The 218,142-nt window shown below is 42.3% G+C and overlaps 2 protein-coding genes and 1 long non-coding RNA gene across 14 annotated transcripts; 1 reads left to right on the top strand and 2 right to left on the bottom strand.

Annotated features, from left to right (window-relative positions):
- The first annotated feature begins 5,436 nt into the window (after positions 1-5,436).
- Positions 5,437-143,214, top strand: NDST2 (N-deacetylase and N-sulfotransferase 2). Of its 10 annotated transcripts, none has more exons than XM_065067533.1 (16): positions 5,437-5,644; positions 61,306-61,379; positions 91,105-91,162; positions 117,911-119,309; positions 125,841-125,928; positions 126,120-126,274; positions 127,788-127,973; positions 128,382-128,510; positions 133,544-133,726; positions 134,533-134,629; positions 135,966-136,089; positions 137,600-137,774; positions 138,021-138,191; positions 139,517-139,626; positions 141,069-141,171; positions 141,332-143,214. In XM_065067533.1, the coding sequence occupies exons 4-16, from the start codon at positions 118,317-118,319 to the stop codon at positions 141,455-141,457; spliced, it is 2,640 nt and encodes an 879-aa protein (XP_064923605.1). In that variant the 5' UTR covers positions 5,437-5,644; positions 61,306-61,379; positions 91,105-91,162; positions 117,911-118,316; the 3' UTR covers positions 141,458-143,214. The 10 variants fall into 10 exon arrangements, with proteins under 10 accessions (XP_064923605.1, XP_064923602.1, XP_064923603.1 ...); XM_065067530.1 differs by having other exon boundaries at positions 91,102-91,162; XM_065067532.1 differs by lacking the exon at positions 5,437-5,644 and adding an exon at positions 51,774-52,070 and having other exon boundaries at positions 91,102-91,162.
- Positions 90,742-100,885, bottom strand: LOC135579773 (uncharacterized). The gene is made up of 2 exons (XR_010473527.1): positions 100,396-100,885; positions 90,742-96,502 (listed from the first exon to the last, which is right to left on the bottom strand). It is a non-coding gene; the product is annotated as an uncharacterized LOC135579773 (long non-coding RNA).
- Positions 143,215-150,679: 7,465 nt separating the features above from the next.
- ZSWIM8 (zinc finger SWIM-type containing 8) lies at positions 150,680-211,388 on the bottom strand. Of its 3 annotated transcripts, none has more exons than XM_065067528.1 (26): positions 210,747-211,388; positions 188,575-188,728; positions 187,391-187,485; positions 180,921-181,093; positions 179,006-179,113; positions 176,099-176,180; positions 174,679-174,799; positions 174,131-174,332; positions 173,136-173,311; positions 169,745-170,753; positions 168,433-168,564; positions 167,299-167,478; positions 165,839-166,022; positions 165,177-165,275; positions 164,167-164,291; positions 162,656-162,887; positions 161,825-161,977; positions 160,824-161,046; positions 160,339-160,628; positions 159,432-159,655; positions 158,666-159,148; positions 157,893-158,061; positions 155,497-155,580; positions 153,972-154,091; positions 152,894-153,072; positions 150,680-151,680 (listed from the first exon to the last, which is right to left on the bottom strand). In XM_065067528.1, exons 1-26 carry the CDS (start codon positions 210,922-210,924, stop codon positions 151,477-151,479), a joined length of 5,379 nt encoding a protein of 1,792 aa, XP_064923600.1. In that variant the 5' UTR covers positions 210,925-211,388; the 3' UTR covers positions 150,680-151,476. The 3 variants fall into 3 exon arrangements, with proteins under 3 accessions (XP_064923600.1, XP_021140009.2, XP_064923601.1); XM_021284334.2 differs by having other exon boundaries at positions 155,497-155,670; positions 210,747-211,386; XM_065067529.1 differs by lacking the exon at positions 155,497-155,580.
- Positions 211,389-218,142: the final 6,754 nt, after the last annotated feature.

Genomic DNA, 218,142 nt, shown 5'->3' with positions numbered 1-218,142 from the left:
TTGGATTTAACCTGTTTTGTTTCTATAATGCCTCGTTACTTATTAGCATTTCATTTACGTTCCCTTGGGTAGGCTTTGTTCCACACAGGTCTTTGCTGTTTGGTTGTTCTTCTTCAATTTCCCACCTTGTACTGGTCATGCTGCTCCCTTGGGGCAGGTGTGCTCCGTGCTGGGCCGGCCTGGGCTGTTCTGCCTCTCCCAGCCCGGCTGCTGTGCTGGGACAGGGCTTGTGCTGGGGCAGGGTTGCTGCTCTGCTCCGTGTGCCCGGGGCTGCCGCTGGCCTTGGGGCAGCCGAGTCACTACTGTAACTGCACTGAGGATACGCCTCCTGTTTTGGGGCTGGCTGCAGCTGAGCCTAGCCAGCATTCGTGCCCCCAGTTTGGCAGGCTCGGCTGCCACCCGCTCCCTCTCCCCTGCGCCCCCAGCTCCTCTCAGGTGCATCTGGAAAGCACTGCAGATGGGTGGCTTTGCCTTATCGCCGAAAGAGTTCAGTGTGCTTAATCCCCTTTAACTGCAGCAATTACCTAGTAAATAGGTGTCAGTTGCTGCTGTTTAAAGAGATGATTGCTTTTGCTGCCTGATGAAACAGGAGGAAAGTTGTCCTTAGTGTTTAAAGGGAGAAGGTAAGACGTCTACAGCCCACTTCACTGAGACTGAAGACAATCTGTTCATGGCCAGGAGAGATAGCTCCTGCTATTACAGTAGCAAAGAGAGGTTCTGCTATCATTTCTGATATCCAAAGCAGCATCACTCATCAGGTAAGGCCTCTCCTGAAGCAGTTAATCTTATCATAATGATCTTTGAAGAAATGTTGCAATATGATCTGATATGCACTAGGAAGATACCTATAAAGTTAGTGATGATTTCCTGTGTTCTTAGTAGCTCTTTTAACCGGGACAGGAGTAATTTAAACACTTACTGAAAGCACAATAGTCAGACTAATGTTTATGTCTAGAATATTTATGTAGCATATATATGGGGCCTTTCAAATGGTTCTTGTGTATGTGTGTGATTTAAATCCATTTTTAAAAAGGTCATGGTGTTCCATGTAAGCTATACTGTATGTCTTTGCCACTTGCAAGTGCTTTATTAGTCAGTCTTGGGCAGGGGCACTGAAAAACAGGATAGAATTTGCTCCAGGAAGGGTTCTTGTCTTATGTTTTGCTGTGTTTTAGCTGACAGCAGGGATTGGGAGTGGTACTTATCTGCAATGTGATAGCTCCAGTATTGAGCTATCAAGAATTGATATTCCTAGAAACTTATTTTTCAGTATGCTGTATCTGGCTAAATGGATGGCATTTTGCCATCTTCCTAACCAAGAGAAGTGTCTGACTGTGGTATTCTAAGGTCCCTCCCTCTCTCCTAATATATGTACATGCAGGCTTGTACACTTAGGTTGATTACTCTGTGGGAGACCTATGACTGATGGTAGCTTTTATTGGTGTCCAAATCAGATTGCCCTTTAAACCAGGATTGGTCTGCTCTCACTTGCTGGGCTAGTGGCACGAAGTCTGGCAGGATGTTTTTATGCTGTAATATGTATGAGGTGTGGGAAGAAGCCTGAGCAGAACTAGACCTTGAGTCTCGATATCCTTTCTATTTTATTACAAAAACTGTAACCTTTTATGTGAACTGATAATGTACACAAATAGAGTATTTGACTAGCAGTTCTGTGACCTGTTTCTGGTTTTGCTGGGGCTTTGCAGGGTGACTGCAATCAAGCCACTCGGGTGCTCTGTGCTTCAGCTTTTGCATTTCTCCATGCAGATAATGAGACTGATCTCTGTAGAAACTGCTAGGAAAAACGGATGGACAGCGATGCAGAGCAGCTGGGTGGTGTTGCTGCTACATATCAGAGATGGCTGCTTTTTTTTCCTGAGAATTTGCAAAGTTTGGGACTACAGACTAATGCACCTGGAACACTTGTTTATTTGGGTTTGGTATGCATATATTTTAGAATTGGGGAAGGTGGGCCTTGGGGGCACTTAACGTGGGTTGAGTGGAGAGTTATGAAGTTTTCCCTCGAGAGCCTTAGTGCCTGAAAACTCCTCACCTGCAGGAATGTTCTGCCTGCCAGTAAGAAATAGGAAGTTACCAGTTGTTGCGTAGTATTATGAAGAATTTCAAGCAAGCAATTTCTTCTATACTTAACAAGTATTACAAAACAAAAATGCATATGCTAATGGTTTTTAAGATAACCTGGCCACAGTGTAAGGATGTAAATAATTGACTTTGTAAAATCTGAGTCTGGAAGTTCCTTATGCAGCAGTGAGGTCTTCTAAAGCTCAGGTGGATGGGGCTAAAGGGAAAGGCGGTTGTCCCTAATCTGTGACAATTTACATAGTTCTACTCATAATTACCCTTGAATGGATGGGCTGGATGAAATCTATTGACGAAAAACCTTTTTGTTAATGCATCATATGACTGCATATTGGCAGAGCTGGAATTTGGCCAGTTCTTGTTGGAATGAAATACTGTCTCATGATAATTTATTTCTCCATGTTTATGTGGAAAAGTGTAGTGTTGATACCAACAGAGGACAGCAGGCAAAAGTGGCATCAAGGCTGTGCTTCAGAGGCCTTGGTCACATTGGAACATCACAGAGGTTATATCAGTAGTTAACGCAGTGCTACTCCTGCATGGTTGTTCCTGTTCCAGAAAGCAACTGTTTGTTTCTCACTACATGTTTAAAAGTTAAAAATAAATTGGAAAAAGCACTTACACAGGAAGGATATGTTCTACTCATAGAATCATAGAATTGTAGAATAGTTTGGGTTGGAAGGGACCTTTGAAGGTCATCTAGTCCACTCCCCCTGGAATGACCAGGGACATCTTCAACCAGATCAGGTTGCTCAGAGACCTGGCCAGCCTGGCCTTGAATGTTTCCAGGGATGGGGCATCCATGACTTCTCTGGGAAACCTGTGCCAGTGTTTTACCACCCTCATTGTAAAAAATTTGTTCCTTATGTCTAGCCTGAATCTCCACTTCCTTTGGTTGAAAACCATTTCTCCATGTTTTATTGTAACAGGTCCTGCTAAAAAACAAGGCCTGTTTGAGATCAGTGACTCCACTGGCAACAACCATGGATTTTGCATCCCATGCCTTCTTGGCTGTATGACATGGAGGAAGAAATACAGAGTTTTATGTCAGTTCCTGAAAGCAGTTAGGATATCTCAAACAATAATCAGGAACAATGGCAGTCATGGCTTCCTAATAAGACTGTTGTGTGTCATTGCTTTGGATTTGTCGTATTTTTCTTATATGAAAGAGGTCCAAACTTTGAGATAGATTGTCTTAAATGTTTTTAAGAATTGTAAACAGATTTCAGCCTTGTTTATTCCAAAATAATATTAATGCTGAAATTATTTTAAATATCCTAAGTCAGCAAGTTTGAACACTTTCTCATCTGTTACAATAACAGTAAATATGTTCTATACCTATTAGAAATACTTAATGGAGCTGCTTCTTTTATACAGTGCTATACTTCAACCTTCCCTTTTGAAAGTAACAGGTTTCCTGATCCACGAAAATTTCAGTAGAAGAGAGCAAATAGAAATCTTCATTATAACTTAGTTTTTTACTGAATATCCAGGGAAGGATTGTTTGTTTGCTTATGTAACCTTAAGAAGGAGAAGTTCCTTCAGAGAAATGCAGTGTTAGCAGGGATGGCATGTGCTGAGCAAGATGGGCATAGAGCAATATGACAGCCCAGAAGATGGAAAGGGAGTAACAAAGCCAGGCACTTGGAGCAGTTTGGAGTGTGAGGAGGCTGGTGTGGGGAACAGAGTGAAGATGCAAGATGGATTTAAAGGTGTCTTGCAAGTGAATAAAGGAAGCTACATAGGAGGCAGCTAGAAAGACAAAGATGACAGAGGGATTAAGAGTAGTGATGTGGTGAAATGAGAAGGAAGGCAGGTGAATCCTGCTCTGGTGGTTTGAGAAAGCAGGAAGCGTTTGGAGAGGTGGGGCATATTTTAGGGTAGTATAGTGTACAACATATGCTCCTGTCAATGATTGCCCTCCCTCATTGTAACTGAGATTAGTTGGACTGAGGAAGAGAGAGGAACTACCAAAACACTTTTGATATCAGAGTATCAAACTGTGGTTTGAAACAGTAAATCCAGTTTCACAGAATGTAGTACTGGCTCAAAAATGCTCCAAGCACGTGGCACAGTGCTGGACTGCCACAGATTCCCTTCATTGGCTCACATTTGCTCAGCTGTTTTGGAAAATGCAAGGCCTGTGGTAGATCTGGTCTCACCTGCTGCTGCCACGCTAGCTTTGGGGTGGCTGCAGGCAGCGGGACGGTGGTTAATCTGATGTAAGCACTGTGGCACGTGTTTGGGTTAATTCAACAGAAATGCAGTCACGTGTTGAAATATGTGCTGCTGGGTATTTTGGCAGCACACAGAGCTGTGTGATGGGACCACAGCCTCGGTGCAGGTGCTGGGAGCAGCTGCCTCATCAGTCTCTGCTGAGGTGGGGGTGCTGTTGGCCAGAGGCAGAACAGGCTTTTGAACCGCATTAAGATGTGGTTGCTCACAGCTTTGTCTGCTTTACTTTGTTTATTTGATTCACCTGCTAACTCAGGCTTAACAGGCTTGCAGAAGCATGGTCAGTGCTTCAGGTGCAAACTGATTAGCTGAAGATGAAAAGCCCTGTATAAATGTGTCTGAAAACAGTCACCTTCAAGCTTTTTCAACTTTTCAATAGAGGATCAGGCCCCTATACAGCGAATTTATATCTTTTGTTGTTTTTTTGAGATTTCCTGGGAATGACACACTGCGCCTCTAGCGATTCTCTGACTGAGGGACAAGCAGCAGCACTTTGCCAGGATGAGGCCCCTGCTTTTTTCCCTGTGCTCGCTTCTCTTCTGCCACCAGCCAGTTCTGCTGCTTTTGACCTGCGGGTCCTGCTCCTGTCTCTGTTTCGCTCTGTTGTAGCACGGTGTGTGCTTCCTGCGGAGCCCATTCAAGCACCAGACCATGGGCACAGCCCTCAACCTGCTGCGCTCCATCCTCTGCTGAGAAAACATGTTCTGTGATGTGGCTCCACATCCCGTTCTGGCTTCCTGCTACAATTTTCTGTCTTTCAAGTAGGAAATTGCACCGTGCGTGTTTGTTTTTCTCGGGAGGCTGCTGCCACAGGGGATGTCACGGCAGTGTCACTCCCTACCTACTGCTTTCATGGGCATCCCACGCTTTCCGCGACGCCGGGACCGCAGCTGCACCCGTGCCCTGTCATCCCGGGCTGCGGCGGTGTCTCCGTCCCCCGCAAAACCGCAGCGAGCGGCCGCGCTTGCAGGCGGGGGGCGAGAGGTAAACCCGCCGCAGCGTGTCTCGGTACCGGCGGTGCCTCCCCGCTCCGCCCCCCGGCCTCTCCCCCGCGCTGTTCCCGCTCCCGGCGCAGCGGGGCCCGGCGCGAGGCGGCCGGAGGGCGGGGCCTCGCGCCCCTCCCTCGCGCGGAAGATGGCGGCCGGCCGGCGCGGCGGCGGCTCCCCCAGCGGCCGGAGGGACGCCCAGCGGCCGGGAGCCGGCGGGCCGCGGCCGGCCTGAGAGCTCCCCGCGGCGCCGGGGGACGCCCGCCCTCCGGGAGCCGTGCGCTGCCCCCGCCAGCCCGCCCGGCGGGGCCTTCCTGCGGCAGGTGAGGTGGAGGAGGAGGGCAGCGGGGTGGCGGTGGCGGCCCGGCCCGCGCGTCGGCGGGGGAAGGCGAGCGGCGCTGGCGGGGCCGGGGAAGTTGTGTGCCGTCCGGGGGAGGGCGGCCCCGGGCGCGGGGGGAGGTTCGTGAGGAGCGGCCGCGGGACGAGAGCGGCGGGGGCCGAGCTGGGGCCGAGCTGGGGCGGGCGGCGGGGAGGGCGCTGCCCCCGCCCCTGAGGCGCAGCCCGAGCCCCGCGCCCGCCCCGCCGCCACCTGTGCGGCCGGGCCTGGCCGCGCCGCCAGCGGAGCCCGGCTCCCGCCAACGGCGGCCGGAGGTCTCACAGCCCTGCCCAGCTGCTCTTGGCGGGCGCCGAGCCCCGAGCCGCGGCCCGGAGCGGCGGTTCAGTCCCCATCGCAGCTGCCGTGGCTCCCTCCGCTCGGAGCCCCTTCGAGCGGGCTGCCGGCGGGGCGCACGGTCCGGTACGGGAGCTGTGCTCCCGGCCTCGTTCCGGCTTTGTTCGGGGCACGGCATCATGTTGCGAGCGGCCGGGTCGCTCGGTGCGGTGTCGAAGGCCGCTGAACAAGTCAGCACGCAGCGGGGCAAAGGATGCTCGGTCCCCTCGTACAGCAGCTGGACTGCGCTGCATACGCTGCTCTCCAGGGGCTGTGTTCGGTGGAGGCCAACAGCGAGTACAGTTGTGCTAGCATGAAGACAGAAGGAAAACGTTACATAGGAAAAGCTGGTGGAACGTGGGGAATGGTGTCTATAGTATTTCTCATTCTTTAGCCATTAAAACGTATTTGCAGTGGTGAAGTGATAAATGAAGCACGAGACACCCCTGTTTGCTTATGCAAGACTGAATAAACTCTGTGTTGCCCGAATAAACTCTGTGTTGCCTGAATTAGAAGTGGGCAAATGTCATATATCTGAATTTAACCACACGTTACACTTCTACACACTGGGATTCTTTGTGGCCAAGTTTGCCAAAGAAGTATTCAGAGTTGTTAATCGAACGTGCATTTCTCATTAGGAAACGTAACCTTGCCCTTTGTGGCAAAGAGATAACCTGAAAAATTCATCATAAGTTTCTAGTTTATGTGCAGTCAATCACCTACAGTAATTGGGCTGGAAAATTTGGATGATAGAAGAATTAAGGCTAGCACTGCTAAGGTAGAACACCTCGTGTACAAGAACACCCCGAGAGCGAGAAATAATTACATGCTCGGCATCAGCTTCAAGAGTTTATCGGGTTGGGTGCCCACACGTGCTCACGTTGGCCATGTGAGCTGGCTCAGCACCCGCACCAGGAAGCGGTCCCTGAGCAGAGCTGTGCAGGACTGCTGCGCAGGGACACCCGCGGCACTCCTGCCGTGGGTTTGGATGGTGTTTCTGCACTGCACAGCAGTGCAGCTGTTTTCATGGCGCTGAGGTTACCGATCCAACTCTTGGCAGATTGAGCCTAGAAGGGCTTTTTAATTTGTACTTTGCGCCACACGAAAGTGATTGTTCTGTATTAAAAGCTAGGCTTGTTCCAAAATCAGCCTGAGTCTACTAGACCATATCAGAGCCGATGGAAAATCTCTGTGCTCAAATCTGGCAAACAGTGTGAAATGTTCTAGAATTTTTCCACTGTCAGCCACTGCGAACAAGTACATATCTCTTAGGGTTATTGTCTTGTGTGCTTACTGCTTTCTTTTTAAAAGTCTCTTCCTCATACCGAATTCCTCTTTTTTTCGTTCTTCCCTTTTAGTTTTTGCTTTTCTCTAAGTCCATGATACAGTTTTCCTTGGTGCTGCTTCTCAAACACGGTGTCTTAATGTGTCTTTTCTTTCTCTGTTTCAATGTTTTTCCAACCCTTTTAGAACTGCTTGTTTTTGCGTGCATATATATAAGCGATTTTGACCTAGGAAGTACTGGTCATTTCCAAAAGCAGTGAAAATGAGCTGCAGAGCAAAGATACAGAGCAGCAGTAATGGTACATCTATCGATGGCAGATTTTTAACTACTGCCGCAGAAATTATTTTGCTCTTGGGTATGGGTTCTCAAACGAGGTATCAAGAGTGGAGCCAGTCCTGCCCTTGCTGACCCTGAGGAGAGAGGCATTTTGGGGCATCTGACAGCAAAATGGGATTGCAATACAGAAAAATTGAGAACCACTGTTTTAAGGTATGGAATAATACGTGCAAGTGTTCATAAGGACATGAACGCTTGTGCTGGCGAGCTGTGTGTTTTCAGCAGTATCTCATAGTTGCAGTGATGGTGCTATCTGCTGTGTGGTTTTTCTGTAAGGCACGGTGTACTGTTGTGATGCCTAACGTTCAGTCTGATCTACATCAGAATTCACGTAGGTGACCTGGTAGAAAAGCCCGAGATTAGTTTTATATTAACATTTATAATTCCATGATTTCTTTAAAAAAAAGGGGGGAGGGGTACATACCCAAATTCAGATGAAGCTTTAGTGTGACCTGAACCACAGCATATCTCCTCATCACTGAGCCTTGTTTCAGAGGTTTAAATGCCTATCTCAGATCTCTCTGTGGTATATCTGGAACATGCGGTGATACTCTGGCAGAGCTGCATAGATAAGATAATCCGTTTCATTTTAATTGGCAGAGTTGTTTACACATGATCTCTTGCTCATTTTCCTCTTTTAAAGGAATGCTATCCATCCCTGATTACAGCTCAGGTCAAAATCCCTCAGCACTTGTAGCAAATCTCTTTTAATTGGTCTCATTTAGCTCTCATAAGGTTGTGTTTTAATTCTCTCTCTCTCTTCCGAATCCTTTTCCCTAGTCTGTAATGTAATTTATTACAGGATATTTTATAGACAAGTGAACAGCCCCTGGCTGTCAGCAACCTTTGCAGTGTATCAAATTTCCAGCTCAACAGGCAGCTGCAGTGGAGTTCGGGTGTAAGGCAGTGATGCTGCAGCCGCAGCACATGAGCAGGCTGCACGAGTGCCAGATCTGTCCCGGATTCTGGAAATAATTGGGGCGAACGCTCCTGTTTGCTCTCTCTGCTTCTCTAGCCTTTTTGTAGCCATTGCTGATGCAAGGGCCTTTGAGTTCAGTTTCTCCCTTTTTAGCTGTCTTTCCAGTCTGTGCGATTGAATGCAAATACATCTAAGTTGCTGTTGTTATCTGATGACAGGCTTTGAACAGCACAGAATTGGTACAAGGCTGATGGTGGGAGTGTATTTTTAGAAGGCCTAGCGCAACATTAGCTGTCTTTGTAAAATTCTCTGTGGCTTGCCTGAACGTAGTTGCTTTGGTTAATTGAACGCAATGCGAAGAGGTGAAGCTCTGCGTTTCATTATGCCTGCACTGAGGCACTTCACCTCTGGCCTGTAACAGCACAGTCTGCAGGCGCGACTGCTGCTGCAGCTCACGCTTGTTCTCTGGGTGCTCTGACAGCAGCTCTGGAAGTCTCAAAGGCTGGAGTTTTTTTCTTTTTCTTGAGCTGTGCCCCCTGCCCTTACACTGGCAGTTTTCCCACCACAGCAAAATCAGAAGGAAATACGTGCCTGTGCTTCAGCTGCTGGAAATCCCAGGCTGTGTTGTGCAGCAGCGAAGGTACAGGCAGGATTTCTGCTTTGCTTATCTTGTTCTGGAGGCAGGAATCTCCAGCAGAGCTGTGGAGCACAGTTATGTCTTAAATCGCCACTGAAAGATTTACTGGAGTACATACATCAGAGCCCTGACTGTTCTTTCTGCATAGCGATATTTGAAGGTCTCAGGCCTTTGGCAATTGCTGTTTGGGGACTTTTTTGATATAGACCTGTATCCAAAAAGGAAATTATATAGATCGCTTGACTCAATCCATATGTGCCCTATTAAAAATGCAGTAGAAATCTCTAGACATGAATGATGAATTAATCTTCTGCACCATCACGCTCTTGCATGCTCTGATATTTTCAGTAAGCTAACTGATCTAGCAGTGAATACGAGGGAGTTGATAAGATTATAAAACACAGTTTAGACCTTCTCAAAATATTTGTGGCTTACACTGGGTAACGTCACAAGATCTCTTTCACAGAAGAGGGAATTGGTGTTTGCTTGTTTTTAAAAGCTGCCCAAACTCTCCAAACAAGGAGAAGGATGGTCTCAGTCTGTCTCTATATATAGACTCAGCCTGCTTTTTAATTTGTTGAGTAAAGTGGATAGTGCAAAATAAGTGAGGATAACTTCACATAGAACTTGCTTATGTACTAATAACACCAAGAAGATGTTCAGAAATACCTGTCTCTTCCAAGTGTGTTTGTAGCTGTATGTAACCAAAGTTGTTTTTCCTGCTGGGGTTGCAGACATTGAATATCAGCAATGTTTGCAGCTGCTCTCAGGCTGAAATGTTAAAACCTTAACTTAGTCTAAAATACTGTACACTTTCTTTCCAGTAAGTAAATTTAGTATTTGTCATTAAATAAAAATTAAAAAGTTAAGCAGTAAAACTAACAGTGATTAAATATCAAGATTCTTTTTTTTTTTTCCAGAATCAGTGGAGGGCAAAAAGGAGAGACATGCTTTGTTCTTTGCTCAGTGTGCAGGACTTGTCCAGGTCCTAACGCTGGTCTCCGTGCTCTGTGTGTGTGTCACACCACAGTTACTGTCTTCAGGGCTTTGGTGTGAGTTTTGAGTGTGGGATGGGAATGAGGGAATGTGATCTAAGGTTTTGGTGGGATCCAGGTACAGCTGTACTGCACTAGTCTGATCTGTGTTCTCGCTGTGCTGCTGTGCATTATTCTGATTTTTTTTTTTTTTTTTCCCCATTTGGAAGTGTCTGCATTAGTGGAAAAGATTGTCTTGGACATTCCCTGTGAAGCAAAAGGCAGCAGTGGCTGTCCCCTCCTCTCCTACCTGCCTGTCCCAGCACTGCAGCTCACGCGAGGAGACAAGGGCTTGCAGGGGCCTCCTCAGGGAGGAAGGGTTTCCACCGCGGGGGAGAGAGTAGAACATGAAACTGCATGTGTTAAATGACATGCCAAGTCACAGCCCTCGCTGGGACTGGGATCACTGCTGCTTTTATTTATTGATGTATGTTTTTCCACTCTATGTAGCAGCTCACTTGAGAGCTGGGTTGACATAGCTGATGCAACAAGGAGGGAGGAAAGAGGGACAGCAAAATGACAGTGTTATCCTTTCTTAATCTCTTTTTGCAGTTCTGGTCTGCCATCTGGTCAGTCTCTTTGAAAGCGTACAACCCCAGCACCCTGCCCTTTCTCCTCTGTTTGTTTCTCCAGTCTCCTAAATCCTTCATTTCTGTATCGGAAACTCTCCAAGAATATGGCATTCCTCTGGGTGGTTCATGTTGGAAGGCTTCTATGTCAGGACCATTAGATTATGTGAAGGAGCTACTTGTTTTTCTTTGATCGTGTTTAGTCTTACGATTCCGGATGTTTCTATTAGCCTAATATTTTATTGGTCTTTGAGCTTATCTCTAATTAATGCTAATTTGCTTGGCAGTACTTCTAAAGTAAAATCAGAGCTTGCATGTGGATTTCTAGAGCTCTTCAACAGGTCTTAACTCTTAAATTTTCAATTACTTTGCTATAAATGCCTCAAAGGAAGCAGTGGGATGACAGACCTGAGCTGTGGTAGACTCCAAGTAGTAGAGATCAATTTAGAAAAAAGGGGAAACTTGAGATTTACTTTAGAAAGGTTAGAAGAACCGCAAAACATTTTATAGATATCTACTTTTGTCTTAAGAGCCCCTTACTGAATGGCTTTGTGTTAGCTTGCTAGCCCTACCGGTACTTTAAAGTGCATGGGAAATTTCATGTCAGAAAGGTCTTTTAAGACAGTCAGTTCTGTCATCTCTTGGATGATGAGGGTTGGACTCATCTGACTGCACATGAAGATCTACAACCAAAGTGTCCACATCTGAGCTAGGCACTGTAATTTGTAATAAGGATATACTAGGGTGCAATTAATTTCCCCCTAAACCAGATGTCTGCATTTGGTGAGGTCAGTCATATTCTGGAAGTTCTTTTTTGTTTTTCCACTGAGTATAATGAAAACTGAGGATGTTAGTCCAGATGTAGAAAATGACAGCAGAACAGATACCTGAGCAGAAGGTAAGCTCAACACCTCCCAGAGTGACACTAACTTGCTCCTAATCCTGGACTGCTTTCAGTGCAGCATTTTTAATACCTTCACTGATAATTGATTTACATGAATTTGTCTCTTCTGAGTTGAACTACCTTTCCCATCTTTAGAGCACTTTAGTTGGTGGCTGTGGGGGTTGGTTTGTTTGATTTGGTTTGGTTTTTTTAGCTAATGCTGATGCAATGATTCTGTGCCACTCACACTTTATGTTGAAAGCTTTTGCAAATGATGAATGTTACAGCATGCTCTGCAGCTGTTGATGGGCTTTGCCCTTGCCTCTGGTAAGTTGGTCAACAGCCAGGGTTTCCCTGTGACTGGTAACCAGAACCTTACTGTGGTCCATGCCAGTCCCAGAGAAGTCAGACCAGGTCACGGGTAGGTTTTTGTTCAAGTCAAAACCTTGACTGCTGAGATTATAGTTGGCTGTGGAAGCAAGCTGAATGTCAGAATGTCAGGTAATGGCCTATTATTTTTTTCTGTAAAGAGTCAGGCTTCTCTCCTGCAGAGTCTGGTGTTTGCACTGCTGGAAGTTTTAGCTTTGAACGAATGGTGAGGTCAGGCTTGGAGTGGCCCAGCACAGTGGCACATTGCGTCTAGATCCCTGCTGCAGATGAATAATGTAATTTCACAGCAAATTGAATACTTCTTAATATTTGACAGCCCAAGGTGAACAAGGAACACAGTAAGACTGGGACCTTTGTGCAATCTAATTAAAGGCAGAAACTTTCAGTGGAGAAAAGGCTGGTGTCCTGACTGACTCCTTAAAATGTCATCCTCTGCCGTCTGTCATCACCGGTGTCTTGTTTGTGTTTCTTTTCTGGGCATTACCTGTGTGTGGGTCTGTTTGGAGTGCAAAAATGTCTTTGAAGTGGCATCAGTTGTCTCAGTTGTGGAGCTACAGAACTGAAGTCATTGGCACCTTCCTGTTGGTGAACTGCTTGTCCTTCCAGTTATTGAGGGCTGCAGAGGTGTTAGAAAGTGCAGGCAGTGTAGACATTGCATCGATCAGTGCAGAGTGGCAATGCGTGAGGACGCCGCAGCTCCATCTTTCATCAGCTGTGTGAATCCGCTTTCAGGAGAATGATATGAGCTATCACAGTGTCAAATCTGTCTTTTCAGTGGGATAAAGTGGGATCCTGGCGCAGTCCAGCAGCCGCGAAGAGGCAGATTCATTTGAGCATTGAAGCCTCGCAAAAATTGCTAGTCTCCATGTCTGATTTATTGTGCAGAATACCTCTGAAACATCAAGCTTTCCCCTGCCCCCCATTTCAGTTACAAATACTGTATTTTAATTTGTTACTTGTAACTACATTGTTTTTATTAATTTTTAATTAAATGTTCTGGATTCAGTCAGTGATAACTTCAGCTCAAACTGCATGTACTTTACTTATGGCTGAGTCATCATCATCTTCCTCCCAAGCAGAGATCTGTCACTGTCTCCTGATTTAGTTTTGTCTGCAGGCTTTTGTCCATATCCTTCCGTCATGTTCCTTTTTCAGATCTGACCACTTGTATCAAAGCATGAGGTGAATAAGTCTACTTCCCTGAGTCAAGGCTACCATGAAAACGTGCTGTTATATGTTAGCGTCTGTAGGGTAGTATCCCGTAACTGTGCATGGAACAGAGTATGTTTCCATGGCCCAAGTCCACATAAACATATAAACACAGAGCTTTCTGCAGGAAGGCTTGCTTTGCCTCAACAAAATATGCCTTTCCCAGCATTACTATTAGATACAAGTTCCTCACTAACCACATGTGATTGTACAGCGCCTGTGGTAGCAGGCACAGCTCAGAAGTCCCTTTTGGTCTTGTGTTGCGTATGTGGGCAGGTTAAGAACAAGCTAGTGTTCAGGGATGGTTGTAATTGCAGCTGGTGTTGAGTATAATGTTGCTCTGAGGTTGTTACAGTTAATTCCTTTGCTCGTGGTAGAACTACTGTGTAATTATCTTATTTGTATGTCAGTCCTAGCTTTTTTGCATTGCTAAATGAAAACAGGGTGAAGATACCTTTGAACGTTGTCCTCTTGGTTTGCATTTAAGCTGATGCTACTCCTGAGGAAAACAATTCAGTCCTATTCTGACGCTTCCCAAGACTGGCATAACCACTTAGCAAGCAGGATCAGGAGAGTGATGTGGAAATTAAAGTAAACAGAACAAAACAAGCCTTCTTTTTTCTATGTTATCATTCTCCAGGAGACAAAAAGGTTACTTTTCAGTTGATCAGTAAGAAACCCAGTCAGGCTCAAATGCTTTTGTGTTGGCACACCACAGTGCCTTGAGGGGACAGGGTGAGTTGAGCGAGTGCCAGGACAGCTCTCTTTGGGGGAAAGGAGAGGTGTCGCCACCTGAACACATGCCAAATGATCCCCTTAAAAGTACAATGTCACATGATGCAAGCTGAAGAGGAGTCTTACGGTACTTCTGTCTGCATCAGTCTGGCAACGTTTTTAAATGTCAAATTTATCTGGGTTAGACTTTACTAACAGTGGTCATGACAAACTCCAAAAGGATATTGGAAACAGGCAGCATGGTAAGAGCTGAGCTGTGTGCCCAGTCTGAGAGCCAGTAGCTGGAGCCCTTCATTGCTGCCTCATCTTTTCCACCTCTAATTGGACACTGCATTACTTGTTATATCAGTGATTTCACCTGAGGGAAAAGATTGAAGACATCATAGCTGTAGTCATTTCTAAAAGAGCTGTGTCCTGGGGAGGAGGAAAGCAGTTGCTTTGATCAAGGTACGGACCAGACCTGGGGTCACAGGTTCTACACTATACTTTTTCGCGTCCTACTCCAGGACCTGCCAGCTTCTCTGATGAGTAGTGCTGCATTATCTTTGTGTTCCTGTGCAATTTGCCGGAAAGACAAGATGCATTATGTCAGAACACTAGTAGTGTTTCTACAGAATAGTTCTTGGATTTTCCATCCTTTGTTTATTAAAAAAAAAAAAAAAAGTTTCTCTGTTTTCCTCAACATCTTTTCCTAGTACCCTGCCACTGACAGGCTGACCCATGATGCTATTCTGGACAGGTCTTTGGGGACTCAAATTGCTGTGAGTGCTCAGGCCCCTTCCCCTTCCTGCTATTATATCTTCCTGAAATGCATCCTGTGCAAGGGTGAAGATCAGCGAGAGGCAATGCTGAAAGAAAAAGCAGTGGCAATTGATAGAGTGTCTGTACTGGAAGCAAGACTGTTTTTGAAGGATATATCTATAAACTGTTTGGACTTATAGCCTATTCAGTCGTTTTTGTTATAAAATGAGCAAGCTTAAAAAAATAATAAAGACAAGCTCCTCTTCATACAGAACCCAGTGTAAACCAGGAATGCAAGGTTCTGTTTTTCCCCTGTCATTAGGCTTCATGTGGAGAAAACATTAGGTAGGGATGCAGAGTGTGCTTGGTCTTCATGAGGTAGTGGTTTAGAAATCTCATGTTGCTCTACCAGGATGGGACTGGTGGCATTAGTCTTGAAAACGAGTTTTGGGAGCTCTGCTGTTTCTGTCCTGTCTTTGCAGCCCTTTGGCACTTGTGTTATACAGCCTCTGTCAATGGCACTGTTGAGATATATGTGACTTTTGCTGCGGCTTCATGGAGTTCTGTGTTCCTTTGCAGTCATGACCTTTTACCAGAGCTGTCTTCCAGCGTAGCTATGGAACTGCTGACAAAGCTGGAGAAGTGGTTGCAAAGCTTGTGAGCACACATGCCAGAACTTCCGCGATGGCGAGAATGAGATGAGGGAACTCTCAGCCAAATGAAATCAAATGACCTTGTATGCGCAGATATAAGGATATAATCTAACACTCAAATCTGAAATTTAGATTTCCTACCATTAATTATCCTTAGGTAATATTTTTTTTAGGAAAATCTTGCCATCTAGCTTGATTCCAGCTGTCTGGAAGGAAAAGGAAGGAGAAGCAAAAAGAATGTTTTGTTTCTTCTAAAGCTACAAGAAGAGACTGGGTACTGCAGTGAAATCCATCCTGTGAATGTGAGGAGACTTCTCATTCCTTTCTTCTGCCTGTAAGGCTGGCCTCACTGAGACTGCAGGAAAAGAGATCGGTGGGGAATACGAGAAAAAAGTAGAAAGGACTTTTGACTAGTACTGTTCTGAATCCAGTTTTGAGTTGGTAATACTGGTGCAGAAGACTCTTTGTCCAGTCGCTGTCACCCGAGAGCATCTTAAACGGGGATGAGGAAGTGTTTGAAATGTTGAAATTAACAATTTTTATTCGTTTTGGAAATGGCAAATTCTAGGAAGCAGTAGATGAGAGCAGCGAGAGGAGTAGTTCTTCCCCTGTCGTGGTTACTCAGATTATGGGTCTCTCTCCTGGAGCGCAAGTCATACAGTGTGGCTTTTTTGGCTTGGCAGACTTCCTACACAAGGTCAGCATTGCCATTACACGGGTAGTGCGGCATCGTCATGCTTTCAGCGTACTAGCTGCAGAGGTTATAAATGACTACTGATTTTTTTTGAATACTGCAGTATTTAAGTATTCAACTTGAGGCATTTTTTTAAAGAGGCCTCATTACCAGAGCAAGTGCCAAGTGCTTTAAAAATTCTGTGCCTATTTAATGTAGCTCATATTGGGCATAACTAATCACTGCTAAGGCTTAAAACCTTTGGTGTATAGTGCATCTGGGTGCAGGTAGCTGTGAGATTGGGCAGAGGAATCCCCTTTCTCTTCCCTCTTCGGTAAAAGCTCTTTCTCAACACAAAGGTCCAATTGCTGCTGGTTCTTGTACAGTGTGCAGAGCATAGCAATATCTGGGCAGCAAACTAATGCAAAGTGCTCTCCTGTCTAGTGTTTCATTGTTCTTTCTGCCTGAGGCTTTGCAACCTTGGTCTTTTTTAGTTAAAATCTTTAAACAATGGATTATCTGTTTTCACAGGCTTTAGAGGATTTGAAATAGCAGTTACCCTTAGGCATTTGGCTCAAGATTACAGCAATAAATACATTCATCAGAGCCCCCTGGCCCTTCCAAGAGCCAGGCAGTTGTAAGATTAACTCTACCATATTCTTCTGCATCTACCTCCAGTGAAGTGTGTCAATCTCTTAACAATTTGAGATTAACCCGGTTCCTCATGACCATTTGCACACACAGGTGGTTTGGGAGAAAGTGAGGATGTGTGTGGTGAGGCTGAGACCACCTACAATAGGGGGACCTTCATTTTTGCTGAGGTGTTGGTCTTTACTGCATTACCAATCTGTATTTTCCAGGAGATCAGAAACCTGTTTTGAAAGCCAGCATTGCATTTTTCCCCCCAAAGCTCAGCAGTCTGAAGATTTCCTATGGCTTTAAAATTTTCAAATTGGAATGTAACTTTAATCAGTATGATGTTTCAAATCTTTGTGTGCCAGCTGCTGATTTTCTGTAAGATGGCGCTAGATCTGGAAGGCCCCATACTGGGGATTACAAACCAGTTGCCACCCGGTTCTGAAATCTGACGTGGCAATTTCTGTAAGAGCGTTTCCTGATTGCACTTGTTTAAACAGTGAATGTAATGTTTTTATTCTGTTACTATGAGATCTGAAGTAGTTTACGGATATCAGACATTCTGCTGTGCTGCTTTGGAAAAAAATGTCCACTGTCAGAAGGAGACCTAAAAGTCAGTTCCAATAAAAAGCTACATTTTCTAAACCAGTTTATTCCTGGTTAGAGGAGCTGTTTGTTGTATGACTTTGCACAGGCTGTGCTTTGCACCGTGGGACTTACTTTCTTCTAAAGAGCAGCTTTATGTCAGGAAAGTTCATTGCATAGGGAGATCTATGATGTCCATACATCTGAGGTTCTGTGAAGATTTCCGCCCCTAACAGATTCTATTGATTTTCAAGAAGCGCTATTTCCAAGCCTTCTGAGCTGTTCTTATCACACCAAATCATGCTGCTCATCACCATTAAACAGCATGTGCTGGTTGGCTGCTGGCTTTATCAAAAGACCCTCCCAACACAGGTACACAAATTGGAAAGGGAAAAAAGTCAATTCTCTTTGGAAGATTTTTGTACTTTGCTTCATTTTTTTTTCTTCGTTCCAGCAGGTAAGTAATGATAAACATTTACTAAAGCACACTGTGTGTTTTCACAGTATATAATACACATTACCTTTGCCTTGGAAAACTTTGAGCTTACTTTTCAGCAAGAGATACAAGTATTTAAAGTATTTGTAAATAGAGCTGAGTCAGCTTCAGCACTTTGCTATGTAATTTTTCATCAGAAGGTGGTGGAAGCATGGAGTATTTTTTTGGGCTATTACTTAAAATGATTGCATAATTTTCTACTGTAGTTTTAGTCTTTACCACCTGTCCTGGTTTTGTTAAAAACAAATTTCTCTTCTAGTGAATTTGCCTGTCAGCTAAAGCCTTCATATTAGCTGCATTTTCCTGGAGAACCAGACACATGTTTTGGTAAACATAGCAATGGAATGCTAACTTATTGATAAGGACAGATTCACATCTCGCGAGAGGGGCAACAAGAAACAAGTGACCAAGAAAATGGCCAACTGTGTATAACATTCCATTCACGTGAATACTTCATATAAAAGTGGGAGATCACGAGGATCTTGTCCCTTTTTCCTTATGGCTGACATTAGGAGAGGATCTTGCTAGTCGTCCCTGCGAACTGAGGCCTAGAGAGAGACTGAATCCAGCTCCGGTTGGCTGCAGAGTCCAATCCAGAACTTTGGGTGCCAGCTCTGCAGTTGCTGAGACTTTCAAGATTGGTTTTGTATATTTTGTATTATTTTCTCTATTCTTATTCATAGCATTAGTAAAACATTTTTAGTTTTTCCAACTCTCTTCTCTCTGTCCTTCTTTTCCTCCCGATTGCCTGTACTTAGTCAGAAGGGGGAGAGGGAGGGGCAAAAAGTGGAAGTGGCGGGGGGAGAGGAGGTTAACAATGCATCTGCCAGGGTTTTTGTTGTCACCCGCAGTCTAAACCCTCGACACACCACACCTCAATTTGCCTTCCAGAGTTATGAGTTCTCTTTAATTCCTAAATTGGTAACTTGCCTAAGCAACATAGTGGGGTTTTGTCTGCACTCTGGAGGATCTGTATATTGAGGCTGGTGTCTTTCGCTCATGTGGATAGGTGGGATAGGAAAATGAATATGAACAATCATGAACAGCTGTTACTGTGGTTTTGAGCATTAAGAAAAATAGAAGTGTAAATACAAAATATATATAATCTGTGGTTATTGATATTGCATTAGAGTTGGAATACTCTTTTATGTTCCCATGAAAATTAGCTGACAGATACAATGTCAAGGGGATAAATGTAGCTTAAGCATACTTAAGACTTTGTAGAGCTGGTTAGAAATTCTGGAGATCCCAGTGCCAGTGAGCGTGTGTGAGCCTGGGGCTGACCCTGGTTTCTCCTGAGCTGTAGGTCCCTGCCTACTGGGTATGGTCAAAGCTGAGAAACTGTCCTGTAGTCTGGGCTCTGCAGTACAAAGGGGACAGGAGGGAGCTCCTGTATGGGGGCACCCAGAGGCTGTGAGCTGGGGCAAGCCAGCATACACACTGGTCCTTAAAGGAGGTGGAAGTTGGAGCTGTAAGTTGTGGGAAATGGAGACTACGGCTGATGAAAAAAAAGACATCTGATTCTGGGAAATGAATGGGTTCACAGAAATGGTGGACGCGCTGAGGTGCTAGTAGGCTTTTGGGTGCTAATGAAATGGAAAATATTCCATCAGGAGGGTACTGCATCTGTCACCTTGTCTTGCCAAAGGGGAAATGTTAGACAGGGAACTGACAGGTGACCAGCAAAGGACTGGCAAGCGTGGCACGAGGAAGATGAGAAGGTTGGATTCTCAAGGATTAGGTGGGAGAGACAGGCTTTGGAGGAGGAAAGAAGATGAAGTAGCTAAGATACAGATAGCAAGAAGTAGATACAAAGGTTTGTAACACCTTCTTGTGCTTGGATGGAATCCAGGTCTCTGAATCTGAAGACCTTGCTGTCAGAAGATACCTAAAACCAATGCTGCTTCCTTTTCTTCTTCCACACTGGGAACAACCACCTCTAGCTGCTATAACTTACGGTTGGCTCAAGATGCCCCAGTGGCAGATCAGGTGATAGCTCTGCCCATGTGATATATCAGTTGGATGATTATGTAGTGGAATTAGTCATTTAGGATTTTGTTTTAACACAGAAATTGGGGACAGGGGGAGAGATGCACACATATATGGGTATGGATGCACACCACCATATTCAGATATTCTGAAGACTGGGAGGACAAACACTCATAAGATAGAAAATATCAGTCTTGATGTTGCCTATAAAACCCGAATGTGCCTCCCCCCCTTAAATAAAACAATTTCTGATTTACAGGGATCATGAAAATACTGGGGGATGGGCGGGTAATTAATTTTCCCAAACTTGTTCTTTTAATTATACCATCTAGACATGGGTTTTTTGTAATTACTATAAGGAAGACAGCATGGTACGGATTGAAGGGTTTTTTTAATCTACTGGTATTAATTTAAATTTTGAAACCCAACAGCATGAGTTAAACAGGCCCTGTTTAGGTATTAATTCTTCTTACTGGTGTTATAGAGTGGTACGTGTAATTTGCAGCTTTGAAATACCAGATCTTGGGAGCTGAGCTTGCTGTGTTCACTAGGGCTTTTCCCTGTCTTTGGGGAATAATGAGTTGCAAAAAAAAGTCATACCTTGAATTACTTCCTGTATTTTGTGCTTTGATCTTCTGCGATAATAGCATCAGTGTTTTGGCCTAAACGATAGTGAAGCTTTGCTGGCATACAGGGAAAAAAACCCATAAATCTAAGCACTTTTAGGGAAAAGGAAGTGGAGAGGTTGCGGGAGGGAAGTCCTGTGAAACAGCTTAATGTGCAGCTTAGGAGTCAGTGATTTCCTTTCCTTTTGCAGTCATCTTGTCCAGATGGCCTGTTTTCTTTTTCCTTATCAAGCCAGTCTCTTTTTCTACCTGGTTTCTTCAGGAAGAAAACTACAAGAATAACATACAGTGGCACAGATGTTTTTCAGGCCATGAAACTTAGTGACAGAGCAAGGAAACAGGCAGGAATCCACTGCTGGAGCAGCAGATCCCTCAGGTAGTAGGATAAATGATGATCAGATCTCTCTCCTCATCTGTCTGCTGCATGTCCTGTCAATGCAGATCGCTGACCACCTTGCATTCGTCTTGCCTGTGAAGAAGTGTGCAGCCTCAGAGTATATTCTAACGTAATAGCTAACTGCAAAGTCTTTAAACAAAACGGGTTATTGTGAGTGATTGCAAGGAAATCGCTTTAGATTAAAGACTGAAGTAGTTGTTCGGAGAGGTACGGCTCCCTTTCCATCTCAGTGGCGTGTTAGCACAGAGTCATTTCAGTAGTTGCACTTTTTTTCCGTGAGGATTGCTCCATTTGTAATTTATATCTGTAGAGATTTAAATTTGGAGGCTCTTAGTGGAGTCGCTGTGTTTTCTGTTGAACTTGATGTAGATCAGCAGTCCTGGGGTCTGGTACTTCATTCTTAAGCAGTCTTGAACAAAAATCTCTGCATGATCAGTGGTTCATTAGACGCTGTAACTAAAGCAGACCCGTTTTCCCCATATTACCTAGTTCAAATCTATGCCTTTACATTGAAGAGACCACAGAGGTTAACAATCAGCTGATCACTGTGTTAAAAAAACGCTTCACCTCTGCTCTATTACAAGGCCACCTTATTGTAAGACTGCTGCTGGCAACCTGCATGCAAATTTGAGGTGTGTGCATTTTTTGTAACTTTGTGGAAATTTGTTAATTCACAGAGTTGTGATTGTTATTTAAATGATATTTTAATGCAGAGGGGAAGAGGAGGTCCTTGAATCCAGAAGCTTACTACTTGGAGCGGGTAGCATACAGATTGAATGGGAGGTATAAGACGCAGCAAACATTGGTGTTAGCTGCCTGCTGACTTGCAGGCTCTTTTGACTGCTGAGGTTGCACAGGGGTGTTTTTGAGCCTTCTGCCCTTTACAGGGGGAAGGGTGGCTGGTTGGTTGGCTGTGGGAGCAGGCGTCGGATCTTCTGGAGCAGAAAGTCACAGCCTGGAGCACAGCCACAGACTTTGCTGATGGATTTATTAAACAAACAAACTAGCAGAAGAAACTAGCAGAAATTAAAACAAAAAAGAAAAACAACACTAAACCAAAAACAACCAACCATACAAAAAAAAACCCCAACAACCCACAACCCAAAAAACAAAACCACAAAAAAACCCTAACAGGAAGTGAGTCACATTCCTCTGCCTCTGTCAGCAACACCCAAAGGAAGTTGGATACATGTTTTCCATATTAGAAAACAAACTTACTGTATCAGGTGTTGAGGTCTGGAAGAGAAATGTAGGCAGAAGAGGGAAAACTGATAGGCAAAGAAGTCCTTTTCAGAATGTTTTTAAAAGGAACGTAAAGGAGATGTTGGTTTGTAGTCAACCTTTTCATTTTGTGCCCACCATTGAATTCAGCTTTTTTGAAGCTCTAGGTAGTTTGTCTGTGCCAGAAGTTATTTTTTGGGATGAAATGGAAAATGGCATTTGCTCAAGGCAAATACTCTTACCTTTTATCTTGTCTGCATAACATGCCTCTGTGCAAGGTGCCTGCTGTGTCTCCCATTCCCACCCAATGGCTCCTTAATTAGCAAGTAACTATTTTTAGTTATTTGTCAATAGTATATCAGGGAAAGGTAAAAATGGATAGATTGAGTAGAACACAGATTGCTCTTTGGAAATAGTTAAACTGGATTCTCAGTGATAACAGCAGAGAAACAGGAAAAGAGTAGCTTATATGAAGGGCAGGTCTTTACCCTGTTATATTGTTTGTGGATAGACCACGTACTGTGTCTTTTTCAAAAGACCTGCTGAAATAATGACTTTCCAAGCAGGTGTCACTGGATTGCATTGCAGATTCACCAAAGGCTTGTGTGCAGTGGAAGGGGTAGCAGTAGCTGCAGTGTTTGGTGTATGACCGGTCTGAATGTCTGTGGCGCACCCAGATTGAGCACTCTTCGTCCTAACCCATCTCTAAAGCACCAAAAGACCTTTTTTCATATGCCCTAAAAACACAATGTCATTGATACTTGGTCATTGCCAGTGTCAAATGATTCAAAACCATTGCATAAGCTTCTGTCATTTCAGAAGTAGTGGTGACCTCATCGTTAGACCCATTAGAGATGTCTCTTAATTTAATATTTTAAAAACTGTTGAATCATCTGGAATTGTTGTTCTAATAAATGGAGAGATGATTTGACCAGGTGAAGCCCTGATGGCTAACATCAGGGAGGTAATACCAGATCTTTTTAGCAGCATTTACATATCTGTCTAGTTGTCAATACAAGAAAAACTGAAATCAAATAAGAATAGCTTTGAAGATGGATAGCAAGGAATTTAATCTGTTTTGGGGCCACTTGTAATTGCAAGAGATGAATTACTGGCTATGGAAGGTTTCTTAATTGGGGAGAGGGTCACACACTTCCTATCGAGGTTTTTGGATGATGGAGGGGAAGCTAGCCAGCACACTGACAGGGGTTTGGCTTCAGCTTCTGTCGGTGGTTCTGGCCAGATCAGGACAGAAGATCCATTTCCTGGCAGTGAGGAGTATGAGGCAATGCCTCAACCCTGTCTAACCCTGTGGGGTGAATGAAGAGGACAAATTGCTGTATCAGAATCTCTGAGTGGGTTGTTCAGTGTATTTCTTCCTTTCTGTCCTTTAGCTAAGTAACCACTATCAGTAATTTTTTTTGTATCCTTTGGCTGGTTTTTGTGTATGCCACTTTCGTAATTCTGTAAAACAATGTCATGAAGGCACTGTCTGCTGCAAACTTCACATCCTGCAGGTAGGAATTATGTCTGATGGAAAGTTCAGAAGAACAATACTCCAGTGAGTAGCTAATTTGTTCAGCTGTTACGCTTATTCCTACCATCAAGGGAGGAGTGTCTCTTCCTAGTATGCTACAGTTGTGCTGATGTGTGCTCAGAAAGCCCAGCAACACTTTAAAAACCATGTATATACCATCATTCTTCAGGACTGTGTTATTGCTGGTAGTTTTCATGATGGGGATTTGGTTCCGTTCTACCTGGACCTGGGTGTTGAGCTGTGAGGAAGGTGCTCTGAGCTCTGTTCCTTAAACCTCGGTGCAGGGACACAGAAAGGGTGATACTGCTGGAGAGAAACATCTCGTTTGCAGAAGGTGCAGCGAATGCATTGTCGGTAGCTTTCATACCGATTGCAGAATCTCTATGAGTTACGGTCATTGCAGAGTACTTTATTAAATAGTTTCTCTGTAAAAGAGATACTGACCATTTCTTGTTTAGAATAGCGGTTTAGGGATAGCTTGCTGTCATCAGAAAGGGAGACTTTTAATGGTACTGGAAAGTAACAAATTCAGTTCTGGCTGAAGGAAAAATACTTCATTCAGTGCACAGATCAGTCTGTGGGAGTCATTGCTGCTGTACATCATTGAAGCTAAAATTTCATGGGATCAAACATAATCAGATATTTATGTGTTACAAGAGTAGTAATTGTTGTATAGACAAATCTTGCAAATGAAAACAAACTTTTAAGGATGTTTGGAAGGGACAGACAGCTTCCTTGAGTTTAAGTACCCCTAAGTGTAAAGGATAATAAGAAGGACTACTTTTCTTGGTGACTATTTTGCAAATTTGTCTTCAAGGCTTTCTTCTGCTAGTCTTTGAAATACCTGGAACTGGACAGTACTGATGGTAGGATACTGATGTGAAAGAGTCTTAGGCCAAATTCAGAATGACGTTTTTCTGTCCTGTATAATTTTGAAGTGTTTTAAATAACTATGATTCTTACCAGACCACAAAACAATTATGAATAACCCACTAAAAACAAGTTGCTATATTCAGATTATTACACTGGTGATAAGAGATTAAGGAGAAGCTTATTCTGCAATGCAGGCAGGCCACTTAAAATAGATACAGGCTTTTGAAAGACGTGAAATTTTTCTTTCTTTGAGGTATCGTCATATCACAGTTTCTCTTATCCTTCCCTGTACGGCTTCTCTATCCCTGTATGGGCCACCAATAAAATCTGTCAAGTTTTAATTGCAAGGCAACAATAAACCGTGGCAGATGCTCTTGGTTAATCCCCCCTCCACCCTCTCCACATAGGAAAAAGTGATAAGGGTAACGAAGAGACACTTCAAGTTTGAAAGGTTTTAAAGGCCTTACTAATGCTACTAATAAATAGAGAAAATATTATGAAATATACAAAACCAATCCTGAATATTCAGGGTAGCAGCTTTGCCCCCCCTGGGTGGAAGATGGGGTTGGCATCACTCCAGCGGCTGCATGGCGGGCACCCGACAGTCCTGGGCAGGACTTCAGAGCAAACCGGAACTGGATTCAGGGATGCAGGGTCTGGAACCAGGCCTTGGATTGCAGGGATGGCAGGGTCCTCTTCAGATGCCAGCCATGGTTGAAGAGAGCAAGACCCTTGTGATCTCCCTCATTTATAGGATGTATGATGTGGATGGGATGGAATACTCGGTCAGTTTTAGTCACCTGTTTTGTCCGCCCCTCTTGTGACGGAACGTGTGGAATTTCATCAGAATTCTTGGTTGTTATAGCAATAAATCTAAACGTGAGCTTCTTCAGCATTCCATTGGTCACTCTTATCAGTCCGGAGCACGGTTTTTCAAAAAACATGTAGCTAAATTCAGAGAAGTGCAGTTACTGAGAAGGTACTTAGAAGAACTTAGCTGAAAGGAAAATTCACTAAAAGAGAACTGGTCTTGTTTTTAACAAAACCAGGACATGTCAAGAACTACATCAGAGAGTGGACTTAGTTGTTATCTGGATGGATCAGGCAGAGAGCAGCACATCTTTAACCTGTTTGATTTAAACAAAGTCCAGCATTATCTCATTTTGGACTGAAGTCTATCTGCTGCTGTGTTTGTCTAAACCTTTGTCCTATTTGAGAAACAGAAGAGAGGTCTGGGGCCTCTGCGGGTGCCGGTGCTCAGCGCACACTCTGCAGGAGTGTGACTCTACGTGGGCCGCTGTGTTTCCACGCTGCTGCCCGTGTGTTGGAAAGGGCGAGTCCGGTATGGGTAGGTTGAGAGGTGCTGTGGCAGCCTGTTGGTGTTGCTTTGTCATTTACACATAAAACGGCTGTGCATTATTCTGTCTTGCTCTACCACACCTGAAGTGCTGGTCCACACCGGTACAGAGCAGTCCTCATTTGGTCTGTTTTTTGTAGCGTTGGAGCTCACTTGAGGTGCGAGGGCACAGCTGGGCCTCAGCAAGGCTACCTGCACCTTTGCTGGCCAGACTGCTTCTCAGGAAGCATGCAATGCCACCAACTAGGGTGAGAGAAATTGAGCTGGGGGTTATGGTCACAAACACAGAAGTATTTTCAAAGCAGTCATTGCCTCTCCTAAATGTTTACCTGTCTCTTTGGTTTTTGTGCAAAAAGGTAATAGTCAGATCCTTATTGGTTCAGTTAGTCTCAGTTTTTTAAAAATTCATTTGTTTCACGTATTTGGAATCTGCAGTTCATGAGCAAAAAGACATATCAACAATGGCATGTAGTTGATGGACAAAATACTGACACAATAAGGAGTTATTGTTTGCTATCCATTCAGCCATCAAACGCCAATAAATTAACTAATGAAATCAGTGTATTACCATGTAACTGGGAGTATACCTGATACACTCCCAGTTAGGGCTGAACTCTGTATGTTGGTGGACCAGGGCTGGAGCCAGGAGCTGAGGTACGTCGGGAGTGGTTCATGATCTCATGATTGGGATAGTAGAAGAGGGAATAGGGAAGACTAAAAGGAGATGAGTGCATTTCAGCTGTCGCCTTCTGGTTGGTTTTTTTTCATTTTCCTCATCAGTAAATTGGCTTATTGTGTGTTAATTACTTTAGACTTTTTGCTACCCCCTTGACTTGTGTTATCTCAAAGTCCCTATGATATGACGTGAGACATGTTAGATAAAGATTTTTGATACAGGCTGATGGAAGAATACAGTGCAAATGGAGAGAAGAGAAGCCTTTTTGTAAAAAGCATCTGAATACAATACATTTAGATGCCAAAGGCACCTTTGTGTAACAGATGTTACTGAAGAATGATGGTTTATTTTGTAATGTACTGGCAAGAAATCAATGCAATTGAAAATTTACTTTTTCTGTATAGATATGTAGTATTCTTATATCCTCGTTCAGCATGTAGTCGTTGTGCACAGTGCTTTATTGCCATCTATCTCCTTTCATCCCACCATTTTCCTTCATATCCTGTCCTTTGTCCTCAATGCTGAAATTAAAATTTATTACTGCTAAAGCTAGGAATTCTGGTTTTGGTATATTGGAGAACAAATTTGTGATTGGAATTCCTTTCATGCAAGCTGAAATTTTGTCTGCTTTCCTGCAATTTCTTGTGTACTAGGGTTGAAAGGATATTGGCCATGTATTACTGCATATGTGGCTAGAAAGGATTTGTGGAAGTGAGAGGCAGAAGCTGGTATTTTCTTTCCCTGTGTTTTTTAAGACAGAAACTAAATACAGTGACTGTTAAACAGATGGCTGTGTTGTCGCATAATAAATATTTGAAGAAAATTAAATTATATCCTGCCTGTTTGCTGACGACAGTTCCAGCCCCCATAGTAACAGCAGTAATAATAATAGGAAGATTTACAGTGCATTTGTTTATAATTCTCAAAGTGAGGTACCTAGGAAGGTCAGATAAGGAGGGTTTTTTTTAATGTGGGAAAGATCAAGTGATGTGCTTGAGGTCATCCAGCACGTCAGCGCGTCTCTTGAAAGAGCACGCAGGTCCTCTTGAATTCCAGACAGTATGTTTCCGTTTTAAACCATGCTGATTTGCAGATACTTACTTGAGCATTTCCTTCAGAACTTCATTGTTTGATTTTTTTTTTTTCTCTTAATTCCAACCTAATTGTACATAAATGTTACCTTGTGAAGAGGAGATAATAAAACCAGACGTGCATTCCTGTCCATGTACTTGAACAGCAGGCTTGCTATGGAAAACCTACACTGAAGGATCTCCTGAGAGTTTTGTTGCAAAGAGGAAAAGGTGGTGGATACCAGAGAGATGATGAAGACTCAGCTGAAATTAGAGGTTTTATTTATACAGCTGAGCTTCATCTTGTGGTATTAATAGTGTACAGGCATTTCTTTTGGACAGAGGGAATGGATTCTGTATTTAGCTGAGGTCAATGTGCTCCTCTTTCTGGCATGAGCTAGAAAGTCCCATTGCCATTTAGCTGTTTGCATACATTACCTTATCTTTACTGGGAGGACTCTTGTTTTCCTCTGTAAATCATTCTGATGTTGCTAGATTGAAAGCTGCATGTGAGAGATACAAGATGAGAGCAAGAGCTGTAGTATCTCACTCAAAGGTGAGAAGGTTGGATGCCAGATTGGATCCATGGCAGCAAAAAAGTTAATATCGTCCATGGTCCACGCCCTTTTCTCAGGACCCTGCAGACGTGCTGGAACACAAGTTGAGGAGCTTATGAATTGTCCCGATTACTCATTTCTTACCGACATTTATTGATATTTTTCTGTCCTCTGACTGGAAGTGATTGTATCACATGATAGAAGTGGAATTGGCGTTTAACACACGGTAATTTGTGTGGTGGAAGTGGTTTGCTGGTGTATGGCAGCACAGCGGGTAATCTGGAGTGCCAGCAGGATTTTTTTTTCTTCCGGTTGGTGGGGAGAGAACAAGACCTCGGGTTCTTCACTGCCTCTGGAAAAAACTGTCATCTGCCCCAGCTTAAAGATGTATTAATAGCATCCTGATCTCTTATATGCACGGTTGGTCCTGTTGCCTGGATACAAACATAAAGTGATTAGAAAGCTATAATTAATATAAAATGAACAAAATAGGTCATAAAAGTACCCAGTTAGATGTTTGTTGTGCGTGCGCACTGTGTGTGTTGGTAGTTGGCTCTTCTGCTTGCTTCTTGCAGATTGTGTTTTGCTGTAATGCTGTGTTATGCTGCTCACTAAACTGCAAGAATAACCTCTCTGATATTTTCTGCCAGCTTTATCTCTGTGGTTTCTTCCCTGTTCTTTGAAATAAACCCATATCAGTTTTTCTCACATCATTTGTACCCTTTCATAATCTGTTACCTTTTGTGTGTCTTTGATCAAATGCTGTCTTTTCATCTTAACTTCTTTCAGTATCAAATTGTATTTTTAGTTTCAGTGTGCTGCATTACTCTTCTTGGTAAATATATGCACTGTGTCACACAAAGGAGTGTTAAAAAACAAGGGGCTTTTGTAGCAATATTTAACGTCACCCTAGGGTCTTGTAACGGATTTGTTAGGGCTCTGGGGAGATGTCCCTTTCTAACCTAGTTTCTGGTTCAGCTGTTATCTTTCCATCATTTCCTGCAGTGTTTCTGATTTCCTTCATGAAAATATATGCCTGTTTCTGATCCTGCTCTTACCTCTTTTTTCATGCTTTTATTTTTGGCATAGATGAAAATGTCTGTGACAGGCTTTGTAATGTTTCTTCAGGTAATCCTGTTCACACATAGAAGCGCTGTACTTCAGCTTAAGGTGTGATTTTTCTCTTTCCAGCTATTCTAGTAGCACTCCATAATACGGTGGTTTTAAGGATGAAGTAACTGAAGGAATATATTCATTCTCGTGACTTAACAACCAGCTACTAGAGTTGGACCGCAAGGGCTGAGTTCTTAGTTTGCTTCAGTTGCAAAATAAATAGTTAACTTAAAGCCTGCCTGTGTTGGCCTTTGGTATGAACTAGCAGAGAAGAAGGAGGAATGAAAACAGTGATACTGGCTTCCTAAATCCAGGAAGGTGAAGAATGAAAATAATTCTTGTTTTCTCTTGGAGATTGTTACATGTTGTTGAGCCACAAGTATTACTGTGAACGAGTGTTAGATGCAGGCTTCTTACATCTGTGTTATTTGGTGATTAGGGAAAGGAATGCAGGAGGATTGTTTTGTGGTTAATATGCTGTAACTGCGATTAGAAAATTTGACCTAGGTCCCTTGCTCTGCTTTTCATGTGAATTTTGGCAGTTCACTTCATTGCTGCCTCAGTTCTGTTTTTGTCAAATTAGGATAACAATTCTGTTCTCTTACTTGTGCTATCTGTCTCTGTTTCTTTTGAAAAGTGTGTGGGACAGCGTCTGCCTTTTGTTAGGCATACAGAAATCTGTTCATATATACAGACACAGTTGTGTGTTTGTGTATGTATTTGGGTAGATACATAATATATAGTAATCCTAACCTTGGCTGAAGCGTTTTGGTGTGTACTGTGATGTAAATAGCAAGGAGAATAAAGTTGAAACAAATGATATGATGTTTTCTCAGTAATTTGGTCACAAAATACAGCTTTCTGGTTTTAGCTGTAGGTGATGTTTTTAGGTCTTGCTGTAAATACTGTGTGATAGCTTTCAAAACTCATCCATGCACAAATACACAAAATAAATACATAAAAGAAAAATTATTATCCATTATTTCATGACTATTTCTTTGATATCAAGATTCATTTTATTATAAAGTCTAGTCTCCTTTTTGGCCTACTTTGTGTCATAAAATGCACTTACAAGAAATAAAAAAGGAGAAGATGAGAATGATGTATCCAGTCAGAGAAATGATACATGTAATATAGTGTTCTGTTTCCAGTAGTACCTGATGACCAGTTGTTTTGGTCATAATGGACAATTATGTAATTATGCGTGAGAGCTTCAGAAACACTTAGAGGAATTTAAGCACATAGATCTCACTGAAAGGCAATGAGGTTCAAAAAACCCCAACCTGTATAAATGCCTATCTCCTTTGTGTTTATAGAAACTAAAGATGGTTCTATTTTCATAATCACTGCCAGCTTTTACTAAAATATTGCTCTCATAGTGGATTGCATAGTTATGCACAACTTCTTCTTGGTGGCAAACAATGATAGGACAAGGGGTAATGGGATCAAGCTGGAACACAAGAGGTTCCACTTAAATTTGAGAAGAAACTTCTTCTCAGTGAGGGTGACAGACACTGGAACAGGCTGCCCAGGGGGGTTGTGGAGTCTCCTTCTCTGGAGACATTCAAAACCCGCCTGGACATGTTCCTGTGCGACCTCACCTAGGCGTTCCTGCTCCAGCAGGGGGATTGGACTCGATGATCTTCTGAGGTCCCTTCCAATCCCAAACATACTGTGATACTGTAATTCCTCCCTTCCACTTTAAATAACTTGATGTTTAATTTTACTGTGTGTTTTGTTGTTGCTTAAGGTTAACATCTTGTTTAGGCAAGATTTATCAACTGCACAAATATTGAACAATGAAGGCTAGCTAAGTAGTACGCTTGTGGAAAAGAAGCAGGTGTTGTAGTGGATCATACATGAATACATGAGGTACAGTGCACATAATGTATATGAAGAAGCCCAGCATCTGACCATGTATGTAGTCTTTGTCTCCTCTGTACTGACACGGCAAACTACTGCAGCTGGTTTTGCACACCATGCTTGAGGAAAGATGAGGAAGTAGCTCAGGACAAAGCAATAGCTGTGGAAATGTGACCTACAAGGAAAGAATGAAACAATCAGGATTGTTCAGGGTGGAGAAGTTAAAATCATGTAAAGATTTTTAAGTGTGCTGCAAAGACAAAAAGAACCATTTCTCCTCCTTGTTCACACAGGGTAAGACCAGAAGTAAAGGGCTTAAATAGCAGAATTAGAGTACACTTCAGGAAAAACTTTCCAACAGCACAAGCAGTTAAACAGTAGACTGGATCGCCCAGGGACCTTCTGGAAAATGTTACCAGAGATAACAGGCAAATGTGTTGGGAATGCTTTACATATCACTGATCCCACCTGAAAGAATTTCCTTCCAAGCCTGTTGTCTGTGATTTCAAGGATACTGAAACTGTTTCTGTACAGTTTCCCTCCTGTTTTAAGTATATTATTTGCCATGATTATTTTAATTGCGTTTTCTCGAGGGTTTTTTTTTCGTCTGAATACAGTTTCAGTCAAGGTGGACTTAAGCATATTAAAGGTGAAGATGAATGTTAAGAAAGTATATGTTAAAGAACATTAATGTATATAATGTCAATGTAATTTTTCCTAAATGCATTGTTCACTTTTTTACCATACTGATCAAATTGCTGTTTTCACCAACGCACAACGTAAATTCTTACAGAGTAACTACAGGTAATTTATAAATCATAATTGAAGTCCTCCCTCTCTCCTTTTGGTTTTCATTTCTTTTTCAAACTGCCCAACAGCTCTCTCTGCTAGAATTTCCTAAAGTAATCCACATTATTCTGTGTTTTCAACCAATCTCACTGAAAGCTGGGCTCAGCTGAGATTTTCAGTTTTTGCTTTCTTTTGCAACTATTTAATAGCAACCTGAAAGAAAATAGATACTAATCTTTGAGAGCTCCACAAATACCCTTCTTCCACGCTCAAAACTGATCAGTGATTCTTGTTTTGTTTCTTTTTGCCAGTTTCACGCTTGTGACAGTACTTTGTTCTTTTTGTCTGCATAGTGACTTGAGTAGCCCTTTGTGAAGGATTTGACCAAATCTTTTGAGCAAGTTCCAATAAACAATGTGTTCTTGTATTTCTTTACTCCATCAGGTTTTTTTTTCTAATCCTTGAAAGAATTCAGCTCCTTAACAGATCTACCTTGTGTTCAATTCATCTTGACCCCTCAACTATGCAGAAATCTTCAGAGTTCACATACTAAGAAGGATTCTCCTTCCCTCTGTTCTTGAGAAGTCTTTGGGGTTTTGCAGACTTCCCAGTTGACAGGATTTCAGGTTTACTCTCTTGTGCTGAGGTGGTGCTTACAAATGGGAACACAGGACCAGTATCCCATGGATGTTTGTTAGTGGCCTAAGTTCTCGTGCAGTTCCGCTCTTCTCCTGTCGCTGCATGATCTGGTGCACAGTGGCATTGTAAGTGTTTGTGCAGATGCACAATGCGATAAATCTAAAATTGAAAAATACCTGGCTTGCCACAACGTGTGCCAGCACGGGAAAGTGGCGGCATGGCAGAGGTGACGGGCAGCTCATTGATGTGTGGGAAGGGGAGGGGAAGGAAGCAAAGATACCTGCTTTTTCCAACAGTGCTGTTGGCTTAACTGTGTATCATACCTGGCTTAAGATATAGCAGATTGTCTGTTTTGGTCTTTTCCTTTTGCATTAGGTAATTTCGGCTGAGAGTAGGAAATTTTCGACATAAAGTCACAGAAATGTAAACACAGTAGTGCTGAATTACATAATGTTTAGCCACGTGGAGACCTTGTCTCATTTTATCTCACTGAACAGTGTATGTTTTTAACATCTTTATTACAGGCTGGGGTATTTTTAACTTCTAAAATGATGAGTGTTGGAGGTGAATCAGATGTAGATGAAGACACTAACAGAGAAGAACCAGAGATACTGGAAATAATGAGGAGTATGAAAATTAAGTATTTCCCATTTGCAGGGAGGCACTGGTGAGAACACAGTCAAGAAAAGTTTAACCTGAAATGTGTTTGTGTGTTTGCCGGGGGAAGAGTGAAACTGGGAAAGCACTAATGTTTTTCCAAGCACTCGAAGGCTTTGGGCTGAGTAGCTGCATGGCAGATAAATCAGTTTTTAGATGCGTCCTGGTAGCAAAAACCAAATTAATATAGTTTGGGGTTATACAAATTAAAGAGAAGTTCCTTCTTGAAAAACTGTGGGAGTTTTTTTGCCAAGTGTGCAAACCCAAACATCTTGTTTCTACACAGATGTAAACCAGCTGAAGAGAGTTGAGGGATGAATGACGAATAGAGAGCAAGGGACTGATGGACAAACATGCCTACTTTGGCTATGTGATAACTGGAAGTGTAGCTGAGAGATGTGATAAGAGTCTACAAATATTTGAGAAGCACATACTTGAAAGATAGAAACTAATTAATTTAATAAGGTGAGAAGTGGCATAAGTAGAAACAAGGGAATGAGATTATGAAATGAATTAAAGTATGGAATAGTCTGCGCAAAGGAAAGGTTGAAAAAACATATATAAAAACAAATATATAATATATAAGACTTGTAGAAAGATTCAGGAAATAATCTAACATCAAAGAGTCAGCTTTCTGAGGAAAATAGATTGAACAATTTAGTAAGTCTCTTTTTACCCATTTAATTTATGTTTGCTTTTGAGGTATTAAAGCAAGTTGGCAGCCTCTCGTAATTCTTTAATTTTGCCTCCCTAATGCTTCCTGCTGATTCAAATCTACATTATTGCATACTGATTTTGGATGCTGTTTTTCTTTAGAAAAATGTTTTAAAAAATGAATAGTTGGGCAAACAATATAAAAAGATACAAAGGGAGAGGAAACGTGAGTAAGCTTTGGCAATGACTTTCCAGAACGTTGTCATTTGATACATTCTGCTTAAAAGCTGTAGCTGCAAGTAAATGGGAGCAAACCAGATATAGAGGTCTAGTTGCGCTGGTTTGTTCCTGTTTGCAGCTAGGTGAATGACGGTGAGGAAGCTCCCAGACTGTGAGTTACTATTTTTATTTTGTGCAGCCAACCTGCAGCTGATGGGATGGTAAGAACAGGAGCAAAACCTTTTCAGCATAGAGGAAGGCAGCAGAGAAATTTTCCTTAATGAAACAAAGTGCATCTTAAATTGCAGGCAGAAAGTGAGTTTGACTGCATCTGAGAGGATGGAGAGCAGCACTAAGCTGCTCTGTGTGGCTTGTGTGATAGGGTGAGTAGTAAAAGATGCTCAGGTTCACTGCTGCTCTTGGTGGCTTTTTGTCTGGATAGATGTCAGGTGCCTGCGGGGCTCTGGTGTGGTGAAGGAAGACAACGAGGAGTCGTGTGGAGCCACTGCCCCAGTCGCTGGCTGGTGAGAGGAAGGACGTGGCCATGCTTGGTGTTTGCTGGCTGACTCCTGTTGGCTGGAAGTCAGCCCTGGGATTAACTTGAGGAGATTATTAAAAGAATTTCTAAAGTGTGCCAGTTTTGGAGTTTTCCTTTGTAAAGCAAAAAACTCTAAACCTTAGTTTTCAAACAGCACGGAGAGCAAATTTATGATGCTACATTGCATTTCTGTACATGGTCTCCATCTATATGCAATCTCTACAAGGATTTAAGCTGCTGTGTCTGAGCTTAGGTATTGAGAACTTAGATCATCTGAAGGTGTGTTTTAACTTCTTCATTATGAAGAAAGGTCTTCATGTGAAATTTAAAGCCAGGTTCTCAGTGCCGTGATGCTTTATGGCCATGGAACTTGCAGCTCTGTGACTTGTGGACTGTCAGCTCTTAAAACAAGCCAGGAGGTTCTTAGCATATTCTTCCCCTTCCTGCTTTTGCTTTTATATAATTTGGGATCTGTTTCAGTGATTAAGAAATATTATCTTTTTCACTTCCCGTGTTTTTGAGGAGGCACAATAGTGTGTGCATGTCTTGCTGAATAATTCACATTTCGAAGAAAAGTGGTTGTTTGCTCCACCTGTGTGCAGTGTTCTTCATGCCTGGATAAAATAAAATATTCTTTGATCTTTCTTTCCTGTGTATCTCTAATCCAGACCCATTTTACTCGCTTTTCTCCACCACCCCCCCACCCCAGCTGTAGGGTGTGCTTGTGAGCCTGGCATTGCTGGCTTTCTCCCTCATGCTGGCTTCTGAACAAAGGTGCTGCTGAAAAGGTGAGTACTTTCCCTCCTCTTTGATGCTGATTTACCTTCAGAGGAACTGAGAAATTTAGACTTGCCAAACCTGTCACCTTAACCCCTACCTAGATTTGCAATGGAGAAAATGTAATCTATCAGCTCATAAAATCATGAGCTGTCAAAGCACGCTTAAATTCTGGTTTAGTGTAAGTTGTGTAGCATTCTGCAGAACTGCAGACAAGAGGAGCTGAAAGGTAGGCATGTTTCATCTCTTGAACAGATCTGAATTTAGAGCTAGAGAAATCTCTGAGACCCTGAAAATAAACAGTAATTAAAATATGATTCCTACCCCATGACCAGCATGGGAAGGAGTAGCTGAGAGGAGTGCTTGAGTATGCATTTCCTACATAATTGTGCAAAATCTTCATCAAAGCTCTGTCAAATCAGCTTTGTTCTGAAAGTAGCTGAGGTACCTGAGTATTAACTGAAAGGAAAAAAACAAAAACCCACAACACAACAACAACAAAACAAACCAGGCTTGTATCAGCTCAAGAAGGCTGCTTATGAGATGGGGGATACGTTTAATGGTATTGCTCTGCAATACTTTGGTATTTCGGGAAACCTTTCCCTTCAGTCAGTGAGATGCTGAGTGTACCAGGCATGCAGAGGTGCAGTGCGGGGGAGTGTGTGTGTGTTTGATTTTACAAGTGTTTCCAGTTGGCAGTGAATAGAGTAAAACAACAGAGGATTAGCACAAAGGGAACTTTTTAAAACATCTACAGTGCTTTATGGTTGAGAAATGATGTTTGTGTTTTATCTGCATGCAAACAAAACTTTGTTTATAGGAGAGTATTAATACTTTAAAGAAGGGTAGATGAAAGTAAATATGTGATACTGTGAAGTCTGCGTTGGTCGGACTTCCATGATGGATTAACCATAAGAAATGGTGATGTCGTGCATAAGGTTTCATGGTGATTCTTCAGGAGCATCCATAAAACTTTATGCTGCCATATGTTGTATGTGTATTGGTCTTCTGCAGGCGATTTTCCTTATACGTGTTCTGTGTTTAAAAATACTGGTGTTATCTACCTCTGCCCGTAAAACCACTCTGCATTAGTCATTAGCTTAATATTTTAGGAACCAAAGAATGTTGGGGTTAAACATTCTAGAAACTTTCAACTAGTAGCCTAAAAAGGCTTTTTATATAGGAGAAAGTATTTAAAGTAAATATCTTGACTTTATGATGAAAAATATCTTGGAATGTTCAAGATTAAAAGCGAATACTGTATATTCCATTCGAAAGCTGGAGCACTTGAGCATGCTGACATACATAGATTTAAATTTTGTCAGTTACTGTTATTGTTTGCTTAATTTTTCTTGCAGTAAAGTTTTTAATAGAGATATCACTATATCATTTAGAGAAGTCCAGTTATATATATTTAATAAAATATGTCTAGATTACCTAAAAATAATGATTTAAATATTGCTTTGTCTTGTAAGAAGCTGTTAAACACTTCTTAGGAGAGATATGGATATTTGTTAAAAGGAAAGGTTGGAAGTGCTCCCATTCTGTAGTTGCCATTTGAACTGTTTTTTTGAATCCACTTGTGTTAAAAATCAAAGTGTTTTCATATACTTTGCTACTGGTCTGATATGGAACCTTTTCATCTTGTCTCAGAAGATATCTCTCTTATGTCAGAAGTTCATATTAATGTGCCACTATTGTCTCACAATCATGTTTCTGATGTTATAGGAATATTTCATGGAGTTTAGTGCCCAAAATGTGTTACACTCTCTTATTTGCTTTGTTTTGTTGTTTGGGTTTTGGATTATTTTTGGACTTCTGTCATTTTCAAAGATGTCCAGTAAATTTCAGGCTGTATCTTTGAAATCAGGAAAAGCAAAACAAGATTATTTTCCTAGTTTTTGTGTAGATACATATCCCTGGTAGAGCAAGATCTTGTTCTGTGAGTCTCTTGCTCTACAACATCTATGTGAAAACCTTTCTGCCTAAGGACACTTATAATCTCTCAACCCAAGGACACCCAAATCAGTCATCTGCTTCATACAGCTCACAAACTAGTTCTGTGTGTGAGAAGTGTGTCCCTGACTGACACTTGGCACAACAATATGACTTGAATTAGAGTTTCCAGCTGTGTTTGGCATGTTTCTTGTCTCAGGAAGCAGTGAGGAGCAATCGTGAGGAATACGATATGCAGGAGGATTTGCAAGCAAGTGAGGAGCAAGCTTAACAGCAAGAGGTGACAGGTAGATGTGAGGATCTGGCCTGGAATAAGTTACAGTTATGAGGTTGTAATTTTATTAAATAATCATAAAGAATAATTCTCTGCACCTGGAGGGTTGTAGAGAATAATCATTTCCAATAAGGTTTAGTTCAGCCGTTACCATGATACTCTTGAGGCTAAGCATCTTTGGTCTTTTTACTGTTAGCAGCTAAATCATGTGAGACCCAGTGGTACAACCGAGTTGGAAATAGCTTTTGGTGGGTTTTTTTCTTTTTTTTCTTTTTTTTTTTTTTACTCTCTCTAAAACTTGCTGTTGTAGACAAGGCCCTTAAAGCAAGTGAAGTTATATTGTGAAAAGTGTTAGGGCAATTACTGAGGATACTTGTGTTTTTTGATTGTCCTGTAGAAAACATGGATTCACAGAATGTTAGAGTTTGGAAGGGACCTCAAAAGATCATCTGGTCCAATCCCCCTGCCGCAGCAGGAACACTTAGATGAGGCTACGCAGGAATGTGTCAGGGCAGGTCTTGAATGTCTCCAGAGGAGACTCCACAACCTCCCTGGGCAGCCTGTTCCAGTGCTCTGTCACCCTTACTGACAAGAAGTTTCTTCTCAAATTTAAACGGAACCTCTTGTGTTCCAGTTTGAACCCATTACCCCTTGTCCTATCATTGGTTGTCACCGAGAAGAGCCTGGCTCCATCCTTGTGATACTCACCCTTTATGTATTTGTAAACATTAATAAGGTCACCCCTCAGTCTCCTCTTCTCCAAGCTAAAGAGACTCAGCTCCCTCAGCCTTTCCTCATAAGGGAGATGCTTCACTCCCTTCATCATCTTTGTTGCCCTGCGCTGGACTCTCTCCAGCAGTTCCCTGTCCTTCTGGAACTGAGGGGCCCAGAACTGGACACAATATTCCAGAAAAACAAAACAAACTAACAAAAGCCAAACAAACCAAACAAAAAATAAATTCCTCACACAAACAAACTCCCTTAACTTTATTTCCAAATATGATACTTTTATAAAAGACGGAGTTTCAGGGTTCTGAATCAAGTTGCTGCTTTCCTCTTGCCATTTCTCTCACTATTTCAGATGAGTTAGTGTGTTCTTTCTGTCATATCTATGTAATTGGCTGAGCTGTTAGGCATGCAGCAACTTCATGCATCTACCAAAAGCAGTATATAATGCACAAGTCAGGTTTGTTAATCAGACAGCCTGATGAGACCAGAGATACAAAATAATTCTTCATTTGGAATATTGTTGGATTTAGCAATGCAATTTTAGGTATTGGAAGAAGCTGATGGCTTATCCCTGATGTTCTGTGTTATCCATTTATTTGTTCTCCAGTTCATGATGGGGGAAGGCTTGAACACCTGTGATACATGTGGAATCTGTAGAGGGATCTTTGGAGTCCTTGCATTAACATACTTACTATACCTAGAGAACTGACAATTTGGAGGTGATTGTAAATAGAGAAGTTTACTCCAGGAAAACCTCGTAAGCCCCCTTTTCAGATCCTCACTCAAACCAGAAATTCAGGCACAGGACAATGTTTCGGACTCTGTGTTAGAAACAACAGATTTGAATGTGATGTGCTTTTCTGATGAGGAGCTCTGGGCATGTGGGGCTGTGTTATCAGCAGCTGCCTGGAGCAGGCCCTTCCTGCTGAGGGACTTTTCCAAGCATTACTGACATCTCCCTCCTCAGTAAGCTGTAGCATCCTTGTGATTCCTTTCAGATGCGCTGGCTTTTGTGGACTAGTGTGTATGGGGGTGGATGTTGCATTGAATTTGGTGTCTCTCCCAAGCTGGCAGGATTGTTCCCAGCTGTCAGTGACTCACAGTAGCCGAGTTGCTGTCTCAGAGTTCAAGTTAGTGGAATTTGCAGTTCAGTTTCCCTTGAATTGTCTGGCAGAGATGAAATTTCCCATGAACTAGGAAGACCAGGAGAGATTCCACAAAGTAGAAGCTTTGAATGTGCATTGGGTCTGAAAAATTGCTGAGAAGTATCATGCTTCCTGGGGATGGCTCCTTGCCAAGGATCATGCTTTCAGGTGTTTAATTTTGTTCGTCTGAATTCTTATGCTTTGCTTATTGCTCAACATCTCCAGTTTCCAGAACTGCATTGAAAATGTGATAAATGTGTGTCACGTGATTGTCATCTTACTCTTTCTCTGCATGGATGGCAAACTGTAAAGGTTCTGTTCTTCTCTTTGTTTATGCTAAAGCAAAGGGGCACAAATGTCATCCATGCAATTTGCGCGTAGAGTTAATGTATTTACCGAGCAATAGATTGCATTTTAATGTCTTTTTTGCTACTTGTTCATTTTCACCAAACAGGTTGTCTTTTCCCCTTACGTTAATGTGAAGGCATGTTTGAAATAGCCGAGGTATACTGTGTAGAATGGGTTTATGTGTTGATGCTGGCAGTTGTTCTGGTGCTGTGTGAGTCCGCTGGAGAGCTCGCTGGGCTCTGATAGAGCTGTGTTTGGACATCAGCAGTGCTGGGTCCCAAACAGAGCAGAATCAGTAGGACACTTTGGATTTGTTTATTTTCTTTGAAGATGCCTGTTACCACTGTTACATGACTCAGAGTCACTGTCATTTTCCAAAATAAATCTTCTGTAGCTTATTTGCCTTGCTGGTGCTCTGGTTTAGAGAACCAGAATGTCTGGAGCAAGCTCAGCCTGCTACAAGTACAGTTGGCACGGACTAGCCCACATTTGTGGCTTGATTATACTGCGTGCAGTACCTTGTTCCCTCCTTGCTGTCTGTGGTTAAATGCACAAATATTGTCTTAAATGATTAACTGTGGCTATACTAGTCACCCTAAGAAAGCAGTATGTTTGTTTACTTATGTACATGATGCATCGGCCTTCAGGGATGACTTCTTTCCTGCAGTGTTTCTGCTGAGATAGCTGATAAAATTAGCTTTGCACGCAGTTGTCCAGGTCTTCCTTCCATAAATTGGAGGGGTTTAATATTCTGTTTTTACTAAGATCCTTCCTGATAAGAGGATCATTGAAAGTTATATCCAAGGGACTAAAGTAATCTCGGGGCTGTAAGGGGTGATATTTACAGTGATATAATGACCCTTTCAGGGTCCTTTTCTCCACTGATACAAAGAACTAATTTCAGTGTCTGGTAAAATCAGTTTTCATTCTTGGTACATTCACCTTCACCAGAAAATGTTTTCACTTGGAACAGTTCTTCTTTCTTGCACTTGGTTTTCTGAATGCGGAGGGTGGGAGAGTTTCACCATGTTGGCTGCTGAAGACTTGTTGGCATTCATGCATTGAGAAGAGGTGAAATTAATTTTTTAAAGATAGGAAATCAGTATGTAGTAAACTCAAGTACTCAATATCATGGTGTGGACTTCTTATTCAGAAAGAATTAGCCTGATTTTGTTTTTCCTTTAGCTTCCTTTCCAAATTCCCAAGGAATAAAAGCTGCCTCTGTGTGTGTCAAGGTGTTTTGCTAATGATCTTCCCCAGCTATCTCGGTGACATAATTGATCCAGCAGAAGCCATACAGTAAATGCAGAAGTTTGTAATATTTATCACTTAGATTTTCTCAGTTCAGTGTTGTGACACTGGCCTTGGTAGTTGTTCAGAATCCCAAAAGCAATCTTTACTAGAGGTTACATTGCAATTAGCATCAGCCTTGTTAGAGTAGCCTATTATAATTATGGTTTCAGAATTGTACTATGATCTCTTGAAATGAACAGTAGATGATAATACTGAAAATGCTGTGTGAATACCTTATTGTTACCTGGACTTCAAAGTGCCGTGCTCTGTAGTCCTTTTAAAGGGCAGGTAAGGATACAGGAGAAGGAGAGGGGTAGGGAGGTACATACACAAATGAGAAATAGCACAGTACCATATAAATATGATTCTAAGTTTAAAAACTTGGAACTATTTTGAAGATGTGACAAATCTGAAGTGATATGTTTTGGAAGTAGTAAATACTTTAGCACTGGTAATTTAAAACCTCAATTTTCACATTTCTTTATCTGTGCGAAAACAAAGAGTTACTCAGAAGAGTTGAGCAGAGGCAAACCTAAACTGCTAACAGGAGTTACTTTTTATTATGCCTAAATTTGTCCGTGGAACTCAGGCCACACCTGTTATTAATTCTGAGGTGTAGATGGGAATCAGTGGGACTGGGCATGCATGACTGATGGAAAAGAGGAAAAAAAAGCCAGGTAGAAGAGGATATAAACTCACATGATACAGTGTGAGTCAGTTACTAAAGACTGGTTATTTCCATGAATATTTTAATTTAGAATTTCTTGAAACTCTTCAAGAGTGGTGGAATGGCTTATTTCAAATTGTCCAATATTTGAGCAAGATAAACTCCAGCTCTGAATTGTCTTCTGTACTTCTGTTTCCTGATACTGTGAGCTAATGTCATCATTAACTACCAGGGAAACACTGCATCAAAATTCACTCTGTTTCTGGAAGATGCTCTTTGTGGAAGGGGAGCTCCCCCAGATTTATTAATTCAGCCTACCTAGTCCTCTCTTCTACCTTTCCTTTCAGTTCTGTAATTAATAACTTCTTTTGTTCTTCTTTACACTGTTGATAGTGCAGGATTCCAAATCTGTCAGTCCTGTCAGGATTCGTGCCGGCTGACTCCTGCAGTCTAATAGAGGGAATCTCAGACAAAGCATGTAATCTCATATTTTGGAAATCAGTAAGCAAAAGTGTATGTTTCAAGTGAGGGAGTATCTCCATTTCAGAACACCTGAACTGCTGTGGAAGTGATTGGTCCTGTGGCAAGAAGAGAATAATCTGGTAAATTTCCAGCAGTCCTCAAGTTATCCAGTAAAAAAAAAAAAAAAATTGTTTTAAAGTCAAGAATACTGTGGACTGTTTCTTTTACTGAGCCACTTGGGAGAATCTGAATGTAAGAGAACTTGCTCCGTGTGCATGTAGCACTGAAGGCCGTGGATGTGCTGTAGTCCTTCAGCCAAGTCCTGAAGGCAGCAAGCAGCCATCAGCGTCACCTGTCCAGCACTGACTAGTTGGCAGACTGTCTCCTCTACCTGAAATGGCCCCTGGAGCTTACCATTTCCAATGTAATTATTAAGAAAAGTCTACATTTATTCTTTTGGCTCCACAACGCTTTAAAAGTGCTTCATAGCTACATGTCTGTTCTTCTCTTCTCCTAGTGCTCTGTGACTCTCATTTGTGTTTGTGCTGTTCTCTCTTTTTTTATTTTGAGCTGAAGTGTTCTATCTTGGCATAAGAAGGAGGTCCTTCTTGGTTTTGCTGACTATATTGTAACTTCAGTAACTGAATTTGAGGTGGAATAGTGGCTTACTTTCAAAGCCAGTTCAGGTGAGGAAAAGCAGCACCACGAAGGGGATGGGTACATTGCAGTGATGTAGCGAGGAGAGAGAAAGAGAAAATAATGGGCTGATGAAAGGCAAAACATTCCCTGAAATGAGCTTCGAAGAAAGCACAGAGAGAATGTGTGTGTGGTGGAGAGGGAGTTGTCTCAAAAAGCTGCGTTTGTTCTCTAGAGGCTCCTGTGTACTATAATTGAGTCAACATGTCAAAGTGAAGTATGTGGTGAGCTTTGGGAGTGGGGGAGAACTGCCTCCTCTGCACATACAGGCCTTGGATGAGCCCCATCTTACAGCGATAATAAGCACCCTGCTTTTGCATTGCTGAAGCCACAACACAACAGAATAGCTGTACAGCCAAGCTCTGTAGCTGATGTTTCTCTAAGAATTGCTTTAAATCTTTGTTTGGTTGCGAAGCAAAAATAATTGGCTCCGACTTTGCTTTTGATGTGGATTTGAATGAAGACGGTGAACAGAGGGGAAGATGACAATGTCCTGGTGAGATACAGGCAATGCAAGCTGCAAGGGACTTCCTTAATTTATTTCTAAATCTCAGAGAAAGGAATGTCTGTATGTCTTATAATATTTCTTATGTTGGTGTTATGTTTTGAGGATATACTGACTTTACCGTCTGATTTTTGTGTTTTAAATAGATGGAAAAGGGATGATTATGACACTTTTTCCTGGCGGATAGTTGCAGCCTTTGGCTGTGTGACTTCGTGCATGATGCTGCACTTGGCCATAGCTCACTGCAGCAGTGCCCTAGGAATTCGTGTGAACTTGAAAATTCTTTAAAGCCAATGTTTCCACGCTAAAGAGCTAATTTTGTCTTGATTGTTTTTTATGTAGAGTCTTTACCTTTGGCACTTTTGTATTTTATAAATCATGCTTACTGACATATTTGATGTTCTGATTGTTTCCATAGTGACAGCAATGGCAGAAGCCTGCAAAAGGAGGGTGACAGCATTGTGTTTTTGAGATTAACCATTTTACAGAGGAATGGCGTGAGGGGGTAGGAATACAGTTGATTTTTCCAAGCAGCAACAGAATATTTAGGAGTACTTACTTGGAGGTCAGAGAGAAGAGGCAGCAGGACAGAAGGATTCGTTCAGTTTTTTGGCATTCGTTTGTGTGGGGAAGCAGTGAACACAAGGTCAGCCTAGAAAATAAGAAATGTTTTCAGCAATGTCTCCTTTCTTACTGCTCCAAAAGATGATGATTTTTTGAAATGCAGAAAATAGCAATGTGCAAATTATCTTCAGAGAGGTGGCAGAAGTTAACGTGGCTGTGCGACAATATGTGTAACATACCTTTGTTTCACAATTTCTTCCAAATTTGTAACCCAAGTGCAGGAAGCTTTTAGCATTAGAAATCAGACACAAAGCCATTAGTAAGAGCTTCAGCCACCTTTTTTTCTTCTGGTAAAATCAGCTGTGAAATTTTATTTTCCAGGAAGCAAGGCTTTATCCTTTCATTGCACATCATGTTACCCGTGTTTGTCAGTAAGATACATTGTGAGGATGCAAGTGTTTGATTAGAGTCCATGCTGCAGCAGAGAAGGTTATTTTAAAGCATTTTGTAGGATAGACAAGCCTCCCTAACATGTCCCTGATGGGATGCACCCATGGGATGCTGAGAAAGCTGACAGATGTTATTGGTACATGTTAGGGGCAGACCTACTGGAAAGCAGAATTGCAGAGAGGCGCATCTGCAGTACTGCATCCAGTTCTGGACTCCCCAGTTCAAGAAGGACGAGGAGTTACTGGAGGGAGTCCAGTGGTGGGCTGGAGCATCTTTCTTATGAGGAAAGACTCAGAGAGCTGGGTCTGTTCTCAGAGGAGACTGAGAGGGGATCTCATCACTGTTTATAAATATCTCAAGGGTGGGTATCAAGAGGATGGGACCAGACTCTTTTCAGTGGTGCCCGACAATAGAATGAGGGGCAATGGGCACAGGCTGAAGCACAGGAGGTTCCATCTAAACATGAGGAGAAACTTCTTTACTTTGAGGGTGCCAGAGCACTGGAACAGCCTGCCCAGAGAGGTTGTGGAGTCTCCTCCTCTGGAGACATTCAAAACCTGCCTGGACATGTTCCTGTGCGATCTGCTCTGGGTGAACCTGCTTTAGCAGGTGGGTTGGACTAGATGATCTTGAGAGGTCTCTTCCAACCCAAACAATTCTGTGATTGTGTCCTTTTGTAGTAGGTGTTGATGCTTCTGTCTGCAGTGTGGTCACTTGAAGCATTTGCAGTTTCCTGAATCATAATGTATGCCCACCTCTCTTATATGAGCACAGACAAGTGGGAGGAGATAATGCGAGATATGCTTGTAAATGATGTTAAATATTTTCTTGCAGGGACTCTTTCTCTGAAGCATTTGATAGCATTCAAAGTGTACTTTTTCTTCCCACCACTATCACAGTCAGGTTTTGGGACCTTGTGCTCAGGTAGTTCTGTCTAGGACGAGTAAGTCAGCCTGCACGGCCTGTCTCCAGGTGGTAGGCGTATCTCTGGCCCTGGGGAAATCAAGCAGGTTGCTAGAAGACACAGGTGCTACACTCCAATTTAACACATTGTTGAATTCAGACCTCTTATGCCTTCCAGCCAAAATGTGGCATCATACTGTAAACTGAATTCGTGTTACGTCTTATTACACTGGGGAAGAGAAGCCGTCAGCTGGGAACTTGTGTTGCCTTGAAAGTTGCAGAAGTTCCTTATTTGTCAGTGCCTGAGGCCTCTTTGGTCAGATCCGTGTTGGTACCTCAACCGTATCTTCCATTATCTGGGTATCTTGGGAGTGGGGTTGCATAAAAATGTGTAATTTATGGTTCTTTTAAATATTTATCTGCAACATTTTGGTCAGCTGGCATGTCGAAAAGTGTTCTGTTTGTTTTTCACTTCACCCCACTGAAGGGCAAGTTTCTCTGTTTTGTACCAGTTAGAATAATTGTGTATAAAACTGGAAAGTGGTTTAAAATTTGTAGGAGCAGTCAGTTGGAGCAGAAAGGCTGAAGTAAATTGTGCCATCTGCTCTAAATACTGTCCTCTTTGCAGAATGATAGAAAATTAAGTGAAATCAGTTTTTTCTTAATTTATAGGTAGTTAATCTGTTGAGATGATTTAGTGTGAAAATAAGTTTGGTTAGGATGTGTTCTCTCCACTTCCCCCCATCCTCCAAAAAAATCCACAAACACACTGGTTTTGCATTCTTTACACTGATGAAGGTATAGCGTTGTGCTGTGCCTTACGCAGTGTCCTGTGTCTCAAGCATATGGTGGGCATCACTCGTATTTCAGTATCATTATGAAATGCAGGTGGAAATAGACATTTAGACATGCCTTTGTCATATGAAACTTGCATCTAATTTCTTCATGTGTAAAACTCACTTCTTAAAATTTGCAGCCTTTTCTGATCCCCTTTAGAATGGCAGGGTAGTGGGTTTTTTTTTGCCCTGTTGGTGATAGCAGTTAGTGCTGATTCATTTGCATTGACCGCCCTGCTGCTTGTTAAAAGGTAGGTTTATTTGCAGAGGTATCACAGTGTGCTTAATTTGGCTTGCAGAATCTTTGTAGCTGTTTTAATCTTATATGAAGTAGGTAAAATCCAAAAGAAAGTTGGGAAGGAACAAAACCCCCAACCAACTATTCACATGTAAATTTACCCATTAAAGCCATAGACCATGTAGATGTTATATTCATTTCTTGAAGTAGAACTTTCCCCTAAATCACAGAAAAACATCTGCAAAGAAGAAAGCATTTCTTATACATCTTTTGCTCCCAGTTCCAATTACAGGCAGCTGTCTGATTTATACTCAAAGAAAACAGCTAATTGTGCCTTTGTAAACTTTTTCTGTTCAGAGGAACATGTATTTATTTGCATGAAGACGTTTGCATGTGAAATACTGAAAACCTTCACTGCAGATAGAACATTTCAGAGTTCAAAACACATACGCCTCTAATGCTCTTCCGAAAACTCTTCCTTCCCTGCTTGATAGCTATCACCTCTCTGTGTGTCAATATTGTTTAGTGCTGTTGCAAGTGCTTGAATAACAGATTGAGGTGACTTTGTGTGTGGTGTTTTAGATAGAATTAGCCAAACAAATTGTTTGGACTCTTGTGGTCATTTGCTCTCTGTCTCTTATGAAACATGGAACTCTTATGATGTAAAGGATTTTGTATTTATTCTTTTTGTTTCTGACGTACTGGAAATATTGTTTAATGGATAATGTTGAATACAAGTTCCCATTCTATGATAAGTTTTTAAAACACTCTAATTAAAAAAGAAAAAAAAGAGGACTTGACCTGAAGTATGTTAAAATTTCAGCTCATGGGATTCAGAAGATCTTTACCTTGTAGGGGTGATCTAAATAAATAATGCTGATTCTCTTGAAGACATTTTGTTTAAACGCTTTGATTAATTTTGTGGGACACTTGAAGTTAAGAAGCTATAGAGTTGTTATTATTTTGCTTATTAGAGAACTATGTTTGGATAAAACTGTAGGCATGAAGTCCATCCCACCCCTTTTGGGGTGATTTGCCTGCAGTGGAAAATGACTGGTAATTCAGTGGCACAGTGTGTTCTTCTACTTATGACACATGAGATGTGTCACTAGGTCAACTCAGTCTGTGTACTCTCTGGCCATATTCATTCCTATCTTGAAATGACTTGTATTGAAAAGAGCTCAGAGATATTTCAGCCATGGTTGTCAATTTAAATCAAGATGCTTTGGGTTTCCAGAATGGTATCCTCAGAATTTTTTGAGGTCTGAACTTCTTGGAAGATTTTTATGGTTTTTTTTAGTAATTTTTATTCCCAGAAATCATTCTGATGTATGCTTTGGAATATTTATGTTTACTATTTTTACTGTTTTGTCTTCTGAATCTTTGTAATAGAGTATCTGTCTTTTTTGCTTGTTCCTTCTCACTTCTGCATTTCAGCCAGGTAAAATATGAGTTTTAGTCCGTGATGCACATAAGGGTAAATTTGTAGTTCTTTTGCCATGTTTATCAGAAATTGTCTTTTTTTTAGCTGGGATGAAATTGGGAATATCAAACCAAAAAAATAAATGTTCCTTTCGCACAGCAGATGAACCTCTGACGCTGGCAGGATCTGCAAAGCTGTTAACCTAACAACTGCATAAATTATTTCTGTGGCAGTGAGTGACTTCTGACCTGAAATCAAAATGCATGTTTATTCTTCAGATGGTGATGATAAGTTAATGTGTTGTCCTGGGTGGACATTGCTGGACTTGAGTCTTTTGCCCTGTCTACTTGATAAATGCCATTTTCCCTTCTCTGGAATCATTATTCTGAGGCTGAAGGGTTCTGGTTTGTGTGAAACAAGAGGGCATTGAGGACCAGTAAAGCATCTTAATAAACTCGTGGGTATCAGGCATGGCTGCCCTGCCAGTCCCTCCACTTTTCAGGCTTGTAGCAAGGGGGGTTTGCTGCCCCCTTAATTTATGACATCGTATCAGTCTCTTTGGGTACCTGTGGAGTGTCTAGCTCACTGAACCTTTCTCAGAGTTACGGGAGAGTGTTTGCTCTCTGCCATTTCCACATGTCAGGGGAGTCAGTCTGGGGCTGGGGTATCTCTCTGCTGTATTTAAACACCTTTAAAGATATCTTGTGTTAGACACTCTCAATTCTGGCTCTGTCTCAGCTGTGTTGGTTGGTGGACAGATACTTAACTCAAAACTTGGCATATTTGCTAAGTTTTAATGTATTTATTTTCTTAATGTAGAACAGGATTGCTCATTTTCCTATTTTAATGTGATACTTCAGGGAATAGCTGTAGTAAAGTGTTCTACTGCTGAGTCATAGCAGTGGCACAGCGTAGTCATCTCACATGTTAATTTTCTTGGTAGACACGGCAAGGTTTTCAGAGCAGGCATCTACTTAAAAAAAGTGACTTTAGTTGTGGGTTCACAGCTGCGGCAGCAGCATCTCTGTTTGTTCCCAGAGCAGGTGCAATACGGGGGGCTGTGAGGTGCCATTGCCAATGCCGTCCTGCTGGTGAGATTCCACACGGGTTCAGGTTCACTGTTTCACTCTTCTATAAAATTCCCACCAGCTGAGATGGTAACTTTTGTGACTTGAAAGCTGCGTGGAGACCACCAAACTCAATCAGAACTAAAGTCAGTTTTGTTCTCAGCCAGCCTGAAGCTATTGCTGTATTCCAGCTTTTATTGTTGTGTGACAGGCACATGTGGTGGACAGTCATTTGGATGATGGCTGTGCTGTACTGTTTATTTTTCTGTTTTGGGAAGCTGGATAAGACCTTGATTTTGTGTGGGCATGCTTCTCATTTCAGTACCTCTCAGTAGGGTGCCTTTGAGATGCTAGATTTAGCCAGTTCATAGTAGATTCATTTCCAAAATGTGTATCTTGTTGATAAGACGCATTCACATTCCTGTTCTGGTGGCTGTAGAAAAACACACGGACAGTACAGTTGGTACTGCCCTCTGCTCTTGGAATGCTTTTTGGCACATTTCTGAATATTGGTAACCTTGTGAGTATCTCCCCCCTTGCCTAAAGCAGGCTGCTAGAATGGATTTGGGAAAGCTCTCAGTTTCTATGGGTGTAGTTTCTGAATCACAGGAAGACAAGTGGATGATGTTAGTAGATGGCAGGTCTTTGAAGTACGTTAGAATCAACTTCAGAGAGAAAGAAAATCCCTTCCATGAGCTACGGATAAACAACAATGCTTTCAAACCTTCAAGTAGATCAAGGTGAAACTCAGTGAACAGCAAGTGCAGAGAAGATGATCCTGCTTTGTGACAAGTGGCAAAAATACCTTCTTTCCTTTTTGTGCTCCATAACAAAGCAAAATAACAAAGTACTCAGAGATTGTTCTATGAAAGGAACATAAAAAGCTTTCTATGTTAAATAACTTCATCTTAATAGATTTGGGTAGTATATATTTTAAAAGAGATGGAAATATCTCCTTGAAATTCTGAAATATCTTGGGAAGTGAAAATAACTAAATTAATCTGATTGTGCAGATGCATTTAACATAATTTATTTGCTTATTTAGACTTGTAGGATGCTGACATTTTCCAACTGATGTGTGTCGCTCCCAGTTTAGTTGGCTTTGGCTGGGAGAGAGAGAATGGATTGGTCTCATTTTGCTTGTTCAATTCTTCAGGAAGGAAGGAAAGTACTTCTAAACCATGCATCTGAAGTACATCTTAAAAGGCAAATATGCCCCCCTTTATCTAAGGAAAAGGCTGTCTTGGGGTGATGAGTTGGAGAGCAATAGAAAGTGTTCACAGAAATGAAGTGACTGTAGGATTGTTCCCTCAGAGGTTCCCTTTTGGTTTTTCCAAGATTCAGAGTTTTGGAAGACAAAGGAGAAAGGTAAACACAATTTTTTCAGATAAGTAAAGTATTTTTCAAAAGCAAAAATGTATTTGCATGGGTCTGAAATGGTTTGTGGTGGATAAAGGCTGAAGTTCAGTGTACAGAGGCGTGTATTAACATGCCTTATAGGTTGCAGTGTCAGGACTGGTAAATAAAGATGTAAGAAATCAAAAGCCGAGTGTCCAAAACTCAAATGCAAACAATGAGGAAAGATTGTTAAGCTTTAAACAACTATGATTTTTAAACATATTCGCTGGTATATGAGGACTACTGGGAGAACTCAACTCTGCAGGTCACCTTTGACAAAAAGCTCTCTGTATAGATAAGGCTACAAAAAATGTACCACACAACAGTGTGCCCCATGTGCAATACAAAAGTGAGAACAGACTCAGAATTGAGAGGTGGTGGGTTTGGGTGGGGGAGGGAGATTTAAATATGTCCTTCAGGAAAGAATCTGTGTAAAGAATTGAGAAAGAAATAAGATGGCAGCAGCAGCAGCCAGGATTTGCAGAGCTTTTCAGTCCTTTGTTTAGTTATCTTGCATAAGTGCTTTAGCCAGAGACTCTTTCAGTAGCTGCATGGGGCCAGCTTGGAACACAAACGTGCATGAATCCAAATGTAATTTCCCTGTTGTGCACATTCTGGCTGTGACAGCTCCAGTTATGAATGTAAAATAGCAGGAAAAAAAGTTCAGAAGATGGCCAGGCCTGAAATGTTAATAAGAACGGACTTAGCCAGGGCTCCCGTGAGTTCAGCAAAGGTGCTGCCCGAATTTTAAGTCTAGCTGCTTCTGTGCTTCATTTTGGTGTGTCTTGGAAAAGGAGAAATGCCCTGTTTCTCTGCGTGTCTAAGAGATTCAGCATAGTAGAAGTAACATTTACTTGCACACGAGATGCAAAGCAGGCAAAGGGTGTGATACTAATTCTCTACTCCAGTTTGTGGTCAGTACTGGCGCTGAGTTGGTATCACTTGGCTTCGATCTGTAGATGTGAAGTCCTGCACAAGGAACAGCAGCATGTTTTCCTTTTCAGGCATTTCTGTTTTCTCTAGGGCAACAAATCTGCAGCTTTCTCTACTTCCCAGTGTTCAAGACGCATTTGTCTTTCCTCTGGGGAGGACTGGTGCAGAACAAGGGATTTTCTCCCCCCACATCAGTACACTGCTCACAGAAAGGGCACCTCGTCATAGCTGTGGGACAGCTTGTCTTGAGGACTGTGCAGGCGGGGAAAGGGCTTTTCCCTCTTCTACGTGCAACTTGCACAGCAAAGAGGAGTTGCAAGCTTTACAGTTTTCCCTGCTTCTTGAACATCAGATTTTCCCGGGTCTGTCCTCTCTCTCTCTTTTCCAACCTCCTTCCATCTCTGGTTACCATGGAGAATGAAATGCCAGTTCCATTCAAGTTGTCGGCTGAATAGGTTTTGAGGTTGATGTATGGTGAGAATCTCTTATCCCTCCTTCTCTAAACACCGCCCCTGCCTGGTTCTTGACATTTCACTTGCCAGAGACTGGCAGTCAGCGAGAGGGAGCTGAAAAGGAGGCTGGCAGTGTCCTGCTGAGATGCTCTTTCAGTTCCGAGGGTGAAATCAGCAGCCGTGAGAAGGTCTTAAGGACTTCGGTGCAGAGCCTTGTCCTCAAGCTGGCGGAGGCGTGAATGCTCACTTGAGTGCATGCTCCTGCTTCCCCAAGGCACCCGGGGAAAGAAAGATTCATGTACAAGCCTTGCTCCTGCTTAGGACTGGGTTTTGAGGGGTGATGTAACCGCTGCAACGTAAAGGGAAAGGTAAGGAATGAATGAACATGATGCATGCTCTGGCATAAACTATTGCTCTCATGCATACTTCTTTTAGCCTTCATTTTAGTGCCATGTCACACCAGAAGTGGAATTTCTTTGCTGCAGTCCAACTTGCCTGGTTTCCTGGCTGTGATGCTGAAGTTAGCAGGGGAGTCTGTGTTCAGTGGGATTCTAACAGTCCCTGTGTGCACTGGTTGCCTACGTGCAGTATTACTAGCACAGTGTCAAAACAGACTTCTGAACAAGGTGCCTTCTAATAACAAATTTGTGGAATTGTGGATCTTGATAGGCCCAGGGTTGAAATGGGATGTTGGGGATACTGCTGAAGTGCATGAAATGGAGCTACAAATCAGAAAAATCAAAATGATAGCACTGTAAAATTACACAGAAAATACTTCTTTGTTGTGATTTATTACTTTTCATGCAAGATAACTATGGTTTTAGAGGGGATCAGGAGAATTTTCCGCTTCTGCTCAAAGGCATGATGTTGTCCTTTTTACTGGAGGAGCTCTTTTGACTGATGACCACTTAATAGAGTTTGGGAGAAGTGAATACCTGGTATTGTTTGATAAGTGTGTGGTTTTAGCTTCTGGAAGTAATGGTTTGTAAATTTTGTGACCTTACCATTGAAATTCAGACTTTTTTTCTACACAGAAGTGTTCTATGAACGTGTACTTGTTTGGAGCGGGAAAGTGTTTTTTGAGCTTTTTGCTAAGACCTGCTGCATCAGGCACATACCAGCATAGGAATGCATACTGGTGTTAAACTGTAGCTGGTGGCATTTCAATGTGATTAAGGTCATATGCAGAAATTTGTTATGGGTGCTTTTGAAAAGCTGTGTTTGGTAAGTGATTGTGAACTCTTTCAGTACATCTTTTTAAAGCATTGCACTCATAAATATTTCCACACCTTCTGTATGTTCCTAAACTTGCTAAACAAATACATCTTTCCACACTACCACCAACAGCTTTTGCATCTGTCTTAGTTCCTTAAGAGTTCACTTTCCATTTGATACTTTATGTCCTGTTTATTGTTGTATTGTTGTTTCCCTGCTGGAGTTTTCCTACTGTGCAGTCGATTTTCCTGTTGTGCAACCCATTTCCAAAATGCTAATATGTGAGCTGTCTGGCCACTGATGTGCTAAAATGGAAATGTTTAATTGCTGCATCAGAAAGGCATGTGTGTATGTCAATACATACAAAATAAATATATATATGAAATATATATGAATATACAATCTCATTCTTTAATTAGTCTGTTGTAAAGATTGTAGTAGTATCTTTGTCCCCAAAGCTAGGGATTTCCTAGAAGGATGCATGTGTAGTGGACCTGATTACCAGGTTACTTTTAGTCACATGAGATAATATGCAGGACTTTGATTTCCTTGTTTGAATCTGGTTTGCTGGTGTACTGCAAAAATCATAATTTTTCAAAAATACATCACTGAAGCAGCTTCTTTTTACCATAAATACATCACCCATGTCAGATGAGGTTGAGAGAAAGTGATACAGGGAGGAAAAAGGAGGGGAAGTCCATTGGGATATGGAATGATACTGTAGTTTGGGATTAGCTTCTTAATAGGCACTCAGCTTCATGTTACTGTTGGTAAGGGATAGGGGATGAGTAAAATAATGTTTTAACATGGTGATTTTGAGGGAGCTGAAGCAGCATCAGCATTAAGGCTCACACACATATTTCCATTTGTTCTATTAACCTGTTGGAGTTTTTTGACTTAGATACAACTTTCTCTATGGAAAAAAAATGTACTCTTCACTGCTGGTGAGTTTGCATGAGATGAAATTCCTGATCTTTCCTTCTCTGTTTGTGAGGATTGTTATGCTAATAATTTTAGAGGTTGTCAGAAATTTTTCTGGGTGTTTCGGACAGGTTTCAACTTCTGAAAAATGTTCCTCTATTTTTCCACATGGTTATATTTAGATTCACTCTGCCCTCTGAAATGCCTCCTTCTCTTCCCCCTACCAAGATTAACCTTTACTTGATTGGTTATTTAGATTTTTATGTTTTCCCTAATGAGAATTGGACTAACTTAATAACAATAATCACAATAAAGCTTATTACTGGGACATGTCTGGTAGTTTCCCTGCTTCATTCCATCTGGTTAAATTATTCTTGGAAAAAAATTTAATGTCCCACTCATTTTAGATTCACAGTTGCAAAAGACTGGTTTTGTAACTGCTGCTCTGAGAACTGTCACTCAGACATTTTACGGGTTCCAAGATTTTCAGGAATATACTGTGGTCAGTACCATTAACCACCAAAGATGACTTTTTTTTCTTTATTATACCTAGAAATACCTCCTGGCTTCAGAAATTGGTGCTTAGGTGGTGGCAACTATAATCCAGTGATCCTTTCTGGTACATAGTGTTCTCTTACAGTGTTTTTTCTGCTATTCTGAAGGTTGGCTGCTGCTGGCATGGTTTGTTAATATCCTAGTGTCTAGATTCTTCTACAGAGGCAAAATGACATGAATTCTCCAGCTATGGAGATCCTGAATATTTTACCCTTCACCTTAGGTTTTGATTATGGAGTCTAGTTCTCATATTCATTCTTTAATTCACTGTTACTGAATTCTGCAATAGCCTGGCACACCTGAGACCTATCATTTACATTGTACAAAGTGTAAACACTAAAAGCAAAATGCAAACACCCAAATGTTATGCGAATTAATGTCAGCTTCAACAATTTATTCAAATCCAAGCTTTCTGAATCTGAGGTCTTTCCAAAATATCTTCCCTGAGCCTCAAAAAATAAGTTGGATTTGGAAATGCAGCGAAATGAAGGAATCCCAGAGTGGCAGGGATGTCCTTTGCTCTTGGGCTCAGTAATGTCCCATCAGTGAATTCGTTCAGTCTTCCACAACCTCCGTTGCAATAAAGCATCGCTGATCATGAGGCGAGTGTTGCATAGCGCAGGAGCCTGTGGATGCCAGCAGTCCGTTGTGCTTGTGTGCCTGGAATCTTTTAACCCAGGAATTAATGTTATGCATAAATGGTATTTTTGGACAAAAAAAATGGCAGCATGGGAGCATCAGCAGATAGTGATACTGTATATAGCAATTAAGGGGGCTGAAGAGCACCTTACTGGCATGGTTGCTGTGGCATACAGGAATGGAATAATTCTGTATTCTGCATGTAAGCCCATGCAATAGATTGCTAGGTAACTTCTTGTTTGGTACATTTAAATGACATCTCAGTTAATGCTACAGCTAGTTTGAAAGGAAGTAAAATAAATTTGTCAAACGTGTTATTTTAACTTTCTTGCTATCTGTCATTGTGTCATCTTTGACAAGGAGTGCTCAATCATGTAGATGTTACTAATTCTGCATTAAAATATTGATCTAATTAGTTGTTGCACTTAGACTTGGAAAATTTGCTGGATAATTTGACCATTTTTCATTTGATTATTATTTGTAATCGCTGCTTTTTGTCTTTTATTCCTGTTTGACTCAAGTTGTCTTAGTTGGAAATTAGGGTATCTAAATGATTTTCTGTATTTTCCCAGCATTATCTGGGTCTTTTATCTGTCTGCCCCTTTCCTTTTAGTGCTTACCTCTTCCAGAAATGTGTTGGTTCCTCCCTGCAGTCTTTTCCTGCTGTACTTTCCTTCTACTGCTGTCATTGTTCCCTCCTCCTTTCTCATCTGAACAGTAGCCAGAGCTTGTCATTTTCTTATCTCCCCCTAAAGCCCACTGGCTGCTATTTACGTACAGGCAGCTGGAGGAAGATCCAGTTCTAAACCTCCTTCTGTTTGCTGGATGTTTTAATTTACCTTTTCCTCAACAATCAGTGCCTGGGTTTCTGTTCGAAGCTTTCCCAGGTGGTGCTGCATGCAACTGACCTCGTTTGCTTCAGCTCCGCTCCTGTCCCTGCCCTTGTCCCGGTGCCCCAGTTAGCGAGCAAAGCTTTGGCCACAGTGAGGATGGGCAGAGCTTTGGCCACAGCGAGGACGGGCAAAGCTTTGGCCACAGCGAGGACGGGCAAAGCTGTGGCCACAGCGAGGACGGGCAAAGCTGTGGCCACAGCGAGGACGGGCAAAGCTGTGGCCACAGCGAGGACGGGCAAAGCTGTGGTCGCTGCAGCTGAGGAAAAAGCCCTGAGCAGAGCAGCAGGCTGAAGCTGTCTGTCCATGGATTTATGAAGATGGCTCTCCACTTGTACTTTGCAAGTTACATTTGTAACCTTGAAGTCTGGAAAATTAATTTTAGTTTAGTTTTTGCAGAGGTTTCCTGCCAATTCTGGTCAAGTGAATTTTTAAGCCCTTTTGTTATAGGCCAGTCTACAAGCAAAAAAAGAGCGTTGTGCTCTCCATTTGCTTATTCTCTTATCTCAAGTGTCATTTCCTGGAATCTCTCTACGTTTTGCTTCCTGTGAAATGTAAACTGAATTACAGGCATATAATTAAATCAACATATTAAGTGTGTGAGGAATGAAAGGCAGTGGGGATTTTGATGTCCATATCCACAGTCAGAATATTAAAATCTCTGATATCAGCTATCTAAGCTATTTTCCAGTGCATTGAGAGCACTGGTTGTGTAAGAACAATTTCCAGCTGAGACAAAATGTGTTTCTGTGCTAGGTCAGCACAACAGGCGATCATTTCCCCTCACCTGGCAGAGCTGCTGCTCCATAAACCATGTGGCTGCTAGTTAAAAGACTCAGATGTGCAGTATTACTGCTCACTGGGGATGGGGAAATTTGAATGATTGCTAAATACTCGTGACGGTTTGACTGGAAGAAAATGTGACAGTTTCAGGTACTCTACATTTGCTTTTGCCTGTAATTGCTGTCCTAGTCACTCTGCTGCATCTGGCATACTTTATACTTAAAATTACCTTGGTCAGTGTCTGATTTTCTGACTGATTTTTCTTCTGCTTAAACATTGTGCACGTATTATTGGTGCTTGCGTTATCTATAGATATATAGCATTGAATTCTCAGAGCTGAGATTTTTTTGTTTATTCGTTTATTTTACATTATGAATAGCAACTGAAGTTCCTGTTGTCTTGCCATAACCTAAATTTGGAACACAAAATCAAAATGAAAAATGGTAAAACAAAATACGGCACAGGAGGCTTGACAAGAAGTAGGATTAAATCTCTTTAATGGAAATACTCTTCCCTTTAACCTTGGATTTTTGAATAGGTGTTTGATGTCAGCTTACCATAAAGACTAGGAATAGCAGACTAATCTGGGTGCAACACGAGGGGTGCCCCTCGCAATTAGGTGGATTTGTGTAGTGAATGCCTTTCAAGGCCAGCTACTGGCTATTTCAGATTTGTCCCTGTGAAATCCTCTCCTTCAGTCTTGTTCTAAAGCTGTAGCACTAGATACCAATACATGCCTCCCCACCCAGTCTGGTTGTCTGTCGTTGGCTCTGCGTTCCTCTTTACCAGCTGTGATATTGGATTTTTATTTTCTCAGTAGAGTAGTATGGAGAGAAGTAATGGAAGGGATATCTGAAAGTGGTATTTGCTTTTGTTTTAAATAAAAGTTAACTTTTTTTTGCAGCACAGATACTGTAGAAGAAACTGGAGGGTGCACTAGGAAGGGCTTCTGAAAATGCTGCTTGTGTTTCACTCTTACAGGGGTTTGACTCCTAGAACATATTCAAAGTTCGTTACCATTTTATAGTTTAAAAGTCTAGATGGAAATACTAATAAACAGTATCTCAGTTGCATAGTAATTCTCGAGATTAAGGACTAAACACACAAAACATGGTCTAATGGACTAGGACGTTCTCTAGCCAGCATCTATGTCCCCTGCCTTCCCCTCTAGTCTGAGTTATAAAAAAGATACTGTTTTGTGAAAGGGGATGTCAGACTGTGCTTCTCCTGGAAAGGTCAGTGTTGCTCTCGTCTGCTGCAGTTGTGGCATTTCTATCTTGCTTTAGTTCCTGCAATCAGGCAGCTGTAGGGTGCATTCAGTCAGCTCATAAATCTGAGAGACTGATAGTAATTTTTTGATGGATTAGTTATTTGGATCAGTGTGCTATGAGTAGGCAGGGATGCGGGTCCACCTTTTTTGCTGGTAGCCGCTAACACTGGTTTATGCTCCTTGTGGAGCTCTACCCTGAACTATGAACTGTACTCTGTAAATGCTTTTGGGTAAGCCACTGTGTTGCAGATGAGTACAGGGCAAGCTGCAGTTTATGCTCCTCTGAACGGTATCTCATTGCAGTGTAATAACTGTGTGAGTTGCCATGTCCTTTCATGCAGGAGTTTTCAGATGCGGGCTGAGTATCGTCTGCAGGAGTTATGCTGGCTCTGAGTCAAGCTGGCATGGCCATAGGTGGAAACACACTGCTGTTCAGTCCTCCTCCATTTGCTCTCCTATTTGCTCTCTCTTGGGCCTAACGCCATAGGACCAATTTCCTCTTCCTTATTTCCTGAGACCTTAAAATTATGTTTCCATCTGTGCTTGGCAACCCCACAAATCAGGCATGGTGTGGGGTTAATCACAAACACCAAACCCATGCTCCCGTACATCAGCCTGGTGCTCCCATGCATCACCCTGTGATGCCTCCACTCCTGCGCGGTGCTGAGCAGCAGAACCTGCCTGTACGCAAACCAGTGTGTCAGTGACCTCAGTCACAAGACATTAGCTGGCTTGTCAGAGGAGCTGGCCCCACTGTTCAGATGAGAATGAACAAGATGCTGTCAGGAGTTGCCATTGTTTGCTAACCTGGAAAGGGTTTTTGAGATTCTCTGCTTTGCCAGTTGATCCTCAGAGACAATATGGATCTTTTATTACCTTCACCCAAATATGCTTTTTCTTCACTAGTCCCGTCTTCCCATTTTGATATTTTATTGAACAGTTGCTTCAGTTGTTCATAGTATGTGGGTTTGCTACTCTGGATCATATTAATAGATATAAATAGATGCCAGTAGCATGAGGCCTTATCAGCTGTGAGCAGCTGTACTTGCCTTTTCATTTTAAATCTAAGCACCTAAGGTGCAGATGAACAAAAGAACTTGGTTTTCTGGAAGGTAAAACTTTTCTTCAAAGTTTGTTGAAACTGTTGTTTTCTGTGCTTAAAGTGAACTAGCATTAAGCTTCTTGTGGAAGCTGTGACCTGTTTGTTGGAGCTCAGAGTTAAGGTTCAGGGTGATGAGTATTGAAGTCTGTAATGGTTTGCTTTTAAAATGCTATGTATATATGGACAGTCATGTTTAAGTGTATTACTTGTATATGGGCCAGCCTAGAGAGTCAAGTCTGATTTCCTTGAGAGTATCATCTTTATATTCTTTGCAGAAGTGGCTCTTGGCAAATGCCTGAGGTTGCTGGGAAGTGAATACACACAGGCAAAACTTGAGAGGATGAGATTTCAAATACTGGATGGGGGATGTTGCAAATAGCCGAAGTAAGCATCATAGGTTATTTTTTTACCACTGAATTACTGTGTAGGCACTGAAATTGGCCTTTCTTGTATTTAAATTTCACAGATAATATTTTAGGTGACAGGTTATCCATACAGAAATCCCAGGCTCAGACCTGGAAGCATTATGTATGTTTTTGCATGGTTTGGACCCTGAGCTAATTCTCCTGCTGAACCTTTGCCAGCTTTGCTCAGAGCCGCTCGTGATGTCTCTGCTGTGTGCTCCCAGCACGTGGGACACTGAGAAGCTGGCTTTGGGGGAGCATTCAGGAGCCAGCTGGGGTCTACAACTTGCAGATTTGGGCTAAAGCTCTGCCTATGCAAGACTTGGAGCAATGGAGCTGATGAGAGCAGCAGTTCCAGGAGGGACAACTGGTAAAAAAACTACCATATTGTGTATACAGTGATCTCTTCTGCTTTGAGGTATTTGTCAGATGGGGTTTCTTATGGGGCTGTCTCTGTACCCCTGCTAAGACTCTTCCCAGGACCTGGGCGACTGCAAAGCACAAAGACACTGAGCTTTTGCCTCTCTGCAGCAGGGTTTGTGTGCTTGGGGTTTTTCCCGTTACCTGGCCAATCCCATCCTCCACTGTCCTGGACAATGGAAAGCTGCCTTAGTTTGTTAGTGCTTGATTGAAGGCTGTATCAAGTGATGTCTGACCAAGCTAAGAATAAAGCGTTTAGTTCAGATGTTTTCTCCTGGGATATTCAGTGTTCAGAACATTTGTGGAAAAGATTGAGAGGACAGATAATCCTGTACCTGACTCTGCTGCTAAATCCATCTACCCTTGAATAATGGCTTTCTTCCTAAAACAAACGTACTCAGTTTGAAGTATTTTTTTATCTCTGCAGTATGAATGGCAAAGGTGCTTTTTTATTTTCCGGTTCCAGGAAAGGCCTGCAGGGCTGTGTGGTTTGCATGCACTAAGAAGTTGCATAACAGAGGTATTTCATGGGAGAAAAAAGAAAAGGCAGCCGATTTTCTTCTGATAGAAAGTATTAGGTTTTTTGCCCTTACATATTGTGTTGTCGAGTTGTGAAAAGATATCCAAAAGGAGGCATGCATACATACACCACTTACCATAATGTAACCTCCCATAGAAAGCAATAGTAATATTTACTTGCATTTGCCTCCAAGGAGTAGAAAAGTGTTGTTCTGCCCTTGGGCTGTGTACTCTACAGAGAAGAAATTAACCCAGTTTGTTAGTTGCAAAGTCTGTTGCCATTTTACATTGAAGTTTTTGTTTCCTGCACCTGATTTTGCAACATTTGTTATGTTGTTGTGCAGGACATCTTTGCTCACCTACGAGAGCACCATGCTCTGTACTGGTATTCTTCTTTCAGCTGGAATCCTGTGGCCTTCCTAGTTTTTGGCTTAGCCTTTCTGCTCTACAGGTACAATAATGTCCAACAGACTGAGCAGTGGCTTGTGGCTGAGCCTCCTCCTTCTTTTGGGAGCTTGTGACCAGCAGCTAATGAAAGTAACACTCGATAATTCTTATTAACCCAGGAAGGAGGAGGAAAACAAAAGAATCTGGCTGAAAAAGACAAGACGAGTATGCCTAACTTATAGTTAGTTCTTCTTTAATTTTTTAATTTTATTTGCATCTTTGGGTAATTTCTAGTCAGTTCACTTATTCCCGTTCCTGGCTGAGGGATCACTAAAATCAGCAGTACTTTAATGTAATCTCCTGAGCTGAAACCTGCAGTAGTTCAGGTACTGAAATGAATCAGACGCCCTGGCTGGAGAATGTTTGCAGTTCGGAAGATGCTGCTGCCTTGCACCATCAGGTACACGTATTTAACCAAAATTTCTTCTCTCTCCCCAGGTTCATGGTGTTTTCACTCAGTCTGCATCTGGTACAACACAGCTCTTTCTCAGACTGCACATACACTTCTTGAGGTAAGGAAGAATTGATATAAAGGATAACTTTGGTCTGGGTAGCGTGGTAGGAAGAGACACTAGGGAAGAATTCGTATTTTGAGGGTCTTTGGTTTGGTGTATTGATGAAAGTCCTAAGAAACAAATCTTTGGTGACTTGGGACATTAATCTATATCTACATTATTATTCTTGATTGTGTTACTTATGAAATGCCTTATAGTACAAGTAATCAAGTAAAGTTGAGTTGTGACTCCTCTGGTTTTCAGGTCTGTATATGCCTTGAGGTGACTTTCCCCCTCTTGGTATTGACACTGCACTGTAAATGTGTTAGAATCTGTACTGGATTCTAGTGTATGACACCGTATAATAATACTGCAGTGAGGTACATCAACATTTATGTATATTTAGAGATCGAAAGACTGAGATACAGAATGAAAATTAAGAGTTCACTTATCTGCCTCTTGGACAAAATCTCCTGAATAGGACAGGATGTAATGGCCTCGTGTGGTGTAGCTATTAGTATATTAGGCCTAAGGTTATTCTGGGTTATTCTTTTTAGCTTTTCTGTTTCGTCCAATATGCTCTTCAAAGATCAACTTTTTGTACCACAATTATTGAAGGAGTGAGAATATGAAGATGAACCTTCTCTAGAGTGCAGTGGTAGTTATTTTTGACACTAGTTTGCCATACTTTCAAAAGCAGAAGTGTTCATTTTACTTCAAGTGAATTTATCCTCCAGAACTTGATGGGCTGTTTGTGCACAAGATGGGGAGCTGTCACGAGTTCCATCCTAGGGGTTGCTTTGATGTTTAGGAACTGGAGCCAGCTTTAGAGTGTCAGAACAATAGATTTAATTTCTCATCATCATCTTTTGGGAACAGTGGTAGTAAGAGATTATGACTTGTTGTCTCCCAAGTATTCCCTCAAACATGCATCCCTGATGGCTCCTTATCAGCTGCTGTGCTGGGTTCTCTCTGGCACCAGAAAGCTTGCATCTTCCAGCCCTTTGGGAAGTGCCCATTTTGTGTTTCTGTGTGCCAGTCCAGTTAATAAAGTTGGTTTTAAAGGGGGAATTTAGAAAGGATCACGCTTCTGGATTTGTGCAGCTCATTGCATTTAATATGTCTGCCTCTTTCTGGTCTGGGTCTAGTCACTGAAACGTGGTCCTTTTAATATAGGAGTGTTGTATCACCTGGGATGAGTATTGCAGCGCTCACTGTGATCCAGCTGATACGGCTTTAACTAGGATGGGGGTATCTATGTTAAATTTCAAAGTTTTATGTTAAACCTGATGTCACTTTTCAGCAGGGATAGATTTTTAATCTTCTTGTTATCATGCTTTAGGGGAATTGCAAGGACGGTAACATCTGTGCTTGCCATATAAGGCTGACTGCTGTTTTAGGAGCCGATTTGTGCTTTTACCCAGTATCTTTTGATAGCACAGAGAGGGCAGGCTCTGCACCTTTCTGCTGGAGGCTTTACAGGATGGCACTAACTGCTGCAGGGATGTCAAACTCATTTTCACCAGGGGCTCGTTTTCATCAGCCTCGCGGTTGCTTCAAAGAGCTGAATATAATTTAAGCACTGCAGAAATGTAGGAGTAGTTACATTTATACAGGCCTAAAATTACGTTCAACCCTTTGAAGGCAGCCGTGAGACTGATGTGGCCCTGGTGAAAATCAGTTTGACACCCCTGGACTACTGGTACTGCAATGTGTGGGCTTTGGGGCTCCATCATTTCCCATTGATTTGTGAGTACTCCTGAGATTCAGAGTGCTTTGGAAATGTTAGGAGGCATGTTGGTTACAAGTGAGGGACAGTCAGTAGTCAGCCAAACCTGAAGTTTCGTAGGTGGGCATAGATGACTGAAGAGGTTGAATTATGGCTTTAGTGAATGGATAGAATGGATATTCTGCTTCTGAGAGTATCTTGGAGATCCTCCAGCCTCAGCCTTCCCACAGAATTACCATGTTGAGAAGAAGGGGCTACGATTTCCCTTTACTATCTCCCTCTTTGTTTCTGTACTCCTTCCTTTCTTTTTGTTTGTACTTGTTCTTTAAAGTAATAACATAAACACCCCATACAGATTTTCATAGTTTTAATAAAACAAAAGGGAGGTGCATAGAAGCCTCATTCATCACCTTTTGTCACCAGACTTGATTTGACATCTGAGACTATAGAGAAACTTTGGCAAGTGCATTGATTTTCCGTGTGGGGGTAATAAGAGAGAAAAAAGCTGTCAGTTGAAAACAGCAGGAGCTGCATTAGCAAATATAAATTAAACAGATGGCTAAGATACTGCAGCTGTCACATAGAAGCTCCAGGAAGATGTTTAGCTTGGAGCTGCAGGAGGCTATTTTAAAAGGAAAGATGAAAACAACAACAAAGCAAACTTCAGCATGACGAAAGAGACAATAGAGCCATTCAGATGATTATATGAAATTTATCCAGCACTGACTTTTTTTTCTTCACCTTTTCAAATCTTAGGACTCTAAAATTAATTTGGAATCAACTATTATAAGATGTCTTTAATAGATTTTCATATCGTCTGTCTGCTGGTTTAGAGGTACTCTTTTGTACTTCATGTGGGACGCTGGCTGTGGCATATGCTCTGGAAAGGGAGGAGAAGTGAGAGACACATAGCACAATTTTGGTCTTCAACTGTTTGTTTTACAGCTGTTTCAAGAAATTGTTTATAAATAGAATGTTTGTGGAAAAGCAGTGTTAAAAGTGTTAACATTTTGGTGGAGGAAGTACCTGAATTTCAATTGTCTTGCATGTCCAGTCTTAAGGAAACATTTTTTCAGATCCATTTTCAGCTGAAAAGTGACTGCTCTTTTCTTTTGTGAAAGAAGTGATAAAACTGCACCTGAGTATGTTTGCTATGTCAAAATACAGACATATGTTAAAATTAGGATAAATTGGAATTTGAGTGCTGTTTCTTGGAGGCCAAAAGGCAATTAATTTTCTAAGTATTGTGTCTATACTGTATTTTCCTCAGGTAGGACTGGTGGTTTGTTACAGATACCTTGTGTGCAAGCAGAGATTGTTATGCTGCCTTTACAGTTACCTGAAGATGCGAATTATGTAATAGATGCAGCTGCATTTGAAGCCTGTGTTTTACATTCAAAGAAATAGTGTGCACAATGGATTCCTAGACAGGCTGATTGATTTCCCAGAGTTCTGCTTTTTCTGTTTGCTTGTTTACTGTGAAAAAAATCATGTCTTTATGGTTGACTTTTTAAACAATACTCAATACATTTATTTCGTGCTTGGGCTTCGTGCTTCAGCATAGAGCAGAACAGCTGATCATGCTGAGTACCTGTTGTATCTACCCTGTAAATTTGGTTTCTACCACTGCAGAAACTTTGGAACGGTTACAAATTCCAGAAAAGTAAGAGGTAAAAATCCTTAGCCTGAGTGTATGCCTTTTCTCCCATTTTTGCATAAGAGAAACAAAGTTGGCCTTGAAGAGTACTTGAACACTTGAGAATGATGAATATGGGGTATCTTTGTCAGTGATGGAGGGGTGGTTCAGAGTAGGTGACCTTCCACTGGGAAGTCTGGCCTCAGCCTCCACAAATTTGTTTCTAGTTTTTCCTCCAAATGCTTTAGTTAAACTTCATTGTCAGGACATGCTCAGCAAGGAAGCATTTTTGGGTGGGCAGGACCTGGGGCATACAGAAAGATTATGCACTGAACCCCATAAAGTCCCTGTGAGCTCTCTTCCTGGGAAGAAACCAAGGGATCAGTCAATGTGATCAGAGGCTAAAGACAGATGACAGTTAAGAAGGGGTGGGAAGGAGCTAAAACAGAGGAGTGGAATGGAAAGAAAGAGAGAGGCAAGATAGCCTTGCCTTTAAAGGTGGTTAACCTCAAATCTTCCTGCTGAGTATTCCAAAGACAAGAATGAAATTCTCCAGCTAGAAATGTAGTTGCTGTCTAATGGCCATACTTTGTCCTTGATCTCCATACAAATCAGTGATACTGATGGATGATGCACGGGTACGTGGTTGCTACGCTGTCGGTACAGCAAATTAAGTGCTCTCCAGCCTATGGCACAGAGCTAGTGTGGAGAATGTCTTCCTGTTTTTTGAAAGAAGGCTGTGACATAAGTTTTCATGTCATATGAAGTGTTAATATCTAACTCTCATTGATGAGGAACAGCTGCTTAAATGCAAGATATATGCTAGTGGAAAAAGGAAGCATGATCCAGCTCATGCAGGAAAGTGCCTCTTAACTGGAAGCAAGAAGGCCCAGCCTTTTGGTGCCTATAGCTTTGGTGTATAGCTTAGCTAATCTGTAAAAAGATTTCATGTATTTTGGTTCTCATTTCAACCTTGTTCTTTTTAAGCCTAGTCCAGGCATCTTAAGTCTAGTTTTTAGGTCAATGCTGTTCTTCATGCTATATGGACAGGTATCTCAGTGACTGAGAGAACATGCAGCAATTATAAATTCTTGTTTATTATTATGCTTATCATTTCAGAGGCCACATAAGTAATTCTTAGGTGTAACAAAACAGCACATCAGGTAGTTCTGGTAAGTGGGCTGTGTATTCTACAGTGCTATGTCACTGTAGTAGGTTACGGATTAATTTACAGCAGCTAGTCTTTTTCTAATTTGTCTCAATAGCAAAGAAGATTGAGTTTCATGTTTGATTTTGCTCTAAAGTAGATTTAGCTTTTCAGTGGGAATCAACTGAATACACCTGCGTAAATTTTTGGAATGAAACCATCTTTCAATTGAAAAAAAAAAATCATATTGTTAAGTAGCTTATTTCTCTTAAGTGTGGCAATTTCTGCCTTTGGATTTTGAGGTCTATTCCAGATTCAAGCATGTCTGATATGGTTCAGTTTGTGGAAAACCGTGTAGCCAGTTTATAACCCACCACAGATTTGAAACCTGCTCTGCTGAAATGTTTATGCTGTGGTACACAGCTTTGGTGCTGTGAGTGTTACAAAACTGTGTGCTACTGCAGATGGATATGGAAAGGCGCCTTTCTAAAATAAATACAGATATCTCTTGGAGAAAAGCCTTCCAGAGATGTGAGACAGATGAGTTTCCTTTCCCTGTGTAAGCAAGCCCTTAGGTGATAAGATTTGCTGCAGACTTCTAGCAAGACGCAGAAACGTCCAAAGGCAAAATGTAAATGCAGTGCTGCTGGTAGCCACAGGCTACGGCCCAAAGCAGCTCAGAATAAGGTTAAACGTGACTAGAAAAAAATGGCAAGTATTTGTTTGGGAACTTGGCATGATGGTGCCTCTTCACCTTTGTTAGCAGACAAATAGCTATTGGATATTTATGTTGTTTTAAAGTTGAGTGAGAAAACTGGGGTCTTGAATAGAAAATAATAATAATAATTATAGCACAGTTAGAAATGACTGTGACATGAACAAATTTTTTGTTCCATGGTCTGTGTTCTTTGCAGTAGTTTCTAGGTGTTCATTCTAGCGCTGTTAATATTGTGTTTTGTTCTGTTTGGCAGAATATATCTGACCAAGGCTTTATCCAAATTGTATTTATTCCTTTAGCTTCTTGCAGAAAAACAAAAACAAAACAATAAAACCACCACAGTTATTTTGTATAAAGTAGTAAAGTCAAATGCATTTGCTGCTAAAGGGATGTCTCTACAGAAGGCTCTCCTGCTTCTAGCTTATTCACATGAATAAAGGAACACAGAGGCTTGGCATTGTGAAAGTAGTAAATATGCATCCTTCATTTGCAATTTCCAAAATACGTTGGTCAGAGCTAACCTTCAGTGTTTTACCAGTGTAACTGTGTTTTGTTAAGATCCTGCAGAAATCACCCTTATTCAACATGCAATATTCTATGCTGGATTCAGTTAGAGAGCACCAAAAACGTGCTTCTGCCAGTACAACTTGTTTTTTTCAGGGAACTGGTATTAGCTGTTCTGGTAAAATAACTTTTTTGCCTGTGTAAACCACATCTTGACTAGGCAGATTTGCTAGTATAGCTATTTTAGCAAAGCCTTCCCACTGTAGAAAAGACCTTATTGATTATACTGCGAGGTTCCCACACTAGATGAAAGGCACAATACAAAGAGCTTTACAAACATGAATTAAGCTTCACAACACCCTTGTAAAACAAATCATTCTTCTAACTTGCCAATGTCTAGTTTCTTTTAATATGAGATGTTTTGTGGGTATGAGAAGGAAGGGTAGAAGATTCAGAACTGGGGGTATTAATGTCTACTAGCATTGGTGAACTAGACAAATTTCTAACCTGTTGGAATCCCCTGTCATCTCTGTCTGATATTTAAAATGCCATAGCAAAATCAGTTGTTTAGGGTATCGAGTAGCTACTGGTTGCTGGTTTCACCTGATGTTTGATAGTATGAGGAGTTGTAATGTTGATGCTTGGCAATTCCTTTCTTTCTGAAAACGTGGAGATAGCTTTGGTGTATGTGGTGTTCTCATTAATACTGGTTTTAACTACAGTTTTCTGTCTGTCTGATTTGTATTAGACTCTTGCAGTTTCATACGGTTTATATAGTTTGGAGTATGAACAGCTTGCACAGTTAAGGGATCTCAAAGGTAATGGAGAGAGGAACAAAACTATAGATTTATGCACAAGAAATAATATTTTAAAGTCAAGGCACAAGTTAGAGTAGTCTGATACTGAGTTTGCCTACATGGTCTTAATTCAGTCATTGTTGTGTGTTAATTATCATGTAGTCTGTAATTACATTGCCACATTCTATTTGTTCTTTTTCATTTCTTAGGGAATAAGGAATAGAAGAACTCTACTGTGATGCAGGTTAATTTTTTTTACTGTTCACCGACGTCACTTTTGAGTTCAACCTGTGAACTTTTGGGGCAGGCCCAAGCATTTCCATAGTCCTCTGTTAAATACCACATCCTGGATTCTGTATTAATACATCTATCAAGAATTTAAGTGAGCTGTGTGATTTATCCTCTTCACAGTTTAAGGCCATTGTGTGATGGTATTTGTTTTCACAATCGAGATACCTTTCCTCACCAAGCGCAGTGAGGGACTCACTTTTGAAAAGCTATCCTGGATCCCCTGAAATCTGGGAGATGGTAGAGACATCTGGACTGACTGACGGACTGTGTTCCCTGTTCTAACCCTCCCGGCATGCTGAGGGGAGTTCAAGTAACTGTTCTGCCATGTGCGTGATCCTCTAAGAGAACTACTTGATCTAATAGGAGTATTTTTGTGCTCTGTTACCACAGCAACAGCACACTTGCTTTTATTTTGTTTTCTTCTTTTTTTCTTTCATTTTTTTTTTTCTTTCTCCTCTCAAGGTAACTGTTGCTTTGAGAAGTAGACCTGTGGAAATGTTTGGCATTCTTGTCCCCTATTGAGATTTCAGCTTGCATAGGTCAAGAGTGGAAGGAGTTGGATGGGGAGAGTGTGACTCCCAGCAGAGCCTGTGTGATTATGAATTTATGGTGGAAGGAATGAGTCTTACTTAGTTGTGGGATTTAGTGTTAATAAAATGAGTGTGTTGAAAGTCATGGCTCTTTCTGAGCTCTGCAAATATAAGGCATGGGACTGGGACATTGGCAATGATCATTTTAGCCCTTTGCATGTGCTCTTGTAATCATGTAGACCCATGCGCTCCTGCACAGTATGAAGCCAGATGTACTTTCTTCTGTCCACCTGCTCATAGTGACTGTGTGTTTTCATGTCACATTAAGAAACCTATTCTTCTGTCACAGTGTTTGTCCTAGCTATGTGGGAAAGGAAAATGTTGCGTTCATTCGATCTACTGAAATAGGAATTAAATGTTAAGCCACCTCTTGGGTATGGTGGCTCCTGTAGGTAGCAAGACACATCCTTTCCACCTGAAGTACACATACCAGTCCTAACATCTGCTGCCTGGAGCACTAAGAAGCTTCCAGTTTTTGCAATACTTCCATAGATCAGTCTCTTCTTGTTATCATTTAAAGGTGGAAGAAAACAGAAGCATAGGGGTTGATACTGATATCTTGCTGGGGCTGGCTTTTTTCACTCACATCTCTTCTTACGTGAGTGCCTAATGCAATTCTTAATACAATTGCTTTATTTTTTCAACTGTTTTTTTTAACCCCTTCCCCAGTATCCTTGTCCCAAGAGAGTATGTCGTGGAATAATTTAAAATTCCATTTGATTTAAAATTCAGACAAGTAAATTAATGTTATCAGTATTGTATTTGGGAATCTCCCTTTCTTTAAGTGTGAATATCTAAAATAGTATCTGTCAGTATGTTATGCTTTTGCAGTAAAGGCTTCTGCTTGATGTTGGAGTGTGGTAGCTCTTCACCATCAGTGTTTTAGTTCCTAGCAGTTTTGAGTGAGAATGCCAGAAGTTTTACATTTCCCTCTGACAAATAGTAAGTGGGTGTGTTGACTGAGAAAATCAATGGCTAATGGATGAAACCACATAATCTGGGGTTATCGTGGAAAGGCACATTGTTTATAGCCATCTTTACTGTGCTAAGGCAAAATATTCACTGATGCTTATCCGTATAAAACATAAAAAGCTGTTCAGGGTTAAGCATCCAAGTCAGAAGTGTAACATATGTACAAAAGCCGGAAATTAATCAAAATACCTTTTATGACTTTCTAATTATAAGCACATCTGAATGTACATTTCTTGTTAAAGATCTTGTATTTAGTTCAAAGATGAATAGCATTCCAGTACTAAACCTTTTTAAAATTTAAAATGAAGTTAGTGATTGCAAGTCTTGCATTGCTTGACTTCAACTCCTTCTGGTTGTATCTAGTGCTTTTTGACTGCATGTTGAAGAAGCTGTACATCTTAGTTTACTCAAGAACTTGTTCATTGAAAGATCAGAGTGTAAAATCCCATGTATGTTGAACATTCAGCAATTTACCATTAAGCTACTTGACACAAGTTAAAATTTATGTTAATACCATCTTGATTAAACAGCACTCATTATCACTCACTGTGATTTGGCCAAATTGGTTTCCTAGCAGATGTCTCAATAAAGGAGCCATCCTACTATAGCATGGCCAAATTAAATTGGATGTATTGCAGCAACGTTTGCGCTTACATAGCATCGTTCAAGCCAAAGTGCTTCTCACAATCATTCGTTATATTGGGAAAACATATTTGGTAATATAATGACCAAAGCAGAAGTATATAGTCTAAAGAGCTATGGGACATTTTATAACTGCAACATATGTCTTGTATTACAATTTTTATTGTTTGTACAAAATAGTTGTCTAGTGGTTTCTAACATAAAACTCGGTTTATATAGCTTGCAGGTGAAGATTTGAGTTAACCCTCCAAAAGTTGGAACAGATGCCTCCATAGATATTAAATATTTCGAACCACAGCCTCAGACTATTTTTATGTAATCCTTTCCAGTCAGTCTGAGAATCTTTAGTGCTCGTCAAGCCTTTCCTCTTTCATTTTCTTTACCACAGAAAATACTCGTGATATTCCATCTTCCCCTTCAGTTATTCTTTGGTGTCTCCTTGCAGCATCACTTAAAACTGCTGTCACGTGGGCTTTGCCAAACTAACTGAAAACTGAAGTGCAGAAGATGGGGTTTTTTCAGTATGCAGTGTTGGGTTCATAGCTGTGACATTCTTCTTTAAATCTTCACAATTTGTTATGTATTTTGTTGCTTCTGTTTATGTATCCAGGAAAAGCTGATACAAATCATAATTGTGCATATGCAAATCTAAGGATTTTCTAAGTTAAAATTGTTTGCCTGTAATGAGCTTTTCCAGCTCTCATTTTCCAGCCTCTCCAGCATTTAGAACTTGTATTATAGGTGCAGTGTAGTGCAAAGCAGATATCTGACACATGACACCAAACAAGTCCCTGCCTCATTTTTTCTGTTCAAGAATTGTACTAATCATGTTTTGCATTTACTTAATGGTTATGCTTATTGATTGTATTTTACAGATATTATAGCATAACTGAGAGCAGACACTGAAGGCAATTTGCCCAAGATCCCAGTATTTCCTGGAACTCTGGTTGTGTTTTCCTGATTTGATTTGGAATGATTCAATTAAGAACTATATGTAATTTCATAGATGTGTGATGTATCAAGTTTGTCGCTCATCAGATAATGTTCAGACTCACCATTTCCCTCTGTACATGCACCTGGCTGGGTCTTCTTGTAACCACAACTCATTGTATTGCCAAATTTTCCCAAACTTAATATGACATGGGCCTTCTGGTAAAGGCTGATGTTCATGCTATGTTCAGCTGGATTTCAGCCATCACTGAAAGCCAAAAGTATTTTTTTCCAAATATGAAAACTATTCCTTGCATTTGTTAGGTTTTTATATAACTCAAAGGCCGTTTAAGTGATTTTACTTAAATCAAGGATGTGATATTTCAGTGCTGAAGGCAAAAGTAAGAGAAGCTGGGGGGCACTTGACGACAGAGGGAGAAGGTGGCAGAGCTGGCGGGTGTAGCCAGGCACTGCAGGGACCACTGCCCCCAGGGTCCCCTTGACTCCTGAGCCTGTTGGCTGCATTTCAGGTGGGGAGGTGCTAGATGTGAGAGCTTTGAGTTTGATTTAGCACCGGTACTGTAACACTTAAAGGAAATGAAACATATGGCAAGTGAGAACTGGTAAGATATCCAGTGAAGGCTTTCCAAGGCATTAATGGTCCTGGAAGTGGAGTCCTCTTACATTATTCATGCCCTTTGAGCTTTTAGCCAGGCTGAGCACTCTGCACTCAAGTGTGATAGTAGAAGGTAAAGGGAAATTAACGCTGTAGTGATATATTGGAAGTTCCTTGCCAAAGTAATAATCTTGATAGTGTGTTGACGGGATAGAAGCATGTCTGAGAGAGGGGAAAACAGGTTTCAACTCTGAACTGATCTGAGAAAGTACACGAGAGTAGTGCACAGGAAAGAGAATGAAAGACCACTTGAACGTAGATGCAAGTCCTGGGATCCTTTCTTCATCAAAGCATGTCTTCCAAGTTTCAAAAGAAGATAAATCTTACAGCTGCAAGATGAAGTAGCACTCAAATCTTGCCAATGATATTGTGGAAAGTTTGCTGTAGGATGCTTCAGTGTGTTAAGACTGACTTTAGTGGCCAAGACTTCTCAGTGATCTGTAAATCAGGTACCAGACATGGCTATCTGAATTCCAGCTTGAGTCTGTAGATATTACTGTGCTCATGATTGGTTTTTTTTACAGGTTTACCTTTCCTCAGGTAAACTCCTTATATTTAGGATTCTCCTTTTCTTCCTCTCCCTCCTACCATTTTTAATTAATCCCATCATTTACGTACTGTAGGACTGTGTGCTCAAGAGGTCTTTTAAAGAAAGGTTCAGAAATAGGAGGTTTTTAATGCAGTGGATCTGTATTGGTAATTGATCTGGGATATTTGTGCTGGAGTGGTCTCTTATATCCAGCTTTTACTCCCTGTATATCCCCCAGCTCCTCTGAGATTTCACAGCTAGTATCCAGAATGTAAAACAAGTCATTGCAAACTAATGGAGAATGACCTCACTCAGAGGCTAAGAGTTGCTATGGGGAGGGAGTGGAGAAAATGTCTGTAAGTAGAAGTTCTTTGCGGGTGTATAAGCTTAAAGATGTCTAAACTTTCATTTACTGTATGTACCTTTTGTAGATAGGACTAAAATATATTACTTTGGAGGCAGGGAAGATAACTTGTGGTGGAAAAATACAATACCTGTGCCAAATACTGGTTAACTTATGAAGCGCAGAACACAAATTTCCATGTGTGCTCACAGACTCTTTATATCCAGAAACCTCCTTTTTCTTTCCCACTTAACAGAAAATCATGTTTGAGGCTGATTTTTTGAAAGCCAATTTTTACTTAAAAGCACAAGGTCTATGGCTTTTAGGAAAAAGACAATTCTGAAAATTTTACCCTCGAAAGTATATGTCTTCTAGGTTGGAGGGAGTTGTTTTGGTTTTGTTGGAGCCACAAATTGGATGTATCTGCCACTTGACATAAGCCTTAAGAATAACTTAATTAAAAGACTGTGCTTTGGAGTCCAGCAGTCTGGAATAAAGAGTCCCAGTGAACAGCGTATCTCTCTATGTTCTGGTTTTCAGGAGAGACTAAAAGCGTTTAGGCCAGCACAATAAGGACCAGGAGGAAAATTATACATAAAACACAGTGATTAGTACTAGTCTGGGTATCATTACTGTGGCCAGGACCTTTAAGAGACAGAAAGGAGAAGAATTAAGAAAAAAAAAATTCCTGTGAAGACTTGTGACGATTGTTCCACTGGGATCACACTCTTGATTGTGCAGCCTCGTAGCTGCATCTTAACTGAGCTGTTGCAATTTTACCCCGTGGACATTCTTCAGGCTACTAAACATTTCTTTTGCTGGCAGATATCAGCAATACTTACTACTGAATGCCCTTGAGATTGCAATGTTACTAATGGGAGCCTTTGATGATTGAGAAACTGTGTTGAAAGTTTTGCCTTATTTTTAAAGTATGCTGAGTATTCAATAGTTAAGCAGTTAAACTCTTTTTGACATTGGTTCAATTATGGTATTTCCCTATAACCACTACTGCTAGCAGATAATATTCTTGATGTGGTGTTTTTTCTTCAGTCTACAATCAGTAACAAATGTAATAAAAAAGACACTAGAAGTTCCAGAAAGACCCTGTTGAAGGACTTTAGCAGTCTAGGCTTTCCTACCACTTGCCTGTAGTGTTATAAGACAGAGCCTTTTTCAGTAGCTCTGTTCTTGTTTAATTTTGTTGACCATTTCAAAAATTCCTGTACCGTTTTGTCCTGTAGGTAATACTTTTATATTCCTTGTATGCTGCTTATTTAAAGAAAGCTCTGTAGTGTTACAGCCTGTAAAATGGCACAAGCAGGTGCAGTCAGGCGTGAGCCCGCCCAACTCTCCCCAGCTGGGTCAGTGGCCACAGGGTTCTCTGTTCACCTCTGGGTTTGCAGCAGGAGAGCCACACTTTGGGCTTCAGTCCAGCATTCTGTTCCCCCCATCAGCCATCATGAAGGTGCCTGCAGACCCCTGGGTAAAGTGCAAACCCATGACTTGAAACAGAGCAGCTATGTGCTTGGCCTCCATTGCAGTTAGTAAAAAGGGGAAGAGACTGGGGAATAAAAAGCCGTGTTCCAAGGATGGAGAGCAGGGAAACACCACTCCTCTCAGTTAGAAGAAGCATGAACAGGAAAGTCCTGCTCTGGAGGACAGGTAAGCTGAGCCTGGGAAATAAGGGGGAGGAAGTGCAGAGACTGGGTTTCACATAAAGCATGCCGACTCCATTGGAGTATCCAGCGTGCCTGCTATGCTTAATAATGTTGGTATTTAAATAATTTTAAGCAGGCTTTGAAGTTAAAGCCATGTTGAGTTAAGGTAGAGGTCAGCATGTTGTAACTGTTGTCTGAACATTGATAACAACTTTGTGTACTTTTCCATTGTTAAGCTATTTGACCAAGAAAAAAAAAATTTCAGAGAATGATTTTTAATCAAAAATGTAATAATTATGGCAGTTCTATGTGGCAAACCACCAGAAATCACAAAAGGCTGTTATTTTTCTGCATCCGTGATACTTCGTGGCCTAATTACACAAGTGAAATGAAAATCTTGGGCCCAGATTCTTCCTCCAGCATGCAGAGAAGTATGTATTGATGGTTTTAAATTTTGAACCATACTTGTCAAGTGTTTCAAAGCAAGGAGGTCCCAGGCAAGAGGGAATTAAGTATCTTTCATTCCAGTCGCCATACAGGGGTAATGGCTGTGCCTGGGAAACTGGTACAGAGCAGCACTTCACACTGCAACCCCTGCGGGCACTGGCAGCAGCGAAACAGCAAATTTTAAAGAAGAGTATCGGTGTAGACAAGCCCAGTGCTGCTTATGTCGAAGGAATAGGTCCAGAAGATTTTATCTTCTGTTTAGGTTTGCTGCTCCTTGCTCTCATCACATCTCCTCACTATTCTTCCTTCAAACTTCCAGGACCACCTTCTCTTGGAGGTGAGGTTCCCCCTTCCTGATGTCTGTTTGAAGAAGGTATGAGAGACAATAGCACAGCGCGTAAGAAGGGCATGCAGTTGTATTGCCTATGTTGTCAAGAGTGTTTTAGAACACTGGGGATGGTGATTGCTGGAGGCACTATGCTGTTTGAGACCTTTGAAGATATAGTTGAGTGGAGATCTCACTGGTATAAAGAGGCGGGTATGGGTTTAAAGAGCAATTACAGGAGAGCACTCCAGTGCAGCTGAAGTGGGAAAAAAGTATTTTTTTTGTTCCTCCACTATTTGGCAAGAATGTGTTTACATAATTAATAGGAAAGCTGCTCTCAAATATCTGTAATTTTGTGTATATTCCCATGGGGAAAAACGCTTTCAGAGATCTGTAATTTAGTGTATATTCCCATGGGGACGGTAGAATGTGTGAATGTAAACCACCCTTGATACCATATCTTTGACACATCATCTGTCTTTTCCTTTGGATGCGCTCAGACCTTCTTTGCACTCAGAGGAGCAGCCAGCCCTTGATACACCCTGAGACCAGAAGAGATTGTATCAGCTGAGTAATTTCTGGTGTGAGAAAGTAGCCAGAAGAGGTGGAACAAGGTACCTGCAAGATCACTGTCTCATTTTGAAGCTGAAACAGTTGTAAAGGTGAAAACATGAGAGGCAGGGGGTTAAAATGTTTCTTTTCTTGCTGGTGGTACTTTATGTTTGTTCTGTTTTTAAAGCTGTTCCTGCCTGGCACCAGCCACCCACAGTACTGGTAAACAACACATGACAGGTAGCAAAAATTCTCTTCTCTGTCTTCCCAGACTTGCCACGGGACCAACAATGGGAGGCAGCGGTTGTGCAGTTGGTGGTGGTCACTGTCTCTGTCGCTGATATGGGTTCTTGGAATGAAAGGGATTCTAAAGTGAAGGGATCTGCTCATATAGCAGCAAGTACAGGGTCTTGTCAAAAAAATAAGTTTTAATTTTTGTGGAAGCGTATAGCTGCTCTGATGTCAGCTCAGTGTTCACAACTTCCATCCTGCGCTTCATAAATTGTCAAAGTATCATTCTCCTATTCGCCCCCTCGTATTTAGGAAGGTCTCTAGAAATGTTCAAAAAAACTACAAAGTCCCTTGACTTTTAAAAGGTTAGACCAGTATTGTCGATTACTGTTGTCTTACCTTCTGTTGCAGCTTTGCCTATACATCTTTCTGTTGTCTCTTTTCTTAAACTGTAAGTTCTTCTTTGTTCTGCCTTTGTGTAGAACACTTCTTAAGACTTTTTATCACTTTAGCTGCAGTAATATAATTTACAGCATGTTTTCCCTGCAGAAGAAACTGCTACTGATATGTCTTCACCATTGCCCATAGTGGATCAGAGCATCTGCCCACCAAGATTCAAAGTCCTTCCTTCATCAACAGTAGCTCTCATTGTTTAAGAAAAAAATCTGTAGAAGACTATTATATTACACTTTTCCTAGATGTTTATTATGCTGTGCCTTGAAACAGGAGTCTTTCTGTGCTTTGTGATTATTGTTTGTTGTTATTAATTCAAATATGCTTATTATAAATATTAATGTTTCATAATTTTCTTAACATCAGCGTTAATGCCATAGTAAGCACTACTGGATAACTGTGTATAATGTGAAACTATATAATCTCAAATTACCCAAATTTTGCCTTTGAGTATTTACTTGTTCTCTTATTAGGAAACCAAATTAATAATTCTTAGTCTGTGCAGTCTCCTCTTGACTGTTTTGCATTTTTTTTCACGTGACTCCTAAACCTCCTGTGGGATTTAAAAAACAAACAAACAAAACCCACACACCAACAGACTTTAAATGTTTTTCTTTATGTTATATTTTCAATTAGCAATTTCAATCCATTATTTCAATGTTTTTCTGTTCTTTTAGGATTAAGTGGTGAGAACTGAAATGTTTCACAGTGAAAAGCACATGTTAGTTCTTGTACTACTCACCTCTAAATTCCTTGTACATCTTAATATAACCTAATTTGCATTTTTACTGCATTTTTTTTAATGTCATTACTTACTGAGTACACAGTGTGCCTTCATGAAGATGTCTAGTTTTTCCCTTTTTTTGAGTTAGCAATTTTTTATTATGCTGTTTCAAAAAAAGTAAGTGTGATTATGATTTTCACCATTTGGTAGTTTGCTTTTGTTAATCTTAAATATAATGTACCCTGATGTTTCATCTTCTTAATTCAATTCTCCTAAGGGGAATATATATATATATATATATGTGTGTGTGTGTGTGTGTATGTATATATGAAATTATTTTCTGGATACAATTTGTTTATATTGCCAAAGTGCATAGAGTCCTCATCATAGGTCAGATGTCAGCTGTTTTGGATGCTTTGAGGATGCAGCACAAAAAATATCCTTCATTTTAACTCATTTGCAAGCTACAGAAATCAGGTTTATTAATCAAAAATGCACTGCGCCACCATTTCTGCTTCTTTAGAGTACAACATTTGCTACTTCATATCTTTAAATTTTTTTCCTACTGTTAAATTTGATTAGTTCAAGTAGATATTTTTGCTGTTTGCCAGTGTTATGATTTTATCAGATTTTGACAGCTTGATTTACGTTAGTGTTACATGCTATTTTTCCTGAATTCGTGTTCTGCATTTTATACTGTGGTTTGTGTAATATGAAAGTTGTTTCCATATGAATTGGATTGTTTTTCTCTTAATAGAGAATGTTTTTATTAGACTCTATGTAATCCTCTGCGTATGACAAATCTTTTCCTACCTCATTAATGTGATGTACTCTGGTTTATAGCTCACTGTGATCACAGCATAGTGACTTCTGTCATTCTACTACATTTGTTTTGCTTGTTATGTAGTTCTCTTCTTAGAAGGCAGAGTAATTTTCTCTCTCTTTTATACCATTCTTCGTCCTACATCAGCCTATTGAGCCCCAGATGTCACTAGTCTAAAAATGGGACAGAAATTAACCCTGAACTCAGAAGACCCCAAACACACTCTTTTACCACTTTTACAGGCTGCTGTGTGTGAATGCATCTCAATGCCTCTCACAGGGAGGACATTTTGAAAGGGGCCAGCTCTTTATGTTGTCCTTTCTACATCTCTCTGCCATGAGGGGTACCTGGAGTAACCATGGGCTGCACAGATAAACCAGTTATCCAGATTCTCCAGCTGTGTTTGCCCCACCTTTTTCCTTTACCCCCTGCCTTGTGGGTACTTATTCTGTGCTGCTCTGTCATAGCCAGCCCACACCAGGAGCTATCTGTTATGTACTTGTGGCTTATCATCCACTTGTCAGCAATTGCACATTACTTCATGTGACAGCTTCTAAATCTATCCCTCACTTCAGAGCTCCAGCCAGGCCTTGCTTTCTTGCGTTGCCTTGGTTGTAGAGCTGCCCTGTGCTACAGACGGTGCTGGTGACTGGGAGAAGGAGGATCTGCTGCCAGAGGATGGTTGAGAGAAAAGTCCTGGGCAGAGTCCTTTCCTTGTCTGCATTTCTATTTCTACCATGTCTTCAGTCGTCAAAAATAATGTGCTGTGTGATGGAGAATTTCTGCAGCAAGGAGAGGGAGGATGAGTTCCTGTGTTTACAGCAGCTAGGGGTGTGGTGCCAGCACTGGGTGCCCCAGGCCTTGTTTCTCAGCATAGCTGTGAGCACGGGTTCTCCACTGCCCTCCTCAGTTCCTCTGTCTTGGGAGCTGCTGCCTACGTCTCTGACCTTCAGTGGAGCCAGGGCGAGTCTAGGCAATCAAGATGATGTAACTTGTATTTTTATTTATGCAGGGGCTGGGGAAAGGGCTGCCTGGTTTATAAGAACTTCATTGTGGTGGATTAACTTTGCTTTTGAGTGATTGTGTATGGCACATCCAAATGAGGGATTGCAAAGTGGCCTGGCAGCCCCAGCAGGGCAGTTACCAGGCCCGGTGTGAGCAGGGAGGCGGCGAGAGAGCGGAGCTGTGGGTGTCAATTCCTGCAGGAGAGAGCCCTCCCTCCTCCCGAGGGGCACTAACGAACCACAGCGGAAAAAGACAAAATGCAGTTCATGAATAGCTTTACAGTCCCCTTTCTCCCACCAGCCCCGCTCTCTGTCCTGGGAATGCACTGCCCACACAGTGACCAGAGAGGAATCTGGAGTCATTTGCAAGATAATGCCATATCAAATGTTCCATTCTCACACTCCCTTCTTGTATTTTCAAAACTGTTTATATGTTTCCTTTCAGTTTGTGTGAGTAAGCATATCACTCCAAAACTAAAAAGGGGAAATGCATTTGCAAATGTGCGAAGCCACATAACTGTAATAAATTGCTTTGATTACATATGGTGTGTTTAGTTTCTGGAAGCCTATTATGCCTTTCTGTCTCCAACAAGTAGCCTTTCCTGTTTGCTTGCTTCTCTTTATGAGGCTGGCCATCCTCCCAAAGTAATCCTCATCCAAATTCTCTTCTTGACAGATGCTCACCAAGAGCCTTTTTGATCCTCAAATGCTCAGTGTCATCTCGGGTGTTGCTCTGGCAGGCAGCAAAAGGTAGAGACTAGGTTTTCTCATGAGGAACTTGATGTCATACTGTATTTTAAAGTGATATGTTTTTCTGGTTTTTGATGTCTTTAGAAAGATACAAATTTGTAGCTCAAGGCAGAGTTATCTCACTTGTGAATACAGTTTCATCCAACTAGTAAGCACAGGCGGGGAGGTCATTCATATTATCTTCCTCAGGCCGTCACAGTTCCGGGGTACTCAAGCAGTGCTGTTGCATGCTTGTCTGTAGTTACTGTTTTTCCTGGTAAGTGCCAAGTTCTTTCTATTTTCCTTTCCTTTACTGTTTGGGAGGATTGGGAAGGTGTGCTATCAAGGTGCTTTGGCTTCTATATTTTTCAATGACAAAAGCTACAGAAGCATAATTAAGTTATTTTTACTGCTGACTAAATATCTCTCACTTTTCTTGTTCACTATTGCCTGTATTTGACCTATTATTTTTTGTTTCAGTCTAGAAATGAATGTGCTTTTAAACTCTTTCACCTTTTGTAGGGTAGATAGTTTTGGAGTTACTAAGCTTAAGTTATTCCCTATGACAACCAGGAGTGATTTAAGGTGTTACGCAGTATGAGAAAAGGTCTTACTTTGAAGATTTTCAACTTGAAGTTGAAAATGAGGTGGCGAAGATTAAGGGGAAGCTTTTCTACTTTCTGTTGGTGTTTTTCCCTATCTGCAGTGGGAAAAGCTGTTTAGTACTGCTGGGATTAAATGCAGAGGAGAACTGACAATACAATCTTCTCTTCCTCTGGAAAAAAAATGTTTTTTCAGAATCTTCAGAGTCAGTTTGGATAGCTAAAACAACCCTTCACATCATGTTGGCCTGTCTGTGCCTGTCATACTCCTAACCTTCTCTGAGGAGCTCCAGCAAAGCCAGCCAGAATTATTCTAAGTGTCTAGAAATCACCTTTGTGCAGCCCTTCCCAGAGCTGGGAACACTGATAGTGTTCACGTATTCCTCTGCTCGTCGCTATCTCTGTGTGCAAAAGGGAGATACTTGCTCGTCCTTCCTAAAACTTTCTCTCTAAAAGTTGCTGTGCTCTCAGGATATGAGGACTGTATTAATGAATTCCTCAGTCACAATAATCTGATTAAATTGATGGGGGAGAGGGAGCCAGAAGATGAAACAAACAGATTATTTTAAGATATACGAGATACCCAATTAGTGACTGACCGACTCAGCATCTAAATGGAAGTGTTGCACAAGAGATTTACTAGTAACCAATGTAATAAGTTATACTGTATGGTTTTTCACCTAAGAGAAAGGCTCATGTTCTCTTACAGGGACCTGTAAATAAAAGAGTGGCAAAGTATTACTGTTAAGAAATATGAGGTATTTGTAACTGTATAGTTTTTTAAATCTGCATATATACGTATATATATATATATTTTGCGTAGCAATGGACTAGAATATGGACAGTACTGTGGAGAGGTTAGCATGGATTTTAAGATTTTTCCTTTCACCAGGAACCTGGTGAGTGTTTTCAGGCACATAGGAAACTGAGACCTGAGTAGGAATGGAGTTGCTTTGTGTCACTGAGGTTTCGGGGGCAATCCCCTAGAGCACAGAGATAATAGAAAGGAAGCTTTCCGTCAGGGAGCATATGTTTTTGTGACGATTACACTGTGTATAGATTAGGACTTCTGGGAGGGAGGGAATGGGAAGATGTGCTTGGAACACAGGACCATCTGCCAGTATCTTGGCATAGTCATTTCATTAATGAGAAGCTTATTAGCTTGAGTCCAGCTGAGATAGACAAGAAAGACAGCGACAGGGACAGAAAAATGTCACCCAGCCATCATTGAAATGGGGAAGAGATGGCCCTGATAACCTGTAAAATCTGGTTTTGTTTAAAGAACTATGCTTGTTCTGATTGATAAAGGTATCAGTTGTCTTTTTCCCGAAAAAATGTTTTTCTTAATTTTGTGATGCAGTGTGGGTGGCCCTGCGGTGGGGAAAATATACAACTGAGAGTACCCTGTAATTGACAAGAAGGTGCTAGGGAAAAAGGAAGAATAGTGATTTTTCTTTTTAGTGGGAAATGGTTTTTTGCATCAAATGACCGACTTTTCCCTTTGGTAAACACCTGAAGGTGCCCTGTATTGAATGTTGGATATTTAACATTTGTGGTCACGAAAGATGACACCTGGAAGACACAACTTTGAGAGCATCACAGTCCCAGCCTTGGCTATGCCAGCAGCCTCAGAGAGCACACAGTCTGACCTGTGCTCCATGTGAGGCAAAAAATCAGGGGGAGTGCTCTGGGTGGACAGAAAATAGTGCTCCGGAGGCAAAAAAGACAAAAAGGCGGTGGTTAGGAGCCTGCAGACTGTGTTCCTGTGAGCTCACATTCCTGATTCTGCTGCTGACACGGTAAGTGTCTGAGCTTGTGCTCTCTTCCTGAGTTTTGCTGTCCTGTAAATCAGAAAAATTATACCTAGGCTGTTTGAGGGAGAGCTTTGCTATCATTTTGTTGACACAAGACATAAATGGTCTTTTATTTAAGCAGCTCTGTTTTTTCTTTTGATGTTTGAGTCAGACTTAAGTCTGGGTGAGGGTGAGATGGCAGGGCCTTTGCCTGGAGAAAACGGTGGTTAGAAACACCAAGCGGTTTGAGTGTTGGTATTTGGAAATTATTTCCCTTTTGTCTGGTTTTATACTGTTTAGGTTGGACTGGTAGTTAAACTGAAGGGAAAGAATAAGAAAAAAGTGTTTTCCATGAAAAAACCCTCCTGCATCTAGCGAGGGCCATGGGAGCGTGGATATGTTCAAGACATGATGTGAGGGTTGTATAGTTCACCAGCAAAATGGTCTGGTAAATAAGCCTGGACAAGGGCAATTTCTGTTTGCACTGCTGGGAAAGAAAAGGCACTTTCCCCTGATGTTTTTGCTGATTTATGAGGTAATTCAGAGCATTGTCTCTGACTTGTCTATTGTAAATCTGTTGAAACAAAAGGAACATACGTTTTCAAAAAATGAGTAGAAAAATATAGCTTAGGAGAGTCAAAACACCTAAGCAGTGTGAGCCTTAACTGAAAGGGGTTTGGTTAGTCATCCACTTTGCAAATTCTCTTTTTGTATTGAGGAGGAGAGAAGATTAGTGAGATGAAAATCTATGTTATTACAGAGATAAGAATGGTTTATGGTTGGGTCCCAAAGGAGAAAGAAGTTTTTTAATGTTATTAAAAAACCCCAACCCTTTGCTGTGATCCATGTGTAATGCTTAGACCATTCCATGTCAGAAAAATAATTATAATACTGTATGGCATGGTGTTTATATGTATAAATGTATGTACAAATATTGGCAAAACATAAATTTAAATCCTGACCTTGTGCTTGTTGAATTCAGTGGAAATGCTTCTGATAATTGTGACAAGGATTAGATCAGCTTCTCACGCTGACATATCTGTGTGGTCTGAAACTCAAACTGAAGTTTCTGCTTTTGCATAAATTTTTTCTACCTGCCTTAAAATGGAACAGAGTTGATTGAAAGTCTTGAAAAAAACTGTCCTGCACACCGAACCCTGCTGTGTTTCATCTACTGAAACACTGTTTGGTAGTATCCTACAGTGATAATATTCAATTGCTGTGTTGCATGCTTTTTAAACTGACAGCTCATGTATTTCTCTCTCAAGCAGTGGAAGAATATTGTTGGTCCCAGAAGGGCATGGTAGGATCAGGGTTTTGGCTCAGTCTATGAGTCTAAAAGGCTTTGCAGTTCCTGATATAAGCCATAAAGAAGCCTCCAGCTGGCTGGATGCTCTCTTAAAAACACCAGTGTGGCCTTATTCCAAAATGATGCTCAGGCGAAGTTGTGTATGCTTCCATCTCTTGGGATGAGGAGGAGTGGGAAGGGAGACCTTTGCTGATGTTCCAGTGAAGCCAGAGAAGTCAGATGTTTGCATGAAGACACAGGGAATTTAATCACTGATTGACTCAGAATCACTTTGAAAGGGTAGAATAAGACAGGGGAGGAGAAAGAGGGAAGGCAGCAGAGAGCATTTTAACTTGAGGTATGGAAGGAAATGAAGAAGGGAAGTCGAAATTTTCGTTTCATTGCAAGCACAGGAGCTCCCTAAGCTGTTTATGTGAACTATGAAATTGTGGAGCTCTGTGCAGTTTTCCTTCCAGCAGCGGCACAGGGAGCTGAGTGCCTGCATTGGGAGCGCTACATACAGCTTTGCTTTAGTGCCTTTCCGGGTCAGTGACTCTCAAACAATGCCCCACAGAGCTGCTTTAGTTGCGCTTCCATGAGTCAGTCTATAAGTACTGACACTTCCCCCGAGTGTAACCCAGTGTCGTAGAGAATCTGCAGGCTTTATTGACTACTGATCTCAAAGCAGTTGTGGTGTTCCTTGGACTCAGGTTGGTTGATCATGTATACGTTTTTCAAATGCCATTCTTCCTGACAATTCAAGCACAGTCAGATTGTTGACTTTAAAAGGCCAAGTGAAAGGATGTGGCCAAATCCTTGCACCTGTAGCATTGAAAGAGTTGATACTCCTCACATTGTTCTGGCGCTGCTTTCTCAGTAGCCACAACCGGTAGTGTTGTCTCATAGAAAGTAAGGAGAAAGAGAATTACTGGTTCATGCAAAGATTTTCTTCCAGGCATGATCAGTAATAGGACCAAGCAGCTGCGTCATTCATATTCTTTTAAAATCGATTCATGTTCCAGGTTGCTTTACCTCTGCATCCCAGAAAATATAAAGGAGGAGGGATGGGAGGCAGACTTAAAATAGTGCATTTAAATATTCTTCCAAACAAGGTAATATGGAAGTGGAGGCTTCTATGGATGGATCAGATATCTCTTTCCATTTGTGGCTTGGTTTGGTGACGATTTGAGCATTTGTGCAGCCAACCTCAGTGGCGATGTGGAGCCCCCAGGGAGGAGGGAACAGTCTGTTCAACATTTGTGCGTTCCTTACCAGCTGACTGCACCTGCAGCCTTTGCCATCAGCAGCTGGGTATAGAGGCATTTTGGAAAGCAGCAGCAGTGAGGAGCAGAGCTTGAGAAAACTGTGTGGAAAAAGAAAGCAAGCTATCCTGCCTCGAAGATCCTGAAGAGACATGTCTGTTTCTGAGAATTGCTTAAGCTGAATTTGAGGCTGAACATTGGCTAAGCACATAAAAGGTAATTGAGTAAGAAGTTTTGATTTCTTTTTTCCCCTCATCCCTCTGAAAGCATGCATCTCATTTTTACCTGTTTTCCCTATTTCCATGTATGCAAATTTCCTTCCTCTCACCTACTGAAAAGGCAAAATGCATCTAAATAAACAGTTGTGGTTACAACCACTTTGCTAACGAGTTTTATCCTTTCACAATTTGGCTTCAAGATATCGTATTTATTCTTTCAGATCTGGATTTCATTGAGCTTTGTGCATTTGCATCCAGGAAGATGCCCTATATCTGTTATTTTTGTTTGGTTTATTGGATGGAGTATCTCTTCTCATTATGTATCTTTTCTGCACATCCAGCTGTGCTGTAGCCACTTATTGAGCATCTTGGAAGTTACTACTATGAACCTCAAAATGCATACAAGGAAAGCTGTTTTCTTTATTGCAGTGTGTCTTTACAGTCACACCAAACATGTTTTATACCTTTTATTTGGGTAGGGATTATTTGCTTTATTAGTTTTTTACTTTATAAAAACGGAACAATATTTATTTTTGTTTTAATTAGTTCCTTGAACAGTAGGGGTGAATCATAACTTGGAATTGCCAATTCGTAACGTTGTAGGCACATTTGTGGGGTTAAGTGAGGAGCTGTTTATACTTTTGTTCCCCCCCATCACATCATTTTAGATATTGAAGGAATCTCCTCTGCAATGTGGAGTGTGCATCACTTTATCATAAGACACAGAGATAAAAGTTACGCATAAGGAGCCTAAAGAGGCAACACTGTCCAGATCAAATGTTGACAATGATAAATGGAAAATATAGAGAAGGAATTACATTGTCTTAAAGTCAGTAGGCTTCTGACTTAATCTGCTATATTCAGTGGAGGAATAAAATGAGAGAAACATAAATGACCCCATTCCTCTTGAAATTCTCCATGGTAGCTATCAACATCACTGTAAACTGGGGGTCACCATGTAGGCACAAAGCCTTCACATAGCTTTCTCTTGACATTAAGTTCATTCCTGTGGGATTTGGGCTCCTAGGTGGTTTTCAAGCTGTCTGTCTGGAAAGCTAAAACATGATTGCCTTTCATTAATCTGGTTATTTGTTTGCTATTTTTTAAATGTTATTTTTCTTAAGATAACAATGGCTTTATGACTGGTATAGGGGAGATAAGGCGTTGCTTTGTCTGCATGAGCTGTGGTTAATTAGGACCAGGGAGAGACTGGTACCAAACTTAGGTGTCTTTAGTTCTTTTGGGTGCTCTTGATTTTGGATGCTTTGTGGAGGAGTAGCCTAAACAAGCCATGAGCAGAATTGTTTAAATGATCTGAACGGGGTGAAAGGTTTAAAACCAGTGCTCTGCTGCTTTAACCCAGTAATTCAGAAAATGCTCAATGCTATCAAGTTAATTACAGCATTGCTGTCAGGAGGCAGCAGTGCCTGGCTCTGTGGCTCTATGGCAGGCTGGAAACTGACAGTCTTTTAAGGTGTATCTGTCTAATACATAAATCATAATTATTTCTTCTTCAAGACCATTCTTTGCCCATTGAGGAATAGTCAGAAACAAAGGGCAGGGAAATGATAGAATTGTAGCAATGGAAGTTCCTTTCCTGAGAAAGTTGTTTCGTTGCTTCCTGTGTGATGAGAGCAGAAAGCAAAAGAGAACAAGGAGAGATCTTTTCCTAATATTTTAGTTTTAGTCATTACCCCTTTTCTTACAATTCTCAAAAAGATATGATTTTCGCTGCTAGGCTGCAGCATTGGGAAGAAGGTTGTTACTGATAGCCTTTTCCCCCTTGGCCTTGGCTGCAATTGGTTTGCATTTTTGCATGTTGGGACACACACAGCTAGCTGATAGCAGGAGAGAAAAGGACAGAGGCAAAGACAGATAACGTTACGGTTTTAACACTTCCCTGCTTGCCTTGACCTTTCTGAAAACTGGACTGCTGGAGCAGGCAGGGTGATGGGCGTTTCAGAGCAGCACGGTTGCAAGCAAGCATGCTGATGGCAGATGGGGTCTGGGCCACATGCCCTCTGTGCCATGAATGGGCTTATGGGGAGGAATCCGTTCCTCTGTGTGCAGACAAGGTGATGCCGCATCAGGACAGGCAAGGGCTGAAGTAGGGCATTAGCTGAATGATGAACCATGCCAAGCCATTTGCTTTACATGATAAAACGAATGCTTCTCCTTCCTTAGATGGCTCTGCCTTTTTCTTCTGTTCTCAAAGCTTCTCTGGTGAATTACATTGAAGGCAACCCATCATACAAGAGAGAGAGGAGGAATTTACGAGGTCACTTCTAGAACTTTGAAAATGAGACTGCTTTCTCTTAGCAGAAATATGTATTCACCTAGAGCTTCATGGGGTCTTAGAAATCATTTCCCTTCTCAAACCAGTTCTGCTGGATGCACATGAATGAGCCATAAAGGAGCTATATGTGTTAAGATAATCTGTTTTGATGGCAAATGTCTTTGATTAACTATTTCAACTATATCCTTGGTGCCTAGTTTTCATTTGCTTTACTTCCTTGGAGATCGTCCTGACAGGGAATGCAGTTTTCTCCATTGTGCTTCTTTCTTGAACATTTGCAGTTTCTGACAGTGACTTTTTCTGATGACTGTTTCTTCGTTTCACTCTTTCCCACATTGTTCTATGCCTTTTCTCTCCCCCTTCTCTAGATACGTTTTCTCTTTTCTTTCCTGTTCAATTGCTGCAGTCCATCCATCCTTCCTCCCTGTCCCTGCTGAAGGTCACCTGTGTTTTTGCTCTGTGTTGTCTTTGAACTGTAAAGCTACCCAACTCTTCTAGTGATGTTGTAAAGTATTTGTTACTCAGGAAGAAATGCAAATTTCAGGTACCTGTGGCTTTTATTCTCTATTATTTTACAGAAATTAACTACAAATCTCCACCATTTACTAAGCAGGGCTTTCTACTCTGGTCATGTTCCTTGTAAATCTTTTCGTATTTTGACCATATCAAGCTACTTTCTATGTTTTCCCAATGTATGTTTTATCATGAAGTGTTTCTGATCTGGTCTTTTAAAATTATTATTATTATGATGATTTTTAATCTAAGGACTGCCACATTTCTTTGGTGTAATTACTGTTGTCTCTAGTGCGAATTTGATTGTTTGCCCAGACTGAGAATAAGATCTTCATGGGAAAATACTTCCAGTTGGTTGGGCTTCTGTGTGAATACCGTTCTTCTGCCTAAGTGGACCCTGTTGTATTTGATTAGTGTAAATATTAAGGTTTTTTATGCTTAGAAAAACTAAGCACCCTTCTCATTTTCCCAAAAGCTGTTATAACTTGTAATGGTGAAGAGGACCACACACATGCTCTCCTATGTGTCCTGGGCATTCCAGACAGCATCTGTTACACTCAGGTTTGGCCTTTTTTTCTGGAGTAAGAAGTGAAACTTCCAGTGTGGCTGGTGTTGAAAGAAATAAAACTGTCAGGAATACAAATGCCATTGCTTATTGAGGATCCATATGGCACACACCCTGAGTAACGGGAGCTGCTGTGGGAGCCTGTGTGGCCAGAGCACAAGCTCCTGAGCTTCCCACTCTGCTGTTCTGGCTGGTAAATTTGAAACTAAATACAAACATGGGAAAAGATATGATGCTTCTAGTGTTAATGACCTTTTTCCAAAATAGCTTGATTGTGAGCTAGGCAGAGTTTCACTTCCATTAGTAAATGCTTTGATGCCTGGAGATGAAATGTGGTGTTAGCTTCTCTGTTAAGCGTTTGGGAGGTATTTTTTAGCAGCTGTTGATAATGGTGGTAAGGCACACTTTGTGCCGAGGGCTTTCCAAACATACAAATACACTGCTTCTCACCGGTGACGTGGGCAGAGGAGTATGTATGGAGAAGGGAAATGAGACATCGTTAGGCAAGGTTTTTGCCACCTGAGTTCACTTTCTCTGGAAATGACAGCACTGTTATCCCTTTAGTGTTGCTTTTAACTGCTCCTTTAGTTTATGGTGGGTTGTTTTTTTTATAAATCTTGCAGTGAAATCAGATTTGGCTGATTCCAGCCGTATTCTACTGTGGAAAAATCTATCTGCTGATAATATCACTCTGTTCTTTGTGTTTCATCACTGCCTACTTATCAATTTTTGCATTCAGTTTAAATTCCTTGTTACCCCATTCAACTGCTATTAAATTCTGCCTCCCCTCTTATCCTGCCCTGTTGTGTTTCTAATTCTATTGGTTATGACATGTCTTAGTGGAAAACTGGAACTGCAAAGAGCATGAATCTCTTTACCTCATTGATATAACTCTTTCTGAGCTTCTGTAAGTGTGAGCAAGTTGCATTTTTAAATGCTGAAAAGAAAATGATTTATAACTCCTGTTCCTCTTTAAGTGTGCCCTCTGCATTTGGGATCTGTTAATCCTTGTTGTTTTTTGGTTGGTTGGTTTGGTTTTGTGTGTGTGTGGTGTGTGTTTGTTTCAAGTAAGCTGTATTCTGGAAAGTAAAACCAAGTAGACCAGAGTGATGCTCCACTGTGGTCCAAGTTGGCACTTTGGTAATAGTGCAAGGTATTTTGCAGTGAAACATCAGGGGGCAGCCAGCCCCTATGGCAAACTTACATTAAATGCCATTAGTTGGATGTTGGTGTATCTGAGGGAGTGAACATCTGAGAGTCTTATGCACTGCCATCGTATAAATTCTACTAATAATTAACCTCCTAAATTAATTGTTTTTCTTACTGTGTTCCACTGGATTGTCACATTTCTGTGAAAAACATTTCTTTAGTTGTGGATTCCTTTTGCAGTGACATCAAACATTCACCCCTTTTGTAGTTCAGTTGTTTCGCTGTCTCATCTGGCAGTTTTGATGTTTACCCTGGTGTGTTGGGATCCGTGAGGCCAGCCATGCAGGGCTTCTCATTCGGCCTTCTCAAATGGTTTAGTGAAGAAACATAAGAATTATGGATCAAAATGAAAGAGGAAGTTTATGTACTGAGGAAAGATAAGTGCTTTTTTTCTAAACTAACTTTATTTAACCAGGAAAAAAAAAAAAAGAGAAAATTTTGCTTTTATTGTATATTTACAAGGGAGGCAGGGAGCTGGGCACACTTGGTTATATTTACAGCCAGCACAAGCGTGGTTCTTCTGTGTTAACTAATGGGCTGTAGAGGTATAAAAGATTATTGGAAACTCAAAGGTCAGAGTTTTTGCTGAATCAAGGTTTGGGTGAGCTGGAAAGCTAGAGGAGAGTCCATGTGTATCTGAGACACAGCTGATGTGGAAGAGCTGCCTTTAGAGGCCGTCTGACTGGTCAAGTAAAATCAGTCTTTTAGCCCCAATCCTGGTCTCATCTGTGCCCTCCCTTGGGGATTCAGTGTCTCCGCTGAGGTGCTCTCGCTGGCAAGTTGCTCTTTGTGTGTCTCTCGGTGCGTGTACACACACGGAAGTTTCCTGAGCTTCAATTAGCTTCACAAAGTACTTTAATCTGTGTGATCGCCAGCCAGGTGGAGGGGTGGAGGAAGGGTGTAACTCCATTCTTCGGTGGTTTGTTTTTGTTTCACAGTATACCTAATGGTCTTGACTCTTTTAAAGGCTTTGCCAATAGACTACACAGACGCTGTGACACTACTGAAGTTTTACTGAACTGATTTAGCTGTGGCCAAGACTAAAGAAGGTAGTGTCTTATAGTTTGCTTTGTTGCCTGTTTCAAAGGCAACGATGTTAATGAACAGATGTCAGAAATCCCATTAGGAGTATGCTGGCGTGTCCACTTCTCTCAGTTCATGCCGCATTTCCTTGTTCTGTGAACTTTCTTTTTTCTTCATGGTTTACCTCTAAATCCAGGTTCTTGGTTTGGTTGGGGTTTTGTTGTTGTTTTTATCCCTGCACTTGTCATTTCTTATCTCACCCCAGTCTTTCTCACTCTTGCACAATCGAGCCCGCTGCAGTGCAGCCCCATGTCATTGACTAGTCGGTGCCAACAAGGCTGTTGTCATGGCCTCGTTCTGTCCTCGTGCCATAGTTAGTGTAATGTAATCATTACCTTGGTTCTGGAGAGCTACGGTGTTCTGCTAAGTAAATGTTTATGAACACTGGTGGAGACTAACATTAAAGAAGAGAGAGAAGCACTGTTTAAAGTCTTGTTTCTTTTTTATTTATTTTAAACCAGAAGATTGTTCCTGAGAGAAGCAGCTGATGAGTATTTTTTCTTCACCAGGCTGTGATCAGAGGTAAGTGCAGAATCTTTTGCATTTTTGTGGGCTGACATATCTAGATTTGGTAAGTGGAGCTTACTGAAGTCCTTTTGAGTGGCCTCGTGTCAAAATAAGAGGCCAGGAATCAAGTAGAAGGAGGAGGCAACTAGACTGGTATGCTGCAATGTGAAGTTGCACTCCTCCTTCCCACCTTAGAGTGATTTGCAGAGGAAACAGTTCCACGTGTCTTGTCTTCAGTTGCACAGTTGCCAGCATGAAGTGGCAGATGAGTTAATTTGGATCAGAAATGAATTTCCGATGAAGTTCTTGAGTGAGATAGGACTGAGTGTTTGCTTATTGCTAAATATTACTTTATTCAAATGGCGTTACTACTTCCATGCCTTGTGGGCAGAATTTGAGGCAATGTTGTTCAGTATCCATTAACTCAGCCTTTGAAAAGGAATGGGAATGATGCAAGCTAAAAAGCTTTTAAAGTTTCAGATTTGCAATTCACAGAATTTCTGACCTGTGCATAACAGCTCTAAGATCCCTTTGGGAATGACTATATTTACATTGCTCCCAGCATACTGGAACTGCATTCATGACTTACACTCACAGGAAATATCATAAATGTAATTAAAAATAGAAATATTGGGTTGGTTTAAATTCTGTGCTGAAGGAAAGGAGTCCTACTTTTTTTTGTCAGTTCTGTCTGGATGAATAGTGAGAGAAAGTAATTCTTGCGGAGTTTATATAAGACATCTGTTTGAATACTGAACTCTAATATAACAAAAAAAGCACCAGTCCTGTCAAGGTGCCTGATGCAAAATTTGCAGAGATTCAGGCTCCTGTGACATTTATGGATTTCAGGTGCTGCAATACTTGAAAAAAGCCCAATGCCATCCTGAGAGTGGAAGTTCCTCCAGTCAGTGCAGTAGAAGAGGAATGGTGTAGTCAAGTCTTACCTCGTTGAAAGGTTCCTAGATTCTTTGCTTGGAAATAACAGAGCTGATTTGGTTTTGGGTGTGTGCTCGACAAGTCTGGTTGAAGTACTTTTTCATGCCTGAAAAGTGTTCTCAGTTGTACAGATCTCTCAGGTTGCTTTGTATGAGCAAACTTACGGCTTCAGCTGTGCAGAAAATCAGAGGGCAAAAAAGGGAGGGTGGAACGGTGCATTCCTTGTGCAAGTAGACAGGTTTTATAGAAAGGAAATTGCAGGAGCTAGTACTTAATGCTGAGTTGCGGTGCACAGACACTCAGGTGGTCAGGAAAGGTTGACATGCTAAATGAGGACTTCAGATTCTTTGAGCCCTGCACATGCTGCAGCTCTGAACTTCCTCTGTCTGTCAACCGGAAGCTGGACTTTAACCCTAATTTTCCTGGGAAGCCATAGACTAGTTTGATACTCTTGTCCAAATGAATGATTTCTTCCAGGGTCATCTCCATGCAGTGCCCGCTTTCTTTTGGCAGCCCCTTCCCAAGCCCCACTCACGGTGCAGCTCTTTGCTTTCTCTTTCTCTCAACCTTAACCCTGAGATTTCTGGAAGCACATTGTTAAAGGTCTTCAGGCATTGGTCATAAAAAAGGATTTTGGAGGTTGGAAGAAGTGTAGGACCTATGCAGTTGGTGTGCCCCTGTTTTTGTAGCTTGTGTTTCCAATGTGATTCAAATAGCAAATATTTTCTATTGTAAACTTTTTCTTGTCAGTTTTACGGGTGTGATTTGCAGAGACTAGAAAAGGAGCAGAAATAGTTCAAAACACATGATAAAGGCTTTTATGCTTGCAATACATTGTTGTGAGGAGTAGAGTGGTAATAGAAGCCAGGGCTACTTTTGCAAACTCAAGAGGAGAAACTGGATAAATTAAACAAAAGTTTGTGATGAAGTAGAATGAATGCAGTGACCACATTGGCATTCTGTCCAGCTTGAATAGTTGCATAATTCCAGAGACACTTGGTGTAATATTCACATGAGAAATGGATAAATATAATAAGTGAGAGAGTAAAAATATTAATGGAATGCTTTATATATGCTACTCATGTCAATGTATATGTGACATCATGACTAGAACAGCAAATGGAGAAGAATATTTGATTTCAGATATAGCCACAGTAGATTGTCATTGCACCTTTGATTTTGTTGACACAAAAGCTAGGAAATGGAGAAAGACAGCAAAAATGTAGAAATGATAGCAGATGGAGAGGAGACCATGCAGCAGAATACATAGCCAGGTAGGCCATGCAGAACCCATTTCACTGTGCATGAAAGCAGAGTTATTGGAAACTTTAAGTTATTGTTAGTAATTTAAAAGAGAACTTTGGGCTTTTCTTGTGCTAACCCATTATTAGTTCATCCTTAGCAATACTTAGTTATTGGTTAATAATGTTTTAATGTTTCCTGCAATGAGATGCCTCTCCCAGTAATATTCCACAGTTAAATTACAGAAAAAGTGCGAGAGTGAGCCACTAAATGCCTGCAGCTTACTTCTCAAGAAATCTTCGTTTCCCTAAAAGCTTTTATTTTCCTGTGATATATCTCAGCTCTATTCAGTCATAGCAGGAATAGAGGGACAAATAATTCCTTCTCCCTTCCATTGTATTTTATCTTTTTCTGGATGCTAGCTGTGTCTGTTTTTTTCCTGTCACTTGATTCTAATAAGGACTTGTCTACTGGGTATTTCTTTGCATTCACCAGTTCTTCATCTTACTGTCTAGGGCAGGTTACAGTAACCAGTTCCTCTGAAACTTGCGGAACTGATCTAATCATGTCAGTGAGATCGTCTCATTGAAACATCTCCAGAATTGTGCTGGTTTACTTAGATGGTGTGTCTTCATGACATCATGCCACATTTATGCAACAGAGAATGAATTCTAGTGCTTGGACAGGATTTGGTCTTAAACATTTTAATTAGTTTATTGGACTGAAGTTCAAGAGAACTGGCAAGTTAGTGGTGGATTTTTGCCAGTTACGGTTTGCATCATTTTTAAGGATTGGCTGTTGCTGAAGATGAGCCTGTTGAGTATTAAAGATTACTACAAAAATGAAATAACTGTCTCAAATTGTAGGCACTACTAAGTATGAGGGCTTTGTCAGGCTAGCAACCTGCATAGCAACACCTACTGACCTCATTATCCTTTCCTCCATACAAGCTACTTTATCCCCACATGGGCTTTGGAGGTCTGAGATATGAAATGTGAGCATAGCTGAGCAGAGACAAAAAAATAATTACAAAGGAGAAGGACACGACTTAGGGTGCTCTGGCAGGTTTGTGTTCCTCTCTTTTGAATATATCATCTATTTGTCAATTGAATGGCTTGACTTTGGCCCTTTTCACCCTTCTCTCCATGTGTTTTAAATGATCGGTTAATCTTATGGGTGGGGAATGCTACATTCAATACATCAAGAGCTTTTTTCCTACTTTAACATGGAAGAGGAGAAGTAACACATAAAGTTTTCTCCTGTAAATGCAAACGTATTCTTTCCTCCTTTCACCTTCTTCCACAAAATGATTCACGTGCTTACATATTACAAAATTCTAATAGTCTCTTAGAATATATTTTCTGTATCTGGCATTACAGCTGTTGATCTATTACTAGGCTAATGCCCTCACCAAACTGCCAAGATCTGCCCTAAGGCTGTGCTTAAAGGCTTGGAAATCAACTTAGGTTGTGATTATGGACAACTTGGAGGGCTTCCCAGGAAGGACCTGTCCAGGCATCAGTTACAGGAGATGAATATTATTTCCATCGATTTTTAAATCTTCTCATGCAAGCACTACGCACCAGCCTCTTGTGAGCGCACGGCAAGGCTGGGAGCTGAGGCGAGGCGGGGGCAGGGGTGACCCCAGCGCAGGCACTGCTTGCACTGATGGACCGCCGTCCCACAGGGTCTGAGAATGGCAGGCAGAGCCTGGTGCTGGTGACAGGGTCTGTGGACAGTCACAGGCAAGATGGAGTGACGTGGCTCCATCCAGGAGCTCAAAAACACAGGGCTGAAGGCTGCAGCATGTGTCCAAAGTCCAGCCAGAAGACAGCGCCAAAGACAGAACTGAGTACAACCTACAGTGTATGTATGAGGAGTCTTTCCAGGAGACAAGGTACCGACAGGCCAAGTCAGTCCAGGAGCCAAGGCCAGAGGCAGGCTGCAGGCAGGTATACCCACAGCAAAGTTCAGGCAAAGAGCAAAGGGCTGGGCCCGAACTTCAGGGGGGTGCTGGGCCAGAGGCAGAGGGGGTGCGTGAAGGTCCCACTGAGCTGGTCTGTGCGGTTAAGAGCTGATGGTGACCTCGGGGTCCTGACACTTCCAGATCCTTGGTGGGACAGATGAAGGTTTGCTTGCTCTGTATGCTGTCATCTATCACAAGTTTTAATGGTGTAAGTGGTACCTATAACACAGCCCCTTTGTTTCACTTAAGAGGAAGAAAAGTTTTCCCTTATGTGCTTATTCTGGCCTCAGAAATTCTTCTCATCCATCAGACAGGCACTTCATTCCAAACAGGGTGAATGATGGCTCATTTGTCTCCTGATGTAAGAGACAGGCATGTTTTGGGAAATCCAAAACTGTTCCTGGTTTTTGTTTGTTTGTTTTTTCCTCCTTAATCCCAAAGTCAACTACATCCAGACCTTCTGAAGATTCTTGTTTCTATTTCAGTGGCAAGCCAAGAAAAAAAAAAGGGGGGGATAATATGACATAGCTGTCTTGGATTGAATTTTGGGCAGGGTAGACTTCACCAGTGACAACATAAACATTCAAGCCAGCTAGAAATTTATCAAGATCTATGCATTTAGTGAGTTTAACAGATCGTACCTACACAAGTCTGCAGGGTCTATCTCCTTTCTCAGCCTCCATCCCTGCATCAATTCTGGCTACGTTCATGTGGCTTGTTAGGGTTTAATTGTAGTTGGGTTTAATTGTAGTCTTCCTTGTGCTACAGAGTGGATCTCTGTAACCTCAGTTGAAGGGGAAATTCCGGACAGGAAGCTGTTCCTCTGTTAACAAACAGATACTGGGTGGGTTAAATGCATCTTTAGATCTTGTCACATCCCTTCTCTGGCTGCTAAAGAGAATGAGAAGTCCTCTCTCCTCCATCAGTGATTCCCAGAAAATCTGCTTTGTGTCCCAGTATCTTTTTGAGAAGAGCTAAGGTAATTTAGATCCTTTATCAGTATTTGGGTGAGGAAGGATGGAGGAACTCAAAAGTAATCTAATTTTTTTCAGGTACTTAGTGCAGTATTAAAGTACCTCAGTAGTGATCAGTCTTTGCTGTTGTTTCTTCCAGTAGGATTTACACACAAACATGTTTGGTCTTTACTGGCTTCAGCGAGAGTTTCAAGATATAGGGGACTGGCTGCAGCAAATCCTGTGTGTTGTCTTTACCTGAAAAATGTGGTAAAGCAAAGTGAATCAGTGAAACGGTGGGCAGAGCCCTGGGGGACAGGATCTGGGCAGAGGAGACTGGGGGGGTGTGTGTGTGAGGGTGAAGAACTGGTGAGAAATTCTTGTTTGGCACATTACTGTAAACCACAGTAGATTTGTTAAGTGTTTCTGTCTGGAGGTTAGCACTTCAGGGATAGCACTATCCATGCTATTGTGCCATGGTAGCTTACAAATAAGGCTTGATCAAGAAAATCTTACAAAGAATGTAAACTAAACAAACATATCTTGCTGTGTCTCGGTAGTGCTAAAACTGTTTAGACTCCGTCTGTTTCTCAAGTGCAATCAGTGTAAATAGCATCCTAAACTTGAGATATTTTGAAAAACTTGTAACAGGCATGTTAGGATATGAAAAATGTGTTTTGCCTAGCCATTTAAAGCCACTGTAAAGGTCCAAGTAAACACCCTGTAGTATAGCCCAATAAATGAGAGACATCAGAGAGGATAACTGAGTATCTTTTGGATTATAAAGCCAGGATGTCAGTATAGGTCTGTTAGCATATTTGCTTGGACAGTGGGATTTCACTCCATTTTTATTTAACTTTTCAAAATTGTGTTATTTACAAAGTACTAAGACTACTTATTTCAAACATGTTTGCTTTGATACCATATACCCTTTCAAGCTACTGATACAAAGCACAGCAAGTGGTTTGGATCTAACCAGCATCTTGGAAATCATGCTGTCACAGAGAATGACCCTGGTAAGGAGGAAATACTACAAATACTGTTAATATTTTTGCTACAACCACCATTCTTACTTCAGGTATAGAGGCTCTAAAAGGCCCCTCTCTTTCTCCGAATAGTTGATTCTGGTTTTCAGATGTGTTTTCCAGATTATGAGTATTAGAAGTAGAGGAAAGACACAGGCTGGTCCAGAAATGCTGCAGTGGATACATGATTTCAGCCAGTGACAAAAGAGAGACTTTTATCTGAATCATGACTGGACATTTTGAGTTTGCCTTAATTTTCCTGGGAATTACCCTAACAAAAGTTACTTTTAGAATCTGTTTTATTTCACAGATCTACAGAAATTGTCTAATAAAGATACTGACACCTCTACAGTTGGTTAAAGCTACTGATGATTGGCTTATAATTCTCTTGGTAACCTTTCCTTGGACCCTTCAGAAACAGCCCACTGATCCTGGTGGAAAACCTCAGCTGCTGTGCCTTTGCTCACAGTACAATAATTAAAATACATTGAGTAGCAAACACAAAGATCACGTAATGATTGTCAGAAAGGCCTTATTGTATATCACAGCCAGCATAGGGAACATTACAGAGAGGCCTGCATGGTCATCCCAGTCTTCATGATGGGAAAGCTGTCTGGGAAGGGGAAGCTGCATTCACAACATGCAGGAGTAGAAGCTGACCCTTAACTGGTAGCAACACCCAGCATTTCCCCCTTTATTTCCAGGGCTCTTTGGAGACAGTGAGCACAAAGTGATGTTGAGCAGAACAACAGCTTGCATCATGCCAGAGTAGTTAGGACTGACTATTTAGGAAAATATCCCTGAAATCTCACTATAACTACCTGCTAGCATGAGAACATTGTTGATGTACTTGCCTTTAAGTGATGCTTAGCAGCAACAGAGCTAAATTTTTCTCTGCTTGCCATTGATCTGGGAAGTTGGAGGAGAGTGGGAAAGTGCAGAAGGTTCGGGTAGGGGGGATGGAGGAGAGGAAGAGAGGAAATCCAGCCTTTCAGAGAGCTGTTAAAGTTTTGACTTGAGGCAGTGAGCAAAAGTTAATTGTCTTTATATATGTGGACCAGCAGTAGTTCTTCTCTCTGTTTTCTAAGTGAACGCATTTGAAAAGGCTACTAGCAAATGTCCAGTGAACCAGAATCTCTGTAAGATGCTGGAGAAAAATGTATTAAGTGTATGGTGAAAACTCGTCATGAAAATCTTGGTTATTCTAAAAATCAGTCCTTTGTTGTGCGGAGTCAGGATTTTCTGTTGTCTTTCTGATCAGTGGAGTATTGAGAGCTTTCCAACACCTGCTTTTTGCATCCTGCAGCTTGAATGGGAAGGGTTTGTATACTGGCATAGATAGGAGCTGGAAGCTAAAAATTTAAATTGTTTTAGTTATATATAAATGAAGATTTTTGTCACCATTGTTCATCTGCAGTTCACAAAGAAGCTTTCATACTTGCAGTGCTACATTGTAGCATGACATGTATGTGAGATTTTGTTTTTTTAAACAGGCATAATAGAGAGTTGTCTCCTCTGTTAGATGTGGAAACTACATTTTTCAAAGGTACTCAATATCCATTTAACTTCAGTTGATTGATTAGGACAGCAGCACTAGTTTCATGTGTGTAATCCTTATCCCTCAGCACCTCATCTTTTATTCACCGTTTAGCAACAAATATCTTAATGTCCGTGTGCTTTTCTTTCTCATATACTTCAGCGCTCTTTACAGTTTTCACATTAAATAAATGAATAAGTAATTTGCTATGTTTTTGCAATGTATCTTCTAGGATTAAACAACACTGAGCAAATCATTGTGCTGTTATATGACACAAAGACTATATGATAGTATGCCCATTCTGAATTAGTTCTGTTGTTCATTCAGAAGGAAAGTCATGTACTCGTAATAAACAATTTAAAACATTTTCTACCTTCGCTACTGGGGCTTGTTGCTGTCCTGTCAGAGCAATGAGACAGTAGAAAATATCTTTGAGACAGACCTTAGTGCAGCTACCTGCTCAGTTTAACTGTGAGAAGCTAGACATTCTGCAAAAGCAGGTTTAAGTCCTAGTAGGTAACCCCAAGAGCCTCATAATTGAGCCTTGTTTTTGATCTTAGTTTTTAGCTTGTTCTTGTCAGGATAAAATTGTAAGGAGGTATTTTGTTAGCTTTATAACAGAGATAGCACCCGAATCCCTGAGATTCAGGCCTCTTTCTGAGCATTCTCTAATACCCTGTACCATTCTATTGCATTAAGTTTTTGCTATCTTATTACAAAAGTCTGTGCTGTGCACTGTCAGCTCCTGTTAAAATAACTCCTCTAGAGATGTGTGCTAGTGTGTCGCCCTGTCTGAAAACCTTCTCCCAAACCCTGATTGCGAAAGGGTACAACTTTGAGCACATCTAGGGCTTTGCATCTTCAAAGAGAAGATGCTGCTGTGGTCAGAAGCGCCTCCTTTCCTGCCTGCCTCTCCGTTCCTCTAAGATACCGTTTTCTGTTATGTTTTGAAGTAGTCAGCCCCTCTTGTGCCAGTCTTTTTGGGGTATAGAGTTTAACTCCCCCCCACCATTGCAACCAAACATGCTTGCACAAGGACAGAGCATAATCTCAGATTTATGTATTCATTATTTTAACATGTTAATTTTTTATTAGTGGTGCGGAAGAAGGTGATTTTTCTGTGTTCCTCTGCAGATTTATTCCAGTCCCCAGATTCCAAGAATAGTGTCTGAGTATACTTAGCTGGTGTTGGGTTGGTTTGCCTTTTTTTTCTTTTTTCCCTCTTCCCCCCACCCCCTCCCGATAATGAGATCGGTTCACTAAGTGAAACTGCAAGCCACATTAGGGCATGAGAAGCAATTTACTGCTGCTGAATACATTTGCTGAGTTTAGTTTCCCTCATCTTGTCAGCTTGTCAGTTTGGAGGCATCCATAAACCTGTGACAGCCTCAGAAGACGAACTCCGGCAGCAAGCTGTCAGTGTGCCAGGCACTGCTGTCTGTGGGCTCCCTTCCTCCCCTCTCCCCCCTTGCCTGCCCATTTGCCCTCCCTCTATCTCTCCCTCTCCCTTCTCTTCCCCCCATGCCGCTCCCCTCCTCCCTCTGCCTTACTGATGTGGGTTTAGGTGCTGCTGTTCTCCGTGGTGGTACCTTTTTGTTTTCCTCCTTGATCCTCTTGCCACTGGAACAAAGGGAGAACTGTCTGCCCGTGGTGTGGCACCTGCCCGTGCAGCCTGGGGAGCGAAGGGGAGGAAAGCGGGGCGCTCCGCATCCTGCTCTGCCTGCGCCGGCACTGAGCTTGTTCAGTCGCTTCGCTTAGAAATGCCTTTGAACTGCTGCTGGATCCCTATCCCATTGTCTGCGTTCGAATGGAGTTCAACACCCTACTGTGAGGAGATGCACAGTGTGTAAGAGGAGGAAGGAATGGAGCTGTATCCGCACCCTGAAGGAGCATCTCAAATCTGCCGTGTGCCATGATAATCTGAGTACTGGAACATGCCTCTCTGCCTTCCTCTGCACACCGTCTTCCTCACTTTCCTCTCATTGTTCCTGCGATTTCAGGGAGTGATATGGAACCTTTTCAGAGAGGAGCTGCAAGGCAAGATAGTTTGTGGGAGAAGAGGGCTGTGCTTGTGGGTTGTTTATGTGGGACTGTGCTTTGCCCACCATCCACCTGTAGATGCACTATGATATACCAGCTAGTGGTTAATGGTGCTCATACTGCAGCAGCGATGTGTTCTTTTTTAGCATGAATGTATTTACATTTTCCAATTTGTCTGCACTTAAAATTCCAGCGTCCTTAGGTTTGCAAAATGATCTGAGAGATTTTGGCAACACTGAGTGAAGACAGCCACTGCTAGTAATAATGGTTCAGCCAGAAAGGCCAGCTCACTTTACATATGATTTTTGTGAAAAGCAGCTCTCAGACTTTCTTGCTTTCCCTTTGCCTCCATGCCCTTCCTTGTGTTGCTGACTGTTAGACCCCTTTTGAGAAAGTAACTTCACTTCAGGATTTTGCTTTTAAAGGTAGGAATTTGGATCTTTGTGCTTACTTTGCTTTTCCTTATCTAATTGTTACCTAGGTTGTTACAAGAAAACATGGTTTTTCTTTCATGCCTTGTTATTTGACTGCTTGTTACGCAGTCATCATCTGCAAGGACAATTCTGTGAGAGGAGGATGGATGAGCTGCTCTTCGGTGACTTTATTAGGCTGTGCACTAAGTGGAGTTGGCAGGGCTTGTGTCTCACACTGATATGCCTGCTACAGTCCTTGCTCATTAAGCTCTTTGTTAGTTCCTTCTCCTCCTCCCTCTGCTCTCCCTTTCCCTCCCTGATAGGATGTCTCTGCGTCTAACCCTGCTGCTGGGTTAAATTCAGGTTCTGAGATGTGCTGGAGGAGGATGAAATCTGGCTTGTGAGGAGCTGGTGGCTCACAAATGCGTAGCACAAGGAGGCTTCACCTAGGCTACTGCTCACGCTGCACTATAAATAGATACTCCCTTGACCCTTTATAGTCACTTTGTGTCTTGGGCACCTGACTGGAAGATGAATAGATATCAGCAATATTGGTAACTGATGACATCATTGTCACTATTAGAGTCATTACAGGTAGAACATTTTAAAAATCAGATGATGTCTTATATGGTCCCTGAGGACTAATGAAACCACATTATCCAGTGGTTTGTCACACAGCAATCTACATTCTCATTTGCATCTCAAGAGCAAAGCTAGTTGTGCTAAGTTAATATTTAGCAATTTGAAAGCTTAGAAATTGAAATTTTTATAGATTTTTTTTTTTTCCCTTTCACTACAAACTAGTAAAAAATACCCTTTACCTAACAATGTGTTTTATTTAAATTTTTTTGTTCCTTGGGAAATAAGATGCACTTGGAACACTGAGGATTTTCTGGTTATTAAGAGATTTCTTCATCCTTGAGCTGAGGTGTGACTGCCATTCTCCTGGTTAAGGCACACTAAACAGAATTTGGGCCTTTAAAACTGTGCTTTATTTAACTGATCAAGTTCATGCTGACAGTATGGATGCTTCTGCAATGTGGCCAAACACTGCAGATGTAGGAGCCAAGAGCTTGGCCTGGAGCACAGGCCAGAAACTTTTTGCAGGGCTTCTTCTCTTAAGGGTCTTTGTTTTTTCCTCTTACAGTAATGAATGTAGACAGATGGTTAGGCTGCTTTGTAAGTAATTGTGTAGATGTAGCTCCTGTTGTCTAAAACCTTCCCTCTACAATGTGTCAATGTGGAAGAGGAGGCACAGTTTTCAATTCTGTTCTGTGCCCTCCCTGTTCACTCCTCAGCTTCAGCTCAAAAGGATGAGGAAGGGTGATGGTCTCTACTTATGTGTTTCAGGTCATATGCGATATGTTTCATGTTAGCTAAAATTGCAGTGAATTTTTTTTCCATATTGTATTAGGATCTGGCTTTTCTATAAGCCATTCAATTCAAGAAGCCTAAAGAGGTGATGAAAAGGTGTATGTTGACAGGAGTGTTTAACCAACACAGAGCTGAAGTAACCTGTCAAAGTTTGACCTGCTGCTAATTCCGGGAATCTTGGGTCTTACCTTACTGCTGGAAGACAGACAACCTCCTATATGGATTTTCTGCTTCAATGATTTGGAAGAAATTACTAAAAAAATTACAAATTATCTTCAATTAAAATGTTCTCCATTGGTTTAAACCATCCAGAAATGATGTATTAAGTGTGTTCATCTTAGATGAAATGTAACGAAAAGCCGATAACCCCACTGCTGTTGTTCATCATGAAACAACCATTTTATGTGCTCAGTAAAATGTTACAGCATGTCAGAGGCATTTTGTGAGTGGATGCAGCCATTTGCCTGAAACCAGGCAAAATTTAAACAAGGCTGAGATTTAAAGTGCCTTTGATTCTTAATTGAAGGTTAAGGGATGAAAAGGAGAAAGAAGAATGAGTGTTTCCCAAAGCCACTACCTATAGGCAAGAGTAGGAGACGATAGGTAAAGAAGCAATTTTAATTCAAGTAATTTCTTGCAGAGTTGTGAAGCAACTCAAAACAAACTGTTTTTTCCTCTCTTCACCAAACTGTAATTGGCTTGTGTGAGGTAGGAAACTGTCACCTTGCTTGGCATGTCCTTCTCCCACATCTCTTGTGTGACTGCACCACAATTAAGGTCCAGTTGCATGAGACCCTGTTTAGACTGGTGTTACTGCTTCAGTATGTATAGGTGTGTCTCACCTTATTCCAAAGACATGCTGATGTTTTCTTCTAGCAGGATGACGTGCTACCTGTAGTGCACAGCTGGACTGGAGCAGGTACTTGAGTAGTTACCACTCAGTTTTTTAATGTTTCGTGATGGAGTCACCTAGTGCAGCAAAAGCACTTGGGTGTGTTTGAAAGCTAGGAACCTCATTTTAGTCTCTGAGACACTCTGAAAAAGATGATGGATTCAATAAGCTTGTGTTAAGAGAGGCGATTGTTAATGCTCATTTATAAAAAACATTGCTGGAAAATAGGAGGGGGAAGAGGTTTGCAAAATAAGCCTGCTTACACACATTAGGATGAGCCCAGGCATGAAGCGAAACGAAAACTTGGAGCTCTTCATTATCGAATACTCCCTTAGGGCAATAACAAACTCACTATAGATCCAGCAAGCCAGGCACAGGGGCTGGCGGAGAGAGAGCACACATTGTTCGCAGAATATGGCTGGTGCTGGAATCTTTCACTGCAAATTTGAAGCCATCTTTAATGCAAAATATTCCTCAAAGGGATTTGGTTTTGTTGCTTTTCCATTCCGCTGCTTTCAATCCAGTGTGGTGCCTTCTTCCGAACAAAAGGTTGTAAAGTTGGGTATCGTACAACAAAGGAAGCATAATCCTTTTTTTTCATACCCTCATATATGAACTGAGGTTATGTAGAGACACTTATTTTTGGAACTGAAAATGACCAAATGGAGAAATTCAGCTCTCTCTGCTTTAGTGTGTTGTAGCTTTTCAGCCCTTCTGTGGTGCATAGTGGCCACTCCATATTGTATGCTTCATTTCAGGGTAAGTGATCATTTTTATACTGAAAATTCAAGTGCAGAATATATTTGTGTAAAGGCCAAATGTCTTTCCCAGGGCAGGGGGACAGGGTTTATGGAATGTGGGAGAACACATAACACAGACCTCCAGTGTCTCCCACTGATACATGTAGAGTTGTTCAGGTTTGGCTTTCTATAAGGAGCAGGGGATAGAAGTTAAAGTGTCTCTTCTGGGTAGTAGGGTAGTTACGGGTAAGATTTGTGGCGTTGGTTCACCCTACCTACATTACATTGGTTGATTGACATTAATCTGTTCAGGTCTGCAAAGGAAAGTGGACCTCCCCTTAAAAAAATAGAAGACTCAAATATTTCCTCTTATTTGTATTCCTAGCATTTGCAGAGTCCAAGGTGATTCTTCATATAAACAATTTGACCTAAAATAAATTCATTCTCTTCCCCCTTCCCAATAAATTAAATGCCATTGCCAGTTGCTTAACCTCTGAGGTGGCCCTTGCTGAATGAGTGTGGTTCCTCTGTTTGACGCAAATAGCAGCAGTGAAGAAAAAGGAATGTATGAGAGCCTGACAGATGCAGTGCAGGGGAGAAAATTTTCACCCCTTCCATGGAGCAGCTTCTGTGCTGTCAGCAAACCAAGGCGAGTTATGATCCTTCTACTGACTGGGAAGAGCTAGACAATTTTTCACCTTCTCTCTGTCCCAAATCTCATTCTGTGGAGTGTTTGCAGCGGAGCAGCGAGCAGTGTCAATCCCATCCTTACCGCTGTTTTGAAGTTTGTGTTTTACCCAGGTAACATCAGGATAACAGTTCATTTTGATACATTCAGAAAGTGCTGTTGAAGCATGGGTGCTCAGCATCTTTGTGTAATGTGATTCTCATTTTACAGGTGGGGTTTGGCAACTGTGTAACCACATCAAGTTAGAAGTGGCATAAAGGAATGAACTCAGTCTTACTCTCTGATTGCCTAGCTTTTAGGATGTCAAGCTCACTTTCAGAGGGTGTGTGGAGAGCTCTCACTGTCTCTAAGATGGTCTTTGAATGTGTTTCTGATGCTTGTGGACCAGCGCACAAAGGGGAAGTTAAAGGTGTTAATATTCCATCATGTCTCATCTCCCATGATAGTGCTGCTCTTCCTTCTGCCCCTTCTGTAGCTTTGTGAGGAAAGAAGAAAGCCAGAAAGGACACTGAAATTTCTGTGACAGTTCCTAATGTTGGCTTGAACATGGAGACCTTGACTGTGGCTCAGCTGTAGAGTTTTCTTCTCTGAATGCTCTGGAAAATCAGTGTCTGGATGAGACGACAAAATTGAGTCTTCATTTTATGTGTGCAGGAATGAGATAGAAAACAGTCACCCTGCCTTAACTCTGGAGGAGCTGAATGAGGATATAGTACAAGGCTTGCCAGCTGCTCCACGTGCCCCTTGGCACTGCTTGGGTAGGGTCACCTGTTGACCCTGCTGCCAAGGGCCTGCACCTCTGAGCAGAGGGACACAAGGGGCTGGAAGCGAGAGCGGCATCGGTGGGTTTCCTGGAGCTAGAACGACCACCGCATTTGTCCAGCTGGCAGCCCTGTCTGGCTAAGGAGATGAAGGATGTGCAGGTCCGCTCTCCTGACCAGGGTGGGGGGATACTGGTGAATTTGCACATTTGCCTGTGCCCCTCTCAGCTGAGAGGGGAGTCAGGCAGCAAAGCCAGCGCCTGGTGAGGCAGAGGAGGCTGGGGTGCATCCAGCACAGCAGCTGCCTGGCCATGTCAGATAAATTGGTTGGGAAAATAAGGGTCAGGCAGGGGGGGGGAATATGGGCAAAAATATGCATAAAAGCACCGGGGCAAGATTCTTGTTACAGGTACCGAGATGTCAGCAGCTCCTTTGAACACGCTTGCCGTTAACACTTGCAATCACAAATGTTCTGCAAGCCACTTAGCACTTCATGGGAGCGTGAGGACAAAGTCAAAGCATTTCAAATTATTGCAGAAACACTAACCCAGATTCATAATGAAGACTAAATTTTACAATTCAAGTAGAGGCCTCATTTCTTTGTTGTGTAAGAAAACAGAGCATGTCTTCTAAAAAGCTGTAATCTTTATATTCCAGCTACCCAATTAATTATGTGAGACTTAAGTAGACCAAATAATTAGAGTTAAAATTAATTTGTGTATTTAACTTTAAAATTAATGTCTAAAATTTTAAAAGATTTTATCACGGTGTATTTTTAGTAACATAATTATAGCTCTTCAAAGTTGCTGTCTAGCTGAAAATTATTTAATTATTGTGTTTTGGCTACAACAAAGAAGATAGGAAAATTCAGAGTTTGGATATCCAGGCTGCATTTGCTCTCACCTTTGCAGCATTGCTGAGTAGAAAAAGCCTTGTCTGGAAGTATAGTGTTAATCTAATCTGAGGCTACTAAAAAGCATTAATTATTTAGTTATTGTGTTGCTGCAAAGTCGAGTTTGAGTTACTTGAATGCTCTAAATGCAGTTGTTTCTCTCCTGTCACATCTGTGCACAAGATTTTAAGTGTTAATTGATCTAAAAACTATAAAGTATCTATTACTTCACTGAGATCAATTAGCACATTTGTACTTGAGATTTCAACATTAATGCTGAAATTTCAGCATTTATAATGTTTTATTGTGGGTATTCTTTAAGTAATCTACACTGTCAGCTAGCTAATACCACTTTTGTATGGGAAATGGTTTACGATTGCAGGGGCAGAAAGCTCTGTAGGAGCACAGTTGAGGCAACTTTCCTGCCTAATGCAGCCCTTGCCACCTTCTGCTCTCTGGACAAAGGGAAGGGATGAATGTAGTTACACAGCACTGCAAATGTATTAAGATTTCCACAACCAAACCAGCAGTGGCTTTAGTGGAGACAGGGGTAAAATAATGCTGTGGTGTATCCGGAATATTGCAAGACATGGAGAATTTTAGACTTACAGACTGTATGAGCCTTTCTCTGTCAGCATTAAATACATAAGCTGTAAGCATGCAAGTGGTTTCTGCTGGAACTCATCTTTGAAGATGAGCTGTTAAGCCTTTCAGACCCTGCTTCTTTTGATTATTAAAGAACCTATGTTTTTTAAAAGTAGGCAAGCTAGACCTAATGTCTCAGGCAAATTCTGTCTTAGGTGCTATGTTTCTGCCTCCTTAAGCAATGTGAGCTGTCATTTTCTCCTACTCCCCTCTGACTCCCTGTGCACTCCTCCCTTTATCTCTTCCTCCTACTCTCAGCTTTGCATTTTGTTTCATGCTGCATCTTATTCCTGGAACAGTCTCCTGGTCTCTGCTGCCAAGTCCTTCCTCCCTCTCTCTGCTCTTGCAAATCTGTTTGTTCCAGCCATCATTCCCAAATTGTTTACTGGACTAGTTTACTCTCTATATGCTTTCCTTCTTCTATCTGTTGTTCTGGATTGTGTTTCTTAATGTGAGATAGTACGTATGGCAGGATAAAGGAGTGTGTTTGCCACTATTTTGTTGAGCATTGGTTGCATTAGCTCTTTAAACAATGATTAGTAATAAATTCCTCTTCCCATTTTGAGTGCAGAATTTTTCCCTTAGTTCGCTATTAAAGAGTAGCAATGTTTTATCTTAAGGTAGGCTAGGCTGTGGAAAATTATTGTCTGCATTACAGCAAGTGCCATCAGCTAGCCTGTCTGTAGAGGCAAAGTTCAGCTGTGTTTATCAGCTTGCGTGAAATGGTAGTGGAAAACACGGTGCTCTGGGCGAATCTGGTGGTGCTCACGGTGTTGCTGTCACTGCACAGCTTCACTGCGGTGGTCAGTGTGGTGCCGGGGCCGCTGTTTTCCTGGCATGTCCAGGCTTGCAGAGGCATGCGTGGAGATGTGGCTCCTTACTCTTCATAAGGCATTTTTGTGTACTTGTTTGTGGAACAAATCTTACCACAGAAACATCGCCAAAGAGCAGAAGACCCACCACGTTAGTAACACTACCTGTTAGTAACTGGTTATGTTGTTGTACACAAGCGGTGGATCAAGTCATCACGTTTTTTGGAATGCATTTTATAGGCTGAATACCTGCTAACAGGCCAGACCAAGAGAAGTGGGTCCTCTGTCCTACTGAACACCTTGTTGTACAGGCTGATGCACCTGGAGCAAATGCCACTTTTCTGGCAATTCTGTTTTCTCCCTGCCGACTGAGGAAAGGAAATCTGAGCATTGATTTTTTTAAAAAAGGCTACTGGGATTTTCTGTTTTCAGTTAAATTATTTGAACCAAATTGAGTATTTATTAAGAAAGAAAAAGTAACTCTGAAAACACAGAAGTTGCTTTAGACTAAGTTTCATAATAAGTGGTATTCTGAATACTTCTATTTTCTGAAGTGTCACATCTGAGCTTGTGTCTTACTGCTATGTGTGAAACAGAATTAGTTTCATAATTTTTTAATCCTATGGATACTTACACAAGCTTGCAAAATAGCACACAAGACTAATCCTGTTAATTTTGACATGAAGGTTAGGCATACGTTTTTCCATTATCAAAAACTAAAAATGGACTTCAAAACTAAATTTCTTCATGGAAAGGAAAAAAAAAATTTCAAAACATAAATGTTTTCCGTGTTAATAGTGAAAATTAATCAGATTTTCAGTAGTTGAGTGCATTTGATTGGGAATTTTACTACCTGTCAGTTTTGGAAAACAGTCTCCCAGATAGCTGACTTAATGTCCAAGCCCCATAACTGAGCACCTTGCAGTTTTCAGTACTCAGATCCTCTTGTCTTCAGCTGCAGTCCCTAATGGAGATGGACATTTTGATCAAAATTCTTGAGCTTTCCTGACAAAACTTCAGTTTTATCAGAGGGTAGATTTGATTGCAAATACGGCAGCTTTTGTTCCTGAGTTTGTCTGTGCAGTTAATTAGGCTGTTAATGAGGTCCTGGACTTATTCTGCATGAAAGGGTATTTTAAAGATGCAGCTTCATAGTAGAAAAAAGAAATTCTACTTGTAATCAGTTGACTAATTAAAAATGTAAGAATTTAGCACCCACTTTAGCAATTAAGTCCATAAAATGGGAGGAATGTGAAGAACTGGTGATGTGTAGCTACAGTACAGTTTAAAATGAAGTCATGTATTTGAGAGTTTTATTTTTCCCTGTTGATTGTCTAAAAACAAGGTTTTTACAAAGAGGAACAAAAGGTACTGTGTTGAAATTCTTGTTTAAAAATGTAGTGAGCATGCCGTAGTGTAAACTGAGGTGTGGAAATAGGTGTGCCTTGCCTGTGTTGCTCTGATTTTGTAACAATTACAAACACAGATGGTTTGAGCAAAAAATAAATAATTCCACCCACATTAAGACAGGGAAGTCTAACAATAGCCACGACTCAGTTTGTTTCTCTAGCAGACTCTCTCCTGCTGTCACTTACACATCGTTCATGCTTTGAAAACTAAGTAGTGTGTGAAGCTGGTGCAGAGTCCATCAAGGCCAAAAGGACCTCAGAGGGCTGGAGTTGCTCTCACCCCCTGTGCATGGGTTCTCCATCCACCCTCCTTCTCTGACACGGGTGGCTTCCTCAGCAAAGTACCCTCACAAGACAAGTAGAGGTGGCCAGTGACAGCCACCAACCAGTCCAACCTAGAATCCAGTGATCCTGGTGAGTCCGCAGTCATCTGGCAGGTCCAAGGCCAGGTCAGCAAGGCAGAGCATACTTTGAGTGTAGTTCAGGGCATGGCCTGGGCTCAAGTACAGTTTGCAGGTCAGTAGGTGGGGGCTGGTCAGGGCATTCAGAGGCTGTTGGTGTACATAGGACCCTGACAGTCTTCCTCAGAGTCCCCCCCTTCATGTTCTATTTCTGCTATAACCCTTGTGAAAAAAAAGGTGATGATTTTCATTGCACTGGTGGCCATGAAGGCTTAGTGAAGGCAGTGGAGCACTTTGCATTTATTCCTGCCTTGCAAACCCCAGGAACCCAAACCACTGTCTCAGCCAGCATGTGTCATCTCCATAGACCTCAAGTCATCCCACTTCCATTCATTCCACTCTCTTCCCTTTGCTTGTTTTTACTCATATTGCTAGGCCACATTTATAGCTTGCGTATATCACTTTCCCCTTCTTTTTCTGAAGTGAGTTTGTGCTGCGTTAAAAGGTGCCATGCAACAGATAAGCCAGCAAAAATGAGTATTTTGGGGTTTGAGTCCAGGAGACTTATTTCTTTCAATTATACCAAGGTAATAGAGAGCTGAATATTAGATACAACGAAGACTGGGAGATATGCCATGAGCTTTACACTGGATGGAAGTCTTTTGAATAGATGAACTCAGCTGAAAGCAGGCAGGAGGGAGCTGCTGTGCACAGCTGGGGAAACATGTTCTTTTACAGGCCCAGCAATGGTGAATATTGGTGCAAATACACAAGAACAGGTAAACACAAGAGCCTTTTCTGAGGTTTTATCCTTTGGTAGAGCATACTTACAGCTTTCTTCTGATGTCCATTTGGATGTACTTTCAGTGTAACAGTATTAACTTGTTCTCTACTGTTGTATGTTCCTATATAAAATAGATTGAAAAGGAAGATTAGCTCCTATGTGTTATGTGACAGGAGGAAGCAACTGAATATAGAAGATCAGCCTCTTGCTAATTGAGGTGAAATTTTTAAAGTGTAGCTCAAAGGAAGAATGGTTAGGCTGCTTTCATAGCAACTGCAGATAAACTGTCGTAATGTACATTTCTATATTAAGACACTTCAAATCTGACTGACACTGAGTTGTCTTGGTTTTGCCACAGTTTGACTGTATTTCCCCACTTGATTAAGTTACTTAAGACAGCAGAGAAGATGTTTTGCTTTCTGCCGCAGGATGGTTTATCGGAATTGTGATAAGCAGGGTGCATGAGGGAATGGAAATTAGATCCTTGTCCATATCTGATGCGGAAGGAGCTACATTTATTTCCTGTTCTCACAGTTGAGTTGAACATGTTCTGCCATGATAGAGTGTATTTGTTGATTACCCATGTAAGGAGGAGGCTGAAGATGCTGTGTTCCTACCATTTGGGGTTACTGAGGCATTCACTTGTCACCTGGGTGGGACTGGAGAGCAACTTGGAGTACCCATAGCATGGCAGGCTCTGAACTACACTAACTCTAGTCGTCCCACAGCTCAATGTGGCTGGCTGCAGAAAGGAGCTGGAATCTTGCATCATCACCTGGTTTGAGAAAAGAGCTCGGGTCAGAGTGTGCATAGATCTGTGTGTTAGAAAGGCACAAAACAGAAGGAAGGGAAATTCCAGAAAGAGACTACAGTTCTTGTGGTGGCCTGATACCTGGGTGTTAGCGCTTCAGTAGCACATAAAATAAAGAAGCAGGGATGCCCCTTTGGTTGTCTCTGAGGAAAGTGCCTCCTTTCCCTCATACGAGCAGTTGCATTGCAGAGACCTGTGCAGCCCCAGAGCAGTTACATCCCCTCAGCTGATGGAAAGTTCTGAATTCTGTGAGCACTTCCACTACCACAATGCTTGCCTTTCCTTTTCATTCCAGCACAAGTGTGCAGCTGCCAAGCTAGAGACTATTTTTATTAAGTAGTTAGCATCAGCAACTGTTGAAAGCTGAAATTGTTTTTGATTTATTGTTTTTTACACATCTGATCTTTAGGCAGGCTGAAAAACAAGACAACTGTTTTCGCTTCCCAATTTTGTCCTGTGTTGAGACAGTTAAACCCGTAGGGGCTTGTGGTGCTGACATTCAACTTTGGGGAATACCTCAGTGTAAAAGTTTTAAATTCCGTTGCTTTTGAAAATTAGTCAAGTCAGTTGTAATGACCCTAAGCAGTGAGTGTAGTGTGATGAGGAGAAGGCAGAGGCCTGGAAACCGGATTTCCTGGAAGCTCTTTTAAGGAGGACCTTTTCATTTTCAGAGCAAAGAGTTGGTTTACATTGGTAGCAGGTAGTGCTGGGCCATGCCTCTGTTATTGGCGTGGTAAGGACTAAGCCTGTTTTTTCGTTTATTTTGTTTTGGGTTGGTTTTTTGTGTGTTTTTTTGTTTGGTTTTTTGTTTGTTTGTTTGTTTTTGTTTGGATTTTTTTTTGTTTGTTTTTGTATTGTAGAGGAGTAAGAGAACAAAGATCTGCTGCAAACTAGGTTGTCAGTGGAAGGGGTAAATCATGTCTCCCAACAGCAAGGACCTTGCAGGAGTCATGGGATCCCTGTGCAGTCCCCCGTGGAGCTGGTTTGGAAACGCGAGCTGGCCTCTCCCAGGTCTGGGCCTTCATGGTGCCTTCAAACTTCACTGCACTGGTACAAGGGTAAATTCAAGCCTGCGGTTGGGCTTCCACCAGGCTGGGCTGAGAGGGGTTTGTGCAGACCTGTTTAGCATGTAGTGCGGCTTCTTGTTCTTGCAGAAGGTGTGAAGTTACATACCTGTCTGGGGATCATGATTAAAAAAAACACCAAACAATTATTACGTAATTGCACAGGTCTTCTCCTCTGGTGTCAGACTGACACGTTTCAAGCCTGATGGCCAGCTGGCAGCTCACCACAGATCTGTACCAAAATAGGCCTATCCCTGCACCAGGACTGCCAAAGCAGAGCTCAGCTCTGGCCAGAGGCTGCACGCCCATCTGTCAGAGCAGCACAGGCACCATTTCTGGTCTTGCCTCTTTGATATGAGTTCTGTGTTCCTTGGGCAGTCTTTCATTGCAGGATTTGACTGACAGTGGGTGCTAGCTGAAACACACACCCAGAGCCCCAAAATGAGCTTGGTTGGCAATTACATTACAATGTGGCTGTAATTACAACGGTATGGAGGTTATTTATCCAAAATGTGGAATACAACCAGTGTTCATTCTCCTAAGGTTCTAAGTCATTTACTGTGTGGCTCATTGTGCTCTGCTGAGGTTGCTTGCCAGGTTCCCCACCTTCAGGAGAGACAGAGGCTGTACCTGGAGGCCTGGCACAGATAGCACCACAGACGGGGAGGGGCTGCGGTGTCTCGAAATCAAGCAGATGAAAGAGGAATTGTGTGTCATGATGACACCATAAAAGTGGAATGGGTTGGAAAATCAATCAGATTCCTTTCCTGATTACTGTATAACTCAATTACTGCAGTCCCTCTGGGGCCCAAGGCAAAATCTGTCTCGTGGGAAGTGCTGAAGAAAGACCTCTGAGTTAGAGCTGGTTTGGACAAAGGCAAGATCCTGCTGGTGTGTGTTCCAGAAAGAGGGGTTATGTTATGAATAATAAAAAGGGCTGGGGGAGTGTACTCATGACTGTTTTTTAGGGTGGTAAGACCTTCTGTGGCTCAGCTACGAAAGAGCTTCATGACAGGAGTTCTTGATAAAGGAGTCAAATGACACCAATTATTTTCCATATGCTTTGGCATCAATGTGCCAGCAGCCCCAAATACATATATTCTGGTCACTGGTTTTGGACAAGTGCTGGTCTTGAGCATTTATACTGATCCCCCACAATAATTTCCAAGTGTAAGAAATATCTGGAGATCAGACATTAAAACCACACAATTCTGATTGCTATCTTGCTTTCATATCGCGTCAGTTGCCATGTGGCTTAGCAGCTGATAATTCACAAAACGACTTACGTTTCATGTGAACACTCCATATCACCAGGAAGCAGAACATCTAAGTTTTATAAAGCATTTGTCTTAATGCCGGTGATTTGTGAGATAGCTGACCTTACAGCTGATGCTCTCTGATCTAGAGATGCTTTTCTGGCAGGACAGGAGCCTTCTGATCCTGCATCCTTGCATCAGTAAAACACTTGATCCTTGCTGTGCCTTCTGACTGCCACCTCCTGCAACCTCCACTCGTGCAGTCCTGACAGGAGTTTGGAATGGACCTTAATTTATCTATAAATTTGGGGGGCTTGTGGTGTTAGATTCCAAGGAGTTCGATCTCAAAAGAGGACACAGGTATTTTCTTTTCCTTTAAATGGGAGCAATTTCCAGTGTGAATTTTTAATTTTTCTTTTGTTCTTTTTTTTCTCTGCTATAAATCTTTCTGGTCTTTGTGCTTTGGGTCTGGGTGGTTTCTGACAGCTCTCTCACCTTTTAATATGAATATCGGTTGGTATGTTTGTTTTTGTAGGTTTTTTTTCTTTTCATTTCAACCTAAACCAGCTGATGTGGTCCCCAAAGAGCTAAATGCATACGGTGCCAGCTGGCATGCCCGCTAGCTGTGAAGCCTTGTTAAAGAGATCGGAGCTGACAGATTCTTGAGCAGTAATCTGATACAGGCCTCTCTTTTTTTTTAATTTATTTGTTTGAGCTCACCCATGTAACAAATGGGGGCTTGTTTGGGAGCTTCACTAGAAGCTTGAATGGAGTCATTGTTATTGAAACACTGCTGTGATTCAGAAGTGCCCTGTAAAGGGGATTCCTCTCCCTCTTGCCCCTCAACTGGGCTCTGCAGGTGTGGCAGCCTAGCTTAAACTCCAGTTTCATCCTTATTCTAGAGAATATAATCTAGTTGTCTTGTGATTTTCATATTTAGACTGATAACCAGGGAACTGAAACCACAGCTCTTTGCAAAATAGAGACTCAGTTGAACACTAAAATTGAAGTTGGAGAGGTAAGTGTAACCCGGGAAGAGATCCGTTTTCCAGGTTGATTTTTTGGGGATAAAGAGTACTACAGGGCTTTCCCAGGCTTTTGCATAGATCAGCGTATTCTTGCTTTTCTTACTGTTACTGTGGTGTTTAGATTACAAATTCTACTCCAGAAACACTTGCTTGGAAATTTCTGCAGGCAACGCATGGGCTCCTGAGCTTATAAGTCTCTCTTTACATTATTTTCTCCTGCAAAAACAACTTCTTGTCTAATACATGTTAAGATAGTGAATCTTTGAATCCAAAATAGTCAAATTATTCTTTTTTATCCAGTGGGATTAAAAACAAAAGGATGTGTGTGTATCATTTGAGAAGACATTGACTTGCAATTCTGGGTCAAAATGAAGTATGTAGGAATCTGAGTGCTGTGTTTTGTATTAATTTGTTGCACAGGAGCAGAATGAAGACAACTTCTCATAGTGGCTGATATGCATGGAGCTGTGTATATATTGTGTTTTACAGGGAATGAACGTCATAAAAAGAAACAGCATTTATTATATGTTTGTATCTAGCCTTTCTCTGCCCTGCTGAGTTCTGCCTCTGCTGGCTCCTGCCTCTGCAATTCAGTGTGACTGGAGCTCTAGTGCCAGACATGAGGATGGTGACATCAGGGCCTTCCTTCCAGAGTCAGTGGGATGGGAAAGGCTCATAGTGGAGGTGGAAGGGTTATTTTCCTGCCTGCCTTTGAAAGGTGACACGTGCTTTTGGATACAATGCTGCTACACTGGCAGTTCCCGTGTGTCGCTGGGACTGTAGGTGGCTTGAACAGGAATTACAAGGTGTATTCTGTACTCAGTCTGTGTATTCAAAATCAGTTGTCACTTCAATTAAAAAAAAAAAAAAAAAAGGAAAAAAATAATTGAATTCTATTTTTTACATCTTCCCCTAGTATTTTTTTTTAATCTCCCTTGTCCTCTTTCTATTAAAAGGTTAACAGTATGTAGAAATAAAGCAAAGCTGCAAGATGATTGATTGTCTGTGTTGAAGAAAACATAGCTTATTGTTGCTGGCTGAGCTGGATGGCGAAAGCCACCTCTCTGAGAGAGGGACATTTGGGAATGAAGACTCGATCCATTCAGAGTCAGTTGTTTCTGTAATATACTTTACATTTACAGTCTACAGCTACTCTGAAGACCTCCTAGGGGCTAGGGTTTCACTGTGCACTGCACAAGCCAATCCATGCTCTGCTGAGCTTATAGCATAAACGTTATTTGAGATAATACTTAATGATCATTATAAGGCTTGTGTAAACAGCACTCTGACTCTTTTCCATCCGCTGTCACAAAATTAGCAATATTATATCTCTTCATATAAAATCTGCTTCGTTTTTATTTGTCTCTGGTTTAAGCTATACCAATGGTTTGGAAAAGAGCCTGGTGGGAGTCTTTAGAGTGGGACTTCTGGCCCCATCTTTGAACTGATATTTTCCCTGACTCAGAAGGAATATTTTTCTATTTAGTCATACACATTACAAAATAAGCATCTAACCCACAAGTGATTTCTTTTCTGGTGGAGCAAAATAAGCATGCGTCTCACAACTACTTTCTTTTCTGATGGAGCTAGTTGTAAAAACCCTGACTTTACTATATAAAAACCTTATGTCTGTCTTAAACTCATGGGAAAATTAGTCTTCTAATATTCTTTCTTTCATCAGGATGATAGTAACAAAAATGCTTAAAAATGGGAGGAATGGAGAAAGGGTGAAGAGCCGTTTTGGTAGTATTACACATTTTGTTATTGTTGCTCTTGTGCCTCCTGGTGTGGTAAACTATGCCAGCTGAGCAGGTGGTCAGAGGGATTGGATGTGGTGGAGCACATGTGTGCAGGAGTGCAGAGCTGTGAGTAAGCAAGGTTTTGAGAGAAAAAAGTTTTTTTAACTTTCACAGAGAGCTCATTTTTGGCACTCCTGACATGGTGAGCAACATCTGGCATTCAGGGTGTCCTTGCACTGAGCTGGGAGCAACAGCATGTGCTCGGAAAAATGTGCCTGTGTTCCAAGTAATGCACAGCTGGGTGTTGTTGCTGTAGGTAAATCCCATTTCTTGTAGGGGAGAGTAAACTACACAGTGATTTTATTTTATTTATAAACCAAGTTGCAATTTAGTTACTTTCCCTAGTGTTTATGTTTTAGATGGCTTGGTGTTTGTTGGCTTTGTTGAGCATTTTATCCTGGAAGAATAACAACATATGGTGAAATAGTCTGTTGTCATAAACACAAAGCAGGAGGTGAGAGAGCTTTGTAACACGAAGCTTTCACGTATTTGAGACCAACTCAAATTTACATCTTGCTGTTAGTGATTTAAAACAGGCTTCATGCTCTTCAGTGGCATGTGAAGGAGGGTTTTGGGAGATGTTTTGTTTCCATCTGCCACTGAATCAATTGGCAGCAATTAGGTGTGCAGTGCATGGGCAGCCTGTGCCCCCTGGCTCTGTGATGTCTGACAGACAATGTCTCCCCAGAGCCATGTTTTGAGAGCTTTGGAAGAACATATATTCCCAGGACAAGCAGGGCGGTGGCATAGAGAGGGATGAGAACTGTGGAATTTGGGAGCTGTGGGGCAAGAGAGCTGGTGGGAATTTGAGGAATCTTGCTGGGTATGGGACAGCAGGACCTGGAGAGTCTAAGAAGTCACTGACAAGGACTTGGACACATCATCATTAGGCTGAGAACAGGACAAGACAAAGAACGTGAGGGCTCTCTCTTCCTCTTGTTAATTTTGGAATACAGGCTAGAATAGAAGGGGTTCATATATTGTGTTCAATGGTGTAAAAAGGAGTGGGGGAAGACCAAGTATGCCATCTCTGTTTGCTGTAGTGTGTGAGAATCTCATCCAAGGCAAATGCTGAGTCCCTGTGCACTGCCAGGACCTTTCTTCCAAAGACCATTATGGTGGTTCTGCCAAGCTCCTGTACAAATCATGTGTGTCACTTCCCAGGGAACAGGTCTGCCTGCTGACAGGCAAGTGATGCTGCCCAGCTAGCACCTGCTGATCCTGCCATTTCCTCTCAAACACATTAAATACCATGAATCCATATTGAGAATTGACTTTTTCTTTTTAAATTGCAGGATGCGAAGAAGAAGGGTCCATCATGTGAATGTGAAACAGCTAAATGAGAAACAGAACACCTGGGCAGGCTGACTGAAACTGTTCGTGCATAGGATGACAGACTGATTTGCTGTTGGAGACAAGATTCAGGAAACCCTGTACCTCCAAGAGACTTTCCTGAGTGAGAGGAGAGGAACAGGAGGAAGCGCACAAAAGAGCGATGGGAATTGAGGGCCATGGTTACTTGAGATAAATGGCAGATCCCTGGGAGTCTAGCCTTGTAGCTGTTTGCTTTAGCTTTGTCTCTCTCCGCAGCTGCTGTTTCTTTTTTGCAAGCTGCTGCTGTGTACTGCCACGGCGGTACTGGAGATTTCAAGAGCAACGTGGGTGCAGAGAGTGAGGAGGGGGTGGGCAGCCCGCCTCACCATGATTCAGTTGTGGAAAGTGGTGCGGCACGTGCGACAGCTGGAGCTCCACAGATTGATCCTGCTGCTCATTGCCTTCAGCCTGATCTCCATGTGCATCCTGGCTTACTACGTCACTAACAGCCCCAAAATCAAGGAACCACCACCCCTGCCCTTCAGTGACTGCAGCAACCAGCACCGCATCTTGATCCCGCCCCAGGCCAGCTGGAGGCTCACAAAATCTGTGGACACCTCACGCACAGATCCTGTGGTGCTAGTCTTTGTGGAAAGCATTTACTCCCAGCTGGGGCAGGAAATAGTGGCCATCCTGGAATCTAGCCGGTTTAAATACAGGACAGAGATCGCCCCTGGCAAAGGGGATATGCCCACCCTGACAGACAAAGACAGGGGACGCTATGCTCTTATTATCTACGAGAACATCCTTAAATATGTGAACCTAGATGCTTGGAACCGAGAGCTGCTGGACAAATACTGTGTAGAGTATGGAGTGGGGATTATAGGCTTTTTCAAAGCCAATGAGAACAGCCTACTTAGTGCACAGCTCAAGGGTTTCCCACTTTTCCTACATTCCAACTTGGGGCTGCGGGACTATCACATCAACCCTAGTGCTCCCCTGCTCTACGTCACCCGGGCTAATGAGGTGGAGCAGGGTCCCCTGCCTGGTGACGACTGGACTGTGTTCCAGTCAAACCACAGCACCTATGAGCCGGTGCTGTTGGCCACCACAAAGTCCTCGGAGTCCATTCCTCACCTGGCCACCCACAAAGCCTTGCATGCCACGGTGGTGCAGGACCTGGGTCTGCATGATGGGATCCAGAGAGTTCTCTTCGGCAATAACCTCAATTTTTGGCTGCACAAACTCATTTTCGTGGATGCCATTGCCTACTTGACTGGCAAGCGCCTCTGTCTCACACTTGATCGCTATATCCTCGTCGACATTGATGATATATTTGTGGGGAAAGAGGGCACTCGCATGAAAGTGTCTGATGTAGAGGTAAAATCCCTGAAAATAACTGTGGGCCCTAGACAAATTTCATGTGTGTGTGGTATACCATGAGAGTCAAGGTTGCATTTAATTGGAGTGAAAGAGCTGATTGCTGCAATTGTTCTTATCTTGAACAGAGAAGTAGCCCTCAGAGATGCTGAGGCGCCATGTGTGATGCTCCTCAGGAGTTTTTCCAAGTTTAAATGGAGGATTTTTCATTTTGGGACCTGTAGCTGACATCTCTGAATTTTAAGAGGAGGATGCCTGTGGTGGTCTGTCCTGTCTTCTCTTTAACATAGGGAGTAAGCATATGCAGGTTTCCTCTGTCAACCTATTTGTAGCAGTAAACTCTACCTTTCAAAAGAAAAAAGTCAAGTTGTGGTAGAACAGAAGAGAAAAACTGTATTTATTATTATATTATTATTTATTATGATATATATAAACTGTATATATTATGTTGCAAAACTGTGGGACAGTGCATGCCCATCTTTTCTATGCGGTTTATGCATTGACGCAAGACGTATCTCAGTTCAGCTTCATTTTCTTGGGTTTTTGAGGTTTTAAGTTCTCCTGATCCCAAGTTTAGCTTGGGCAAAAGGAAACTCTTGCTTTCTGTTTGAAGCTAGATTTATCTTTTCCGTTCATTTGATGCTGCGTGCCTGAAGCAGTTCTAATTGTTTGCTATTATTTTACTTGCTTCATTCTTTAATAATTCTTTAGAGCCATCTCTGACCATAACTGTCTAAGCAAACAGGTATAGAAAAATTGTCTCCAAGCAGACAGGTATAGAAAAAATGAACAGTTATATATAATACTTATTAAGGAAAATGCTGACATTTTCTTAATTTCACTGTAGCGTCCCTGTGTTTTGAGGTGCTGAAATGCTCCAAAAGCGCTTTTTTTTTTTCCTGAGGATCACAATCTGCTCTTGGTCCTGAGCAGGCCCTGCACCCACTGGTCCAAACTGGCAGATACTCACCTCTGTAGTGTTTGTGCAGGTTACAGACCCATGTGAGGAAAACAGGAGATGGTTGGTCAAAGCTCTTGGAAATGTAGTCTGCTCTGGTGGTTATTAATAAAAACAAACCCAGACAAGATAATTCCAAAAGATGCTTTGTTTGGGTTTTAACAGGGTGAAATGGAGGAATAATCTGTGATCAGTAAGCAGAGAATCTCAGGCAAAGCAGATAAAACCCAGATTTATCTATTTAAAAGAAGCTCTGTGATTGCAGAGCCATGAGAGGTTAATGAATTTTTATTTTTTAAAAGCGAGAAACAACTACATGGATCTGTTGATAGTCTCTCGCCGAGGGGAGAGGAGGGGATATAATATTGACAGAACAGCTGGCATTTTCTTTGGCCTTTTATATGAAAGGTCTGTTTCATGTTATCTCAACACACAGCTCCTTATCTTAAAGCTTAGATTACAGTGGTCAGGGTGGCGGTTTGAAGATTCGATGTTGTGTGAAGGTATAAAATTGACTTTGGTGTCCCGGTGAGCCCGTTTGCCAAATGCAGGTCCACGTTCAGAGAGCTTCCCAGACAAAACAACTATTAAAAGAAAGTGCTGAATATAATTTGATCAAATGCATGCCCATGGTAGGTGTCCTGTGTGAGAGGAGAAATGTTTTTATTTGTGATGCTTAAAGGAGGGCTGAATAGCTTAATGCTTTAAAAAGAAAAAAGGAATCCTGCTTGCTGTTACTTTAAAGACTATAACCCTTGAGTTCCTGTCTCAGCTGCAGGGCTTCAGCAGGAGCTGACAGTCTTCATTTCAAATGGAACCGTTGGAAGCTGCACAAGGAAAAATTTTCCCTTGCAAAGTTTACCAGAGATTTGAGCTGCACATAATTGATAAAACAAAATCCTGGAGAATCCCTTCTCAGTTTTTCTACATTCAGTCTCTTCTAAAATCATAGTCCTCAGAATTTACCAAAGCTCCATGGAACTAGCCAGCAAAGATAAGCCATTTCTAATGCGAAAGGATCTGGCTTTTATGATCCTTCCTGGTCGTCTTTAGGTATGAGGAAAGAAGATTAAGTAGGTGAGTTTTTGCCTCCTTTGCTGGTAATCTCTACAAGGGCATAAATAGTGACCAATCATTGCTAGCAAGTCTGAAAGCAAGCTAAGGGGAAATCAAGGACAGTAATTTCATTTTGGGTTATGAATGGTGAGAGTGAAAGAGAGAAAATCTAGTGAAGGTGGCTGTCAGCCAGCTCTTGCCTTTCTAAACTGTAGAGAATGATCTTAACCTGAAATGAAAATATTCATCGGTTTCTAACTCCATGATTCTAACATTGTAGGGGAGGTGGAAATAACAGTACCAGCAATGCTATCTCTTTTGACAGCACTGTTTTGAGCTATGCCAGTGGTGCTGCTGGGCAGTGAAGAGACTGCGGAAAATCCTCTTGAGAATGTGCTGCCCAGTGTCCACAGGGGCAGTTCCTGTGAAGAAGGTGTTTCTGCAACACATTTCTAGTACTCTTTGCATGAGCACTCAAGAAGAGGCTGACAAAGCAATCTGCCTTCTTCCTTCTCTTTTTTTAATCACCTGTTTCTCTTCACTTGTCCATGTTCTGTTTTCCTAGACTCATGGTATCCTCTCCTCCCAGCATCTGACTCTCAACCTTATTTTTCCCTTTTGCCTTATTTTAGAGGGACCTGAGGTAGAGGAGGAAATATTGAGTGTTTTAATGAAGCAGCTGAAATTTCTGCGAAGACTTCTGGAAGTTAAAAATTTCTTAGCTAAAAAAGCAGAGTTGCATGAGGATTTAGCCCTGTATTATAGTGACGCCAAGGACACCATGCCACCTTCGTAGAGGATTTAGGTCCTAAAGAAGCAACATAAAGAGGCTATAGTCAGGGTGTAGTGGCTTCCCCTGAGTTCTTCCTTGCTCCTAGAATTTTACCCCCCTTGAGAGAGTTTTTGTCTTTCACTGGGTGGCATCAAGGGCTTGTAGTGATGGCTGAGTAAATCTCTGCAGATCCATTAGTAGAGATTTTATAGATTTTTAATGTGTTGCAACAAAAGGCACAATTTTAAACTGTTTTCTGTTAATATTTACTTAGAAGTAAATATTTATTATCATTTGAGATTATAAAAAAGTCTTTTTAAAGTGATGGGTGTGGAGCAACAGACTGAAGCTTAGACTTTTTTTGCATTGTGGCCAGAAATGTGCATTGGAATGTAGATGTCTGTCAATTGGACCTGCAGCATGGCTGCCCCAATTAAGTACTAAAGGCCTTCAAGAATTCAGGTCATGGGTTGCAGAGATGTTCTCCCTTAGACTGTGACAAGTGTGAAGCAGGTCTGGCCTTGATGTGGTTTATGAGTTCTGGTGGCCAACGCAGGGAATCGCTTGGAGGCCCCATCTGTTGGTTCCTGGGGAGAGCCTTGCTGAGCTTCTGGCAGGGGGTTTGGCTGGGGAAGGGGCATTTCTGGCCAGCTGCTGGGCTGGGCTGTGTCTTGGAAGGACTTTTGAAATGGAAGATAGTTAGAAAATATAAACCAGAAATACTTGGAGGGGCAGTTTTCTAGGGGAGAAAAACTGGCTTTTTAGAGGTGGAGGACAGCTGAAGTGCCTGCTTTCTGTCCCATATTGTGTGAGCAACTAAATGTCTTAAATATGGATACAAAAATCTGTTTGCATCTGACTAGCTACTTTGTATCTTAATGGATAGCCTACTCCACATTTATTTCTTGATTGCCTTTCGTTTAAGAATCTCAGAGCACATTATGGATATCAGTGAAATGCCACTGAAGTCACCTGTAAGATATTATTAGCACTATCATATTCATCACACTATATAAAAGAGAAACAGAGTGCAGAGGTGTCAGAGCAGAGAGAAGTGCCATCTTCCCAGCCTGTTTCCACATCCATGTTGTTACAGTTCACAGACCTCTGAATCTGTGTGCCAGGGAACAGTGGATGCATAATTTGTTGAAACAAATTTCCAAATATTTTACTTGCACCTTAGTCTCTTTTATCCTGTGCAGGGGAAAGACATTCCTCCAAACCTATGCTGGGCCACCGTATGGATGTGGCTGTGAAAAGGACACAGCATCAGCAGAGGGATGGCACATGATTAGCAGTAAATCTGCCAGGAAAACAGGACTCCATAGGGCTCCATAGTCTCAGAATTTCTGGGGTCCCCACGGTTCCTCCCTGGACACAAAGGATTGCTGCCTGCTGCAGCAGGGCTTTTTGGGATTTATCATCAGACAGATGTGTCGTCATGGTAACCCCAGCCAGGCTTTAAATCTCCCTCTGTGCAGAGGAATTCTAAGCCTCTTAACCGCTGCCTTTCCTCTCTCTACCTTCCTACCCGAGCTTGAGGAATGAGGAGCTGGATGTGCCTGTCAGGGCAGCAGAGAGAACTGGTGAGGCTTGGGACAAATCTGGAGACAAAAAAAAAAAAAGGTGGTACTTTCTGTCTAAGGTACTGGTGCTGATGCCAAATTCTATACGGTATTGTCATCCAGCTGGGCAGATAGGTGCCTCTCTGTAGAGGGATGCACAGCTCTCAGTCTGTGCTCCTTGATGCGTGGGATGAGTCCCTGTGTCTTACAGGGTTATGACCTCCCGTTGCCTATTCTGGATCTTGTGTGGCAAAGGAGTCTTCAGCCATCAGTGCTGCTGACATGGCACCTTCTAAAACCACTGCCTATGTTTGTGATGAGTTCTGGAGATGTCATGTGCCATACATTTCTCAAAATATTGCTCTTGGGTGGGGACTGCGGTAAGGTTGTGGTAGGTATGTGGCCATGGAGGAGCTGGGATCTTTGAAATTTGTCCCAGGCAGTATTTGATGTCACAGCTGGGTGGATGTGGGGAGGGGGAACTGTTAGGCATGTCTCTGGGGAAAAGTCTGAAAGCTCATTTACTTTGGAAAGAGTATTGAGCACTGCAGAAATTATCTGTCTCCTGTTTCCACCTTGCCATGTGTGAAGGGCCATGGGCTGCCTGCCTAGGGAATATAATAAAACCAGTCAACTTCTTTGCGCTAAGATATATTTGCAGTAGATGAGTGATTGAAGTAAATTACGGAAGTCATCATTATTAAATTAATGTAATGATCAGTGTTTGGTCAACACTGTTTTGAAATATTAGTGGCAGCAGTGATTTGTCAGGATATCCTTTAGTGGTAGGTGTCAAGGCTGGCCCCACCACTGAATGAGAGTCTGCGTTTGTGAATGGACTTTCACCGCCTACGGAGCAGTGTTCACAAACAATGCCTATAGAGTGAGAGCCATCTGAAGGCAGCGCTGTAGTGTCTTTTGTGCTTCTTGAGGCTGGAGAAGGGCAGCTGATACAGGAAGATTTGCCAGTCTTCCCTGCACAAGTTTGAAAAGCCTGTGTGCTTTCCCCAGTATTATGTGCCGAGTGGCTTGTGTATTTGCAGCTAGCCCAAGTCTGCTGTTGAGAGATCATCACCTTCACCTTGGTGCAACCACTGATCCATTGCTTTCTGAGAAAGGCTGTTAAAATCTAAATAAATGCCTGGGCAAGGACCATCTCTGTCACCTGCCAACAGCCCTTCTGCCAGGTCTCTGTTTGGCTGAGAACTTCCCCCATAGGGAGCTGCACCAGTGACACTCCCCAAAGCACACAGGTAGCAACAGAGCATGCATCTCAGGGCTTCTCTCTTTTTATTGTTTTCCAGCAGAATAAATTTGACTGGAATTAGTTTGTATGTTACTTGTTTGTGACATGCTGAGCCCCTGGGCTTTTTTTTTTCCCCACTGTCTAGGCTGTCTGCTGTCTTACTGTGTACGCTGCTGGACCTTGGGGTTTGTGGCACAAGGCCCCTTCCCTTTGGCTATAGCAATTACTTCAGACATTTAAAGCGGACACAAGAGAGCAAGAGAGAACATGCAGGAGATGTCATGACAGTAAATGTCAGCTTCCCCAAGGAAACTTTCCTGCTACAAAAGGATTTTGGTGCTTTCAAGGAACACAGCCTGGGTTACCCCCCTGACCATGGCAGGGCTACTTGCATGGGTAGTTCTGTGAATCCACCTTTCCTCTCTAAATAAAAGCCCCCTCCCTTTGGATCACTTAGTTACTGTTCACGATATTATTGATTTATTTTCCTTCAACTGTGCACTATGTGCTTCCCTGACTTCCTTTTCATTAACTTGTAGGCTCAGAGAAAGGGCAGAGGCTCAAAAGCAAAGTCCTAACCGACATGGGAAAGGGAGCATTGAGGTTGAACCTGGAAAGTGTAGGGGATCTGTTGCTTGGAAGTGAGATTTATTGTCCCTTTGCTGTAGCACAGATACTCTGGGTCCTTCATATTGAAGTGGAGAACATCATCTGACTGTGCTTTTAAAGTGGCATAATTTAATACAGTGAGACTACTTCAAGTAAAGACTCTGTATGTGGAGCACTTGGCCACTCTGCTTCACTCCACAAGCAACAATGACTTAGCCCCATCCTTGTGATACCTCTTCAAACTGAACCGGGCACCACTAGAGCACAGAGAAACATTACACAGCAACTGGATCTGAATAATTTATTTTTCCTTTCATTCAAACAGGCTTTACTGAGCACGCAGAATAAGCTGAGAACTTTAGTCCCAAATTTCACCTTCAACCTGGGCTTCTCAGGGAAATTCTACCACACAGGTAAGCTCCTGGCATGCCTTCATTTCAGCAGCTATGTATGGCCCCCACGTTCCTGTGTGTGTGTAACATGTTAGAGTGGCCGTGATCCTGTGTTGGAACAACTCAGCATCGCAGGGGATTAGCCACTGCTTTGAAGCATAGAGCCCCTCTTGCACTCTTTGTTTCTGCACTGCCTTTTCTGCTCTTGGTAGGTACCGATGAGGAAGATGAAGGGGATGACATGCTACTCAAACACAGGAAGGAGTTCTGGTGGTTCCCTCACATGTGGAGTCACATGCAGCCTCATCTTTTCCACAATGTCACTGTGCTGGCTGAGCAGATGAAGCTAAACAAACAGTTTGCTGTGGTAAGGGGCATTGCAGTTTATTTACTTTACAGTACTAATCCTCAAACATTCTTCTCCTGGAACAGCTGTTCAGACCCCGCTGAACTCAAATACTAGTCTAATAACTCAGCTGCGTTTAAGAAAGGCAGTTCTGAAAGTTTAAATTGGTGCATGGCACCTGCTGTCTTCAGGCAAGAAACAGCATTCGCGTGTCTGCCTGTGCAGTGGGAAGCATTTCCTGGCACCTGCATGGCCCCAGGCAGCTCTGCTACATTCCGCGGTGTAAATCCCAAGGCTCTTGTTTGCTGAGGTGTGAACTTGTAGCATTACCATCCAAATCCAATGAATTTACAAACTCTGGCAGTGAGAAAGCATTTCCTTTTCCATCCTTATTCTCTGTGGTTTTGTAAGGAAGTCACCTGGTTGGTAGTAAAAAATGCTCTGTGTGCTAACAGCCGTACTTCTGGCCTCCCCGAACAATGCTGAAGGAAGTCACTTATCTAGGAAGTCCGGGGGAAATTCTCTGGGTTTTGGCAGAGTGGGGGGAAGCCTTGAGCATCCTGCCTTGCTGGAACAATGTCTGTCTGATGCTTACAGCCCAGAGTTGAATATAGCATACATGTTTCTCTGAAAAGAAATGTCCTCTTCACCTCTTGTTTGGTTCTTTTGATGGTAATCCCCTTGGGAATAGGAGGCTTCTGTCTTGTGTTCCCATGACACACACAGATTAGGAATGATCTTGAATTCAGGGCACAGTTGCAGCATTATGGAAACAATTTAGGCTTCTTCTTTTTCTGGTTAAATAACAGTGCAGTCTTTTGCAAAGAGAGACAAAGCACAGAACTCAGTTATGCATATTTAACATAAAACAGGCTAGCAGTGAGAAGGAGAAGGTTGTTGCTTCATTTAGGGGCTCTGGTTTTATTGTACACCACCAGGGTAGAGTTGTCATCGTTCATATTGTTACCAGAACCACATAGTGGAATTAAAAACCATGAAATTCAGATATATCCTGTCATTTTAATGTAGCTCCAGGCCCCATATCTTCACCCTCAACAGTCTCTTGCTTCATGTCTGATTTTCTTTTAATTGCTAGAGACAAGACATATCCCAGTCATCATCTTCCTGTCCTTCCATATCAATTAAGGAAATTTTGTTTTCCTCATCCAGTGACTCAGATCTATGCAGTGTGGGAGTGAGATATGTTACTTAACAGTATTGCTTAGTTTGTAGTAACTAAGGAACCTGCCCTGCACCTTGTGAATTAGTCTGATTTGTCACCCCTGCAAGATACAAGACCATTCCTATAGCAGCTGCTACCAGTGATGAACATCCTTGTTGGTATAGAATCACCCTTATATTTCTATAGATGCATAAAACAAGAAGTACAAGCAGTATTTCAGGTTTCCCAATCCAGAGAATGTTCATGTTACTCTGTCTCCTTGCTCCAACTTGGAATCCATTGCTAAATATGATCCTTATTAGGGATATTAATTAAATATTGTTATGATCAAGGTGTGTGTTCTGCTTCCAGGAGCACGGGATTCCCACAGACTTGGGCTATGCTGTAGCCCCCCATCATTCTGGAGTTTATCCTGTCCACACGCAGCTCTATGAGGCATGGAAATCTGTTTGGAGCATCCAAGTAACGAGCACAGAGGAATACCCACACCTGCGGCCCGCCCGATACCGGCGTGGTTTCATCCATAATGGAATCATGGTGAGCACAGCTGGGTGGGTGGACCCCACTTTCCTACCCAAGGGAGAGTCTCCTAGTGACCTGCATCTGAGACACTGATCTTAATATCATCAGTATTTCCAAAATCATAAAGTCAAACAAAGAGAAAAAACTTGGCTGAAGGCAGTTTCTGTGTTTCTTAGTGCAGTTCAGAGGTCAGTACTGAAGGGAGGAGAGCAAAACCAAGCACAAAACCAAACTGAAATCCCACTGACTTGTTTGCACTGTGATGAGTGAATGGTTGGGAGGAATATCAAGAGTCCTCTGAACTTCGGTTGCTTGTGTCCCTTACTCTTTATATTGATCCGCAGAGTGCTGTTTGACACATTCATGTGTAGATTGTGCTGCATCTCCCTCTTATCTAAATTTGCTTTTCTCTGATATTGCCAGGTTTTGCCTCGACAGACCTGTGGTCTTTTTACTCACACCATCTTCTATAATGAATATCCTGGTGGCTCAAAGGAGTTGGACAAGAGCATTCGTGGTGGTGAACTCTTCCTAACGGTGCTCCTGAACCCAGTAAGCTCATGTGAAAAGGGGATCAGTGCATGGGTGTCACAGCTTGTGTGCCTGATACGGGAAAGGACTAGATCCTATGAAAGATTCAGCATAGTCACCCATCATGATGTGGGCATCTCCAGTGGGCTGCTAAGGAAAGGTAAAACAAAAGGCCAAGGAAGAACTCACTAATTAAAGCTGCCTTGCTTTACACACTGCTAAGGAAACATCAGTATTGAGTGTTGACAAGCGCAACACTCCACAGAAAGAAACAAGCCAGGGTGATGTGCCGAGCATGGCTCAGCAGAGAGTGGGTGTTACCTGGGCTGCCGCATCTTCAAGAATCTTAAGTGAGATGTGCCTTAGCTCCTTCTGTTCTGTGCACATCTGCTGTCTATTGGTTTCTCCCTTGGCTCACTGACGAGTTTTGTTCAGAGTCATTGCTTTCTCTGGGCTTTTGTTATGGAGCGTTTTCCCCTTTCTTTCAATATGTATTCACTTGAAATAATTTCTGCATGCTTTTTTTTGTGATGTAGCTGTCACTTTAAGGCATTTTTGCGAGATCCGGATCTGGTAATAAGTGTTCCTCTTCCCCTTTCAATACTTCTCAGTTTTATCAAGCCACCAAGCTGATGTAGTACCTTCAACCCCCTGCAGTCCCTTCCCAGTTTTTAGCCATAGATGTCAAATCACATGAGTTTCTTGCTTCCTATTGAAGCTGAGAAGAGGTACTAGGTGGCAAGAGACACACACACAAAAAGGATCATTTTTAGACAATCCTGAATGGATAGAATTAGGAGATGAAGCTTTGTAGCCCTGTTCAACCACAGATCATGCTTCCTTACATTCCTGCTTGTTGGCTGTAGCAGAAGATGTGCTGTTTCTTTTGATTGTACAGTAACTTTCTCAGTTCCCCATCTGAATTTATTTCTTACTAAAGCCAGTTTGGCACCTGTTGTACTCCCTTTCTCTGAATGGGCATTGCCCTGCCAGGCTTGGATAGTGATTTTAGAATATCTACTTCTGTAGCGAATCCCGAATATAATGATGTTTAATCTCTTCTTGTCTCATGACTTACAAATTTTTACCTTCTTACTTCTTGATATGTCTTTTCCACCAGTGCCTGAGTATGGGCAAGAAACTATGCCAGCAGGTCTGAGAAAGTAGGTTGTTTCTGGCTAGCTTCCTAGGTGGGAGCTCTGCAGTATTCGTCCCAGTCATTGAATACTTGTCTGTGGGATTAGTCATGTAGCATCAGTGGCTGTTCACCATGATGGTTTCTTTCATTCCCTCCTTTTGGATCTTGGTTGCAGAGTTGTATATGCAGCTTTAGCTACTTCTAGAGGGGGTTTTAGAGGCTCAGTGAATCAGAAAATAAAGCTTTTTCCTTCAATGAGCTAAATTTTTTCTTGTCTCTTGCTTTTCATAGTGTTTAGTGTCCCTCTACTTCTAGAAGTAGAACTGTGATGATAGTGAAAAGACCCTCACAATGTGCTCTGGGTCCATCACACAAACAGGCTGTAGTTTACAAACAGGCCCTGTGTTTCTGAAGGTTAGCCTGTGACCAGCCTTGGCTTAGTGTATGATCTGCAGAAGGTGTGGGTCTGTAACAGCCATAACTAAAAAGCGGTAGGGGTTCATACTTCCAAGTCTGGAAACCAGCCTTCTGTCCCCAAGTTCTGGAAGCCTTCTTCTGTCCCTGTCACCTGCGACAGAATTGTTATCTCTACACACAACAAGCAAATCTACCTGCTTAATAAAAGGCTGTAGTGAGAAGGCTATTTTTTGCATTATGTGTGGAATGATTGGTCAGATGGAAAGAAACCGCTTTCTTTTCTGTGAGCATTGCTTTTCTGGGCTTCTGTTCCCATATGTTGGGTGAAATCCACCTTGTCCCACTTTCTAATTGTCAGAAATATGCCTGCAGAAATAGGCACTGTGAGACTCATGGGCTCTTGGAAAAACAGTTGTTAGACTGTAATCCAGAGATCATTGCTGGTCTAGGAGGCTGTGACAAGGAATTTGTAGAAACAGCTTTTAGAGCCACCCATTATAATTTTCTGATAAGCATGTGACAGTTGAAGCAGCTGGCAGTGATCTGTGATCCCAAAACTTTGGGAAGATTGTGCTCTGGTACAGGATGAGTTTATTTGCCAGATTTACTGTTGGCTCTTCATGATGACTTCTGAAACTCTTTCGGGCACCTTCAGATGCTTCAATTGTTTTACGCTTTTGCTGCTTTTTGGCAGTATAGAACTTCTGTCTCTGTAAGCAGAGGAGCACTGTGCTCTAAGCTCCTCTTCATTGCTCATGTTTGCAGAGTGGCTCAGAGTCTTAGATTCCTCCTCTTGCTGATAGAGCCATCTCACAGACCTGATAGAAAGCTGGCCAGCCCCACAGCCCCAGCAGTGATCCGTAGCAGACTTGGACCAGGCTCTTTCTGTCCTTTTTGGCTCTTCCAGCTCCCTTTGAGTGGATACACACATGCAAGAGTCTCCAAGCCTGTCCGCATATGATTAACTCCACAGTGCAAACAGAAGATGTTTGATCTGCCTTGTGAACAAGGTCTGATGTCAGGAAGAATAGCTGTTGATGTTCAGCAGATAGGCTGTCGTGTGCCCAGTCACCGTTTCCCAGGAGCAAAGGGCGTCTTTGTGATCACTTCTCACAAATGCTTCTGCTTACACTGCCCAGGCACGTTTCTGCTGTGCCCACAGCTGCCTGTTAAGTATTGTAAAGATGCTCATACCCTCCTGTCTTCTGTATTCTAGGTGCTCTGTGACCTTTCATCTTTCCTCAGTGTGAAGAAAGGGAAACCATGGCACGCTGAGAGTAGAAGGGAGGGGGAGAGGAGGGAGGTGTTATACCAAGCCAGTCCCCAGGGTCACTGGGTGTGGATGGGAGGGAGGGAGAGGTGGGACTTGAGTGTAGCTGATGTCAGAAGTAGTACTCAGAGCTGTTTTGGCAGCAGTAGCTGTGACAAGGCAGAGGAAGCTGCCAGGCCTTGTTAAACAGCGCATGTATGGTACAGGACATGACTGCGTGCTCAGTAGTACAGGGAAGCGGCTCTTTGGTTGGGTTTGTCTTGTTGTCTCCCAAATCCAGTTGCTTGGGACAGTTTGCAGGTGACAGCATTACCAGTGTGAGCCATTTTACTGAACGTAGTCAGTCCTGAGATGCAGTTGATAACCTGGATCACATGCAGGCTTTTTTATTCTGGAAGTATTGAAGGGGCCCCGGGTAGTGACCTGTTCCTCCTTGCTGCAGCACTGGGTTTGTGCCAGTGAGCCAGACACTTCATACGGCAAACTTTTCCTCTCAGTGTTTCACTAGCAAGTCAAAGGGATGAGCCAGCCTTTGTTGTTACACCACCTTCCTGGTGTCTCCCAGAAATGAGCAGAATACATGATGAGACACAATCTTTTGCCACCTTGTGTGCTCTGTGTTGTGGCCCTGCAACTACACACATCTTTCTGTCCTTTGCTCTGTGTTGTGTTTAGCACATCCTTTTTACAGAATAGCACCAAGCACCTGCTGCTCTTTGAAGTGTAGATGCCAGAGCCTGTCTGTCAGGGCCTCTTTGTCAGCTTACTAGAAAACCAGAAGAGAAAAAATCACAAGCAGACAAGTCTTAAACTCTGCTTGCTTTCCATGTGCCCCAGAGTCCTATCACTGATTTCTGTTGCCTACCCAAAGATCCTGGGGTGTGAGCACCTTATAGACAGGATTAAATTCATTTCACGGTGCCTTGGGGATGGCTCAGGCAACAAAGCGCTACTATCTATCAGTACCTGAGACCAGTCCATGGTGACACTGGGCAGAAAACTGAAATTCAGACCTCCTGAGTGCCAGCAATGTCTTCCTCCCAAGACCACCTGTCTCCTCCTTCCCCCTTTTGCTCTTCCCCTACTGTGAGTGGGAAAGCCATTCCTGCCTCCTGCCAGGGAAACCTGTTGTTGCCCACTGACCTTACCTGGTATCAGCAGGATTCAGCCCTGAACTGTGCAGCAGTGGGTGTCCCTGCTGTGACTGAGGTCTCTTCCCCTCTCTGCTCTAGCAGACACTGGGCTAAGTCATCCATGTAGTCGTTCTTCCATTTGCCTTAGTGTTCTGCTTTTGTTTCACTAACATCTAGCCATGGTGTGGTTTGTGTCTGGCAGAGTGCTCCTGTGTTACAGGCACTGGGATGCCCAATTCCGTGGCACCTGTCGAAGCTGCACACCAGAGTAGAGCTGACAGCCATCTATTTGCACTCTTTTCCAAAATTTAAAATACTGAAAAACAGACAGGAGGGAAATGTATCTGTTTGAGAGAAGAATTGGCTTGGCGTGGCAGAGACAGCACACCAGCTCCCGAGCACTCATGAGTGCTCAGTGCCACTTTGCCCAAGGGTTCACATCCTCAGGCTTGGCAGGACATTTTTCAGGGGCTGCCTATGCTGAAGGCTCTGGCAAGCTAAAACCTTATCAGCTGGTGTTTGTTCCTAGGACAACGTCCTAGTGCGGTGTCTCTTTGAAGTCCACGTTCAGGTCCCTATGTACACTTGTTTGTATTTTGAAGTGTGAATTGCCACTTGTTCCTTTACACTCGATATGTCACCTCCAGAGTGAATGAAAGCTGCAGGCTGTGGGCCTAGAAATAACTCCAGTGAACTGTCCCTTGTGCTGCTGTGCCCTGGCCTGCAGCGAGCTGCCGCTTGGCCTGGCCTGCACCTCTGCTGTAGCAGGGACTGCAGCTGGAGAGGTCACCCTGCTTGTGCCTTAGGGAGAGGAAAGGAAGCTCCCATTCTCCCATGAAAGAGGCTTTGCAAGGTTTTGCCTAGGAGAGAGTCACTGATTAACCCCTGTTCCCCTGAATGTCCCAGAGCCACTTGAATAGAATTTTTAACCTGTTCTGGACTCGCATCTGGGGCTCAGTTAGGAACCCTGGGGAGTGGTGTGTGGGTGATGAGAGGTATGTGTCCTTCCTCTCTGGAGTTCCTCCTGTCTTGCAAGCACTACATTTCTTTCATTTTTCATCACAGCAGTGCTGTATACTGTCTTTCCTATTTTCAGATCAGCATCTTCATGACCCACCTGTCCAACTATGGGAATGACCGTCTGGGACTGTACACTTTTGAGAGCCTGGTCAAGTTTGTGCAGTGCTGGACCAACCTTCGCCTGCAAACACTGCCCCCTGTCCAACTTGCAAAAAAGTACTTTGAAATCTTTCCCCAGGAAAAGAATCCCTTGTGGCAGGTGAGCAGGAAGCATTAACCACTCCTGGTGGTTTTTGAAGAGGTATGTCCCACATTTAAAGTGTGGCAAGACTGCTGATCCAGAGCACAGAGGGGAAATGCATAAAGCTTTTAGGTTTAACCTTTGTGGCTTGAGGCTGCAGGTGGCAAATTGCAAGGTAGAAGGGATGGGGAGTAGGAGGAGTAGGACACAGTCACGGTGTGAGCATAGGGACAGGGATGACTGTCACAAGTGACTCGGGGGCAGGCTTGCAGGCATTAGGGTTGTTAAAGGGCTTATATAAGAGCAAGCTGCTGTGAGATATTAAATGTGCAGGGAAGACCCTGTTTGGTGCTAGAGGAGCTTGCAGGCATGTTAATGTGATTAATCTTGAAGTCATTTCACACTGCAGAATTCATGTTTATTAAATAAAAACATGCTTATTCCATTTTATCCTCGTGCAGCAGCTCTCTGCATGGTAATGAGCAGATGAAATTAACTGAAGGTGATAGAGTTGTCAGTCTGCCAGAAGTTCACAGATCCTGAGCTGTGCTATCATGGTGGGCCAGCCCAGCATGGCTACATGGGGCAGGGCCTGTGGTTAACACTCTCAGAGGGACTTTGGCTTCTGTGTCACTTTAGAGCTTTTGAAAATGTTCCCTCATGTTTTCACGTAACTCTTCTTGATGCCTGGCAGCACAGCAGTGTGGCTGTGAAGTGTTCTTCATATGCTAATAGCATTTTCCTGAGAGGACTGGCCTTCCAGCTTTTCCTTCCCTTTCCATTAGCTCCTGTGGTAATGCTTAATCCCATCACTTCTGCTGCAGAATCCCTGTGACGATAAGAGGCACAAGGATATCTGGTCCAAAGAGAAAACATGCGATCGGCTCCCCAAGTTCCTCATTGTGGGACCTCAGAAAACTGGTAATGTAAATACTTTATCTAAAGATAGATTGTAGATTCCATTTCATTCCTCCAGAGAGGAGAGCTGGCAAGGTCTGTGTTGCAGGTCTGTCTGTATGGCTGCCCTTTGTGCAAGCTGCCAAATGGCCACAGAGGACATTTCAGAGAATTTCACATTTGTTCTAACCTAAATCTGGCAAGTCCATCAGTACTTTGTGGCCTGGCACTTTGCTTGGCTCAGTTCTGATTTGCAGGGAAAAGCCCTACCTGCAGGGTTGTGTTTTGGCTTTTCCACATAAGCTCAGAGAAACCGTGACCTTTCTTAGTGTGTCACAAACAGAAGCTGTCAGCAGGACTAAACGCACAGGCTGAGCAGAGGTTATGACGAATGCCCCCTAGTGCTGTTGTTCTGATGGATCTGTGTACCCACTGCATGCTGCATGTCGCTGTCAGCGGGAAACAGAGATCCTCTTTTGTCTGACCTCTGTCACCACCTCTTCTTAACTGCTGTGGCACTGTGGTTGGCAGCAACATGGCTGCATGTACTGTCCTGAGGAGTCCTTTCTAGGCCAAAGAGAGCAAGATCTCTTCAGTCAAAGCCAGGTCTTCAAACTTTGGCTCTCTCTATAATGCAGTGAAACAGCAGCTGCCAACCATGCACAGTAAACAGTGACCCTGGCCTTGGGAGGAAGCTTTTCCCAGCCAAGCTGCTGTCTCCTGCCTGTGTCCCCGTGGAGCTCTGTTGGTGTGTGTGCAGCATGGGCCCTCCTGTATCACGACAGAAGCTGCATGCAGTGGTGCAATAAGAAAACCCTTCTCTCAGCTGATTTATTGGCCCGCTGGAGCCTACAGCTGAGCAGGATTATTAGGTTTGGCTGGGTAAAGGGAATAGCCAGGCCAAGGCACCTCTAGCTGAATTCCTACCCGAGGACACTGATGTTGTCTCAGCGTATCTCCTTCCTACACATGTGATACTGTCCTGCAGTGCCCAGGCCACCTCCTGTTTGGCCGGTGTGGGTTCTGCCACATGAGAGTGTGGCTGTGCCCCCAGGGAAAAAAGTCATGGGTGTAGCCTAGCCATGGTAAGAACACAAGATAGCCAGCATGAGTGACAGCTGTCATGGTAAGGAGGTGACTTAAATCAGCTGCACGAGCTGAGACGTGGGATTGAACTGCCAAGTCAAGTTCAATCGCAAAGTGCTTGGTGTCACTGCTCTTGTAACCTGCATGAGTTAAGGGGTGGGCTGGCCAGTGATAGCAGGAGTGTGCCCACTTGGAGACTGTTTTTGCAGTGTAGCCTTTTGTTCAGCCAAGCATTATGTGTGACCCAGGTCCCGTTAACTGGTTCCTGTTGCAGGTACAACAGCTGTGCACTTCTTCTTGACCATGCATCCAGCTGTCACCAGTAACTTCCCAAGTCCATCCACCTTCGAGGAGATCCAGTTTTTTAATGGACCCAACTATCATAAAGGAATTGATTGGTAAGAATCCTGTCAAGAATCCTGTGTTCTTGTGATAAAGGTGCACCCAGGTTGTCTTCTCCTCAGTCTGTGTCTCCACTTCAGCCACCTTAGTAGCTTCTCTATTTCTAAAGATCTGTTTTCATTGCTATGGCTCAGTGCACATTCTCTTTTCCTGCTAACCCAACTGCTTAATCCCAGGAGCAGGACAGGTAGTTTTTTTATATTAGTGACTGTCGCCAGGAGATTTCTGGGCATTATTTAGCTTTTAAAATTCAGTCTTTGTTGAAGGCACTGCTGTCATGAGGTTTCTTCTCCTTTGACATGCAAAACAGACAACAGTGTTCTCATTAAAAATTTTTCATTATTTCCAACTTAAGACCCATAGGACAGAAAAGACAACCTCCATACAGTTATTCTGGGCCCTTTAGACTTAAAAGAGATCACGCTGCATTCCTTGTGCTGTTTCTTTGGCCACCTCCATACCCTGTTCCTTACCTGCAGAATATGCAATTTTGATAGAGTGTTTCCACCTGTCAGGGAAATAACAGTGTCACTATGGCACTATTATGCCACTGTGTTTCCAGGCAGAGAAGTTTTGAAGTTGTTTCTTGTTGGAAGTGTGCACTTGGAGTCCACCATGGCACTGTGCTCCCTCACGTGTGGCTCTGAGGGATGGCTGTGTAGCAGTCAGGCATTCTGCTGCGGGGTTGCTTTGTCTGTGACCTGTGAGAAATTTTGTCTGACTTCTCTAATCATTTAGAGAACTCTTGAAAATATGTTGTAAGTGAGCGAAGGACTACAGAGCAGTTGTACTGCCTGATAAGACAGGCTCAGAAAGCACAGACTGTTATGTTTATCCCATGGAAAAGTCATCCAGCTTGAGTGTAGCATCATGTGCAAGAGAAGAATCTTCATGTTTGGGGTGGAATTTGAGTTTGTTGTACAGCTTAAATTTCAGCAGAGACCAGTCTTCCAGTGCTTTACAGTGTCCTGTTCCTCCATTACCCTCTGTTCTACCATTAGCCGAATGTCTTACAGTTTATGTATTACTAATTTTACAAGCTCATGTGAGGCAGACCAGAGCTGAGTTCTTTACCCTGTGTCTGAACTGTGAACTAAGGTACAAAGAGAGAAATTATTTAGATGGGTCTAGCCCAAGCAGTCAGTGGCAGGCCAGGCAGCTGATTCTGACCTTATTCTTGGGACAAAACCTCTTTTCTTAGGGAGCCTGCAGCTCGTACTCTACCCTCAGCCTTTTCATTCCACTGCCCCAGGACTTGGGGAACACACTCTCAGCAAAATACTTTCTCACCCTTTTATCATTTCCATCTTTCTGTGCTGTGTTCCACCACCCCTTTCCAAGTCCTGCCTCTGCCAGCTCTGCGCCTGTTTGCCCATTCATTGTGTTGCTGGCAGGTGCAGTTGTTCTGTGAACTGTGTCTGTTGAAGAGGTGCAAGCACATCATTGTGTCACGTGCCAGTTCTTTGTCGGGCCGTGCTGCTCACCAGCGTCCTGTCTGTTCGACAGGTACATGGAATTCTTTCCCATCCCCTCCAATGCCAGCACAGACTTCATGTTTGAGAAGAGTGCCAATTACTTCGACACAGAGGTGGTACCGAAACGTGGTGCAGCCCTGCTGCCTCGAGCCAAAATCATTACTGTTCTGATCAACCCTGCTGACCGAGCCTATTCATGGTACCAGGTAACTTCCCTGCACTGCTCCCTGGGCAAAGGCCAGTTATGCCAGTGGGGTGAGGTAGAAAGCCTGAGGCAGAAAGCCCATTTGCACAGAGGGGCCAGGAAAACGATGCAGGCTTACTGCAGAGTGTGGACAGAGTTACAGAGAAAGGTATTGGTGGGGGGTTGTGCCAAGTCAGTGGGGTCTGCTCAGAGATGTGTAAGGTGGAACTTTGTGTTCCTGCTCCTAAATTTGGCTTATTTTTTTCAGCACCAGCGTGCTCACAATGACCCTGTGGCACTCAATTACACTTTCTACCAAGTGATCTCTGCGAAGTCCCAGGCCCCTCAGGAACTGCGGAACCTGCAAAGCCGATGCTTGCTCCCTGGCTGGTACTCAACTCACCTGGAGCGCTGGCTCACATACTACCCCTCGGGGCAGGTAGGAGCTTTGGCAGTAGAGGCTTTCTTGGAGCCCCTTGTACATTTAGTGGAGAGGAGAACAAACTGTAAAGTGTGCACATGCTCTCCACAGCCCCCCTCCCCTGTTTTTATTTCACTTTCTGTCTTGTCTTATTGAAGAGACACCACTTGCTTCTGATAAGAAATCAGGCTTGAATACTCCAATTTTGCACTTTATTGTATTTGTAAAAGTAAATGAGTGCAAGAGGATACTGTGATCTCCCAGAGAGCTCCACACCACTGAGAAGTTCAGCAGGAATAGCAGTGTTAGCATTCCCTTCCTTTCATCTGGGCAGCCTACAGCCCAGGGACCCTCTTCAGGCCCAGTAGGTGTTCCGCTACTTGCTGTGGTTTCATTGCTGTAAAGAGAGGCTTTTGGTCCCTGCCGCTTGTTAGTTCCCACGTTGTGAAGCCTTTAGCTGCCTGCTGAAGGGAAATTCTACTGCAAAGATGTCAGGATTCTGTGTTTCATGTATAAATTTGCAAAAAATCAACTAATAGATATTATAGATAATTTCTGTGTCTAAATTTCCAAGAATTTTTAAAAGTGTCTAAAAAATTGTGAATCGGGCTGTTTTTCCAAGTTCCTTTCTGCTGCTGGGGTTATCCTCAGACAGTCCATAATCCAGAAATCTCTTATAATGTCCGTTTAGTCTCTTATTCTCTGCCAAAGCAGCAGCCTGAACTGCATATGATAGATCTGCCAAGACTAAAAGAGACATGGGAAAACATTCTTGGGTTCATGTCTCATTGTCTTGCCAGTCCTGGAGGCTACTGCCATGAGAAATGATGGAGACAGACACATCATCCTTGTACTTACTATGGTCAGGGTCTCCTGCCTTCCCAAACTTGAAGTGACTATTTTTTATTGTGTTCTTTGCAATAGGCAATTTATTAGCACAAATGTTGTTCATTATTGTTTACCATACATGTAACAGGAGAATAATAATAGGTTACAGAAGAATACTTAGCACAATGGGTGCTGACATCTAAAAAGAATACATGAGTTTCCACAGACACTATGTAAATCATGCTTAATGCTCAGTTACATGGGATGTGGCCAAAGGCAAATTTATTAAGCAGAGCCTGTCATGATCTACTGTCTTACAGTATTTGTGGCCCGTATCGTAACTTCTGTCTGTGGTGACAAATGGGCCACACCCCCATGGTGCTGCTCTAGGATAAACAGGCTTTGGCAGCCTTTGCTCACAGGCACAAAGGCCGGGGCAGTTCTGAGGTGCAGGAAGCTCACGGATGGCGTTCAGCACAAGCTGTCAGAGACCAAGGTGGCTGCTGTCTTTCCAGCTTCTCATTGTGGATGGTCAGGAGCTGAGACACAACCCTGCCTCCGTAATGGACAACATCCAGAAGTTCTTGGGAGTCACCCCGCTCTTCAACTACACCCAGGCCCTCAGGTAAGGACACTATATTTGGGAGGATGCTTTCTTATGCAAGTGTGATACTAATACGCGTTTGATGAGAAGAATGCTTCTTACCTCTGACTGCATGACTTGCTAAGGTTTCAGAGGGAAGCCTAACCCTAAAATTAGGTTCAGACAGCATGAGGTGCTGTGTTAAGCCTGGAATAGTAACTTAGTCTTTCCAGAAATGATAGGGGAAGTGGTGCTTTTTGGCACTGTTGTGGAGAAGCAAGAAGTTGCTCACAGCAGTAATTACGTTGTTTTCCATTTCATCTTTGTGGTTTCAGAAAAGGTGCTGGAATTATTAGCGCTCCTTATGTTTTGTGTTATAGCTACATCTGACAGAAAGTAGATGAAGTATCATAAAAATGTGTGACAGGCGGCTCGTATCTTCAGCTAGATGATTAGGGACACATCGCACTGTTTTGAGATAAAGAGCCTGTTATTCCAGAAGACATGGACTTGACAGGTGCCTGGAGCTATGTTAGCAAGTGTTAGCAGAGGCACTGCCTCACTGCTGCTGAGTTGAAGGATGTTACTCAGCCATTACTGTGATCTTACAGACACTGCAAGTACAGTTAATCTGAATAGATTAAGTGCTAGCTGAAGGTGATCTGTGGCTGTATCAGTCTTCAGTGGAAGTTCTTCAAACCCACTGGACATGCTGAATATCGCCCTTTGCAGCTGAAACTGGTATTTTCACATCTTCTCTGTTATCACTATGTGAGAGGAAAGTGAGTGGTGTCATGTGTGTAGGCACACGGCAATTGCCCTTCAACAGGAAAGAGAGGAGAACCAATTCAGTTCTCAACCATGGCTCCCCAGGGGAGGGCAGATTTAGGGACATGTCAGATTACTTTAAAGCCTTACTTGCTGGAACACATGTCGTGATAGTAAATGGCTATTTATAGTAGTGGTAGTGGCTGGTACCCTTCAGCCAGGGTCAGAAAAGAAATGGCATTGGTGAGTTTGGTGGAGATAACTGCTCAAACCTCAAGCTTGGCTTTGGCAGATTGAGGGGACAGGACAGACAAGACCACTTATAGTTCCCAGCATTGCATTATACCTATGTTTTAGCAAGAGAAGAAACACTGGCATTTTAAATAGGGAATTCTCTAACACGTTTCAGCTATGAAGAAGAGATATAAAGGAATTTGCATACACTAAAACATGGGTTATTATTTCCCTCCTCAAGCTTAACAGACAAATATTGCAACACTGTATTACTTCTGAAATTTGCATGAAGCCAAAACAATCATGGTTGTAATGGATTTCTTATCAAAGTAGTCAAGTGCTTAAAAAAATATTGAACCAATATCATAAACAAACCTACTTTTTAAAGCATTGAAATGGGAAATACCTATGGAGCTACTTAATTTCTCCTGCTACCAATTGGGCATATGGCCATATCTTTTAAAGACAAGTATCCTTTTCAGATTTGATGAAGCAAAAGGATTTTGGTGCCAGCTGCTAGATGGAGGAAAGACTAAATGCCTAGGAAAGAGTAAAGGAAGAAAATACCCAGATATGGATTCCTCGGTGAGTAACTGTCTTAAATCTGCTGGCAGCAAGAGATGTAGAAACATCTCAGCAAACCAGCCTGGATTTTCCTACCACCTGTGTCCTAGATGACCTAGGGAACATGTGTTGATGGTAACATTTTCTTTTCATGCTAACGTGGTCCGTATTTTCCACACAGTCACGGCTGTTCCTAAGAGACTTCTACCGGGAGCACAACATTGAATTATCCAAGCTGATGAACAGACTTGGACAGCCCCTTCCAACCTGGCTTCGAGAGGAGCTGCAGAACTCCAGCTGGAGCTGAGGGGGACTCTCTTGCCCCCAGTGCCATTGAGATGTGTGGTGCTCCCACACGTGCTGTGATGCCGTCTCGTCAAGCCAAAACAAAGTGGACAAATAAGCAGGAGCAGAGAACGTGCATGTGGAGCCGTTCCCGACCACTGGAAGGGCTGCTGCCTCTGCCACTGCCCTGGGGCATGGAGTGCATCACATTCTCGAGTATTAATGGTGTGTTACACTCTGACTTTTAGTTACAGCAAGAATTTGGAATGCCCGCCCTACAGGGGAGAGAGCACGGTTAACACTTCATGTTTCAAGTACTCTTCTCATTATGTGAAAGAGGCACTAGCTGGAGGGTTAATGTGTTACTCCTCTGAATCCAGAAGTAAAGACTGAAGAGGTGAGCTCTTGAGCCCACGCCTGGGAAGAGCAGCAAACCCAAGGGGAATCTGGTCCAGTGAACCCCAGCTTTTATCCAGGAGTTGATTTAGCAGCAGCGAGGTACAAGAACACCTTGTTCCACCCCATGCACGGTACCAGGGCGACCATCATTACTTACAGTGCCACTGTGTGTGGCTTGTGGGGACTGCACCTTCTTGGAGACAGATGTTACAGATTTAAGGTTTATTCTCCTTACCTGCTGCTGTGACGCTGGGTCCAAGGGTCAGTGGGAGATAGGGCAAAGCTGCAAATATTGACACACACACAACTGTTTTGTTATCTTAGGGAAAAGGTTGCCATACCTGGCAATGGGGCAAGTATTTCTCTGCAGGGACTTTAGACATTTCAGAAGACAACCAAGGTGCAGTACATCCCCTTAGAGCTCTTTGGAGGTATGTGTTAGTACAGCACAACAGCAGCTGGGGGAAGCAAAGCTCAGGTATTGTAAAATAAGGCTGATACAGCTGAAAGCAGACAATTCAGTACCCCATCTCTGACCAGCTTAAAAAGGAAAAAAAAAAAGCGCAACATTTTTCTCTTTCCAACATCTCCAGGGCCCCTACCACATATGCTGATACTAGCACCTGTTTTAATCCCCTGCAGTCCAACCCTCCAGGGAGAAAAGCAAACACCAGTTAAAAGTAAGTATCATTCAGATTTAAAGGGAAGGCTTGGGAGTTAGAAGTGGTCTCCTGTATCCAAAAGGAGCTGTTTAGTCCAGTAAGTACACTAAAGTGCTTTGCCTCCTCCTGCAGTTGCTGGACAATTACTCTCAGAGGAAATCCTCCATCGTGGTTGTACATGTTTTCTGTTGCTGAGCCAGGGGCTTCTGCAGTCGTGTGGGCCATTGTCCCTCCTTCCCAGGCACAGCTGGGCCTTGGAGATCGATGCAGTGCCAGAGAACAGAAGGGCAGGATCCATATGAACACAGATTATGGAAACTTCCACAACTGTCATGAGCTCCTTTTCTCCTATCATAGGAGAGAAGTTGCTTCAACTAAGCTTTTCCATTGAGCCTTAGGTATTGTGTATTTCTGAATGACTGGTGCATTTACCGTTGTATGTAAATGTATATAATATGCAATATAGTATTTTATTTCATGTGCCCTGGGAAAGGGTTATTTTGTGCAGCCAAAAAAAAAAAAAGGACAGAAAGACTAGAAACCCCTCTCTCGCTCCTGTTAGAGAGAAGAGCCTGACTTCCTGCACTGGATTCATGTATAGCATCATTCACATTGAATGATAATGAAGAAATTCTTGGCTCCCAAAGCTGAGCACAAGTGTCCGAGTAAAGGCTAGAAGTAGTAGTAAGTGGATTCAATAAATGTACTACTTATTTTTCTTCTTTGTGATGATCTGGAGTGATGTCATGGACCCTAAGCTGGTAGAAGCGTAAGAAAAACTGGAAAACCTTAAAGCCAATACTTGGGAGGGCAACAAAGCTAAGTTATATTTGTAACAACATAGAAACAGCATCCTAAGGCTTCTTTCTCTGCAAGTACAGCTGTAGGCTGACACAGCACATGGCCTGTGGTTAGAGACTCATTGTTACTGGTTTGTTCTAGTGATGACTTTTGGGCCATCCCTGGCTGCTGCAGGAGTTCCAGCCACTGTGGAGCGATGCTGTGCACCTTCCGCTCAGGTGTGCTCCCACACCTGGCCCTGGCCAGCAGCCCACGTGCAGTCATCAGCAACCTGACATTCAACTGGAACTAAAGCATTGTTTAAATAGTCACGGTTGTGACAGCATTATGAAACAGCCTTACAGCTCTCACTTCACAAATAAACACAGCAGCAGCAGCACAGCTGTTTTACATGCTGCCACAGGAGGAGGAGGCTCTCAGGACCAATGCTACTGCCACAGTTTCCTGCTCCTAATCCATTACAGGTTGTCACTTACTTACACAATTACTTCACACTTTACTTCAGACTTTGGTACATGTTCAAGGAGATGATGGATTCATACATTAAAAAAAAATAATCAGGGTACTAGGAATAATGTTCAATAAATGTCAAGGTTATTTTACTGGCAATAGTCCTTCAATCAAGGCAGCAAAGGGTAGCAGCATGTTCTCATTATTTATTGTTCCCCCCTCCCTCTGATTGCTTCATTTCTATGCTAGTTCTTACTGCTTTTGCTAACTGCAAACAAATCACCTGCTGTGGTCGGATCCAAATGTGGGATGTCCTTATCTGATTTAGCTGATGAGTCATTTTCAGATCTGCTAAGTCCCTCAGAAAGCACACAAAGCTGTGGAAACAAACACTCCCTCCTAAGAGAAGTTCTTCTTATAATCAGAAGCTCTGTGATATCAAAAAGCCATCAAAACTATATTTTCCAGTGAGATGCACTGGTTACTAGATACGAACCCATCAGGCACTTCCACATTATGGGCCCTCACACTTCTTTTTGATAGTGGAAAAAAAAGAAAAACCTCATCTTCTTACCTCACTGTTCAGCAACAGAACTTGATGGTAAGCAGCAGTTCACTGCCAAGACAAGGAAAATGGTAAGCACAAAACATTATCTGGAAAAAATTTTGTAATATATAGTGAAAATATTTTTTGTAGTATGATGACCCATTCAAAAAGGAGTCATTTGACACAAGTATCAGAAAGGCACCTGATTGTAATAGAAACAGTAGTGGGGTCATGTCACTTAACTGGAAGGGTGCAGGGAAGATGAGAATTGGCAAAACAATAGGAAACAAAGTGGTGTTTTTAGTTTTTTGTTTTAAGAAAGCCATCCGTGTCTGTGTGAAAAGAAAAAAGCAAGCTCAGCACATGAAGCTGGAACTTACACTCACACACAACCTGTGGAATTCAATCAGGAAGATACTTAAAAGTGCGCTGCTACAAATTTCTGCTCGGTACAGGACCTACTGGTACAAGTCTCAGCTACAGGGAACAGGGAGAATTTTTCTGTAGGTGGCAGCATGTATCAACTCTATATAAAAAATCTGATGGCGGAAAGGTGCAGCTTCTACAAGTCAGAGCAGCACACAGCAGTCTAGCTATGTCAATCTAACAAACAACTTGATCAAACTCACCCTGTTTTTCAGCCCTCACACTCAGCTCTTAAGAGAATCCTCTGATGGCTGGCCAATCGTTTTGCTGTATCAATAGTAACACGGTAAGAAAAGCAATGACAAACTGGACTGAACATGACAAAAGAATGTGGAACAAACCTGTTCATCGTCCTTGCTGAACTGTGAGTGTCCCGTGGCTGACACTGCAGCCGCAAGTGAGATGCCAAGAGTGGCACCCAACACAGGGCAGTGTTACCAGCGGGCTCCCATCACGCAGCAGGACACGGCTTGAGCACTGGTACCTCCACTCCAGTTATCAGGGCTTTACCTACACTTTGTTTATTTCCCCTTTTTCCTAAAGGCCTGGGGGATGGAGGGAGGTGAGAAGAGTAAACACTGAGAATTATTTAAAGCTCCACCCCCAAGACTCAATTTCTCCCCATTCTCACCTATATAATCTTATCAACTTCCCCAGTCTCTCCACAATGTTTGTAAACCAGCCTGTCCATCACAGCAACACCGCCCGAGCTGTCCAAAACTCAGCTCACACTTATTTCACTTATGGTAACAGCAGATCATAAATCAGGCTGATATTGGGCTCCTTCAAGTCAAGTTACTGGAAAAAGTGCACTTCAGGCTGTAAAACAACATGTTGCCACTAAGGCCTCACACAATGGCTGCCCTTTAAGCCCCAAACTTCCTGATAGAGCAGCTCTCCTGCCTGGCTTAAGTGAGGCAAAGTAGGACATGGAAAGTGTGGGGACCCAGTCCCCATTCATAGTGTGCACTGTGTACATATACCATATACAACAGGCTTTTATTGCATTTCCAGTATTTTCCCCTTCTTATAGCTCACAATCCCTTCATGTCAATGAAGTAATTGTGCAGTGCATCCTGTGCAGCATTAAGTAGCTACAAATGCTGTAACACCAAAAAGAAACAACAAACAACAGAAGTCCTTTTCTTACAGAGCACAGTCACCACCTTTATACCAACAAGAAACCCTGTACAGCAGTGACATTGGCTTCTGACAGCACACAAAGCTTGCACTTGGATGTTAACACTGAGAAAAAGCATTAACTAGTCCTGGGCTCAAATGGAAACCCAAGCACAGAACAGCCCCAAGCAGCTGTCACAGGTTAACGCCACTCTGGGACAGGTGCCTCCGTCACCCTGCCCCACATACAAGTGCCCTTAAAATAGAAACATGAAGCAGAAAGAAGTTCAAAAGCCACGTGTGAATTATGCTGGGGGCAGTGAGGTTAGTGAGAGGAGAGCTAGTTGTAAAAAAAGGTACTATTTAAGAAAGACCCTCTACCATATAATCATGTCACATGCCAGTTAAATTCAGGCACAGAAAAACAAAAAATTCTAAATAAAGTGTACTTGAGAGCCATTCGCTCTATCAGAAGGTCTTAAAAGCAAAGTCATACCACAGTCACGGCCATCAACAAATGCTAAGATGACCTCATGGCCCGACTTGCCCTTTTCACTATTTTCAGCTTAGTTTAAAACAAAACAAAACAAAAAACAAATAGCCTCAGTAGCAGACTGAACACACTTTTGTTTTGGCACATTCTTTCCTCAGGTAAATCCTGGAAAATCCATTTTAATACTCTGCCCTTCTATTAACATCCAGGTAAGAAAAATACATTTTTCCCAGCTCCCACAGAAGAAGAGTCCAAATTTCCACCATGTTACAGCTGACTTACACTGGCAGATGGTGATGAACCTCATGGATACTTCAATGCTTACTCCGTTTCCATTGACTCTGGGCTTTGCCAGGCTGTTAAGCACACTCTAGCATTGTGTAGCAATAGCTAAGCTGCTGCTTAAGTAAGCTGGAAAAGTAAAAGCATGTGTTCTTCTCCAAAATACAACAGTGCTAAGCTTGATAAAAACCATATAGACACAAAGAGTTACAAACCAGTTCAGGTTCAACAATTCACCAGGAGGCAATTTCTGAATGGGCTGTCAGAGAAGGAAAAAATCTATATCCCAAATAACAATTAATGAAACTACACAAAACTAGACAGAAATGCTTTTCAGCTAACTCCAGCCATACCTGTTGCTAAGCATGTTGCTTTGTCAGGTGACAACTCCAACTCAGCCTGTTCATGGGCTGTAAAGATACTAAGTCCATAGGCAAATACTGTTCTGTGAACCCATGTTCCCGGGAAGCGCTTCCAAAGGAAAACCTTCACCATCAAGAGAGATGGCAGTAGGTGAAGGCGTCCAGAGCGGGAGGAGGGGGCCCGGCCCTCTCGGAGGCTGGCACACCCCATCTGCACACAAAACGGGTACCTGCAGCCCGAGATGTGTTCCAAGGAACAAGCCTTGCAACTACCGTAAACCTTTATCTTATCCATTCCGTAAGTGCAAAAATCACATTATTCCTTCTAATAAGCCAAATATCCAGAAGTTGAGATGCAATCTTGGCATGTCTTCTACCAACTACACTTACACCAAAGATTTACCCCTCAAGTCTCAGAAACTACGCAGGGATCCACAGTTTAAGTTCTAGAAAAGCTGCTGTCCCAGATAACAGGATAAGAGCACCTACAGACAAGGGGTAAAGATACTACGTGGCCACCCACTAACAGTCTCCAGGAAGGGGAAAAAAGACCTTTCACTTACAGTACCTCACCTTTACCTTCTCATACCCTCTCCCTTATATTTTTTGATGTATCGCCCCCACTGTGTATACGTATAAAATGGGAGACAGAGGAAACCTCCATCTTTAAGGAGTTGCTTCTAAGTATCCTGACACTGGAACACCATCTGCTTTTATCTGCATGTACTGATCCTTGCACAGAGCATCAAAATGCACATCTACGCACCACAGCAGGTTGTTTAGCTGAAGTACTGAGGAAACATCAAGTGCAGGCAGTGGGTTAACTTGGTTAACTCGGAGTGAAAGGCCACCCTGGCACCCTGCCCTCGGTAGGACTCTCTAGCAGCTTGATCTTCAGCACTAGCAGGACACAGTGAAAAGCAGCCCACAGGCATCTTGTTGTAAAGACATCAGCCACTTCTCACTTGGTTTCATCTGCACCTGCACAAATTAAACTTTTTCAGCTCCCCACTGAAGTGAACTTATTTCCAGAGACCCTAATGGCTAAAAGAGAAAGTGTATTTCCTGTGGTCACAAGAGGAAACAAATCTGGCAGGTGAAGTGAGTCATTGTGAACAGAAGACATAGGAAAAAGTACAGTCTAAAGACCTCACTCATCTTACCTTCAAGGAACAGACAGTGAATTAGACTTCACCAAACATGAAAACAACCCATTGCAAGGTCTCCCATCACAGAACATCAGCTCTCTTCATGCAAGTGGGGGCCAGGTCCTATCCAAATACCTGTAGCTATTGGCACTGACTAAATTCAGCATGTGCTGCCCAGCGTGGGAAAAGGTGTTAGCCAGCACAGAAAATAGCTTCTCAGCTATATAAACACATTCATACACTGGAAGAGCTCTAAAGCATCCAGTGGTTGTGGCAACTGGCCTTCACTGCATGTGAAAAAACACATGGGTTAACTGAAAGTCAAAGACAATCTGAGTTGGCTGTGACCTCTGCTCTTCTACAGGTCTTCTGCTGGAATGTCTTTTCAGAATTTCTGAGCATAAGCATTTTCCCAACTCCTGGAATAGCGACCAAACTAACAAGGCTGCACTGGGTAATAATTTTTCTGCTTTAATATTAGATTAATGCTACTGACACTGGGGCCACTAGGGCTCATCTCATAAAGGAAAAATACCTCGAGAATCTCCAAATGACATGGCAAGAAAAAACACCTTTATCTCCTTTGTCACTTTCTCCTGTCTTTGCTTGTGTATATTTCTATGGGATGCAGCTCAAGAACAACAACAGATTAACAGATGCAGAGATGCAGGACTGAAAGCATCTTTTGGAAGACCTGAATAAATGAGTGTGCAGCACCTCCATACAGCTCCCATCTCTGTCTGCTCACTCAGCATTTTTTTCCTAAAAGACTGGAAACTTCTGAAACTACTCACGTGTGCCTCATACCACTGAGCTGCTTCTTCAGTCCATGTCAGCCTGAGCTGAGATTCCTCAGCTCTTCCTACACTTGGGCTCTGCAGCTGCTGGAAGACAACTCTAACAGGGTCTGTCATAAGGAAGCAATGCAATCTATATGAGCACTAGAATGGGTAAAATAAGCAAAGAGAAAAAGTTCTGAGCATAGCGGAAGATAATGGGCACTGCGATTTTTTTTCTCTTACGATCTTTACGGGGGACTACACAGAATGAAAGCGAGCACGCTTCCAGGTAAAGTCCATTCTAACCTCACTTCAAGCAGCTCCATGGTATTTTCCCAAAACAAAGATACTGGTGACGGTGCTCTCGTGCTCCTGGTGGTCATTAATTACAGTAGTCTGAAAACTTGCATTCTCAGGGTCTAAGTGTAGTCTTCTAATATGTATCACAGATAAGGCTCTGCCATTTCATTTCCCCATTCAGTCCAAATCCTCAATACAGTAACAGTCACTTCTGCTCCTGATATTAAATACATTTGGCTCTTTTGCCCATTTCCCTTCTACTTCTTCTAGAAGATGCTCCCTTCTCTCCCCCTAACTTTCTCCTATAAGCAGTAGAAAAGATTAGACTTTATTAGAAAACTCATTTTTCTCCAAACTCCTTTCCCAGTTCTGACTGTGCAAGAACCAGACCACAGAAATTGCTCCAGGAACCCAAACCTTCCAGCCATCAGACTGTGCTCGCCAGTCAGATCCAGGAGTTTTGCCCAATAACAGGCAGCTCAAAATCACCACAGCGTTCAGTTTAAAAACCACAAAGCTTAAACACATTCTTACAAACACCAGCACATATAATTAGTATGTAAACAGAAACCTTACAGAGGAATACAAGGGGCTGTAAGGAGATTTTTAAATAGTTACTGTTGCACAATTGGAACTAGAAGAACCCCAGCCATGCTCTCTGGCCTGTACAGTACACACAGTCAAACTAATGGAACCTGTTCAGCAATTTCGCCTTATGCCTGTGAGTTTGTTTGTTTGTTTTTCAGAGTATCACTGAAAATCTCAAACACAAACAGGCACATATTTCTAGCTTGCAAAAATTTAAAAGCTCACCATTGTTATTGGCTAATCTTAAGTAAGAAGCAAAATAATACTGAGAAACTGGATTCTTAACATCCACCAATCATCTGTCTTCCAGTTTTAAAAGCCCTCAAATTTATGTGCTCGAAATGCTTACAAGTAGCAGTAGCCTGTTAAATCTCCTTGGCATAAGAATGGAAGCTTCCTAAAATTAATTTTCTGCAATGCTGTCCCTGTTGGGTATCTTGCATGGTCCACCAAACATCTCTCTAAAGGCATGGGAGCAGACCACCGGCTTCTTTACCAATCGCATCAAGGGCGAGCCGGTACTGTTTTGCATGATACTTCAGAAATACAAAGCTCTGCATTACCACACTATTTCAGTGGCATCAAGTCCAGAAGAGGAACCGGGTGTCTGGCAGAAGTGCAGGCAGAACATCGCAGGCTTACCACCAACTCCCCTGACACCGACCAACAACCCCGTCCCCACGTACCTCAGCCTCTGCAGACACGCCGTTCTCAGAGCAGTGCCAGGCAAGGAACTTCTGGCCTGTGTAAAAGCTGCGGCCACCTGCCTTGTCCTGCACTGCTGTTCCCCGAGGCAGGACAGCTATCCACCAGGCTCACAGAAGCTCCCGCTGACACACAGCTGGCCAGCTCCATGAGACTGTCAACATCATAGCAGAGAGAAGAGAGTCAGTCTAAGAAAACAAGCGTTTAATCAGGAAACAAGACGAGACAAGGGATAAGAAACTGATTACAGGAGAGTAATACCCCAGCCAAAAGAAACACGATTGTACAACTCGGAACGACCGGGATCAAAACATCCTATGAGCCAGCAGTGCCCAGTGAGGGACACTCCTGAGAAAGAGCCCAAGCACGTCAGGGCCTCTGACTGCCCCAGCTCCGGCAGCTGCTGCAGAAAGCCGCAGAGATGGCCCTGGCCCTGCTGCTCCAGTCTCAGCTTCTCTCAGCAGGAGGTGCTGAAAGGAATGGAGAGAGCACTGGCTGTGCACGGCAGTCCCAGCCGCTCCCGACAGGAGATGTGTGGAGTAAGAGAAGCCCATACAAAAAAAACCAACAAACAAACAAAAAAGGTTTACATATTTATAAATGCCAAAATAAATATTTAAGACAGAATCCCCCACCCCTCTAACACGTGCGTAATCACACTGCAAACTGCTCGCAGAACAGCCTCCAGGGGCTCAGGGAAAAAGTGGTGACTACACCACAGGGCAGCCAGCTCAACTTCCTTCTTGTTTCCTGATGCTTCGAAGCCTGCAGCCCACTGGGAAGGAGGAAGAAGAGCGAGCAAAGCAGAGCGCCAACACGCAACAGTGCTGGAGAGGAATGTCATGGTATAAATACATCAGATCAGTGGTTTCCAACAAGTTAAAACTAAAGTAAAAAAGACACCAGAAGGAAGGATGGTGTAAATGGAACTACAACTATGCGGGGCAAAGGGGTTTGTGTCCACGGAGCTCCGCCAGCTGTCACGGTGAGAAGGTGGTCATTTCCAGAGAGACCCTTTGCCACAGCTCATTTTTCTGCTTGCTGCGCTTTAGGTTCTGGAGAATATCGTTAAACTGCATCATGCCCATGGGTGTCAGGCAGAAGGCGCTTCTGGCGCTGCGGATGGCATTCACAAAGTCATCGTAGTCAGCTGGAGTGAGATGGATCAGACGATGATGGATATACTGGATGGGAACAGGGAAAGAGCCTTAAGGTATTTGCTCACCACCCTCATGCTGGTGACACTCAGAGCTCCCAAGGTGACATGTCACATGATCCTGCTACCCACAACAGGTCCCAAGACTCAGAGGCTCTAACTGAGGACAGCTAGCCCAGAAGTCAGCAGTGCTGTATTTTATATGCTAACACAGCCAAGGCGAGTGTCCCCTCAGAGCACCAAAATGCACCACACTGCATCAGCAGGTGTTCACTCCTTCACAATTTGAGCCACAGTGCAGCACAGAAGGGGCAGCTAATGCTCTACCCCCCCAGCATCTAACCCTCAGACCATTCATTCTGCAGGTTACACATGGGGACCCAGCACACTCACTGGACATCTCCTTTGCTAAGGGGTATGGAAGGAGTAAGGCTTACCCTACGCTGGGACAAAATATCTCTAGACTTGACACATTCACTTATATCAGCTTCTTAACTAAGGCCCCAAAACTGGATGATTTTAAGAGGTCTATTTTCCAATGTAGTTCAGGAAAAGAGCTCAAGTAAAGAACCTGTCATTTCTCCAAAACACCATCTATGTGATAGGACAGCTAATCCTTCCGGTCATTTAATCAAGAGAAGTAGGTACATGTGGGGTGTCCTGTTTACACTGTTTTAAGGAACAGGCAGCTCTGGTATTCCAGCTGGCTCACTGAAACACACTTGTCCTGTTTTCAAAAAATCCTGAGATATCTCATCTGTACTGGTAGCTGACCAAGCCACTTCCACTATTAGTGCCAGCACTGGCATACCAGACAGCCATGCCAGGGCTTCACGACAAGAAGACACGCTACAAACAAGGAAACAAAAAAAAGAAGAGAGGTGGACAGGGGGCCTGAAAATACAGCAAAGAAAAAGTACAGAAGCTAAAAGGTACAGGCAGCATTTGGAGAGAGGAAGAAAGTGGACAGGGAACACAGAACCACTCATCATTCGTGGTGGGCACAGGAGGTGAGAGGCCTTGGAAGAAGCTGCACAATGAGGTCCTTTGTATGCAGCCGCCATACAGGCAAGCGATGCCTATGCTAGTCCCTGCTGCAGGAGAAGGACACATCCAGCAACGGACCAGTTCAGCCACTGTCACCCAGGGCCCCTTCCCTCTGCACACGCACACAGGCAGCGCCTGCAAGGCAGGCAATGGCCTGGCAGCTTTGGCAGGCAGGAAGACAGGCCACACGTTACCTGCAGATAGGCCTGTTGGCACCTCTGCACCAGCTGGTGGAAGGCTGGGGTGCGCAGGTGGTTGTGCACATGGGCAGGGTTGAGCCTCTGTAGAGCTTCCATGATGATCTCCTGAAGCACAAAAGGGCTCAGCACCCCTTTGGCTGCACCAACACAAAACTGATGCACATAGTTTACACCTGCACAGGAAGAAGCCAGAACAACAGTGTTAAGGTCAGAGAAACACAAGAAATCAGGTACTTCCCAGCAAGAACCTGGATTTGGAGCACCTTCTTCTCACTGTAATGTATCCTTCCATCAGGCTTGGAGGAGACAGTCTAGCAAACTCATGGGGACAAGAGATCATTCTGATACACCCATCAGGAAGACTGAAAGAAAACTGATGTGCAAGGTAACTACAGAGGCAAGGACACACTGCATCTCCTCCCACTGCTTCTTGCCTCCCCATCTAGGGAGCATCTAGATGCTCCAGCACTTGGTCTTTATGGAGCCTGCAGAGACAGCCAAGCTTTCCCACTGCTGCCTGCAGTGAAGCTCCCCCAGCAGCAGCAGGAGAAGCCATGTCACTCGACAGGCTGTTTGTAGAAGTTGGGGTTTATGTTCTTACTGCTGATGACAGAATTTTTAAAAAAAAAAGAACCGACAAAAAAAGATACAAGAGCGAAGTGGAAGTAAAAACAAAAAAAATCCCAAACAACTGGTGGTTTGAACACCTATTGCTACGAAAGGTCTTCACAGAAGGTGTAAATATACATAAGAAAGAGGAATACCTACAAGATAGCGGAAAGGGAGAAGAAAACGCTGTTATAGAGTGGAAGAGATATAAGCTCTGAACCCTGTCCAACCCCACGCACTTCATCCAGCGCCTGAAAACTCAACAGCATGCTTACAGAACCCAGAAATGGGACAACTGCCTGGATGAAAAGAGCAGCAGGGATCTTCTGAAACATTCTCAGAAATGGGATCAGATATTGGGCTCACCCAGTCTCTGAAGTTGCACTCTTCGGAGAGCTTTTTCCCCACCATGGCCCAAATCCCAGAAAGTGGATTTCTGCTGAAGTACTGCTCTGAGCCTTACCTAACTTCGCAGCTAACCCAAGAAGCCATTTTACATCCTCCGTGTAAGGTGGGCTGCGGGAGAAGTTGTTGGGATGGTCGTTGTGAGCTCTTCGGCCAAGCATCTCCAGAGCCAGCATCCCTGTGAGAAAGGGGCAGCCAGAGTCAAGCAGCACTTCTGCCCAGTAAGAGTCTAGCACTTCACCCACTGCAATACAACCTGACGGGCCTGGCATTCATCAGCAGAAAATTCCCTGCCTGCAAAGGGTCCAGAGGGAAACAAAAGGCTCATCTTGGAGCCTGTCACCACAGGAAGTATCTGCAAGAACATCTGGATCTGCTGCCCTAGGCTGGGGAATGTGCACAGCCATCACACCTCACTAGAGCTGCAAATCAACACTTCGCTAGCACCTACAGCAGGGTCAAACAGCAGGGTCCCAAAGGCTGCACTACAAGAAGTGTCCTGAAAGCAACGCGATCGCTCCAAATTTTGCAGCAGAGAAGCTGCCCATAACAATCTACTCAGCTGCAAGACAACAGGCCAAAACTGAGCTGCAGTACTGCCACTGTGCAAACATTTCACTAATTCCACTACTGTTCTCCATGCAAATCCACCCATTTAAAAAGTATTAAAATACCAACAGACACTTCATGTCTTGATCTTCCCCACCACCATTCTCTCCTACTCAGGCTGTTAAATGTCTTTCACAGCTTACCACTTACTACTGTGATGTCTCCAACGACATCTACACCCCCTTCTGCCTAACAACCACTTTTTTCTATAGCTTTCAACAAAAAAACTCAAGCAACTTCCAGACAGCCTTCCTTCCATATTCTTGCTGTTTCTCTTCTTTTGTTGCCCTGTGCTAGCTTTGCTTATCTTAGAGGCTCCCTGTTCCCGCCCCACGTATCCACTGGGTTGGACCACGACTATGCATGAGCAGCTCACTGAAATCCACGCTCAATCACCAGCCCCAAGACTGATATCCTTGTACCAAAGGCAGTTCAGAGACTTCATTTCGCCCTAACCAGTGTGGCTGGGAAAGGAATGCTAATTACACACCCACTCTCCACAAAATGTAAGATCCCTCCATGTGAGTCTTCAACAACCTACCTGAAGAGGCATAGGGCACATCCCTCTGTGCCTCTGAAGACTCAGCTGGTATCACTAAACTAGAGGTGTGCCTTCACCATCTGTGAGCAGCAGGAGCTGAACTTGATTTTTTCACAGTCATAACTTGCACAACCACATCCTCAGAGTCCTATCCAGACCCCTTTGCATACACCAGCTGAAAGGCAAGGCTCTTCCCACATCTAACCCCCTCTGTTTCTGTTCTATTCTGATGGCTCTCTATAGCAACTGTTCAATCTTCTATTGCTTTGTCTCCACTTTTAGCCTCCACATATAATAATGAACTGGTGTTCCCCATGTAGCTAAGATGCCATCAGCCCCAACAAGTGCAAATTGCCAAATGACAGTGAAAACCTACAGCCCTGCCCTGAATCCCTCTCAAGGGGGCCATAGAAACCCACTTGGCCGTCCTTACCAACTCGGTATGCGGAGTGGAGGTAGTGCAGACCCTGGGGGCTCACAGGCTGACTGTGCTGCTCATCCTCGGCAGGAAAACCCCCTGTAACAAGGGAGTTGGGCTGTGAGGACAGACTTGTCAAGGAAGCCCCCTGAATCGCTGGGAACGTTGATCCTGCATGGACACTTCCTACTGAAGAGAGCAAAACAGCAGCATTAGGACCCACCACCAGCCTAAAAAGAAGGTTTACTGGGCCATCTTCTCCCTCACCTGACTGCCCCTGCCAATGTAATGTTCTGTTCCCCTAAATAGAACAATATATCAACCAAAAAACACAGACTTACAACTGAAATACAATGGGCTAGGAATATCTCTTGTTTGCAAGCAGGTCCTGAAGGAGGTCAGTTATATGGTTGTTCATCTCTTTTGCTATGAACACGCACATCATTCATGTTTTACATGTAAATACATGTGTTGACTCAAATGTCTTTGCTATTATTAAAAGACAAGTCTGGTTCTGATTTCTTGCACAAGGAAATAAGCATGTGCATCTCTACACCTAATAGAGAGACTGCTGAGCAGGAACAGTATTAAATCACTCAAAGATCAATTCCAACACTGTGAGGTTCCTTCAATTCTGCTGTAAGACAGCTATGACTTCATCCAGCTACCATGCTGGAAGAGCGTTACTGGAGGCTTGCCTCCAATCCACCCTCAGAAAAAACAGCCATCGCACACACTGGCAGCGCGTACCAGCAGTGAAAACAGCAAGGAAACTTGAGCAGCTCTGTCACTTTTAGACACTTAACTAGTATGAGCAAAATCAAGGGAAATCACAGGAAAATCCATTACATTGTACCACCTTTACCCTGACAAGACACTCAAGTTTATCTAACTTTACCTCTCGAGAAAGGCGTGGAGAGGAAAAAGCAACGTTTGCTTGAGACCTGCAGAGCAGAGATGCCGTTAGGTGTGCACACATTGTTACCCTTATGTCACAGTTCTCTGTGGTGCTCCTACACCAGCTTGCACCATGCTCCAAGTTTTAATTTTTCCTCTTCCCCTGCCACCTCCAGCATTTTTTTTCATGTTTACTAGTGAATAGTTGTATACCTGAGAACAACACACCTCTCAGGACAGATCTGTCTGACTTCCTCAACCAAGCAGACACACAGCACCAAACAATCCACAAAGTGCAGCAAAATCCATGCTGCATTTGCAGTCTGGCCAAGAGGAATAATCCGTAAGAATGAGCTCAATTGTTGCCACAGGTCAAGTGTCATCACATAACTATGTACTCCAGGAACAGTGAAACAGTATTTTAGGAACTGAAACCAGAAGTTTATGCAAGCCATAAACAATGGCAACTGGAAAGGGCGGAGTTGTTTTTTCCTTTCATTACTTTAAGTGCTGTAGGATGAGTTAGCAGTTCTGGAAGATTCATAACTCTTTGGAGGAACACAGAAATGGTTTCTCACGATTAAGAATCACAGCATCAGCCCAGAACTAAGGCTGTCAACAAGGGATATTCAGATCCTGAGGCCTTTGGGACTATTCTAATTGCTTTTGTTGTGGCTTTTAGGCATCAAAACACAAGATAAAAACTGGAAAGATTCTCCTGATAATCTGGATACAAAGGAGGCCGACACAGCTCTTAAGTTTTTTCCCATGTACCAGTCTTCCAGCACCTGGTGACTTGCAAAGAACTGATAAGCAAATGGACAAACAGGCAAACATTACAGCTTCTCCAGTGAGAGGTAACAGCCTGGGTCAGCCATGACCCACTGGTGCAAAAGCCCGTGGCAATGAGGGCACATCCACAACTCAGTCAATGTCTGCTGTTCCAGTGCTGTACACTATTTGATGCGTCTGCACCAGAGCACTCCAGTCCCAACACGTGAGCAATCAATTTAGATTGCCATTGCCAAAACACCTGTCCTCTCTACAGAAGTTCCACATTTTTGGTACGGGCATGAAAGACACCTGTTAGTGCTACTACAGCAGAAGTCTGCCTGCTTCTTGCACTCCCTATTCATCTGATCCAAAAGAACCACAAAAGCCTGCTCAAGATCATCTATGCTCATCTTGCCCTAAGGGGAGGGGAAATAAAGCTCTAATAAGTTAGTCAAAAAGGCCAGGAGGGCTCCAAACACACTTTGGTCTGAGCCCAAAATAATCTCATACTGGACATTTAGCTAAACAGAAATTAAAGCTCCACTAGCTGAATCAGGTCCTATTATGAATCCCACTACCCCTGAGCATGCACATCTTTAAGCTGGGGTAGATTTGGTCAGAATTTCTCAGTGCAAGAACTGACCACCTGTGGTCAATGAGGGGCAGGACTTGACTGAGGTGCAGCTAGGAGCACGGTAAATAAACCTGTGCTGTGCACAGCCCAGGGCTGTAACACTTACTCGCTACATTGGAAGACAGTGACAGTCCTGTCTCACTGTGATAGGGATGCACCGCAATCTGCGTCATGGATGGGACCGGCACACCAGGGAATGACACTGCTGTAGCTGCGAGTGACGGTGTTGTTACCGAATATGGGTACTGCGCTCCTATGAATGCTGGATGGACACCCTAAAACAGAAAACAAACAACAGTCATGTCTACTTGGTCTGATCTTTTAGAAGTAGTCCAAAACATAATGTCTCCACACAAACCCCAGAGCATTTGAAGTCCACTCTGATAGGGAGAAAGTAGCACAGGAAGAATCAGCACACAAATTACATTGCACCACATGACCATTACATGTTCTTGCTCCTCCTCCTTTTACATCTAATCAGTTTGCAGAAACCCACTCCAACAACTTTCAAAAATATGCAGAGGTTGAAATAAACTTTGATTTCCCTCTGTAGTCTCTATTCAGCTTGGAAGTTCTCAAGAAGACAAACTCTCTGTCCAGTACCTTCTGAGAAACTATAGAGCAATAAAAGTTAAAAACCACTGATGTATTACATTTGATATTATCTTGGGACTTTAAATGCACCCACAGAAGCCTCCTTATAATGCAAAAGCTGAGCTGGGGAGCCAAAGTAACCAGCACAAATCAGCAAATGAGAGCAGAAACAGGATCTCGAGCCACAGCAGGTCTGAGCCCCATACTCCCTCCAGTCAGAGGTACTCCCTCTGCAAGCAGCCACACAAGGTCACCGTAAATGAACAAGGCACAGGCAAAACTCACCTGGGGGTATGCTGAGCCAGGCACCGGGAAGACAGCTGGACGTGGCATGTGCTGGATGGTGTGTCCAATATACTGGGGGTTACAGGGGATGTGAGTCTGAAGGGTGGTGTAGGGGTGGAGGCCCTGCGTGTGTGTGTGTGCCATCGCTGGCCCTGCCATCGTATGCTGCTGGTACATGGTTGACCCCACGGAGATCACCGGCATGACTGTTGCTGCTGCAGTCACCGCGGCTGCCACTGTTACAGTGGTCGGCTCAGAGGTCACCCTGTTTTCTGTCAACCCACGCACTGCTTCCGAGGCAGCCCGTGCGCCACTGGCACTGCAACCAGTGGCACCTTCTCTCTGGGCTGGGGTCCCACCAACAGTTTGTTCGTAAAGCCAGTACCACTGGTGAGCTACTTCAAAGAGGACTTCTGGGTACACGCCACCTCCTTTGGCTGCTTCTTCTACTGCCATACAGGCCTTTTCCAGCATCAGATTGTCCTAGAGGGTAGAAAGAAAAGCAGAAGTGAAAAATACAAAACCAGAAATATAAAAAGGCAAAACAACAATAGGAGAAAAGTATAAGGCACTTGAAAATGACTAACAATATGGGGAGCACACAGATCATAACTATGCAGCAAAATAATCAGTTATTCATGAGATGGGAAATCCACAAGACTGGGATTAAGACTGTCCAATCGCAGAGAAGCCAATCCCACAAGCAACAGCACGTCCTTGAGGCTGGAAGTCAACTTGCGCTAGCCAGCCCCCGTGTGATGCTCACCTGCTCCTTACACTGCACCAGAGCCCTCTGGATCTCATTTGGGTTCAGGGCATGAGCATGGGGCAGGCAGCTGAGTGCCAGTTCAGCAGCTGCCCGCACCATGTTGGAGTCTCTGGCCCGTGAAGCTCTGTCTGCCAATGATGCCACCTCTGGGGGAGTGAGATGTCCATCCCAACACTCCACCAAGATGTTCAAGGCTGCGCTACCAATCTCCATGGCCTGCCCTAAGAGTAAAAGAGAAGACTCTCACACCACTGTATGCCCAGCGCAGTTCCAGTCAGCTTTCGCCCAACAGGAGATGCACTCCCCACTTCCTTCAGGAGTGGCTACAGAGCCCAGCTGTTCCCCTCAGGCTTTAAGTCATATTTAGTCGCTTTCTCCCAAAACAAAGGACAGGCAAGAGCTGTCATTAAGCAAGCAGTGAGTGATGTTAAAGTTAAGCTAAAAAAGTTAAGCTATATTTGAGATAGTGATAGGAACTTGTTATAGCTGATTTTAGTACCCACAAATCAGTCTGGACTGTTGCTCTATTTCCATCACATCAGAAAAATGGGAATTTTCAAGGGTGTGGATAGAAAGCAGGTAGTAGGCCTGGGTGCAAACAGAAGCAGGAGAAAAGTGTTCAGCAGACTCCTAAAGGAGAAGCTAAGACTAGTCTCTGTGTGAGTAGTGGTCTACAGTTCTGAAGACTGAAGGATGTTGCAGTACAAACAAGAAGAAACAGGTCACAAGAACTTTCCAGGCCAAAACAAGCACCATCATGTAAAACACTGGTGCTCAGTTTGTACTGCCAGCTGTGCCAGCAAGCAGTACAGCACATCAACATCACCATTTTGGGGCATAAGCTGACCGCCCTCCCCCTCCTTCCTGCCCAAAAGTAAGCTTCCCAATAAAGTTTTGCTATAACCTGTGATCCAAGAGACATGGGAGGAGTAAGTTCGAGAGAGCCAGTTGGGAGACACAAAGTTGTGCAGCCCTAGTGCATACAGCCCAATCTCGAAGGCGCAGAGGTGAAGGTTGCGGTGTGGTCCCTGGTGCCCACCACTGGAGGAAGGGTGGGTGAAGATGGAGGTACTGCTATTTCCACCTGCTTTGATAAGGACTGTCTTGGCCAATTCAAAGTAGAAGTGAGCAGCTGCCTCCGAGGGCTGGTTTGGGACATGAGGAGCATGGCTCTCCAGCCGCCTCCCTTTATACCTAGAGGAAAAAGACAGAGGAACCTTTCAGACAGCAACAAGTATCTGAGGTTCACTAGCTGGGGTGCAGAGTTCCTGTCTTCAGGATCCAGAGGAAACAAAACAAACAGTCCCAAGGAAGTACTTCCTGATGCACACATGCTAGTTCCCTGACACCAGGCCTAGAGGTTGCCTGTGCATTGGTATCATTCATTACCTGCCAACTTCCACAGTCTTTGCACGGGCTCCCCCACTGGCTCTCCTGCTGCCACTGGAAGAGGAAGATCCCAGTGAATCACTTGAAGAACTGCTGATGCTGTCACTGTCCTGTCCTCTGCCCCACGATGTTGTCGCCCAGCCTCCACGTAGCGGACGCCGACTGAGCGTTGGAGAACTGTCAGAGGTGGTTTCAGGAGCGCTGCTGTCAATGCTAGCCATGCCTACAACACCAGAAACAACACAGTAATGTCACCAGGGCTAGTAAATGTCATGTGGGTGAGTAAACTCCCACCCACATCACCTATAGTCCCTACTAATATCAGTCATGTCAGTGATAGTCAGCATCGCAGCTGCCAGGCATTCAACTTTGCAAATTAAGGGACATTAAATTAGTCCATTTGGCCACAGGTATCACTGTCATTTTGCAGTTCTCATATTAAAAACCAGAAGAGTCCAAGAACAATGTACTTCTCCCTTCACACCATTCTACCCCCTCACTCCATCTGCCAAGCTTTGTGGCAGAGTATAACAATAAGAAGCAAATATACACACAAAGTCAAGTTCCACAGATTGTATGAGAATAAAGAAAACCCTTCTGGTATACACTGCACAATTTACACAAAGTTTCTTCACATCCTCAGCCTCTAACTTACGCCCTTTCCAAGAGAAATGTAGAAAGGCAGCAGCTCCTCTTTATTTGTTTCTGGACCCAGGAGCACAGTGCTCTACTCCAAGAGTCCAGCAATCATTCAGCTCCAGATACCTAATCCATCACACAGAACATATCTGCTGTGAGAAATGTGTGATAACTTACCATACAGAAGGGGGCAGGAAATCTATGGGGCAAAACCTATTTCTCCATGCCAGACACCTCAGAGACCATCAACTGCTTCTGTAGTACAGGAAGGGCTGACAATGGGAATGAAAGAGCAAGGGAATTGCCCAAACTCCAGTGGGCTGCCTAGCACAGCACTGGACACTGGATGAATGAGTTCCTACCTGTGTGTTTCTTCTTCTGCCTGACAGGTGAACCCCAGCATCTCCCGTTGTATCCACCTCTGCTTCCAAGGGCCAGGCGACTGGGGACTTTTCCCTCTTGCTTCAAGACAGTGGACTCTGCAGCTGGCTCACAGGGGGACCTCTGAGAGCTCTCTGCATAAACAGGACAGTGACATGGTAAACATCATGACTTGTTTCTGTAGCTCTAAAAGCAGATGTGCCCATTTAAAAGATTTAAACATCAAAAGATGGAGGATTTTTATAAAATGAGTGGTATTTACGAGCAGGATTATCTCAGTTTTCTTTCAGGACCAAGCATATTACCCAACACCAGGCCAAGAACATTTCATCTTAAATCAAGATTTGGAAAATTCGCTGCAACTACAGAAAAATTTTAGAATAAAAATGCCCCAGGTACCCTACCCTTATTGCAGACATCCTCAGCTAGTATTGATCTCTTTGGGAAGAGTTAAGAGAACATCTGCTTTCCACCAAATGCTGCTGTGATTGCCACCGAAGTGGAGGCACAGCTTCAAGAAAACCACGTTTATCTCCAATGCCCTTCAGCAATCGCAGTTATTTGTCTTGCATGAAGGTACCTGACTCGTATAACTTTTTGAAATACTGCCCCCCTGTGATACCTACTTAAAAGATGGAGTCATGGTAGTTTTATGTTAAATGGAAATACAACTGGCTAAGATAGGAAAACCTGAAAATTAGCTTGTATTTCTATGCAGCAACATGTACTAAAATGGAGACAAAAATGTACAGTTACAGTTTTGCACTGATGAAAGAAGGGTTTCAGCATAGTCCTTACAAAGCACCACTTACCCTGTGCACTCTTCTCCACAAAGTTCTCAGGACTGCTCTGGACTGCAGTGCTTACAGCAGCTTGCTGAGCGACAGAAGTCCCCGGAAGTTGCTGGATCGCTGCAGTGGACTGGGCAGCGTGTTTGGAAGGAGATTTTTGATTTGCTACTGTAGGCTTGCTGGATGAGTAGAAAGAACTCAGGGTCTGTGGTTTGTGAGTTTGACTCTCTCTGTCTAGGAGTTTGTCTAAAATCTTTAACAGCAACAGGAAAAGAAATAAAAAGGAAGAAGAAGGAAAAAAAAAGATGCATTACACTAGGACATAGAGGGAAAGTACCAAACCAGCTTCCTGGCAGACAATAAATTCCATTTGGTTGGAGAAAAAAGAAAATGTTTATTCTCTAGAAAGCAGGCATCATCTTTCTGCACTGAAGACCAGCAATGCACAGCTGAGAGATGTGTGGCCTGCAGTACAGAAGAAGCAAGGATTCATTTGTACTCAGTAATATCCCCATTTTCACTTCCAAAAGCCACGGGCTTTACTTGGAAAATACCCAAAACTCACAATACAGAAGTAATTCTGGTACATAAAGGACAGAACAGAGGACTCTATATTTAGTTCTGCCAATCCTTAGTGTTCTTGTTTAAATCACCAGCAAATCTTTGCACACCATTCAAAAAATCCTAGCATACCATTACCTTTTGAGACTTTCAAACACTAGAGAAACTGCTTTCTACCAGCCTACTTTCTTATCCTTTTTTATTACCCAATTAGGGAACAATGCATGACCACATTTCATGGGTTTGTCCATTTCTGCTGCTCATTTTCCACATAAAATGAAGAAAAGTGTGACAGAGCACTTATTTGCAGATGACTGATATCAAGAGTGTCCCTGTTATTCCCTATAGAAGAATATAGCAAAAGTGCTTCTACTTTAGGAGACAGAAAGACACTAGTAATATTCTTGCTGGGTAGAAGTGCTTCTGAAAATAAAATATTAATAAAACCCTTCCCAAAGCTTCAGTTTATTGTTTGTTTTTTTTTCCCCTTTGGGGTGGGGAGCAGAGCTTTAGTATCTGTCTTGCATAGAAAATTAAGGCACAAGTGGACTAAACTAGTGTAACAAAGAGGTGAAAGATTAAGAAACAAAAGCTTTGCTAGATATACTGTTATGCAAGCCAACATCCCTGCAGCAGAACAGAACAATGCCCAGACCACATACACAATGCACACTGAAAACCCCTGGGACAAAGGACCTGTTTTAGCAGGTAAGCAAAAGCATTAAAATCAGTGAGAATGCATTTCCCAACTGGACTTTAAGAAACCCCACAGAAAGAGTGCCTCTGCCAGGGCCAGGCACACTGTGCAATCAGATCTCGCAACAGTGAAGAGTATAAACACTGCAACATAACCTGTAAATCACCAGTACGTGACAAAGCAACTTATGCTCACTGGCAAAACTATCAAATCCATCAAAAACCAAACATGATTTACTCTGCATCTCCCCCTCCCTTTTTAAAAGGAAACTCACCTTCTTCAGCTTAGACTGATCATCCTTGTAAGTAATCATCAGGGCTAGAGCCAGATCCCCCTTCTCCCTTCGGGTGCCTTCACACAACAGAGGATGTTCTGCTTCACTGACAGTTGTTTTCATGCCTGCAGGCCAGACAAGAGAGGAGGAAGAGAGAAGTGAGCCCATGGGACTACACCACATCTTGAGCACTATCTATACCTCAAACTATTTTATTCACTTCCCTGTCACAGACAAGATTGTTTTCCCCCTATTTTTCTGTTAACTTCAGAAATACATCATGAATAAAAAGGAGCTGCTGCCTGTCCCCAGACTACTAAGCTTGCTACAACTGTCAGAATAACCAGAGGGGAAAAAAGTCCAGGCAAGCCCACAACTCCATCTTGACAGAAACTGCAGATGCTCCAAGCCAGAATTCCCACACCATAAAGAACTCATCTTTCTCCTTTCAGAGATGAGGAAACAGAGGACATGCCTGGTTTAATCTATTCTATTCCTTTTTGCATGATACTTTAAAACAGGCATACAGTATTGTCAACATAATATATACAACCACTGCTTTGTTGCTGAAGATGATTAATGAGGCAAGAATCCAATAATATGCTAAGATGCTGAATTACATGATAATGCTTGAGAGTACTTCTGTTAAGTCTTTCATTATCGGTGTCTAATGTCTTCTGAAATGATTGCGTTTTGTTCTCTGAAACTGTCCATCTCCATTAAAACACAAGCAATACATCTTCCATGGTAAAAGAGCATGAAGAAAGCTAAAAATCATGTTAGTAATTTAACATTTGGTTCCTGTCCCATATTCCCCTTCCATTTTTCACGGCTTTGCAAAGGCACCTCAGCCCTGGCATGCAGAATCCTTCTGTGTCTGGTTCTGACAAACTGTGCAAACACTTTCATTTCTGCACCAAACTGGAATTAACTACTACCTCTCACCATCCAAAATAAGGCAGGATGCAGAATATGGATGAAGAAATACTTTTCTTGTCAAAGATTCTTACCAAGAGCAGCAACAGCTGCCTCAAAACCAAGCTCTTCATCTCCAGGCATTTCATTATTCCAATTACGGCTTGGGGGTCTAGAGCCTGTAGGGGAAACCACTGAAAGAAGACAAGAGAATTAGTGATCAGCTTTCAAAACCAGGACTTAAAGGCAAAAGCAATTTGTGAGAGCTTTCTGAATTTGCAGAGTTTCCTGTGGTCCTATCCTAGCCTTGTACCAGTTTCAAGGCCACAGCACTGTCTTGGGTTTTTTCCCCTTTCTCTCTAAACTCAGAAGACTTCAAACGAGAAAGGTATATTGCCAAGTCAGTCTTCTAATCCCAGGTTATGTTCTTTTTTAAATACTATATTTATTATTAGCTTTGTCTGGATATATCCAGCATAAGAGTAGAAAAGTCAGTATTTTATAACTATTTTACAAACACACACAGAGTACTGAAATGTGGTAAGTTCCCAGTTGTTTTCAAACATAAACAGAAGAGACAATTCCATTGGGGCACAAAGCACCTCTAAAGCAGCACAGAGGGAAGAGCAAAAAAGAGTGTGTGAACAATCAAGATTAGGTTGTTCTTATACAGAAGACAGTTTGTCTTTGAAAAACCCCTCAAGACCTGGCATCTCAGAACATGCCCTTCACACACTCGAGCCAATGCAGACAGTACCTGGAGTGCACAGGACATCAAATATAAAGCTAGCCAACATCAGAGGCAGGACTGGACGGTAATCACATAACGTCCCTTCTCGCAGTTCTTCGGCTCTTCCTCGAATAGTGTTCATCTCATTAGTGCCCAAGGGAATCTTCTTCAAGAGGGCTACAATCTCAGACTCCTGATATGCCAGCTTCACCTGGTAGCATCCACAAGGAAACAGAAGCAGCTCTCAGCACAGGCCTAAGGGCAATGGACCATTTTTCTCTACACATATGTTAAAATACAGCAATAGTTTTTATTGGATCATTAAATTATAGTAACCCTTAGCATGCTAGACACCTTTACCATTCTTTCCACACTGATCACAGATTTTCAAATCTAATGCAAGTCTTGCCTCACACTTATACACAATTCTTTTTAACTCTATCACTCCTGAGCTGCACACAGGAAAAAAATGCATCAGCTTTAATAAGAACATCAAGATAAGCATTTGACTGCATAAGTCAGTGGAAAAGGTGATTGCTCTTAATTGTAGGGAAATAAAAGATGCTATGTTAAGTAATATTTGAGACAACAGGGACTGACTAGCAGAAGAATGGGCACAGGGTGGCAGCATGCATGTCACCAAGATGAAGACCATTACATTTCACTACTCTAGCCATTCCTGCATCCTCTCCATTCTAAACATGTGAAAGCGGTTGTTTTCTCCTAGGCAGCTGGTGACTGCCGATCTCACAATCTTCTAATCAGACCGTAAGAAGCACAGATAATCATTGCAACAAGTGTAGCTGGTGTATACCTAGCAACAACACACACCTCCAGGGACTGCACAACCCTGCAGGGAAAAGCAACGTGGCTGCAAATCACACAGACAAGGTCTTAACTGGACACTCTTCTAAACAGGAAGCCAAACAGTAATCCAGCAGTATCCAAATAATATGCCTGCACAGTGCACATGTCCACTTGCCAAAGAATGAGGTATCAGCAAGAGCAACAATTTCCAAACATCTAACAATTGCACGAATTCACCCTAAGGAATAAGTTTCATATTATTTCACCAGTGGAAATACGGACAATTCAATTTACAAATGGCTTTATTTTCCCCAGATCAGCCAAGCAAACTGGAAATATATTTAAGACAAGATGTAAGCTGTTCTAAGAGAAATAATATATTTATAAAAGATTTTGTAATAATTGAAATATTTTCAAGCCTTCATGTGAAATCAAACATCTGTTGGCACAAAAGGTCTGAGCTTCCTATCAAAGAAAGTAGCACCACATGAAATGATATTTCTAATAATTTTGCTGGCAGGTCAGTGTGTGCTAATGTGATGTGCACACAGACCATTTAATCCCACTGCTATGAATTCTAAGGAAACACATAAAAGCCTAACCAAACTTCAGGAGTTGAAATGGGAATCACAGGAGCAAAAGCATTGAGGTATCACAATGTTGTTTAAGATGTTTCTTACCTCCAGAGCCTTTGTAGAGGCCGGTGGCCTCTGCAGCTCCAGAGCAAACATTCCTATTCGGAAGGCCAGGTTGTGGTACTCCAGCCGCTCACTCAGCACAGTCAGCAGGAAAGCAGCTTTAGACAAGGTGTTGGTTGCCATCCACGTCTGTTTGCTGGTTGATACCTTGTTCTTTTTGCCCTGTTTGAAGAGGAATTTGTCACAAGACACTAAACATCCTAAATGACTCTATGCTTGTCCTCTTACCCTTTACAATAATCATTAGACAGGAGAAAGAATAAAACACTTTAAATTTTATTCCCTTTGCTAAGGAATCACAAATCCCAGTGGTTACTGATGAACATCATTCCTTCCCCTGTCTCAACCTGGCACAACACAGTGGAAGAGGTGGGCTGTTGCTAAGTCCTATGTCCACTATTGTACTGATGCTGTGCGTCAGATGTTGCATGCCTGTCCCTTCCAAGGGAACCCTTTCACACAACAAACACTGCTTAGTGCGACTACAAGTGTTTTTCCAGAAGTTCAGGCTTATTTCTTTCCAACCCTCTATCCCGAAACAGCAGAACTTCTAACATTTCCAGTGAGTGGTGTACATTATGAAATCTGAGACTAAGGTTTTGGAGAAGATCACAAGAAACAGGCAGGTCAGCTGCACAGAGCTGCACAAAAATCAAGACTTCTTGTGGCTGCTGTATAATCCCATAACACCCAGTAGAAGGCATATCTTAAACAAAACATCCTTTGAAGCTGATGTTAAATAAAATAGAGTGTTTTGTTACAGCAAATTTAAAAGAGATTCCTAAATAAGCTGCAGCTTTTAACAGGAAAAACAAAACAAAACAAAACAAGCTTCTCTCTGTAGCACAAGGAAAAGTGAAGAGACTTTTAACTAAACTCAAGTTTCTGAAGACTCCAAGTCCTGCTTAATGGCCTCTTATTTTTTTTCTCCCTTTTATTCATGCACAGCAACCAGGCACAGTAATGACATCCAGAGAAATTCAACTCAGAGGAAGCATCACTGTGCGGCCCTAAATCACAGCTAATGAGAAGTGCCTGGGAATGCTGTTGTATCCATCCCTTATATTTCTTCTAACTTACCCTCTAACCCCAAAACTATACCAGCTCTCTCTCTACCTTAGTTGGTGGCTGCTCCACTTTTAGATCTGGTGGGTTGGCCAGTAGGTCCCTGGCAAGCTCCACAGTTAAGCGGCATGCTTCATTACCATATCCATGTGCGTACAAGGCCTCTGCACAGGCAAAGAGGATCTGCAACAAAGAACAGATGGTCATATTCAAACCACACTCCTCCAGGCTGGAGCTAGCCTACTCAAACCACTTGTCTCAAAGACTCTGCAAACACAACTCACAATTAACTCCACCACCATCCCTTCAAGTTCTCCCCTAAAAAGCCTTTTCTTCATGATTTAGTCCAATCCTCCCTCCAAGTGCTACAAGAGATTAGCGAATTAACTCAAAGAGTCCCTAAAACCCAAACCAACTGACTATAACTACTTCCATGCATCTCCAGCTGCTTGCTCATATAGGTGCAAGCTCTAAATTCATTTTATTACAGGAATGTGACACAATCTATTTATGCTGCCTCTGGCTTTCCAGATTCATAGTGAGTTGCAGAAGTGAAAACCATCCTGCTGCCTTTAGACATTGTGGACCAAGAAAAGTAGCCAGTGTTCTATTTCTGCACTGACTCATGGGTAGTGGCAAAGTCCCCGTTGGGGGCTGTTACAGCAACGGAACCGGAGCAACTGGCAGCGCAGAGGCAAACCCATCCGGGCTGCAGCATTGCGGCAAGATATTGCTGCCCAGCTCGGGAAGCTGGTTGTAAAAGTACATCACATAGATGCCCACACACCCATGAGTCGGGCCACTGAAGAACACCAAACCAATCAGCATGTGGATCAGGCTGCTAAGACTGGAGGGGCTCAGGTGGAACTGGACTGGCAAGATAAGGGTGAGTTAGTTATGGCCCAGTGGGCCCATGATACCTCAGGCCATCGAGGAAGAGACACAACACGCAGATGGGCTGGTGGCTGAGGGGTGGACTTGACCAATGGACACTACTGCACACGTTGCCCATGATTGTGAAACATGTGCTGCTATCAAGCAAGCCAAGTGGTTAAAGCATCTCTGGTATGGAGGACAATGGCTGAAATATAAATATGGGGAAGCTCAGCAAATTGCTCTTATCATGCTCCCAAAAACCCACCAAGACAAGAGCCATGTGCTTAGAATGGTGCAAGTACCCATGAGTTTGGGGTTGTTTATTTTGTTGTTTTTTTTTCTTCACTCTCCTCCCCATCCCACTGAGAGTTGGGGGTGAGCAAGCAGCTGCATGGTGTTTAGTTGTCGGCTGGGGTTAAACCATAACGCTGTGATGTGTGCAATACATAAAACTGTAAAACAGTGTTCTGAACTAGATTCAGCTCACCTCCATCCGGTTCTCCTGCTCCAGAGGCTTTATACCAGCAAATATATCTTGTTCCTCTTCATTTCCTCCTTCAGCTTTGTCATCATCTTCCTTGGCTACCTCTTGTGGATTTAGATAGTATACCTGGTAATCATCTTCCTCTTCTCCATCATCTCCTCCCCCCACTGCACCATTCTCTCCCACTTCTTCTGCCTTCAGGCCCACACCACTGCTGTTCTCATCTGCAGAAGGCAGGTCATCATCACCACTACCCATTTCACCCACAGGATCCTTGGGCGATTTCTTGGCCATGGAACTGCTCCTGACACTGGGTTCAGGTCCCTCAGAGAAGTACACCCCACCATCCTCCTCAAAGGTGTCCCTGTAGCTCCTGCTCAGTGGGCTTTCCGTAAAACTAAATGTATTGCTGGCTTCTGCCCCCAGAGCCAAGCTGCTGTCATCCAGACTCATCTCTGCCAAGTCCGGTTCCAGAGAGCTGTCTTCACTGCTCATGCGGCGTTTCCCACTGTGCTTACTGGTCAAGCCTTTGCTCACTGGTAACTTTGCTTTGCCCACTGCAGTCTTATACACAGCTTTATCACCTTCTGCTGAAAGTCGTCTCAGAACCCTTTGTGGCGTTTCAGAGACAACTTTCCGCTTTCCAGTAAGTTCCTTCGGACGAACTGCAGGCTCCTGGGGGGAGGGACGCAGCCTGTCCCCAGGCTGCAGACATGGTCCCCCAGGCTCCTGTCCAGGAGTTCTACCAGCCTCAGAGGCAGTTTCTGCACACTGCAACCGGCAGCTCCTTTGCTGGATGGCCTTTACCCAACAGAAAGAGTTCTTCTTGTCAGTGCTGCTATATGTGATCCCAGGAATGGGATAAGCTTCCTCCCAGTTGAAGTAACAGGCTTCCACAGCTGGCTTGAAACCCTGGAAGAGCTTCTCCAGTGATTTCTTGTGCTGACCCCTCTTAACATTATCTATGACTTTCAGCTGCCACTGTCTGAGCTGTGAGCAAAGGTCCCTGCGCCTAGGAAAAGAAGTAAGAGGACAGGTTAGAAAGCAGACACAAAATGCACCTGTGACAAACTACCTCTTAACCCACAGAACGCCTCCTCCTTTTTGTCAGAAAAATCTGTTAAATTAAGTGTACACAGCAGTAGTAAGAAGACAGGCTGAAAAAAGGAAACAGGTATGTATAATAACAACCAAGTCCTAGACAAGCCTATGATACAGAAAGAAAATGTGAACAGTAACAACATGAAAGCACAATACAAACAGGGAGGTTTAAAAATGAAATACTGTCTGTCCTGTTTGCTTAACTGCCCCCAGTAAGGTATTAGTGATGTGAGCCTCAGCAATCTAAGACCAGCGAGTGCCATGGGAAACTGCTCTTGGAACCTTTCATAAACAGCCCTGTGAACAACTCTGGTCAAGATGTTCACAAGTACAATCTAAACAGCCTACCCAGGGAAGCACAATACCAGACATGAACACCTAATCTACCTTCCAGGCATGCACCTTTTTACCCTGATATGCCTATCTAGAGCCCAACAATTCAATTTAGGCATGAGCAAGCTGTCCTTGGGAGACTAAACTGTTGGAAGCCATAGACACAGAATAAGCAAGACAAAAATAACTGATGTTCATATAACTTTGAGAAAGAAATAAGCTGGTTGGTTTATAGACATTTAAATTACACAGCAGTTAGTCCCATACCCCTTGTTACCATGGGAAGAACAAAGCCTTTCTGCATTTCGCAGCTCCAAATCTCACAGAGGACCTAAGCATATGAGGTAGGTAATCTAAATGGATTAAACATTTGGGTGATCTAATTCAAGAAGAGAAAAAGACATTTCTAGAAATTGCACCAAGTGTCTCAATTTACTGTCATCTTGTTTCTGCCACAGATTCCAGAGACCTGAGGTACAAGCCCAACACTTCAGTCCTCTCACATTTCCTATCAAAAGCAAAAGAACAAGAAAATAAAATCAAACCAGTTTAGGTGCAAAGGGTATCAGGACAAAAGGGGCTAAACAAAATGGACCACTTCTATTTGTCCACTAAAGAAATTAATTAACAAGAGAGCAAACTGGTGGAGCTTAATCAAGGTGAGGAAAAAGAATGGGAAACTACTTAGGAACGGTAACATAAGGATGAGAGCCTGCCATGAATAAGGAATGAGGTAGCAAGTTATCTTATGATTCACTGCAAAGAATAGCAAGGACCGGTAGAAAAGGGCTCTTCTTGGTGACTATTCAAACGCCAAGAGAATAGGCAATCAAGCAGGAGCATTTCAATTATGCATGAGCTTGAGTAGGAGATCTGAGCAAATTTGAACTGTGCCAAATGACTCAAATGTGAACACACATAGCCCAACTTCATACTTTATCAAAACCAAAACCTTTTATGGGTTTTCCACATGATCCGATTGATGTGTTTATTTTAAGCCTCATTCCCAGTTTCCTACAGTTTTTTATTTGTCTTGTCTCCTATACTTAGCTACTTCATGCTGTAAACTGTACAAGACAGATGCTGCATCCATTTTAGTGTCCCTGATGTACCTTACATAGATAGGGCATTTTACTAACGTTACACAACAATACACAGAAAGCAAATCCTGTTAACGTGTAATTGTATTGAAATCCACATCCTGTTTTCATTTGTTCTGAAAAAACTTTCCTGAGTACTTACAGCACAAACTAACTGAGTATATTTTACATGCCACAGTTTGTAGACTAGATGTACAAGACAAATTATTACAATTTCAACCACAGCATCTCAACATGAGCTGTCAGTACCTCCACTGCTATTTAACTAGTGCTAAATAAAGATGGCAGTGATTTACCAAGGCACAATATGGTTTAGAAATCTGCAGAAGCCTCATGATTTTTCCTCAGACAATTGAAAACCCTGACTGAAATTCACACACCAATGATACTGTTTACCAATACATTGCAGAGAATAAACTCCCTAAGAGCACAGAAAGTAAGAAATCCTTCATCTTGAAACAGACAGCTGTGAGTGACTGGGCTAACCAGAAATCCATTAAACTGCTGAACAGTTAAATTTAGAAAGCATTAAAATTTATTGGTAGTCAGTGTTATAATTCAAACAAATGTCCTCCTCCGGGACACTGAAACGCAGAATTACACTCATATGTAAAAGAGAACTCCAAGAAAACAAATTATTCACACTCCATGATGTTACTAAAAGTGAGCAGCAAGAACAATTAAAGTTTAAAATAATTATAGTGCTCTTGAACCCTACGCGGCACACGTCTGGAAGGACTACTGGATCAACAGGCAATGAGGTAACAATACAAACACAAGACATCTACAGGAAGAAACTCTCAAGTGTGCTTCAATGTTACAGAAATAAATGAGAGACTGGATTTGATTCTTGTGCTCACCTCTGTGGACTAATTGTCGGGTCCAGGACTGCCAACCTCCAAAGAACCACCATCTCATCACACATACTTGCACAAGCATGGGCAGCTACTTCTGACTGGCCATTGCTGCGTCCCGTGTGCCCGCTAGCGCTGCTGTGTGACGCAGATGTTCGCACGCTGTACCACCAGCCAGTTATCTGCAGAAGAAAATGTTCAGTGGAGGTGCGTTGTGGCCAACAACTCATCCCCTGCTCTCGCTTAACCTCATAACCACAAGGCAATAGGATTTGTAGCTAGTACCATGTTTTCCTTTGGCTCCAAAATAACTATGAGCATGAAAGCAGTATTGGTGTGTGAGAACTAAGGGTCTCTCAAACTTCGGTTAAAAGGCCCATGCACATAGAACAAAACACCGACAGGAGGTTCTTTTACTAGAGGCCTTCATGCTTGGAGGAAAATAGTGAAAAAATGTGACAAACTAAGAACTTATTTTCCCCTGAAAAAAAAGATATATGATAGAGCAATAAGGAAACTTGCATTGCATTTCATGTTACAGAGCAAGGCCAGTGTTCTGAACTATGAAAGGAAACCTTTTTCTTAATGTTTATTAAAAACAAAACAAAATATTACTCAAGGCCATCAAAAGATATCTTCTACAAAAATAACCAAAGAGTGTGAGATCCAGCCACCCAATTATATCTTTAATCTCTGTCAAAATGCTTAACTGGGCAGAAATAAAATCAAATGTGCTAAAAAAAAAAAAAAAAATAAAGAGTTCAGACTCCATATATTCATGTTGAAAGAGTTGAGGTATTTTGGGAATATAGTGTTGCTGGGACATCACTGAATCAGTACAAGAGCAAACAGAATACTAGTGTGGAAAAGCACATGCCCATAATGCATACAGACTGTTACAAAAAATTATTCAGCCTTTGTTTGCACAGGTATGTGGCATCTGTCACTGGCTCAGCCTGGTTCGCAGAACATCCCCGCTCAGAGCAAAGAGATTTGAGTACCTGCTCATAGTTGAGACACTGGTCAGTCAGAATCTCCAGCAAAGGGGCTGCATTGCTATCCCGTCTCTTAAACATCTCCCGCACAATGGAAAGCAGGTTCCAGATGCCCTCAGGCTCTCTTCCTCGCAGGGGACGCAGGAGACAGGCCCACTCAGCAGCAGCTGGTGGCTCGGTGGAAGAGAGATACATTGAATTCACATCACTGGGGATATGAAAACAGAAGAGCAGGGATGAGAAAAAAATGAAATCAAGTACAATCATACAAAATCCTGAGCATATTCTACATCCAGAAGTATATTTGCACCTTAAATAGGACAGACATGCATAAAGTAAAAGAGAGGATGCATATGAGACTGAGTGCACCACACAAGGATGATATTGCGTAAATACAATGTACTTTACTGCAATAACATGGACAAGCTATGCAAAAATACACTCCAGAGCAGTAACCACAAAACTAAGCATCCTTCAGTCCATGGTATCACATAAGGTTACAGGCTATACAGTGAAAAAGCTTACAGGTTATACGAATACCCCATACAGCTTACCTGAAAACAACAGGAGAGGGGCCACAGAATTTATGAAGGGTCTTCTTTATGTTGTCACTCAGAGTAGATTCATCTAAATACCACGTGCTTTGATCTGATGCAGAGGGTCCAGCAGTGGGATCTTGACAAAAAAAACCACACATATAGTCTTCAGGCTTTGAAGAAAGATTTTCCTGTGTGTGCCCAACCATAGAGATTATAGGGAGCACACAGGCAGTGTGTTACCCTGTTTATTTCACCCATTACAGAACTCACTCTTCAGAACTACCTCAAAATGCTATCATAACATTACCTTAACCACTGGCAACACTAAACTGGGAGACACGGCTGGCACACTGAATGGCAGCACTACTACCAGTGGGACCAGGAGTAATTCAAGGACTGTGCTAACAGAAACCCCAAGAAATTCATTGACAAAAAAAAATGTAAACTTCTGTAGCTGGGACAGAAAATCCCATGCATCAGCACAGACTGAAAACCAAATGGCTAAGTAGCTCATAGGGTTTGGTGATTATGGTGGATGCCAAGCTGAACACAAACTGATGGCAAATTGTTACTGAAAACACAAAACAAAACAAACCCCCAACAAACCTGCAAACAGGGCTACATTAAGAAAAGCACAGCAGGCAGATTTAAGAAAATTACTTTACTAGTGCCAGGTAGAGGGAGATAAAGTTACACCTGGAATATTGTATCCAGTTTTGGGTCCCCCAGATCAGGAATGACACTGTGAAATCAAGAGGATATAGTGGGGTGGGTATCAAGATAGCTGGGGGCACAGAGCACATGACCTGTGAGCTGAGATTAAGGAACATGGGCTAATTTAATCTAAAAAGGAGAGGGTGAGGGGTGCTCATTAACAGCCTACAACTACTTGGAATCACAAACACAACACAGACAAACTCTTCTTGGTAGCAGAACTTGATAAAAAAGGCTATTTATATTGGATGTTGGGGAAAAATTCTTGACCAAAAGGGTAACACAGCACTAAACCAGGTATACTCAGTAATGTTTCTGGTAACTGAGACTTGGCTAAGCTAACCCGAGTCACAGCTAACCCACTCTAGTGTTGCAAACCATCCTGTTCCAAGTAGGAGGCTGGACAGGTCTCCTCCAATCAGCATTTCCAGGAGTCTATAATTGACAACAACTTTGAAAGAAAATTTTTTTGTTAGAAACATGCATTGCCTGCTGCTCCCTTCCTCTGCACATAGAGTCATCCAAGTGCCAATTGTCGTGCCATATATGCATATGCACCCAAGTGCCTGTTCTGACCCCTTTTCCTTGATCTCTTAACCCTTTCCTTGACCTGCAATCCCAGCTATGCGGTAACAGACCGGTTCAGAAACTCAAAGCAATGGAAATATATCCACTTCCTACCTGTGACAGACATTACTGAAATAAGATATATCAAGGTTACCTGGGGCTCCACACACTGTGTTGATGGCAGTAGACTGAGAAGATAACAGCTCATCCAGCAAGCGTTGAGCAGTTGGAAGAATCTGAAAACATGAAACAAACTTTCAATATACACAGTAGTTCTTATCCTAATATACCCAGCCATAAAGCTGCCCAGATTTTCATGACTGAAGCACTCTCAATTTCAAAAAGTATCTGAGACACAGTCTTGTTTCCAGAAAGGACGACAGAGGGTGCTAAAGTTTAAACTACAGCAAATCAGCTGTTAAGGCTTTCCACTCTCCTTCTTCAAAGCAAACCTGTATCCAAGGCTTACTTACTACATTCACACCCTAAGAAGTAAAGAAAAGCCTCCTAGGTTATTAGTTCCCTTCTCATTTCTTGAGGATGAGGAGCCCACAGAGAGTTATACTGCAGCTAACTTTGAGAGATACGGAAGTGACTGCAGTCAAGGTCACCATTTTCCTGCACTTCAAATATTCTTGATGTCTTCTTCCTAAATTATTCCTCTAAACCTCAAGCTAACGGGAACAGAGAAGCAAACTATGAATTATATCTATACATAACTTTTTGGGCAGACTCTAGTTTATTTACTATCCTGATAGCAAAGACACCATATATATATATATATATATATATATATATATATATATATATAAACTCAGACTCAATAGTAAACTGATGCCATTCCAGCACTACACTAATGCAGTCATAGCTTCTGGACAGTTCGGAGCATAAGCAGAAAAGGCTCACACCTGACTGCAAAATCCCAAGTAGATATACCCTTAATGTCCTTTTTTGAAAGAAAAATGCATAGTAGAAAGTGTTTTTTCCCAAACTAAGTCTGGGGTGAAACTGTAGATCCATTTATCCTTTAGCACACATGCTTACAACGGGTTAGGCAGATGGTTAGGATTTAAATTACTTTCAACAGAAGATCTGATATTCCCCCACCTCTCTCCGCACAACAGCTGAGGTCACACTTACTGTCAAGCAATGCACATTCCATAAACCTATATTTGCAAATAATATGGACCCATCTCAAACAGATGGAAGAAAAACAATGCTTCAGAAGGATATTTTGAATTTAAGTCACCTGAAGAAACAAGCTCAGCACTAAGCTACTCTTGTACCTTTTTCCACTACTACATATTTTAAATCACCACAAAGCAGAAAAGAAACAGGTCTAGGCAATGTCACAGCTTAAGGATGAAGTACCAGGGACCTGCAGCAACTCTCCTTCAGACATTTTTGCCAAGATATTCATATTTAATTGGACTAAGAGTACTGTCTCCATGAAGGGAAATAGCTCTTGGGAGAAGAACTGGGTAATATATTCTAGCTGCTCAGAATCACTGACATTTTCATAGGTACAGAAGACTTTCCACAGAGATTTTGAAAAATGTCTTATCGAGCTGCATTCCTACAGACTGCCATATCTTTACACTGAAAAGTTAATTCAGCTTTATATTACTGTCCCATCATGCAGTTCACAAGCTGGAAATAAGGATGAAATAGAATCACCTGTACAGCCTACTCTAATTCTACATCATGTAGTCAAAAAATGTTGTTCCAAGGTATAAGAGTATTTATCTGCTCTGAGAAATCTTGAAGACTGGGAATGATCCTGTTGGAAGAGTTTGGAGCACGCCTTGCCTTTTCCAAGGGAATTAAACTACATAGGTTAAGATGTATCTGCCAATAAAAACCCAACTTTTCTGTTAGGCAGCATCCATCAGATTATGTGGTAAAATAGTAATAATGAAATTAAATAATCCAGATGATCCTGAGTGCACAGCTGGTACACATGACTGTAGGAAAAATAAAAGCTGCGAAAAGGAGAAGACACAGAGTATTGGAAGCAAACAAATCACATGCCATTCAGGAAACAATTTCCACTACTACTAGCCTTCCAAAACCCTCCTTTATTAAGCACGAGACTGTAAGACATAAAGCTTCGAGTCCTTAAGGAGAGATGAAAAAAAAAGCTTTGTCTGTTATTTAATGCAATAAGAAGCGCACACCATTGATGCTGAACTCTCAGCAACAAATAAGCAGTTTATATCACTTCCATATTATATGATTCCTGTATTTCCTCTCATAAGAAGATTAGCATTTCTGTAGGAAATTTAGAGGATGTTTTAGCAACAGAATATCTTCGTGCCCCAAGCACAGCACCGTAATATGAATTTTAGGCACATGCTGACAGTAATCTACCTCCTGCTTAAGATACTATGCACATACTACTGACATGTAACAGATACCCATGCAGGTCAGTTTTTCTCAACCTGCTTTGACTGAACCAGCACAAAAAAGTTGCCAAGCCCTATATTTTTAAAGTAAATAGTTCACAATCACTTAGATACTCTTGTGTATTTTCTGCACACGTTTTTGTCAGGTGATATAAATGACCTGACCTTGAACAACACAGATATTTAAGGAATAAGAGAGCAGATTTTGTCTTTGACTAACAAAATTTCAGGTCTATTACTTTCCATAACCCAAATGATTCTTATGAGTCACCAAGAAGCTAAACTGGGGGAAGTCAAAGGGTCACCAATTGGGTGCATTAGAAAGTGCCCACATAAGGCATACACCACACACTACCTGGGTAATCTTCTCCACTTAGCTACCCAAACACACAGTAAAGCAACCCAATTTGTTCTAAGTTTTTCACCACCGTGCATTTATTTTATTGTGTTTGATCTTCCACAAGTGATGTGCATATTCATGCTAATATTTTAAGCCATTTCTTTTACTTGGCAATAGACAATTGTCAAAAAATAGACTGGCAAACCTGAAAAGGGCAAGAACTGAAGCCTTCCCAGCATCTCCCTGCCAAATAGCATCCAGAATAAAGATAAATGAATTTAACAAAAAGTTAGTCCTACCGATTGCCCCCATTTACCTGTTGTGGAAGTTCACTGATTAGGTACTGAGCAAATTTTTGCAATTGGTCTCTTTGTAGCCGAGACAAGGACTCAGAAACAGGTGCTCGTAAGCATACTGCAGATGCCTGAAGGAAAACAAAACAAAACAAAAGAGATATAAACTGACATTAACAGGTCAGAATTAATGAAGCTATGGCCACTGAATGGATGAAGTGTCATGAACAGTAGTGATGCTGATGCATATCATGTGTGCTCTTGATAATTATAATTTTTAAAAATTGCCTATGTGGGTTGTTGCAGATAAGATGCAAATAAGATGCCTAGGCTTTATAAAAACTGTTTTTAAGAGTTTCTTTTCAAGGAAACTGCTTTAACAGCTGTGCTTAAGATCTGTTGTTGCTAGCAATTGCACAAATACTGGCAGGGATTTCACAAACAAACCTCTAAAATAGGACATTATTCTTTAAGCTTCTGGCAAACCAACCAGCTCTGTGGGGGGTTGTTTCACAGAATCACAATCACCTCATTTATCTCATTAGAGGTTTTTCTGGGGTTGTTTTGGGTTTTTTTTTTCCAATCTAAAAATCAGTCTATTTCCACATTTTAGAACAACTGAGATAATTAAAAAAACCAAAACCAAACACTATTTTCTCAACCTTTGTCAGCCTACAGAATAAAAAATACCTATATGGGACATATCTAAAATTTAACTTGGAAAGCGGCAAGAGCACTCTGATAATAAAGATGCTTCTGATATTTATTTGTCTACATAGAGCAATATACCTTGGCTTGTAAGTTGCTAGTGTCAGCAGCCAGTATATACAAACATGAAAATCCTTTCACTATCATTTTTCAGGTAGAGGAAACAATTGGAGGGAAAATAATTATTTTTATCTTACACAGGGTCCAAACTTTCCAAGTGTAAATAATACAAATGAAAATTTGTTTCCCATCCTCACTCTCCGTAACAACCTTTTAAAACTGGAACTAATAATTCAAAGCTGAACCCATTTTTTTTGCCAAGTCTCCATCCTAAGCACAGAAAGTATACCAATATTCCAATGACTTCACAAGAGTATCAATTTAAGCCTATTACAATTGTCTATTGTGAAATAGTAACAAGCTTCATCAGGTTATTAGCACTTATTTAAGAATCTGGAGTTGATTATAAGCATGTTAGCTATAAAATGTTCAGTGACAGCAGAAAATCTGTTCCTTTCAACCAAGTTCAATCCTTCCTTAAGATGTATTTTGCAGCTTCCCAAAAACTGAGGAAATTAATCTGTACGCAGGACTGAACCCTCAACTTGTGTATTTCATGTTGACTCTATGCATTTTCACCTGGAGTTCATTGGGATAGGAAACACCTAGTTTTCACTCTATACAAAGCCATGCAGAATACAAGCAGCCAAATAAAAGCATAAAATTGGCTGACTGTTTGAAATCTACAAGTCAGAATCACACTTATCTGCCGCAGTACATGTTAAAATGAACCAGTGAACATAAAGGCCAACAGTGATCAAAATTACTTTCTTTTGGCACTCTGAATGATCAAACAACCAAAAGAAAAAGCTTTCAAATCCCATATTTGGAAAGGCTTTTATTAAAAGACTAACTATTGGTGAGCTTCCACTCCTTGCAGAACTGAAGAAAGAGTAATTCCAGTATTTAAATGAGAAACAGGAAGGGGCCAAAAAGGACCCTGTGTCTACCCTTAGCAATCTGCACACTATCAAAGGACATTCTGCAGTTCAGAGCCTCAGACAATTCACTCTGCAGACTGCAACTGCAAGCGCATGTTTGCACAATCTGTGACCAAAAGGAGTGCCAACAGCAATTTCCCTAAGGAGAGTGCACATTGCATAAAACTGCCATGAGGAGAGGCTCAGAGAAGACGCCCAGGGGAGAGCAGAAGTGTATTTAAAGGCCTACGTTGTGTATCCGGAAGAGGCAGAGCGCCACGACGTGAGCACACCACTTGGCCCCAGCTCCGCAGGTGCAGCTGCACGACGTGATCCTGCAGCGATCAAACATCACCGCCACGTTGTACGCACCTTTGGGTGGCACCATCTGTGGGGGTACCACAGTGGCGCTCAGATGGAAACCTGTAAAAATTCAAAAGTCCAGAATTACCCTTCTAGTGCTTGGGAGACAGATTCAGCTAGCACGGAAATTTAGGTATGTGCCATTTAAACAGCAAAACAACATGTCTAGCAAAAACATCCATCTTGGAATGGACAGGGAGCTACAGTCTCCAGCACTTGTTTCTTCCCAATCAGCCACAGTAGAATTTTAGCATAACATGTTATAAGAGATTAAAAATACAGAGCTTTTAATACATTAATTTATTTATATATTTGTCTCTATTAATATTTAACAAAGAAAAGCAGAACTAGATTAAGCCATCACTGAAAAGTGTGGGTTTTTTGATCACAGGGTCAAGGCTAGGGTATACATATTTTAGACATGATTTCTATGTTAATTACCTCTGGCAACAGTGCAGAACTGGCTAGGTGACTTCTTCCAAATTATTTCCAAGTCTGTCAGCTTCCACAATTTTACAGTGAACTAAAGGCAACACTTAAACCTGAACTCTTACTTTCACTTTGTGGCTTCAGAAGCTACCCATTTCTCATAAATTATGTACCTCCTTGCAATTTTATGAATATCTCATTTTTACAAACCACACACTCGGAAAACAACCAAAAAAAAGTCCTCTTGCTTAGACTAAAATCAACAGAAAAGGGAAATTTCAGCAATAACACTTGAATTAATCCAGTTCCATTAATTTGTGATCAAACAAATAAATTACAAATCTCATCTCAGGCAGGATTACAACAAACTTTAATGAGGCTTAACTTCATGTAAACTCATGTACAATGCATACCAGTCGTACTCATACTGTAGATAAGGGTTATCCAGAAGCACACAGATCAGAAGTAGGCCATCAGGAGCATGAATCTTTTACTTGTCTTGAAGGTCCCTATCACCAATTAACAACCGTTTACAGCATCAACTATCAGCCTCAGAACCTTTCTGTTAGTCTCAAATTCAGTTTTAATGAAGCATAGAAAGCACCAAGGCTATCAAAGCCATAACTAAATTTTGGTCCAACAATCTACCATAAGTCAAAAAATATGGCTTGGAACAGATTATTGAAATAGTTTCTCCATCATCAGCACAGGGAAGTACATTATAAATCCACACTACTAAGTTTTTATTATGACATTGTGAGATTATAATAATGATGGTGTTCAGGAGTGCACGTGACTTACTAAATGCCATTTAAAACAACGTGCACTAATTCTTCTTCAAAACGTAATCCCTGTGCCAACATAAACTTGCTCTTACCTTGCTTAACCTTTCTATTTCTCCTATTCACCCGAATTCAAATCCCCTTCCTGATGTGGGTGATTATTTTGATTAGTACACATAATGCCACCCAAATTCTTCAACCATTTTAGCAATTGGAACAGAATCAAAACAAGGCATTCACCACAAAATTACTGCAATGCTTATTACTAGCTACAGTTCTAATTTATGTTCCACACTTGGATAATACAACCCAAACAGTTCAGCTAGTCCTTCTGTTACACTAGAAGGATCTCGGACTAATGCCAAAATGCCCTAATTTTCACAAAAACAAATTAAACGTTTCACAAATTGGAATTGCAGCAATTCTGTTTGACTGAGAAAAAAAAGTATTCAAAAGGTGTTAGAAAAGAATGGGTCACAGCTACACTCTTACAAGCTCCTGCAGTAAAGTTTTTCTTCATATATGAAACAGTTAGCTGATCAAATGCAAAGAGGGAAGAAGAGTTATAAAAAGAGAAAGAAAATTTAAGGGCTTCAGCATGACATCACAAGAATCAACCCAAACTGTAGCTTGACGAAGATGTCTGCCATTGCTAATTCAAGTAACTCTGCCCAATTTTTTACACCAACAGTCTTGCTGTAGTGAACCACTGTTTATGGGATAGCACAGGAAACCACACCAGGACAAAAAAAAAAAAAAAAAGGATTAAATTATTGTTTATTTTTACCAGGACAAACATCAGTTTGGTTCAATGCACAGCTTACAAAAGTCTGAGCCTGCAGGGACTGAAAAGGTGACTATGAGGGGAACTATTCTGGGGTGCTTAGCCCAACACTACTGTTTAAGGAAACGGTCATCAAATTGTACTGTTCACAGTCAAAGTGCAACTATGGTCTTCTGTAGAAGACCAAAAAAAAGCCCCTGAAATCAGCAACTACTACTTGCCTATTTGAGAATTTCAGTAATGTCTTCAGTGCGAGGAGGTGAGTATATGACTACTACAAAGGGAATGTGCAGAAGGTCTACAAAAGGTCTACAAAAGCTTCATGCATATACAGTACGACACTGTAAAAAACTGGATTTTTGGAATGTGGTAAAGAGGTGCTATCATGCAGAAATCACAGGATTTTCATGTGGACAGCACAGCTAAGATTACTCATCTATGTTTTTAAAAAAATAGCCTTATACTGCAAAGGTAAATGGGACAAAAAGAGCACAAAGCACATTCCAAGCTTTGTCCTATTGATCACAATACCACAATGCACTGTCCAATCCCCCTCCAAATCAAATCCCCTCTCAAGGGCTGCTTCATTTCCTGGGTTTCTTTTCCCATTTGTCAGTACATGAAACTCAAAATTGCAACCACACACCTTAAACTCATTTGGAGCAGACAACTGAAATTATATCCACCCCACATGTACTCCCCAGTTTCTGGGCTGCTACTCATGGAAAAAAATAATTTTAAAAAAATCCCTCCATTAGATAAAGTTCCTCTACTAAGGAGGAAACAACGTTACTGTTTAAACAATGTAATTTCCTTCCCTTCCACACACATAATCCTTTGTCAAGAAGCCCAGTTGCTGTATATGCACTTGAGAAGTTTCTCCCCCGCGTCATTTACCACTCCTCTTTTTCCCTACTCCCCTCCTCCTTCCCCAAGCACAGGTTTTGCATTAATATTCCTAGCCTTTGTTCATTTACATTGCTTCACACCTCCTCACCTTCTTAATTTATTACTGAAATAAGTTTTGACCACAGTCTTAGTACCGTACATTAAATATTACACACAGTATGTTTGGGATTGGAAGGGACCTCAGAAGATCATCTAGTCCAATCCCCCTGCTGGAGCAGGAACACCTAGGTGAGGTCACACAGGAACATGTCCAGGCAGGTTTTGAATGTCTCCAGAGAGGGAGACTCCACAACCCCCTGGGCAGCCTGTTCCAGTGCTCTGTCACCCTCACTGAGAAGAAGTTTTTTCTCAAATTTAAGCGGAACCTCTTGTGTTCCAGCTTGATCCCATTACCCCTTGTCCTATCATTGTTTGCCACCGAGAAGAGCCTGGCTCCACCCTCATGGCACTCACCCTTTATATATTTATAAACATTAATGAGGTCCCCCCCTCAGTCTCCTCTTCTCCAAACTAAAGAGACCCAGCTCCCTCAGCCTTTCTTCATAAGGGAGGTGCTCCACTCCCTTAATCATCTTCGTTGCCCTACGCTGGACCCTCTCCAGCAGTTCCCTGTCCTTCTTGAACTGAGGGGCCCAGAACTGGACACAATATTCCAGATGGGGTCTCACCAGGGCAGAGTAGAGGGGAAGGAGAACCTCTCTCGATCTACTAGCCACCCCCCTTCTAATACACCCCAGGATGCCATTGGCCTTCCTGGCCACAAGGGCACAGTGCTGGCTCATGGTCATCCTGTTTTCCACCAGGACCCCCAGGTCCCTTTCCCCTACACTGCTCTCTAATATGTAATTTCCCAACCTATACTGGAACCTGGGGTTGTTCCTGCCCAGATGCAGGACTCTACACTTTCCCTTGTTAAATTTCATTAGGTTTTCCCCCGCCCAACTCTCCAGCCTGTCCAGGTCCCGCTGGATGGCAGCACAGCCTTCTGGTGTGTCAGCCACTCCTCCCAGCTTAGTGTCATCAGCAAACTTGCTGATACTATACTCTATTCCCTCGTCTAAATCGTTAGTGAATATACTGAATAATATTGGCCCCAGTACTGACCCCTGAGGCACTCCACTAGATACTGGCCTCCAACTAGACTCCGCACCATTGACTACCACTCTCTGGCTTCTCTCCTTAAGCCAGTTTGCAACCCACCTCACTACTCTATTGTCCAGACCACACCTCCTCAACTTAGCTGTGAGGATGCTGTGCGAGACTGTGTCAAAGGCTTTACTGAAGTCAAGGTAGACCACATCCACCACTCTGCTATCGTCCATCCACCTTGTTACATTCTCATAAAAGGCTATGAGGTTGGTCAAGCATGACTTACTCTTGGTAAAGCCATGCTGACTGCCCCTAATAACCCTCTTATCCTTGATATGCCTTGAGATGGCACCAAGGACAAGCTGTTCCATTACTTTCCCAGGGACAGAGGTGAGGCTGACCGGTCTATAATTACCCGGGTCCTCCTTCTTGCCCTTTTTGAAGACTGGAGTGACATTTGCTTTCCTCCAATCCTCGGGCACCTCCCCTGTTTCCCAAGACTTGGCAAAGATGATGGAGAGCGGTCCAGCAATGACTTCAGCCAGCTCCCTCAGCACCCGCAGATGCATCCCATCTGGACCCATGGATCTATGGATGTCCAGACTATTTAATTGCTCCCTAACCCAGACCTCATCGACTAAAGCAAACTCCTCCATTGACCTGGCTTCATCCGGGGTCTCAGGGGTACAGGGCTCCCCAGGACAGCCTCCGGCAGAGTAGACAGAGACAAAGAAGGCATTCAGTAATTCTGCCTTCTCTGTATCTTCTGCCACCAGGGCACCCACCCCGTTCATCAGTGGGCCTACATTGCCTCTGGTATTAGTTTTATCTGCTATGTATTTGAAAAAGTTCTTTTTGCTGTCCTTGACCCCTCTCGCCAGCTGTAATTCTAAGGAGGCCTTGGCTATCCTAGCCACCTTCCTACATCCTCTAACAGCAGCCTTATATTCTTCCCAAGTGGGGAATATATTCTGCTCTTTTCCATTGTGAAAGTCTCAGCAACTACTGAACTTCAGTCAGTCGCGTTTTAATTTATTTTGTCTCTCAAACATGTGCCTTCCTGAAGTTCAGCAGATGCCTTAGAGGCCTCTCTCAGCATTTCAGTCCTGACATAAGGACCTTATGAATGCACTCAAAACCCAGTTTAATCCTATTTAGCTCAATTTTTTTGATGTTCCAAAATCACTCTCTGGTCTTATCAACAAGTCGACATACTTTATGTATGAGGAAGTATTTCCATGACAAAGAATTCCTGCTATTGTTATCACAGTAGAAGAGGGACTAGGTAAAAATCCTTTCAGATGCTTTACTCTATATTCAGATAACAAGTTCATCAGTCTCTTCCAATTTGCATATCTCAATTACTATCTCCTCTTTCCGTTCTCCCCCAACTTTCACAGTATGAGTTCCTTTTATTCCTATTCATTCCACTGGTCACTGAGAGTTCAGTATTACTGGCACGAGCAACTAAAAAGACCCATAGAAGTCTCTATCTCTCATCACAGGAAGATACAGGAACTTTCCTCCTTAACATTATACAGCTTTTCATATTATCATTTTTCTTATCACAACTAGGCTCAGTTCCCACATGCCAATTAATATTCCTAATTCTGAAGCTTACACTTGCAGGAAAAAACAAACAAACAAAAAAAAACCTTAAACCCAAACCAAACACATCTGCACTGGAGTGACACAGCCCACATTTTAATGTCTTCATCTCACACAATGCCTTCCTGTCTAATAGCTGTCACTGGGAAAGGCAACTGAATATTCTTCTTTACTTCAAAGGATTAAATGAAAAGTCCAGAGTCCAATTATTTGTTTAAGATAAGATTATTTTCTATAACTGTAAGACATAAAAAGAACAAGATAAGTGAGAAGACATAAAACTCACTGTCCAGCAACAGGAATTTCCTTCTGCCAAAATACTACATGAGTAAGTGTATTATTAATACAATTCTTTTGCTACAAGAATAAACCTTGCAAACTTCCTCTCTGCCTTACCTGCATTTTAGGCAAGGCATTAGTTTGATCAGACCACTAGAAAACCAAGTTCTCTTTATCAATGAGGAGTTTAAGTATTATGGAGACAAAGGCATTCCACACAGCTTTTTCCAAAACACCATGACAGATTAAGGAACTAATTTTCCCAACATTTATGGTTTTTCACTCAGTTTCACAGCTGAGCTGACTGAGGCCGAAATAAATGTAGTATTCAGCTCAAGACATTACAAAGAATGCATGTGGCAGGGAGTTTAGATGGCAGAAAAGCTTGTTTTGAGACACAGACATACCACTGCTGTCCCATTGCAGATACGGTTTTGAGAATCTGAGTGTGAGAAATGTGAGCTGCAATGTTCTTACCTATCTGGAGAGGGTCTTTGACGGCCCTCACCCGGAACAGCTGCTCCCCTCGCTGGAACTCATCTGCACTGCCATTCGCCAAACACGAGTACAATCTGGAGGAGATAAACATATAACATGTCAAGATCAGTCTGATTTTGTGAAACTTCACATTATTATCCTCTTGTATTCTTTGTTGACATGACTTTTGAAAAATCTTTACCATCTTCAAGTCCAGCTCTTTCCTGCCATTTCTCCATTATAATTCAACCATAAAAATCATTAGCCTCTTCTTAACTGCATTTGTGTACGGTCACTAACATTTCTAGGAATTTCAACCTAAGGCTCTGAGATACAAATTCATTCATAGCCTAAAATTAAGCTTTTATATACAGTATACTATAAATTCAAGGTCCAATGTTCGCATGCCACAGTAAAAACTCCTTGTATCATACTTCTAGATGAGTTACCTGCACACTCACTGGAAGTTCTTTTACATCTGTGCTCATCAGAATAATGAACATGTATAAGCAGCTGGTTTGCTCTATTCCCCCACAGGTGATCTTACTAATTACATCAGCATTTCTGGAATTAACTCCCCACCTGATACTAGAATGTTAGATGAATACAACTGAAAAATTCCAGGATGATTCTTTCTAAAAGAGTGGAATATCAGTACTTTGTAACAAGTTACATGGGTAAGTCTCCTATAGTATAAAAGCTTCAGCAAAAAATAACTGGTAAGAGGACCTAAAAGTAGAGTTTTTTACTGTACTCACACAATTTATGTAAAAACATAAAACATACAGTAATCTCTCTGACTGTATCCATTCTGATTACTGATGTACTCTGCAAATTCTCCTACTTACACCAACAAAAGGCTCACAGCATGGCGAGCTAGCCTGCTACAGCAGTTTCAGAGCCCGCTTAAAGCTCTGACCCAAGCAGCAGATTCAAACTAGAAAGAATACTGCCTAAGACTAACATAAGGACTCTACAAACAAATTACTGTCAGGCAAATTACAGGGTACATTTATTCTGTTACCATTTACCCACAGAACCTGCAGGCATACATGCTTTTCCTGGGACATATGCAGGGCAGCTCACCTCAAAATAAAACCTCGTATCGCAGCATATGGACAACGACACTCTACTGAACAGAACTCTTCCTTGAGCATCAGTGAAACAGAAATAGTATTCATTACCTGATATCTTCCTCATTTTCTGGGAAACTCCAGAAGGCGATTCGAAGCTGCAGTTGCTCAGGCACTGGAGGATAAACTTTCTCCACCACCTCGAATGGAATGTGAAATGCAACCTGTTTTGCAGACAGTTCCACCAATGGGATTACCAGCCCATCTAGCAAGACAAGAAGCAAAATGCAATTAGCCATTCAGAGAACAAAACTAGGGACAGGCTAAAGAGATCGGAGCAGGGAAGGCCTTCCACTTCCCCTCTTTTCTCACCAAGTTGAAGGACCAATTTTGATAAACAGTAAATGGCAGCACATAAATTTTCTGAAGAATTGCTTGTGAGCTTAATGTTGGTTTTCAGCCCCCTAGGATATGGGTACACACTCCTAAAAAAAAAACAATCCTTCATCAGGAGAGCTACATTAGCTTACCAGACATCAGTGACTCAAATTTTGTCTCCTGACAAAACTGAAGCCATTTAGCAAGACTTAAGGTAATCAAATATTCTTCCCATATTTCTGTTAGAATATGGCTGCAACATCCTGTGGATGCCAGGTGATTACACAGGAAACTATTACAGTGTGTATATGTAAGACAGCAATGGAAAGGTTATCCAGGAAGCTTAGCATTGACTTGTTTGGCAACATTCAGTATTTGGCAGTTTACAGGATTTTAAATTCAATTAGCATTTGTTGTTTTATTCACCTCACCACTACCTTTCATATGATAGCTGTCTTTATGTTTCAAGTTTTTTACAGAAGCAACTGGGAATTCCCATGTTCGTACATGAGGAACTGAAGTCACCAATAACTTTATACCAACACATTTAACCACTGCCTTTCTGCCAAACTAACCCCACTTTCTATGTTTTTAAGTGTAGATGAAGATTCATCATTAGGCTATGGAAGCCTTACGTTTGTGCTTTGCTCTGAGCTAGATTACACTCCATACAAACACCAGACCTGGCTTATCTGCAAGCACCTCAGTGCTTTACTGAGATCACCTCCTGACCCAGCTCTACCACTGCCTCAGTTCCCCCATCTTCCCAACCCCATTGCCAAGAGCCTAATTAATTCAGTTTCAGATATTCAATGTTATGTCTCTTCACCTCCCTAACCAGCTTCTAAAACACCACTGGAAGCCAAAATGTAAACTAATCTGGCCCTCAGTCTTCCCTCCCACTGGCCTCCAGGCAACACATCAAAGGCAAACTTAAGCCCTGGTGTCAGTAAGCCCTTTCTCACCCTCTGCCTAGAGCTGGGAACCAGAAAGGAGGGGAAAGGGATTTGAAAGTGCACACAGCAAAGCAGACAGCATCTCCCCCAGTACTGAGCAGACCTGTCAAAATGGAAGGATTGCACAAATATGGAAAGAAAATACAGTTTTCAAACATCCACATTAATGATTTTTTTATTGCAGTGAAATTAGATTCATTAGGCAGCATTCATTTCTCCCAGAGTCAGTCTTTTACTGGCAGGATTATTTCTCCATCATTAGTGACTTTTACTCTTTGTTATAGACAGAGCCTCTGTTTTACAGTATTATAGTCCCATCCACAAATGTTAGAGCAGCAGATTATAAAATGAACAGCAATGGAAAAGTGGGGTGTCTTTCTCTACAGCTGGCAGATTAACAAGATTTTGGCAGAAAAGTAATCTAATTTCCATTTCTGACAATCAGAACAGGTGTAAAGCTTTCATCAAGCCTCCAATAAAAGTTACTATTTTTAATTAGTCACCAAAAAAAATTGGAAAAAAAAAAAAAAATCACTGTTTGTAATTAGCAAAACACAGTCAACTGAAATATCATTGCTCCTACTACAGTAGTAATAGATACCACGGAAGGTCCAAACTGAGGCACTTTAATTCTTAAAATTACTCTGAGCAATGAAATTTCTTGTCGTTTTAACTGAACTTTTTGTAAAGAGGCACTTTATCTGAGTCTTTCATTACACAATACTAGAAACAAAACAACACCTAAACAACCTCTACACGACTCAAAAAAAGACTTCAGTACCAGGTGAAACACCTCCACATTCTTCAAAGAGCTGCAAGCCTGCAGCCTGGATGCTATTCCTTTTTATAGGAATTTGGTGCTGTGTTTGAAGTTTAGATTAAAAATCCTAAAGACAGACTGAGTTGACAAAAAAGCAGCAAAGGCAAATGCATTCTGCTTGTTATCCTACTAGCACACCTTACTCTAAAATATATTTTATTTTACTGTTGCAATAGACTAGGACGCACATACAATCAGGTACTAGGTCTCAATGGTACTAGTAGAGTAACAGTGGTGCCAGGAGCAGTAGTACCACACTTGAAATCACCCCACAACCTCTCCATTACACAGCATGGCTGTTCCCTTTCAAGCTAAACTAAACTAGCTCAACAAAAATACTTTGACAAGTGTTACTGAAATTACATCTCCTGAGAAAACATTTCTTCCAAGTGGGAAGTACACGAGCCCCCCTCACCTGCTCCAGTGCAAGCCCAGTCCAAGTCAGCTTGATTCTAACTGTTTTACACAGGAAACTAAGGTAACACACTGACTTTGCATTGAACTCCTCAACTCTTCATCAGCTGTACTGTGTTAGCAGTAATCAGCAGGAGACAGGTGGTCAATTATCTGGCATTTCTGCCATAACCCACAGTCAGACATTCACAGCACATAGCAGAGACATTTTCAGAATAAGGCGAAAGCAGAAAAACCTGGTGGGGAAAAAATAATTTTAAAAGCAATAACCTTATTTGTAAGACCACGCATCTCTCTAAAACGCTGCATTTTCTATAAGGAAAAAGAGTCACAGGAAAGAACGGTAGAAGACAATGGAAAAATAAAAAATATTTTTCAATTATATTTTAAAGGCAGATGAATTCACAGTAGCTATCTTGGTACACAGTGTAAATACTAAAATTAAGAAGTTTAAATTCCCTACATTTCAAGTCCCCTATGTAGCCAAGGTGAGAGAGGACGTGACACACAGCATCAGAGGGTCTTTCCTCATTAGGCCTCCTGGGAAGTCAGCTGGACAGTCTGAGTTAGGTGCTTAAATTAGATTCTGAATAGCCTCCTTTGTGTCCTGAATAAAGAGAGATCCACTCCTAAAGTTTATGTCTAGATACACATATACATGGTTGGTGGATTCATACCAACTTGTATCAAAAGGTATTATCAATAAACAGACAAAAGGTACTCTCAAGTACTATAATAAATATATTTTGAGCAAGAAGAAAAGGAAAAGTCTGCTAAGAAAAGGACAAAGCATCGCAGCTTCTACTCAGAAAGCAAAGATAAGGACAGCAAGGAAGATTGCAAATTTAATATAAAAATGATAGTGTAGTGAAATCAAAGATGTAATAGAAAAATTGACATATCTACAAGAGAAATCTATCTAAGGGAGAAAAACAACTTCAAACTGTGAAGCAAAACTAGCAAGAATCATTGATTCCTCTTGGGAACATGATGACCCAAGCAGAACAAACAAAACATTTCAAGTCTTGGAAGAATAAAGTCACAGGCAAAGCACAAGCAACCTCAAGCAATTCTCATTTACAGGTTAAATGACTAGCAAAACCCAGATCCAGAAGGGATTTCAAGAGTTGTCTAATCTATATCTACCTAAGAGGCAGGATCAAGCATATCTAAACCATTCTGAATAAATCACATCTCATGTATTTACTGCCACATGGAATATACAGCTTTAATGAGGACAGATCATGTTCAAATCAAGCTATTATTCTGAGTTTTTGTGACAGACAAATAGAGAAGAAACTTCTTGAATAATCAGCAAAATAGGGACCATGAGAACACCAAAGAGGTATTAAATGGAACTGAAACAAACCCAACTGGGCCAAGCACCGATATACTTGTTATCTAATTACACTATTTCCATTGGTTTACTTTCATTTGACACACTTGCCTAAAAATAAACTATATGTCCAAGTGAATAAATACAAATGCAAGGGAACACAGTCCAAAGACAGAACGTGCTGCTTTAGCCATACAAACCATAAGAAAAATGGCACGTTAGACTGCATTATCTTTTTAGAGATGAGTCTGCAGCTTTGATTTTATAGCTATCCCTGGTCCCCATCTCACGTTTCTCCTCAGGCAAAATGTAACAGAGTGGAACAAAGGAATACAACTATACACAGAACAAGGAGATGAAGAAAATTAAGTGAAGCATTTCTGATACCAAAAGCTGAAGTGAGAAGAACAGTAAAACTAGCACGAAATAAGCAGAGTGCAGTTTTGACCAATGAAGGAGGTATGTGTGTGGGTATTATAAAACCTGGTTTACACATCTCATTTTAAAGTGGTAAATATTACACTTATTTTTACAGGATTTGCCATGTAGAAACAAAACCATTATTGTAGGATGCACTTTATTTCTGCTTATTTTAGTTAAGTGCTTACCAGTAAAATGCCCCTTGACTTCAGTCAGTGACATCTTGTCTCTCCGATATCCATTAAAACCAAGAAGTACTGAGAAGTCTCAAATGCAGGCAAGCAGAGCAAGTATTGCATTTAACCATAACATACCTAAATCAAAACTTCTCAAAAGTATTTGGTTTCTTACTGTTTTCTATTTTTTATACATTCCCTTCTAAAATTCTGCTATTGGTTTTACTTTATTCTCTCGTTCTTTTTTCATTTCTAGAAATTTACTCTCAGAATTGATGTCTTTAAGAAGTTCAGACCAGAGCAACATATCCCTCCACATCTTAATCTCTACAACAAACAACAGAAAACTTCACCTTTGTCTTGAAGTCTGTAATACTTGAAGATGAGTGCTCTGAATGTACTTTAAAAAATTCCCCAGGTAAATATTTCAAAATGAAACATAAGCTTTTTAATTAAAAATTTACTCTTCATTTCAAATAAATGAGATCCATGGTATTTAGGCCATTATTTATACTTCTTTACTTGTTCCTCTTCCATTTCACTGCATAATCAACATCCTATAAAAAGCAACATATGTGTATTTAAAAATAAAACTAGCCTCTGAACTGAGGATAAGACACATGCTATGTAACAGAAGCATCTTGCAAAAGTCTGAAAATAATATATTTTCTCTTCCTTCAAAAGCATTTCTCATACAAAGCTCCATACACAAGGCTCACTAATTCTAGTTTTCTTTCCAAAGAACCATTCAGTTAAGAGCAGATCTGATTCAATGGGTCACAGACAGACTACAACCAGTCAGTTTTCTGTCCCATTAACATTTTGCCCAGGTAGACCGTAGCCCTACGAAGCCATCAGAAAGGGAATATCTTCAGAAGTGTTGAACTAATATACTTGAAGCCTATGTAAGCAGTAAGGGTACATTTCTGTTCGCTTGCTGTTTTGTGGCTTTCAAGCACAAGGCTAGACATGAGGAAGTAGTTTTTTACAGTGAGGGTGGTAGAATACTGGCACAGGTTGCCCAGAGAGGTGGTAGGTACCCCATCCCTACAAACAACCAAGGCCAGGCTGGCTGGGGCTCTGAGCAACCTGATCTGGGTGAAGATGTCCCTGCTCATTGCAGGGGGGTTGGACTAGATGAGCTTTGAAGGTCCCTTCCACCCCAAACTATTCTATGATTCTAAGCACAGACTTGTGAGATGGGTAACTAATACCTGTCCCCATACAATTTCCCAAATTTTAGGCAACATTATTAAAAAATACAGCACATGTATTATGCACTAGTACAGAATACATAGAGATGGTGGAATATTGAGAGCATCCTTGAACAGCCTTGGGATTACAATCTTGGGAGTAAATCAGACTAAGCACAATTAAATATAAGCTTCATAATGCAACCACAAACAGGATAGCTATGTTTCCAAAGAGGTAAAGGAAACGTTCTCCATCTGAGTAGAAGAGATATTGTAGTCACTCTAGTCTCTGCCTTTAAGACTTGGAACACATGAAAACTTTACCCCAAACATATGAAGTACTGAACCACAACCACCAAGCTCCAGAAGGAAACTAAATACTTAACATAAAAAAGCAACTGAAATAGCTAACATAATTTTAAACAGAGAGAGAGAACATACAAGCACTCAAAAGAACAGAAGCATTCACTTTTAAACACCCTTGTCAAAATGTTACAAAGTTAGGGGAGCGGGGATTTAGGATAAAAAAAATCAAACTAAATTGAACAACATAAGAAACTTCCGCTGTAAAATCTCACAGATGAACTGCTGGAGGAGTTATGAACCTGTACTATGTAGTAAAAGAAAGATAAACTAGCCAAGAGTAGGCTATCTAATAAAGTACATTAGATAATCAAGAAAAAAATCTCATCCAAGATGCTCTCCTTCAGGCCTGTATTCTGTTTCTTATAATTAGGAACTCATTTCTTTTCAAAAAATCACCACTCTCCAGATTGTAGATGATGTTTTTGAATGAGGCTGGTGTTCAAAGTGGACACATCCACAGACACACACATCACAGACTGCTCCAGCACAACCAGAGCTAATGAGCACTCTTAAAACAGCCCAGCAGACATGCCAAGTACTGAACAGGCAGCAAGAGTGAACTTTCTTGCCCCAAATACAAGAGGAGGAACCAAAGTGGCAAGCTGAGGGGTAAGGACCCAAGGCAGAAGCAACACTGCAGTGTTGGATCCTGACACCTGAACAGCCACACGGAGCTGCCCCCTGCAACCAGTCCTGGTCCAACCAGAATGAAGCATCTGAAAAGCTGAAGACACAACGTAATAGTCAAGCACAGACTGCTAGCTGTGTTCAACTAGTATTCCTCTGCTTTAGATTAATAACTCCATGCCATCTTACACCGAGTGGAAAAAACCCACACTGTTCCTCGTAAAAAAAACAAGCAAACCACAGTACTACTAAAAAGTAGGAGTTTATTTTGCTTTTACAGATCATGGAAACAGACGCGAAGATACGTGTTTCCTGGTTCCTCAACTATTCAAGCAGTACGAGTTTTAAGAAAATAAGCAACTCCTTTACACTGGAACACCTGCTGTACCAAGTCAGAACAAGGTTTCAGTTATTGTTCTGAGATACTATCCACTCTAAAACAATTCCCTGCAAAACACCTCAGCGTTCACAAAGTCAGCTGCAACAACACATGGAGAACAGTAGCTTTTGGTGGAATTCATCTATGCGAGTTTTTCACACACTGTGACAGACCAAGAAGGTTAGATAAGACAAGAGTAAGTATCAAGTAATGGAGAAAGGATGCTACAAATGCTGCTGCTGATTGCCTGTTAATCAAGCTTGCTCAGGAAAGATGACTGGAGAGAGTATTGTGACTCGAGGGCTCCACTGGTTTTGTTTTCTCTCAATGTTTTTCTATTCTTAAAATGTCCACATACCCATAACAGGCTAGCAAGTGCAGCTAAACTGACAAAAAAACAGCAAAGACAGGGCACTCTAATACAATCATCAGGTATTTCAGGCAGTTAGCCACAGAAAAAACTTTACAAATATGGGTTTCTCTGGTAGGGTTGTACAGCAGGATGATGCTCTTGCTACACAGGAATGAAAAAAAAAAATACACACACACACAAACACACTTTTTACAGCTGAAAGCATAACCCTAGAGAGAACTAAGTGAACAAAAAACTGGCAAAATGCACCACAGAACAAATTAAGATTCATTTAGAATCACTAGTACATTTATATTTTTCTGTCCATGCAATTCACCTGTTAAATTTGCACGACCCTTCTCACTGCCTGTAACAGTGCAGAACTCTCAGGAAGGAAACTTATCAACTAAATATGGGGGGGTTAAATTTAGGAACAAGTCTGCTTTTCTTGTTTGCTGTTTTCTTCTTCCTCCTCCACTGCTACTACCCCCGCAAGGTTACTAACAGTATTAAAACCCTAATGGGATCTGTGTTTACAACACTTTCTTGTACCTCTTATTTCCCCACCTAGAGTTATACAACTCTATCTGGATCCCATAACCATTTTGCAGCAGTGAAATTACACTGAGAATAATGTCACAGGGTAGTAAATGCGGAGATATACAAGATCACGTTGAAAGTGAAAAGAAGGACAGGGGGGTGGGGGAGCGAGGGGGATGACTGCATCAGCCCTAAGCCACAGAATGACATTTTTATGTGCAAAACAGTCAAGAAGAAAAATAAGCAACAGAACTTTCTCATTAGCATTTACTGGATAAAACTGACGAGATCCATAGCCAAAAACCGTTAAAAATACAAATCCCAGATGGGCAGATTACAGTCCAGAATTGGAAACCTCACGCTTAACTGACAAACTGCAGCAACGATTACTACACAAATTCTGTTAGAACCATCATAATAACATTTTAAGAATGGTGCTTTTAAAAATCAGTTTAATCCAATACAAAAAGGTTAGTTTTATCACAGGAGGGTGTCCAAATCACCCCCAGCATCTCTGCCATCTACAGCCAGAGCCATAGCACAGAGTCAAATCTCAGCTCAATTTGACTTCTGAAAATTGTTCAACACTATGTTACAAACAGCTCATACATGTAAGTCAAAATATTTAATGGATCAAACTATCTTTTTGCTGCTGTATATACATTTCTCTTCAAAATGAAAGAAGTATATTATTTGGTCAACTGCACAAACACATCCTGACACTGTGACTTCTGTTCCCGTGATTAAGACATTTCAGGAAAGCAAGAATTAGTTTATTCTATAAGGCAGACCTTAAAATACATCAAAAGATCAAAAACTAGTACTCATTTTTTATTTTGCACACAAGCCCTGTAGATTTCCAGAATACAATACTAAATCACATTGTGGATTCAGAGTGGATGTGGTTTTCTGTGGTTTGGGGGGGGGGGGTGGTTTGGTTGGTTTTGGTGGTTCGTTGTTGTTTGGGTTTGGGGTTTTGTTGTTGGGGTTTTTTTTGGGGGGTTAAGTATCAGTAATTTTAAACTTGTTAAGGCTTACAGTTCCCCTTCTGGTCAGCTGAAGTATTAAAAAAAACCATTTCTGACAAACCCATTTGACCATGCTTTTCTACATGCACTCTCTGCACGTGTACAGAGCTAAAAAAAAAAATAAAATAAAACAAAAAAACCCCAACTTTCGTTAAAGAATCTGAGCACCTAACACCAGAGGGACCCCACAGACTCAGCTCAACTCCTGCTGTTTCAATATTAGACTAAGTTTAAAAGTATTTTATCTTTATGCTGTTATTTTTAAAGTTAAAACCTTTAAATCATACAGCATTTGACTATTATCCCAACTCCTGGTGATACCTCCACAAGATTTTGTCAGGCATAAGAAAGCCCCACAAAAAGAAATCTGGTGAGACTTTATAATGCTAAGCAAGAACTGATCAGAGAACTAAAACACAGAAGATGCAAGATGTGTGTGTCAGGTTCAAGAGCCCTGACCCACTAAGAGTTTAAATCAGTCAGAGTATGTCAGAAATCCCACAGCTATGTCCCAGCCTTCCCTATGGTAATGCATCATTTCTTCCTGTTAGCAAACAAACTTCTACCAGCAGCAAAATCTTGTACTGCTGTATAATGTGGTCATGATCTAAATACAGAAAGGCTTTCTTTGAGATGCTCTAGTTCCCAATGGCCCTTTCCTTCAAAGCTAAGGCAATGTTGAAACAAGCAAGCAGACACAGCGAACAGTAGGGGTTCTTACGTCAGCCTGCATAGCACACGCTAACCCATGCAGTATTTACTTGCCCAGAATTTCTAGAGACTGGTGGGGAAATGGTTTCTTTTTCTTGCCACACTCTCTCCAGATGAGACTTCTCCCCTGAGAAGCAGACCCCCCAGCCCTGTGCCACAACGGATGGGAACCTGAGACACGTGGGGAGCGAGTTCCACCTTCTTTGGCTGCCAGAGCAGATACTCAGATCACCTTGTCAGACAATCCAAATACACCTGTGTTTGGAATCTTGCACAGAACCATTCAGAAACATTCTCTCATCCCACAAAACATCAGTGTCTACCATAATCCTACCGCAACAACAGCCAGCAGGGATCCTGTTACTCTTTATCACAACTTAATCAAAAGGGAGAAATTACAATTTAACCAAGTAATGTGATCCTGGCATTAGCAGGGAAAATCTGGGGTGTACATGAAGATGGAGGCAAACATGGATGGAGCTGCTTGCTTCTACCCCTCCTCACTTCATCTGCAGTTTCCTGGGGCAGCAAGAACACTTCTGGAAGCAAAACATCCAAAGGAATTCTCTCTTCAAAGAAGAAAAATAACCACCCTGTCATGTTATTCCTCCTTTCGTGCCTGGTAAACATGACTAAAGAGTTTCAATATGCCCAAGTAAATTTTAATTGCCAGGCAGATATGCCCCTGTGTGATCATTCCTCAAAGGTCCTCTTGCAATTAGTAGAAAGAAAAAGACCTGCACATCTGATTTTTTTTTTCTGCACTCCAAAGGTCAGCTGGTTGAAGAACAGATTTCCCTTCTTTCCTTACAAATTTGTCTTCCTTATATGCTTAAAGCATCATAGCTACAACACTTACTATACTAGAGATCAGATCTCTAGAAAAATCACTCGAATCAAGTCTTCAGAACTTCAGGACAAGGCAAAGGTGGAAAGCTACAAGTTATATTTGGTAACCAAAAAGATGTTTGATAGGGAAGGAGAGGGAAATAAAGATTAAACCAAAATCTATTATTTGGTTTCATAACTCCAGGACAGAAACACCAGCACATTCCTCCATCACTAATTCCTAAGACACCAGTCATCTAAGTTCTGCTTCACAGTTCACATAAGATTTTATTGCAAACACCTACTATGTACCCACAGAAAACATCTGCTGTAAGCAAATGTCAGAATCCCTCAAAATACAAGTAAAATCCAGATCAGAAAGGAAATATGTATTTTGCATTTAACTCTATTGCTTCTCCTATGCAATACCCATGAAAATCTTCTGCACAAGCTGTGCTGATGAAACTGGAGTATTCAATGTTATGTTGATGCCTTATGCCAGATGAGATCTATTTGTCTCCTCATAAGCTCTGCATCTCAAGAGCAAAATGTCGGTAAGCTCTTTTCTCAGCTCTCACCCACTCTAACACGATTGTGATCCCTAAACTGTAATACCAGCATTAGGCAGGCAATGCAGCATTCACAACTTGACAACCTTCTCTCTGGAAATTCAGACAAGAAAATTCTTAATCCAAACACCCTTCCATTTCTCTCCCTAAAAAAAGAATTCATTTCAAAAAAAGAGCAGCCTGGGCAAGCAACCGACAGCTGTTAGAAATCATGAAATGAACAGCAGATTTTTGTAAAGCAAGACAGACAGTGCTACCAAACACTGTATTTCATGCCAGTGTTGGCCAAGGTTTCATGACAAATTGGGCAGCTTGCATTCAGAATAACTCTACAGCTGATGAAGCAGATCAGCTTCAGGCAAGTAATTTCCCCTGCGCTGTTACTCCTCGCTCCCTCAGCCCATGCAGAAAGCATGCTGCATAACCGGGATTGTGCATTCAGAGCACAGACAGCAAACAGCTCCCATCTCCTGAAAGGAAGGCTCAGTGCTACCAGTCATCCCCGCTTCTGCCCCACGCAAGGTATTTTAAAAGCCCAGAATTCAAAATAATTTCCAGTGGCCAATGACCCAAAAAAAAAAAAGACAACAACAACAAAAAAGCTACAAAGACCAACAGAGACCAGATATTTGTCTGAATGCAGGCAAGGGAACATAAACAGAAATCAAAACGTCAGACTACATCTCAGCTGAGCATCAATCTCTATCAAGAAGTACTGATACATTTCCAAACACAGAAAGGAAGTAATACAACCACCATGCAACCTCTGTTATTTAATGTGCTGCTCTTTACCATTAGTATCCATCCTTAAGTATTACACGCAAAATTAATCTCTAGCCAGCTTTTTTCCTGTGTCTAAATCCCACAGCAGTATCACTTGGCCTCCAAACAAATGCACCAGCAAACACTGAACAGCTGCATTACTGAGCATATCAGAATGAGATCAAGCCAGTTTTGCTGGGGCTGATGGGAAAGTTATTGTCTGAAAATAATACATCAAGGATAAGGCATTCTCACCTCTGTGTTAAAAAATGATTAATTAAACATCTGTCAGGAAACCAAAGAAGATACCGCCTCTTAACATCACCAACAGAAAACCATTAGAGGTTTACAAATCTGTTTCATAGACAGAGGAGTTAAAATAAGCTAGGTAACTAAATTATTTTGAAAAAATCTTACCTGACTCCTATTTTTATCTCTTTTGGTTTTGTAAAAATCTCCCCAAATCTAACCCCAGGCCTATGGCTTTTGGAAGGTTACAGAGCCCACCTGGAGATGCCCCTCAATTGTAGGTTCTCGCACCGCAGTTGAAAGGTCCAGCACAGAAGCCCCCAACCAGCCTGAACAGCAGCTTCCAAAGCTGGCAGCCCCAGCCCTCCTCAAGCTCTCACCCCACAGCAATTACATCTCCTCCCACTCAAAGTAGGGCATCTGCGTGATCATTTCTTGGTATCCTATGGCTGGAAAAAGTTCCTCCCTATCAAGAAATCGATTCTCTTCCATTTCCCCCTTGTCACCTATGGAGAGAACAAAAAGGGAGAAACAAAACTGAATACCAAGGATGAAACGATCAGAGCGCTACAGAACATTTACAGAGGTGTGACTAATAACAAGCACATCTATCATTTTCAGTGCACAAAAGTAAAAACAAAAGCAGCACTGGAAAGCTGTGAGGCACTGATTAACTACAGTCCATTGCATGAATTTGCTTAGGCAAATGCCGTAATTTCTCCGAAGATCTCGCCAACACCACAGACTGAAGCAAAGTCAACCATCTTCTGAAAATGTCCACAGAAGTCTTGAAACACTTGCTGCTCATAACTAGCCAGGGAAAAGTAACTCCCTGTCCTCGAGAAGGATAAGCAGCTTAGCTGATCCCATGCGCTCCTGCTTTAAACACAATCAATTGGTCAATGAAAATTTTCAAAGGCATTTCGGGTCAAATACAACCAACTTCTCTGTGTCAGATCACTTTCTCTTCAAGCCATGTGTGAAAGTTACATACAGGTGTAAGTTACAAATATTTTCACCTGGCTCATCCAGCTCACTCCAGTAATTAAATTTACAACTGCATTTCCCTTTTTCTCCCATCTCAGCATTTACTGACCTAAATATGGGCTACTAAATGGAATTACACACAATATACACCAAGAACTGTCAACCGCTCAAAAGAATTACTAAGTGATGCCCTATAAACTTCATAAAGGTATTAGATTCTCAGAAACAGTCATCATTTCATTTGTACACCTATGGATCACATATTAACACACCAGTACCTTAAATGTCAAATATTTACCAATAATTTTTACATCAGCAATTAGTGTTTCCTAAAAGTGTATAATTGGGGCATTCAAGCCATCACTGAACTACTGAGTTAGCATCTAACATGGATTAACAAGGATTCATGTTGGTACATTCTCCACGGGATGAGATAGATGCAAATTTATCAGCTAAGAATTCCAGTAGAGGGTTATCACAAAGAAAAGAAAAATATTAAAGAGCAAGTCTTGGGAATCACAATTTGTGATACACAAAATCAAGCAGATGTGAGCATAAACTGAGAACAGTAAACCTGAAGTCCTGCAAAGACCAGAAACAAAACACAGACAGATTCCATAAGGTCATACAATACTCAATATTCACAGGTTCAGCAAACTTTTCTATACTTCAGGGCAGAATATTGGTTCTGTCACATACGTTGACAAGATGCCAGTAAGAATGGCTTGCCTGCATGTAGGCATTGTTTTCATATTCATTTAATATTCATTTCTAATCAAGAGTCCAGATGGTAACTTGGCTACATTCACTTTAAGGCTGCCTCATTTTTTCCATTCTTTAGTTCTGGCTGGGCGGGGAATGCTCAAAGCAGCATCTTTGGGGATCTCAGGCCTAATGAACAGAAAAGCTGCAATTAACTTTTTCCACTAGTATATCTGCAAAGAAAAAAAAAAAAAAAGGAACCATACTCATTGGACTTTAGAACATTGGTGTTTTCAAATCTCTACCGATGAATTACTTGTGTTTACCAGTATTTCTGGATGACAAAGAATGATCATCATCTGCTTAAATTTTTTTGTCTCCCTGAACAGAGGAGGAAGGCAGAATTGGTGGCCCAGGTGTTCACCTGCCCACTGTTTTAAGGAGTTGCCTCATAAGTGTTTTAACTTGAGAGGAAAAAGTACAGCTGGACACCTTCCTGTAAAGGCTCTCATTGCTTGCAGACAAATTCTGAGTAACATTTCTTTTATCACACTACCTATTTATATTTTTGTAAAAAACGCAGACTTTTTCCATATTGTTTTGGGTCTCTGGCCTCCTTTTTCTTCTTTCTTCTCAAGTCTATTCTCCCGCACAGCACCCACAGTATCCAGCTTTTCTTCCACAAAGAGACAGGATTTCTTCTGAGGACAGATTTTTTTTTTGCCTTCCTCCTTCCATCTTTCCAGTTTGTCCTTTCCCCTTCTTCCATACGCAAATCCTTATCCCATCTGAAAAAGCAGCTTGCAAGCTCTACTATAGGTCTCAGAGCCACCAACTAAACCTAGTGGACAAAGGAAAGGCATAAAAGTCGCTGAGACATCAAGAAATAACACTCAGGTCCCTCTACTTGCAGCAGCCAAATGAGGATGTTAAGAATTTGCCTGAAGACATTACTCCTGCAACCTTTTCAGGTTTCCCTCTTCTGTGGAAAGGGATCGTCTTAACAGCACTAACCACACACCAATAGAGATTTAGCCTTCTCCTAATAGATACTGTTAAATATTAACATTTTCTCCTTTCTTAGGTTTTCGTTGCAGCAATCTAGAAAAACTAATAATGATTCATAATAGCAACAATATTTTATTAAAACCGGACACTTTTCACAGCATTGCTTTTCTCAAAATACGCAATTGCAGAAGATTTTAAGTAAAAGGTATATCCCAGCCTGACAGAGCCTCTTTGTTTCATTATTTTCAAAGATGGTACCATTTTCAGCTCTATCGAAGCAAATATAAATGAATTAAGCATAATCAAAACAGCAAAGTTTCCACAGGGCTGGCCCATAATTTCTAGAGAACTATCAAGAAGCGTGCTCAAACACTTTACTTTCAATATTTTCTGTTAAAAAAACTACACAACTAGTAAGTGGCACAATACCCCCAGCCCTGCCAGAACATTACTGCCATTCTACAGTCAAAGAAACAAAGAAAGGATGCCTCAAAAATGAGACAGATTAAAAGTAGTATGAGAATCTTCTGGTTGGTAAGCCTATACTTAGAGCTCAAGACTACACAGCTTCAGGGGAGGTAACTTAGAAACCTGTGATACAGTATTAGAGCTAGCGTTTTAAATATTTTGTATATGATGTATCACTGCTCTTTAGTCTTTTTCTAAGCCTAATATTTTAGCTACTTGATACATATATGCTTTGAATTTTACGTTTGGAGGTCTTCAAGGTTGTCACTAAGCATGAGAAGGGACAAAATATATTAATACAGATAAAGTACAACAAAACAAAGTTGAAAAAATAACTTCTAGCCATGACACTAGTTTAAATTACTCTTATAACTGCTTTACATCCTTAGATAGGTGACAGAAAAAAGCTTTTGGTTTACAAAGACCAATGAAATCTTAAAGACATTTTTGCACTTTAAGAACTAAAGAATAAATTTGTTTTGACTCTTTGGAAAGTTTACTTAAAGATATTTAAAAACCCACACAAATTCATTACAGATATTAATTATAGATATTTTAAATAGCCAAACATTTACTCCAAAAGTTCATTAAAGTATGTAAAACATCTTTTGAAGCTGTACAATCCTCTACCACCTTTTGATAGTAGCTGCCATCATTGAATTTATATTGGCTTAAAAATTAATTTTACCACAGTTATTACACAAATGCTGCAGAATAAATGTCGATTGGAGTACGTGCTACTTCAGAGAGGAATACAAGGGCCTGGCCACAAGTCAACATATGAGTTTTACTTCCACAACTCATGTATAGACTATTTTTATTCGGGGTATATTATATTTGAAAACAGCTGTTCCGAGGTCAGATCAGTTCACCTCTTTTGTCACTTCTTCTTTTCTCACTAAAGCCACAAGAAACGTAGACTGTACAAAAGGTGCTATTTTCTGGATATAAGTGATGCTATGGCGCTGTTGCCGCTCCTCAAAATGAACTGGAACTCCAAAGTTGTAAACTTGCATATTAAATCACATTTAACTGAGAGCTCCCCAAACATATAGATCATGCCACTATACTAGGACCAGAAGCAACATCAAACCAGAGCAAGAGGAGCATGGAACTGACAACAGCCCAACACAATTCATTAAGCTATGAGGACACCTCCCTCTGTTGAACAAGCCTGCCTGCATTTTTGAAACTTCCCATCACTTTCTGAACTCAGCAACTCGCAAAAAACCTCTAATGGTCAAGTGAAGAGTCACAAAAATCCGCCCTGCAAAAAGCAGACCCAGAAAATCCAGGTACAGAAACTGAGTAATCTGCCCAGAGATGAAGATGCATCTTGAGAGTAACTAAGCTCCGATTTTAAATACTCATCAGGGCAGGAATTACATCTTGTCTTATATGTTTTAGCAGGAAAAAATAAAATCTCTTTGGCTCCTGGCCTTTAGCAGCAACACTACAGAAACTGCAGGATTTTTATTTTTTCTTCAGTTTCAGTAGAAAGATGAGACATTAACACCGGGAAAGAATGTGCAAGACTTCTTGTGAAGGGAAGAGAAGTTTATCTAAAGGAAGAGGAGAGTAGACAACTGTAGCGTTAAAACTGGATGGGTCATTGAAAATCTCAGTAGTAAAAAAGCACATTTTCCTTAGAGCTGCTTTCTGTGGTTTGTCCAGTATCCATTTCTGAAGAGGAGGTACACACATTCAGTTACCTTGGAAAAGCACAGGAAAATGCAAATGAAGAGACAAATGTGTGCGAGTCCTTATCGTCCTTCCAAAAGACAGAGGTATCACTGCATTGTGAAACCATATTTTGTTTAGCAGAAACCTCTAGACAGCTTCTGAAATCTACAGCCCAGGTCTGAAGCAGCGCATTTAATTGTGCCAATCAGTCTTGATAAATGGCTGTCTCTAGAGCTTCTCTGAGTTGTCTTCAGCCCTAATGAATCAACCTCCCCTTTGCACCTTGTATTACAGCCCAGTAAGTCCCTTCCTGAACTTGAGCTTTTGCTTCTGCTATATAGCATTAAGGAGCCATGCAATACTTTTGCTCAACAGTTACTGTTCGGGGTTTTAGTGTTATTAGTCAACTTGTATATGTTGTAACAGATATATTTGGGCTAAAACAGATTTTTCACATGTTGTACTAAACTAAAAAACAACAATAAACAAGATGTATTATACCTGCATATCTCAGAAGTATGAGCTGATTACATAATCTCCCTCTTAATACCAGAGGTACAAATAAAATAGAAAAAAAAAAAACCAACCACCAGTTGTAACTTCATAATACACAGCAATGGTCAGTAACCAAACAGCAGCAAATCACAGTCTTCATTTCCAGCTTCACCAGGCTCAAGGAGTGGACACACTTTGGATGACACCAACATTCTTCTCCGAAAAGAACAAGAGTCTGAAGGGCACAGTATGAATTTGAAAGAGACTACATGTTTCTCCTGCTGTTTTCTGCAATTACTCGTTGAGCAAGAGTTAACTTTAATTTATTAAATAGCTACTGGCAATCCTGAGGATGAAGTGTTGCCCTCTAAGCCATTTATGCTTTGTCCAAATAAACTGATGAAAACCAGTCACTGTCATATTACCAGTGTAGATGCTGCTCGGACTTGGATCAGGTTGTCTCTGTAAACCTCAGGCTGTCTGTTCTCTGACAATGATTCCCGCTCTATGGCTTGTATTTTTGAGGCACTGTGCCCAGAACTTAACATTGTGGGCACTCCTGACACTTTGGAAGAACATAAACTGTCTGGGGCTGGATAACAATAACATTTTCTGGGAGATCGCTGCCTGCATCAATTCTTAGTTAAATGTGAGGGGGTTTTGCAATATAGCATGCAATGGTTCAAGCTTACAGTAAAGAAACAAACAAGCAAACAAACAAGCTTTCTCACTAGCTGCCTACTGAAAAGTTTCAACACAACTCATCAGCACACTTACAGCAGAAGCTGGTGTGAACAAATAAATACAAACCAAGCAAAAATATTGTGAATATACTACTTAGCAATCCCACAGTATTTATGGTGACTTCTTAAGTGTTCGGTAAACATTCATGCTTCAGAAGCTGTGAAATAGAAAGGACTAAGGGTAGGAAAGAAGCTTTCAAGAAGAAACAAAGCCACAGTGGGTTTCAAGAGATAATGAGCACACTCGAACATTTACTCTAACACCTCTGTCACAAGAATCCTTATGTGAAGATAACTGATAACAAAACATTTGCAGAAACATTAGACATTTCAGTTACCAATGAAAAATACAACTGTTTTAAAAAGTGAGAAGGAAATGGGAGAATTATAATGGCGTTTTTAACAGTTCCTAGGAAAGAAAACACTGTCCCGAAAAGTGGAGAAAAGGCAAGTGGGTGCATCCATTGGTAGAAAGGTAACAAATTGGTGGAATGTAATTTGATATGGAAGAAAGTGAGTTACAGCTACAAAGCAACCCAGGGAACCAGATGGTTCCGAAGACACTGCAAGGACATCGCTCTTCAAAACATTCACCTGAACTCCCCGGCCTGCCCAGTACAGCTCAAAGCATCTAATCAATGTACACAGGCAACAGCCAAATATCAGTCAGCAGCATCACCTTGTTCAAAATTAAACAACGAGGGGTAAAAAACAAGCAACAAAGGCAGTCTAATGTGTAAACAAGTAATTTCTAAAATGTATGTTCAAAATTATAAAAGGACTCTTGGTATTCACAAAATAGCCATGCTCTGTATGTCTTTTCCAGTTTCCTTTGGAATTTCAGTACAAGTGAATCAGTGGAGATTGAGAGCAGTTTCAAAATCTAGGGGCGTCCATAAAGTGGATGCAATGCATTCCTCCTTCACATCAGCAATTGTACACTTAAAAGAGAAAATTCCTTTCTAGAAAGTACTACAAGAGGACTATAAGTGGACTTTACCACAGTGAAAATTAAATGAGGGAAAACCAGCCAGTTACAATCTTATTTTTCTGATGTAACTACTCAAGATAACCGATTTTATAAAGAATTCCATTCCAAGGATCACATTAGAGACTCAGACATTTTTCTCCACTTTCCATAATCTTTCTAGCAAGCTGATGGGGTGACTGGCAAACAAATGAATAACTCAACTTTTTGGTGACCCTCTGTAGTGAATACTGTGTATATTTGCAATGACCTACTCCAAGCCTTATTGTTAAATTTGCAGTAAACATAATCATAATATTAAACATACCCAAAAACAAAATAAAAAGTTGCAAAAAGTAAGAAAGTCATAACCGGGGTGAACCGGGGTGTGTGCGGGTAGTTTGTTTCTTTGTTTGCTTGTCGAAGAAGAGGAATCCCAGCCAACTGCACTTCCAGCATTCTCAGGGGGATTCTCTTTGAACTAATTAATGAAGAATTGGACTCTCACTAGGACAAACTCAAAACCATTGAAAAAGCTAGAAATCCCTTCTATTACATAATTTGTCTGGCTGATTCCAAATCAAAACACAGGCTGAGATCCAAACTGGAGGAAAAGGCTAACAGAATATAGTTCCTCCTGTTTGCCCTTAGCATTTAACACCAGAGAACTCAATGTCTAACCACATTTTTTGTTTGCAGAGGCAGCTACATCACAGGCTGCTGCAAAATGGTAAAATGTGGAAATAAAACACACAGCTCAATTCAGAATGAACACATTTCAGAAGACTCAGAGCAACTGACAACCTCAAGACCCGGTATGTTCTCAATAAAAACTGTTTTTTCTGACTACAAAAACACTGTCAAAAAGAGGTGTTAAAAATAATTACATTGGTATGGGAGTTCTGAAATACAAGCAAATCCCAGATGATGACAGATCCCTCACCAGGCCAGACTTACTGGCAACACACTGTGTACAGTAAAGTACCTGCAAGTGTTCCATGTTGGTAATATCATACATGACTTAATAGAGTGGATAAATAATTGTTTAGGCAGCAAACCCATGTTCACATACTTCTCAAAATAACTCTGACCAGAGCCTGGGAATTGCCAGCAAATGCCTTTAAAGCAGGCAACAGTATCCTTTAAAAATATCTCCCGTTAGAGTAAAACTTCTGTACAAAGAAATTAAGTCTCTCTACAGATAAAACCTAAAAAGTATGAAGCAAGTACAAGCAACACAACCCTTGCCAGTGCAGGTCTGCAGAACCCAGAACAGCAACATCTCAATATGGTGAACATAATTACAATTATCACAACAATAACGTTAGCTATTGTGTTTCTCATGTCAGGAAAGAGACTGAGGATTACAAATACGCATAAACTACTGAAATGATTTTTCATTTTAACGCAACTAGCGGATGACAGCAGACAGAGCAATTGCTGCTTGCTTTTAATGCGGTCAAGAGAGCTCAAGGAACTAGGCCAAGACCCAGAAAAACACACAATCATATGCTGAACCAGAGGAGAACAGTCAGCAATAAGCATCTCAAAGTTGAATAGAAACAATCACCTTTCCAACCATCAGTCTGACCTGTAGATCTGTACAAACCAGCTTCATACACCTCTGCCAAACTAAACGTCTTACTTCGCACAGAACTATGTTTTCAAAACTTCAGCTCCTTTCCAGCAAGTTAATATATCCAACAACACTTAAAGCAAATGAAGTTAATAAGCTTTGCCCTGTGCCCAACACTTATTCCTATATCTCAGGATTCACAGCTTTAATAAACACACCAACACTGTTCCCCTTCTTTACACCAGCAGAGTGTTCCATACTGAAACCAATGGGTCCCGGCAGCAGGATCCAAGAGAGCTACCCAACCTGGATACGCATTCAGCATCTCTCTCTTGTTTTGGGTTGGGTTGGTTTGGTTTGGTTTGTTTTAAAGTTTTCATCCTACCCTCAACTCTAATCTTGACTATTCAAGAGACACAGGCAGTTACATATCTAGAAAAAGTTCTCAAATTTAGTAAGAATTCAAAACTTCGGCTGCTCTGGAAAGCCTACAGTCAATGCAAAATGTACTTTCTGGTCCTAATCCAATAACAAGTGAGCATTTGTCCATGGCATAACACAGCCAGATTTCAGCACAGTTCAACATAAAATGTATTCTCCGCTCATGTAAGGCAAACATTCAGAAGAAAACGAAGTTTTGCAGTTCCAGATACAGAGAGATTAATGAGGTAGCTGATGGTCATGAAAGTGAGCAATAACGGGAAAAGTACTGACAAGGGATCGAAAAAGAAGAAAGGAGATATAAAGAGGAGCAGAAAGGGTTGTGTAATTTCTGTAACTGTATGTCTGGCTCTGCTTGGTGTAAACACCACCTGAATTCTAGGGTCAAGATGCCTCAGGATAAAAAAGAAATTATGTTTCACTTAACAACAAACAAACAAAAAACATCACACCGAGCAAAGGGTTAGTAGATATATGACAATTTCAAATAATTTTAATTGCTAATGTTATCTGTTTTCTCGTCATTAAAAAGAAATTACTATCAAAAGAAAGGAAATATAACAACTCTTGAAGAAGACACGCTGTGGTTTGTTGACTTCTTTGTGACAGTCTTCAGGCCTTCTTGCTCTACTATTGCAAAAGAAAGTTTGCAATTTACTAGAAAAAAAAAATTAAAGAAATAGACAAAGAACATAGACTGCTCTATACAATGATGGCTTACGTGCCTTACCAGGAGTAGTGTTATAGCAGTCACAAAAACCTCTATGAAAACTTAGTGTATTTCAATGGATTCAAGTGGGAACTTCTATTTAGTTATTCCCAGCCAAGTCTGTAGTTTGTTTATAGAAAACTGTTTTCACATTTCCAAGAGACAGTCCACCAGACCTACTCAGAAAGGCAGTACTCACTCAAAAGACAGCTTTGTCTCAAGATCCAGAGTAAATATTCGCTTTCAACGTTTGATCAAAAACTATCCTGACAGTGATCCTACATCTGACTTCTCTTTGCAGCTTTGACATTGCTTCTGCAGATCTCCTGAATCACCAGCCCTCCCTGCCCCACACCTCCCAAGAGTCCAGTGAGCATCTCCATGAAACCGGTGACCTCACCTTTCATTTTGACAGTGGGAGAATTGGGTCCAGCCGATTGCTTCCTCCATCCTCTCCAGTTCTGGCAAAGGCTCTCTGCCTCAGAGATGAAGGAACAAAGAGAGTCTTCCTCAAAGCGATCCGAGTCTTCAAATGAAAACCTCTCCCCGTCCTCCCACTCCGCGAACATGAGTTCCATCACATCCGACAGGCGACGCGAGGGAAAAGAAGAAAGACAGGAGCGGCACCGCTCGCTTCTAACAGGTGGACAGACTCGAGGGCTTCTGCGATACTTAAAATCCCAACTGTGATTTGATCCCCATACTACAGTATCAGGAAAAACAGAGCCAGTGCTGTCTGAAGTGGGAGAAGCGGGAAATCAACTAAGGGGAAGCTCGTAAAAATCCCAGGAGGGGGAAAAAAGAAAAACAAAAGTTCTTTAAAAAGTTAGAAAAATGCTCATGTCCACAAGCTACCGGAGGCGGCGGGGGCTGGCTGGTCTGGAGAGCCGCCCCAGGCGGGACAGGTGCCCGGCGGCCTGCCGAGGGCTGGGGCTCCCGCCGCCAGCGGCCCGGCGGTGAGGGCAGCGGCCGCTCTGCTCCGCGGGGCTCCCGCGGGCTCCGCGCAGCCCGGCGCTCCCTGAGGTTGTGCTTTGCTCACTCTCGGTGCAGGAACCGGAGGGAGGGCGGGGAGGGGGCGGGGGGACGGGACAACTTCCCTCCCGCTCGCGGAGGCTCAAGAACGGCCCGGCGGGGGCAGCGTGACCTCCCGGCGGCTCGTCACCGGCGGGCGGCGGCTCCGGCCTCATGGGGGCGCGGGCGGCGGGGAGAGCCCGGCGCTGCTCGCCGGCGGGCAGGGGTGGCGGGGGGGGTAGTGCAGCCGGTCGTCGCCGCCGCCGCTCCCGTCGCGGTTGGAGCCCGCGGCTCTAGGTGCCCATGGCCAGCGGGGCCCCGCGCGCGGACGCCCCCCGTGCCCGGCCCAGTGGCGGTTCGCTGTCCTGGCGCGACGGCGGCGGCGGGAGCGGCGGCGGCGGGTCCCTGCCCGGCCCGGGCACCAAGATGGCTCCGCGCTTCCCAGCTTCACCTGCGACACCCCCCCGCCAGCTGAGCCCTACTTCCGCCTCGGCGCTTCCGGCTTCCGCCGCTGGGCTCCGGTGGCCGCGCAGGGCCTGCTGGGACAGCTGCGGTTCGGCGGGCTGAGCGGCCCGGCGTGCGGGCCCGGGCAGGGCCGCAGCTCCCGGGGGGGTCGGGCCGGGACGGGACTCGGCCCTCCCGGGTGGGAGAGCGGAAAAAGGGGCGCCCGGCAGTGGGGAGGTTCGCTCTGAAGGCGGCGTCCCGAGGAGCGGCCGCGGTGCTCGGCGGGACCCAGCTGCCGCTTCTCAACGGGTGGGTGCACCCGGGCCAGGCCGGGGCTGCGGGGCCGTTCCGCTCGGAGAGGCTGTAAGGAAACAAAGGGTGGTTGTGCCGGCTCGTACCGCCAGAGGCAGCGGGAGAGCGCGGCTTGTGCCGGGCTGCGGAGCTTGGGCAGCAGGACGAACCGCGAGTGCGTGGAGCGAGGGGGGAATAACAGCTGTGACCAGCCGGTGGGAGGCGAAAGTACTAAACTGCCCAGAAACATTTGTTGTTAAAAATAAACAACAGAACACCCACACTTTAGGAAAGAAGACGAGGGGAAGAACACAAAGGAACTAAGACGCGAGTAAGCCCTGCTCAGCAATACCAGTCACGGCGCAGTGGTGCTTTTCCTCAGGCCGAGGAGGCCCCAGCCCCTCCGACCGGGGCCGGAGGCAGGAGGCAGAGGGCTCGGCAGCGCCCGAATTAAAACGAAGTAGTTCACGCACCAGTTACATGAAGGGTTGCACGGGTTAGGCAAGGTTTTTGTATCCTACCTGCTCTGAAAGCAGGCTTTATTTTCTGCTTGAGCCTTTTCGGTAACTCTGTTTTGTTCTGGAGATCTAATTCATTGTTTTGTTGGAAAAGTAGATCAGAAAAATATCAAGTGGTAAATTTTCTCTGTAAGCTGAGTAAGTGTCAGCTGAACAACCGTAGGCTGGACGATGGGTGAAAGAGAATGAAGTACTAAGAAATTAAGAAATGGTAATCCTAGAGCTGAGAGGAACTGAAGTGGTCTGTCTGGAAACACTCACCATCCCCCTCAATTCAATCCCCCCTACAGTCCTTGATCAACAAAAATTTCTGCATTAATTGTTGGGGCCTCATTGCAGGTCTTGAGAGATGCCCTTGGACCTCAGTGGAAACTTCTTATGTGACTCATCCTTACCTGTGTGATGCTCACTGGTCTAAGGTCTTGAACACAGAAAGATGCATTAATGAAATGTCCATCAACTATAAGAGGAATGTTTACTCGAGTAAACGTCAGATCCTTCAGTGCCTCATAGTGTAACGTAACTTCTGGGAAGGGTCCGCATCCCAGGCAGAGGAAGGAGGGGGGTTTCCTACCACTAAAGAAAAAGGGAGAGTCTGCAGCCTACCAGTCCTCAACTGCTTCTGCCAGAATTCATCTGATGTAATGTGTTGCTTGGCCAAAGCTGTTGTCCTAAAAGCACTTACACAATTACTTTCAGGGATCCTCTTGAGGAGATATCTGAGGTAATAGGTATATGAAGAAAGTATTCACTTAATGTCTTTTTGCATAAATCATTTTTAGTTGAATAAACTCTCAGGACATTAATAGGCTTGCTGGGCTTTTTTTTTTCTTCACAAAAATGTTTGCCATCAGGCTCTATATGTACACTTTCATTTCACTGGAAGAGCTTGTTTATAGTTTTGCATATACATATGGCAAGGCTTGACATCTGAAGGGTGATACTATCCTTAATAGTCTGTTACACAATAATGTATTTATCAAAACATATTAAATCAATTCAGGATCTGTGAAATTCAGAGTCTCTTCCTTGGTGAAAATAAAAGACCTGTTTTTCAGCTAGTGAGAAATACTATTAGTTAACAATACTTGTTGTAATTACCCTGTGAGCTAATGACACACAGTCAGGCAATTAGGTAATTACTGTGCTCAGTCCCTTTCTACTGTGTGCAGGGGCAGGCAGAGAGTGATGTGTAGCAGACCCTGGGGATTTAAAGCATACATAGAGTAAAATGCTTTGCCCTTAGTTCTACAAAGTCAAAATGTTCAGACCTTGGGTTCCACAAAGGCGACAGTGACAGGACACTCCATATCCTCAAACCGCCCCAGCAGAAAGTCAGTGCTGAGCTGGTGCAAAGTGACTCCACTGATGCAAAACTCTCCACAATGTCTGAAGGAGAAGCTTCATCAGTGTAACTCTAGCTGGTACCACACCGTTCTCCACACTCAGTACTTCACTGTCTAGCCCATGGGATCTTTTCCTTTTCTCTGTTGTCAGAGATCTGAGAGTATAGTTCCTGGGGTTTTTTAAGGTAGATTCAGTCCTGGTACTCTCTTACGTATTAATTTACCACACTCGGGGTTTTGTTAACCTTCTACCAAATGACTTCAGAATCAAAATGCAATGTAACACTTAACCGTTACAAACAACAGTTTTGGCCTGATCAACCCAAATCTGGTCTGAAGTCATAGCCAAGGTCAAAATGACAGTCAGTCACACTGCAGCATGCAAACTTGATTATTGTCTTCATCCTTCTGATGAAGAATAGTTTCCCTTGGACACAGCTCACCACAGTATTACCAGGCAGAGATATGGGAGCCGTTTGGTTTCAGGAGGAGAAAATTTCTGTGCATAGGCCAATATGAGAATTTTAGGAAGTTTACAACAAAATCTCTGCTCTGGTGCTCACGTGGGCACCTCAGGGACCTGAGCCAATGCACAGTACAGGTTCTTACCTGGGCCCGCAATTTTGAATGGTTCTGGTTTCTCTTGATTTGTTTTGGGGAAAAGTGTTTAGAAGTGTTTCCTGGTGAGGAAAAAGTATTTAGAAGATTCCAGGAGGCTAAAAAAATAAAACAATACAACTGAAATTTTGAAGTGTACTTTGATGGGGGGAAAAAGGTGAAGGAAGAGCAAAATAAGAAACTAAACACATTCCGTCCTAGGAGTGAAAAGACAACTACAGGTGAGATTCAGTACCCTGACCTAGATGTTGTGGTACTTGAAATGGCATAAATGGGCAGGGAGGCATGGTGATGGCATACACCTGGTGCTGCTCACTGATATCTTTGGTCAATGTTACATAAACAGAGCACTATCAGCTTTTACCAGAACCCAGCAGAGAATACATATTACATTGAGAAAAGGCAGTAACAAGGAACAGTAGAGAGATTTACTGATGTGACATGCTTCAAATTATCAGGGGGCTTCAACACATTATGTTTAACTGCATTAAATTGGACCAATCCTCATTCCCATTCATTCTCCTTCCAGTTTTGGGATACCACAAACTGTGGCAATTTCCAAAGGAATCTTGCTTTCATTTTCTCAAGTACCACAGGCTGAAAGCATGGAAGAGGAAAGTAATGAGGCAAACAAAGGAGGGTGAGCATTTGCACTTCTATGTTAAAATGCATTTCAGGAGACTTGAAAAAAAAGTCTTCTGGCTTGTTCAAACCAGAGCTGCATATGTTGTTCCCCTGGCCAACATGAGGGAGTGCAGGTGTGATGACGTGCTTCTCCTTGTCCTCAGGGCTCTGGCTTGGAAAGGCACAGGAGTTCATAAACACTCATCCATTTTTTTTCCAGCCAACTTATTACATGAGACAGCCATGCATTTTTCCTTGTGGATCTCCCAACAGACAAAAGCTGTAGTCACTGCTGAGGAGACCATGAGAAAGAGTACCTGACAAATTCAGTAGTCCTCTGCTAGGAAAAAATAAATTAAATAAATCCTGCAGAGATTATCCTGCCACTAAGATGGTTTCTCCCTTCCTGTGATGCACCTTTTTTGGTTTTTTCCTTTCTCTTGTTTCAGAAAAAGGAAACTACTGTTCAAAATTCCTCTTCCTCCACTATACACAATTTTCAGAATGCAGCATTTCATATGAAAGAGAAGAGCGCACACACATAGCCTGAAGCAGAATTGCAATATTTACTTTTGTTTCCTGTCTTAAGCTCTCACTGGGGACTAAAAATCAAAGCAAGTCTGCGTTGCACACCAGAAGTGTCTGCTTTTCACTGGTGAGTTGTGGTACCCTACGAGTCATATCCAGCATGGTTTTATTTCTGATTACATGGAAAGTAAAACACATCCTTGCTATGGCTTGGATCTGACACAGACTCACTAACAGAGTAGAGCACTCTAGAGATTTTTATCACTGCTGATGCAGCGGGACCCAGCTGTTCAGCTGCATTCTGACTCCGCGCAGATTTCATTATCTTTTCACGTGCAATAATGCACTCAGAAATGACAAGCAAAGGCAAATTTTTAAAGCACACATATGGCTTTGTGTCTAAGTAAGACATTGGATGTGCAGAAGAGTAGTTTCTCATGCTCTGACAGTATGACACTATGGCAAACTGCAGATAATTCTTGTATCTTAAGTTCCTGTTCCTCTTAGATCACAGTTTGATGAGAAACTGATCACTGTTAATAACAGATATTATACATCTCCAAATAAGTCACACCCATTGTTATTTATTTCAAAACAGTGGACCTGTAGAACAGATGGAACAAATACTGCTTTAGCATAAAAGAAGGGAGAGCACGCAGCTCATTACTTCTTGCTCTGCTTCTAACTAGACAAGAGGCTGTGCAAGATGCACAGAGCTTTCCCAGACACTGAATACTGGAAGCTGAAAGCAAAGCTGCCCTGAGGAGTCACAAGCTCTGGAAAACAAGTTTTCTCCATTTGGAATGAGCAAGTTTCCAATCTTTGGCTAATTCTTTCCACAGGAGACTTTGAACTGATGGTGTATGAGGTTCTTTCTTTGGAATCTTACAGAATATGAACATATGCCTGATATTAAAGCCTTATTCAAAAGTGAATTCACTGTGAGACAAGTCACTGGTATGTACGTACATACATGGAAAATGGAGTCAGTAGGGGAACACTTTGCAACAGCTGTTAAAATTATTGTTATAAAGCAGAAGACAGCAATTATGGCTAAGACCTCATGTATGAACATAACTACTGCTCTTCAGAAAGCATAAGATGCTGTTTATAAATAATAATGCCCGCAAGGATTACTGAGTGTACTTTGCCTGGCCTCTTGTATTTCACAGGTTGCGAGTGTATTTCCCTCTTCCTTTCACAGTACCCTGCAGGAGCATTTGTTTTCTTTTTCACACTTCGTTCTTTCTTCTGCCATTACCAAAGCTGCCAGTCTGACAGGTTCTAACATCCACTATAATTTCACAGATAAATTTCACAGCCAGTACAGGTTCATGAGGGGAAAGTCTTGCCTAACAAACTTAAATTTGTTCTACGACAAGATTACCCACCTAGTTGACCAAGAGAAGCCTGTCAATGTGATCTTTTTGGATTTCAGTAAAGCCTTTGATACTCTCACAGTATACAAGGTGTCCAGCACACAGCTGGATAAACACACAATGCAGTGGGTGAGCAATTGACTGACAGGCTAGGCTCAAAGGGTTCTAGTAAATGGGGTTATATTGGGCTGGTGACCCGTCACTAGTGGGGTTCCGCAGGGCCAGCGCTCTTCACTGTCTTCGTAAATGACTTGGACATGGGACTTGGGGGAATACCGAGTTCACCAATGACACAAAATCAGGAGGTGCTGTTGACACTCTCAGGGGCAGAGAGTCTCTGCAGAGGGATCTGGACAAATAGGAGAACTGGGCAATCACCACCCACATGGAGTCCAACAAGGGCAAGTGCCGGATTTTTCACCTGGGACATGGCAACCCTGGCTGTACGTACAGACAGGGGGATGAGATGCTGGAGAGCAGCTCTGTGGAGAGAGATCTGGAGGTTCTGGTTGATGGCAAGTTGAACACAAACCAACACTGTGCCCTGGCAGCCAAGAGGGCCAACCGTGTCCTGGGTGCATCCAGCACAGCATTGCCAGCCAGATGAGGGAGGTGATTGTCCCGCTCTGCTCTGCACTGGTATGGCCTCACCTGGAGCACTGTGTGCAGTTCTGGGCAACACAGGATAAAAAAAGAAATTAAACTACCAGAGAGTGTCCAGAAGAGGGCTATGAAGTTGGTGAAGGGTTTAGAGCAGAAGCTGTACGATGAGCGGCTAAAGTTACTTGACTTGTTCAGCCTGGAAAAGAGGAAACTTGAGAGAAGGCTTCATTGCAGTCCACAGCTTCCTCACAAAGGGAGGAGGAAGGGTAGGAGCTGATCTCTTCTCTTTGGTTACCAGTGACAGAACCCAAGGGAATGGCAGGAAGATGTGCCAGGGAAGGTTTAGGTTGGACATTAGGAAAAGGTTCTTCACGCAGAGGGTGGTGGACACTGGAACAGGCTCCCCAGGGAGGTGTCACAGCCCCAAGCCTGGC

Source organism: Columba livia, chromosome 6 (genome assembly GCF_036013475.1).
Source record: "Columba livia isolate bColLiv1 breed racing homer chromosome 6, bColLiv1.pat.W.v2, whole genome shotgun sequence".
In the NCBI taxonomy this organism is placed as follows: domain Eukaryota; kingdom Metazoa; phylum Chordata; class Aves; order Columbiformes; family Columbidae; genus Columba; species Columba livia.
This window is presented reverse-complemented; position numbering and strand designations above follow the sequence as displayed.

Bases quoted from the DNA above. Each gene is read 5' to 3' on its own strand.
- NDST2 (XM_065067531.1), top strand. From the start codon at position 118,317: ATGATTCAGTTGTGGAAAGTGGTGCGGCACGTGCGACAGCTGGAGCTC. The intron at 127,974-128,381 runs GTGAGCACAGCT...TGATATTGCCAG, and splicing joins TCATCCATAATGGAATCATG to GTTTTGCCTCGACAGACCTG. The intron at 138,192-139,516 runs GTAGGAGCTTTG...CTGTCTTTCCAG, and splicing joins CATACTACCCCTCGGGGCAG to CTTCTCATTGTGGATGGTCA.
- ZSWIM8 (XM_021284334.2), bottom strand. From the start codon at position 210,924: ATGGAACTCATGTTCGCGGAGTGGGAGGACGGGGAGAGGTTTTCATTT. The intron at 158,062-158,665 runs GTGAGTTTTGCC...TTTCTGTTTTAG, and splicing joins CTGGCTCAGCATACCCCCAG to GGTGTCCATCCAGCATTCAT. The intron at 153,073-153,971 runs GTAAGGCTCAGA...CTTCCTGTGCAG, and splicing joins TGGGTTAGCTGCGAAGTTAG to GTGTAAACTATGTGCATCAG.